Consider the following 273920-nt stretch of genomic DNA (forward strand, 5'->3'; position numbering starts at 1 on the left):
TTGTCTTTAGTGTAAAAATAGGTACAATAGAAACAAGCTTCAGAATATTGTTAGGAGAATGTGACTCAGTAAGTGGATTTGTGTATCTTATTAGTGTGTGTGTGTGTGTGTGGGTGTGGTGGGGGGCAGTGCCTCAACAGTTTAAACATCAAAATCCCACGGCTACTGCCATCACGCAAGTGACGAAATTGGAGGGATGATGTGTCATGATGTGTTGTTGCACTAGCCGGCTCGCCGTGTGTGAGGACCGGCAGTGAAATGTTGTTGCGGAAGCATGTTCTCTCTCATAATGTTCCCTCTCAAAATAACTACAGGGCAGCTATTTCAGGAAGAAAACAAGGATTTGTTAAGGCCTATTCAACTAAAATGTGCCATGGCAGGTGTTAGATAGAACCTAATTGTGATTTTTGAAAGCATCCCTAATATGATTTATTACGCAATTGTAGTAACGTGTTTGTCAGGCCATGAGAGACTGCCTTGCATATTAATACTAATGCTTTACAGCTTACCAGCAAAACCTCACTGGGTGAGTAGCACTTTTCGAAATAAGAGGAAATTGCTGCTATTTCCAGCAAATACAACTGACTTGTTTGTCATTTGTTTTTATCAGAATACAGTCATGTTCTATCTTTGTTCAGCGCCTCCGCGAAGCGCTCGTCTATCCATCCTGCTAACTTACTCGGAGCAAAAGGTGTACCCATCTTAACTGCCTGGGACTAACGAGCATATTTGAGGTGCCGTTGTTTCAGTGGGGGAAGACGGCCCCCTTTTGATCTGAGCAATAATCTTCCTCTCGGAGTCTGGGAGCTATTTACAGAGGAGATTTATCTCACCGATTCTCTATGTACAATAGAGCATCTCCTCTTGCCAGAGAGCTCAGGTAGAGAGGGGCTGTTCCAGACAGCTGCTCACTGAATATGTTCAAGTTCCTCTCAAAAGCAGAGAGGGGGGGGGGTAAGAAAAAAAAATCTATTAATAGTCAGCTGAGTGTCCTCTGTATGCTGGCGGATATGTGTAATGTTCTTTTTCAACGAGTTAAAGTGGGAGGAAAAATTTATGAGCATATCCTCGCTACCTTCTCGTCACCGCTGCGGTAAAAATACCGGCGGGAGAGAACCTCCCCTCATTGTCTATTAGCGGCCGACACAACAGCGTTCCCTACCGCTCCCGCCGCGACCACAAATACAATCAAAAAAAAAGAGCGATGAGTGGAATTTTCCATCGGTTTTGTCTTTAGCTTTTTTTTTTTTTTATCTCTTGGCTCTGAAAGTGAAGCGCAGCGGCCCCTCGGCGGCGTCTGGCGGGCCTTGAGAGACGCCCCGGCAGGACCGGCAGAGGTCAAGGCGTGAGCGCAACGCCACGAGCGGGACTTGAAATTCTAGCGTTGTCCATTCTCCCACAGGCTTTCCTCTCTCACTCCCCTACCGCCTCTGTCTCTCACTATCTCGTTTTCCTCTTTTTTTTAACACCTCTTTTATTTTCTCTCTCCCTCTCTTCCTCCTCAGCCTTTCCTCGGTGCAGGTGTTCGGCGCTGCGGTGCGGCTAAGGTGGTTCTTGTGAGAAAATAATTCATGTTGAAATGTTCCCCGTTCACACACAGGCATGCGAACAGACACACACACACACACACACACACGAACATGTGCATGTATTGTGTGTAGACACTGTACCCACACACACATTTATAGATGCGGTACCTGTGATGTCTTCAGGGGTTCTTGGTCACTAGTTCTTGATTGAAGATTGTTACTTAAATATTCTCACACATGATGATAATAAACATGATGATGGTGAAGAAGATGATGATGATGATGCTCCATTCTAAAAACAGTATGTCTCACTATGCATGTCGATATTCACACTGGCAGAACTGCACTAACTGCACACAATCAACCTTTCATCAATGTCGTTTTTTTTACGTTTTGTTCATTCATGCAAAATAAATGAAAAAAAAACCCAACAAAACAAAACATACTCAAGAAAAGTGAAACTGTGTGAGTGAGATAAAATCTCAGAAGGATTTATGAAAACTCTCGGAAAACAAAAAAAAACAAAAAAACTGCTACCCAGAATTATTGTCTGCCTTAAGATCACCATCTTGGTGAGCCAAAGTAATGATCTATAGTCTATGCTCAAAAATAAATTGACTTTTTTGTGTGAAAGGAACTGTGCAGAAGAAAAAACTGTTTATTTTCAATATAGAATAAATCAAATTCGAAGAAAGAATGACTGTCACCCATTGTTGAAAATCTGATTTTAGTTTTCTTTAGTTTTAGGTTGTTTTTCTCCTTCTCTGCATGTGTAGGAAGGTCTGTCTGTGCTGCAGTGTGTTGGGATGTTTTTGGGTTGTCTTATTTTAACTCTGGCCTATGCATTACCTGATAAAAAAAAAAGTATTTTAACTTCTTTTCCATTAGAAGAGTGGCTTGGATTTGCCTTCTCTTCTGAGTTTGTTGTTGGGTAAAATCTCACCAATGTGCCATGTATCTTCTTCCAGTATGACACACTGTATTACTCAAATTGTTCATCTTTTACATCAGTTTGGCTCATCTTCGCCAAAGGTCCCAATAATTCCAGAAGGGACTGTAATATCACAAGAAAAACAAAGCAAGATGACTTAAGTCCTGAGTCAGGGAGCAGCAATAGCATCAGATACCAAACAAGCCAATAAAATAATATTAATTCTAAATGAGAACAATAAGAAAAGAAAACAATAAGAATATATAAAGTCAAATTGTAAAAGACAAAATGTGGTGTGTGTGTGTGTGTGTGTGTGTGTGTGTGAGAGAGAGAGAGAGTTCTGAGCTTTGCTCCAAGAACACATTTTGCGAGACTAGAAAAGTGTTGCAGCATGATAAATTCCACTTGTATAGTGCTGGTGAGGATCACTGGCTGCATAGACAGCATGCACTGAGCAAATAGCAGCTTGGAGGTCTCCATCAAACTTACTTTACCAGCCTCCTAGACCGTGGCCTTTGTACAGGAAAGTAGTTACAAAGGATTAAGGCAGTCAATATCAATTTCTGTTAGCTATGTTAAAGAAAAACAGGTTACTGTGCCATGAAGATCTTTCTGAGGCTGCCAACAGGCCATTATATCCTATTGCTAATCAGAGGGTCTAGTAATGTACCGCGTAATAATTAGTTCAAGTATGTTACATATTAATTATTGAAGCTCGTTATAATAAAACCTTGCCACACCTTCCTTCATATAATATGATACAGTTGCTGCATTATTAATTGCTGGAGGTGTTAAACATTACATTATATCATGATCCAATCTGTCTCAAGAAATATCTGTGTCCTGTCGACTCTGCAGTTTATTGTTGTGGCTATGTAAAATGTGAGGGCAATGCCCTCAGAGACGAATGCCCATTTAGACATCGTCAGAAGTCAAGTTTATTTGTATAGCCCTTAATCACAGTTACAGCATCAAAGGGCCAATGATCACATTATGAAACAATAAATGAAAACAAAAACGACACCTCCCAACCTTAGACCCTTAATAAGAACTAGGAAAAACTCCCACAAAAACCTCAGTAGGAAAGAAAACGTAAGAAACCTTGGGATGGGCTTCACAGAGAGGGATCCCCCTTCCAGGATGGTCAGGCATGCAATGGATGCTGCAAGGGTGCAAACAAAGATTAAATGTTGATAACAAAGTGGAACATAAACAAAATTCACAGAATAAACGCAATAAAACGCCAACTCGGCTACCAATGTGATTGTCGTCATCATAGGAACACCTAGTGCAGGGACATCAGCGCTGTCTCGGTCACCATGGACAACAAATACCACCAGAGGCGAGAAGGGAGGAAAAGTTGGGGACTGCAGAGGGTGGTGCTGCAGCCACAATCTGAAATGAAAAGAGATAGGAGATGCACCTATAAACACAGCAGACAAACTTATTCGCTTCCTCCCACTCACACAAACAGACATGCACCGCCATGAATGAACAGCTGCACACAGATGGGGAAAACAGGAAAAACAAACCAAGAAACCAGGAACCTGAACCAGTTCTAACTAGTCTAACCTTACTCTATGAAGAGACTGAGTCACTCTCAGTAATTGTGCAAAGCTACGGCTGAATAAATCATAGTAAAAATAATTAGGTTTTAAGCCTAGATGTGAAGCTATCAGTAGAATTTGCTGTGCGGCATGGTGGCTCGTTGGTGAGGTCCTGGACAAGACAGGGGAATTGCTGCCTCTAAATTGCCCACAGTTGTGAGTATATCTGTCTATGTGTTAGTCCTGTGATGGACTGGTGACCTGTCCAGGGTGTTTCTCTGCCTTCTGCCCAATGCATGCTGAGATAGACTCCAGACCCTGTGCCCCCAAGTAGAAATAAGCTCTCTAATCGCAGCAGGGAGACCGTTCCAAAGAAAGGGAGTTCGGTACGAAAAAGCTCTGCCACCTGCAGTTTTTTTCTTGACTGCTAGGATAGATAAGTGACCAGTGTCTTGCAATCACATGTATTGGTATATATGGCGCAATAAAATCTGATAAATAGGATGGTGCAGGCCCATGTAATATTTTATATGTTAGCAGAAGCGCTTTGAAGTCACATCTGGCATGAATGGTCACATTTTTTGTTTGGGTCGAGATTCTGGCAGCAGCATTTTGTATGAGCTGAAGATTTTTCATTAGGTTTAATGGGTGTATAGAGTTTAGCAGAGGTAGCACGTAGATAGAGTAGCAACGGGCCCACAACAGAGCTTTGTGGTACACCAAAGTCCACACACTGAGATCATATTGTTGTGGAAGATGCAATACATTATTTCTAATAAATATGACCTAAACCACGAAAGCACCGATCTCCGAGTACCAATGTAGGTTTGGTTTTTTGAGTCTTGGCTCAAAAAACAAAAAAAAAAATGATAATATTAGGCACTGAAGGTCCTAAAATTAGAAAAAGTTCTTGCAAGGAGAGGGTCAAGCATGCAGGCTGTAGGTTTAGAGGTCAGTACTAACTTGGAAAGAGTACCTAGGGAAGCTAATTTTTAGTGCGAGAATACACAAAAAGCCTGAGAAATACCAAGTGAGCCATCCAAGGTTGGACAGCACCCTGACTGGAAACTATAATGATTATCTCATCTCTAATTAGAGATGAGATGAGATCTTGCAAGTGAAAAAATTCGTAAAGTCAATGGCAGAGGATGGAGAACCGATTGATCTGGTATGTTTTTGAGTGAGTTTCACGACTGTGTCAAATAGAAACTTCAGGTTGTTTTGATTTGATTTTATTGTCACTTATTGTTATCATTGGTAAAACCACAGTGCTGGCTTCTTAAACCTCTGTTTTCTTGTAATTTATGGTGTGTCTGAATGAAGTGTGTTCCGTAGGATGATATTTAGTCCATTAGTAAAATTATCAAGGGTGCCAGTGTGAACAGAGCAATGATATTTGGCAGTTGTCCAGTGAGTGTCGCGACAGTGGTAGGAAAGATCTCATAATTCTGAGATAATGATCTCGATAAATCCTGGCAGAGATGATGATGTGTGCTTGTAGAGTTGCATTTCATGTGCATATTAGTGGATTATGAGTGTCTGAAGGGCATTTTAAGAATGTGCCTGACTGTGTCTTGAGTCACCACATAGCCATCTTGAATACAAAGCAGATGCATAACCTTATATCCATAAAGCATGCTATATTGGCTCAACTGATCCTGGAGAAATAAAAAAAAAAATGCAGCTCCTCAATCGGTACAATGTTCTTCTATGATAATAATTGTTCTAATCATTTTGCTCAAAGTTCCCCTCTACATTTAAATAGAGATTTGCCATTTCTGGACTGCATGGGCTGCACAGATTAAACATTAAACAGGGCACATTTCATTGCCGCTGCACAAGATATATGTCAAAACCCTCCGACAGGGCTGCACTTTAACAGCACACCAACATTTAGGCCCAAGTGGTAATAAGGTTTTGACATATATCTTGTGCAGCAGCAATGAAATGTGCCCTGTGCAGTGTCCAGTATAGTTAGTATTCTGTACGGCTGCTGCACAGTGTCATACATGCAGCATTTATAGTTAGAAAATGCCACATATTATAGTATTTTTCATGGTTGTTATGACAGAAAATATTAATATCACTTACTTACTTATTGGCTGTGACGATAAAATACAAATAAATTGGTTTAAACCTATATTTCTACACGTTTAAACTCTCATGCTTTCATTTTAAAGGCTAAATGCCCAAACCTTATTTGAAGTCTCATTTTATGGTTATTTTGGCATCTAATGTGAAGCAGATCAGAATGGGCTCTCTGCCTGAACAAATATAAAGTCCTAAGCTAAGGTGCCTGCACAAAGTCTACAGACTACTGCCGCTGCCGTCTGTATTACTCACAGACACTAGTATCTGCCAGGGTTTCAAACCAAGACGGAAATAAAACTGGATTGAATTAAATAGCTGTGTCATGTTGGCCTTCCAAGAAATGCACCTCTACAAGCACAAAGCATCATTTGTGCCTGGATTTGTCAAGGTCGTTATCTCATAATTCTGAGATAATTGTGAGACTTTTTCTCCGAATGATGTGCAAATTATGTCCTAATTATGGGATAATTATCTCTGAATTACGAGATCTTTTCTCAGAAATATGAAAAGATCTGTCATTAACTTGAAAAAAACGACAACAAAAAACCAAACCGGGCTAATTCACTTCCGTACTTTGTACTTCATATGTTTTATATAAGTATCATATCTTGTCTTGGAGCCCAGAATTCCTTCTTGAATCCTTCAAAGAATGTATTTTGTTTGACTGCCAGATGTATTTTTGATAATAACATGACATGATAATAACACAAACTGATCTGAAAACGTTTAATGAAAAGGTGAAAGACTGGCTGAAACAAAACCAAACCTGCGATCATTGATCATGCACTTGTGCACGCACTCATGCACATAGACATTTACACACAAATAGAGGAACAGACACACATAGACAAACATACATACATACTCATAAAGACCACGTGCATGCATGCACACGGACACACACGTCTACAAACATTATGCACATACACATACTGTATATTGCCATGAATTAGGGAACATACACACGTGCACACATACACTTACGCAACATATGTAAAATGATTGTAATGTGATGTAAATATTGTAATTTTTGTGTGATCATGTCGCACGTATGAGAATGTCACTACTTATTAATCGCTCAATTACTTTTGGTAATGATGATATGTTATGGCCATTTTTAGGTAGAAAAGCCTAACCACGGACAGGGGTCGCAAATTAGCTTTGGCTAGAAATCCTATATAAAACACATCTGTTTCATGTTATTGTAACCTGTTACAGTGTTTGTTTTGCATTGTCCCTGACTAATAAACTAATAAATAAATAAAAATGTAATTTGTTCACATTCAACCAGGAGGATGGTGGTGAGGTAAAGCATGATTTCCCCCTCCCTTTTCCTCTGACATTTATCCCAGGATGCATTGCATATTTTGTCTTAATAAGGATACCATCCTCCCCTTTATCCTCCCTCAAATCAATCACTACATACAGTCGATACACAGAGGGTGATTTAGAGCCACAGAAAATTACTAACTGACACTTGCTGGAGTAAAATGTTGTTAATCATTCCTTTGTATGCACCCATCTATTTGACATGAACTTCACTAAACTACTTTGGGAAACTAGATCTGTTTAATTGCGTCTTGCATCCCGGGTTCATGCCACGCATCTGCTCAAAGCTATTACATCCAATTTCCACCCCGATGATTATTACGTAGTAGATTCTAATAGAATAATGGGTGAAGAATAGGAGAGTGCGGAGGTAATTAGGAAGCAGCAGGTCATCTTGTTTGCCCAGAGGAGGACACAGAGGGAATTACCTGGTCTGCAGAGAGAGAGGAGGAACGGACGAAGAGAGAGAGAGAAGCTGAAAAAGAGGGAGAGAGAAAAGGAAGGAAAGATTAAGATGGAGGTGGGAGATGGAAGAAAGAAAGGGATGGACAGAGAACTGAGAGAGGAAAAGAGAGAGTGAAAAATTGGAGCAGGATGGAGAGAGAGAGGGAAGGAGAGAGAGGGAAAGAGAAAAATGAGACTTGTTTCATTTTGAAATGATGGAATGTGTTCGGGCCCCAGAGCTCTGTTCAATAAGTCGCCTCCTGTTGAGCTCTGGAGGAGAGAGGGAAGAAGGAGGGAAGAGAAAGAGAGAGGGAGGGGGTAAGTGTGTGTGTGTGTGTGTATTGAGTGTGTGTCCAACCCACAACCTACAAGTCTATAAAGAGCATCAAGCCGCCTACTCTGCTGCCTTAGATGCTGTTCACCCACTGCATTTGCTACGATTGATAATGTTCGAACGAAGGTGTACAATCCGAAATAAGTTCACTTTGTACGCTGATGATGTTTTGTTATTCGTTTCTAACCCAAGAGTTTCTGTATTTGTAAAATCTTTGTTTATTTTTGGATTATAAAATAAATTTTGGAAAGTTGGTTGCGCTGCCAATGCGGGGCAACAACATACCACACTTCTCTCTTCAACTTTCAGACACAGGTTTTAAATATCTTTTCATCCCACATGATATGAACAATTTAATAAAGTATAATGTGATGCCAGCAATGGAAAAGATCAAAAAAAGATTTACAAAGATGCTCTGTACTTCGAATATTACATCCAGTTCAGATGCTGCCACATGATATTCCCATTAGGTATTTTTCAGAATTTCAACCAGCATGTCAGTAAATCCAGATAGAATAACAGGCAACCAAAATTTCAACTATAAAAGCAGCAGCTCCTACTTCTAGAGCAAGACTTTCTGTACCCAATTATTATAATTTTTTTTATCTCTGGGCATCTCACATGAGATACACCTCCAGAATGGATGAGGAAGGACTCCAGATCTATATTCTTGGATCTTGAATTAGCCGGCTGTGAAGCACTGTCACCATCTGATTTGCCATTTATAGAAAAAAAACAGTCTACACCCTATAATTCGGGATAATTTCACAGTAAAAAGCACTTTGAATTCCTTGTACAAAATGCATAAATTCTATGGTAATGCTGAGGCCTTTTCCTGCTTTGCACTTATGATAAATAGTCCTCATTTCCCACTCTCCTGCACACACTCGGATATTAAATTGTGGAATGAATTAGGGGTAGCCAAAATAAAAGATCTGTTTCATGGTGATATCATGAAATCATTCGTTTGGGTGGGTGTGGGTGTGGCATGTGATAAGGGAATACATGTTAATGTATGCAGATCACACTGTTTGCTTGCATATGTATGTGTAAGCAGTGGTAGCTAACACATGTAGAATGAATTTGGAATACTTGTGTGTGGATTGGTAGAATATATATGATATAATTTTCCTTTAATGATAAAATGTATTGGATGATATTGATCGAGACGATCCCAAAATCCTGCAAATCCAGAAACCGACTGCTTAACCCTGCTAAATTCACATTCCCATGATGCCACTCCACTCCTGAATTATGTAACTGGCTCTATGATTTTTTTTACATTGAAGTAATCAGAAGCATATTAATAACTTGCACCCACCGCCTCCCTGTCACTTCAACCCTTCAGGTCACATCCTTAGCTCTGCAGGTCACCGTCCCTAATTCCCAGCGCACCAGTTGCGCTCCCTCGGATCCAATACCTACACCTCTCTTTAAATCCCGTCCCCCTAACTTGTCTCAATTCATCTCCACACGCATCAGCAAATCTTTACAGACAGGAGAGGTGCCCACCGCCTTTAAAACAGCAGCTGTGAGTTTGCTCCTGGGGAAATCTAACCTCAATCAAGGCTCGCTCTCAGACTACACAGAGCCATCCCCGACTCGCCGCTTCCCTGCAAATTTTTGGAAAATGTTTCAACACGCTGCTCCAGTCACATCTGTCACAAAAAATCAACTCAATAAAGCATTTCAGTGGGTATCGTCCCACATGCGGCATAGAAACTGCATCGGTGAAAGCATTCCTTGACTTACTAATGGCTGCCAGCTCCAGGGCCCCCAGCCTCTTTGTCATTTTACTGTGGACCGCAGGATCCTCTTCCATCATCGTGCCCTAAAATGCTTCTCACCCTACTTCTCCAACACAAAACAACATGTTTCACTAGTTCAATCAGGTCAAATGACACTGCAGTCTGCATCTATCTATCTATCTATCTATCTATCTATCTATCTATCTATCTATCTATCTATCTATCTATCTATCTATCTATCATGGTTGGGGTCAATTCATGAATGAACTCATCAATTCCAATTCAAGTGAGGAATTGGAATTGGAAATTGAAAAAACCTACAGGAAACACAATTAGAATTGAACTGGAATTTCAAAAAGTTGAATTTAATTCAATGAAATTCTGTGAAATTCCATGTTTTTTTGTTTTTTCTTCTATATACACGGACCGCACTTGGGACAATTCAGTTGAATAACTTCACTGTTTATTTACAAATGTCAAATAAAGTAATATAGTATATATACAATATAGTAATATAAAATAGCCGGACGCTTCAGCTCTGCTGCTTTCTTCAGTGGCTGTGTTTTTTCTTACCACATATCTGAGATTACACATGTTTTACAGTGTGTTATATAATGTTATATTCATGGGTTATGTTATTATCAGTACTGAATATCATAAAATGTTAAAGGTATTTCAGGTGGTGTTTTATGCATAATGTAATCATAACACAAACATTATGATTGAATGTATTTGATTTAGTTTCATTTGATTCATAATGTTTGATTTATAATGTTCAGCAAGTCAGGACACCCTCTCTTAGAAGTCTTGGATTTACCTATCTAACTGTCACTGGGGGTCTCTGGTATGATGCATGGTCATAAATAAGAAAAATATTTTATTAGGGCACGCAATCAGTTTTACAAAAAATAAAAAAATGGAATAGCCAATTTCTTACACTCATGTCTGTGGTGGAAGAGTTTCATCTATGAGACAGCAGTTTGTCTTGAGGGAGAACACGTATTAGAGAACCTCATGTCTTGTTTTGCACAGACGCACAGTTTATTGACGTCTGTCTCAGCCCAAAGATGATGAGAATCTGACAAGAATGTATCTCTTACGGCCTGTTTCCAGAGACCTTTGTCTTTTTCCACTTGGTTTCCTGAACAGTGGGCCGACATCCTATCCTCAGAAGGCATCATTTTGTAAGTGGAATAGCTCTTTCCAGCTCTTGTTGACTCTCGGGCACAGCACATTGTTCACATAATAGCGGGATGCTTCACATTAGACAACATCTGTCTCCTCCAACTTCACTGATGTGGTAAATTGTAGACGACAATATGTTTACTTCTGAATTTTTAATTTTGACTATTTCAGTCGTTAGTTGTTTTGCGATTTCTCACTAATGTGCATCTAATACCCTTAGGAGATATGAATCATACAGCAGCGATTTAATTTTTCATTTTTCTTCTTTGTAGGGGTAATGGGTAAGTTCAGTTTCTTTTTGTTAACCAGGTTTTATTCACAAGGAGGGCGAAAAGAAAAAAAATCACCTTTTGAGGGAGAAGTTGAGGAGATTGAAGAAGTTCAGCCAGGCACAAACACTCAACACGAAGGTACAATACTTGACAGCGATATGGTGTAAAATACAATAATAACGGCAGTCAGCAAAACACAGAAAAGGCAGCAGAAAGAAAAAAGAGAGGCACAAAACAGGCACTATCTCTTATTTTAGCTCAAAGAGATTTGTGGGAATTGTGGAGGAAGCACAAGTGAAGGCAGCAGAAAAACAATGCACAGTAGAGGGAGATCATCATGAACAAGATAAGCACGATTAGGACAAAAAAAGGAAGGTTGAGTGGATGGGAAACAGCTGCAGGTGTGTGAGAATTTCCCTGATAGAGTTCTTTTAAAGCTGTTTATAGGGATGACTTTGTCCAATTTGAGAGATTTCTGTCACTTATTCCAGTCACTGGGCTCCACAAACTGGAATGCAGGATCGGAACTTTCTTTTTGAAGCTCAAATTCAGCACATTTGCAAAACCTCCCTCTTCCATTTGAAAAAGAAACCCCATCTCAAAGCTGTCACTAACTCAGTCTGGCACAAATAATTGGCCCACACTTTCATTTTCTCTCACATTAGCAACGATAATGCCCTCCTCAGCTGCTTTCCTGATAAATCCATCAACCGTCCTCAAACGTCATAAATCCACAAAACCAGGAAAACGGCTCGCAGCATACCTGTGTTTGCTTAACTAGCTTCGCTGTCAGTTCACTACAATATCGACTTTGAAATTCTGCTCCTTACCTTTAAATACCTCAATAAACTTTTACCCACCTGCATTGGGCAGCAGTTCAAGCCCCCATAACAGCAAGCATCCACACTGCTGAAGTGTCCATGAGCAAGATACTAAATCCCTATCAGCTTCACTGGGTTTCTTCTGTAACTGACCCAGCAATCTTGCTGGAGGGAAGTGAAAAGACAATTTCCCTACAGGGATCCATAAAATATCACGTTATTAGTAACCTAATCTCCATCCATTGATAGAGAAAACGTGTTCCATAAGGGAATTCAAGCTGAGATCTCTGTGTTCCTCTTCCAAAAGGTTATTTATTAGCGTGCAGCATGGAGAGAAGTGCACAACAGCAGCAGATGCAGCAGCAGATGCACTGAATAGTGAAGCAAAGCAAGGGATACAAGTATGATTCAACACAAAGACAAGGAGTGGATAGGGGAGGGTGGAGTGTAACAACTGGGGTACTATCTGTGAGTTTCACATGTAAAGACAGGAACAGAGCACAAAGATCTGGTAAACAAGTTGCATGAAGGATACATACTGAAGAAAGAATGATACACTTAATGCATACATGATTAAAGCTTAATTTCTTCCACATCCATGTCTGATTCTCCACTCCAGTTAATCACCACTATTCTCCAGGACTCCAAACAGTGGCTGGCCTTCTGCTCAGTGGCACCAGTCTACTTTAAATTTCTGTCTTTTTCTTTTGAACTATCATGTCAATCTGATAGATAGTATCTGTTATGTACAGTATGTGATCTATCAGCTATATATATAATCTGACATCTACTTTTTTGTTAGTTTTCCTGTGAAGTGCTTCCAGATTGGCTCCTGCAAATGAAAAGAGCTTTTCATGTGCTGTTTCTTAACTGAGGGAGGAAGGAGCGACTTTGACTTGTGGCTCTGAGCCTCAGCGACACCGCCACTAAAGAACTTCTCCTACGCCTCGCTTCCCTCCAATGGCAGTGGGAAGTTTCCACTCTTGACTCTTTGACACAAAACAAAATGATAACCAAAACAAATATATCAGGCAGCTCCACACAGATATTCATTCATCAAACAGAACAAGTCTAATTGGTCTTTTAAAGGGCAATCACAGTGGGAGCTTGGAGATCAAGTATTGATTGCTGCAATTTGGTAATTAAGCAAAGGCAAAACCCAAACGTTCACATTTCAGAACACCCAGTTAAACTGCATTAAAATGGAATTCAATCACACTCCACAATCAATGTGCACTCTATTTCCATACAACCGAAAACAATCCCAGCTGCATACCTGTTATACCTTCCAATTGATTGTGATTGTGATTCTTTGCAGTGAGCTTAATCTTGGATTCAAAAAGAAGAAGCTCTTTATCCAAGATCCCAAATAACGTCCTAAATGTCCTTTTACAAATCTGCAGTCTCAAGAGTTACACATCTTCCGCTGTAGGCTAAAAACTAATCTTCTCAAGAAGTACTGCACGCTACCTTCTCCCCCCTGAATCATATCCCCTCTCCTCCACTCACTCTAATTGCTCTCTCAAAAAATCCCTTCTACCGTATCCCTCTGCCTGGCTCTCATTCTTTTTCTTTTCCTAGCATTTAGCTCTAACAGGATCGTTTTACAGTGGCAGGAGTATTGTAAAGACCCAAAGGCCCAGACCTTTGCACACCTTGATTTTTGTTGCTTGTACTTTTGGTGATCTAGGGATTGAAGCGTATTCTACTGTTATTCTCACTGTAAACGAAATCACTGTGGATAAGAGCGTCATCTAAATGCCTCAAATGTCAACTGTACATGTAAAGCTGTGAAAGCCATACAATTCCTTGTAATACACAGTAATACAAATATGCTTTATGCCATATAGAGGAGAACAGGGTCACTTTTCACATTTTGTGCTAGTACGGCAAAATAAATGTGTATTCACTTCAAACAATAATTGCTATGTACACTTAAGGTTGTTGGGCATCTTAAAAATTAAATTAAAGCATGTAGCTAAAGCAGTTTTCGAAGTATGACCCATTTAAAAAACTTGGTCTTTTGGCACAACTTGCCCCAAGGTAGGGCTTAGTTGAGCATAATTACAAGGCAAGTTGAGCCCTATGGGGGTAAAATGTGCCACTCTCCCATAGTACAGAAGAAAATGTACTCGTGCTATTCTATGAAAAAAACAAAGGTTACACAACTTAAAACCTTTTTTCGGTCCTTTTCGGTCCTTTCACCACTGGTCGGGCCTCAGGGGCAGACAGTCTGTCCCTCCATTCTGTCTCTTATGAAAATGCTTAATTTTTCTTCTTCTTCTTCTTCTTCTTCTTCTTCTTCTTCTTCTCCTTCTTCTTCTTCTTCTTCTTCTTCTTCTTCTGATCCCTTGCCATTGATCAAATATTAGAAAATACCACTTGAGCACATGTATGTTTAACTTAAGTACATTTAAAAAGAATGTAAATATATTTAGATCGGGGGCTAGTGGCACATTATACACCACAACCACCATTTTGACAAAACTGCTTCAAAAGCAACTCTGTCCCACAGTTAAGCGAAGAGTATGACCTCATATTGTACCTTTTACAGCCTTAAATTAATATATAATAAGCCCTAACAATATCTACTTCAATTTAGATACAAAAATCATGACATCTTTACCGTGATGAAATCACTTGAGCAAAAAATCCTATTTTTTAACTTGGCTCTCTTGCCACTTTCTTTGTGTGCTCTCCTCCATCACAGATCCAGGGAAATGAATTAGTCTTCTGATCACATGATTCATTTTGTGTATGGTTGCCTAGATACAAGGGGGATCTTTCCCACAAGCTCAGCTTTACCCATTTCTCCCCGATTCAGTTGTAAGCTTCAAGGTTAAGCAAAGGAAGAAGTGGGCCAAATTTTCAAAGCGAAAAATTAATTGGCCCTGGTTTCCTGCCTTTGTTTGAACCTCATTTTCTTTTAACCTCATTTACCTACTTTTTGAAATGTGACAGGCACAGAGATAGGTGAGAAACTGTTGTTGCCTAACTACAGCACAGCCAAAGATCTTTTGTGTGCAGGTGCCTTGGAGGAAGAGGGATTAAAGTCATGCATAGAAAAGACACCCGCTCTTGCACAGATTGTGAATTTATTGATGTTTTGGTCTCTGAGACCTTCATCAGCGAAAACCTAACTTGCTTAACTATAGCTATTACAACCTTTTACCCACTTCCCCTCCCTTTAATGATACATAAATATGTTTCCCCTGGATAGCCAACAGTTTTAATTTCATCTGATATAAAAAATCTGGCAAAACTTTGATGCAGTTATTAATGTTTAATATCAGCAGATGCAATATCACGCCATGCATCTTGCTGAAAGGCAAGGAAATTTTTATGATGTAATTAAAGTGAACTATCGATTATTTCATGGCGTTTCTGCTTTACCAGACAGACAGTGCACAGGAGGCGAGTCACAACAAAGATGGGAGAGAGAAAAGTGATGACAAGCAAGGAACGGCATAAGCTGAACTACGACACTGTGAGTACATGGTCTGCAGCCGCTGAACCACCAGGATGTCCATGAACTATCACTTTAAACAGAAATCTCTTGCAGTCTGAGCCTCAGGTAAGTATGGCCAGTGACCTGCGGGGAGCGTAGCAGCCAGTCTGACAGACATGTGCGATTCCAGGCCCTGGGAGCAACATGATGTTACAGGGCTTGTTAAGCTGCTTAACTGGATACTTGATTTGCCTCAGCCTGACACCATGCTCTGCAAAAAGTAATGCTAACTCTAAAAAATAAATCAGTGATCTAAATCTGTTTCCATATGCGAGTCTGGCATGCTCAAGCACACAATATATATCAACTCTGCTTGATTTTTTTGGCGTATAGGAAATGATACACTGGCATCATTTAGAAAGAAATGTAGATGGGCAATTATGCCAGTTGCCTTGACAGAAGACCTGCTACTGTATGTATAGAACAAGAAAAAATAAATGATACACAGTCACTATTTTAAGGAAATTCAGATGGGCAGTTATACCTTCAGCATTGATGGGAATTTGGCATTATGGGTAACATGGGCAATAAGAAGCAAACGCATAATGAAAAAAATACTTACTGGTCACAGCTGATTCGCATCAGTCTCAGAAAGTTGCCTGTGTGTCATTGCCCCAAAGGTGGTGTTTAATCATAGCGACACTTTAGTCAGTGGAGCTAAGTCTGGTACTACTGCAGTGTGATTAGCCTTGGCTGTCATGAATACCAGATTATGTTGTGGACTGTCAGAAAACCTCTCACTCAATAACACCAGCACATTTTTAATACCACCAGCACATTTCTAAGTCTCTCCCCCGCGCTTACAATCAAATACACCATTTTTCTCTCTCTCTCTCTTTTTTTTTTTTTTTTTTTTTTAAAAAGGTGTTTAACCCAATTTTCTCCTGTGGAGTGAATCAGAAGGCTAGCGTTTGCTGATTCTCTCCTCCTCTCTCTCTCTCTCAATCAGCAAGTTTTCCCTTTGATCTTTTATTCATGTGATTAAGTCTGTGTATCGCTAGACTGTTCATTCTATATTTCAATATGTGAAAAGACAGTCTTTGAAGTGGGGTGTACTGCGGTTAAGCCACTTTGGCGAACAATTTTCTGTAGTTTCACCACGTATTGTTTAATTTTCGGGGAAATTGTTTCCGTTATTGTCATCAGTTAAATCATCTGACTTTAACTGTCAACACACACGCACACGCACACACACACGCACACACACACACGCACACACACACGCACGCCTTCCCATGCTGTTTTTTTTTTTAGCGCTGCTGGAAGCTTTTAAAGATCTTATATGAAAATACTGAAATCCTGGCTTCCACAGCACATAAAAGCCTCCCTGCCCATAAATAAGGATTTTGTCACCCAACGTATCAGTCATCTCTCTCACAAACACATCCGTCCGGCATACAATTAGGTTTACCATTCATTACAGCAAGTCGCTTTTGCCTCAGCCGCGCCGGCTTCCCTGCTTCTCAAATCTATTTTTTCCACCTGCTTATTATAATGCTTTACCCTTGCGCCTCTCCTCCATCTCCCTTTCTCTCCCTCTTTTTCAGTGCCAACAACCTCAATTCGTCCTCACACTGCCCTCCTTCTCCCTGCGTGCCCTTCTCTATCTTTCTCTCTCTCTCTCTCTTCAACCCACATTTCTGCTCTCCCCACCTCTGTGTTTGCCTCAATCTGCTGATGCCTTTAACCCTGGTTCGCTCTCATTTTCCTTCTTCTCCCTTCCCTCCCCCTTTCCTCTCTCTCTCTCTCTCTCTCTCTTGCTCTCTCTCGCTCTCGTATGTCTGACTTATACCTCTGAGGATAAAAGACTTAAGGTTGTTTAATGTCAAACGTGTGAACAAAGCACATGACCAGGCTCACTCAGCAGGGATCTGATTGATACCTACTGTATGTGGAATCTTATTAGAGAGAGAGAGAGAGAGGGAGAGAGGTAGAGAAGGGGGAGGGGGGGGGAAGGAAACCCTCAGTGTAGCGAGATGATGAAGGTGGCGAGACTGAGGACAGATGAGAGTGAGAGGAGAGAGAGAGAGAGAGAGAGCGTATGCATCCATGTGTAAGCGATTAGTCATGTGGTGGAAAGACAAAATATTGGGTAATTCATGTTTTATGAAGCTTTTCTTGGAACCCCAAAATGGATCAAATGGTTTCGATGTTTTTGATGTCACAATTTTTTTTCCATATTTAGAGGGGAGTGAAGCACTTGCCGTGACTCATGGCTCACAGTGTGGCCCTGAGCGAAGTGCTGGCATGGCGCTGACAGTGATCTTGCCAGGCATGTCAGTGAAACTGTCAATGCATATTTCTGTCAGCACACCTAACCTGATGCGCGAATGTGATGCGTTTGTGATTGCGTGTTGAACGTAAACATTATTACCTCACATCACCACATATGACTCACTTTCCGCGAAGGAGGGAAAACTGCTGCTGTTTCTCCGTCTTTCACTTTCTCTGTTTCAATCAGCATTCATCGACAGGCCTTCATCCCCAAGCACTGGAACAGACCCCAGATTATCCACACTGGCATGGCTGCTGAATTTATTAGAACATAAAAAATGGCACACACAACATACACACACGCAAACACACCGAGCACAAAGAGCGACACAGCAAGTACGAATAGACATTTGTTTTGACTAAAAATGAAAATCTTTATTATTTGAGCTCAAGTCACTCACGCACACACACACACACAGATTCCACCCACCTTTCACTCCCACACACACACACACACACACACTGATCTCTCCCCTTTACCCCCTTCACCTGCACACTCATGCAGTCCGCCTACCTTGCCCCAGCGCCCCCAGGGTGCTGCAGGCAGCAGACCCGGAGCAATGGAGCAGCAGAACCCAACAGTGGATTAGCAGCAGTGTGCGAGAGGCCAGATCCACACACATCCCTCTGGGGGACTCAAGCCAGTTAATCCGACCCCAATGCTTCCTCTATCAACCCTCTACCAGGTGCACTTTGCCCCAGACACACTTTCACACAACACACACAAGCATGAACATCCAAGCGCGGATGCACACAGTATCCAAGCATGTATGGACATGCAAACAAACACACACACACATTTTACTCTACATCCCCATAGTGCTCGCAGTTATATTCACACTTGTGCCTACCATACACATGCATGCATACACAGACACACAAACATACCCACACACCCATACACATTTTCACAGACACCTCTCTAAATCCCCCACAAGGCCCCCTGTGGGAAGACAGGTAACCTTTGGCTCCCTGTGACATGGAAACCGACCCACACATCACTCCTCATACACGGCCACTGCTAATCAGAACATGCTGCCGAGATTCACAAGTACAATAGGCTGAGGCCCCGGGGGGGGAAACAGAGTCAATGCAGTCGCTGAGGCCGGCTGACTGGTTGTTCAGTCGGCTGATTGTGTGGCTGGCTGCTGAGCTCACTAATGCTGCACCGCTGGCTGCAATGAACAACTTCCCAGTGAGAGGCACGTGCATCCATACATACATTCAGCACATCGCTTAGGTGCTAAGGCATACAAATGCTTACATGAAAAATGAATCAGCACACGCGGAAACATAAATGCCTAACGGTGCTTTCACACCAATATGTATATACATAGATGTTTTCGCGCACACACGCACCTACACACCCCCACACATGCAAAAACAGCCAGAGGATCAGACATGAGGCGGTCTGATTGCTCATCAGCCGGCGAGCGAGGGCTGGCGAGAGGCATCAATACGACCGAAGCGCGCTCTCCTGGGCCCACCTGTCGATTACAGTGGTAAAGACGAGCTGCCTGGTGCCTCAATCCATTCCCAGCAGCCTCCGCCGGGCCCTGTAGACACCTGAAGAATTCTGATGCCAGGAGGGAATAAGGGACCAGTTCCCGTTCACACCGGCAGATACGAGCTAGTTTGCTTCTGCTGCATAAACCACTGAGATAAACAACCCAGCAGAGGAATGGAGTGAAGATACAAATCTATCGTTCATGTGTTCAGCCTGTATGGGTAGAATGAGATTAAATAAGATCAAGTTGTTCACAACAACGTGCAGAATCAGATTTTAAAGAAGCACTGCTATCTGTTTCATGGATATTCAATTGGCAAGCACACGAGAAAATAGAAAAGAAAGATGTAGTTCACAAAATATAAAATCTAAGATATTATGTAGTAGTAGTACTTACAGCTACATACAATACAATTTTCCCATTAGTCCCAAGTATTCCTGTTATATGTATCATCATTTGGCCTCCAGAGTTGGATTATAGTTTTACAACATTTAGCCATGCGATACAATCCCATTGCCCTCTGCTGGCCTATAATTAGACGAGACTGGAGCCGGATCAAGCTGTTTTCTCTCATTTATTCTCCAAAGGGTGAGCTGTGGGGGACGTGCCGCGTCTACCTAACTAACCCCGGACACAGAACAAAAAGATGATAATCTGGAAAGCAGTTTCAAACGTAACAAAAATGTCTAGACTGAAGCTGGAAAAAAGGCAAAAGGATAATTTTACTGACCCACTCGATCTGTAAACAGTATTTGACAAATATAGGCATAATTTTGTTTTGTTGCATATGTTTTTTTTTCCCAGTAGAGAATGATGAAAGCATAAGCCAACATCCCTACAGAAGCGGCCGCGTTGACAACAGACGCTCCGGTTGGAAACTTTCAGCACCACGGACAGCTCTCCGTTACTGAGAAGCGCCGTTTTTTGGCTGTGTCTCAATACAAGGACGCTCCTGGGAGTTAATCTACTCAGGTTTTATTATTAACTTGCCCTGCTGACATCACGCTAATAAATCTCAGCAATACTGAGGCACGGGATATTGATTTCTATAGAGGTCACTGTAACTAGAATTATTAATTGGGCAATATTCAAACCCGAGGCTATGTGCACATAATAGATTTAAGCCACACCTGATATTCGTGATCTGAGAAGTCCCACTCAAGGCTGCTGAGCTCATGCGGTAGAAACGTCAATTTGGCGGGCTATTTCCAATCTGTAGGAGGGAATAAAGGTGAGTCATGAGGCTGGGGTCAGTGGGAAGTAGGACGCACGGCCATATACATGTCGGATCGACGACTCTGGAGGAAGCCTATCGGAATGTGTTATAGACCGAATAATGTTCATTCTGTGCGCAATCACTGCCTCTCACTTCATCCGCCCCCCCCCTCCCCTCCCCTCCCCTCTCTCCGTTTCAGGGTATAGAGGTCGGTGACTCTCCCGTAGCTAGATGGCAGAAGAGCCCCACTGCAGCTGAGCTTTACTTTGCGCCGTCATCGTCCCATCTTTGCATTGCAAATTGCCCCAGCCCCATCACTCCCAATAACGGGTGCGCTCGATCTCCGAAATGAAAATCAGAGTTATGGTGGGGATTGCCTACCGGCGCGAATTTCTTTCATCACCTTTTCGGGACACCCAACATTCCCTCCCCCGCCCCCCCTCAACCCACCCACCCACCCACCCACACACACACACACACACACACACACACACACACACACCTCCGACACACTCACACACGTAGACTACATAAATACCGGCTTCCATTAACATAGTTCATTTCTTCCTCAGGATTTACATTCCTGCCATAAATCCAGTAGGCTGTTGTGCATACCCCCCCCCCCCCCCGACACACACACACACACACACACACACACACACACACACACACCACCCCTCCAGCCCCCACCCCACGGTTCCCACTTCCTGATTTGTTACCCGCACATCATACTTGCATACGATGTTTCTCTCTCTCTCTCTCTCTCTCTCTCTCTCTCCCCCCACCCACCCCGCTCTCTCTCTCTCTTTCCGTCTCTCTTTTTTCTCTCTCTCACCCCGGTTCAATTGCCGATCGATAACGGCAGTCTTCAGATTGCACATTCCTGTCCCCACCCTCCGTCCTCATGCAGTGATATAGGAATATAGAGGAAGGAAAGAAAAAAAAAAGAGAGACAGGAGAGAGAGAGAGATGTTGGACGGCAGATGCAAGAGCACACCGCCAGAGATCCTCATACTTGATGCCCCTCTCAGCAGAGATGGTTGAGCCCTCGTCCAGGTTGCTGTGGTCCTATCCTAAAATTCAGTCTTGCTCACTTCTCTCCTATCAGCTGACATAGCGCGGCGGGCGGCTGTGCCTGTTTCTCCTCTGAGAAGCGACGGGAATATACTTCAACCCCAGAGAGAAAAAAAAGAGAGGAAAAAATACATATATAGGCTATACATGTGTTAGTGGTGAACATGAAGGGGATCTATAGAGACGGATACTACGACGGATCTATTGAACTACCGGACGTTTTCAACAGGAGATGCGTTAAATGTGGCCGAGGGGACTTTGTTCAAGCCAAAACGATGCGGATTAGGACGGGAATTATTTTTTGGAATCTCATGTTTTCACTGATGTTCACTTGTGTGAAAGGTACGAGCCACTGCAGCAATTCCCCTATATTTTCTGATGCTTGGTGCGTGTGTGCGTGCGTGTGTGTGTGTATGTGCGCGAAATCAAAAGCTTTAACGTTACAGACGTGCGCAAAATAGGCTACCGCGGGCTTTGCTGGATGGAGTTTTAGCGGACGCATTTCTTCGGTTTAGCGCTCAATGCAGGCTTTGAGTGGGTCGCTCAATAGATATTCTTGCGGTAGCCTACGCTTCTTCTAATAGCCTACGTGAGCTGCTTTGCTTAGTAGGCTAACTAGTGAATTGTTGGGGCGCAAGTGCATGCACTGCAGATTTCCTATAGGATGAGCCGAGAATCTTATTTATTCAGGCTGGAGCCGTCCGCATTTCACATTTGTCGGTCGAGTTTTCAAGTGTTTATGTAGGATTCGACTCAGGCCAATTTCTCACCAGTAATGCTGCTGGAACCATTTAGGGCGCCGAGGCAATTAGTAGTGTGGAACCAATTTGTCGATTGGTGCCAGTGCATGCAGGTGTAAGGTGGGCTTGTTAGTATTCTAGCGGCTCTTTCCCAGGGTCTGCCCATTTGAATACGCTCTGTAGCTGGTTAGGTAACCTCTGGTTGCATTTTTTTCCCCACTGAATGCATTAGCTGCATTAATTTGAACTAAATGAAAAATTCAGCTCTACCATTTTGGTCTTTCCCTCCGACGGTGGCACGTCATTTTTTTTTTTGTAATATCCTACACTTCACAAGGTTTTTCTTGTTTCTTTTTGAGTAAGCGGAGCAATAAAATGACCAGCCTTTGAAGGGTCTGACCCCTTCTGTTCTGAGCCCCCATTTTTGCCACAGTAAGACTGATTCATGCTGCTCATAAAAGGTTATTACTTGTGTAAAATCAGTCAAACTAATTGTTGCTCATTTACCACACTGCGGTTCACATCACGTCTTCCCCATGTGCTCATTGCATAGGCTAAGTTTAAACGCATCCATGCCATGTCATTGTCCATTGACATTTGAAAATCTACAGAAAAAAACACATCCATTCCTTGCTTCCTTGCCTTGCCAATTGCATTTTGATTATAATTTGTGTGTATGTGTGTGTGTGGTTGTGTGTGTGTGTCCTGTGTTTGACACCTGAATGTCCAATTATTGACAATGCCATTTCCTAGCTTAGCTACAGAGAGATACTCAAAATGCCAATGCCAATTCTCAAATATATTTTGATTTCAGTTTCTTTGTGTGTGTGTGTGTGTGTGTGTGTGTGTGTGTGTGCATGCATGCATGTGTGCATGTGTATACTGTGTACGTCACATTTATCCAATCCAATGTTCACATCACTATATACACTTTAACACAAAATATCCAATCTGTGACATTCCCTTTTCCTACCAAAGTTAGAGCTACAGAAAAATAGGCAATTCAAAATTCAATCTCAATCAAAATGCAGTGTTTTTCTGCTTGTGTGTGTGTGTGTTTGTGTGTGTGTGTGTGTGTGTGTGTGTGCACTTGTGTGCATGACGATGTATCTGTTGAACGTGTGTGTGCGTGTGTGTGTGTGTGTGTGTGTGTGTGTGTGTGTGTGTGCACTTGTGTGTATGACTATGTATCTGTTGAACGGGTGTGTGTGTGTGTGTGTGTGTGTGTGTGTGTGTGTGTGTGCGCACTTGTGTGCATGACTATATATCTGTTGAACGGGTGTGTGTGTGTCTGAGCATGGGCACTTCCCATGCAGATATCAATTTACATGCAGATTGTTCACCCTGTGAGTAATTCTCATGTCTGTCTAATGGGGGTGGATGAAATGTGCAGCATGCAGAGCAGCGGCGCCCACCAAGAATGAGCCAAGTCGAGTCGAGCAGAGTCAGCCACAGTGCTGTTTCATCACCACCCACATTGTGGCAATGTCAAACCTCGAGGCCACCGCCAATCCTCCTAGTTCTGTTCCTTATTAGGGAGCCAGCCAGCCAGGAATTGGGGAGGGAGGGAGCGGAGGAGCGGGGAGAGGAGGACGAGGGGGAGGAGGAGGAGGCCTGGTCCTCTCTGGGAAAGGAGCGGAGGAGAGAGCGAGACAGAGCAAGGCGAGGAGGAAGCGTGGACCAGCTGTTATTCCTCCACACTGACAGTTGACACAGTGCTGGCAGAAGTAAAAAGAGTCCTACTACATGTGGCCTATGACTCACCTCTGCTGCTAAGATAATGATGCTTTTTTTAAAGTATGTTCCGGCAAAAAGCAGAAGTATGTATGAAGCTGCTTTGCTGGAGGGGCTTTTTCATTGACTGGGAATTAGATTTATTTTGAGCGAGGACCCGAGGCCACCCTGCGGTACACAGTTCTGAATCTCAGTTCACAAAGTTTCATCAGTCACCTGTCTGCTACTCGGCACTCTACTGTTTGATGTAAATGAAATTCGTGATGTTTTATGATTGAGAACCAGCACCAAGAAGGCCACTTACAAGGCAGTGAAACTATTTTGTAGCGTTTGAGCAAAAAGAAGAACAGCAGCCCACTACCAAACAACCAAGGACATCCATTGCAACTGTGTCACTTAATCCTTGGGGACCTTATAAAACTGCTTTGCAGGGCTTGACACAATCACAGACTTAGGAAGCTGAATTGCAGGGACTGGATCTTTTGAAATAGCAAGACCTGGGTCAAATATAAATTGAATTCCTTTACATGGACATCGAGCATGTTACTCTAGTTTGCCTGGAGAACAAGACTAGCGGAGTTTGCCCTTTTTTTGACAGTCTCACCGCATCCATCGTCCCAGCCATGATCAGTCAAGTCCACGGTAATGAAAGAGTCACAGAGCTGCGAGCAGCTTGTGTGGTTAATGTCATGTGAGTGAAATGCTGTCAACGGAGTGAGATGACTTGCCACTAAGTAGCGGCGATGTTCTCAAACTTTAAATGGAGAAGACCCAGTTTGGAGTTATGGCTACAGCTTCCTGGATCTGCCCTCAATAGAGTATTCCTCATGGAAACTGATGGTGTGTTATCTCACCCACTTTAACTTTTTATCTTTATGAATGGAGTCCATTTCAGATGGTGCTTTGGCCCAAGTATACAGAACAGAATGTACTTGAACCGCATATTCTGTTTCCCCGCATTCTCTCAACCAATCTGAAACTTCCTTCCTAGAGGAAAAAGCAGGAGAGGACACGATGGTCATAGGAAGTCAGGGAGAATCACAGGAGAGGACGTGCAGCATGGAAAGGCACAGGCGCAGCGTCATGTTTTCCACACAGACTTTAACACTTTGAATGACAGATAGCGAACAGATTGCTGAAAATGATCACTGTCCATCTGCTGTACCCCCCACGTCTGCTTCTTGTGACTAGGCTGCATTCTCCTCGATATTCCCTTTAGCTTCCACATTTCGACGCCCAAAATGGAGGTTTTTTTGTGACTAATTAGGTGGGTTCTGCACAGACAGTAATCAGGTGGTAATCAGGTGGGTTCTGCACAGACAGTAATCTGGCCAGAGCCCTTGATGAAGACTTTCTCTCAATGTGATTATGTAAACAGGCTGGGAAGGCTGCTGGGGCTAATCAGGATTACAATTTGTCTGTGTAATTATACACTATCTACAGGGAATGCGGGGCATTATCCCACTGCCCCTCAGGTTCTTGATCTCCGCAACAGCGGAGGAAGAAGAGCAGAAGCACTAGGTGGACAGTCTCCAGCAGTAATCACTTGGGTCCAACTGGAACTGGAATGAACAATATACTGTTTTCTGGGGTACAGGAACTTGGAACAGGCACCGTGTCACTTCCTGGTTCCCCCAATGCCTCTTTTAGCGCTGGCATCTAATTGTATAGTTCTAGTAGCGTACCGGAGTACTTCTCAGCTAGCCCACTGGCCTCTGGCCCAGGGGTTTTGGCCCGGGCCAGACTCTTAAATGTTGCTGACAGGTCCCTGGGATGGTTAGCTATAGTTTGCTGGATCTGATTAAGTCAGTTCTTCTCAGGTATCAGTTTTAATATAAGCAGTCCTCTTGGGGAGAGGGATTGGCGATATCTTGTCTTCAGGCAGAAATATATCTCAGCTTACTGTTTGTTGAGATAAAATGAAATAGGTTGCGGAGGGGTTGCTTCCAGAGTTGAGGCTACATTCAAGGTGGGCTGCTGACTGTCTAATGCATCTCAGGTGCCATTTTCAGAAGGGATTAAGTCCTGTCAACTGTTTGCAGGCGGATTCCCTCATAAAATCTATGCCTGTATCTCTGGCAGCTGCGGTTCAAATCTGAACTGAGCCATTTACAAATACATTGTAAAAGGTTTATTTATACGGTTACTATGCTCACTAACAGTTGTTTAAAGGGAAATCAAAGGCAAGAAAGCAATTATATTAAGTGAGACGTAGCAAACCGACCAGTATGTATCATGCTGCATACACAATCCCATAGGCATTTCCTCTTTGCCCATTAAATGTGGCACAGCACAGTCAATACAATTAATTGGATATGATTTCATTAAGCTTGTTTATAATTATATCTGCACAGTATGCCATATTTGAGTAATTATTTCCCATGCGCTTAAAGACTAAACTGTATGTTTTGACATAGGCAGACGTCTATGTCACTTTTTTGCACACAGTTGCTTAGTTTACCCACCTTTGTGCATGGCACTTAGACTACTTGTCAACCTCATTGCTGTTGAAACATATAGAAAGCTGGGACCATGCTTCACCTACCTACCTTCAGAAATCCTCCTCCTCAACGATCACTACCTTTATATGTCCATGGCTGTCGACTTGATAGTGTTTTGATATGTGGAAGGAGAGTCGTCAGGGAAACAAAGTGGAGTTATGTAGAGGTAATTGAGGAGATGGGGAGACTGCTCAGTGGAGGTGATCCCACCATCCTATTTCAACAGCAATTAAACTGATAGCTGGGTATGGTAGGATGCATACCTGCTTACACTCTCAACTACACCACTTTGCGATCACTGTGCAGGAAGGGGCAATACTGGGAATTACATATTCCTCCTGGTTGGAGAACATATCTGGCCGGACGGAGCATACAATCTCAGCTGCCAGTAAGAGGCTTCCAAAAAAGGCTCCTTAAGAAATTATTACCTTCTCCGTAAAATACTGCGTTTCAATCGAATTTACAATTGACTTGACTATTCCAAATGTCCAGTTTCTCCTGTGAGGAAAGACGTAGCGAAAATTTGATCACTCGTGCAGCATTACAGTGTATTTTCAGTCGACAAAGCACATTTTCAGGCTTCTGCTGTGCCCTTAATGAAAAAAGAAAATCATTGATTGACTAATCATCTCATTTTAGGGATCCATGCTGTGTACATTGGCCTTTCGTCCTGGCCTGTGGAGCTGCATTTGCCGAGGCTGTTTTGTCATTTATTTATCTGTGTGCACGCTCAATTTAACACTGGGCCTAATTTTGGACATGCCAGCTCTATAAAGACATGTCAGCTCTATGCGAAGAGTAGCTGCTCATGGGAAGGAGATGGCTACTGGGTGACTGAGAAAACAATGTAGTATTGTTTTAGCCCCTCTAGTCGTCTTTAGATATCTCTCAAAAGGTTTCTTTTTATGTAGTCCTCTCCTTTTCCCTTTTTTTTTGTGGGATGTGAAGTGCTGATTTCATTGTTTGTTTGGAAGATTGGAGGCTAGAGAGACAGGCGTCCTATTAGATGTGTTGTTGGCTCTGGGTTTTGTGTTGTACAGCAGCTCTCACAGTGGTGGCCTGGCATCAGGTGCAATATGGCTCAGTAGCACTTTGAGGAGGTATTGGTGTCTAGCCATAAAATACTGTATCTGTTGGGAAGTAACTAAAGCGCCAGCAGCACACAGACGTTGAGAGACAGCTATTATACTTGGCCACAAAGACACGCAACCTCTGTGTTATTTCCTTGTGCAGTGGCATGCGTTTCTGTGTGTGTGTGTGTGCGTGCGTGCGTGTGAGTGTTTGTGCACGTGCCAACTGTGTTTCGGCGTGGCAGTGTATTTGATTTTAGTATTTTTCACCTCAGTGGCTGGCAATTTAAAACCACCAAATGGAATATTTCACAGCCCTTTTCCAAATTGCAGTGACACACTCATGAGGTAATAGTCATTCACTAGAAAGCCTCTTTTCTGTTTCTGTTGTATGGAGCCCATTCCCCTTTCATCAAGCATGCAGACAGGCATAGTGCGGGACTGCGATTATGCACATTCTATCAGTATGAATTGTGAAGGTGCAGCACAGCTATGCAGATAAAACCCCTCTCTTTGGGGACATCAATTTAAGGTTTCTGTCTACGAAGGTTGCTGTCTAAGCCGTAGCAGTCATCATTGTTGTATTCCTGGTAGTGCTGATGAAAAATTATTTCCTCTTCCCTTCACATTTTATGTCTGCCGCTCAGAGCGGAGCTTGTCATAGATCTGAGAGAAAAGTGCTTGGATTTCTAAAAACAAAATTACCTCTAAATAGAACACCTAAGTGCTGTGGCGGCTCTAATTTTATATGGTGCAGACCCTGAAGATTCACCATTTGAAGGCATGACAGCAGACGAGCAACTAGTTTCCCCCCCCTCTCCCCCTTGCTCTTTCTCCAATAAAAGGTTATGTTCCAGTGAAACTTCATCTGTATTTTTAATTTCCTTTTTTTTGTTTTTTCCTGGTGGTTCCAGGTTTTGTTAACCATGAAACTGTATATGAAAAGAATTTCACATAGCTGTACTTATCCTTCCTCTGAAAACGTGAAATCAATAGCCTGCAACACAAGGGAGCGGCTATATATAATGCTACTGGTTCTCCCTCTCGTGTTTTGTTGGGGGGAGAAGACACAGCAGTGAGGCAGAAATTGTACAGCAAATGAAGCCTACCAGTGTGTTTGTTGACCTTTGTTTTGCTTGGTAAGGGCTCTGCCTTTGTGCTCCGTGCTTTGTAACCAGGCCTCACTGATGGATATCTCTCTATTGGCTGACTCACCTTTAAGGTCAGGTGCAAATCAATGCAGGTTTTTTGAACTTTCTCTTTGATTGCTGGGAGTGGTGCTATTTTCTACCCCCTGTGTTTGCAATAGGCCATCATCACGAACGATGATGAAATACCATCCGGGGGGAAAGATGTCCTTGACTAAGCATACGCTACAGTCAATCATGGGGAAAGTATCAAGCAAGGAGAGAAAATATGACATCCCGAAAATAAGTCAAGAAGAGGAGCTTGAAAGTGCATAGCTCAGTAGGCTTGTGGATATTTGGCTTAGTGTGTGTTTGAAGAAAGATATTGTGATGTATGAGGGATGAAGGCAAAACAGTATGCATGCACAGATAGACTGGTGTTCACAGTGTCTGCCCCATTGCCCTCCAAAAATACAGGAGGAAGCACTCTTTTACAGTATTTATTTATTCATTTATTTATATGACATTGCTACGAACATTCAGTATACGTGTATTTGCTACTGAAATCACAGTGTGTAGTGGCAGTTGGGGAGGTCGGTGTACTGTGACCCTAGCATCCGTATATGTGTCACTACCAATTAGGCATATAAATATATACTGTATGTAATAAACTTTATAGACCCCAGAAGCAGGGGCGGACTTACCATTAGGCAAAGGTAGGCGACTACCTTGGGCCCCAGCAGCCAGAGGGCCCCACAAAAAACAAGGATAGAACTAATGTAAACTTATTTTTAATACATTTAAAAGAAATGTACTTAAAAACAACCATCCATCTTTTTGTTATAATGAATTACTTCAATCATGAGTCATGGTCACCCCCCTACTCAGTCAAGCTATAGTGGGCTATTCCACTTCTAGTGAAATTTGGCCAGTTGACTTTAAGCTAATTTTCCTTGCCACTGCATAGTTAGCTGAGAGAGAAGCAAAGCTACCCAAGTTTACATATAGAAAGGATGGATTAATAAGGGAGAGAGTTGGGATTCAGGGGGGCCCCATGCTTGCCTTTGCCTAGGGCTCCCAAATCAAGTCTGCCCCTGCCCAGAAGAGATGGGCAAACTATGTATACCGACACAACAATATTGCCATTACACACCCACTGTGTGTGTGTGTGTGTGTGTGTGTGTGTGTGAGCGTGCCAGAGATGCTCACATGTCACGTAATGCAAGTCGAATGCAAGTTAGAATCTGCACTAGAATCTGAGTCAAGTCTCAACAACATTTACAGCCAGCTGCTTACATTATGTCATATTTAGCTGTTTGTATATCAGGTACTGGTTAAATGATAATGTAACCTAATATAAGTGATAATATAAGTGAAGGTATAGATAGGAACCACCAGACTCATAGGGATTTTAACTTTAGTGATATCCGCCATATTACACAACAGAGAACCCTGCGAGTCTCTGAGATTAGAAATTCATACTCAAGGTTGCTGTAATGATGTAATATTACAAATGTTTCAACCTTGTTAGTGCAAAATCGTTTTTTCTGTTGGCACCAAACACTACCATCCATCCATGACCCTTAGAGGCCGTTGCTATAGTGACAAACTTGCTTATTGGGTGTCAACACTGATTTGGTAGGTGTGTGAATTAAATTATAGAATGTATGCATGTTTTATTCGCAGAAAGTAAACAATATAGCGTCAAGTCATGTTCGCCGACTGAGATGATGGAAAGCGGTAGAATAAAGTGCAATTGTGCACTCCTCACCAATGGTTTAATTTGATTGGACAGGAGACATTCCATGAGTGCTGATATACAGTATAACAGCACTGGCATGTTTTCCTGTATGTGTCTCACCCGGTCTCACAGCGGTGAGACCGGGTGAGACAGCCGTTCTCATATAAACAGTTGATGTGTTGCTTGGCAACACTTGGTAGTGGAATCTGTTGTAAATCAATATCTCACTTGAGGTTGTGATTATCTTTGGCACTCGGCTCAGTCATCTGAGGACAAGTCCAAGTCAAGTCATTAGTCAATTTGTACACGAGTTAAAGGACCATACCGGTGTTTTTGCATGTTTTAGCTGATTTCATCTCGACTACCAACCATACTACCAACCATACATTTTTAGATGTTTGAAGCCATTTGTTTCCATTTATTTCATTACGGTACAAAAATCAACTTGCAGAGATCACAGTGAACAACTTGCACAGGTTTGCAATTTACTTTATTGTTGTGTGGTAATTTACGTTAATGCATGCATTGATTTGAAAAGTCTAAACATCTTCTGGTGCGTTCACGTGCTGGTGGGAAGCTCCGACATCCGGGCCTTCAAAGTCGGCTGCCAAACAGCAGCGCATTCACACGCTGTCTGGTTGGAAAATCAAACCCAGAAGACAAACGTTAAGCATAATGAAAAGGATGATGTGGATTTGGTTTCTTCTTGCTTTAAAAAAGTTAGTTTGTTTTAGTTTGTAGTTAGTCTGTAGTTAGTCTGGCTAACTACCAAGTAGGAAACTCAGAAATGCTTTCCATGCAGAGACACCCACACAACAGAATGTACGTCTCTGCCAGGAAAATAGTCTTGATTGTTTTACGAATTAAATTCAAATATCCATTACTTGTAAACCCGGGCATGAAAATTAGCTGGAGCAGCAGAGAATTTTAAGGCAGATTTATCACCTTGTTGTTTGAATTTGACAAAATAGGGAAATTGAGTAAATATTCAGTGGTATGCTTGGTGTGCCTTGGGTGATCTTTTTTTTTTTTTTTTTGGGGGGGGGGGGGGGGGGGGGGGCACTGAGCACCCACCTGCTGCTGTTACCGTTACATTTTATGAACCCAAGCTGAAATATTAGCTCTCATTTTCTTCCAAGATTAAGGTAAACCTTTAATAATCTATTTAGTCTGCAGCAAATTCGCTTAGGCCTTGAAAATAATAGGATACACTGTATGATGCATAATGTATTTTGTAGTTACAAAATCAATCTTCTTTGCCAACTACAGAGGGTACAGCACTTTGGTTCATTAACTGGTTCATTCTGCCTTAAGTCTCTGCATGCACTGGACAGAGAAAATGGGTATCATGTTCAGTACCCATGTGGATTCACTTGTCCATTTCATTGCAGTGCATTAGAGAGAAACTCCACATAGGGCTAACAGTGACGCCATACAACTCTCTCTCTCTCTCTCTCTCTCTTCTCTCTCTCTCTCTCTCTCTCTCTCTCTCTCTCTCTCTCTCTCTCTCCCCCCCTCTCTCTCACAACTCAGATTGACAGACAGAGACAGACACACGCCCTCTGAGACCTCATCAGGACGGGGGACAGCTGCCATTTCTCCTGCTTTGTTTGCCGGGCGAATCTAATAATCTGTTATGAGCGTGAAAGGTGTGGCGTGGCGTGGTGTCGGAGGGTGGTGTTTGTGTGTGTGTGTGTATATATCCAAAGGCCAGGGGTAAATGTAACTGTTTGAGTAACAGCTGGGACCGTTCTTGGGCTGTCTGTCAGCCAGCCTGCCTGCCTGCTGAGGCCCCCGTTTCTGCCAGATTTATACGTTATGATACTGATTCATATTTCTGAACCCCACTTTTCCCCACTGTGCAATCACAGCGTGCCGTTAATGCGGTTTCTCATCACAATTTATGGTGCGGCGTGGCGCTAGCGCGGGGTCGGCGGTCACCCCGGGGAGCGCGCGTGACAATTGAAGTGATGTTGGGGCGACCGAGTGGCGACGGTGAAATTCAAAGAACACATAGGGCTGCGCGCTAAACGGATTTGATGCATGCCCCCTCTCTCCTGTACAAGAAAGCGCATGTCGCCTTTCTCCTTTGAAGTCTTAGCAACAAGATGAATGTTGACAATATTCTTTTTATAGATACAGCTTTCATAGAGATGGCAGCGCTTAACATATTACAAGCTTGTATGATTCACTGCATTGAAAAAGGAGGATGCTAATTCGAAATGTAATTCATAATGGATAGCTTACAGAAGAGAAAAGGAAAACATAAGGCCATAGACAGAGTGAGGAGGAGGAGGAGGTAGGTGGGAGAGACGGAGAGAATGAGAGTGGCGGGGGGGGGGGGGGGGGGGCTGGGAGATGCGGAGCAAGAAAGAGAGAGATGCAGGGATAAAGGAAGATCCGGGGAGCGATTGGCTGAATAGGCAGAGAATGGAGGAGGCAAGGAAGAGACTGAGGGGGGGAGAGAAAGTGAGGGAGAGAGAGAGAGAGGGAGACGCAAAGCGAGAGAGAAATGCAGAGTGAGTGAGAGAGATGCGGGGATGATGACGGATGCAAGCAATGCAGAGATTTGAGAAAGGGGAAGAGAGAGAGGGACAGAGAGAGCGAGAGAGAGAGATCTTGGCAATGAGCATCTGTTCCATCATCCTCCAGGACATCAGGACAATCAGCCGCACAAACACCGCTAAGGAGTTCACACAAACACCGCTGCTCTGAACAGTTCACGGCATTACTCATCTAATGCTTGACATACACTGAAATATTTCAGGGACTAATAAAGGTTTATGGGCGCTGTCCTTCCCACAGTTATAAAACCTGGGCAATACGAGAAAGCCACAAAGAAAAACTATGATGCTGGATTTTGGCCAAGACCTTCTAAATTTGTGTGGGACAGGCTAATTGGGGCTAAATCTGCTGCTGAGCTCAACAAAAGGTTTACCGACTCCTCCCTGTGTTCTGCTGATATAAGGCAGGATTGGATTTTGGTTTATGTTATCTGACAACGGTGAGCCACAGTACAGCAGAGAGACAATTATCTGGGAAATTCCCTGACAAATCAAGTCTAGTTTAGACTGGTTGCACTGATGGGTATCTAGCAATGAATAAAACTACGAGTTTTGACATCAGTGGTTTCCACATCACTTTTTCATGGCTGTGCATATTTTGCTTGTAATAGTCTAATTCTTAAAGACTTAACGCAATCAAGGACCTGTAATGAAAATGAACTTTTAATTATGACTTTGCAGAGTGCCAGTAGTGCACATTCTGTTGTAGCATTTAATAGTCTTATTTCTTATGCCTAGATTAATGTTGTAGAACTGTACACTTTAAGTAGAGCAGTGGTTCTCAACTCTTGGCTCCTTAAACTGAAGCCATGCCTACTCATGACCCGCTGTCACAGGCTGCAGCAGAGTGCTTCAACCAAAGAATATCTTCTCTTTTCAGGTCGTTTCATTTGATTATCAGAGGAGGCCCAGAGGCTCAAAACTATTCAGTATTTCACAATAAAAAAAAGCAAAAAAAAGCAAATTAGCGAAAAATCAGAAGGAAATAGACATGATAATACCTTTGTATAGTAGAAATATGTTTTTCCTATACCTTTCTTGCTCCCACCATACGGGACACGCTAGCATTCAAATAGTGTAACTTTAAACATTTCTGCCCTCATAATTATCTGATCTTAATGCATTTTCTAAAGTGTAAAATGCCTACAGTAGCAACTGCAGGACTGCTGCAGGGTTCACCTTCAGCAGCAGACACGCCCTTGTCGAAATTCTTGTTCAGAGTTAATTAGTCCCTTTGTCTCTGATTGGTGGATCAATCAAACACAAATGAGCCCACACAGTGTGGATCATGCTACCTTCAAGTGCTCCTCCTACTTTCGATTTGCACAATCATAAATACGCTTTGTAACACTATTTATTGATTTCTGTTGTAAATAACAACAAAATGGACTTTCTGATAAAAACTATAGTTTTTGACGGCTCTTGTTTTATTTTAGAAATCAAAAATGCATGACAACTTAAAGTTAAGTAATGAGTGAAAATAGAAACATGCAACAATGTGAATTATTTTCATAGAGTACCAAACAACAACATATAATAAACATCACTGTGACCATCAGCTGCCATGCTCTCTGCAACATAAACGTCACATCTCGGTCAACTGGTTGCCATAGAAAACACTTTGTTGGGCCATTCATGTGAGCGGAAGTGGTAATTATGATATTCCCGACAGCACTTGAAGGCAACAACAGTGCACTATTTCACAGGTTGGATCAGTTGGATCCTGTAGGGGGTGCATCAGTGCTGCAAATTCAACATGATTGGCCTGCATGCTCAATTGTGGCAGAATTAATTGCACACATAGAGATGGGACGGTCCCTAGTGTGAATTTGTCACCAGTGCATTTAGATCATCTGCTCTTCACCTGACACAAAATCATAAAAACTGTATGCGATGATATATACTGTATATTCACGATACTGTCAGTTCCAGGTCAGTTATCTGTGACAAAGAGATACAGGCTGCTGTACATCACTGACTCACAACCTTTTCAGCCTGTCAGGGCTTTGCTTGGTGATTTAAAAGGGTGTGGAACAATATACAAGTGCGTTATCATGTTTATAATGGCAGAGTTGTTCCTTGTGAAATATTACCAGCTGCCTTGCTTTCTCCAAAAACAATCAAATGAAATAGCTTGCAAAGGGAAAAATCAATTATCACTTAGTCTCAAAGTTGAACATTTTGTGGGTTTGCTCACATCAGTAATTCACAAGTAGGCGTCCACATTATCGAGCCAGTACTTTTTAATATTGTAGTTTGGACGTTGGTGGCTGTATCAGTTGTAGAGCTGCCTTGTTCCATGTGGCTTGCCTTTTGTCTATTCTGCAGTGGGTGTGTATGGCCAACACTATGCACATCCTTTACCTACACAGTGTGAAAAGCTAATTACAATACGAGGGAAGTGTGGGGGATAGAGCATGCATCTTAATTAAGTTTGCTTTTCATTAGACAACGTGCAGGATAACCTCAAATAAAATGGCACTTCTTCACTCCGTTATGCTGTGTATGTGAGCGTGTGCGTGCACATATGCAAGTGAGTGGCGTGTGAGTATGTGGAATGGTTTGAATGTGAGTTAATGCATAAATGTCTGTGCGAGCAAGAAAGATTGTGTGTGTGTGTGTTTGTGTGTGTGTGTGTGCTCGTTAGAATCCCTTCATTAGAGCTGTGGTGCACTTGCTCGTTTAGATTTACACCAAAAAGCTTAGCCAAGTAATCAAAGTATTGTAGTTTGACAATGATGGTAAGTGCCTGACCCAATACGTCAAGGGTATTGATTTTTTAGCAAGCCTGCAGACTGAGGGGCAAAGATGCATCTTGAGAGGGCTGGGAAACAGAGTGCTAAGGGCTTGTGGCACCAATTTGCAAGACCTTGCTTGGTGTTTGTCTCTCAGGCTTTTTGACCCCCTAGCTGGAATCGGGCAGTAATGCTGCAGAGATGAACAACAGAAGCGCTGTGTAACACTCATAGCCATCATTGTAGTCCCTAATGTATTTTTCTTCCGAGATTCTGCTGTAGCTGTTGGAGCCTACTCTTTCTCTAATTTGAAATGGAACTGAATAGGCATGTTAAAACACAAAACCTGGCTCTTAATCAACTGATTAGTAAATAGTCCCCCCCACGATGAAATCTGTAACACACAATATCTCGGATGCAACTGAGCAGATTTTGACGAAATTTTGGGAAATGATGCATCATTGCCCTGTTCCAGTATTTTCTAAATTGCACTGATTGGCCTAAGGGCGGCGCTACAACATTTGTTTACTTGTCTGTACATCATGCACAATTTCTTGGACGCTGCTGATCGGATTTTCACGAAAGGGAATGATGCATTTCATTGCTCCACATTTCTACAATTGCACTGATTGGCCTAAGGGAGGTGCTACAGTGTTTGTTTACCTGTTGGATTTTGCCGAAACTTGGGGGAATGATGCATCTCACCACTGCATTCTCACATTTTCACAATTGCGCTGACCAGCCCAAGGGAGGGAACTACACGTTCGCTCATCCATGTGTCACCTCAATATCTACACACACCACTGATCCAATTTTGACAAAACGTGGGGGAAATGATGCATCTCACCGCTGCATTCTAGCATTTAAAATAACACTGATTGGCCCAAGGGGGTAAATTACAGCTCCAAATACGGGGACTTCATCATTCAGGGGGATGACATGTTTACTGTTGTCTTGTTGCACTTTGCACCTTCTGCCAACTGATAAGAGAACAATGTGGATTTTCCAAACAGTTCCTTTTTGGGTGAAGAAATATTGCGCCTGAAATTTACGGTTTCATGCGGTGTATACAGTAAAAATGTCTGACTTGACTGTGATAGCATCTGTAAGCTTGTTTGAAATTCTTACAGATATTCTGATTGTTTATTTATCGTGTGTCAGATGGGAGTAGATGGGCATTTTGAAACTACTACCACATGCACCAGGCAAGGTTTATCAGACTTAAATAAGTTATCTGTATGTCTAGACATACAGCAACTCTTTATTCCTCCATGTACTGAAGAGCATTTTTACTCCTGATAAATAAAACTCTTTATACACTTCTGTCTCTCCATAAATGGGAGAGCCATTCACTCTCACTTGCAGGTGTCTGGTAATAACTCAGTGTTTTTTCCCTCTCTCCCCAGGTTTCATCCATACTTGCGGAGGCACTTTAAAAGGGAGGAATGGGACGATAGAGAGCCCGGGGTTTCCATACGGATATCCGAACGGAGCGAATTGTACCTGGGTGATTGTAGCCGAGGAGAGGAACAGGATTCATATAGTTTTTCAATCTTTCGCTGTGGAGGAGGAATATGACTTTTTATCTTTGTACGATGGGCACCCACATCCGGCCAACTTCAGGACGAGGTAAGGAAGAAGCCCCTGCAGCAGTGCACCTTGAAGGCTCTGTTTGATGGCTGGCAGGCAGCGGGGGAGATGTGAGGGAGGGAAGCCTTCAATGATCAGCTCTGACTGAAAGTTCATCTTTTATGTACACACGACAATGAATGCTTGTTCCTGTCAGCGAGGTGTCAGGCAGGCAGCGGCAGCATGCGAGGATTGCAGTGCGTCCGCCCTTCTCACAGTTGCTTTTGCACAGAATCCAACAGTCTCCGCAAAACTGGCAAAGATTCAGATTTTGACTGTATATGTTAAAGGCTCATTTTGTGCTTCGATTTCAAAGGAACGAACGCACCAAAACGGAATTTAACATCCATACATTTCTTCTAAATTAAAGTGCAGTATTGACACAGTGGTTTGAGCACAGAAAGAAAGCAACTTTCTGGGGTTTTATTCAAGCAGATGTCGGGCATAAAAACTCATAAAAAGCCAATTTATTTCATGAAACACACTTTAAAGGGTCATGCCGTGTTTGGATTTCTAAAGAAAGAAACTCAAGGATGTTTCTTTTTCATCAGCCCAAATGGATCTAAATAGAATCCCGAATACTGCTTTCTAAATAAGCATGCTGTGTTTTGGCTTCAGCGATCCATGGGTCAGCTTTGTAGTTGCCATCATTTATTCTCTCAAATGCTTCACCAGAGGAGGGGAACATGAAAATCAAACATCAAGATTTGGCTTTGCTTACTTCATCCACTGAACATGCAAACAATTATTCACTGGATATGCTCTCTGCATCTCACAAAGGCCCAATTTTGGTGTGTCATGAGCTGATGCAATGTTTTTTCATGTTTCTCGTTATTTTTAATTCTCCATCTCCAGTTGTGTTTGATTTTTCTCTACATGCCTATGATAAATAGACAAGTAGCCTAATCACTGCAACAATTTTACACTGTGCTAAGAGAACTGTGCGCATATAATTGAACAGTCAACAGAGTGCGAGTACACATTCTGCAGCGAGGAGCTGTTGCCTGAGCACTGCTCAATAATCAGTTTCAAAAAAGAGAGTTGATATTCATGTTGAGATGAGAGTCCAAGATTTTGCAATAGAGGCTCTGATATTGAAACCAAATCCTAGAGCTAATTAGGGTTTACTACAAGATGTTGCACTTATAAGGCAGTGTATATATCAACAGAAATATCAAAGATATGGATGAGTACAACGTTGTCAGTGAGACATTTTCTCCATTCCAAGTTTGGTTGGGACCCCATCTGTTGTCAGTTTAAGAAATCTTGTAGTGTGGTTCCACCGAAAGCTAAAGTACAGTTTGGCTTTTATACAAGGAGGGAAACACTGTGTGCAAATAATCTGGTGAGTTGTTCATCTTTCCATCTCTACTCTTATATTAATGTCAGAGACCAATTGCACAATTTAAAGAAATGTATACAGCTTCTAGCACAAGAATGATGATTCATTAGTCATTTCTAATGCATGTCATTAAAGTGACTATCACCAACATGGGCTCAATCAAAAGGACGCTGACACTAAACCTGTCAGATTAGTGTAACTGTGAAGGCTAAGCCAATCATCACTGACTGGCCGATTGAAATATACACACATATATATATATATATATTAAAAGGGAAGGAAACATAAGAGGTTCTATTCAAAGTGGAAATGGAACTGCTGCATGCTGGGGACATTCTATTTCTTTTTTTTCCTTTTTTTTCATAATGCACACTTTAAAAAATCATTTTGTATTTGTATTTCAAAGGAAAGAGACACAAAGGTTTTACATTTTCCTTGTCAAACCAAATTGCTCCAAATAAACGCGCTCTTTATACTGCAGATAAGTATGCTGTGTATCATAAGTGAGATTATCTCTCGTCAAAGCTGATAGAGGAAGAGTGGGGATACACACATCAGGCTTTTAAACCTGTCAAAAGCTTTCTAAAAAGGCATCTTAGTGTCTGATTATCCACTTGTATTCACAAGCATGCTCCTTCAGAGGTGAAAGTGGGGGCCAGCATCTTTTTGTGAAACACTCCAAATGGCAGGACAAAATGGTTTCTCCTGGCGCATTTGCATGGCTCAACTTAAGTGAATAAAGACCTAGGTCACATGCCAATAGAATGGAGGGTGTACATGGAAGAGAGCAGATGAAGGGGACGGATTCAAGACCTGAATCATTGTTGATACTTTAACAGCTGCATTACTGTAGATACTTACAGTTATGTAATGCTGTTTTCAATGTCAGGCTTATGAAAGCTTTGACACTGTACTTGACTCCCCATCACTTGCTGGTAAGACAAATATGACTCTTACTATGCCTCAAAATAAAAAACAAAAGACAGCTTCAAAGTCTACGAGCAATTCTGGAGCCATTTTTGCCCTTGTTATGAAAATACATCTGTGTTGTACTCTCAAGAAGCCTGCAAGTATCAGCAATTTGGGCTTTTGCTTTTGTTGCTATGCTAGTCCAAGCAGTCTTGGACATGTAACTGAAAATACCCACATCCAGAATATATTACCACCAAGCATTGGCTGACTCTGAAAGCTCCTGCAGCCCACACATTGTAAACTGAAGGGATTTTAAAGGCCAGTAATTTGAGTTTAACGCCGGTAAAATGGCACAGCAGCAACCAATTATAGGCAGGCATCATATGTGACCACAGATGTTGATGTCGCATTAGGTGCTGGGATAAATCTGTTGATAGCTGTCAAATACTCAAAAACATCTTTAATCATTAACTCAATGAATATAGATGTGTTTGTCAATTTCTATTTACAGTTGCTAATTATCAGCTTAAGAATTTTTAATCATGAGTTCATGTCTTGTGACTTAAAATTGTGAGTTGAAAGAACATTTTACCGTGCATTCACTAAACTGATTATATTAAAGTTTATTAAGAAACAGTGCTAGCTTATTAGCATACAGATACAGGATGGAGACTTGGTATCTTAGGTGAATCATAGGCCAATTTCCGAACAGGGCCTGTTTTAGCCTGCTATATTGGGGTGGGCTGGTAGAAATAATAGGTGGGCAACTTGAGTAGTAGGTAGCCCAGAGGTTAGAGAAGCAGACTAGTAGTCCGAAGGTTGCTGGTTCGAATCCCTGGCCAGATGGCACAAAAATCTGGCAAAATGGCAGCTGGTATCCGAAGGGTTAGAGTCAAGATCAGATGCAAGCTCCTGCCATTGTGCCCTCAGGCCTCTGCAGTTTATGGCTGTGTGTTTGGATGGGTTAAATGCAGAAGATTAATTTCCCCATGGGGATTAATAAAGTAGTATTTTATTTGATTCTAATTTATAAAGAACAATTTGAAGCAGGGAAATTGGGAGGTAGTGAAGCAGCATTTCTAAGTTTGCTGCTACCCTATGATTTGAGTCAGTGGAGGGCAGATTGATTTACCCTAAAATAAAAAAAAAAATCCATCATCCAGAGTTTAACATAATCAATTCCATAACATTTCTTTTCATTGGATGAGCTTAGTTCTCAAATAAAATTAAAACCTAATCCAGTGAGACTTCTCACCATAGCCAATATTTACAAAAATAGAAGGTAGTCTTATTCAAACTCAAACTGAAAAGTGACAAAGAAAACAACTTTGAAAGCAGATTGACTTACCCTAAAATAAAAAAATACCTTCATCCATATTTTAACATAATCAACTCCATAACATTTATTTTCAGTGGATGAGCTTAGTCCTCAAATAAAATTAAAACCTAATCAAGTGAGACTTCTCACCATAGCCAATATTTACAAAACTAGAAGGTAGTCTTATTCAAACTGAAAAGTGACAAAGAAAACAACTAAATCAACTAACTCAAGCCTATACTCGAACTTCAATGTAACTATATCAGTAGATTAACACTTGCATTGTTTTTGTTTGTCTTGCATTGTTAGTCATATTGAAATTGTCAACTTGATTACTTACATCACTTATATATGTATATTATTTTATTTCATTCATTTATTTCATTATCTATTTTATTCTATTAACTAATATTGTTATTCACATTATTTTTTGTTAATTTCATTCCTTAACATTGTCTTTCATAATCATAATTGTGCTTTGGCAACACATGTCAAATGTCATACCAATAAAGCCTATTGAATTGAATTGAATTGAATTGAATTGAATTGAATTGAGAGAGAGGGAGAGAGAGAGAGAGAGAGAGAGAGATAGAGCAGCGGTGGTCGAGCGAGCTAGAGAGTGAATGAAGAGAGGGAGTGGTGGTAGCGATAAAGCCGGTGAATCAGAGAAATAAAACGTTATTTTCTGATTGTTTCACAGCGGTTACGTTCTAAAGCACAAATAAACACGCCCACACCCCCGCACACCTTCGCACAACCCTGCGGGAAGTGCCGCAACGCCTGATTTGGTGTGAATACGGCCACACTCTGTGCAGCGGACGGGTCTGCTTCAGAGCTCTGTGTGAGAGGGGGGATGGGCAGTGGGCGACTTTGGAGGCGGGCTGTAGGCTGCCCACCCAAACAGAAGTTAGAAACGGTACTGGTATTTTCTGTGCTAGTTTTCCATTGGCTGAACAAAAAAAAATGTTTTTCTTAACTTTTGATTGGGTGGGCAAGACGCACGTTTGGGTAGGCTGAGCCCACCCCTGCCCATAGCTACCGCCAGCCTAAAATCCTTTTGTGACACATGAACAACTAACACTAAAAGCCTTCTCACTAGTGAAAGAATAAATAACACTGGAAAGCAGTTCATCAATTGATACATTCAACTGATAAACACTTGACTAGACATTTAAACACTTATATTGTGTCAAGTTCTCTCAGTGAGCTTTGCTACATTAGAACAACTAATGATCTTTGACCTGACTATTCAGCCCTATTTCAGTCAACTTACATTTTTAAGGCAGGGAGGAAACTTATTTTTTAAGTTGAAGTGCCTCAATATTTTTTGCAGGGTTCAATATCACTGCAAACAAGAAAAAAACATCAATGTCACAGAACAATAATCACTGAGATGCTTTGCTAAGCTTTGCTGCTGTTACCGCACTTGACTTGGACAGCTTTGCTGCGGCTTATTGCACAAGGATTTTGATGTCTTTTGGGTGTCTGCCTTTGTAAATGGAATAGTTCCATATTCTGCTCCTGGAACCAGTTTTGTCAACTGTAGTATCAGGTTAGCCTGGTATCCAGCCCCTATGAATCGCAGTTTTCAGCACTCTTCGAATTTGCACGGCTTATGAATCGCCATGCAAATTTGAAGAGTGCTGAAAACTGTGATTCATAGGGGCTGGATACCAGGCTAGTATCAGGTGATAGGAACCTTTATGTGTGGGCAGGGAGTTAATTAATAAACGGACGGGACTGTTCAGACTGGAAGATGACTCGTGTCAGTTCATTACCATCTTTATTAGCTCAATAAATTGTAGGTAACAACAGAACATGGTGCCAGAAGTATAAAGCCATGCAACAGCGGTCGGCTTTACCGGACAGCACTATTGAGCCGGTTGAATGCGCAATGGGAAAAAGAAAAGTCTGCGTGTGAAAGTAGCCAAAACTAACGGTCGTAGCTAGCAGTGCTAGGAGCATTAGCATTAGCAGGAGGGTTGGAGACAACAAGAATGGACAGGTTTCAGGTACCCCCACCAGAGAAATTCACCTTCAAGCCGGAGGAATGGCCGAAGTGGATAAAAAGATGTGAAAGATTCGGGATTGCTTCTGGATTAGAGTTGCAACCGGAGGAAAACCAGGTGAATGCACTAATTTACACTATGGGAGAAGAAGCAGAGGATATACTGACTTCACTATGACTGAGTGCACAAGAAATCAGTGACTACAATACAGTGAAAGATAAGTTGGATTCTCACTTCATTGCCCGGAGAAATGTCATTTTTGAAAGGGCCAAATTTCACCAGAGACAGCAGGCTACGGGACAGACTGTGGACAGTTTTATTACCGCACTCCATTGTCTGTCAGAGCACTGTGGATACGGGGCATTACATGATGAAATGGTGAGAGATCGGCTGGTGGTTGGCCTGAGAGATAAAAGACTATCAGAACAGTTGCAGATGGACCCCAAATTAACTCTACAGAAGGCAGTAACCAGAGCCTGCCAGAGTGAACAAATAAAGAAGCAGCAAGAGATGCTGAAAACTAATTTTCATGCGGACATAGCAAGCTCACATCTGGACAGGGTGAATTCACGGCAGCGAGGCTCAATGCACAGGCAAAGTAAGGCACAGGCAACACAGCCACGTAAGAAAATGCCTTGAATGAAAAAGACAGTTGGACAATCACACTCACAGTGTAAGAGGTGTGCATTTGGGACAGAGGGACTGCGATAAGTCAAAACAAAAACACAATCTATACATTTATATCATATAGCTGTTTATTTCCATGCACATGCGCGAGCTCTGTCCACCTGACAGCCCTCTGTTCTGTCAGCGGAAAGAGAGACACAGAAGCATGGAGGTTTCGACACGTCGGTTGATGCTTCCCGGAGGTTCCCGGGGGCACGGTGGCGTATGAGAAATATGAAGATTTACGAAGAAAAAAAAAAAGGGTGCAACCATATCATGTGCTGGTGTTACCAACTGAGAAAGTTGGTGGCAGCAGTGCTACCAGTGGAAAAGTTAGTCTGGAGCCCTGCCTCCACAAAAACAATAAAGAGACAGTCCAGGAAATTTATGTCATCGAGGAGCTGGGGATACCACTACTGGGAAGGCCAGCACTCAGAGCTCTACAGTTAGTGGCCAGACTAGATGAAGTTAGCCTCGACTCCAGAGAGAGGGTAAAACAGCAGTTCCCCAATCTGTTTAATGGTCTTGGGAAAATGAAGGGGGAATACAACATTGTCTTGAAACCCGATGCAGTGCCCTTCTCCCTCTCTACACCCAGGCACATATCCCTACCACTCTTGCCTAAAGTGAAGAAAGAGCTAGTAAGGATGGAGTCACAAGGCGTGATATCAAAGGTGGAAGAACCAACTGAATGGTGTGCAGGGATGATGGTGGCGCCCAAGCGCACTGCGAAGGTGCGAATCTGCTCAGACCTCACTGAACTTAAGAAGTCAGTCTGGAGAGAAAGACACCCACTCCCAGCCGTGGAACAAACATGAGGACAACTTGCCGGTGCCAAGGTGTTCTCCAAACTGGATGCAAATTCAGTTTTTTGGCAAATACCTCTCTCAAAAGAATCTTCCCTGTTGACAACCTTCATAACACCATTCGGGAGGTATTGTTACAACCGATTGTGCTTCGGAATCTCATCAGCACCAGAGCACTTCCAGATAAGGATGTCACAGATCCTCGATGAACTGGAAGGAGTCCTCTGCCAGATGGATGATGTGCTCATTTTTGGAGCCACACAAGCAGAGCACAACAAAAGACTTCATGCGGCTCTGACATGACTTCAGGATGCGGGGGTCACACTTAACGACAAGTGTGAGTTCTCCAAGAGCACAGTAAAGTTTCTGGGGCAGATTGTTGGAGCCTCAGGAGTGAGTGCAGATCCCGAGAAGGTGAGAGCAGTGGCTGCCATGCAGGAGCCAAGAAACATCAGCGAGGTCAGGAACTTCATAGGCATGGTTAATCACCTGGGGAAATTTCTACCACATCTAGCTGAGAAAACAAAACCCCTCAGAGACCTGTTGAAGAAGACACATATATGGACATGGGGACCACAGCAACAGAAAGCATTTGAGGAAATCAAAACGGAGCTGACAACGCCACCAGGACTAGCACTGTATGACCCTAATGAAGAAACGAGTGTGTCCGCCGACGCTTCATCATACGGGGTGGGGGCTGTGCTCCTGCAGATGCAAGAAGACAAACAAGTGAAAGCAGTGGTGTATGCTTCAGGAACTCTCAGCACCACTGAACAGAGATACGTGCAGATCGAGAAGGAGGCGCTTGCCACAACGTGGGCATGTGAACGGTTCGCAGAGTTTCTCATTGGGAACACTTTCCGCATTGAAACGGATCACAAACCCTTGGTTCAACTTCTAGGCTCCAGGAACCTAGATGACCTCCCACCACGTATACAACGACTGTGGATGAGACTCATGAGGTTCTCATACACCATATCACATGTGGCTGGCAAAAATATCGCAACAGCAGATGTTTTGTCAAGGGCGCCAGTTAACAGCACACCTGACCAGCAAAAGGAAGAGGAAATTGACCTGTATGTTCATGCAGTCATGTCAAGCCTGCCAGCTACTGAAGAACGGATGACAGAGATCCAGACACACCAGGACAGCGACACAGTCCTCAGTCAGATCAAGAAATATTGCACAGATGGATGGCCTGATAAGTACACAGTAGCGCAAATATTCCAGCTGTACCTGCCATTCACAGGTGAGTTGACAGTGCAAAATGGGCTGCTATTGAAAGGCAGTAGAATTGTGATACCAGAATGCAGAGAGAGGAAACAGTCAGTGTGGTGGCCGGGCTTAAGTAAGCAGCTACAGAAGGAAATAGAAAACTGTGACGTGTGTGCACGTGAAAGAACAAACTTCAAAGAAACTATGCTACCTACAGAGTTCCCTGAGAGACCCTGCGTCTGACGGCCACAATTTGCGTCTGACATTTTCTGCAAATTCTCACCGGACTGGAGTTTCAGCAATGTTACATCCAGTCCACGGTATCCACAGAGCAACAGGGAGGCGGAATGAGCTGTCAGAACTGTCAAAAGCCTGCTCAAGAAGTCAAGCGACCCATACTTGGCACTCATGGCATACAGAGCCGTTCCGCTAGCCAATGGATACAGCCCCGACAAAACGTACCAAAACGTTTATTTAAACGGAAACGGTGGTGCGTTGAACACCCTGTTGTGTTACACAAGTGTTGCAACTATGACAGCTGAGAAGGCCATTCTTTGCATTCTTTTTGAAGAATTTTCAGAGCCTGATGAAATTGGTTTAAATACGTGTTTAATACTACAAAATATGCTCGATGTTACAGTCACTGCCCTTGCCGTCCAGAATAGCAGAGAACATCCCAATCGAGTGAAGGGGTTTGTGGAAACTGTGGTCCCTAATTATAGTGATCCAACATTTGCCTCCCATTTCAGTATGACAAGGCAAATAGAACAATGACAATAGCAAAAGATACAAATATGTCTTATATGTCAAATATGTCTGTGCGCACTGCCTTTTTAATACGGCGGGGTTTATATACACGTCGCTGCTGATTGGGTAACACCTCTGACACACCCACCAAACGAGAGACAACGTACCTCAAAGCCCGTTGCACCCTGTTTCACACTGTTTCGAGGAAACATGACGTTCAACCCGGAAACCGTAGCAAAACGGTACACGCCGTTTTCAGATTGAACGTGCCCCAGAACATCAACCAGTTTAGGCAGACTGGATTCAGTTCAAGATGTGTTGTTTACCATGTTTTCGGATGTTTGACTGACTGCTGCAGTCCACTGTGAAGAGCCAGAGTGCAGCTCTCTTCTTCTTTTAACTATGGAGATGACGCTAAAACAGCGTCATTGAACGTTATTGAAGTTGTAATGAAGTTATTTTGTTACCTACTCAAAATGTGTTGCTGCTGGAGGTTTTATATAGTCACCGTAACGTTACAATAATGATTGGTCAAGTTCGGAGGTCAGAGGTCAGATTGTTTCTGACATGTTGCGAGAGGACAGGCCAGCACGAGAAAGAAGACAGAAAAGTCGACAGCCACGTTTGCCAGGTGACAGAGAGAATATTTTGTACAAAGTTCGCCAGTTTTGTTTATACCTGTGTGAAACACTTGAAAATTCGTCATAAGTTCATTTATTTTTCAGTTCATTTGGAATTTGAAATGCTTTGCTAATGTGAACATTTTAAGCTAGTTTTCGATGGTGCGGTACCATCGGAGAGAGCCGTTTTTTTCAGTTATGGAAAACGTCGGATGAATTCAGCAAGAGACTGTTGGCGAGTTGATGACCAGTGTTGAGCGACTCTCCCGTAGAGGTAGACTATCTGCCGCTGTTGACTGCTGCTGTTCATGGCTGGGCAAGTCTTGCTACTGGGTCGTGATCATGACCGGTAGGGGATTTTTCACGGTAGGAGGAGGCTGCTTCCTCAACGTCCACTTGGAGGTACTGTCGCCTTTCTCATTGTAGCTCAATGAGCTCTTATTATTTTTGTTTTGATTAATTTTGTGTATTCCTAGTTGTTTCATTACACACTCACTCATCAATATATTAGTTCGCACTATCAATTCTACAAGTTATTGTTAATTAATTGTTTACAAAACAGTATTTTGTATTTAGTAAAGACTAGTTGCTATTTCACTTCAGTTTTTCCAATAATAATTGATAATTTTGATTTTACTTGATACTATCAGCATTTTGAGTTCGACCAGTAAAACATACAATTGTGTGAATGATATCTAGTTTTGACCAGTCATCATTTGTCAAGTATTTAAAAAAATATTTTTCTAGTAATGGCAACAATGTTTATCTTTTTTTGGAATAAGAACTAGAACTTATCAAAATACTACCAGTCAACATTTAATAGCTACTAGTATCAGCAGTACAGTAAAAACCAAATAAGTCACTCGTAGCCTAACTATTACAATAGTGATGACTAGTAAATGGCAAAAAAGTGACTGAAAAATAAACTACTGGCTATGTTTTAGTGACAAAATTGCCTGCCATAGTATGATTGTTTACAGGGATGTCAGCTCAAGCATTTTGGGGGGCTAGATGTAATGTAGTGAGAGCAAATGCAGCAAAGCAGAGGTCAGGGGGTTGGCTGTGCAGAATCAATGTTTCTGCAGATAATCTATGATTGTTGTCTGCAGGTTGTTTATCTGCTGATGGTTTATAGGCAAACTGTGGGGAGATAAAGAGAAATGTCCATTGCTTTTCATGGATTTGTTAAAGCTGTGAATCTTGATTGAATATTAATTTAGTTTTTGAGTGTTCATATGCACCATGATGATTGTAAAAGTGATTGTAAGAGCACCTCGGATTATGTAGTTCAGAATTGATAATACTATAATAGACTGGGGTATAAAAACCTAAACATTCTGTGGTCCACAAAATCAGTCTCCCATTCATTGTACGTGTAAAAGATCTTCTACATCTGCTGCATCTTGATGACAGCGTTAACTTTAACTTTCTTTGGATTTTTAGCTCTAGAGGTCAAAGTATTGGACTGTCGTAGGCCACAGAAATAAGTTATGAATTTTGAGTCATATTTCCCTTTTATTTAGCTTTTAAGAGCCGTTGCTGATCAAGCAGTGTCTAATATAGGGTTAACAATTTGCATATGAAGCAACCAGAGACGATATTTTGCTGAGACGTTTAAATTCTCATGGAACTAATCCGGCCATTCAAAGACAAGGAGGAAAAGCAAGACTAATTCCTGCTACGAGACAAAGGAAAATGGCTCAAATTTTGATGGGTTTTTCCTGATCCAACCCCAGCCTCTAAATAGCAACAATGTTCTTTGTGTTTTAGTCACACTCTTTTTTTTTTTTTCCAAGTGGAGGATTTCATCACAATGCTGGACTAGTGTTGTGTGGCGCCAGAAAATGATAATACCATGACAGAATCCTTGCTGTGCCTCTTGGGCCCGAAACGTATGCTAGTAGAACGCCTGCTCTTACACAATTAATTCCCTCCAAAACAAAAATCACTCAAAAAAAAAAAAAAAAAAACGAACCCCGGAAGCTTTTTGCCTTTTGTTGTCTTACCTTTTGTTTAACTTCTCAAGAAAGACGGAGCACAAACTTTCCCACTCTCTCTCTTCCCGCGACTTGTTCTAAAAGATGCTTATTTCCATATGGCAACACCTGAAGTTGTTTTTCTCCCCTTTCTGTCTGTATGTTTGATGTGTCATTCGCTCAGGTGGCACTTCAGCTGGAATAAGTAAGAAGATGAACATCTGACTCCCCCTTTTTTTCTGCTTTTCTTTTTCTCCGCCATGCTAATTATAAATAGAAACCTTGATAGAGATTAAAGAGGCCTTTAATTTATTAATGCTTTTAATTAATTAAGACAGAAATTCAGAAGGGAACACGACAAAAGCTACAATGAATTTTTAACATGAAAAAGAATCGACATGCCCGTGATGGACCTGATTAGTGTGTCTCCCCATTGATCTATGTATTCTCTTTGCTCTATGAAGTTTTTTTTCCCCTCATTCCTCTCTGTGAGAGTCGGTGCTGCACTTACATTACAGTGAATCCCCCCGTGCCTGAAAATGGCTGGTAGGAGGACTCATTATTGTGCTGAAATTATATGGTGAGGAATGGTAGAGGAGGAGACGTAGGGTAATAAAGCCTCTTATTCTAGTCATAGTATTGCTCTGCACAAATAATGTCCTCATTAAGGTGATCTTTTTTGCTGCTGTTATTATGAAATTACTCTGGCAAGTACATATTGAATGCAATGTTGATGGCCTAATATTTGATTTGTTTTTATTCGGTTATAGAATCACATTTATGTTGCTACACATGTGAACAGTAACAATCCCTATGTAAAAACCCTCAGCCAAGCCCAAAGTCCCTCAGTCAAAATACTAGCATGAACACTGTCACCATGCAGCTGTGGAAGATTTGCAAATGTAAAATATATTGTAAAAGATATGAGTTATGTGTATTTGTAAGTACTTAATATAAGCACAAAATGAGGAATGGAATTGTGAAGATTAATTTTGGACAAACTGGATAGAGTCTGTGCACATTAAGTATTTTAGGACTGCTGATATGAGAGTAGTTGGCCTCGTCAGTCAAGCTGAAGTCTGTATCACCATGAGGTTTGACCCAGAGGTGGGACCAAGGCACCTTTGCTTGAGTCTTAAGTAACTAAGTTCCAAGTCCCAGTGAAGCAAGCTAAGTCAGTTTCAGTTCCAGGCTATATGGAAGCAAGCAAAGCACATTTAACTTTGAGACCTCCTAGAAATTGACATGTGAACTTCACTGTTTTACTTAACAGCAAGGATTTTATTCAAAACAAATCAGAGTTGGGGTCAAAAACGAATACAAATAATTTTGCCCCCCAAAAAAAAGATTATTGTGTGCTATCAATAAAGACAATGTGAATTGAGGCTTTCTCATTATGTGAATGGCACTTTTACTTTTTGAATTGAGTGTACTGAAAGTAAACTGGACCCAACACTAAAATATACAAAATTAAACCTGCATTGTAAACCACACATCCATGCAATTACAAGAATAATTCTTGTTTTTTACATTGTGATATCATTTAACAAACCATATTCAAAAGTTAAAACACTGTTACACAGCAGCGTGGTTAAAACCATTTTAAGTTGTGTAGTCCAGATTGTGGACATTTGGATTTAGAGGGCATGGTACAGCACTGAATATTATATTGATTTTGAACTGATATAGCAATACAAAACAATGCAAAGTTGTGAGCAAAGTATTTTGCATGCCTCCTTTTAAGACAATAAATACTAGGCTATATAATGGGAAACTGGTCATTGGTCTACAAATGAGGAAATCCATTCCAAAATGAGATGTCTACCATTTAAAAAGAAAGACAAAACAAAACAATGTCTAAATGTGTTGGCATGAAGTTAAAGTGTATGGAGTGTACCAGTCTTCCCTTTTATGCCACAGTGCAGTGGAGTGAGCGAGCACACTGTAGGTAACGTTATACACATGGATCATAGCAGTTTTTGACATGACATTAACACAGAAATAACAAAGAGAGCTAATGTTAGTTAGTCTGACATTTATCTAACATTTTACTCAACCTACCACTGTGAGACTGACATGTTACATACTGCTACTCTCTTGCTATGTTCTGTGATAAAATCCTTGAACCCAAACAATATTACTCATGGAACAACTGATGCCATTTTGTGTCAAGTCACTCGGGCTGTATCATCTTGCCTCACACAGAACACCGTGTAGGAAAATGGTACTGGCTAGCATTAGCTCCACTCAGATACTAAAATAAGAAGTTTGTGGCCTTATGATGCAGTCTGTCTGGCTGTTAGCCAGCAGTGCCCCTACAGTGGCTTGTAGCTGTTTGAAATTGTAATGTCTTGTGAGAGAGAGTGAAGTGGAGGATATGATGATAAGAAACGACGCTAATATATGATAATAAACAATGCTGAGCTTGGCTTGCATGTGTTGGAAGTAAATATTGTGACTTGCAAGTCATGTCGAGTCATCATACTGTGAGTCACAAGCAAGTCTTGAGGCATGATGTGAGAGTCTTAAAGGTTAAATGTGTGATATTTCCGCTTTACTGAAGCATGATATGACTAGTAAATATCAGCAGAGGTTCCTGAATGATTCAAACAAAGTGAACAGCCACGGCGCACAAGCTGCTGCGATTTCTGAATTCAGAGGAGCAGTCCGAGGCTGTGTGTTTTTGTTGTTGTTTGAAGGCCTTCATACCACACCAAGGTCTGTTCAAAATCTGTCAATTTGTTTTTGCCTTAATTATCGGCAAAAACACACATTGGAAAATATAATTTGAGACTTTAGGCCTATTTCTAATCGGTAGGGCGTTCTTGTAAATTCGGCATGTCTATAATCCTCCAAACAGCTTGAATTTTAATGGAAGCTGAGGCGCTGGGGATGTAGTGTTACTTTACATGGTATAGTGACCTTCGATATGTTTCAAAAATCAGGAATCATGGTAATGTCAGTATCCTAATCACGGCAAGCATCCATTGAACACAAAAAATGCACTAGCTCGGTAAAACTTATAGATAGAATGTTCATATGTTGATTCTGGAACAGTCAAACCCGCACCGCCATGCTGACGATGGTCTCGCTCTACGGAGGGCAGAGTGTTGTTGATGACAATGCTGAACGATAGAGGCCAGCATTGGACCAGACATTACACATAGACCATTTAAGTCAAGTCTCAAGTCATCTCCATATTTCCCAAGTAAGTCATAAATTGTTAAATTTGTGACTCAAGTCATAATCCCTTGAGTTGACATCTCTGGTTTGACCACTAATCACCTCTCCCCATTTTTTTTTATATCGGCCCAGGTTGTGATGGTATTCAGTAGGCTTGGCCAGTGTAAAAAAAATTAAAACTGGTTTGATATATGGCAGAATATCAGCTTACATGGGTAATACCAATTTTGACCACCAGTAGGCGGACATAAGCTGCTCCTGAGCAATAGCGGTTTGTTTTAAATTAATAGAAGAAGAACAAATGCGTGCAGTGCACAGCCTATGAAAGTTTTTGTGCTCAGAGAAAAGTTACGTTTATAAACAACCATATTATATTTATTACGATTTCATGTTGCACATTACTAGTACAATACAATTTAATACATTTGGCATCGACGCAGATAGCTTGTCATTTACCAGATCATGTGTCATAATGACAAATGTCGGTGTGCAGAAATTAAACCAGTGTAAGCTCTTACACCATATCACACCAGTGAAACTGGCAACCGGCCCAACCCTACTATTCAGAACCATTTACATCATTTCATTAGAGCCTTCAGACAAGCAAACAACAAAATTTAAAGTTTTGAGATAAGTCATGTTTTATATCTTGTTATTAAAGACTGTACATTTGAGTGACGGACATTTAGATACAGTAGTTATAGACAGTAGAGGTTGTATGCTTGTAGGTGATAAACAACATTCACGCTCCAAATACTTTAATTTGGATTTTATACAAAAGAACACAGGCTATTCATAAAATTCAAAAATGGACTCATGGCTGTTCATCTCAAGGGTTCATTATTCATCAGTTCAGCCATTTGTAACATCCGACTTGGATGACCTGAATTGAAGCTAAGTCTAGTCTGCCTTCTCCACTTAACCCAAATATACCAGAGCCACACTGCAGATGGAGTAAATGGTGGAGAAATAGAGGATTAATCACCCTTTTGTCTACACACCTGTGAACTAATTACAGTTTTTTGAGTTGAGATGATTCACATCTATCCCAATTTTGTACTTGTGTTCATCTCTTAGTCTCATCAAGAGGATTACTTGCAGATGCATGATACTGTGAAAACAAAAGATGCGGCCCCATGGAGAAACACACCACATGGAGGAGTCTATTTTCGTATCAGTGCATGGCGGATGGCGTGGCCATTGACTGCGCCTAAGTGGGAGGAGAGGCACAGTAGGGGGTGTGTCAGTAAAGCTCAAGCAGCCCAGTTCAATTTTAGTGTCAAGGATAACAGGGACTTGCGCTTGTGGTAGCGGTACACACAAGTGGTACACACGTACAGATCCAACATTTACTCACCGTTTTTGTTAATGACATGTTGACCAATGTGACTGATATAATTCCCTCAAGCAGGGAAAATAAGATGCAACAGTTGTCATTCACGTGGCAGTGGTTGAATGACTTTCATGGGGATTGTGGAGGTGGCTGCACCCTCTATAGCTGGTTGAAGCCCGCTGTACTGCTGTTAGCAAGGAAGCTCTTTAAGCTGTCCTTGGCTATTCAAAGCTTCTTGGTGCTTTGCATTTTTCATGTTTTGAACAGTCAAATAACCCTCTCTGATCAAGAAATCCACTCTGCACAGTGCACATGGTGCAGAACGTGTGATCCTCCAATACCCTAGATTAGATTATTTCGGGAAAGGTTTTATTGTATTTGTCTATACATTTTTAAATTATAAATATAGCCGCAAGCGGCCATGAAAGGGGTTCAAGCCCTTTCTGAACGGTACTGACGTCGCAAAAAAAAGTGTCAGTGGTTCTGAGGACATTGTCCAAATATATCCCTTGATATATCTGCCAAGTTTCGTGATCATTGAACAAACAGGTGTGGAGTTACGGCCATGTTTCTGTTAGGCCACACCCATTTTTGGCGTTTGCTGAGCTCCCTTCTGGCCGAATTTCACAAAATTCGGTACACATGTTAGAAATGCCATTCCAGACAAGGCTGAGAAGCTTGGGACTGATTTTGCAAGTGGACTTTGATTTACCGGCTATTATATGGTCATTACACCATAGGCCCCGCCCACTTTCACCAATGATGACAAATCTTTTGATTTTGACTAGTACAGCCTCCCTGAACATGTGTACTACATTTCATGCAATTTCTTAATCTGGATTAGGAGATACAGTTTTATGGCATTTGTGGCGCCCCCTACTGTTCAATCTTAAAACAGCTTTGCACACATGGTTATTGATGATATCTGAACAAGTGGGGGATGTAAATGGAACCATGTCCATACCACAACCACTAAAATGTGGGGTCCCACAGGGGAGCATTTTAGGTCCACTCTTCTTTCTGGTATATGTCAACGACATGAAGTCAGCCTGTGATTGCAATCTGTTCCTTTATGCAGATGATTCAGCACTCCTAGTCTCTCATCATGATAAATTAGAAGTAGAAAAATCAGAACGTTCAGAACTTCACAAAGTCAGCATCTGGTTAGCAGAAAATAAGTTGTCTCTCCATCTCAGCAAAACGGAGTCGATACTCTTTGGGTCAAATGCAAAACTAAGAAGGAATCAGTTACTTACTTAGGGTGTATATTAGACAATAGACTATCTGGAGAGAGTATGGCACTAAAAGTTCTCTCAAAGGTCAATCAAAAAATTTAATTTCTTGCTAGAATATCCATTTTAATAGATAGAAATGCTCTTGAAATATTGGCAGGGGCACTTGTGCAATGCCATTTTGATTATGCCTGTACTTCATGGTATACTAGCATCCCTAAGATCCTTAAAAAGAAGCTACAGACCTCTCAAAACAAACTAGTTAGGTTGTTTCTTAAACTCCATGTCCAGACACATCTTCTCCCTGCTCATTTTATTAGCCTCAAGTGGCTCAGAGTGGAGGAGAGAGTATCACATATTAAAATGTGTTTTGTTCACAGGATTGTCAATAATGTGGTACCCAAATATCTATGTAATTGTTTTTCTCGGGTTAGCGATGTACACAGTTATCCCACTAGAGGGAGCTCCACTGACTTTGTGCCGTGCAGTTTCAAAAGCTGTATGGGAAAGGACTCGTTTTTATACTCAGCAGCAGTTATGTGGAATGGGTTACCTGCAAGCCTTAAGTCGATTAGCTCTATTGGAAACTTTAAGTCCTCAAAGAGCTGGCTGAGTAGCACCTAAATATAACTATTAAATCGGTTGAGTTGCAGTAGGTCCTAAATACCCATCTTGTTTGTTTTAGTGGTTCATGCATTGCTAGGGTAAATGTGACTGGGTTAGGAGAACGTGGTTTTTAAGCCTGATTGATTTTGACTTATTTAGGTATAGGTTTTAGCCGTTTGTGCATACCTACGGTTTTACGCTGTATAGTGTAGTATTGACTCATGTTTTAATTGTTGAATTGGTTGGATACCTTGTACTGAATATGTATTGTACTGCTGCCTTCTCTCTACTGCCCCCCGCCACCCTCCCCCTACACGCGGGCATGCGCATACGCGCTCACACACACACACACATTCATTAATTTATGCTTATTGTGCTTACATACTCATTCAATCACTAACAGTTAAACACACACCTACACCCAAAGGACCACAATGGAAATAAGCTATTGGGCTTTTATCCTTTTGACAAATATTGTACAAAGATATGATGCCTCCTGGTGAGGCTGTGCATATATTATTTATGTATATATGTCATATATATTTTATATTGTCAATAAAAAATTTCAATTCAATTTCAACATGTTCACCAATTTTCATGATTGGACAATCTGTCATGAAGTTATAACAATTTAGCTGACAGGCCACACCCTCTCACAACTTAAAAAAATAATATTTTCAAAACTAAAGTAGATATCAAAAATGGTCCATAGATGCTACTGACCGATATTGGTGGTGATCGGTCAAACGGTGTAGGAGGAGATGTTAAAAATGTGTTTTTCAAAACAAAAAATAGCGCCCTCTTCAGGCCGATTGGGTAAATATTTGTTGAGCTAGTAATGGGTCATAGTATCTGTCATTGGGCCAAATTTAATGTCTCTGAGATGTACCAACTCACGGGAATTTGCGCCAACGTGGATGAACAATAATAATAAACCAGCACAAAAACAATAGGGTTTCAGCCCTACGGGCTTGAACCCCTAAAAATTTTAAATTAAACAAAACTAGATAATCCCACAGGTAAAATGTAGATAGGCGCAATGCAACGGGCAGACTGCAGCGGAACGAGAACAAATCTGGTGTAGCAGCTTAAAATGCTGTGCTGCAACTGGGCCAGTTTGGGTACGCAAATGTTACACATGCTGTGTAGTTAGATAGGTCAAGCTACAGAAGGACAGAAACAATAGCCTATCATGACCCTCACCCATACACTGTATAAAATAGGTACATCTGTCACTTTCATTTCAGTGGATTTAAAAAAAATTAAAAGTGTAGTAGTCCTAGTGTGCATCGTGGTGTAGTTGATCATGAAAATCTTACAAACTACGCAAAAAGCGTAGCGGTTGGCATTGCTGCATGACTGACACCAGCCCCTACCACACCTCCTGATAATGTATTCCTCCTAATCCAACCCCGTTTCCAACTGGACTGCAGTTGCCACACACACCATCGCCATTGATTCACCAAAATAGAGCCCAAAAAGTGAAGGATATTAACTTTTCTGACCGTTCACCAGCCTTTCTCCATATTACATTTCCTTTGCAATTTAAGAAATGACATTTTTTTTCATTCTCAACTCATTTATTAGAGAGAGAAGAAGGAAGAATGAATTAATTGATAGGACGATTTGACCTTTATTACTGGAGTTATTAAAACGAAATGTCAGTGTCTGGGGCTGCTGTAATGAGTCAAGACATGTCAGTGCAAAATAAGTCTATTAATCATCGCCTGGTGTTTTTTCTTTGTTTAGAGGAGCCAGCCAGCAGGAAGGCCATTATTCACCTTAGTGGGTAACAGGCATTATTTTGGCCTGTTTCTAACAACTAAAGCTAAAGGCAAGTGGTTCACTTAAATTATTGCCCTACCCATTTAGATCAGTCACAACATTTAAGGTCTCTTTCTCCTCTCCGTCTCTGTATTGTTCTATCCTTTTCTTTCCCAGGAGAGACAAAGAGGTTAAAAGAGGCATAGCAACAAAGAGAGATGGAGAAAGACAGACAAAGAGATGCAAAGAGGCAAAGCGACAAACAGTGAGCCAGCGAGAGAGGAAAAGGAATCGTAACAGTGAATGAGAGAGAGCTCTTGCGACGAAGAAACAGAGAAAGTGCGAGAGAGGTAGTGTGACAGAAAGAGCTAGTGCGACACAGAGAGAAAGACAGATGGAGGTAGAGAGACAGTGAGTCAGACAAATGGAGGTACATCATCCCCGTCTCTCTCCTCTCTCTCCGTGGCACGGCACTACCGTGAAACACTAATCAGATGGGGGGGAATATCTGACAGCTACCTTCAGGGCTGATGTAGTGTGTTCAGGTGGAAGGAAAGGCTGCATCTGTCCAGGCAATCAGCGGCGCACTGTGCCCAGGCCCACATAGTCATTCCGCTGCCACTGATGTTGTGTTGGTCCATAAACCGGAGACGCCATAAACGCTCAGACACCGGCGTCTCCAGGCCAGCAATGACATTTTTGGTTGACCTGGTGGGGTCGAATAAAGACGCAAGACAATTGGCTCCCATCTGACTCGCACTTGTAAAAAAAGCACTGTGTAATTTCTGTATGTGCGGCTGTACAGAGAGTTTTAATTGGCATGATTTTTTTATTTTATTTTGTGGTATAAGCTTTGATCAAATCCACAAAAGTTCCCATCTCGCTCGTGCCTGAAGCAAGGCATAATTGCTGTATGCTCTGCCACACTGAGGGCTTCGTGTGTGCTGTTTTTGTTTTTGAATAAGCTTTGATCAAATCCATCAAAGTACTTGCACTCAAATAATTTGTTTAAGACTTTGGATTGCCTCTTATGCACCAGCTTTCAACAAGTTGTGCCTAGTCACCATTTATGGTCAAAACAAGTTGTCATATTTGTTACTGATTGGCCTAGAAAAGGACTGCATTTCATGATTCCTGTTGGATGACATGTTTTGTGTTGTTTTCCTTGGAATAACCTTTGGCATGCAGCTATATTCCTTCATTATGGAGTTGTCATCAGGATGCTTCTCAAAATGCAATATCTAGCTAATTAATAATAAAAGCAGAGATTGGACTTTGTAGGAAGACTAAAATGGTTAATCATTTGCTTTTACTCAGACATATTTCTAAGCCCACACTTTGGTGCAAAGGGATCCAACATTGAGACTGTGAGTCCTTTCTTGTAATTGTGTAGGATATGCAGATCCTTATAGCTTCTAACAGTGCTCTAGGAATCCAATTTCCCTTTAATGGAACCTTATTTATTGAGTGCTGAATGCATACAAATGTAGTAGTTCTTTATAATTGACTTTTTTCCTTACTTTATCTGAAGTTAAGTTCTTCAAACCTCACAAAAAACTATATATACTATATATAGCATGTCTATGAATGTTTTATATAAAAATTTGCTCCCAATTCAATTCATACCTGTGGCCCAGTGTTGCAAGATATGCCACCAAATGCATTTGCAGTGGGCCAGAATTGACTATGTAAAATGAATGGAAGTATTTGTCAGATTGAAGGCTAGGTCGTGAAAATTGTATTTCCAAGGTGATAGATTTTATGACACACTTAATTGCCTATCCATTTAAGGAACTGGTCATATTTTTTCTAATTGCATATCCTTCTTGACTATGATGCCGAGAAGTGCTGTGCTTTTACCATCTTAAGTTAAAGTGAAAATGAAATGTTCTTCTAAAGTCACATTAGGCTTAATCCTATACTTAGAGTCATCCTCAATGGAAAGTCTCAGATGGAAGTGAGATTTAGTTTGCAAACTTGTCTGCTAACTAAATCACACGCTTCTTGTGTCTGAGGAGACGGCATGCCCCATGGTGTTTATTTGTTAATGACATTTTCCAACCGTTCACCTGATGCTCCCGTTGCCAAAGCAACAGGCAGCAGTGAATGCCAATTGACGTGGATCCCTTTGCCTGCTTTTGTTAGTGAAGTACTTTGGTCACAAGGCGCATGGCTTCCCTGGTTTAAAGCAAACCTTGGTAAAACATGGAATGGTATTCCATGGATTGCTTGGAACTTGGAAGCTGTGGGTCCTGTCCTGCTACCTTCAGATGACTATAGGGATTTAATCAACCTAAAGGGAAACACTCATGATATGATATAAGCAGTTGTGGATGACAGATGATGGTAAGAATCACCCCTTCATCTATCCCAGTACAGACTCTGCCTTACTGGCATTATTGCCTTAATCACATTAAAATCATATTGTTGATGTGCAAATAAACATGTCTACTGGTTGAAGAATATATATATCAAAGTGAAACAGGCAAGGATAGCATACATAAAAGGTGTGTACAGTGCGACTGTGCCTTGCGCCATGCACAATTGACCTGGTCTGAGCAGGTGGCCGGTGCATGCGCAAATCCCACTTGTCCTTGACAGTTGACACCAAAATTGCACTGTGCTGCTGGATTGCCAGTGACGCCGACACACCCCCTACTGCGCCTCCCACTTCAGCGCAGTTCTGTTTACTGCGAGTCACCAATAATCTAAATGGGCGCAGGCGAAGAAAAAATCTGTGTGCCTGACAAAAATACCAAAAAGCCCCACCATGCACAATCACAAAATTAGGGCCCAAGACATCAGGCTGCTCCTTATTTATAAAACAATAATGTTCATATGCTCCTCAAGTGGGGCTTCAGGCAAGGAATAAAATGTATATGATCCATTCAGAATGAGTATCTCTTTGGCCCTTGTCCCTCTTGAGTTTCCATTCGCTTGATTAGATGCCGCTCTGTAAATTTTCTGTCTATATCTGAGAATGGCACTAAAATAGTGTGGCAGTGGTGGAAACCCTCCCCGACCCCATCGTTCTGTTCCACCCTTGTGAAGTCAAAACAGTTGCTCAGGCTTTAGTTTGCTGGTCTAAATTCATTCTGCAGTCTTTCTAGAAGGGAGCAACAAGGATGAGATTTTTTTTTTCTGGCCAGTAAGAATTGGGGGTATGAACTATCAGAATTGTGAATGGGACAAGGAGTACAGAACTCCATTTCTGACTGACTGTGACTACATTGTCACCTCCTCGTTTTTCTCCCCGACAGTGTTTGAAATCATGTGTTCCTTTCATGGTCAGTAGCCCTCACATGACATCTTCATTCCCTTGCTGTTTGTTGCCGTAATGACTGCACTGCAACCTAAAGAAGGCTTTTGTTGTCCGTTGGGACTTTGAATCTGGGTCTACCCTTCAGTTTGTCTGGGCAGAAAATGTCTTCTCTGTATTTGAGGTGTCCAGGAGATTGAAGAATATACCTAGGCTTTAGTTGATCAGGCTTAATTTATCCTGTTGGGTTTTGCATCACCCTTGCTGCCATGAGAGTGCATCCTCTTTCCCTCCTCTCTGCTCTCTGTCTTCAGGGTGACTGCTGCTACACAACCTATAAGGTTTGCTCAGCCTTTAGTTTAATGGGCAAAATTCATCATTTGTTGTTCATCTGTCCCACTTCTACTATAGCCATCATTGGACAGGGCTTTTTGGAGTCATATTGTGCAACTGCATTGCACCCTTCCTGGTGGGTCTCATCGACCTCCTCTCTGCGAGCATCTACTCTGCAGCCACGACTGCTCTGTTCTTTTCTGTTCTGCTCAGCCAATAATTAGTTCCCCCGTGGATCCCCCTCCCCAAACTTGGGGTAAGGAGGGCAGTTCTAAAGACTACACAGCTTGACATCAAACCATGATTCATTGAAAATATATAACTCCCATGTGGAAATGGCCCTGTGACCCCCCCCCCCCCCATTCTTCTATTGGAATGGCACTGAGAGAGAGTTGTGTTGTAAAGGAAAGTAGGGGGCCTTGTTTATTACTGCTTGCCATGGCAGCAAAGAGAATAGGATCAGAGAGAGAAAAGACAGGTGTATGGACAGGGAAAAAAAGATAGGTGAAAGAATAGTGCTGGCAAGATTCACTAGATGCCCCCCTTGTCTACCAGCTCTGCTTGGCTGCTCTGAGACTGGGAAAATAAATCTTGACTCACTGAATGAGCTCAGAGAGCAAAAAAAAGAAGAAGAAAAAATAAATGAAAAAAAAAATACAGAAAAAATAAAAATATTTAGCAAAACACATAGTACCTTCCTCAGCAGCAAAATGTGGCTCATTGGATATGCTACCAAGCATATGCTGTTACTATGATAGCATGTAATCTCAATACACTACTGTGTGCCTGTGTAAAAATCTCCTAACAAGGTCACATTTCTAAGTCCCTATTTCCTCATAAGTTGCATCCAAAATTGCATCAGATAGCAATTGACTTCAAGTTGTATCTTGGCATACTGTGCAGTACCTGCAACAAAGGGTAATTATTTACTGCGAGGAGCAGCGCAGTTCACAGTGCTGTAATTGGAAACTCTATTGAAGCTGTAAATACAGCACCTTCTTCCTTGCTGTCACAGAGGGAATTTATTTATTTTTTCCACCTGAGGCCTACTATAGACATCATTCACCTAGCTTATTGTCAAGCAGAGTTGCAGTCACAGTAAGACAAACAGCAGCTGGACTAGCAATAGAAAATAGCAAGAGAAAACAATAGGGCAATAGAGAACAAGACATTTTGTTCCATGCACAAGTTCTCTTCACCATAACTGTTACATTGCCTGGCTTACGGGGGTGGAAGGTCGATAGAACATCGGCAACCGCCGCTGAGGAATGGTCAGCCACACATCTTGTTTACGACGTCGTGAAAGCAAATGGATTTGTTTGGATCTGCACCTAATTTGAAATGGAGCAATGAAGCAGTCTGTTACAATGCAGCTGCCAGCCCTTAACCACCTTCCAACAATAGAGAAGGTTCTCACTTGGGTGTTGATTGTATAGTACCGAGGATGTTATTGGTGGATAAATTGCATCACAATTCTCAGAGCAATTCTCAGTTTTATTGGAAACAAAGTGCTGCAGTATACAAACCCATAGGTGTGGTGAGGTTTGAGGTTTTTGAACATTTGTATTATTTAAAGTGATATTTCACTTTGGTAGGAAACTTTATTGTATTTTTGCATTTTGAGTGCCCACATCTCTACAGCAGTTGATGAATGTCAGCCACCACACATGGCTACCGTTGGGATATCTTGTCAGCGCCACCACTTTTAGTACTTTAATTCTGAAAGACTAATCTAAAAATAAAAAAAACATGAAGACCCAGATAGTATTGTTTCAATCTGTGCCCCAGAGCAAAGTTTTCAACAAGTAATTGTTCCTGTTTGCAATCATCAAGACTGACAGATGCAGGGAAAAAGCTAAATGGTGGAAGTCACAGCAGAGCCCGATGACACCCAGGGCTCCAATTTTGTGAATCAACGGTGCATGGCGCAAAGTGCAGTCAAAGGCGCACGACGCGGGCGCACAGGGCATTGCAACTAATTTTTGGTAATTTCGTGACCAGTGGCGTGTGGCGCACCTGTGGCGCAGTTGGAAATGGGGTGGGATTTGGAGGAATACATATCAATAGCTGTGGTAAGGGCTGGCACCAGTCATGACCAATCAAATCGCCTCTTTTCCTTCCCTTTAAAAGCAGTGTGCTCTCCGCATCCAGGCATCCACCCGAAGGTCCCCTCCACAATCCCCACTCCACGCATCATGGTGCAGACTGACAGTTCTATGTTGACAGTTCTAGTTAACTTGGCCAACATATCATTCACAAAAAGGGTTGGTAAGCTTTTGAATAGGATCTGCTCATGCGCACATTGCTTGGTAAAACCACAAAAACAGCATAACACAACTGTGCTTTGTGCCATGTGCTTTTGACATGTTCTGAGCAGGCGGCAAGTGTAAATACCTGTAATCCTTGACACCAAAATTGCACTACGCTACTTGATCGTTACGACATGTCCCCTATTGCGTCTCTCCTCCCACTTCGCTGCAGTCAAGTACACGACGAGTCACCAAAATACCACACAGACACAGGCAAGAAAAAACCTTTGTGCACCCAACGAACATGCCACTTCGCCGGCTTAAAGCCCCGCCGTGCACCATGCGCTGTCACGAAAATAAAGCCGCCAGTGTTGGGAGGTTGACTGCTCTTGAACTTGTATGGATATTACAGTATATGTGGAAGCTGAAAAGTGCAAATGTTTTACCACAGTGGTGTCTTCAGAATCTACCAAGGAGCTTTTGAAGGACTCTGAGAGGCAATGTGATCCTGTAGAATTCACTATATCATTTATGTCTCACAGTTAATCAGCTTTACAGTCGTTCTTTATTACAAGGGTGGAGTCGTGTGATTTAGGTGTCTTTGTCTTATTCTCAACAGGTTAACAGGATTTACAATCCCACCACCCGTCACCAGTTCTGGCTCCATTTTTTCACTGAGGCTTACCAGTGACTTTGCAGTAAGCGCTCATGGATTTAAGATCGCCTATGAAGGTGAGTAAAACATTATTTCTTGTTCTTTGTTGTTTGCTCTCATTAAAAATGACCATTTGTATGAAATATGAAATAACTGTTATTCAAGTTGGTGATTAAGACCGAGACAGCTCTAGATGAACTGGATCTTCATTTAGCAGAAAAATCCATTAGCCAGGAAAATGTAGATACCATTTATTCTTCGGAGAGGAAGGTGTGATCACACTTACTCCGCCTGATTTCCTGTAGGACTTCCACAGTTGAGTTATGAAAACATTAGGTACCTCAATTAAGCAAATTAATCTCATATTTTCCAAATCAACATCCCTCCCCCCAAAGTCCTGAACCTTTTCTCTGACTCCAGAGGTGCATCTGAAATCGCACGGCAGATGGCGATGGGAATTAGTTGAACTAATGGATGTGCCGAGTTATCTGTGTTGAAGCAGAGCTGAGTGCAGCGGGGAGCTGTCTAAATATGAACTATCCTTCTGTGACCAGCTCTCGCCCCTCCTCCCTTCCCCTCTGCTCCTTCATCCAAACTCCATCGCTCATCCATCTTTATATCTCTGTCTCTCTCCCTCCTTTCCTCATTCTGATATTTTCCCTGTCTTCTGTCTCAAGCTCGCCCTTCCTCTCCTCTCCTCTCCTCTCCTCTCCTCTCCTCTCCTCTCCTCTCCTCTCCTCTCCCCTCCCCTCCTCTCCTCTCCTCTCCTCTATTACTCCTTTCTAATCTCCTCTCCTGCCTCTCTCGTCTTCCTCATCCCTCTGTCTCCCTCCTCCCCATCTCCTTCAATCTTTGTCTGCTCCCCTCTTCCTCTACCTTCTCATACAAGATCCTTCATTTTATTCCTCCCAGTCCCCCCCCCCACCCCCGTCTCCCCTCCCTCCACCTGCCCCAGACCGGGCCAGTCCAAGACCTCTCCCCTCTCCATCTGCCCATCTGTGCGCTTGCTCTCTCTCTCTCTCTCTCTCTCTCTCTCTCTCTCTCTCTCTCTCTCTCTCTCTCTCTCTCTCCCCCCCCCCCCCCCTCTCCCCCTGTCTCTCCGCTGGGTAGCCTGGTTGAATTAGATCTCGTTCTTCTGGCTCCATCTTTTGCCTGCGGAGTCTTTGCTGGAATTTCACGCTGATTTGGATGTTAATCACATTTTGTTACACATGAGGCTCAGATATCTCCTGTTACTCAATACTGAAGAGTAATGAGGACAATGGAGAATATCTTCCACCGGGGTATTATATCAGCAAAATGTATGAGTGTGGGAGTCTCGGGGATTTTAGCCAAAGCTGTGTTTTGCTAATACTTCGTTAGTAACTTGCACAGTTCAGTTTCTGGTGACTTTGATTCATTCTTCATTCGCCTGAGGTTAGAATACAATACACAGCATAAATAATTAAAGAGCTGACTGAGTAGTAAAGTATTATTTACCTCTGCCTCTGAAATAAGGCTAAGGTAATTGGTGCTGTGACCTTGTTGGCTTTACCTGTTGCAGTGTAGTCCCTCTTCCTAGTCAATATTGTGATCATCATCATCATCATCATGTGAATTTACAACCTCAAAAGATGATTATCATCATAAGCATCCATTATTTTCAGTCCGAGACCCATATGACTGGCATATATGCATCACACATATTCAATGTACTCATCCATAATGTATCCATGTGCAAACCATAGTATCACACTGTCACCACTATGCATCTCTCTTCCTTGTTATGTTGATATGCCTTGCTACAGTGTATCCATGAATATGTATATGCTGCTCATTCTTGTGACTCTAAATGTGTGATGCTTGTAGACTCTCGGAGATGATTGAATCATGACTGCAGTTAAGTGGATTTGAATCTGCATGCATATGAAGGAGACAGTGAAGGACACGGCCAGATGGAGTCTCATTTCTAGTCGGCCTGTCAATCTATTGTCAAGTACGTTGGAATGCAAACCAGCTCTGTCTTTCCGTGGATTTTTACCACTGATTAGTGCTTGCCGTCCTGTCTGCCGTCTCTCGTCTGTCAGTGTGCCGCTGCAACCTTAACCTTTTCACCGCGGCCTGAAAGGGTCAAGCTGCATTTATTAAGGGATATGGCTGTTTGTTTGTTTTTTCCGAGATAGCCAAACAATAGCCACTAGCCTTGTAGCTTTCCAAGGGATAGAGATAGGCTACTGCTGCTTCGTGCTGGTCATGTACCTGGGGATAATACTATCTGTTTGCCCTTTGTTGAAGGTTGTGTATTTGCAACGGAAACATTGCAGTGACTATCTAAAACCTGCCTGGATGCGGCATTTCTACTTGCATCGAATCTTTGTAAGACAGCTGACCCATAAAACATAATTTCCTCTTTTCTCCCTGAATCTTTTCATCATTTGTCCCTTTCTGTCAATGCAGATTGTCCGCCGAGTTGAAAAAATGTAGGTGTGTGTGTGTGTGTGTGTGTGTGTGTGTGTGCGCGTGCCTTCGTGTGTTGCTTACCAGTTGCTGTGCCTTGTGATCTGACGTGGGTTCAGTCGATATTCTTTTCCCCCTCCTGCATGAAAAGCCAGCCAGGCAGCCCGGCAGCCAGTCACCCAGCCAGCTAGGAAGCCAGTCAGGCAGACGAGGCAGTCTACACAGGCGGCTCCTGTGGGGAAAGTGTGCTGCCTGTGCGCTCGCAAACACCGCCACTCCGTCAAACTTCCATCTTCTTCAAAGGGCTACAAAGTCATTAGATATACAGGCGAAATAAATAGCTCAGCCCCAGAGAAATCTCGCACCCAACTACCTCATTTACTAGTTCACATAACTCACTCGCTACCTCTGTGATGAGGGCTAATGCAAGGCTGCCATGCTCCCGCTGTGTGCGAATGTGATTCGAAGGTAAAAACTGCACAGGGGCATGTGTTATGATGGCTGAATCCCACTGCTGTAGCCTTTTCACTATTCATGTGCATCGTTGTTTTAACCCGGCCTTATTTTATACTGTAGATGGATGCTCTTCAATCCTATTAACATTGTCTGTCTTGGTTTTTCTCTGGTATCATGTTCTATTTTTGTGAGGTTTAATGCACACCGCTGTTTTGACCAGGTGTTACTTAATGGAAGGGTTAGAGATATTTCACCAGGTTGAGAGCACTCTCCCGCATAATATTAATATTGTTTGCATTTGTTTTTCTGTGGGATCACACAGTTTGTTTGCTGTGTGTTGTGATGTTTCTTTTTTTTTTTTAAACCAGGCTTTAGTTTGAAGATGGGTTAGAGATGCTTTGCAAGGTTAAGAGCGCTCCTCCAGCATCGTATTAGCGTTGTTTGCATTTGTTTGCACGTCTATCTTAAAATCTGTTTACCAGATATCATGAAGTTTAGCAGCAGCCCCTTGGTGTTTCAGAGCAGCTGTTTTCTCAAGGTTGAGTTATATCAACAATTTATTCAGGGTCCTCCAGACAGGCACACTCGTTAGCTCAGGGCTAACGCTGTATCTAAAACACTTGATTTCTTTTGGGGATTCTTCAAACCCTCATAAAAGGAGAAAGCCCGATTCATTGTTCCGTGCGCAGGCTGTTAGTCAAAGTAGTTGTCTTTTTCCCAATTTCACATTAAGAGATGTAGGGTTAGATGCAGTTTAGGCTTAGATTTTCCTTTTACTTGCAATGTGAGGCCTTATCTGAACCAAGTGCTTCAAATATCTGCAACACATCCTGTGAATTAATTCAAGGGCCTGTCTGTCTGAGTCATTAGGTATGACTTTCCGTACACCAAAGGGCATTGAGTCAGTGCTGGTATAATTACAGCTGGGATGCATCCATTACTTTTTAATTAGTGACCTGGGGTGAGTTTCTCGAAACATTTGCTTGCCAGAGCAGGTCTTTTGTTTGTTCATACAGCTCTGTCATGCACAGCTGCCAGAAAGTAATGATTATCGCAATGAATGGCTGATCATTTTTCTTTATGTCTGTTCAAATATATAATTGCCGAAATGATACACGTTTTCAGTTCTTGGAGAGAATGTGGGTCAGACCACAAAGCGAAAAAAACAACTACAAAAGACAAAGAACTATGTAAAATGTGTATACACACTAAAATAAAATCCCTCAGATGCCTTGGACAGTTTTATCGATATTTGGTGGATTTCAACAAATCTCCTAAAGGTAGGCCCATGAGCCCTATGTGTATAGCAAGCTCACACCAAAACATGTGAATAACAATGTACCCAGTAATGCAGTGGAGGGTATATGAAGCTATATGGATTGTGCTCACCTCTTTTCCTGGGCATATATAGTATACCCACCAATCACCTAATTACCATGGACAAGTTTTTAGTCTATCCTGGAAGTGTAAGTAATTGATATTAGCTACTATTAGTGTCCTCTAGAAATCTTGTATCGTTTTACTGGAATTGCCATCGTCTCCCAAAGGTAGACATTTTTATGATGCTGGGACCAAGCCATTGATAATTGTGCATTGTAAAATCAACCAATTTTGCCCAATTCCTGAAATTTTGGAGATACCAGGTTGCTGCAGGACACTGACCTTGTTTTCTTTTATACCGACATTGGCACAATTCCCAGACTACTCGTGATCTAAAGAATGCTCGGCAGCCCGGACCCAGCTCAATCCCTTCAGCTCATCAAGCAGTTTTTCTTTTGCTTGTTGTTTTTGCCATTCTGCATTCATATCACACAGCTGATGCAGAGGATTGGTTGATATGAAATGGTTGAAGCGCACTTTCCCTTTGCTATACTCCAATGATCATCGCCATCCTGTTCATGGTAAAGTGTTTTAATCTGAGGCTAATGGGTTGTGTTGTGGTGAAAGGGTTTCTGAAAATGTATTTTTTATTTTTTTTTGTTCATGGAGAGTTCTTAATGACCTCCGATTGCATGCGACGCCCATCCGTGACCAGATGATTTTCTGTCTGGTGCGGATTTGCTTGATGCAGATGTTTTCAACTCAGCAGTGCGCTGAATATTAAACCGGCGTTCTCCTCGGCGAACTCTAAAGGCTTGTTGTGGCGAATTTGTAGATATTTGGATAGCCTTTGATGTGGCGAGTCACAGTTTGTTGAACTCCACCAATTTGATTTTTCAAACAAATTAATTTGAATTTCACAGGCTCTCTGCAATTCCCATGGTGCGATGTTTGTTGTGCGTTGCCAGGGACTGTGCTGTGCCACAGCGCCATGGAGAGCACATGGCTGCACTGGAAAACAATAGTCAAGCAGGGTCAAAACGCTTTTATATTGTGCGTCCTAAAAAAAATACTATGCAGCAGAGCAACGGCAGCATTAGATATATTTTTCTATGTATGCTTGCATGCAGATAACATTCATTCCATAGTTGTTTCCGGTGTGAGGAGGGGGGTATTTACTCTTAAAACCCCTCGCTCCTGTATTTTTAAACCTGGTTTTCACTTGGAGTTGAGGGTAATCATGCCTCTCTTTAAATCCTAACCACAGGTGTGTTGGATGATACTTTCTGTATTTCACACATGCTCTGAATCCCCCTTTTCTCCTGTTTTCCACCCGTCGCAGTCTGTTGGTATTTAATCTTGCTCATAAACATCAACAGCCGCCAGTTGATGGCTGGGGATTAATATTGCATTCATCAGAGATAATGCATATGGGGGATCTGTATATGAGCATCTGCGCTGTAAAGTGGATTAGTAATTGGATTAGTAAATGATTCCTGGAAATGAATATTTGAAAATGCGACTTCACAGCTGTGTCTGTCAATGAAATCAACTTTCTGATCAGGGTCTCAAATTCACATGCACGTTCTTCTCTCTCTCTCGCTCTCTCTCTCTCTCTCTCTCCCTCTCTCATACACACAGAAAAACAAACAAACAAAATGCTCATATACAGTTTATCTAATGGAGGGGAAAAATGTTTTTTTTATCTGTTTCCTGGCTTGCCAGTTAGAATAATTAGCTGAAAACCAGATGGCACATATCGAAAATAATAATTACACTTGACTGCGTGATCAGTCACAAGCTGTAGGACAGAAGGAAGTTTTATATTCCTATCAACAGAACAACACAGGACCTGATCAGACTAATTGGGTCATATTGATCGTCAACCGCCAACATAATTCTGCAACGTTCATTATCATAAAGCCAAGCCTTTAGTTTCTAATATACACGACTATGTTGTTTTTTAAATTATAAGGTTATGTAGATATACAACAGGTGTTTTTCCATTGGAGATCTGCAAACCTGCATGTATTGAGCTGCCTCTGATTTAAGTGGAGCTATCTGTGCTGGTTTTATAACAGTGGTTATTATTCAGGCGTGGATGTGTTATTGAAGTATTGACCTGATTCACACCATTTTTAACACTTGGGGTAGGAAACTACCTGGAAGAGTAAGTAGGCCTACAGCCCAGCTCTGTCCTAATGCTGTGTACCAAGATGCACATCATACAAATATTTAGCATTTCACAGATTCTCCACTGAAAACATATTAGAAACACATGGATCTCAAGAATCCAGAGGGATGTTCACATTTTAATATAAATGTAATATATTTGGCCCATTATTGCTAGCTACCAGGGTCTAGCTTAGCTTACTATCTAAATTACTTTCCTGCTAAATTCAAGCAGTCATTGTGGTTGTTGTTCCTGGGGTTGCTAGCCTATTTGATAACTGTTAGGTCTAGGGCTATATGAACTAATGCTAGTTTTATGCCAATCTCCCACCCTGAGTGTTCAAAATGGCGGCTGTGTGAATAAGGTCAATAGAACATCATTAAAACAGCAAAAATTAAAAACAGCAAAAACATGGATTTCTTTTTTTTTAAGTAACTGTCATTATTACATGAAAGAATTATAGCATTGCACTATATTTGCTGCACAAGGAAGTGTTTTTGCTAGCTAAAGCTTCTTGGTCCTAGGGGGTACGATGGAAAACCTTACCAATATTATTATTTAGACCATTTTGACAGAGATTGACAGAATTGTGGTGTTCTAATCGAAGAGAGAAAAGTATTGGTGGATTTTCTCCAGTTGGCTGAAGGGCAATGTGTAGAAAAACATCTTGAAAGAAATACAGGGCTGAACAAACCTCTTGGCCTGTTCATCACAACTTACAGTACATCTTTATCAACAAGTTCTTTCAATAGTTTGGGAAACTGTTTATCTATCAAGAGCAATAAAATGGTGCCAAGGACGTCAAGTGTGACGAGTTCAAATTTCTTTGGCATCAACTTCTTGGTGAAGATATATATAACTTCAATATGCCATCTTGTATAAATGTGGCTGGTTAAAGGCATTTCTAAACATAATATTAATGCAGTTTTGTGTATGTAATATTATATTTCATTCTTCTTGTCCTGTTATCTATCGTATATATGTTTCTAATATCTATGCTTATTGAAAATGATGAACAGTAGTAAGTAGATACACAACAGGTAATGAGGCAATAGAGAACTGCCAGCATGCAGCAGGAAAACTGTTCATCAGTTGGTCGGTTTTCTTCTATTGGCTCTGAGTTCAGGTGCTAAGAATACCAAGCGGTTGATATCATTCATATTTCTGCAAATGTGACCTTATTGTGACCATCCTAGCATTTTTTCAGGGTTGAAGAACAATGTGTAACTATATTAATAATGTAATTTGTTTGGGGAAAACAACAACACAATGCAATATGCATAAAATAGACCATTAGGAATGGAGGTCATTTGAGAGAATTAAATGGTTGTACCACTATGTTTAAAATCTGGTTAAAAAGGAAGAAACATGCATTCACAATAACCTCCCTGGAGTTTAAATACATGTGAATATCAGTGAGAAAATTTGCCTAAAAGTAATCCCAATGAATATATATTTTTGAATGATACCTTTTTTGAATCCCATCTGGAACACTGGCTCAGCTCAGAAGCTTGAATTCTTGATCGCCAAGTTTCTAATGCACACTCTACAAAAACAATCTACCATTATTCTACTATTCTGTCCTCCCTTCCTACATTTAGAGTTGAATAATGAGTGATTGTTACAGTATGTGTGATGGCTAGTTAGCAACTGTTCCGTACATAGTACTGGATATAAGATAGTTTATTCAATAGAGTTCCCAGTGTTCCCCCTTTGTTTTCTACCATGGTGGCCCACCATGGCAAGATCATTACCTGCCAGGCTAAAACTATTTTCAAGATAACTTTATTTTTACTCTAAATGGGCTGAAAACTTGTTCTTGTACATATCTTTTACAATAGCACACTATCATTATTCTAACCGATACTGCCTTCTCTTCCCATGTCCCAGAGTTGCGGAGCAGCTCGTGTGGAAATCCAGGTATTCCACCCAAAGGCATACTGAACGGAACGCAGTTCAGCGTCGGCGACAAGATTCGCTACCGCTGCGTCACCGGCTACATCCTGGACGGACACTCGCTCCTCACCTGTGTCAACAACGCAGCTGGTGTCTCGGTGTGGGACTTCCCTGTCCCCATCTGCAGAGGTGAGGATGTTTTTTCCCACTGATGCTGAACTCTTGATCGTTTCTAACTGTGCGATGGCTGCTCCTGTCTACCAGCCAAACTGTTTACTCTCTGCTCACAACCCCATCTGTTGAGGTCAAGTTGTTTTTCTAATCGCGGAGAATTCCTGTTATGTTATCTACCTGCATGTGGCGAGCAGGTGAGCAGCCATTAGTGAGCAGCTCATTTTATGCCCAGCCTGTCTGCAGAAGTGAGAAGGAGATTGAGCACTTTTACAGTGACTGCCATTTAAAATGTTCCAGGTACGATGCAAATGCTGGCACCTCAGACAGCAGCATGATGACTAATGATGCGTCACGGCTGAACACCTCTGATAGAAACCGTTAGGAAAAGCTGTCCAGCCTGAACTTTTCTACATTATGAGTGACCATTTACCTCATTTTGCTTTGCACTTGGCAGCCCGGACTACTGGAATATTTCAGATAATATACAGCGGAAAATAGCAGAACAGATATGAGCATGACAGACAGTGCAGATTGAGCCAAGATCACGCGTAGGTGGTAAGATATTTGAAACAGTTTCTGAAAGTCTGAAATGCTGGAGGTGTAATAGATTTACTTTTCAGAAACTTGAAGAGCCTCAAAATGATTCGCTCCTCATTTTTCCCCTCAAAATTTTCCCTAACGTATTCAAAAATAATCTGTTGCCCAGGACTTGAACCCTTGTAGATGCTGTACATGGGTGATTTTCCTCGGCAAGAGCTTTTGCTCAACCACCATGGACCCAGAGAAGGAAGAACAAGCTGTAATGATGGTTTCCTTCTGACAGCTGGATGATGAATAGCTGACGGGCTCTCTTTATGTCATGCTGTTTATCCCGTGCTCTGTGTGGATGGGATCTGTCGTGACACTGACATGAATAATCAATAACTCTTACATATGTGGCAAGACATATTGTGCCGGTGAGATTTTGATCTGCTTGCATTTGCGTCAAAGTATGTAGGTACGCAGAGCATAATGTCCCTGATGTGTGTGGAGGATGTAGTGTTTTGACTTCAAGGAACCTGAATGTACTGTGTAATTTATCAAAATTGCTCCAGTATGTGCACTGAGGACCGAGTGTGTTGATTTGGCATGATGGGTTTATGTAGGATGCAAAATGAGATGTTTTATTGAGAGACAGCCTCCTCTTCATATACCACAGGGACAAATAAGCTTACATTAGCTAGAAGCACTTATGGAGAGGCATGCAAAGCTGTTCCCATATACAGACAGTTTTCCTCTGATCAAATGGAATTGTCTATTTTTGTGTCTTCATCTGTATGTTGAAATAGCATGTCTAGCCTCTCTCAAGCACTGACCATATTGAGAGATAATGGATCATAGAAAAATTGATAATATGGATACACTAGGAAATCTTTGATGGAACACGACTGTGACTTATTTGTTTAAGGGCAATGATATTAAATCTGTTTCAATCCTGTCGCTGAATGCAGTGTTTCTCAGTATATCCACAGAAAATCAGGGTTGCTGAACAGTGCTCAGTTATGTCCACTGTAACCACAGTACATTTGATCATAGAAGTTATCCCTTTTAAGACATGCCAAAGCTTGCGAAGAGAAGACAGAGGGGACAAAGAGCGGAGTCAAAGATCTCTCCCTGCCATCTTAATGCAGAGCAATCCAAAAGCCAGCAGAGCGAATTCGCTCATGCCAGCTCCTGCTACAGTGCACGGCACAGCAAAAGAATTGGTTCAGCATATGTTTGATGAATGGGCAGCTTGGAACAGGCGAAAAAGCTTCCAGATTGAGGGTTCCTTTTCGATCTGAGGACGGCGTTAGCCTCTATTGCCACAGGCCAGAAACATCACTCCTTTTCAGGCCCGGGCACCGCTTGAGCCTCTCTCTCCCCTATGAATCCGGCCCGGCTCCTCTATGTGGGCAGATGGTCCTTTGATCTTATTCCCTCAGAGAACCTGCCCATTCTCTTGATAGCCGATTGTTTCCAACAGAAACCTCTCTCCAGTCCTGCGTCCACCTCCCACCGTCTCCCAAAACCTCCATACCGCTCTCTCTCTCTCTCTCTCGTGTCTCTCTCTCAGTTCTCTTCCCCATGCCGCTTTTGTTTGTTTGAGAGGGAGAGGGATGGAAAGAGAAAGTGCAGGGAGAGTTAGAGACAAAGAGAGACTGAAAGGTTGACGGAGAAAAAAACAGAAAGAGAGCGGGAGAGAGGGAAAAGTGCAGGGAGAGTTAGAGACAAAGAGAGACTGAAAGGTTGACAGAGAAAAAAACAGAGACAGCGGCAAACAGGGAGGGAGATGGAGAATTAATGGCTATTCTAATCATGAGTTGTTACTGTCTGTCCCAGGAGCCTATTTCGATTCTTTCCATCTAGATCGTCTCTGGACATTCATTAAACCAGGCAGTGAGACAGCGAGCAGGGGCAGCGTGGTAACATGAGAATATGGTCTATTGATACACTGTCATTCTTACTGCCAGCCACTGTCCAACAGCATAAGGAAATTAGGCGGCAGAAAAAAACGTGCTCCCTTGCACCAGCATTTCTATGTCTGCTACAGTGACTGGACCAAACTAAACGTAATTCTCTCTACTTTGCCTTTTCAACTCTCTGCTTCACAATCCAGAATCAAACTATGGAAATTCGACTAGCCCACTTGCCCGTGTCTGGGATTTTTCAGACCTAGGTAGAATGGGAGTTAATGGAATTGGTATGAAAATAGCCCAATACCCCCGCCAAGCCACTGCCTCAAATCCTTAAATTACATCCATGAGCATGATAGCAAGCAACCATTTGATAGCATTTGGAGCATTTGGATTAAGGATTCTGTCTCCAACATGATCACCTCCATATTTGATGTTCAGTGAATTCAAGTTGAACAAGATGATGACGTGAGGATTATCATATTGAGAATGCTATTTATAAGCCTAATATTTCCCAATCCTTCACTCTTATGGAGCATTGTGATTGGTGCTATGGTGCCATATTCCTCACTGAATAATATAGTACACTGCTTCTCTCATAATCCATTTAAAACCTGGAGTCAGGGAGAGATGGCCACTATAATAAACTGACTTCCAGAAAAATGGATGTTTGAAGGATGCAATATGTCTGTACTGGCAGCTATTGACAGATCTTCATTATTCCTCAACCCCATCAATGTTTAAACATGACTTAAAGCTGAGCAAATGAGGGACTTACTGTAGACATAGTTGCTGGCTTCGCATTAGCATGGGGATTATTACAAAGGAAAAACCTGAGGTAGCAGAGAAAATTATACATGAGTTCCTTCCGCTCTATCCTTGAGGGTGAATATTTCTAAGTAGAAAGACAAGTGTTGTATATCTGATCAAAGTCAAGGGGAGAGAGGCTTAATCCCTCCTCAAGTAGCATTAGATTGCTGATGCTGGGGATGTAAATGAGCTCAGCTAAAGCAGTCCTAATCCTCACCACCATCTTTTTTTTTTTTTTTTTTTTACTATGCCATCGTTTTTAGAAGGGACAGATCCCTCCTCGTCTTTAAATCCATAGCATGCTCTAATGATTCGTTAAGAAACACATTGCCGCACGTTCAATGCCTCTTTTATGTCACTAAACCTCATTGGCGAACTATACCTCAAGTGCTGCAATGCATCCCAATGAAATGCGAGCAGTTTATTGTAGGGATACGTGAGGTAAGGTATTATTTGCAGCCATTTAAAAACACTCAAGCCGTGATGCATTACCTTGCACCTCCGACAGCAGTATGCCGTTTGATGATTTATCATGCATGGATGGCTCTCAGAGAAACAGCTAAGAAACCTGTCTTACCACTTATGCAGCATAATGAACTGTGCCCAAACAGCTACCTCATTTTCTTGTGCATTTTAATTGGCTGCAACTGTAGACACATTAATGAGTTAGAAGTGAGGTTATTATCATCAAACATGGTTGTAGAAATCTCTTGTCTCACACCCTCAAGGAAGCCTTGTGCTGAAATATTGGTGATTAATCAATGTCACACAAATCAGAGAGCAACACACATCTTTTTTCATTACAAAAAAGTCTCCTTAAGGCCTAAGGGGGTGTTGCAAATCGGGACTGAGCTCTTTTATAGCACAAGGCTTAGACTTGATTAAATGACAAATCAGTGCTGACCTAATGAATACATGATGAATACACATTAACAGAATAGATATTATATAGCAATCTGAACTTTATTTACTTTTATTGACAGATTTTTATTGCAACGTGTTGATTCGTGATTGATCCATTATCTGAAGTGTCATCATTCGATGCCCCCGGGGCCTAGCAGATACCATGCAGATTCTTGGATAATTAAACCACAGAAATTCCTTTCACATTTAACAATATCAAAATGTGGAGTTTCTTATAATATGAATATGCAATTCAATTATACCAAACGGCACAACCAGAACACCAGAACAAGAATTTGAAGAAGTGCTTGGAATTTAGATGTTGGGCTGTACTGCAACATTTTCCTTTTCATTAAATGTAATTTTTTCTCACGATCATTGCAGCTTGAGCTTGTATAGCAGCCTACAGTAAGCCTGTCTGGCTTTAAAGAAGTTTATACCATTCATCGCCAGCTGTCGAAAACTCAGATAGTTCACAGATTATATCTGTTTACTGTCAGTCTTTGCAACCAGACCTGGGTCAATTATGAAGTGACATATTTTCAACGGCTTTGCATGTTTGCATTAGTCTCTCTAGAAAGCCAGATTACCCAGTGTTGACACAGGGATCAATAAAGTTTCATCTCATCTCTAAAATGAGATACTCCTTTATTCCTATCTTAATCTCATACGTCATAAATATGTTTCACAGCTACTTCTTTAGTGGCATTTTACTGGGAATCAATGTCAAAATGTTCTGAGCAAGCATATTAAAATGCCTACTAAATATTAAGCAATGAGGTCTAAGACGCGATCCTATTGTTTTGATCCTACTGTTATTGTTAGATCAGTCCCATCTAGTTCAAATGGTTATTTTAATCAGATGTGTTTCGAGCAGGTCCTGGTGACAACATGAGGTTTATGCTATTGCGAATTAAGCCTGTGTTTCATGTTTTGAATAGAGTGCCATCAAGTGACATTCTCAGACTTCTTTCTCTCTTGTGTTGTCATTAGAGTTGGAGTCCTCAGACAGTTAGTTGTCAAGGCTGCCGTCTCCAAATCCTCTCTGTTTTATTTCTTTCTTTCTTTTTCTTTTAGTCTGACAGTAATTAGTCAGGTCTGTCTCTGGTTGTTTTTTTTAGTGTAAATTAGTAATATGCCACTACTGTATGTGCTGTAACTCTGAGTGCCGTGTGTGTGTGTGTGTGTGTGTGTGTGTGTGTGTGTGGGTGTGTGGGGGTGGGTGAGCATATGCGCACAGTGTTTGTGTATGCATTTTAGTGAGCATGTACAGTATTTGGCATGTGTGTGTTTGTGTGTGTCTGAGGTAGTGTAATAAGCCACTATCTAGCCATGCAGAGGAGGTCCCATTGTTTGATGAAAAGAAAGGAGGAGCTGGTGAATGGATTCCTGGTTTAGGAGTTGTCGATTGTTCCTCTGTCACTCCTCTTTTTTCCTCTTCCTCTTTCTTTTTCTCCTCTCTGTTTCTATCTCCTTCTCTGATTTCCCTTCTCCATTTTAAGAATTCAGCTGACACACTTTCCCTGAGCAGCTTACTATGTGGTGCAAGAATAGAATAAGCTATTCCTAAATCAGCAGCGTTACTAGGAACCAACAGTAAGGAGTGGAAAGGTCAGAGCGTCCTGACAGTCAACGTAGCAAAATGTTCCCCTGACCTTAGAATGATCATATGATAGAGAAGTGCTAGGAAAGGAAAAATAGCTGAGCAGAGAAGAAGAAAGAATTTATTTTTACTTCAATACAAAAGCACACTAAAATGAAGAAATTATATTTCAGCTTGCAACCAAATATGGAGACTGACTCTGTTGTTCTGACTGAAATGGGATGGTCATTCCACCATTGGCGAGCCAGGGGGGGTCGAGCCCGGGTGGAGCGATGAGCAGTTCGCTGGTCTGTCACGTAGGTCTGGAACCATGGCCTGGAGGTATTGGGGTGCAGCTCCCTTAATGGCCTTGTATGACAGTATCAGGGTTTTCAATTGGACAGGAGCAGCCGCAGGTAGCCAGCGAAGCGAGTAGTGTTGTCATGATAACAGAAATTTCAATACTACTTTGACACCACTGCAAAAGATTGAATTCAATATTGAATTTTATAATGTTCAATACTGGCACCAAATGTGCTCTGCAAGCTGAAATTACATTTCAGCGTCACCTCCAGAGGGAGCATACGTGCGGATTGGAATAGTTAAAAGAAGAAGAAAGATTGGAATAGACAGAGGGGCAGTCTGGCTCCTGACAGTGGACTGCAGCAGTCAGAGTCAAACAGCTGAAAACATGGCAACAGCATCAAACAGTCCAGCGCATCTTGAACTGAATCCCAGTCCACCTAAAGGGGTTTATTTCTTGTTTATTGTGGTTTTGAAGTAGTATCGAATTTCTAGATATTAAACTTAGTATTGGTATCAAGTCAGAATTCTGGCATCGTGACAACACTTGGGAGTGAAGGAGAGAGGGGTGATATAGGAGATTTCGGGGAGGTTGAAGATGAGGCAGACTGCAGTGTTGTGTAGCATGTGAGCTGTGAAGGGCCAGAGAGTGCATCTCAGGAGCCCAGCCAGGAGGGAGGTGCAGCACTCCAGACAGGAGACAACTAGAGCTCCAACATGGACCTGGGCAGAGTCCCCGGTGAGGGCGCATCTGCTTTCGGCAGATGTTGTTCTGACCTGCAGGAATCCCCTTTCTCTCTTTCTTTCCCTCTCTCTTTCTCTTCCTCTTCCTCTGTCTTTCTGCTCGTCTCTTTGCTCTCTACGTGATCTTTCTCCTAGTCTTTTTCTCTCCAACTCTTGCCCCCCCGTCTTTCTCTCCCCAGCCTCCACCGCTTCTTTTGTCTCTGTAACTTTCTTCTCTTCTTTCCTCTCTACATCTTATGCTCCCCTCCCCCTCCTTTCTCCATCTCTCTCCCCTGATTGGCCACAAGGGCACCTTACAGTATCCTGTTATCTGTCATCAAGGTTGAAAAAGCGATATGGCTCCTTCAGTCAGACTGTGCCGCGCTTCTTTAATTATAGCCTATAGCCCATTACTGTAAAGATCTCCGCTGTGCGTTCGTCAGGATGTCATCTGAAATGCGTAGAGAGGAATGCTAAATGTGAGCCTTCATCCTCTCTAGTGGTGGTGGATGTACCACTTGCCACGCAGAATAATTAAGATAAGCTCTATGTTGGTATTTACGTATATGCTGGAGGAGGAGATGATGATGTAAACCGGAAGCATGATAGTATGCGTCCATACGCTTGTGTTCTTACAAGGCTACTGACATGCAACAAATGAAAGCCTGCCCTTGGTGTAGACTACAAATGAAAGTCTGCCCTTGGTATGAATCATATGTGTGCAGACATCATTGATGTCTCACAAAGTATCAATTTTCCAGCACCACCCTCCCTGAGAAGACTCTGATCAATTGCCATCCTGCTGTTAATGTGTATGTGCTCGGCTCAAAGGACATGGATCAAGCTAACTAGCAAGCCCATGCTCTCCCTTCTTCTGCCCCGTTTTCTTCATCTTCTTTTGAATTTCATACATCCACTTCCTCGTCCCTTGACCAATCGTGTAATGCAGCATAGGGGAATGTTCCAAGGCTTTTCCGTGGCTGTGCCTGGCAGCTCTGACAGCCCTGAGTGGAAAGCCGAGCCATCAAAGGTTTCAGCTGGCACAGCCGAGTGTCACATATTAGTCTTAAATGATGTGAAAACTGTGAAAGCCCTGCCATCATTAGAATTCTCTGGGAAAAAAAAAAACAAAAAAACAAAACTAAGCGACGGGGATAGAGGGGAGGTTGATGAGTAATAGTGGAAAGATCTGAGAGGGCTTGGGAGAGAGACAGCGATGGAGAGATGAGAGAGAGAGAGAAGGGATGGAGAGAGAACGAACGAGGACGGGAAGGGAGATGGAGCGAAAGAGAGCGAGCCACTGTTACGGTAGAGTGCATTAACATTCAGCTGACGTGCCACGCTCCCCACATTGGAAAAAAATATACAATTTCACAGCATTATAAGCCCTGTTTATCACCATTTGTTTGTTTCCTGAAACATGAGGGAGCTCAGAGGACACAATGATGAATTACTGGCTCTTGGATGGAGGGAGGAGAGGAGACAGGGGTGGGAGAGAGAGAGACAGACAGAGAGAGAGAGAGAGACTTCGGACTTGTTTTCTGCATTTCCTACCACATGGAAACTGCACCGACGGAAACGGAGGAGGAATTAATATACAATTAATTACAGATCACGATCTGCTCATTTGTCATTTTGTCACATTGTTTCATGCTTCCCATCGTTGTGAGGAAAACACAAGCAACCTTTTTAATAAATCTTAACGTTTCAGATTGTTCGCAATTCCATAATTACGCTGGAATTTACTGCGTATTGGCTCATAGGGACCCCGACAACCTGTAGGTGGATGAAAAACCAATGAAATGACATGTTTAAACAGTGAATGAAATTTCCACACGCGCTGTTTGAACACACAGAAAACACGCAGAAGTAATTTCAGTCGGTGCAGCTCTAGCGCCAACACTCTCGCTGTAGCGCTTCCACATTGGTCTTCCTCTGCTTTACCTTTATCTGGTGGGACAGGTACAGATGTTATATGCCTGGAGCCACATTCCCTCCCGTGTTGAGCTTTGAGTAACAGCTCAGAAACAACCCCCGAGCCCCGAGTGTCTGTTCTCACTCCACCCTCTCCCTCCTCTTCCCCACCCCTCTCCCCCCCCCCTCTCTCTCTCTCTCTCTCTTTGGTTGATTGACAGCGGAGGACACGTGCGGTGGCACCCTGAGGGGCTCCAGCGGGCTCATCTCCAGCCCCGACTTCCCCGGCGGTGACTCCCCGGGTGGCGGCGGAGGCGGCGGCCCCGGAGGCTCGGGCGGCACTGGCGAGTGCAAGTGGACCGTCCTGGCCGATCCGGGGGACACCATCTCCCTGGTGTTCACCGACTTTCAGATGGAGGAGAAGTCGGATTACCTGGAAGTGGAGGGATCTGAGCCGCCTACCATCTGGTGAGTCGAGTTGTGAGGAGGAAGCGAGGAGGGGCTGCGTGCGTGTACATTGTTAACATGAGTTGTTTCTGTACGAGGGGATGTTTGCGCGGGTGTATGTATGTGTTTTGGAGGGTGTATCGAAGGGTGTTGACAAGGCGGTACCAGAAGGGTGTTCGTGTTTTGTGTGGGGGCGGGGGTATGTCGTGAGGGTGGGGGTGGGGGTTTGACAGGGTGCATCCACAATCATTTTTGGAGCTGGAGAAAGGCTGTGTGCTGCACTGATTCCCCATGAATTACTTCTTGGTGCAATAGTAAACCTATGAAACAACATTCAGATTGTGTGAAGCTAAAAATCTCCTTTGAAAACCAAACCGGTGGCGTTTTTGGTGGTGTTCAGTGATAGGAGAAACACTTGTGTGTGGTGTTGTGCGGTTTGTGTGTGTGCTTTGGGACAATATGTAATCAATGTAGGGCTCCCAAACTTTTTTATGCCAAGGACCCCCAAAATGTTGCATTGCCCTGCTGGGGCCCCCAACCAACGAAACATAGCCATCATCATCCACCCACATACTGTGCAAGGCATGGCACAATCTGATTTAAATAATACTGGTATTAATTAACCAACATTGTCAGTATTCATTTGCTTACTTTCCTGTTTGTCCAGTTCATTTTTTTCCCACGGCGCGTCCGAGGTTATCACGAGGCAAATTCAGGTCAGTCAGTCAGTCAGTCAGTCAGTCAGTCAGTCAGTCAGTCAGTCAGTCAGGGATGCTTAGTGAGAGGTAATTGAACCGTGCTGCAGTGCTTCAGTGCATAGAATTGAACACACGCCGGAATTCTCAGCACCTGGCAGAGTAATTGTTCACTTATTGATGAACAACCCTATTAAATCCCTGCAGATATATTATTGTCATTTTTTACTATGGGGCAGTAAACATCTCACCTAGTGCATCTTTAAAGATCTGCAGATGCAGTTGATGAGTGCTATAGAAGTGGACTTTATATCTATTAGAGGGTTTTGTCAGTTTTAATTGACAAGGGAACGTCCAAATTCGATCGAATACTGCTGATGTATTGTCATACATGTTTACATAGATGACATACTGACTGGCATGCAAATGTGCCTTTTAATGATTTTTCATGGGCAATTTTCCTCAACACATTTGAAATATTCCTCTTGCTTTTGATTGCATTCAATCAATTCACAAAGGGAGCCCAAGACTTCCTATTGAATAATTCAAATTGCGGCGCACATGAATGACAAATCTTCAATATAGTTTTGTTTTAAGAAAAAGCCTTCAGACCCTTTGGTTTATGGCTTCCTATCTAGCTTGATGTAGAAGTCACTCCCCCCTGAAACAAGGAAATATGAAATGGGTTTGACCCCCAACCTTGAGGCTGAAGTTATCCATCTCCCCTGTGCCTTGTGTGAATGGGATCATCCGCCAGGTTTATGTGATCCTGCCGGGCATTAATTATAATTGGCTGAAAGAAGCCATAATCAATCACTGAGCTATGAGCTTTGTTGTCCCTGAGAGTTGTCAGCTGGGAGTCTGACAGATAGATAGAGAGAGAGAGAGAGACTGTGTCGGAGAGACAGAGAGTCAAAAGGGGAGATACTGTGAGTGTGGTGATGACTGCTAAGTATTGTATGTTGACACAGCTAGGGAGAAGATGACAGCAAGTTGGAATGGGATGACATTGATGTGTTTTGACAGACCATCAGGTAACCCCCTCTCCGCTTAGTTATGAAAACTCCAAAATTAACTCTTTCGCTAACTGAAATGTCTCTCAGTTTTAATGCCTCAGAGCCCGATGGCAGATGTCTGTGCTGGTATGTGGACACAGTGAAAGTTTTAGTGCCGCATCGTCTTTCTCCCGCAAAAAACCTCTCCAAAAAGTCTGTTTTTCACAATTTGAAAACAACTGTTTGATTTTTCAGTGGATAAATATTTGCCTACTCTTTCGGTTTTGCTTGGTCGCAGTGTCATGCAACATTTTCACGCACTGGGAACAGTGTAAGCTCGGAAATGCAGTAAAAAATCACAAATGGTATACAGTAATTGGAGAAATGTTTCTGCAAGACACTGATGTAAGCAAGATACCAAAACAAAATAACAGAATATAATATTAACATTGCATGGAGGAAAAATAGACATATTTTTCTGTGTGTACAGAGATAAATTCTATATATATAATAGGTATATTGTTAAAGCATGAGTCAATCAACAGAAATGTATATGAAATTACTGTATATGCCTCCATTTACTGCATAACTGAAGATGTTTTGATAGTCAAAGGAAATTAAAAAGTCAACTCAAACTGTGTTTATTTATAGAGGTTGAAAGAGTTTCAACAAGCAGCACCTTTATTTGTGGGGATTTTCTTTGTGTGTGTGGTGAGGTCATCATGGATCAGTTGAGAGCTTCAAAACACCAAGATGATGTTACTGTATGTCACCGAATGTCAGATGCTGTCAGGTGGAGTTCTCGTTTTAAGCCCTACAAGCCAGGTGGGACCCAGCGAGTTTGGGCGCAATGGGGCCAGAATTTTAGAGAGATGACTTTGACTGGGCCAGGTAAACAACTAGACAAGCGAGCAAACAAAAACCGTAGTGAGCAACTCTCCCTCCCGCCCATAAAATTCATTGCTCTCTCCGTCCCTCTTTATGAGTGTCTCTGCGTGTGTACAAGGCCGTGGTACAGCTAAACTTTCAACCGCCCTAACATATTGCACCAACTGCAGGCAGAGACAAGCAAGACGTCAATTTACCCTTGAGTTTTAGAGCCGTTTAACAATGATTGACAGCCAGGGAACCTTAAAGTCAGCCAGACTTAACATCTACTCTTAGCATGAAGCCCTTCTCCGGCAAATAGACTTGAAGCTTAACCAAACGGATGAGAATTTCAGATCTGAATTGCACATGCCTGTTTTGCATTTCAGGTGTAATATTTTCAGCCATCAGCCACTCATTATCCTTTCTTAACCTATGACAGTAGAGAATGTTGTTCGATAAACACAAATAAAAAAAATCCCAATGAACAGCAAACTGAGAAACGGAAATTCCTAACAAAATAATTGATTTCAGCAATGGAACTATAAAGATAACAGCCACAGCAAAATAATTCATAAGGTAGTAAAGCAAAACTAATTCTGAACATAATTCATAATGAGTCCAACACTAAAAACAGGCATCGCCCAGATGTAATTCCTGAACCCATATGGATATTTCATTAATCCTGGCAGATTTAATTGTTGTTGATTATGACTGTAGTGATGCTTAGTCCATCTTCAGTTATGTGTCTCCTCTCGTCCATTTGCTTTGCTGGTTGCCATTGCGTTATGGAGAAAAATGGACAATATTTTGGCACAGTCAGGCTTTTACCATTCCAGGCTAAAAATACATGGGAGATTGAAGAAGGGTTTGGTCCGCGCTTCACCCTGTTTGGTTAAGGCACGTTCGAATTTTCCAGCCCACAAAAAGTCAAATGTTAAAACTGCATAGGTTTCTGGAAACTTTCCTCAGACTCGTAGTTATGCATTATTTAATGATATTGACAGGTTGTTGCTCATCCTCCTACCTACTTGTTTGCAATATACTTCACCCAATATATTTGTGTGAGCTGCAGTATTTATAACTCCTGTCCTCAGCATCTCACATATATAAAGGCCCAGGCATACTGGCCCTTTTATTGTATAGAGCGTAAAATTAGCCTCTACTTCCATGAGTTTGCTGTACGCTGCTATTATGAAATGCTAAAACTTGAAACATTAAAAACAGACCACTGGATATGTCTTTCTCAATTCAGCCTTTTGGATAGTACTAGCAACATTTACTCCTACTGTGCTCCCGTTTCCACCTGTTTGATGTGGCTGTCTGATTGTTGACCATTTTGAACTGGTGTGGATTGTAGTCTGTCCTCAGCCAAGCACCTGAAAGCGGATGTAGGAATAATTCTAGCTGTTCTGATACTTAAAAGTCAACATATTCTGGGAATATAGAGCAATAAACATGTTTTGCTGACATCTTTTAGAACCTTTTATCCTTTTATCAATTGAAGATTTCTGTTGAATCTCTGCAAATGAGTTTATTGATTCCATTTTCGTCACGCTGGGGAAGGATGATGGGAGGCTACACATCAATCACCGTGAAAATAGACAAAAAAATAGACCTCTGCTTCCTCTGACGAAGGCAACATTGTGGAGTCTGGCTAGACCAAAGAAAACCGTTCTTTGTTATTCTTCTGACCTTTAATATGATTGTACAACCCTGTTCACAAAGGGCAAAAACAACAAGCTGTAGATTACACGTCATTCATTATTTCAAATATGGACACAGAACATAAACCCCAAAAGGCTTTGTGGATACACTTTTTGCTTTTATTCCATGAAATTTGATCAAAATGTCTCTTTCTGCTGCTTTTATGACTACCTGGCTCTATTTCCTTTTTTTCATACTTTTCTGGTCCCTGACTTTTTTTCTCCCTTTCTATCATCCGGTGTCTTTCAAGTGATTTTACTTGTAAGCTACTGTAACATGGCTGATTCTGCATGGTGTAAACTCACTCCAGAAAGTGTAATGCTCCTACTTTACCAAGCAAACTGGCAATATTTTGCATGGCTCACTGAATATGAACAAAGCTATTTCAACTGAGTGGTTACATGGCTGTCAGAGGAAGAGTCCAATATTCAAGGCCGGTTGAAAACAAGACAAGAGGTGCCCAGCAGCCAAATTACTAACTTTGGTTAAATTACCATGTGTATTGAATTCAGTTCCTTCTTTCTGGGATTTATTGATCTTGCTTGGCAAAATATAACCCATCAGAATTTCCCAGAAGCCCACAATCTGGCTATCTTCCACTGCGCTCAGGCTGAAAGGAATGCAATGCAACGTGCAACTGAAAGAAGGTGAATTGATAATTGACCCCGGTTTTCCACCAGGGCAATTAATATAAGGAGCTATTGGGTATGCAGTGACCGGCTCACTGTGCAGCGGCTAATCTCCTGGCAGACAGGCAGCATACTGTACAAGAACATCTCCTGAACAGTCTGTTACCAGGGAGTGAGTTTGGGATAAAGGGCAAGGGCTTCTTCTTCTTTATCACTTATAGTATTCTTAAAATCACTCCCTCTTGTCGTAGATTTTATGGAAAATGTGCGGGGGAAAAAAGGCCAAATCACCTGGCCACCATCCTCTTTGTCAAATTTGGACGGATCATTCATTATCTGGGTTATAGCTATAACCCAAATAGAGAGGAGCTGGACACCAGAGAATTAATCCTGGCTCTCTGGCCTCAAGGCCACGTTTTGCTGCAGTACCCGCACATTGGGACTCGTTACAGTGGTATTTTGATGAGATTGCCATGTCCCCTTCCAACCCCTTATCCTATCAAATTATAAGATACATCTTGCTCTGAGAACTTTCTGAAAACACTCTAATGCACATTGCGGACCTGTGTCAAAATCTACCGTTAGTCCTTGAGAAGTCCAAATCGATAATATGGGGGATGCAAAAACTTGGATGAAACCAAGCATATAAAACACTGCGCTCGTGCCAAGAAGTAATCTCCGGGAAACCATATTGCATATCTATGAGGGAACAAATAGACAGTCTGAGTGAGTCTGGAGAGATAGAATGGCAATGCATTATGTGAGGAATCCATTTTTCCAATTGGACTTTCTCATCTTTTGTCACTCAATATGCACTGGAGGAGATACAATAAGAAAACAGTAGCCTGCGTTGCTTCACCAAAAGGCACTCACTTATTGTTATCTTTTTTTAAGGAGACTGGGCGGTCCACTTTCCGCAAGTAATTTATTCATTTTTGAGAGGGTTACATTGAAGAGAGCCAGGGAAGTAGATAGAGGTCTTGTGGACATGCCAGGACAACTTGAGAAACAAAATGTTTAGACATATCACCTCCAATGACACCTTAACACCTTAGCGCTCAATTAGACACAACATTACATAACCTCAGCAAAGAAAACAGGAGGAAATGTTGGCACGTCACCAATTAACACCTTCAGGCATAATAGCTGCTGGAATTCTTTTTGGAAGTATTTACAGTAGTACATTGCGTTTTTCCATTTTGTACTTAGATTGTGTTGTAATGCTTGTAAGTACAATACTGTATGTATTAGGGAGATTTTCTTGTGCCGTATTATTGTGTATTTAGCATGGTTTTACATAGGTTAATACAGAGGGTAATGCACTAGATTCAGGCCTTTGTAAAGTGTCATTGAGCCTTTTATTTATTGTTGATGACAGATCATGTTTCAGCTGCTCGACTAAAGTTTGCCTTCGCGACAACAGTATATTCACCTCCGCTCCTCTTAAATTTGTAACATCACTCCTGTGCCGCCTGGAGCATCCTTGCAACTTTTGAAGGGGTAGAGCTTTATTGTCGCTATCCATTTTCTCTGAGACTTATAGCGGAGACCTTGCGATAATTTGTAGCCTCTGCTACAGGAAACATGCAGGCATTTGCTTGTAAATCGCTCCGTCAACTGAAGGCTGCTCCTTTTCATTCTGTCCATAAATTTGCGCCATTAACATTTTATCAACGACGCAATGTGACGAAAAGGTCAACTTTTGTGTGGAATCAATTACCTTTCGACTCCCCTCTAGGAGCAGCCATCATCTCCCATTCTGATGGATGATTTGGGTTTTTAATATCGGCGTTCAGAAATCACATATGTTGATGAAGTCGAAATAAAACACGCAGCAGCCTGTACAGGTACCTTTCTTGTTTTTATTCTCTGAGGTAATAAAGTGTTCATCAGGATGAAATCTAAATAGCAGGGACCAGTGGTGTTATCTAAATGACAAGAAATCAAATGTCAAGTAGAGTTATTCATTTTTTCTCTCACCTGCAATGGCCATTAAGGAAAATCCAAATACACAAACAAAAAAAAATGTTCCCTCTCTCTTGGTGAAGGCGCAGTGATTCTCTCCATCACTCTCTCTCACATACTCTCTCTTTCCTTTCTCCCTTTCCTTTTCTCTCTCTGCATGCCCTTTCGGTGACTCTGCAGTAAATGCCAAAGAAATTACATAGAACAACGATCCTTAAAAACCCAAGTTATTCCATTGTGCTCACCTTAACACACACCATAACCCCCCCCCCCCACACACACACACACACACACACACAAACACCTTAACACATCACGCTTTTTTCAACACTCAGCCAATTTGGGCACACTGGGCTCAACTGCATCATTCCTTCTCTCAGCCGGTCCCCAGCCTCTGTTTAATAGCTAGAGTGGCATTGTGCGCTATTGACTGTGGTATGACAGGGCGCGGTGCACGGATAGCGAGGCAGTAGATAAAAGCCAGAGCTGGTTAGCCAGACAAATGAGGCGGCCTCTGGCAGCTTTGAATCGCCACGATTACAGAGCGTCTCTGATGCTATGGCCACGCACTGGATAATACTTCTGATCTAATACACTGACACAGACGCTAAGACAGACATAGTCAATACTCACAGAGACACAGACTCACTCAGGCATACTGTCAGACAAATATTCACTCACTCACACTCACTCACTCACTCACTCACTCACTCACTCACTCTTTTGATATCTGTATCTCTTATCTCCCTCCCTCTGTTCTGTCTCATACACACATATACAAACGCACACACATGCACACACAAACAAACAAGGACATGCAGAGTCAGACTAAGGAGGGGGTTGTTCTGGGTTTCAGGGACAAGCTTGTCTTCATTTTTAGGCCACTCTTTTCTCGCCAGGCAGGGCAAATACAGTAGTAAAGGGAGAACACACGCTGTTCGGGCTCCAACACCACAGCCACCCTCTTGCACTTGGATATGATTCTGCTCTAATCCTTCTCATCTCTCAATGATGTTCTCCAGATTAGTTTTCTTCACTTTTTCTTTTCATTTTATTCAATCATCTCCTTTTTCACCCCATATTTCTGAAGCAATGTAGATTCTTTTGTCCTATTTTATGGTGCCACTGTGATGTCAGCAGCCGGGGAGGTAGTTGCAGTAATGTTAAAATGGATGCTATGTGTTATTTTTCTCCTGTGCTTCTTCACACTTAGGCTGTCTGGAATGAATATTCCAGCACCCATCATCAGCAACAAAAACTGGTTACGGCTGCACTTTGTGACGGAGAGCAACCACCGCCACAAAGGCTTCAGGGCTCAGTATCAAGGTAAGACATGATTACTTAATTTGCAAATCGTAATAGAGGGCACTCTGCTTGAACGAAAAGGGGCCATTGTAGGAAAAATACGCTGTAATTACGAAACATGTTTTTGATCTTTGTCAACTGAATATCAAACAGTTTTCATTAATACCCCCACTGTTGAAGGCAAAGGCTGTATGAAGGTTTTTTCAGCTTCAAACCATTGACTTCAAAGGCCTTTTGTTAATCAAATATTTGAGAGATAAATACTGTATATAGTTCCCCTCTTATAAACACACACAGCTCGGGCAGCTCAATAATCCATTACCCTGACATTGTCCTCTGGCATGACTTTCAAGTCAGTGTATGTAGGCTATATACTATGCCACAGATGCTAACAGCCCGGCCCCAAACCAGGCATGGAAGCCTGCGACTTCACCGTAAAAGCCTTTATAAAAAGTTTTCTATCAGTAACCTGCATGCGTGGCAACTCATTGTAAATGAAGACAGAAAATCAATTGCATGAAAAATCACATTTCTCATCTATTGCAGGAGTGTTGTGCAATACTCAAACAATGTCCCTATGCGTTTGTTATTCATGATGTAAAGGGCCGGTTTCTTTTTAATGCAGCGACAAGCAAGGAGGGGCTTTATTTTGCAGCGTGCTTTTGAGCATATTAAACACCTTGCCGGTCACTAAATAGACACAGTTCCAACTTGTGTATATAACAGCTTGAATTAATCAGTTGGCTTCAAATGCAGTCTAGAAGAAAGGGATCATCCCAATGTTTTCAAATTCAAATGCCTTATTTTGCTTGACACATCATTCATTGCTTTTGGCTATTCTGTTGACACCTCAAAGTTATGACAGCCGCTTGCATCACCTGGCTTTTGTGTGCAATCTGGCCCCTGCTGTGTTCAATTAGCCACTCTAAGATATTTAGCGGTGTAGTCCTTGGGCTGCTCTTTGATTCTGCGTGGTATTTCCCCCTTACAAGCCATAACCGTTAAATCTGCTCTGACCAATCAATTTCCATCCACTGTTTAATATGTCTGAGTTATACAAACAAACAAATGAGAAAATCTCATTTTGGTTTTATAGAATTGTCAATGCGGCCCCTAAGAATGCATCAGGGGCAATAGCCCTATTTCCTGTGAAAAAAAGATGCACACCACTAGCAATTACATTTTGATGTTCTTCATAGGACCAAGTATTTTCCAGAGAAAGAAACACTTGTACTGTATCTTCTCACATCTAATACTGTAACTTCTTTTATCTAATGAACTCTTTTTATTGCTCTCGACCAGTGAAAAGCTCTGGAGAGCTTAAATCCAGAGGGGTAAAATTATTACCAGGAAAGGACAACACTAACAAACTGTCTTTGAGTAAGTCTTTTATTTTTCTTATGCAAATGTTTTCATTGTTTGGGTTTTTCGTTTGTGCAGGGCTTGTGTTCTGGGTCTTTGTTTCTTTCTTGTCTCTTTTTTTGCTGCATCATTTGGTGAAGGCATTAAGCTACAGTACTAGATTTTGCAGAAGTGCAGTCTTTTTTTCTTTCTGATAACCCATTTCCCCCGTTGTCTCTGGACTCTGTCCTGACAGAAATGTGCTCAGCTAGATCAGACCTAGTTATAGACTGTACATTGCAGCAAAATCCCAAATTCGATCTGTTGCAGCCGGCCAAAACTCTCTCTCTGTCTCGTTCTGTCCTACCTAAGCAATACATCAGATTGACTCGAGTTCATGCACTGTGTGATCCACACACACAGCAGTAGTCAAGGCTGAGTGACCACTCACTTGGCAGATGATTTGTGTACACTTCAGACTGAAGTGAATACATTCTAATAGCTTGCTGAGCTCTGTCATTAACATAAGCTATTCAGAAACCTAATTCCTTTTAACTCTACAATGTGCTAAACACTTTAGTGATAACAGGTTGTAATCTTTATTACCTTATGTGTCATATTCTCGCCATTGCATGGAGACATGAATAATGCAGGGGGCTATAATCTCTTCTACGAGACAATATATCATTTAAAAAGACTATGAGTAGATGGTGCATATGCCTTGTGCATTCATGGCACATAATTGAACCCATAACAATATTATAACCCGCTACAATTAACTTCAAAGCTAATGAACTTCGTAAGTGAAAGCAGAACGAACGCCTCTAGAGCTTCTCGCGTTAAAACCGAAGGGTCTTTGTGTGTGTGATGTCTTATTGCGAAGTTACGATTTTACATATTTCATGAATTTCATTTCCAATGCATGCTTTATTTGATTCCCGGAATATATTGCAAGAGGGAGATAGGCTTGTTTAATGTCTGCACTCACACACGCACACACACACACACACACACGCACGCACACACTGTGAACTTTTATCCTACTTCCAAGCCACTTCTCTACTTTCCCACTGTAGCAAAGGCTATATATTTCATCCTATCCACAAAGCTTTATCTAGGGTACTTAAACTATTAGTATGTATGGAGAGTCCCACTGAGTGATCATTGTAGTGCCTGTGATGTAGTTGAAGGTTATTTAATCCTCTTAGTCCCTGTTGGGCCCAGATAGATTCCCTCTATTTTGTCTAGCTCGGGTAAGAGAGTTGCGTTTACCCTTGCATTCACTTTGATAACACTCAACAACAGTGTGTATTCGCAACCGCAGCGCCAAATACCTGGCAGTGGAAATCCTCTGGCATTGAGAGATGGGGTCAGTTTGTCTAACTACATGATTCCTGGAACCAAATTTTGTTACCAGGCGTTAGCTGTTGAAGATTCAAACAGGACGTATTTTATCTGCTAGTTAATTCAACTCATTCACTACATTGGCTGTGTCTGGAGGCATGGAGCTTTGGCAGTGCAGGTGATTGTGTCTCTCTCACAGCATTCTCGGTCGTTGTCTTTTCTCACTCAGTGAATGAAGGCGGCATCAAACAGGTGTCTAATTACTGCCCAGACCCAGGGGAGCCGGAGAATGGCAAACGGAGCGGCTCTGACTTCAGGTGAGTCAAGTGCGCCCAGAACCGAAGTGAAGGAGCTCAGATTTTGAAGCGCTGATCCGTAGGGGAGAGTTGGAGAGGAGAGGACCCGTTTTCCATCCAGTTCTCACGACACGCAGCAGATTCAAAACTTTATTGTCACATTCCAAACCCGGCATGTTCCCGGTCCATTCACAAGAATAAAAGGAAAGTTTTTGAAAGTAGCATATTTATGAGAGTAGTGGAGAATCTGCTTGCGAATATTCCGTAATTTAGTCCATCTACTTTGTCGTGCACCAGACCCATTCAACAAAATATAATAGTCATATCACATACCATATCAGCTCTTTCAGGAAAGGAAAAGACAAATGTTCTGTTTTAGTCAATCTTCTTTGACATGTAGCAAGTTTTGAATACTTTCTTGTCTCATGCAATTTACAGAATGCTACGAAAGTGACCTTGTGCAGCTGATATTTTTAAAACTGGCACACAACACATGCACTACATACTTTATGAAGACAGACGCTACAAATACAGTTAATACTGTATGCAGGGGCTCTTAAACCTTTTCAGCTCAACACCGAAAATGAATTAAATTCAGTGTCACCTTGCAACCCAAGCGCAATAACGTATACAACGCTTTCATTTTTATCATGTGGGACTGCGGCAGAAACAGGACCAATTTGATGCATGAATCCAGAAACAGCTAAGAGGAAAGTCCATAGAAATATCAAACCGGCTTCAAACTAGTCCTCAGTGTGGCAAGTAATAGCATTTGTATCCTAGCTGATTGCTATTCAGAGAAAGTAGAGCCTGAGGGTTGGTCTTCCAACTTTTGCTTGAGAACTGGCTCAAGCTCTGGGAAGAAGCCAGTTGGGCGCTGAGATTTAGTTAGCTACCACAATTACCTCCATTCTCAATCTGCTAGATTAGAGATTAGATTAGAGTTCATGTTCTCTTTTTCATGTTAAGATACTATACCCTCCTTGGTCAAGATCACTCTCATGCTCCACTACTAGTTCTGTTTTGCAATACAGTGCAGTTTGGCATTCAGGTATAAACACATTTCTCAGCTGATGTGAAAAAGGTGCTTATTGCATTAAAGTCACACTGAAATGAGAAATGTCTTATTCACCTTTGTAGCTCATTCAAACTATCATACCATACACCTATTTGACATTTATGCAAAAAAAACCAACCATATACTGTATATACTGTATATTTTCTTGTATTTGTATATCAAATTCACATCAGTTGTACTTTACTTAATCTTTAATGGTGACCAGGAGGCGCCAACCAATAAAACCATCACAGATTTTTGAGCAATCCCGCCCCTCCACCCTTCCCATCCAATAAAACCTTTTTCTCCCTAATTGATAGCCCATTGGTTTACACTTTTGGATGATCCCTTTTATGTCCCGCCCCAACATCCTGTTGCAACAGGAAATAGGAAGCAAGATGCTTTCAAAATGCGGTGTCATTGTGACTTTAAACAGCATTATTGTTTCTTCTTTATAACTAGGACAACTATATTGTTTTGATAATAAATGCATTTCATTCATTCATTCATTCATTCATTCATGTAATAAATTTGATGTATTGAAATGTAATTCAATGTAAATAAGTGATGAATGGGATGGTATGAATAATGGATGTGAAGTGCCTCAGGGGTCGTTTTTTTGGAATTGATTGCTTTTCACATTTTAATGATGTTTGTTATCTTTTCAGCATCGGAGCAACTGCTCAATTCACCTGTGATGAAGACCATGTGCTGCAGGGTTCCAAAACGATTACCTGCCAGCGCGTAGCCGAGGTCTTTGCTGCTTGGAGCGACCACAGACCTGTCTGCAAGGGTGAGCGGGGCTTCTGAAGAGCTAATAAAACTGTTTGATTAAGGCAGTGCCTCTGGATATAGGCTCTATGCAGATAAAGGAAGGTTCAGTTCTGTTAATTATGTATGAAAGCCTCTGCTGCAGCACTCTAGTTTTCATTCAAAAATGCTCCGCCTGTTTTGTTACGTTTCATAATACCCAGAGCACCTTTTAGAATTTGATTAATGGAAATGCAGCTAATAGACCTTCTCTCTATTCGTGCACACAATACATTACCTTTCCTTTCTGTCATAATACAGTGCAGGAGTTATTACTTTGCCTTCTGAACAGCACTTTTTCATCAGTGTATATTGTGAATTTAACACTCCCTATGTCTTTCCACTATAGCATTTTCTCCTTTTCTTTACTGACTATCTTTTACCTGTGGTAGTGAAAATCTGTGGATGATTTATATATACACTTTAATGTATGTCTCGAAAACTTATCAGATATATATTTTCAGTGTGTCTTTTAACTGCTGCAGTTAAGTTGATAAAATGTACATTAGTGTGTATATTAGAAACATTGATTTATATCTGCTATTTATGGATGTTTATCTCTTCCTCTGTTGCAGTGAAAACGTGCGGGTCGAATCTCCAGGGCCCATCAGGGACTTTCACGTCCCCTAACTTCCCTATCCAGTACGAGAGTAACTCCCAGTGCGTCTGGATCATCACTGCCAGCGATCCCAACAAGGTAACAGAGCCGGGGTTCTTCAGCTCTTTCAGCCTGGGACACATATTTGGGTACTTAGTAGTCTCACTCTGGGACCCAGTCTAATGAAAACACATTGCTACTGTTGTCATGTGGGAACCCACCAGAAACAGGCCTGTGTCCCATTTTGGATCCCGACACACAGAGCCTCATTTATCTCATCTTCAGACATCTCAATTGGCCAGTAAGCCCAGGGGGCACAATCAACAAAATACGTAGCCATGTGAATACACGGATACAGCCATCATAGGGTTCCCCATTTTTTTTGCTGTATCTGACAGTGCACAACTAATCTGTTGTCAGGAACTGCTTAGCAAATTCAGGTTTTGCTCTTTTTAGCTACCAGAATGTGAAGCGAATGATCTTGCAGCTGGCTGATTGAGAGACTTGATTTATGTGTTGTACCTATCCAGTTCTGCTTTACAGCATGTATAAAGCAGTGGCTGCTACGGTAATAATTCCAGATAGATGCAGACTAGAAGCATGTTGTGGGGCCATGGCTAGTTGTTGATATTTCACCTGTTAATGCACATAAATAAGATGATTCATCTGATGTGAGAATTTGTCATCATTGCCTGCAACCTCAACAAGGTAATAAATTGTTTAGCCCTTACCAGCGCTAATAACATTTACATCAGAGTACTCTCTCTGCGCAGTTCTTATGTTATTTATAAGGATTGGGTTTTTATTGTCTTGATGAATTTATTGAGGTATATAGGAAATCCCTGGATGAGGTTAAATGTACCATTTGTGTTATTATGAACAGCTGTAACAGTCCCTCATTAGTTAGCATGAACATGAATTGACTGTTTGTCTGGTCCCTCAACGAGTGAACCCTCACCTTTTTACATTAGATTATTCTGCCTCTATGCAATATAGACAATTTATCCTGACTCTCCCTTGCTGGATATCCATTTATGCATGCATCTATTTGCCAAGTACTCCCCAAGATGGGAAAAGGTTGAATACAATATGTATGTGTTTTGACATCAGTTCACCATTAATATCCCTTATTAATGCCTATGCGTGCACTTGATTGTATTTCAGTTATCACTTCACTGCCTGACTACTACTGTTGGCAGTTGTGAACAGTCCTCTCCATTCATCTGGGACAACAAAAATGGAGAGAAATAATGATTGAATGTGATCAGCTATTCCCCAAAGTGAAGGGGTCAAAGCTGTTTTGCTAATAGCCATTACTACTCTCCTGCATCACATCTGGCTGTCTATTGCCATTTCATCCAGTGAATCATATTCACTGTGGTATCAACTAATTGCAATCCTGCTAATAAACAACTAACAAACGCTCATTAAGAAATCACTAGGACTAGCAAGTGCCATAGTCGAGCACTGCATGGCCTCTTCTACGCAAACAAGCCATCGACTTGGCACCGAATTTTTGTCCGTTAGTGTTATTATGACAATTATTCTTATGCGTGCATTGTAATGAGGTTGTTATGCATGGGTATTCTGCAGACATTATCCTCCACATGGCTAGAGGAAGGGATGCTGAAGCTGAGCAGGGAGCGGCCATCATGCGCCGCTCATCAGCAAATGCGACACTCATGTCATTACAACATCCTCTGTTCATCACAAGTCCATGAAGGCAAAGCATAGGCTGAGATAATGTGGCTTCACTGTGCATTTTCTCTGCAGTATACCCTCAATTTTACATAATTGAAATTAGTGTAAGCTGTTGCCAGTGTAATCACTGAACATGTCATCTTTTGTGATGTTATGTACATTCGTGAAAGGGGAAAAAGAATAGGCCGGTGACAGCTGACAGAGATATATAAAGGGGATATTCAGTATGGACAGGCAATTAATTATTTTGGGCTCTAAAATTGCATCTCACCGCGACTGCTTCTCAATGTTTGATTTGTGCTCTAAGGTGATGTGCAGCCATGCCACCGCCAATTTGTACATTCCTCTCCGAAGAATGTTTGTTGTGCGCTTTGGTTGCGGGGGTGTATGGGACGGATGTACAGTATCCGTTGCAGCCTTTCTCTGTGAGCAATCGAAAGAGATGGTGGTATGAGTGGATATTTGTGTTTTATGTTGGGCTCCCATTTTCTCTCCGTGCCACTCATGATTTGAGATTTAGGCATAGTTTCTGCATAATTCATGAAAGAAAAGTGTTAGAATGTATGTAAATGTGAGTTATGAGATGGGGGGGGGGGGGTAAATGTGCTGCATGGGCTTTTACAGCATTGTCTGATCTAACACGTTGTTTTCTCTGCTGCCTGTTTGAAATATGTATAAGGTATTACATAGGCTATCTACATAGGCTTGCCTCCCTCACAGTTAAGCTGCCGCCAAAACACTCTCTAAGGGCAGCTTATGGAAATGAGCAGCTGTTTGTATGTTATGAATTTCATATAAATTAAATGCTGGGTGATTCAATAATAAAACTTGAGAATCATTTGGAATTACTGCTCATCTGATTGAGTGGGTTTAGCTTATATAATTGAATGAAATGTTTTTGGTGGTGCTGGGGCAGTTAGTTGACTGGCTGTCAGACAACATACATTTTTTTTATATTGAATTTATTTAAGTGGGCTAACAGTCTATAGGGCGTTGCTTAGAAACAAATTATTTACCGTGTCAACAAATATATGCAAACCATCTGCACTGTACATTAACGGACTCAGATATAATTGCTTTGGCAGGAACGTTCCCAGGCTTTGTTAAGCCTTATTAGCACTGCAGAGCTCAAAATGATTATAGGATCGACTGTAAAAGTGGCCTATATTTCACAACAGGTGATCCAGATCAACTTTGAGGAATTTGACTTGGAGATCGGGTACGATTCACTAACCATCGGAGATGGAGGGGAAGTAGGCGACTCTAGAACAATAATACAAGTGTAAGTACTGCGTATGCTGTTTTGTGCAATACTTGATTGGATACACATTGTGCCACAGTAATGCAGAAGCAGTAGATCAGAGTGTTGCAGAGCTAGTTAGACTGATTTCTACAGCTTGTCTAGATGTACTCTGAGGTGTGACAGAACAGAATGCAAAGTACCTTGAATGAATTAAATGACTACATAATTTAAATGAATGCATGCTTTGTAGAAACAGTGTACTAGTGCACATTTATGCAACACTGTATAAAGTACGTAGCATTTTGTGTTTTTTACATTGGGTTTTACATGCTAGATGTCACCTGCCTATTTGACAGTTAAATTCACAGTTAATGTTTCTTATTCATATTTTATGTGACTTTAGACTTCTCAAGATAACACTAGGTGATGAGGGGATGTTTGCAGGGTGGGCTTTGACACTGCTGTGACTTTGCTGTGGCCCTATCTGCAGGCTGACAGGGAGCTTTGTCCCTGACCTGATTGTCAGCATGTCCCATCAGATGTGGCTCCATCTCCAGTCTGATGAGAGTGTGGGCTCGATCGGCTTCAAGATCAACTATAAAGGTACACAGGACTTTAGTGGTGATACCATCTTTCACTGTCTGTATCCGTGCCTCTGTCTGTGACTGTCGAGCAGTGAGTCTGTTTTTTTTCTGCCCGTCTCTGTGTCTGTCTCTCTTTCCTGTGTGTGTCTCTCTCTCTCTCTCTCTCTCTCTCTCTCTCTCTCTCTCTCTCTCTCTCTCTCTGCCCTGAACCAGGGCCCCCACACTCTTCACCTGCACTTTTATAGATAATGCTTAAAAAAATAAATACATAAGACGACCTCAAAGTACTTGGCTGGACTTAATCCTCTACTTTTCCCCATTTTCCCCCCTCTCCCTTCTCCCTCCCCTCCTCCCTCCCTCCACTCACCCGCAGAAATCGACAAAGAGAGTTGCGGTGACCCCGGCACGCCACTGTACGGCTACCAGGAGGGCAGTGGCTTTTTAAACGGGGATGTTCTGCGCTTCGAATGCCAGTTTGGATTCGAGCTGATCGGGGAGAGGATGATAACGTGCCAGAACAACAATCAGTGGTCCGCTAATATCCCCATCTGCATATGTGAGTTGAACGCGGTGCTTTCTCTTCCCGTGCCAGCAAACGAAGCGATTACTTATGCGCCTGGAAAGTTCACAATGACACTAAGTTATCGGAGGATTAATTACACCGTTTTCAAATGGCCATGCGGCATATTGTATGTGTGTAAACAGGCGTACACATAATCTAAAATGGGAAATTGATGGCATATGGTCGCCTTGTTATGTTTGGGTTTATTTGAAAGAGGAGAAATCAAGGTATGCACAGTACAAATACTCTAGAGAGGGAAACCGTGTTATCCTTCCTTCTTTTTTTCACAGCAGCCTAAATCCATCCTGTGAGTTTCACCTGCAAAATATACCTAGCCCATATCCATAACAAAAAATCTTGAGTCTTCCGTTTCTCCAACTTAACTGTGTCCATGGGGACGCTGTGCAGTATTCCTATGTGCCCGTATTGCTATATTTCTGTAGTTTTTGTACACTAACTCTTCTACTCCCTCTGCCTTACAGTCTCATGTTTCTCCAACTACTCAGCACCCATGGGAAACGGTGCTGTCTCCTGATTGCTGAGCTAGTTATACAGTACTGACATTGTTCTATACTGATCTTTGTGTCTGATCTTGTTATGGCAGAATCTAGTGTAGATTGTCAGAGCTGAGAGGTGCTGTAAAGCAAATTGCCTCACTGGGGATATTATATATTTTTAATCAAATCTAATCTATTTCTCCCCTCTCTCCCTCACACAGTCCCGTGTTTCTCCAACTTCACGGCGCCCATGGGGACGGTGTTGTCTCCCGACTACCCAGAAGGCTACGGGAACAATCTCAACTGCGTGTGGCTGATCATCTCCGAGCCCGGTTCCAGAATCCACCTGGCCTTCAATGACTTTGACCTCGAGCCGCCCTATGACTTCCTCACCATCAAAGACGGGGACCAATCGGGAGCCACGATGCTGGGCCGCTTCTCAGGAGCGGAGGTTCCCTCCCACCTGACGTCCAACAGCAACGTTCTGCAGCTGGAGTTTCAGGCTGATCATTCGATGTCTGGCCGAGGGTTCAACATCACCTACAGCAGTGAGTGATTGTTTCATCCGTTTATTTGATGAAAAGGAAGGACATATGCAACATACGCCTCACATTCAAGAGCAACATCATTCACAATTCAATTAAAACTGTCTAGAATATCACAGTAAAGCTACACCTTATTTAAGGTATATTGTATTGACTAATATCACTACTGACTGCACCAGCACTTTTCACCCTTTTTTACTGATAAACAATTAACTATTTTGTCAAAGCTACAAAATCTGTAATACCAAAACCAAAATAGTCAGATTTACCTTTATCTTGAAGATGTTATTTTACGAAATGAAAGCACACAAGTTCAGCAATAACAAACAAAACAAATTTATGCTGTGGCGACAATACCAATAATTTGTCTGAATGCATATGTATGTTAACCTTCGTCAAAAAGCATCGTCTAGTGCTTTCCATGGCCAGGGCTTATCCTTTTGAAATGATTCCTTAAGAGACATTATAGCAGGCAGAGTGCGCTCCAGGTGAAGCTCAAGTGCCTGAAAACAACAAAAAGCAGTATTTCAAACAATGCACACAGTAACTCTTTGAATACAATGCCACGGCAATTCCCTTTTGTCCCTGCAAAGGCACAACAAGCCGGAAAGACAGAAGATACTGTCACCCTTAGGTGTACAGAGGCCTGCATGAGATTTTTTGTTCTCCTTTTCCCTCCCATAGACATCCATTTCCCTTATCTCCCTCCCCCTCCAAGACCCCATTTCTCATTCACAAAGGGGAGAGTTCTTCACTAGATCTCGTTCTCTCTTTCTTCTCATTACAAGCGTTCGGGCGTAATGAGTGCCCTGACCCCGGCATCCCTTTGAATGCCAGGCGCTTCGGGGACAGTTTCCAACTGGGAAGCTCCATCTCTGTGGTGTGCGAGGAGGGCTTCATCAAGACGCAGGGGGCCGACACCATCACGTGCCATCTGGAGGAGGGCAAGGTGATGTGGAGCGGACTCATACCCAAGTGTGAAGGTACTGCACCGGCATAGCTAATAGCTGCGTGTGAATGGTGGATAGATAAGTCAGCTAATCTACTCATTAACTAGTTGGGAAGAGAGGGATAGAGGGAGAAAGAAAGCCTAGCTCTACCTAGCTCTGAAGGTGGTGTCACATATAATGTGCACCAGCAATGTTCAAATAAAACAAACAATAGGCTTTATTGGTATGAAAGTTTAGAACAATATTGCCAAAGCATTAAGATACAGAGTGTGTGTGCGTGTGTTTTTCCTCATACCAGACTGAGATGCGTATTTTACCTGAAAAGTTCAGCTTTTTAAAGAATATATGTCTCTCAAAAATGCAACACTGCATGATGTCGTTTTTCATTAACGTCAGGTTTGTGTCCATCCAAGCAGGGCCACATTTATCTTGCTGTGTCATTACCAGGTATTTCTTTAACCTCAACCCTTTTTGGACTCATCCAGACAGCTCTTTTCTTTCATTATGGTTTTTCATTTTGTTGTTGGTGCAAAAAGATTACTGAGTGGTGATGTCTGGAAAGCAACCGCATCTTTCCATCTTTCCACCTCTCCTCTCCTCTCCTCTCCTCTCTCCCCACTCTTCGACCTATTTATATCTTCATCCTCTTCATCCTCTCCCTCTCTCCTCCCACCCCTCTGCCCCTGCAGCTCCTTGCGGGGGCCACTACTCGGGGCCGTCTGGTGTCATCCTCTCCCCGGGGTGGCCGGGCTACTACAAAGACTCCCTGAGTTGCGAGTGGGTCATCGAGGCCGAGCCGGGACGCTCCGTCAAGATCAGCTTTGACAGGTCCGCATGACACCGCTGCAACAACTCAGCCGTGGAAATAAAGCTGCACAAACGCCCCCCCCCCCCCCCTCAAAAAAAAAAAAAAAAAAGATACAGACAAAAACGGAGACAGCAGACACACAGATGCGCAAAAACTGTATGTTAGCGCTCATGTACTTGTGTGTGCACGGGCAGGCACAGACATGCTCACACACACAAAATGAACATATGCACTTATACTTGCACACACACACACACACACACACACACACAAAACAGTCACCCTTAACCTTGGAAACCTTTGAGTCAGAAATAGAAAGTCAGAGGAGGTGGAATACAGACCTGGACCTAGTTTCCAAAAATTTTGAAAGCCTCAAGTAATTCTTTATTTCCCTTACTGACTCCTGCTCACTTTCCTGGAGAACTGTGAGAAAAAAAGTATTTTATTTCTTAGCCTAAAAAAAGATAAACCATTTTTGTTCATTTTTATAATCATTGCTTTCTCGCCGCTGTGACACACTGCTTTGCTTATGAATGTTTTGTGAAATGAGCCCAGATCTTTCCCCCCCTCCGGCTAGTTTATTTGTTTCGGCTCTTCGCATTGATGACATAGAGACATGTGGCTTTTCTCCCTCATTAACAATGTCTGATTCTTTTTTTTTTTGTTTCCCCACGTTACTGATAGAGATATTGGAACTTGGTGCTGATGTCACTCGTTTGATGATGTAGAGACCCGAGGGCGAGAGCAGAGCTATGCCATGTCAAATTTCTAAGAAACACATTGATCTTCTCTTTTCACAATAATTGGTGCAATTGCTGTGTGAGCTATTTCTCCTCATTTACTGTAATCAATTAGAACGGTTGCACTGTGGACAGAATAGGCAGAATGGCTTCGAACTGTCCAATCTGTCAAATTAGAGGTATTGAATTTGAATACAAATAATTGTGTAACTCTTTTTCTCCCTCTCTTTCACTCTCTCTCTCTTTCTCTCTCTCTCTCTCTCTCTCTCTCTCTCTCTCTCTCTCTCTCTCTCTCTCTCTCTCTCTCTCTCTCTCTCTCTCTCTCACCCTCTCTCTTTACTTTTAAACTATGCCAGGTTTCAGACTGAGCTTAGCTATGACTTCCTGGAAGTGCACGACGGCCCCAACCTGCTCTCCCCTCTGATTGGCTCGTTCAATGGCACCCAGGTTCCTCAGTTCCTGTTCAGCAGCAGTAACTTCCTGTATCTGCTCTTCACCACCGATAACAGCCGGTCCAACAGTGGCTTCAAGATCTTTTACGAAGGTAAGAGTACCAGTATGCTCCTATTTGCCTGTATGCACTACAAAACATATCGCTAGGGCCTATTAAACAGATAAGTTATGAATGCAAATTATATTTGCAATGATATTTAAAAGGTTTTAAAGTATTTCTCAGGGGAGCTGGGAAATTTTAATTGAATTTAAACTGGAAATGTCAAAGAAAGGCAAGAAAAAGGGCAAATGTCCAAGTGGGTGCCGGCTAATGACACCAGAGATCACAAGTGGCATCCTCTTCTTGTAACATTTAGATAGAGTAGTGTTTGCTAAACTATGTGTCAGGACCAAAACTGTGTTGAGGGCCTGCTTTGAGTGGGTGACATGACAAGAGCACCAGTGTTATTATAACAACTTGGCTGATGTTTTAATGAGCCTGGGTTCCCAGGGTGAGGCTACATTTATTCAATTTGGGTTCTGGGCTAAGAAACTGAAGAATTAGACTGCAGACATTTCAGCAAAGCTTTCTTCAGGCTGAGACCAAGGTCACCACTGCTAGTCTGAAGCTTGTGTTGGTAGAAATGTTCATTCATAATCTTACCTCCTAAATTAGTTGTATTACAGAGTGTTTTAACTTCAGTACAAACAGACTTAGAGTTACTTTAATGTATCGCCATGCTTCTGGCGTTAAAGTAGGTTACCAAATACAAGTTGATCCACAATTGTTGCAGTTTCAGCAGTAGCTTTAAAACCCTGCTGTTAGCAAGGCCTGTTGTGTGAGAGGTTAGAGGATGGCTTCCAAGGGAAAGAAAAGCCCAACCTTAGGACATAATCGCCCTTAGATCTTAATTAATGTAAGCTATTGAATATACCTTGTGCCAAGGATAGACTTAATCTAGGTTTAGTGAAACAGCTGAATGGAGAAAAATCCAAAACAAAGAACTGATTCAGGACTTTCCAAAGCGAGAACTATAAACAAACACAGAAGCAGAAAGAAGAAGAGCCCCATGGAATGTGGGATTTTTGTCAACAAAGAGCCAGGGCAAGTTGTCAGGAGCCATGATCCCAGAAGACGATCTGCCCAATGCCCTCGCCGGCTCCTCTGCTGAGGTATGGACTTGCCCCAAATCCCGCTCATTATTCCCGCTCCCCAGGCCCGCTCGCTCTGCTACCTGAATCCGTTCTTGCACTTTGCTGCACTTTGTCGGGGACAGTGGCAGCCTGAAGGTTAGAGAAGCTCGTTGGAGGAAGGCTGGCTTCGAGCAGTCAGACTGGCTGGGAAAATTGGCCAGGAGAAGAGAACTATCAGCTCTTAGCAGTACAGAAGCGAACACCCCGAATAACTACTGTCTGGGCGAGAGCTCCCTGTTCTCAGGGGATCTTGCGTTGTAAGCTTTTCTTTTCTTTCCACATTATTATGCATGGAGCGGTAGTCTTTGAAATGGCAAATAGAAAAGTATTCTGGATATAGAGTGATCCATTTCCACCATTGTTTGCACCAGCACCACTACCCCTGTCACTCAGACATGATTCATAAGACAGACTTCATTATTAGATCTGTATTATTGACTGAAAGTAGACCACAAGTGCCTTTGTCTTATTATGTTTCACTCTCAAGTGCATTTCTCTTTTGCTGATGAGGCTATCGAAAAGCAATAACAGTAAAATCATATTAGCTTCTTCCATTGCAATTTAGGACATATTTTATTGCTGAAACGCTTTGGGGAAACCCAGCCCAGTTCATTTGTAAAATTGGTCTTACAAAATAGTGCTATTGTGAATTATGTTTTGAATAAACCGTGGCAGAGAAACATTCCATCATTTCCTTTGTATGTAAAAGATGACAGGCATATCCAATTGCAACGAATACATCAACCTGTAATCCAATCATATGCCTACATATTCTATTTAAGTGGTTTTCTATAATGTCACTGATGGCCCTGTATTTTACATAATATTTTTTTGGTTGAAGGGATGGATGAAGGGGATGAAAGATCCTTGTTGACTGGGGCTTCTCGGTATTTTTTATTTAATTCCAAATTCTGGTGCTCTAAATACCACGAACAGCAGCAATGAATGCTCTATTTCTCTAACATTGTTAAACAAAATTCAACTGACTTTTCTTAAAAAAAAAAAAAAGGGTTAAAGGCAGTCTATGTACGAATTTCAATTTAATCTAACCAACAATCTTCTCAGTAGGTTAACAGATACTGTGGAGGGATGAACTTCTTATCTATTCATTTCCTATTTGTTTTGTTGTTTTGTGCCCTTTATTCAGCTCAGTGTATTTTTTATGGGCCGTAAAAAAGCTTCTCCCTTATGTTTGTAGCTATGCTGCACTGGTGTATTGGCAGGATGCTACTAACGTTATTAGCTTTTCATCTGTTACGTTAACCATGGCTAAGTTTAGCCGACATTTGCTAATTTGAGAAATTATGAATTGAAAACTTAGATTTGGTGTAGTTTATGTTTTATTCTGTATTTTCATCATCTGGTCTTCTGGTAAAAGCCTTGCCAGAGCACTTCAGTAATTGGTCAGTATAGTCTGCTATGAAATGTATTAACCTTGATGATAATAGTGTATAGTTCACAAGACCTAGAGTGTAACCCACTGATCCCCGGCCAGTACCGTTTCACTAGCTGTTGCACTTTGCACCATGTTTCCAGTAGGTGTAACATTATGATAGAAGTCATGCCACATCTGACTTGTGTTGCTAGAAGTCATCAGAATCAATGCTGAACTGTTTGAGAAATTGTTTGTGCATGTTTCACTCGGTATGGGGGTGTGTATGAAGCACTGTTTGGAATGGGGGTTGGGGGCAGGTTTTGTATTTAGTGATGACATTTATCTTTGCGCCAGGAGAAGGTGCTATTTTACATAAATCTTACATCATATACTGTACCTTTAATTCCACTCATGCTGGGCTCACAGCCGCTGATACCAGACAGACACCCCACAATGGACAGGAATACTATTTGCTGACATTTCCAAAGCCTTTGACTGGGTCAATCACGAAAATCTACTGCTGCCACAGAAATTGGACTGGACCCAGGTTTACTTTTTTGACAGCTACACCGCAGGAAGGAAACAAAGGGTGATGGCTAGTTGCTCATACAGCTTGCTTAATAAGCATTCTGAATTTGCATTTCTTTCTAAATCTATAATAGTATGAAATATGTTTATGGCTAAAGAGCAGTCCAGGGAGCTGGAGCTGGGTAGGGGTGTTCCCTCACCCCAAAGCTCTGCTTTTAATGATAACCTAGAGACTGGGTATATGGATGGTATAGAACTACCATGTTCAGGGCCTCTAACACTGAAGAACACACATCAGCGGACCAAGAGACAGGAGACTGGACTGAGGAAAGAACATGCTTTTGAATTTGAATATATCTTATTAAAGTTACCCATTGTGTCAAGTACAAAATAGTTTTCCCATCAACTCAATTGATTGGCTGACTAGATAGATGCAATGTCTGGTAACTCCCTAATCCTAATGTTCACTAATTTGTACTGCCATGCATGTGAAGTAGCTTGAGTCAGGGCTTGAAATAGCTGTATTTCTTCATTATCCTTGTCTGGAATAGACCTGATAACTGCTTACACAACTCAGTCCATGCCTCAAATCAGCATACTTTTAGTGCATCAAAAAAGAACAAGCAACCCTACTTGGAAGATGTCCAAAAAGCAGTCCTGGAAATCATAGGGAAAAATGGGGCCACCTCTCTGCAGCTTGCATCGCTGCAGATTAAGAGGGAGCCAGTACCACTACAACTGATTCCAGGAGCAACTCTCCTCCTCCCACCACCTAGAGCATCTAGTGTTTGACCTTCTCCCAGTGGGTGACTTGCTTAAATTTAACAAAGGAGAATAGCAGGGAGATGAAACATTGTTTTCTTTAATACCGGAAGAACCGGCGGCTCTATCAAGGTTGATGAGACAGAAACTGTCAAACATCACAGCAGCCAGACTCTGAATCATAAACTGCTTCTATAAACAGTGCGACAGTGAAGTTTTCTTGAACGTCTCAAATAACAGCTGCGCTATTGTGTGAAATGCCTCATTGTTTCTGTGCTGTATGTTTTGTCCATTTTAAAATGCCATGTATTTTTATTTTTTTTCGTTTTCTGTGTGATCGGTGAGTGTGAATTATTAAAGTCAAAGTCAAAGTAAATCTCTTACTTTGGAAAACTGCAACTTTCTTTCTCTATTATGTATGCCACCAGAAACCTACCTTTGTTATGATGATGGTAATGACATCAAAGGTTCTGTCAGCAGGGTTTTTTTGGTTTGAATGTGGCCTAGAAATTTTACTGTGATTGCAAAAATAGAATTGCCATTTCACGTTTCATGAATGCTGTATGACTTAAATACTTAAATACATGAATACTGTATGACTTATGACCTGTGTAGAAGACTTTCTGTATTACCACACTGTATAAATAGTTGAACATATTAAAGGATAGTTCTGTTTATTTTCAACCTGGGCCTTATTTTTTGATCTGATAAATTATTTTCCTAGTTTTTGCCATCATGACGATGGATTTTGTTCAAAATTGCAACACTTACTTCACTGTAGAGCTTGATGTACTTATGTACCTCCAGTTCACCGGAAACGCTGCTTTCCAACACACACCAAAAGGACCAAAGCAAACTCTGTAAAACAGTAGAACCAAAATGTGAAAAACGCGTCCTTTTAACACAATCACACTCGCACTGCAATGGGACCTGCCTACATCCGATTTCTGATTATCCATTGCCTGAAACTAGTGTATATTGTGGTATAAGATATAAGCAAGTAGATTAGATTAGCAGTAGACTCTGATGCTGCGTTCATGTCATATCCGATTATCTGTAAATCCGAACTGCAGACTGGGAAAAGCTGTTCACATCAACCTCTTAGTGGTAATTACAAGTAGGATAAATGGGATTTTTTTGCAGGCTCCGATGTCTCCCACATGCCATCGCAAATTGTGGAAGTGTATCAACACAAGCAGTAAACATAGTGGTGAATCCACTGATGTCAGCACTCTAAATAAAATAAATAATAAAAATAAAAAGTGGGAAATATCTGCTGTCATTTGTTTATGGTTGATTTTAGATGATTTTCAGAAATACAAATGATCTTGGATGAGGGTGTTCCAGCGTGTAAAACATGTAAAGAATGCTTTCAAACTGAAGCCGCAAAATCATGTTCTTCCGCTTCTTCCGATAACACAGCAGAAAACCGGCAGCCAGCAAAGTAAACATGGAGGTGTCTGAGCAGCATAAAAAAACTGAAATGTCAGGATAATTGTTAAATCGCAGCTATTGAAAGACATGTTCAACTGCAGTGTGAGTGTTATTGTGCTGAAAGGATGGGTCTTATCTTATCGCTTTTTGGATTCAGCTGTTGAATCTTGCTTTGGCCCTTTCGTTGTGTATTGTATGCATTCTCATGATAGCAAAAACTAGGAAAGTACAGCCCAGGTTGAAAAAAAAATTGAATTATCCTTCAACATCTCTCAGTAGGACATGATCTCATTTCTATTGGTAGAGTATTTCAACTATTTCAACATTCCTCTAAACCACTACAGTTCAAATGTCAAGGACTAGACTCCTGAAAAATGAGTCTGGACCCATTTCGTCCCCATAGATCTATATGCATGTCATTTTCCAATTCCAAAGCAAATAAATATAACATACAAAAAAGGATATTCAAGACATAATCCTTTGATTTTCCTCTCTGTAGTTGTCACGTTGGACACATACTCCTGTATGGATCCTGGCATCCCAGTGAATGGAGTCCGGTTGGGCCATGACCTGTCCATCGGCTCCACTGTGTCCTTCCAGTGTGACCCAGGGTACCGGCTGAGCCACGAGGAGCCACTGGTGTGTGAGAAGAACCACTTCTGGAGCCACCCGCTGCCTACCTGTGATGGTATGTGTATATCTACAATCTGCACATCCTTTGTATGTTTGATCGTACATTGGATGATATGTTCTTGTTCATTTTGGATGTTGAATGATGTAATAAATGCAAAAAAAATGGCATATTAAACATTTATTTTAATTGGTCAGCATGGGTTCCAGTAGAAATAATAGAAACATGGTCAGCAGTCTCATGCATGCAATCCATGATATTAGTCAATTCTTGTTATATTCTTTGGATGATTTTGGATGACAATGCTTTTAAAAAATAATAATAATAATTCATTTTTTCAGAAAACTCACTAATTGTTTTATCTATTCTATCTATTTATCTATTCCAAACTAGAATCAATTGGATTGACCCCAAAGTGCAAATCCCACCCTTGTTCTTGGGGCATTCTAATATAAATATTCAAAGTACTGAAATTATATAAATTTCATAATTGATTGGTTGATTGGATGTGCTGATTAGATTTTATACAGCGCTGTATTTTTGCTCGATTTATTTAGAAGAAATACGGCAAAAGAGAGCTTTTGTACCTATACACTAGTAGAGATATGACAGTGGTAAATGACAGTATTTTAGCCACAAATGCTTTTGGGAAGCTGCCACTAGTAACTGGCAAGAGGTTTCTAAAGATATATGGATTTGGCAAAAGGTAACAGGAGTCTTGCAGCAGCTGCTTCCATTGCCATATTTATTCGGAAGTCTCAAAACCCTGAAAAACAACATGGCCTGGTTGGCAGGAGGTAACAACACTCTTAAAGCATAAGCTACCATGGGCAGACAAAGCCCACAGCAGGTCTGACTGTGAACAGACACTCGTCAGAATGCTTTTCATTCAGCAAATACGCCCAGTCCGTGTCTGAACAGCTGACTCGGGGTGTCCTGAATCATGTAATACAGAGGAGAGATTATGCTGAACTTCAAAGCAGTTAGGTGCATGTCCCTGATATGAGCGATATCCCCGTAATCTCCCTCCATCCTTGGCCGCGTGTGTATAGTCTTGCTTTTTTGCGGTGTTCAGGTGTACGGCGAGGACAATTGCGGCGATTACTTCAGCGGTGTAAAAACCGTAAATGATCTCCCCCTCAGTTGCAGGATTATAACTAAGAAAAGGCATGCAAGGGCTGGCGGAAAGCACCAGAAGTTATTGTGTGTATGATGTAGTGTTGTGCAATGCAGCTCCATCCCAGTGGTTGCTCTGAAAATTCATCTTAAATCTTGGAGCATTTTGTGCCTAGGTGTGTGCCAGACAGGCGCCAAACGCCTTGGCCCTCTGCCCGTGCAGCCTCTAAAGTAGATCCTTCGCCAAGTGTACTCATCCACTTTTAATGACTTTATGTAATTTTGGCTCATTAATAAAATATTTGATATAATTTTGTTGGTGGGTAAGGATTCGGGCCTTGATGTGTTGTGCTAGCTGGAGGGCCCAAGGGTGGAAGGAGAGAGGAAAGGAGGGGGGGGGGGGGGGGGGCAGAGGGTGTACAGCTGTGGAGCCTCAGGCATCGCAGTGATCCTCCAAAACATCGCCTGACATTCATTACTTTGAAAATATGTACATGTACAAGAGTTCTACTTCTAATATTTGTCAACGAGAGCTGTTTTGAGGAAGGCATCCAAGCGTTTGGATGTAATGCCACCCTCAGGGCTTTCAGGGCCAAGAACACACACACACACACACCCACACACGCTAAAAAAAAACCACAAAGCATGTCAAATTTTATGAATGCTATATTTACAAAGCGGTGCCCTTTATGTGAAATGACCTTTTTGGGGCGAAGCACAATGACAGCATGAGAAACTGGTAGCAGGTTTGAACAATATCCAATTAGATCAGTTAGCCTTCAGACGGATCCGGCGTTAACCTCCTGGCCCCCAACAGCCAATGAGGGGAGTGCTTTATCTCATTAACTTCCTGTGATGCGATAAGGAGCTTCCTGGCAGTAAATTATGTCAATAGTCAACATGCGGAGAGTCATATCAATGAGGTGACAATTTGTATTTCTCCCTCAGACGCCATTTCCTTGTCACCCAATCAGTGACTCCCTTCACATGGTGAGCTGTAACAGGATTATCTACCCAACCTGACTGAAGAGTAGTGAGGCAATGGGACGACTGTTTATATGTGCGAGAAACTCCCAATCACTTTGAAGTCTCAGTCGAAATGGAACCCGATATTCTAATCCGCTTAACGTGCTTGGGTCAGGTCTTTTGTAATAAAAGTAAATTTAATGGTTTATTAGGTTTTCTGTAAACACGGACACTGTCCTCCAGTTTGAGATACCATAGGCGGGAGGAATGGATGGATGGATGAATGAATTAATGAATTATTTATTGGCCTGTTAGGTAGGGAGCTGGCCTGTTGGGCAGAGAACAAAAAAAACCCAAAAACATTGTGTTGGCAGAATTACAGGTACTTTATATGAATAGCAAGACAGGATGTGATATGACTGAGATACATTATTCATTAAAATCACTCCTCTGTCTTCAGGTGAAGGATTTATTGGCTCGTTTCAATTTTCCAATTTTTTCTTTTTTTCAGTAGCAATTATCATTCATTATCTCCCCCTTTCTGCTCAGCATCGTGCGGTGGGGATATTAGAGGGCCTGGAGGGATCATCCTATCTCCCGGCTTCCCAGAGCTGTACCCCAGCTCCCTGAACTGCACCTGGACCGTAGAAGTCAGCCATGGAAAAGGTAAGGAGAGTTTGCATTAAACCAGGGTATTTGAAACTGTGGGCTGGGGAGCCAAAATGGATTGTGGGGCCTATTGCATAACAAGGAGTCCATGCAGAACAAGAGAAGTAATAAGTTTCTGACAAACCGGGGTCCCAGGAGGAAAGAACACATTTCTTACTTTGGTCCCAGGCTGGTGAAGTTTAAGAACCCATACAATTATGAACCTGTGTAAGAAATTTGCTTTTTTGTTTAGTTTTGTGTTTTTTTTCTGCTTGGCCCATTCATATTTTTTTTATTTTTATTTTACTTGCACACACATAAAACTGCATAAAATCCAGATAATGAAAAAAATAAAAGATGTGACAGGAGAGGTAAAGAAGCCACAGGCTTACACAACGGACCTCCCCTCAACTTAAGGAGAAAAACAAACAATAACAAAAAACGAAAAAGAAAAAAAAGAAAAAAACTAAGCTAACATATGTACATATATACTGTATTATTACCCACATCAGTCAAGTCAAGTTTATGTGTATAGCCCCTAATCAAGTCTCAAGGAGTTTTACAATGCCCACATTATCACGCAATAAATGAAAAGACACCCTCCAACAGTTTCCCAGAAAGCTGCTACTTACAGAGGGACTATCCTCCTTAAAGTGTGCCAAGCATAAATATTATTTTACTTTAGGAAAGATAAATTAACAGCACTGGCTTTTTCTTTATCTTTGGCAAGCGGCCATAATATAAGCAGGGATAATACACTCTGAGGGGGGCAGTTATTGGAAAATTCACTGCGTATCATCCCTTACTTACAGCGTGTTCCAAGATCTGAGAGCTCAGTCTCAGTTGAAGCTCTTTTTTATCTGCAGTGCATCCACTTCATGGTTCGGTTAGTTGAGCGAATAGTTTACGTTGCTCTATGTATCATTTGGATGGCATTTACTTTTATCCTATTAGGACAAAATTGCATTTTATAAGTTTTTTTCACCCATGGTTCATTGAATGAACAGTTCTGAAATTGTATTTGCTCACCTGGTAAGCAACCTCTGATATTGCAGTTTTATTTGTGTAGTATTCTTTTATTTCATTAGTTTTATTTTATTAGCGCTGAATATGATCAGCAACGAGGTCCCCTTGACATTCTTATTCATTATCATTTGAAAAGCAAATTGATCTTATCTTAGTGCCCTAGCCTGCACTATGTTATATAATGTATCTGCTATATTTTCCCCTACCATATTTTTTCTAGTTGATAGTAAAATACCTCACAGAAGATTATCTAACAACTCTGTTTCCTCCTGGGTTCCTAAGGTGAAGTTTAAGACAATTTTACACCTTTGGTTGTTGAAGATGTATTTTATCCAACAGGCCTATCAGCGATCCTATCACTCTAAGCACTTTGACACCACAAGTACTAGTCCCGGTCTGTCTTAATTTCTGCCTTAAAGGTGTCCAATTTGTGCTCCACTCCTCCCACCAATTCTATCAGTACCAATTTCAGATGTTGATGTTTCTTCCTCCAAACACTTCTAAGGTGAGGCTGAAGGACAGTTCTTGGTCAGAAAAAAGTGGTATTGCACCTTGTATTTTCACATCAATTCCAACTGTAGAAAGTTAACTTATTCTCTGAAGGACAAGATGTTTTGGATGGTGCTCTAAGGCTATGATCATGAAACACAGCCAGCACATAAATGACTGTGTAAATTGTCAAAGCAAAAAAAAAGAAAAAAAAAGAAAAGTAAGCTTTCATATTCTACCCACGACTCTGTTCTGTGCTCCTGTCTCCGCACTCAGAGAATGTTCCATATAGAAAGTGATTAATGTCAGTAGAGCTGGTATTTGAATTGCAGAATTTTTAATTTATCAAGCTCATATTGAACTGTTGAATTAAAAAAAAAGAAAGTTGAATGAATGAGTTTAATTTGAATTGAATTTGTAAAGCTCTATTTGAAATTTAACATGGAACCTTACCGTTAGCAGGATATGAACCCGGGTCTCCACAGTGGTGGGCTAGTGTTTTTCTGCTAACTTTAAGCAATAATTTCTAATTCAGTTGTCCCAGTTCAAATACTGTAGGTTTTCCCAGTTCAAATTCAGTTTTCTTAATTCAGATTTCCCTTCCTGAGACAAACATCTGGGAACAAGGGGCTTATATTCCCTGAGTGTTGACTGGAAGGAAGCTACAGTGGGCTAACACTCTTCACTTAGCAGGGCCACTAGCCATGTGGCACTCTGCCTTGTTCATCTCTTCAGCTTGTGATTGAGTCTTACTATCCCCACCTGGTCAAAGAGCTGCAAATCTTGCCATTTGTTTTATATTATTGAACATCATATCAACTTGAGAAATCAAGCTAACATTAACTGTTGTCTAGAAACATAATAATGTGGCCTAGTTCGCAGTGGCTAGGCAGTGGTAGTTGGCTAACTAGCTAAATGGCAGCTAAATGTTTTAAAAAAAAAAGTGCTAATTGACATTTCTTCCAAATGAATTCTGTACTGTATCTCTCACTGTTGTGATTATGCATGCAACATCCAAATACGACTTGTTTAGAACAAGCTACACAACTTCATTGGCCTGAACCAAAATACAAATTCACAATACAAGAGTACAACAATACAAATACAAGATACAAAGAAATTTCCCCACACAAAAAGCAAATTAACCATGGCATATTATACATGCTTTTCAGCACTGCACATAGCAGGTCATTCACTTGGGTTATAGTGCATGTTCTATAAGTTTTTTATGCATGATTCTCACTATGTGGATTTCTTCATATTTCCTCATTCACTGCACTTGAAGCAGATGACACTCCCCATCAAGGGGTCTCTTCCTTGCTTGGAGAAATCTCTAAGTCTAAACCTCTTGCCATGTTTGTAAAAGTGAATTATGAATCTTTATATAATGGCCACTGATATATGTGCTGTTTCTTACCCTGTGGCTACTGACTGGAAGACAAATTCCCCATTGGGGATAATAGTCACTCTACTTTTACCAATCTCCTACGCTTATTGAAATATCTGGATGTCCCCTCAAGGGGAAGGTTCTTGATTAATTGATCATTTGCCTGTAATCTCTATAATAGAATTATGCAGTTTTCTCAGAGCACATTTTGTTATTTATTTTCTGTGGACATTTGGGATTTTCCTTATCAAGAGAGCCAAAAGTGTCACAGGACATTATAGATTTATAACAACGCAGATTCAACAGATGGCATGAAAATGGCTGCGCTTATCATACTGAAACACGGCCAACTGGCCATCATGGTAGAAATGTACCATAGTTTGCTAACAGAAAGTTAAGATTGATGTCAAAGACAAGAGACAATCATTTCTGCCTACCATTATGACATGATGGCCCGCTCTCTTCCATCTAAACTGCCTCCTGTCACCTCACTGGGGGTGTGTTGTTTTCAGGGTTACAAGTTTCACCGAGTGGGCGGATTTGGAGGTGGGAGAAGTCTCACTGACCCTGCTTGCACTGATTGATGGAAGGGCCGGGCCACACCTCCTCATTTACATACAGCTTGAAAATTGAAAATGAAAATGGCAATTGGAAAAAGCCTATTAGGATGTGTATACTGTTATATGATGTTGCATTTATTTTCATGAATCCTCCCCCTCACATTTTATTTCCACTCTTTGAGCTAATCAGATTTTTGTCTGCCTCCTTTCCTGCCCTTGCAATATTTCCTGTACAGATATTGGTCTACTTGTAATTACCTTTAGTGTAATCACCTGTGGGGCTTTTTATTCCCCTTGGATTGTACATAATATTGTCCTTTTCTATTGTTCATTATCTGATGAAGGTTGCCTAGACCGAACCGTTATGGTTTTTAACTGATAAATAGTGATCTATTTTTGGATATATCCTTGTATGCATTTTTGCATTTAGGTAGCATCTCTTCTCTTGTTGCTGGAGCACGGATCTCCCTTACACTGAATTGGACGAATTAAATCCTAAAACTTAAATTCAATACTAATCACATTCAATTTCAAATTGTGCCTTATAAAATACATTTTTGAATTCATTTATTCAGTGATTCCATGTTTTGAATTCAGCGGTTCGATATGAGCATAACATTCGAATTTATGCAATTCAAATACAATCTCTGTTGGCACTAATCTCTTTCCAAAGTTCGAGCCCTGATGTTTCTTATTTCTTTAGCACCTTCTAACCCTGGGGCGTCTTATTCTCCCCTCCAAGGTGTCCAGTTCACTTTCCACTCCTTCCACCTGGAGGACCACCACGACTACCTTCTGATCACGGAGAACGGCAGCTTCGCCCAGCCGCTGGCCCGGCTCACGGGCTCCGAGCGGCCCGCGCCCGTTAACGCCGGCCTCTACGGGAACTTCAAGGCCCAGCTGCGCTTCATCTCCGACTTCTCCATATCACTGCAAGGATTCAACATCTCCTTCTCGGGTAGGGAGACGGCAGAGGGTCGCGTGGGAGGCAGGGAGGGAGGCAGGGAGGGAGGCAGGGAGGGAGAGAGGATTAGTGGGGGAGCCGGGGCGGAGGGGGCGGCAAGGGGAGGAGCAAGGATCACTGAAAGTGTGGAAAGCAAAGGTGAAAGACGGCATTACAGACGGCGAGAGAGAGAGAGAGAGAGAGAGTGCCGGCACGTGCGATGATGAGATCAAAAGTGCTAAGCTTCTCTAAAGCGTGCATAAAGTAACATGCTAGGAGTGATTTGTCGGTCAGAACGGGAGCAGGCTTAAGGCAGACCGTGCCTCGGGCTGCACCGATCAGAGGAGGATAATTAAGAGACAGCGAGGTCACTAAGGTAGAGGGTGTCTGCCTGTGATGGGAATGATCATCAAAAGCGTGCCATGTGGGTGAATATCCCCAGGACGCCGAGCGGGAGGGATGTAGAAGTGTGTGGGGAGGAAGAGCGGTGGTGGTGGTGGTGGTGGTGGTGGTGGTGGTGGAGCTACAGGAAGAAAGGGGCCCTCCAATACAGGCACAGAGGAATGGAGAAACAGAGAGAGAGGTGGGGATGGGAGGCAGAGGGAGGGGAGGTACAGGGAGAGAGAAGGGAGATGAGACAGATGGTGATGGTGAGTGAGCAGGGGGGGTGATGGAGAGGGCGGAGAGAGAGAGAGAGAGAGGGAGAGAGAATACGAGAGAAACATAGTGAAGTAGAAAGAGTGAGAGAGGGGGGCTGCTTCATGAGCAGTCTGGCTAAATGTTTGCCTGCTGTTCGCTGAAGTGAAGCATAACTTGTGCAGCCATGAATATTCATGAAATTATCCGATAAAGTTTGTGTGTGTGTGTGTGTGTCCTTGCGTGCTCTGTAATTAGCATCTATAGATTGCCTGATTAGAATTCAGTTTTTAACCTTTTTATGACCTTTTGATGAAAAATTGTCAATTTTGTCAAGCGACACCCTGCGTTAAGGGTGCTGGTGTAAGTTTTCTCTGTGCTAAAATCAATATAAAGTTGTGCACACTGCCAGATACAGACCAGGGCATGAATAATGTCAGTAATAAGACCTTTTTCCTCTTTTTGTCTTTGAGTTGCATCTATATCACAAATGACAAAGCTACCAACAGCCTATGTATAACAATATGGCAGCAGGGTGGCCTACTTTTTAGAGAGCCTGTCCTTCATCCATCATTCTAAGTTCAAGCTCAGTGTTGGCAAGTATCCGCCCTGCTGAAGTGTCCTTGAGCAAGACAATTAATCCGTACCAGCTCCGATGTTCTGTAGCTCACCCTGACCTCTGACCTCCCTTGGAAGGAGCAAGAGAAAAGTTAACTATCACAAAATAATATGATAATGGTGCATTAATAATATTTTGTCCTTGGTCAGAACAAATTTGTCTTAGGTGTGACTGGATCCAATTTTGTTCAGAAGATGATATTTTCGCTATCGCTTTTGGCTCGTTTATTTTCAGAGTATGATCTTGAACCTTGCGAGGACCCCGGGACTCCCCGGTTCGGATGGCACACGGGCGCCAAATTCGGAATAGGCGACTCGCTGGCGTTCTACTGCAACACCGGCTATCGCCTGCAGGGGGCCAGAGAGATCGTGTGCTTGGGAGGTGGCCGCCGCATGTGGAGCGCCCCTCTGCCAAGGTGTGTGGGTACGTGGTCAGCCGCTTTCATTTCGCTTTCTTTCCTCTTTGTCTATATATTGCAGGATTTACGCTGTCAGCTAACATCAGGTTTTCCACCTATGCGATGCAGATCTGAACTTATTAGTGTCTACACATTAAGGAACTCCATGGAATTGGATTTTCTTAAGTAGACAGCAATTAAAAGATCAGACCTGTGTTAAATACTGATTTGAGCTGCTGGAGTAAATCTAGCCCAGGAGATCTCTTTTCCACTAAAGGGTGCACCAGGCCTGGACAGGGAGAGTTCATTACTTCTGCAAACTCATTTTTCCCCCTAGAGAAACTTAATTTGATTACTTGCACATCTTAAGAGCTGACTCCAGAGATAATTTTGCAGCAGAGGCTTCGTGTCATATAAACTAATAGTCCCATCAGACCCCATGATGGAGTGCTTTATGCATGGGGTTTACTAACCCCTGGCCCTGGCACGCCAATTTGGCCCTGTGGTGGAAAAGGACTGCTATGACGGCATGAATATTAGAAGACAATAGGGCTTGGAAACAAATAGCAAAAATATTTATGCAGTGCTTCTAACTTGTAGCAACTCACTTGCATAGTTAATGACTTTTAGAATATGCATGCTCATGTTTTGAGGGAAAACAAATAAATTGCAGTTGTGTCATGTTTTGTTTGGTATACATAAAACATGCAAGGAACCGCACAATACTTATTATCTCGATGTCCCTCCTGTCCTAAGTCCATAATTTGCTTTTGGCTTGTTGATTCAGAACAGTTCATTTTGGAAAGTAATCCTCTACCGTTTTGTCCTGGCATGGTGCAAGAAAGCCAGTGGGGTAAATCTACAAAATGAAGCCTGTAATGATTTTATACTGAGCGGTTAATGCTGCGCTCAACATTTCACAATATGTCAGTGCCAGTTGATAACGATTATTATGATACTAAAACAATAAATGCAAGGGACACTTGAATGAATTAGTAATTATGATTATCCAAATAAGGCATTAGAATTACCTTTATCTCTTCAGTAACATGCTAATGCACCAGTAAAGTCTATTCATTTCAGTTTTTCCAAGCCTAATTGATGCAGCTCTTGGTATGATTGCTGTTGTGTTATGTAGCTGATTCTGTCTCATCTTTGTGTCTCTCTTCTTGCAGCGGAGTGTGGATCAACAGTCTCCAACAACGAGGGAGCCCTTTTGTCGCCAAACTATCCAATGAACTACGACAACAGCCATGAATGCGTGTACAGTATTCAGGTCCAAACAGGCAAAGGCATCAACATCACCGCCAGCACCTTCCACCTCGCGCAAGGTGACATCCTCAAGGTAAATGCACTCTCCCCTTTTTATTGACAGAAAATAGATTACCACCAAATAAAGAGAGACCTTGTGCTGAGAACGGCGTGGAATTAGATTTGTGCTACTTTTTTAAAAAAGAATTAAAGATGAAAGAAACGGGGCATCCTCTGGTGCTTTTCATTACATAAAACATGGGAAAACAGAAAAGAGAAAAAAAAAAGAGCTTTGTGTGCCATTTTACACGTAAAGCACCAGGCAGAATACAGAATTGTTGTTCCATGGATGTCAGAGCAAAGGTCAAACAGCAGCAGCAGCATCCCTTTGGGAAGTTGGGGATTTATTGCTTTGCTCAAGGGCATTTCAACAGTTGTGGTGAGTACCACAAATGACTCCCTAGTCCCGGGTTCGCAGCTGGAATCCAATCTTCTTTGAATGCAGATGTCTTGTTAGGTCTAATCCTCCAATTAACAGAGCATACTACTGCCGGTGTTTCTAGTAATGGAGTTGTATCAGCAGTAATCTCAGAAACTAAGGGCAAATCCCTTTACTTGGTTGCACTTGGTCATTTTGTGAACATCTCAAATGTGGAGAAGGCATGCTTGGAAAGCTAAATATACTTGAGTAGAAAATAAAAAAAAATAGAAATGGAGAGTGGCCTTGTAGTATTTCAAAGGAAGAGCCTGGAGCCTTGTATTTCATTTCTCATCATTGTACTTCATTTCATGTAATTCAGGAAAGATTATATGTACCTTAGGAGACTCATACTTAAGATTTGGAGCTTCAACAACGGATAACTTCCATTAGAAGCGAGGAGCCGAAAATGTCTGTGTGATTCAAAAAGATAGTACAACAAATTAAAGATTAAAAACTACTGAATCAAGAACATTCAGTAGTTGGTTAATAATTACTGTTTAATCCAAGACATAATGACGTCGACCTCAAACAGACACTGTTAAAACTATTTTAGTTTTAGTTTCCTAGAATGAAACTGTAAATTACATGAGCAAACTAAAATAATTTAAAGCAGTCATCCATATTTGAACCATGTAAAATAATGGATACTTCTCTGATGTTATTTCTATCATTAGAGCCTCTGTACACCTGGATATTCTTGGTGATTTTTATGTTATCTATAACAAAGGACACAAACTTTTTGTCATTTCTTCATGGCTTGTGTCCCATTCCGATCTCACACAATGAGGACCCACGCAATGCTGCTTCCCGTTTGTCCTTCAACAGATTTTGTTGTTTAATAGATTGGATGAAATGAATAGATGCGAATAAAGTAAAAAGCACAGTTATTCTTCCAGACCTCTAAAGCACTCTTTTGTCAGTTTGAGTTCACGAACCCCGCCATCTGTCAGCTCTACGGATGCACAGTGCCAAATCAATGGGAAGAATTATGCTCAATCCAATCTCAATTTGCTCATTTTGCGTCAGTCTTGCAATAGAGGTGCCATATAAAACAAAGGATATACAGTACTCATAGCTGCTCTTTAGTCATGGCTTATTAAAGCTATAAATATACCGCTTCCCTTTCTTCAGTATTGATATGTAATACTTTATAGTGCTATTCTTTACCATTTTATAGTAGAGTAGGTAGTTCATCCTCTATCAGCATGTTAGAGGTGATGAAATAGAATAGAGAGAGATATCGCAATTAAATGGGATTGTAAGCCATGCAGCCGTAGTACAACTTTCCACTTAAAGACTATATATTAACCATGCGACTCCCCGCCCGTTTTTTTAATGAAACTCCCCATCGTGCTCCTCTCCATCTCTGACCAGGTGTATGACGGCCGGGACAGCGCAGCCCCGGTCCTCGGCACGTACACGGGCACGGCGATGCAGGGCCTGTCCCTCACCAGCACCTCCAACCATCTGTGGCTCGAGTTCTTCTCTGACCAGGAGGCGACCGCAGCGGGGTTCCAGCTCATATACTACAGTAAGTTACATTTCATTTGCCCCGGGGGGAGAGGAGGGGAGGAGGGGAGGGAGGGGGGGGGGGGCTAAAGCTTTTCCAAATGAGTGGATTAAGCCTCACTTCAGGATCAAGAGGCAGAATTTAAAAGAAATTTTAATTGACCCTCACCCTGCTTCGCTGTGTCTTTCCCTGTCAGGGTATCCATTAAACACAGCATGGCGCTTCTGCTCCATTCCTGTAGGAAAATTAGCTTCTCTCTTTCCTATTTCTCTCTCTGTCCCTTTCTCTCTCTCTCTCTCTCTCCCTCTCTATCTGTAAATCCCTCTTCCCTCTTTTCCTTCCCTCTCCGCTGCTGCAATTAGCATCTGCGCCTGCCTAACCGTACCTTGTTAAAACAGGTGAATTATTGTTTGGATTGTTTGAAGTCGAGGGAGGGTTTGTGTGTACGTTTGCATGCGTTTGTGTGTGCACTGTATATAGTGTGTGACTGTACATATGTGTGAGTGCGCGCGCATGTGTATGTATTGAAAGTTTGGGTCATTGCAGTAAGTGGGCCAGTAATAGATGGGTTTTGTTTCTCCCCCTAATTGGCTTGCTGACTGTGTATTGTTGGTAACTGTTTCTAATCCATTACTGAGACGAGAGAAATGTTTTGGTGACACTGCATTTTGCAGTCCAATTTAAAGTGTTTTTGTGTTTCACCTGCGATTGAGCTCTCTGAGAATTTTTTTGTCTTCCAGTGGGTTTTCTAAGGTAGAATTCAACAAAGATGGTAAGAATGGCAAAGGTGGCAAAAGTTATTAGCTAACTTACAGTTACTAATAGTGGGTACTGGGTACTAATAAATCTACACTGGTAACAGGGATGCAGCGATACCACTATTTCAATGCCGATACCGATTACGAGTACGAAAATGTAAGTATCGGCCAATACCGAGTTCTGATCCAATCCATTACCTTTACTGAACAGTGCAGGCTTACTTCCTTAGTTTGGGGTCAATGGACAAAATTATTGAGATAAAATCCTTGTTTTTCCCACCATTTGAGAAATACAGGTTTCCATGTGCCACAAATTAAAAAATAAAAATAAAATCAAGACAGTTCGCTTTTATTTCTTACATGTTACTCATGGCTTTGGGTATTGGATTTTTGTCTTGGGTAAAATCTCTGATATCAGTGCATCCCAACTGGTAATTTTAGCTAATTTTAGGACTATACCTATCTTCCAGGTAACTAGACTGATATTAGTTCAAATGAAATGATGGTTTTGTTAATGTGCTGCAGTTCGGTGTTGCAGATCCACTGTGAGAGGTTTTGATACTAATAGACACAAGTAATAGTAAAGTGTACAGTAATCAGGAAAGTGTGTACTCATTTACAACAACTAAATAAATTGCCGTCGGCATCTGAATGCAACCACAATTAGTTCAGAGGAAATTATGGCTTAATTACAAGCTGCCTTTTGAATTATAGAATTGCCCATAATTAAGTATCACATAATTAGATTTCAGCTCCAATTTTTCCAAGGATGTGTACAAGGTAAATAGCAGAATGTAAACTAGCAGGCTTTATCTAAAGGCATGGTCTTTATGTGGTCCTTTCAGCCAGAATGAATAGGCCTTTTGAGCTGGAGAGGTTTGACTGATGTGTGAACAGCGAGGAGGGCAAGGCGGAGGCGTGGCGCAGTGTGGTATAGGCGGCTTAAATCTTGTCGGAACATGAAATCTGACCATGTTTTCATGACTCTTCTACCAAAAGTGCTGAGGTAATTTTCTAAATGTGAGCAGTAACTGTTGGAGATTTATACTGGGCATGACTCTTGTAATACTACCGTAACATCTGGCATGGGCAGGGGCCTCGCTGTGAGAAGAGAGCATAAATCAGCGCCGCCAGGTTTATGTGCGGCCGCCGCTGCCGCATAGCAGAACACACTTACATTTACTACCTGAGCGAGAGGAGAGGAGACAAAGGCCACGGTCAAGATCAAACATGCCGAGTTCAAGAGTTATTGGAACATTCTCTTGTTTGTGGCTTGTTTATTTTATTTTATTTTATTCCTTTTTTTTATCACCCCAAACTGTTATGAGCGGCTGCGCTATTTCTCAATCCTGGTAAATGTCCACACTCAATTGAACACTTAATTGTGGAAGGTCTAATTGTGCTCTCTGTCCAGAAAGAATCTTTTACTGCCAAGTAATATAATGGGACTTTAAGTCCAATCCTCATCTGTGCTCAACCGGACATTAATTCCCAAAGCTCAATCAATATGTCTTTACAATGCGGATAAATGGGAATATGGCATCGGTTTACAATATGGCTGCTCTCCAGTGGACTTTGTTTTAAACGCTGACAAGCAGTTCTCTGTTTGTGTGTGTGTGTGGTCTTTGGGACTCAAAATGGTATAAGTCATTCTTAAACCCCTGTTCCCCTCCACTCTCTCCTCCTTCCCCTGCTCCTCCTCCTCCAGGTTTTGAGCTCTCCCACTGCGATGATCCAGGCGTGCCGCAGTTCGGTTTCAAAGTCAGCGACCAGGGTCACTTTGCTGGTAGTGCCATCACGTACGGCTGCGACCAAGGTTACACCCTGCACGGCAGTGGCATACTCAAGTGCATGACTGGGGAGAGAAGGGCATGGGACAACCACCTCCCGTCATGCATAGGTAATCCTGTCTCCCTTTGTCAACCTGCTGTCTCTCTCTCTCGCTCTGTCTAGCTCTCTGCCCCGCTCTCTCTCAGACACCCCCCCTCTGTCTCTGTCTCTCTCTCTCCCTCTCTCTCTCTCCCTCCCTCCCTCCCTCCCTCCCTCCCTCCCTCCCTCTGTGGTAGCTTATATTATTATTCAGTCCAGGCACACTGTCAACATTGCTATGCTCGGTGTTAATCCTACGGATTTAGTCCTACATGATTTCCACTTAATTGAACTGTGTTGAAAGAAAATACACGGCTTGTCATTTTGTAAGAGAATACAAATGCCTCTGATGTTTTATTGTGAATCATTGATCTCCATGTGTGTTCCTGATGCAAAGCTAGCTTTATAGATTCAATAAGAGCACTATGGTGAAGCAATTTGGAAGACTATTGAGTTTTCACTGTGTTGTTCTTTTGCCCTGGCTCTGTTTCATTTCTGTGTAATTTAGATGTTTTTATTCGCAGGCCATTGATCAGTGTTTTTCTGGATGGAAAGGTGCATAATTATCAGATTATTCACAGAGGTTAGCAGATTGAGTTATGGACATGATGTACAGTTTAGGTTGTGCTTTCATATTCAGCACATGTTGTGACAGAGAGACGGAGAAATGATAAAGCTATTACCTGCACATTGCTAGAGTCTAGAAGGTGTTGTGAAGCAGTGTCTGTCGCTCGATGTCTAGCGGTGATGGATTAGGGTAAAAAATGATTTACAAATTCCGGACGTGTGCAGAATTGCACTTTAAATGCCAGCATGTCCTGTTGCCTTTTTCAATGAAACGTGTGTTTCTTCCTTTTCAGAAAAAGGGCGTCAGTTTGGCACTGCGGCATGTTCGGTATGATCGCAAACGTAGATCACAAAAAAAGGCACTTAATCATTCTATTGATTAACTGTTCAACAGAGCTGGATCATTGATTGGTCAATATTAATAGTCAGCCCTGTATCTGTGAGTTGAATGTGAAATGGGATCTCCAGCCATTTCTCCAGGGCCACATCTCCAGGCTCCTGTCGAGGAGTCTTACATTTGCCTGGTGTTAGGATACTGATTATAGTCTACCGCTGTGGCCATCTAATGTAATTTTCCCATTAATTAAGTGCCGTTTGTTCTGTAATATAGATAGCTAGATGATAACCAGGGGAGAGACAACATAGATTGGATGATAAGATATTCCTTCAGTCATTAACATTTGTAGCAGTGTCCTTCCTGCAGTGCAAGGCCCAGCCTATATATTCTGTGGACACAGTCTTTTTAAAGTTAATTAATGGCATCATTAGGAGGCATACTTGGAGACAAAACAAGTTTTGCATCCCTAAGTATCTCCGGCCAGGCAGGAAGTCCTTGTTTCAGTCCCATTACCTGTTAGTGGAAAACAAAGAGAAAAAGTGCTCATTTCCAGCAAGACTTTAACTGCTGGTCATTAGTACTCATTGTAGACTCTGGGCTGCAGCGGCTCTGCCCGGACTCTGTCAGCATGTTTTCTGTTCTTGGTGTCGATGTATGTGCATATGCTTGTGTGTGTGTGTGTCTGCATTTTCTGTCCATTCTTTTTTGCATATTCATTTTGATTGGAGTTTTGGTTTTTACTGATGTTGTTGACAAGTCAGTGTTTTGTGTATTTGTGTGTGTGTGTGTGTGTGTGTGTGTGTGTGTGTGTGTGTGTGTGTGTGTGTGTGTGTGTGTGTGCGCGCAGCGGAGTGTGGTGGCAGTTTCAAGGGTGAGTCCACAGGGCGTATCCTCTCTCCTGGGTATCTATCCTCTCTCCTGGGTATCCCTTCCCTTACGACAACAACCTGAGGTGCACCTGGACCATTGAGGTCAACTCTGGCAACATCGTCAGGTAGCTCACAAGTTGCTGATATATTAAAATTAAATATTTAAATTTATGCATGTATACAGTATGGATGAAAAACTATGTTATCTTTTTTTGTTGTTTTTGTTTTATATAACTCCAAACCATTTAACATAACATTTTAGCAAATGACTATAATATAGAATGTTATATATAGATTTTAACAATTATAAAAATATGTAAATTCACATGCAGTAGGGCCCTAAAATTGTCAGTTTTAAAGAGAAACTTAGTATATTTTAAGAATGAGCTTGAATTGCCAAATGCATGTTAGGGCATTTGGTGGATTTTGTCTGAAAATACTAAAGGGGCTTTGATTGACATTTTATCCAGGGACTGCAGCTTCTACACAAGGGGAAATCACCCTGAACTGAACCAGTGGGGACTGATTTAAATAAGTCTGAAATTAACTGAAGTCATCTTCACTTGACCAGACTTGTACAGTAGATAAACACATCATAAAAATCCTCCCTCTGATGTTGTACAGTTCAGTTTAGATTTTGAACATGAAAATGTCTCTTCCAAAGCTAGATGTCATCAAGAGAAAAAGCCTGCAGCTGCTCCATTAACAATGAATGGGAGAGGGACTTTGTAGACACTGTGACAGCACCCAGGGGAATTTTCTTGGGATATGGAAACATTTTTTTTTGGTTCAGAGCTCCTAGTATTACTGTGAAATAAAACCCATTTTGGGCTTAGAGGTTGAAGTAAACATTGTGTGATTTCATAAAGTCAGCCTTGCATTCTTTGTCAAAAGAGCTGCTCCGGGCCATCTGTTGATGAGATTGCAGATAAGTCTTCACTCTCCTGTTTGTAACTTTGGCAGAAATTGATGGATGTTACCAAATCTAAACTGAACTGCCCAAAAGCATAAGGACAATGTTCCTAGATGGGTTTTCCCTTTGAACTCAATTTAATCTGGTTTCAGATTATGTCACAGCTCCCATCTTTAGCCATGCAGCAGCCATTTTGCTTGCCTCCTGGTGAGCAATTGGTTTAGTTTAATGTGGAGGTGTAAAAATTGCGCAAGTGAACACATCCCAGTGAAATGAATTCAACTGAACTGGGGTGAATCCAACTGCCAAATGACCTGAGCTCAACTCCATCCCGCTGAGTTGAAGTAACGAACTGACTTGACTTGACTTGAACTGACTTGACTTGAACTGAACTGAACCGGACCAAGCAAACCGAACTAAGCCGAAGTGACAGCCTCCCTCATTTACCTCTCCCAGTCTCCAGTTCCTGGCGTTCGACACGGAGGCGTCCCACGACATCCTGAAGGTGTGGGACGGGCCTCCCGAGAACGAGATGGCTCTGAAGGAGGTGAGCGGCTCGCTGCTGCCCGAGGGGATCCACTCCACCCTCAACCTTGTCACCATTCAGTTCGAGACCGACTTCTACATCACCAAGTCTGGCTTCGCCATCGACTTCTCCAGTGAGTTTTCCTTTTTCCTTCCAAGGACATCAAGTAGATCTATGGTCTGTTTGCTCTTACTGTAACTTGAAAAATTATTGGAAAAATATGTATGTGTCATGAGTGTGTGTAAGAAGTCATTGTATAGTCACTGTTTCTGTCTATGCAAAGAGAATGTGTGATAGTAAAAGTGTTTTTTTTTATCTCATGTTAATCTCTCATTATTTCCTTATATGGCACAGAGTATTTCAGCCTAAGGATAAGTATCAGGTAATACGCGTGGGTGTTGTCACTATAATGTATGCGGGGTAGTCTCCCTAAGAAAACAGTGTGTCTACCAGCATTATATTTTAGCTCGATCCAGTGTGGATTTCTCATTATTATCTGCAAGTCATGAAGTTATCAAACTGAGTATAGCAGCTTTTAATTCCAATATCTATTCATCTCATGTTGATCTCTCAGTATTTGCTGTAATCTTTAGCCATGGCTGGATGAGCAATCAAAATCCCAGGTATTTCACATTCCACTGCTGCGGGTCGTCAGCGCACTGAGTGCCGCTGTAGCACCGATGCAGTCTCCATGTTCTGCTGACGAGAAGCTTCAAAACCCAAGCACCTGAGCACAGCAGTTCCATTACACCTCATCGACTCAGCCACTCGTGATATTGTTAGTTTGTAAATGTTTTTATTTTCATTTTATTTTATTTGGTATACAGCCACAGTGATCCATTGCACAAATAAGTTATATGGGATTCACTGCACCTGATCATAGCTGGTGTTGATTCCAGAGATGCATACTTAAATAGCCTGTTGGCTTATGGCTAGTAGTTTTCAGAACCAAAACAAATCTCACTCTCCAAGAGGTAAGTGAAGAAGAATGACAACAAATCCCCTGAATCCTTATAGTGAAAATTCACCCCTGTTAAAATACGTTATGCATATAGGTAGTTTGCAGTGCTATGACAAAAATTTTGGTTAAACAATAATTCTGTGGGTCTACAAAGTCAGACTATTCATTGCCTATGTAGCAGTTCTGTTAAGTGTCAGTGTGAGGTTTTTTTCTCACAAATATTCAATATCATTGATTGATTATCCATATGTGATTATCCCTATTATATATTGTCCTCATTAATTTGGTAATCACATAATTCCATGTATGATACTGTATATTTCATTTTTCAAACATATATGTGATATCATATTCATTCCCTTTTAATTCCACATCACTGCCTCTATTTTTGCTAGATGTATTTTGATTTTGAAAACAGAAAAGCAAAATAGCAACAACAACAAAAAATAGCAATATACATAACTGAGTCAGGTCTCTTAATAAAGTCTATCGAGAGAGGAACAGTTGAAGAATCCATCAGATTCTACCATTAAGTCTTGTTGCCCTGGGCTGCTTGGCAGCTGTGGTTTAGGAAAACACGTTGGGAAAACACCGCAGGATTTTAACTGCTGAGATCAGGCAGTAATCTGTTCTTTTCTATAACTGTGTTTGAGCTACAGCTTGAGCTTGACAGCTGTCTACCACATGATATGAAATTCTGCATGTGTGTGTAGGTGTGTGTGTGTGCTCGCTTGCACTTATTGATTTGTATGTGTATATGAACTTGTGTCCATTGGTGTGTGTGTGTGTGTGTGTGTGTGTGTGTGTGTGTGTGTGTGTGTGAACCCTTCAGGTTCGCTTGCGACAGCCTGCAGAGATCCAGGCATTCCCATGAATGGCAGTCGCAATGGGGAAGGGCGGGAGCCCGGTGACTCGGTGACCTTCTCTTGTGATCCAGGATACGAATTGCAGGGGGAGAGCAGAATCACCTGCATCCAAGTGGAAAATAGATACTACTGGCAGCCTAGCCCGCCAAGCTGCATCGGTGAGAGAGAGAGAGAGAGAGAGAGAGCGAGATATGGAGAGAAGGAGGGAGATATTGGGGATGAGAGTGACTGAGAGAGAGAGAGATGGTGAGCGGAAGAGAGAGGCAGGGAGAGAGTTTTTCTATTAACTGGCTGCAGCAGACACCATAATTCTCATCGATGTCTTAAAGATATGTGTAGGGTAAACAGAAGACGTTGGAGTCGTTGCCAACTCTTACGTGACCAAATCCACTTCTGTGGACAGTCAAGGACTGAGCACTCCAAGGTCACACAACACATTGTCTTATTGCAGCTTAACAACTAATTACTTAACAATATAATTAGAAATAATTACCCTAAGTAGTTCCCAAGAAACCTACTTTAGATGTTCTTGAGTTGTGGCCAACTCCTTTGCTCTAACTGAATTCTTTTCTGGCCAGGAAAGGGCAAAGTGTAGGTCTTGCAATGTAATTACAGGCTCACACAACTCAGCATAATGAAATGACAACATAACTATTAATATATAACTATATATAACTATTTGATGTATAACTTTCCCTATACTACAGTGTTATCACACCGAATAAAAAACATACCCATTAGTGTGTCTTTTTGAAGTGCTTCTTGATGAGGGTAGATGTTGAAACATGTCAACTTTTATTTAGTTTATTTAATGAGCATGCAAATATTGAATAAAGCCTGATGAGGGGAGGGGCCACATTTTTTTTTCATGCTATTCAAAAAACAAAACAACTAAAGCTCCTGTGGGAACATAATGGGATCATCATGATTCAAGTAGTATAAAAACAGTAGAAAACTAGTGTATATCAAGTAGTTACATAGAGAAATGTTCTCCTTGTGTTATAATAAGTTATATTACAAGAATAAATTAAAGGGGCTGTAACTAACATTTTTTCTGCCCCATAGCACAAAATGACCATAATATATCTGCAGGGGGTTGATAGGGTTGTTGATCAATACCAGTGACTCAACAATTACTTCGCCAGGTGCTGAGATTTCTGGCTTTCGAAACACTCTTTCTGGCCCATACTCTGTTTTGGAACAAAAACTCCCCACCCATTGGCATTTCAAGACGCTCTCAATCTCCTCCTCCACACCCACTCACATTTCCGTGCTCATGGATGGAGGATGCTGCCATGGGTGAGCGACCAGCGTCTCAAGACATTTCGGCTACAAAGGCTAATAAGCCTCATTTTCAACACAAAAAAGCAAAAGACAAAGCAGTGTTATTACAGTAGGCTGTTTTCTGTGATATATTACCTCTTCACTCGCTGTTTCTTTCGTATCTCTGCTCTAATTAGCTGGCTTACTCATCTCTATTGTGGAAATGTGTCACTCAAGGGATGTGTGTGTGTGGGGGGGCTGTAGCAGAGACTGTATAGGAGAGCTCTATAGCTCCATAGGCCCTTCATGGAAGTTGATGACTATATATGATGATATGAAATAACTGTTATCTGATTTGTGTTAAGGAAAAAATAGCAATTGTAGGCAAAGTTTAGGGAAGTAATGTCATAGTAATGTTAATGCCTTAGACTTAACTAGTTACCAATTTTGCTAGCTAGCTAGCTAGGCTAATGCTAGGTAAATCAGCAGCTGTGTAAACAAATCTGTGACGCTTTGTGTTGCTAAGCAACAAAAGCACCAGATGATGTTGTGTATGATATCAATCATTCAGACATTTCTTACTAAAATTGAGTAAGATTGACTCCTACTTGGATAACAAGCCTTATATATTGAAAGCTATACCTAGTTAAAATTAAATGCCAGATATAAAATAAATAAAATAAACAGCAGAACAACTCAAAAACATATTAAAAGATCTTCAAGTGCTCAGTCCTTGCCTGGCCAGGACAGAATTGAGTTCGGCCGCAGGAGCTGGCAACAGCCCAAGCACATTTAAAGAATATTTCTTGGTAATTACTGTGTACAATTATTTCTAATTCTATGTCCATCTCTTTCATATTTCCTATCTTTATCTCTCAAGCTCCATGTGGCGGGAATGTGACAGGATCTTCAGGATTCATCCTGTCTCCCAACTACCCACACCCCTACCCACACAGCAAGGACTGCGACTGGCTTATTGCTGTCCACTCAGACTATGTCATTTCCTTGGCTTTCATCAGGTAATGGGAGCTGCTACGATGTGATGGGCTAATGGGGATTTCCCGGTCTTTATATGTTCAGTTTACTTTGTTTGTTTGCTTGTATGAAACAAAACTGCAATAACCTTGGCTCTCCACACTGCCAGCTTCTCATGAATTATGAAAAAGTGTGAAAAAAGTGTGTGTTTTCTTTTTCCATTTTCAACGTTTTACAGTAGAAAACCTGTGAATACAAGCTTTTTGCAGGATATGGACAATAGGTCAGATGAAGATACCGTAGACGTTAAAAAAACAGTGTTGTCCCTTTAGCATTTGGTCCAGTGGTTTACAAGATGAAGGTTTCCCTAAACCGTTCTTATGTTTGTAACCTACCTGAAACAGAATGGACAGAATGAGCACAGCAGCTCAGCTTGTGCTGTGGAATTGCTTGCTTTCTGTGGTGGAACCAGCTATAACATCAGAGTATTGAGCAAAGTTGGCCATGTGTGTTAAGCACAGGACCTGAGTTTGTGTCCAGGTGTGTTGGGTGATAGGGAAAAGGCAGCAATACTCCTACCTAGAAGATAGGCACTCCTACCACATTCGCTGAAATATAGTGAAGATTTCAGAATATATTGCAGTCAGAACTGCGATATAAGAACCCACATCATTCCCTATGCTGAATGATACACATAAGCTTTACATTATTAATGGCAATCTGAATTTTCAGCAGCAAGACTGGCAGAAGGAAGTCATGGATGGGCCCGAGTGCCTTTTGCATGGGCAGCCCCTCCCTTTGACTGAATGACTGCTGATGAATATTAATTACATAGTCATTTCATGAAGGGGTGGAGAGGGAGCCAAGGTGCCGTCGCTCTGTCTGCACCCCCCACCCGCTCTCCCTCTTCTGGAGGTGAAGGAGAGAGATGCAGCGTGTTTCTTTTCAGACCTTGTCCTTCAAAACAAACATCTAATAGAGTTAGCACAATGCTACTTTCTCCCTTGGGAATGCAAAATGAAAGGATGGAGTTATGATTCTAAATTGGAGTTGCCTTGATCCAACTCAAATGCAATTATCTCCAAGCTATTTACATTTTTGTCATAAACCAAGCTCATTATTTTGAAAACAAATGCTCCTCTCTCTCTCACTGCGGCATGTGATTTGATATACAGCGCAACAATATGAAACGATCTTTTCACACTGCATTGCCATTGCCGTCTGGGAAGATTTTGTGCCACCGCAGTGTCACAACAATTTAATCTCTTCTCACCTCTTGGGGGAGATATCTTTTTTTTATCTCTTTGTCTGGAGATGCAAAGCAAATCGCTTGGCATGACTCACTTCTAGCACCGCGGTGCACACTCTCAATTTAAAACCCTAATGCATTCTAAATCTCTCACACAATCTGTACAATCTGGTGGTTAAGACTTGGCAAAAATAATCACTGTTTTATTTCTCATTTGTCTGTTTGTTTGCACTTGTCACAGCTTCAGCATTGAGCCCAACTATGATTTCTTGTATATCTACGACGGGCCAGACAGCAACACACATCTGATTGGCAGTTTCCAAGACAGCAAACTTCCTGAGAAGATTGAGAGCACTTCCAACTTTATGTACTTGGCGTTCCGTAGCGACGGCTCTGTGAGCTACACCGGCTTTCATTTGGAATACAAAGGTACTCTGAAGGCCTGTGCAAGTGGGATTCCGTATGCATTTTCATAGAATATCATTATGTATATTGGCGAAAAAAGAGTTTACTTTTCTGATGTTACAGCAGTGGGATTTAGTTGTATATATATATAAATGAATTAGCGAATATGCTTTTTGAAGTATGCTACACAGCTACTTCCTCTGATGTGGATGCCAGCTGGGAGAATACCCTCAGATTCACCCTCATCCATTTTCACCATTTTCACCAACACTGATATATATTACTTTTTAATAACACAGCTTTGTTAGATCAAAGCGACCCTTGTATCCTATACAAGTTTTTAGATATTTCCACCTAATTAGAAACAAGAGTCTTTTTGGACAATTCTAAATGCTTTGTCCTTTCGGCAGCAAAACTGCGGGAGGCGTGTTTTGATCCGGGGAATGTGATGAATGGCACTCGAATGGGCGCTGACTACAAGTTAGGATCTATGGTGACGTTCCACTGTGAGGCTGGCTACCTGCTGCAGGGCTACTCCACTCTGACATGCATCATGGGCAACAGCAAGAGACCGGAGTGGGACAGAGCCAAACCCAGCTGTCAAGGTGAGATGTAACGCTTGTGCGGTTTAGGCAATAGTTCAGCAGTAGTGAAGCAAGCATGGAGGAGACTCTTTGACACATCTAACATCTGTTAACTAAATGGTATGTCAAAAACATTTTGAGGCACTGGCCTCGTGGGGCCATTGGGCTGCCATCTCCATATGATCTTTATTAACCCATATTCAAATCATGTAGAGCGAAAACAGCTTTGCGTAAGCATGGTCTGAAATGGTACTAATTAGTCGTAGTACTCATTCCATCCATGTTGTCAAGAACTCTTTATACTATAGTATATAAATCAAAGATGTTGCACAACTGGTCACATAACCTTGATTAAATATGAATAATGTCCCATTAAAAGCAACAAAGAGAAAGTATAATTGCCTTGGGTCTGGCAAGTAGTCATTGATTACTGCAAGTGCCACTACTTAACTCCTTACCTATAGAGAGCGAGGTGGAGAAGGTGGGACAATATAACTGAGGTCTGGAGGTTTTCACAGTGGGATATCAACCAATGCAGTGTAAAGCTGCAGCTGCATTTCAATTAACTCTATTTAAGGCATGGTGTTATTTATGGTGTTAGTATTATTTTCCCCTGTGACATTTTTTTATGATTAGAGAATGAATCATGTTGGAGATGTTAAATATTTAAAAAAAGTTCAACTCCTACTTACAAATAATGTTTTTGAACTTTAATTGACAAATGATGTAGGAGGTGTTAGGGCTGTAATACTGTACTCCTGAAAACAAGCAGGGTTTTCAGGAGTGAAGTTGCAAGTTTTATATGATGGTGGGGAGGGGATTATTGTTTGGCATTTTAATGTTTGCTTACTTGTAAACCTTGTACTTGTATGTATGAAGTAACCACCAACCCCCCCCCCCCAAAAAAAAAACCAAACAAACAAACAAAAAAAAAACCCACACGCCATATGGTTAAATAGGTGTATGTTATGATATGGAGAATTAACTAGCAGGGTGATATCTGTTGCTTTTTCTCCTTTACTACAAGGTGTTGCTGTCTAAATATTACAGAGTTCACTGTGTATTTGTTTGTCTACTAATATCAGGAAACCTAGAAATAAATAGATTTATAAAAGTATTCATTTAATACATGGCCAGGTTAACAAGAATACAGTTTTTTAATATGGTGGTAAATGGTTTAGTAACCAAACAGGATGATGTCGGCAGTTTATAGATTTACAAATGTACGGTCCAGTGCAAAGAGCATAAACCCAAGATGTGCAAGTGTGTATTGTTTGTTGCCATTCACAGCAAGCTCCCCCAGCGCAGGCATTTCACAGAGCTGTTCGGTATCTTTGTGATCACGGTGTCAAGGAGAAAAGCGACTGAAGCTGTGAAGAGTCTCAAGATAACAACCTAGTACTCCTCCCTCCAGTAGTTTTACATCATTTTTTATACTCCTCAAAGTATTTAATCAGGCCAGGTTGAATGAGAACTCGGCTCTCATTTTCAGCACCAGGGAAGTTGAGCGGGGAAGAGGGGCGCCCACTGTTACACCAAGGAGCTATTCATTACTCGTACAGTTGGCACCTGTGTAACTTCCCTGCAACAGCTCTCAGTCTATGTGCTTTGCTAAAGGGCACATCAGCAACTCTCCAGTTTGTATTTTCACTCCCAGATTAAATTTGAACTGGTGACCTGATCGTCTCAAGGCTAAATCAAATAGCGGCTACAGCTGCCCCGACAAAAGACCAGCACTCTTCAGGTTATTTAACATTTAGTTTAATGTAGTTAGGTTAGCAGTCTACCCTAAACAAGCAAAACATGGAATTATTGGTTAAAGGAAAAAAATGTCAGGATCGCAAAAAAGGTCTACTGACTAATTTCTGTTGTTCTCTCTGTTGTTAAAGGCTCCATGGAATGCTTTTGTTCACATGAGCAACCATCTTGTAATACCTGGACATGCTGAACATGGCGTATTATGTTTATCTGTTCCATATACAGTACTCAGATATCAATAGAAAAGATATAACATACATTTCATTATTAAGGTACCATTGTAACCCTTTGGTTATGGTTTGGTTTGTCATGTTGGACTGTGTTTTACAGTTCCACTGAATCCAGTGTCTGTCTACCTATAAATAATGATAATTTAATCGTCTCACACATTCATCCTTCAGTACGTTAGATGTGTTTTCAATACGTTGGATGTCTATTGTGCGGTGAGCCCCATTAGCCCCCATGCCTGTCGAACTGAAGTGGATTGCAGGGCTGGGTCAATACCCTTCCAATCCAATCAGTTCAAAATGTAAATAGACCACTGCAACCCATTTATTTGCAGCCGCCTTTCTATTTTTTAATGATAGAGCAGTCATTCTTGTTTATTACTTAGACTGGATATAACAAAATTTCTTGCTGCAAAATCTACATGAATTGTCCTGAACCGCGTGCATTGTCTCAGAATGACATCACAATTCTGTATGTATCAAGTCAAGTAGCCAAATGTATAGGTATAAACAATAAACTCACCTTTCTTTCTGGGCAGATTATACCCACCCAACAGCCTATTATAGTACACAATATGGAGGGTTTTGCAGTGTGCCCACTTCCCCATAGCACTGGACTCACCTAGCAGCCTGAAGCCATTAAAGCATATAGCTTTAATTGCAGAATCTCTTCCTCCCCTTAGTGCTGCACTCACCTGCTGCAGCAGACTGACAGTACAGTGTGCCCCCCTCCTCACAGCAGTACGCTCAACTTCCTTAACTATCGCTGCACTCTCGCTCCTGTTCTGTTTGACGGATCATTTTGGATTGGATTCCCCTCTTGCCGTCATCAGGTATGTTTGATTACATGCCTCATGCACCTCCAACAACCAAACCTGGATTAATTGCTGATCCATCTTTCTGCATTAGCGCCTCCACTGGCTTCTGCTCCCCTCTCCCACGTTGCTCAGCGGAACGGCGGTGACATGTGCATTGTGTCGGCCACATGGGGTTCGGAGCAGCTGGTGACAGCTTCCCTCCGACAAATGAGAGTGTGTTTGTTTACAGTCGAGGCTCCCCCACCTGCTGGCTCAGTCCGTGAGGTCTGAGGCAACTGCATTAGGGGGCCTCTTGGCAAATTAGCTACATCATTAACGGCTTAAGATAGGATGCCGAGATGCGACGCAGGTGCAGGACAGACCGCAGTTGATATTTATGAACCCAGTGGCCAATTGAATCATTGTCAACACTGTGATGATGGCGCAAGGAAAAGTTTAGGAGATAAAAGCATGCAAGGGTATGGTGGAAAGTTTAATGGGTTTTGTGTGGAGCTGCTGTGCCCACCTCCTGGTTAGTGGCCACCATGTATAACTGTTGCTTTGGCAACACAAGCTTTCACAGCAAACAGAAAGAAAAAAACAAGTAATAGTCCCTGCTGCCAGTGGAGAGCTTGGGAGTAGAGCGCAGCATTGTTATGCATATGTTGCCATTAATGCATAGTCTTCCCTATTATTATTGAAAATACAACATTTTCTTACAGTGAATGTTTCAAAGAATTCTTTTATTATGGAGGGGCCATCTGCTGATTGGACGCCTGTTGTAGTCGAAATTGTTGAATCTCCCAAAACATGCTGCTGGTTGTTATTATGTGCTTATTTCATAATAACTTATTTCAATTGCAGGCCTGTGGAACTTCTGTGTTTGTGTTTTGTTGACTGATGGTGGTTTTACTTTGTGTCAAGGCAAAAAGTACTTTTCCTCCCTGGCTGCTTGTTCCCTGTAGAATTTTAACCCTGTGAACACAACTCACTCTTCTTTTCTTTGTCTTTGTATGTCTCACTTTTCTTTTGAAAATGTCCCAAATGTGTCCCTCAAACGTCAAACATTTTTGTCAGGCTGGCCAAAATTATATTTGTCAGCAGTTAGAAGTTCAAAGGTGACTTTTTTCCTTATTTCCTGGTATGAACTGCTTACCTGTGCACTTGTGCCAGTTAGAATGGATTTGCTGATTGTATTTTATTGCCTCATTTCCCCAGGTATTGTAGCCTGGTTGTTTCAAAGTTGTAAACTGTGTTTCTCTGTTTTCTCCCCTTCCTATCCACACAGCTCCATGCGGAGGTCACTCCACAGGATCAGAGGGGACCGTGCTGTCCCCAAACTACCCACATAATTACACCAGAGGCCAGAGCTGTATCTATGACATCTTTGTCCCTGGGGACTTTGGTAAGCATTTTAATTATTATTTCCACCGCGTTGCAGAGAAAGATTATGTATGGTCTATTCAGTTGCTGTGTATAGTCTATTTGTTGTGTGGCAATCCAGAAAGATATTACTTCAAACATGAAGTGAGATGGGGAGTGCGAGAGAGATTATTGTTTGTGTTTTCTGAGTTTTGGGTTAATGAGGAGGATGGAAAAACAGTTATGTCTCTGAAGAAATGGAGGCTTAGTCACAAAGCTGGTCATGGCTGACAGTGTAATACCAAACAAAACATTCAAACTTGCATAATTCATTTCCCTCTAGCGCTTAATTTCCATTGCATGCATTTCAGAGTTTTGTAAGTTTGGATTGGTATGTTTCAAGGTTACAACCATAGAAGCTCAGGTTAAACGCTTGTCTACTGCCGTGTTAGTATGCACTCCCTGTATACTTACTTCATATCTGGCAATTGAACTGGCAGAAAATCAAGCCAGTGGCTACACAATAAATACACAAACAAGGTCAGTGAAGGCCGCTGTTATTGCTCACTGTTTGTCCAATGAAATCACGTTTGAACTATAGACACAGTATGCATGCGCTCCATACCAGCGTGCTGTTGGGAGACCAGTGCCTTCCCTCTGGCAGCTCCCCAGCCTTATACATGAGTTGGAACACGACCGAAGGAACAGCAGGGTTAGGGCTCCAGCAAGAGGCGTGAAAGCGGAATAGGATCAGGGGCAAACAAAAATTGATTGTGTTGACATGAAAAATGCTCTATACCGTAGGTAATGGAGAGGAAGGTCAAGCAGTGGAGTGCCATGGGGAATAGATGGAGCAAGCAAATGCACGGTTGCTCAGTTTATCCAAGCGCCTCTATATATACATAATTCAGCAGTAGATCTTCAGAGGACCACGATGCACTTCTGCTCAATATTCCATGTTAGTCATAAAGAGCCGCCGAAATCGTAGGTGGAGGTTTTTATTCCAGTAAAGCCCTGTGCTTACGAAACACAGATTAATCCCCTGTGTGATGATCCAGCCCGACAGTTTAGATCCTCTGTTGCCATCTCCCACTGCTCAGGGAGTCCAGGAACCCACAGGTTTTTTTTCTTTTTTTATAAATATTGCATACAAATGCAGCCTCTGCTTAAATTGCCTGCAGAAGCTTAATGGAGTGTGGAAGTCGCCGAGCAACATTCCCACCTGGCCCTGTGAATTTATTCCAGGGAGGCTCATGGAGTGCAGTCACAGAGGCTATTGAAAAGTCCCGTTGATGATGAACAAGATATTTGCTGCGGCATGGCTTGAGGGAAATATATTCTAAGTGGTGCTCTAACAAAGCAGCTGGGATCCACAGCTAGGATAAAGCAAATTGAAAATGTTTAAAACTGTAATTCCAGTCAAAAGAATAGTACAGTATGTCTTGGAACTAGAACTCCAGCTGTGAACTGAAAAGCCTGAAATGTTGCAACGAGAAAATTCAAAATTATCTAAACCAAGCACCTCTTGTTTGTAGGAAACTGGAAATATTTGAATCTTTGATATGGCAGCTAAAACCAAAAGCCTATACTGAATGCCCACGCGCCAACAGCTCATCTCTCTAGCTGTGAAAAATGAGGCTCTCATCCGTCTCTGGGGTTGGGCTGGGCTTCCTCAAAGCTCAGTGTGAAGAGCATCATTTTTTTCACTAATGCCAGTGGATGAAACCGATCTTATCTTTGTGCCAAGATGCTGTCAGGAAAGCAGCCATTGATCTGTTATACCACAGTACAGCGCAACCACAATGCCACTGTCATATTATTTGTTGTTTGTTTGATTGTTTTACCTTCATTTATTATATTACTTAATCAGGTAAGTCGCAATATGATTTTTTTTTAAAATGACGAAGTGCTGTGTCTAGAGTCCAGTGCTTTTAATTTCCAGATAAGACGGTGTGTGGGGGACATTCTTTTCGATTCTGCCCCAACTTGGCAGCTGAGTCTAACCTATGGGCGACGCGATAGCCGAAATCACATTTCCGTGTCCGGTATACAGGTAATTGAAATTTGTAAGCCTAGGGTAGAGTATCAAACGTGTGTCTAAGTCTGTCCCTCGAATGACCTATAGTGTGCCATAAGCCTTTGAGATGTTGTGTCAAGCTGGTTGAACTGGCAGGAAAAGGTCAGCGGGAAATATCATCTCATGACTCCGGCCCGGCAACCTGAGGGATTTACACCTGGGGGTTGACAGCATTACATAGATGGATGTCTTTTACTGTCAATGTACAGCTGCGGGGGATTAGACAGACCTTGGCAAAGATATATTCAAAATGGCTTTGGATATTACAAGTATGTTGCAAGCACTTGCTGCTCAGAAAATTGAGCAGCTTCAAAACTGGAAGCAGTGCATTTGAAATGAATTAAACCAAGCGCCAGTATGTCAAGACTGTCATATTTTTGAATCACAATAATTTTGTATGTATAGATATAATATTTATGACCTATTCAGGCACTATTTTTCCCCAGGACTTCTACTGTAGGTCTTCCAAAGTAAAAGCACAGGTTTACACCAGCGGGCATAGTTCAGATTCCCTGTCAGGGCTGTGAACACTTGCAAAGTATTGGGAATGTCCACACCTTCACTTAGCTATGTTGGCTGCTAACACATGAATTTTTTTCACGCATAGACGTCACAGTAGAGTTTGTATAGATTGACTCTATTCCATCCCAGCTGTTTGCCGCTGCTGTCTGGCTAGCTGAACGAATCCTTCGGTTAGGCACTTCGCTCACTGTACGAGTCTGTGTTTTCCCTTGGACCTCATTTTGCCACGCCACATTTCACACCTGATATACAAACATAATGCATGCACATAATAAACATCCATCCATACCATCATAATGCACCGCATTGCAATCCAGTAGAGTTGTGCTCGAAGCATCACCTCTATCATACAAATAGATTTGGCCTTTTCGCATAGTACTAGTTGTTGGTCCATATATTTATATTTTAGGTACTTGGTTGTTGCTCTTATCCAGTGAGATTTATAAGTGCATACATGTTAAGATGGGCATTCATATACTTCAACACAAGTGTTGATCATAAAAAAGGATGATAAAAAAAAGAGCTGGCAGCAGACACCAGTGCTGGAAACACACTGCTAGCATAGTGGATAAAATGGGTCCACATTCATTAGTGACCTATCATTTCTTGGTACTACAACGCTCATATGTATGCTCTCTGCATTGCTAATTTTATTTTGCACCATTCAGATGTCATTAAGGTACAATGCACATCTCTCTTGCCCTTTAATGTTTAATTATTCTGTCAGAAATAATGGTTGTAGTCATATTTCAAACAATAACCCTGCTTTTTCTTGAAGAGGTGAATTATTCGTGGCAGCCAACCTTTGCCTTGGGCACTGCTTGTAAACATACAGGCATACACTGGCCCACAGGAATTCTCACTCTTGTTTACACCAAGTTCAGTTGCTAGTATGTAACTTTTTTGGGGGGGGTTTTATACTTCCAACAGGGTTTGCTGTTTAGAGAAAAGCAGGTAGGCTGACAGCTAGGATATTTTGACAAATCAAATCCCAGCATGTACACACACACACACACACACACACACACACACACACACACATACACACCAGTGATGCAAAAATGCCAAACCATGCTTCAAGGTAAATTGATTTTGTATTTAGACTAAGATTAGCCTGGAGGGTACGTTTCTTCAGCTTGGCCCCCTTTGTGAATGTTTGATGGCTTCAGGGGTGAGCCAAATTCTCCCAATTAGTGGAGCCTTACATGATATTTCTTGTGCAGGTTTTTTTTTTTTTCTTTTGCCAGGCAAACTGTTTTTTTTTTTTTTCTAGTTAGATTTGGACCATGCATGAAATATTCCCAGTGAGATGTAGCAACATTTACTCCAAAGAATATTAACTTTGTAGATAACTTGAGAAAATGCCACCATAAAGATATAAAGATCTCATTAAAATCCAGATAAGTCCATTTAAACCCCTAAAGTTGGAAATTGAACCACATCGCTAAAGCCTTCCTTGCAAAACCCTGCAACAATATATTTGCACTATATATAGCTCCAGTCCTGATGTTAACAGGGTTATATAGTACATTTCAGTTTGCTATATAACCATATATTTCATTTTCACAGTTGCAACCTTATTTTTAATGGGGCTGACACCTGTAAGTCTGTGCTTACTATGTACTGCAGTTTACTTTGCCCAAAGCTGCACTTCATCATAAGGTAGTCTCTTACCTGAAGGATCTTCATAATGAGTCATTGGTGAATATGATTTCATAGCCACAACATTCAGTCATTTCTATATCTGCCCAGGGCTTTTTATAGCTCCAGAATATGTGTCTGCATTATACTAACAACAACATATGCATAATGGTTGCCACAGAATGTGTCAGGGGGCGAGACAGGAGCACTGACAGATTGCAGTAATAAATCTGAGCTGTAACAAGTCGGACAGAGAATGAGTGAGAGAGAGTAAAAGAGAGAGAGGCTGTAGAGACTGAGAGAGGGAGAGAGAGAGTCAGGCTAAATATGAGAGAGAGGTAGATGGAGCTTGGCTCCGTTTGAAAGTCTCGGATAAAATGAGTGAGATTGAGAGAGGGTGATAACGAGCGAGAGAACGAGAACGAGAGAGACAGAGTGCCGCCGAATGTGATCATAAAAACTTTGACCCCCGGGGGCTGATTGTTGACTCATCACTGATGTTCAGTGGAGAGTAAGATTATGCCTGGGGCCACCCTGGTACATGACTTGCTGCATCCCACACACAGGAACAGTGTGCAGTGCATATACACTGCAGTCAATGGGCCTCATTTAACAAGCAATTTTTTCGACAGATCTGTTTATAAATCCTTTTCACACGTAGAAATCAGGATTTATCAAAGTTTCTAGGGCTGCAACGTCCCAAATAATCTGGACTCAGAGGGAAGGGAGAAGTGGGGGGAGAGATCTTTCCTACCGGTCAACCCACAGTCCGACAAGGTCTGCTCCCTCGAGCCAAGTTGGCCGGCGAACAGTCTCAGCGCTAGCCATGATGTCACTGTCCCCATCTGGATCAGCGCCAGAGACCGACACATGCCCAATGATATGGCACCGCTGCGCTCATTGGTTTGGGAGAGTGCAGCAGGCAGTTGCTCCCTGGCCTCCTCCTGTCACCTTGACGTTCCTTTTGTTGGCGGCGATGCACTTGTGTAGTGCGCAGTTTTAAATCAAACCACTTTCTTTTAACTTCTTGCACGCTTCCCTGCGAGGTAATGGCGTTCACCTGCTCTCTGATCTCCTTCCATATGTCAGCTTTATGTGGAGCTGTAATCCCACCGCTCCTGCTGCAGAGTAGTATTTGTTTGTTTTTTTTTCAGCGGCACTGAATATTACCACTGTATCCGCGTTGCTGAAGTTCTTCTTTCTCACTTTATTCGATGCCATTTTGGTCTGGAATGAGCTTTTGATGTTGGGCTGCAGCGGTCTGTCCGAGGATGTGTAATTAGAAAGACTGCCTCTGTCAGATTTGAGTGTGTCGTTTTTATTTACACTTGGGGGGAGTACATAGAGGATTCAACAATATGCGGTTTAATTTTTGAGTTGATGCAATTCTGGGTACCCATTGTGTCGGTACAATGGCTTTTAATAGTTGTCACATACGCCCTTGAAGAGTACACTGTCGCAAGAGTCAGGAAGTAAAGATGATGAAAGAGACCCGAGCAAAAATTTAAACAAGCAGGAAAAAAAAGCAATGCAGCTAAAAGTTTAAAGTGGGAGAAAAACAAGCCAATCACATATCCCGTCTCCTCTCCTCCCTGCTTCCAGCTTCCTCCTCCTCCTCCTCTCTCTTTAAGTGCCCAATCCTTCCCTCTTTCAATCCATAGAGGAGAGTTCTTCCCAAGACGGAGGCCTAATGGACTGTATGCAGCCTGTGCCAAGGTGCAGCCACACTCCCTGCCAAAGGGGCTGATGCAATTTCACTGTGATAATGGGTCATTAAAAATATATGTGTCTGTGCTGTCATACAATCCCTCTGGTTTCTGTAAATGAGGCTTGTGTATGCTGTCACAGCCCCATGTCTCAGAAGGCCTGCGCTGCCACAAAGCAAAGACGACAGGTAGCTCTTCCATAATTCATCGCCAGAAGGGCAAACATATGCTGGCATTTTCCTTACCTTTAGCTATTGCCTATGTTCTCAGTGTCTTTAACACCTTTTCAGATGGGCCTAGTGCATATTTTGCCTTAAGGCACATGTAGCGAATGCAGTGGCTCTGGGCTAAAATGGGCTTTAAGTTACATTAGCAGTGCGCTGAGCGATGTTTTCTTTTCACAGCATGTCTGCTCTTCACAGCATGGCCCAGTAATAGTTTACCTGACTGGCTGTGTATCAGTTGGAGCTTCTATCAGTGTTCCTACCCATTTAATTTCTGCCATCATGGCACTGTAGCTTGATTCAGACCATAAATGCTTTGAGTCAAGTGAAGCTTATGCCAATGGGAAACTGTAGTGATAGGAGAGCAAAGTGGTTATTAACACATAAGCAAAGCAAGCAAAAGCTTTTGCCTGTGTGCCTTTATGTGCAAAAAAACCCAAACAAATGGAAACAAGGATATTGGTGTAAAAATATCAGTTGACAATTTGTGAAAGCACATGACCATCAAATGATCACATATCACAGGCAATATGGCCCTAGTCTAAAAAATCACCAATGCTTTAGCTATTGAATTTCAAGGTTTAAGTAGCATCAAACAAGTGTGAAATTTGTTTTTTTTGAGCAGATTTGGAAATGGGTTCTTCTTGATAATCTGTAAGGATTATCATGCTAATATGTGAAATTTCTTGCCGATTAATCCTACTATATATGTCAAAAGAGAAGATGGCATCAGTATCTCTATTATCTCTATTATATGCTCTCTCTGCTGTTAATACATCTTCAGTCAGGAGAGGAAGACAGAGAGGCAAACGACAGAGAGAGAGGGAGATGGAGACCCTATAAAAGAAGTCAAGGATCACTGATTAGCTTCCACATGATGCCTGAGCAGGGGAGCCTGTTATCTGCCCCTTATACTCTATTATAGATAAATACTCAATTCTGATTGGCTGAAGGGCGTCTTTTTTTGATACCCAGACACCTCCAGCAAAACTGGCTTATCACCATTCCAACTTGATGTGCAAGCAAAGTTTGGAGTGTCCGGTTTCAACCATGCATTGATAAAATGGAATGAAATTTCAATCATTTGAATTTCACTTATATGATTCACTTATATGAACATATATATACATATAAGCCCCCAGGGCTTCAGGTCTTCTGTCTCGGGGCTCCTGGCAGATTTGGTTACTCCTACCACAGGCTTTTCAGACATGCACAGTTTAACAAGGACCCCTGAAAATCCTACAGGCTCTTAGCAACAATATACTGTAGATGCCCGCCCTTCTGGCAAGCATAAAAAAACAAATAACTAAGAGGGAATCACCTTTGCTGGGGGAAAAAGAAACTTTGCGCTGAACAAAGCCCAAATGAAAGTTTTCTTTGAGGAAATGCAGGTGAACAGTATTTTTTTTTCTAACTCTGGCAAGTGGCCTCCATATAAGCAGGATAATATACTCCAAGGGGATCTCCACTTTGCACTGTGGAATTTGTTGCCTGTGTAGCATTCATGAATTTCTTTTAGGGTAATCATATCAACCACACACGTACACACACACACACACACACACACACACACACACACACAAGATCCAATAGGCCACGTTCATTCATTCTGTAGCAGTAAGATCAAATAGGAGATGGAGGAGAGATGGAGACCGAAAAAGCTGTTCTGAGATTATGACATTTGTGTTCCCTGTTGTATTGTAATAATCCTATCTGCAGCATATGCCCTTGTTTTTGACAGGAAGAGGACACCGTCCCAAAAGCCAAGATGATGATAAAGAAGCCAGACGAAAAGTGAGAGGTGCAGCCAAAGTTTATAGTGGAGGGAGAATAGCAGTGAGCCAATCAGATATGTTGTCGGCTCTCCAGCCTCCACCCTCCTCCACTTCTTTTCTCTTCTGTACTCTCCTCCAAACAAGTCAATTCATAGGGGAAAGCTCTTTCCAAAGACACAGGGTTACATATACTTATATAGGATTGTTTTGTTTTCACTGGCACTGCCACTGCAACTGATCTTGCATCACTTTTAAATCACTTTTAACATTTATCATGGATAAACATACACTGCCTGGCCATCAAATATGATTGGTAGATGTTCATCACATGTGACAAAACATCTTACATGAAAGATTTTTTTTTTTGTAGCATTCAAGAATACACAAACAACACTGATGGCAGGGTTAGAATTTGGAGTGAACAGCATGAATCCATGGATGCATCCTGCCTGCTGTAAACAGTACAGGCTGTTGGTGGTGGTGTAATGGTGTAGGGAATGTTTTCTTGGCACACATTAGTCCCCTTAGTACCAACTGAGCATCACTTAGACACCACAGCGCACCTTAACATTGTCGCTGACCAGGTGCATCCATTCACCGCCGCAGACAAACCCTTTTAAAAATGGATACTTCCAGCAGGATAATGCTCCATGTCACAAAGCGCGCATTGTCTCAAGATGGTTCCACCAAAGTGACAGTGACTTTAATTTACTCCAGCGGCCTGGGCTTTCTCCAGTTCTCAACCCAATAGAGTGCCTTCGGCATGAGGTAGAAAGGGATTTTTCGCAGCATGAATGTGCCGCCGAAAAAATCTGCTGGAACTGTGTGTATTGAATCAGCACCCACCAAGATCCCTGTGGAACGTTTCCAGCACCTTGTTGAATCCATTTCCCAAAGAATTTAGGCTTTTCTGAAGGCAAAAGGGAGTCCTATGCGGTCTTCGCGAGGTGTATCTAATAAAGCGAATTCGGAGAGTACACTGTAGGTGACTGTGCTTTTCCTACGATCCCTTCGGCTCCTGTTAATGAGTCTACTGTGTGCTGTCGTGACCCCAGATTCTGATTTGATTTCCTTAATCGTGTGATTAATTAAAGCGGTCCCCTCAATCCATTAAAGATGACTGTCTGAAACCTCCAAAGACTGTAGAAGCCACCACAGCCTCTTGTTGCATTTTACAAAAATCGCTATATTTTGAGAAGAAAAGGAAATTAGATTACCATCACATGTGATTAGGATCAACCAGTAATTTGGCGCTTTTGCGTTATCAATTCCCAGTGGGCATGTTGGTTCGAGATAATACACTAATATCATGATCAAACACCCATAGAGAAATGGAAATTAGATCGGAGAGACTTAATCGCTATGGGAGAATTCAAGGTGAAGCATAGGGGTATAAAGTATGTGTAGATGCAGGCTTGAAAAGTGACACCCTCCATTGTACCAAAGTATGTTGCATTATACTACTACTACTACTACACCCAGAGGACAAAAGATTCATCATAGTCTTGCATAAATTAGGTAACAAGTTTATGATGATTTATTGACTTAATAGCTGGACGTGATTACAGCAGAGGAGCAGGTTGGAGTCATGCTTGGCTGGCTTTGGATTAGAGAGAGAAATGAGCAAGACTGTACTCGTGAGTGTGTGTATACACTTGCTTCCGTGTGTGTGCGTGTGTGTGTGTGTGTCTGTGTGTGTGTGTGTGTGTGCACCAAGCTATGAAGTGCAGCCTATTCTGCATAACACTGTGCTGGTATGCTAATACCATAGCAGTGAGCTCTCCCTAAGGGAACGAGCATCTCTTATTCAGACACTGGTTCAGCCATAGGCAGCCGTACTACTCAACAGAGGAAGAACAGCGGTGTGCGTGCGTGTTTGTCTGTGCCGCTCTGTGTGCGTGCGTGTGCATTTGTATTTTGGGTTTTTTTGCTTTGTCAAAGTTTCCTGGCTGTCATTTGTCTTTGGCTGCTGTTTGTGTTCGATCTATTTCATGTCACACAGAACGAGTAGTGAGTCACCTTTATTATAAAAACATAGAAATTGTTCCACCCACCCTCGCACCCCCTCTTTCCTGCTCTCTCCATTTCTTAGTCTTTCCCTCTTTCGTGTTGCTTTCTCTCTCTTTCTCCTCTCTCTCTCTCTCTCTCTCTCTCTCTCTCTCTCTCTCTCTCTCTCGCTCTCGCTCTCTCTTTGAAAGTTCTGTGGCTGGTATAACAGCTTACAGTACTGTACTGTGAGGCTATATGCCAGAGAAGCTCCGTACTGCTACAAAATGGAGATGACAGGAAGCTCTTCCATAATTCATCGCCAGAAGGACAAACATATGCTGCCATTTTTCTTACCTTTAGCTATTGCCTGTGTTACCAGTGTCTTTAACACCTCTTCAGATGCACTTTGTGCATGTTTTGCCTTAAGGCACATGTGGCTAATGCAGTGGTTCTGAGCGAAAACAGGCTTTCACGTACTTTCAGTTAGCAGCATCCCGAGTGAAGTCTGCTATTCACGGCATGGCCCAATAATAGTACCTGAGTGTCTGTGTACAGCTATCTGTTTTTCACTGGTTTCATTTCTGTCACCATGGTAGCACCACACCAAATTACTAAACTAAAATATTTTGCTCATGTTCACTGCAGCTCCTTCGAGGTTCATTAGAAGGATAACCAGGTGTCAGTTTGTTCAAATCTAACCAGTAGACATAAACATACAACTAGGCTGAACAAACTGCTTGACTCAAACTGGCGTACTTTTATTTTCTAAATGAACTTAGACATGGTACTGGTTCTTTCTATTTAGAAACTCGATAAAGAACTCTAAAGAATCAAATAGAGATTAATGTTTGATGAAGAAGCGCATACTGTAGGAACTAAGACCGTGCTGTTTATCAGTGGTATTTCTCACAGATTAAACCTACTTGTTAAAAGGGAAGATGGCGGTAGTATTTCATACTAATATGCTTTCCCTGCTGTTCATACATCTTAATCAGGAGGGAGGGAAGAGGGGAGAGAGAGCTAGAGTCATGGAGAGAGAGTGATAGAATGATAGAGAGCAGTGCAAAAGGAGGGTTTAGCTTCCATGTGATGCCTGTGCACCAGAGGGTGAGATTGAGACCGTTATCTGCCCCATAGATAATGCACACACATATACGTGCACGGACATGCACGTGGTAACACATGCGCGCACGCACACACACCGCATCACAGACCTAGTGATCCAATCGGCCATGTCCATTCATTCGGTCGGAGAAAGATCAGATTACTTTCAAGGGCGTATACACATTGATATAATCAGGAATGGTTAATTGGAAATATTCATGCAGGACATTATTTACATAATTCTCTGATGTTCATTGTCATAGGTTCTTAGTCTCTTATTTTCCCTGACTGCTCTTGACTGAGGATGAAGATTTAATTATTATTCTTGTGATAAACAATACTGTTCTCATTTGACATGTCATTTAGTAAAGGTCTTTTAATTAAATTAAAGGTCATACTCCAGTAGGACATTGTCCAGATGCCCTCTTGATGAAGCTCACAGTGCATGACTTTATTTCAGCTGGTTTAGATTTAGGGTCAGAGTGTTCCTAGTAAGCTGTAGTGTGCTAAAAGTTGGGATTCATTATTATTTATTCATTCATGATTTGGTATTCATTATTCATTACTATCATTCAGTAGTAGCATCTGAACGGATGGTTGTTTGTGGCAACACTTTCAAACTTTTGACCATAATGACATGCCAAAATATATCATACTTATGGCCTTACATTTAATTTAAATTAATTTCATAAAAAAAGTTGCGACCAGTTAAAATGAAAAGTAGGGTCAGGTAGAATTGTGGGTTTAGGATGTATATTTACATAATGGGCTTATAGCTGGTTATAGGTATGATACATCCATATACATTAGCATCGGCATAGCTCAATCAGCATAATATTATCTGAGGTGCAGAGAAATAAATTTTGTCTTAACTATTAAATGGTATCATCTGAAAAGTGAAACTGTGCTTGCAGTCTATTCTGTTGTGCTCTCATATATATTCTCTATCCCCTGTCTTACATAGCAATCATATACCGTACTGTGCAAAGGTCGCACTTGTACCATGTCCGCCTCCTTAGCAGTACATCAGTGGTTCTCCACATTTTTAATGCTGTGGTACACCTAAGTGAGACATAAAATTCAAAGGCACATTCGCTGTAATTATTGAGTGCTAAGAAAATGTCACATAAAGGATTACGGAGTGTGAGTGGAAGCCAAGTATGCCGAGTATGAAGAGCAAATAGTAACATACACTGTGAAAAGCTGCTCTCCAAGAAGCCTACTGCACCAAAAGTATGAATTTCTGTGGCAGGTGGTGATGATTTGCTTCATGTTTGTATTGTTTCTACGCATCGGAGTGAAATGAATTGGTATTTTGAGGACTTGTGAGATCTGAGGAAAAACCCCAGGCGCACCTGAGCTCTTCTCAGCACAGTGGATCATCGACCACAATTTGCCACAATTTATGAGGATTGAGTACTGATCCAAGGTATTTGATAAGGCTGCAGGATCACGTGCTGTTATTTCTCCATCGCATGAGGGCCAAACTAGCTACAGATCAGCAATCCTTTCGATATTTCGACAGCACCGACTCTTATCACTCAATTAATAATTACAGACCTTTGAAACCAGATTTAGTGCATCGTTTCTGCTAAAATGCTCCTGCTCAAGGCTTGAGCTTTATGACTTATTGGTTAGTTAAAATTGTCTGGTGTGTCCTTTTGGAGAGAGAGACATGCAAATGAGGTTTGAAACATGACCTGTGAAGCAGAAAGGGAGCGCTCCACTTAGAACAAAATTAACCTCTAGTGTTGCTGGCTCCAAGGTGTCAGTGACGTCAAAGTAACAGCCTGACTCTTAAAAAGATTCAACAATTTTGATTCAGACCAGCCTACCTGATAATTGCCCCCCCTGGGACACTAAGAACCACAGTGAGCTGGGCTGAACTAAGCGGACATATATTTTTGGATTGCCACAAGATCACATTTTGATGCACAATGTTTTCCCTCTTTCTTTGTCTCCTGCTCTTCCTATCCCTCCAGTGCTGTTTGGTCAGTTTGTGGTATTCCAGACCCTGACCAGTGATGTGGTTGAGATCTATGATGGACCCTCTACAGATTCTGCCCTCCTTTCATCCATCTATGGATCCCACTCAGGTAAAACTTATGAAACCTCTTTTCTTTATTTAGCTGTGGCAGCTCATAGATATGAGTCATTGTGTAAAGCACAGCAGTACAGGCAAGACAGCATATCTATCTTTCAATTCAGCCTAAATAAGATAACTTTCATTTTTTTTTCCCCCAGAGGAACTTGAAATCAAATCTAAACACAGCTTTATGCTGTCAAGGATAAAGGATTTTTTTTCTTCACATCTAATTAATCATGATATAATGAAACACAATGATGATACATAATAAGTTATGATTATAAATGAATAAACTCCTCTGAGATCCCAATTAAAACAACAAAAGCAAAACAGCTGTTGTAAATTGTTGTTGTCACACCCTACTCGCAATATTACAGATTTTGACAGTTTCTAATGTAAAATGTAAGAATTAATTTTCTCTGCTTTTCCCTATTTTTGCAATGAGGATGTAGATCAGATTAGACTGTAGAAATGAATTGCAATGAAACGTAGCATATTAGACACTGTTTAAACAAACATAGCTACATGACTGTCTCACAGAACTGAATCAAAATTTGCCTTTTTCTGTTAATATTTAATGCAGTGACATTTGAAGACAAAATCATATAAAATATCCCTGATAATGTCCCTTTTGCTTTTACCACATAGGCGAGACACTCCCTTTGAGTTCAGGAAACAAGATCACACTCAAGTTTACCACTAATGGAACAGAAACCGCAAAAGGATTTCATTTTGTTTACCAAGGTAAGACTCTTTTCCTGATGCTTTCCAGATGTTTGTTATGGAAGCTTTCATTTTACTTGTGTTAAAGTGTTGTATTGGCATTGGCAGTGCATTGGCTTGCTTTAAAAAAAAGAAAAAGATTTAGCCATGCATTCATCACATACAGTCTGTTCAGCAGACTGCCATTGACTGTGGCTGGGCCTGGCTGAACAGAGTAAAGGGACAGAGCTTCTCCTGGCACAGCCGACTGGAGTGACTGATGATGTGAGAGGAGATTCAGAGGGGCTTGACCATTTCTCTCTGCCTTCTTTGTCTTCCCATCTCTCGTTCTCCCCGTCCACCCTCCTCCCCCCCTCCGTTTCTGTCTGTTTCTGCCTCTCACGCTCGCTCGCTCCCTCCCGTCCTCCCCAGCTGTCCCCAGGACGAGCGCCTCGCAGTGCAGCTCGGTCCCCGAGCCTCGGTTTGGGAAGCGGATAGGGAACGACTTTGGCATCGGCACGGTGGTCGTGTTTGAATGCAATCCAGGCTACACGCTGCACGGCTCCAACGCCATCAGGTGCGAGGCCGTGCCCAGCGCCCTGGCCCAGTGGAACGGCACTGTGCCCACATGTGTCGGTGAGTGACCTTATCCAGGTCCCACTCCGCATGCACACACACACACACACACACACAGATCCACAAAGAAGGAGCAGGTGCATAAAGATGGTGGGTGCCTGGTTTTTTTCTGGTCATTACTTTTCTTCATGCCCATTCCAGATTGTCAAGCATCCAAAGTCTCCCTCCGATCAAAGACAAACGCAAAGATGTGCATTGGACCAGGCATCTATTCAAGGAACCAGCATCTTTCTGTACATGGTCCTTTGGCAAGCGTACACAGAAGCATGTACGCACAAATATACCTGCATGGATGCACACACTGCACGCACACGTTCATACGCATGCACAGATTTATGTGGCTCGTCTCCACACACAGTTTCCCACATATTTATATACACACACACACACACAGAAGGACAAAGATGTACTCAGTCTCACACAGACACCCACATACCTACCTGGGGATGATAAAGAGCTACATAGATGAGGTTGGGAGAGATCTATTGAAGGCAGGCCGCGTGCCAGCCAGCAAATAGTCCTAGCCGGTGAACGCCGGAGATTTCGAGCCAGGGTTCATCTGAGTTTACTGCCAAATGGTGGGGGAATAGCAGTGGCACGCGCAGTTCCATTTTAAACACAGTGATCTTTATCTGGAGATTGAATCTGGCTGAAGCATCTCCCCCGGCGGCAGTGTACTCGTCCAGAATAATGGATATAGTTTCATGACAGCTTCAACAAAAACACTATGCTCAATTACTCAAGCCCTCTTTATGGGATATGACGGCAGCGAACCCCGCTCTCCTGCGCGGTACCTGTTTTTAGAAGGTTACTTTCCCCGGCTCCTTGTCCGGCTGCGATTGGCCCGGCTCGTCACGCAACACTTGTTGTGCTTTTGATCCACAAATGCAAAGCTGTTGAATTACAGAGTTGCGCTATTGTAGCACAGCGTTCTATCATGATTTAATTAGCCTCGCCTGAATGGTTGCATAATGTTCCGATGGTCCCCATTGAGTTTTATAGGAGGATAGTGGAATTGAATAAATAGTGGTGTGTTTGTGTGTGTGCGTGTGTGTGTGTGTGTGTGTGTATTTCCAGATGGATTTTGACTTGGAAAAAAATTGTAAAGTCAGCATTCAAAAATTAACATAACCAAGTTGATTTCTCAGTTCTTCCGTTCTGGGAATCAATTACTGCTTGCTCAGCACAGTTGCTGCAGAAATCATTTACCATCACTTTACACATGTGCCTCAGATTGTGCAAATTAACAAGGGGCTCAATGTAAGTAAACTGTTGATTTTGTTTATTTTATATATTGAAAGACATTTTCCATGCAAATTATACAAATCTTGCACTTTTACCAACTGCAAATGCCTTCATGTTTATGTATATAGTTAGATAGATGAGGCCCACCTTTTGAATACATGTATTCATTTCAGTAGGTTTGTTCCCTGTACAGCCGAGAGCACAACAGCTGAAAAAAAAAACTGATCATAGAAAATCATTACCGCCCAAAATTACATGGACTCACAGATTGCCATGATTCATACTTGGCGTTGCCACAACATGGAGTTGCCAACGAGTAAACAGTGTCGCACCAAGCTAGTTTTGAAACACTGGAATCTTATTTCGGAATAGCCTCCCAAGACCAATTAAACTGTCTCAGTCTAGGGTTTGCAAAGGCCAGAGCGCCTCTCTGGACATGAGCTGCTCTTGAGGCCATGATACTTAGGAAACATGTTTTGGTAATGGAAATGGAAATTGTGGCTAATATGACTTACAGTGTTTTGTCATTATAATGTTCATTTTTGCCCAATAGATTATCCACATTGAATTTCACCCATTGGCTATCCCCCAGCCCTGCTCAAACCAATGCCTGTCATCTCTTCTGTTGCCTCCAAAACTTATAACTTTGAAACTTAGAATAGATGCTGCAACATTTCCACCATATTCAGTCCCAATTAGACTGTCCCACACAATTTTAGAAGAGTTCAAATCCTATGGCGTAGTTGTTTTTAACAGACTTTCTCAGAGCAAACTGACCTTGGAAAATTGGTAGAGATGCCAGCTTTGGTGCTTAATTGGTCCAAGAAAACTTGATGTATGCCTTTAGGTGGAGAGTTGAACTCTACCATTAATAATGGAGAGAAATGGGAGATAATGGAGGCAATATAAGCTACGATTTTATAGTTTAGATACTGGCACAGTTCAGTGGTGACAGTAATTCTCATTACAAGCAACAGAATTGGCAAAAAGCAATTTTGACCACACTGCATTATTTTGTTGTTGTCTGAAAAACTTTCAAATTGAATATAAACAAAATATAAATACAGATATAAATTCAATAGAAACATAAATTTAAACTTGGAGAAAAATAAGATACTTAGGAAAAAAATAGGAAAATATAATTAAAATATAACATTTCCCACATGGTGCATTAGATATGAAAGCACCCATATTGCGTATGTGTCAATCACCAGACACGTTTTTGACACCTTAATTAAAACATCTCTAATGAAAACTTGCAGCGAGTTTCTTGCATATCAGACGGTGCAGATAGCTTTTTGCAATGCATGCATTCCCCACGCTTGTCTACCTGCTGTAAATATGACATATGAGCCTGTCAGAGATAGGTGGGGAGTATTCATCCTTTTATGACTGTCATGGTTTTTAATCACGCTCAACCGATTACATTAACTTATAGCTCATGCGACTCGAAGGAGCTGTTAAGCTCGCGAAACAATATCCTTTGAAATGTTTTTGATGGTCGTAAAGTCGGCAGGGAAATCCTCAACCTAAGTTCCACTCTCTGTGTGTGTGTGTGTAATCAGTGTGACCGGTCATTGTGCGGTCTTTATTTTTGCAATGTTAATATCACCCCCAAATTATGCTATGCTTAAATCTGTTGCACTTATTTTCCAGGCCTTTGTTTCAGCATGAAAATGTAGAATTCAGCAGGGTCTGATGATGAAAAAATAATTATTTTCTGCTGTGCATTTTTCTGTTTACTTATTTTTATAACTTATAAAAAAATTATAAAAAAAAAAGAATAATTATTACACCATGGAAATGGCCCATCAAAACATTATATACTGTTTGACTGTGCCAAAGGTCATTGTCTTGAGAATGCACTGAGATGGATACTATGTGTGAAAGAGACTTTGGAGAGCCAGCAGAAAGTGTTCAAATATACGTCAAGGTTACTGATAATAGCAGCCTGATCACTCAGTGGGGCTTGAGCTGCAGTCATATTTCACCTCTTGTTATTCATTGTGTAGCCACTTCACACCTTCAGGTCACCTTTAACTAGCATCCCCGTGATATGATATTCTGACAATGGTCCTCCAGATTTCAGAGGCACTGACATTCTTCAGTTTCCATTTGTGGAGCAGAATTCATGACGACAATGCGAGCTGTTCTCGTTCGGTCGTGATCTAGGAGTTAATCGATTTCAATATTGAACACTCTACATGCGACATGCGTTAGCTGAAGATGACTTCACCGTGGCGGTGATTATATGAAAGCGTGATTACTCCGCTGTGTGATTGCTGTGAGGTATATAGGGCTCATTTTCTCCAATGTTTCGCCTGGAAGGAGAGGAATGAAGAAGTCATTTTGGCATGATTTTCAGAGCATGTGTGGGAGGGTGGATATCACCTGTAAAATATTGATGAGTTTGAAATTGCGGCAAACTGATGACTTGAAAAATCTGTTTTTTTTTTCACTTCTCCCTCAGCTATTTTTTTCCTTCTTGCTAAGTAGCATATTTTTCTCTCTGTCTTTCTTTCTGTCTCTTATCTCCCCCTTGTCTTTTTTGTCTTTCAAATCAAATCCTCCAGTGGCTGATGGATATCGAAAACAGTGATTATCATTGACCTGTACAGACTAAACCCTTGTCCTTGAATAATAGCATCTGGTCCCTCATTGTGAGGACACATTCCCTCTGTGTTGAACATCTCAAGGACTTTCTCCCTTTTGGGTGACAGCTTTGCTTGTGGTCCCGTAGGAGAAGTGTTTAATACAATAGCTGGGTAAACTTGAACATCAGAGGTCTGATTAACAAAGTCCTCGATGGATGTAGAAGAAGATAAGAAGTGCATTGTTCCCCCAACTGGCAGTTACATCCTTAGAAAATCTAGGGAGCTCTTGTGTCTGTATCAGGAGTGAGGGAAGAAAGGAATAAAAGAGTAAGTGGGTTTGAGTCAGTGGGCTTGGTTGTAGATTTTTCCATCACTTCATCTTTGCAGGATATCTGTCATGAAATGAATGTCGAAATACACAGGGTGGCTTAACAGATGTCCGACAAATACACACCAGCTGGTGACAGCATAACAATGGATCTCAACAGAGCACAGCAACAATGGAAAAGGACACATATTTCTACATTACACCTCCTCTCTCCTCAAAGTGTGTGATTTTGATGGCTGTCTATAACAGTCCAGTAAGTCACCGCTTGTTTCAATAAGTAGCCAGCAAAGCTTACATTTCAATTGGAAGGGAATGCATTTTGTTCTAGGTTTTGTCATGTTTAGCAATCTAATGGATTCCTGTCTGCATGCCTGGGTTACCACAGTCCATTATGGACAAAACTGGAGCCAAACACCATGCAAAGCGTTGTTGGCTGGATGAAAGGCTAATTGGCACCCATATTGTATGAAAAGCAATAAGGAAATTGTGGCTCTGTCATTAAGCTTTTTTCTTTTTTTTTTCTTCTACCTCACTGGAGCTATAATGTACATTACTTTCCATTACATGACCCAATCCATATTGTGCTGAGTGCCATTTTGAGAGAATCTGACACTGCAACGTATGCAGCAAGCAAAGGTTTCAGGTCTGTATTTAACTGGGATTGTCAGAGTAAGAAAAGTTATCTAAAAATGAGTTTGCCTCTTAAGTACATCATGGTGCCTGACATTGTCAGCACAACCTGGCCAGTGATTCCAGTTCAACACGGCATTAGGAGAGGCTTGACAAATATATTCCTCGTGGCACTGTTGGAAACAAGGTGTGCTAAGACAGGACTCGCACTCAGAATTGAAATATGTGATTTGTATGGCCTGCGAGAGATGAAATTGCACTTCAGGGTACAACTGTTTCCCTCTGCATGGAACAAGAGAAGAGTGTGTCCTGCCCCCTAATCTGTGGTGTCACCTCCATGTTAAACCCCACTGAGAATTAAAATGACAAAGACAGACAAAATTACTCATGGCACAAGATGATTTTCTGGGAACAACAAGCATTTTCTGCTTCAGAACTGACAGCATGGCCGTAAAATAAAGCACATCTGTAGCTTTGTAGCTAGATCTCAAACAGTATATGAATACACAGAATCAGGCTGTCATCCATTGCCAGTGCAGGTTTTACATCCTGAGGACTCTAATCTTATTGATAAGAGTCTTAGGTCTTATTGTCAGCCCATAGAATTACGGTATATCAAATAATTCAACAAACATTCATGCAGAATCCAGGCATTCGCAGCTATGCCATATATAGGGTACACACACCTATTTCCTATTTGATTTAATTAATTTGTGACACAAGTACTGTCCTCCATTCTGTGCACCTAATGCCTCGGGGAGGATTTTTTCTAGCCACACATTCGTATAGACTCTCTCCTGGGCTGAAATGATGTTGAATGTAGCATTTACATGGTTCCCAGCTTCTCAGTCTAGCTTGATTTAATCAGTGCCTGTCTGAAAATCCATCTGCATGACTTAAAAACCCCACTGGTAGATTTAGATGTTAGTATTCACTTGTGCAACGAGGCATCAACATGATAGAACTGTGCTGCATGATTCAGGCATGCATGATTGATGAATCTATTCCTGTCTTTTACAGTATACAGTCGGCATATTTGCAAGCCCCGTGCTCCCTCCCTTGCCCCCCCCCCCCCCCCCCCCCCCCCCCCACACACACACACAAATACACACACACGCGCACGCATTCCATTTGGACGATAAGTAAAGCTTAAAATATATATATATATGCTGCCTATACATTCTATTAACCTCGAGGATTCCTATAGGTGAAATGTTTATCGCATACCTCTGGAAAATTACTTCCTCTTCATTTTGAAGGAGTGCACATTTAAACGTGCGATGGTGCTGTTGCGGGCTCATATCTCCTCCTCCTTCCCCCGCTGTGCCCCCCTGCCCACTCCTGGATCTGCAGGTGTGTGTGCGTAGACTTCACATCACTTCAGTCTGAACTCTGTCGTGACTGACTCTCCTTCTCTCTCTCTCTCTCTCTCCCTCTCTCTCTCTCTCTCAATCTCTGGCTCTCGCTCTAGTTCCCTGCGGCGGGGTGTTAACTGAACGCAAGGGGACCATCCTCTCTCCTGGATACCCAGAGCCGTACGCCAACTATCTGAACTGTGCCTGGAAAATCTCTGTTCCCGAGGGAGCCGGCATCCAAGTGAGAGGACACAGTTGGAGACCTTAGGAGTAAAATGTTTGATGGGAGTTTAAAGGAGTTCTGGGGTGGATTCATTTTTAATCAACCCCCTTGTAATTATTAATAAGTCAGCCATTTTGCTCCATGTAAATATCCTTGGTTTTTGTGATTTTTTTTTTTTGATGTTTGGAAGATAATCCACTTTTCATGCTTTTTTTCTTCGTCTCTCCATCGTTTGTATTAAATTATCTTTCCCTTTCAGATTCAAGTTGTGACCTTTGCCACGGAACACAACTGGGACTCGCTGGATTTTTTCGACGGGGTTGATGGCAACGCTCCAAGGCTCGGCAGCTACTCAGGTAAAACCGATGCAACTGAATTTTACTTGTCAGCTCCCGCCTGAATTTCAATCAAACGTCACAGAGCCTCCCGTGTCTGAGCAGCAGACAGATGTGGTGATGGAGCTGATGACATTTGGCACGTCCTTTGAGAGTGCTGTCTTAAAACCTGTTAAGCTCCCAGTCAAAGAAGGAGAAAGATCGACCCCTTCCCCACACATTGTACTTTTCTCTGCAGTGGTTATCTTCGTATTCTATGCCCTATTTTGGCCTGGGATTTTAGAAATTTAGTGTTGCCTTAGGCCTCAGTGTAATGAAACTGGCGCTCTTGCCACGTGGTAACCCACTAGAAACAGGCCTTCACTTCATTTTGGATTCTGAATTCTAGTTTAAGAAGCACTGGTGTAGCATAATGAGTTTTGCCTCCATATCAGCTATCACTTTTGTGAGACTAGGTGTCAAATTTCTCAAATGGCGGATATCTCATTTTGGAACAAAACTCTTTACATATCGTAATAGCTCCACAGTGTGGCTCTCTCACTGCACAGGGCAGCACTGTGGTGTGGAAAGGCTGGGGGAGTTTAAATAGCCAGCAATCAATTTTATCCTGGGGGAACCTTTGATTATATGTAAGAGTCTCCATGCAAATTGCTCAAGACATAGGGCTGGAATACAGAAAATTATATAGACCTCATTGGTGCCACGCATACTGAATATTCTGTGAATTCCCCCACGGTGCATGCTCTTCTGAGAGTATAGAGGAAGTGTGTGGAACATGATTTACACTTTTATAAGGTATAATAGAGGCAGCATCTATAGTGTGATCTATTTAGCTGTATGCTTGTTGTAGTTATATAGTTATAGGTAGAACCTTTTGTCACCTTGTGCTGTGAGCGTCGATTTGAAAGGATGACCTCCATATCACTGCTATAGTGAGATACCTAGCACTGTCAAATAGAGCTGACATACAATACAGTGATAAGTTACTTATCAACAGAGCAAGGTTATGGAGCTGACATGGCTGCTGCTCAGAGCCGCAATGTTCAGACTCTGTCAAAGTATGGCTCTGGTATAGGACTGCAACAGAAAGCATAATGAATCTGCAGCAGAACTACTACTGGTATATGTGTGACTGCAGGACTATATAGCAGAAGGAACAACATTCTATATATTGGACAGCCTTCTGTATATTTTATGTGTGATTACAGGTACGACCATCCCCCAACTGCTGAACAGCACCTCCAACAACCTGTATCTGACCTTCCAGTCCGACATCAGCGTCTCAGCCGCGGGCTTCCACTTGGAGTACACAGGTATGAGGAGAGAGAGAGAGACGGCTTGTCTGTCTGCCTGCCTGCCTGCCTGTCAGTTTGTCTGTGTACACGTCTCTGTGCGTCTACCTGCCACCGGCTTCCAGCTGCCGTACCGTACACGGGCATGAGAAACGAGAGCGGCAGCTTGTCTGGCTGGCACAGGTGGAGGGACTGAGAGAGTGAAAGAGAGAGACGGAGAATGAGTGAGTGAGTGGAAGTCGGTTTCTCTTCCTGCATGCCTGTAACCCTATTTCTCTGACTGCATCTCTAATTTTCTATTTTCCTATCTGCTTGTCCGCCTTCACTACCTGTCAGCCCGGCTGTCTGGCTCAGTATCTTGTTCTATCTGTGATTATTCCCCCCATGGCTTGGAGCTGCTCTGCAGAGTCCTTGCTTCAAGCTGCCGGACTTCCATCCTCCTTCATTTAGCTGCTCAATTGACTTGTCTCTCAGTAGGTGTTCCCTCAGTGTCCGCTTGTTCCCACTGTTCTTTACATGTCTATATGGCATTTTGACTCCTTGTTTCTTCTAATGTCAGGATAATTTTAGTCTGTCTCTGTCTCTTTCTCTCCGGGTTGCACTCATCCATAGACTTGTCCACGCTCAGTGCTCTCTCTCTGTCTCTCTCTCTCTCACATTTTTTCTGTTCGGCATGCTTGTCTGTCAGTGACCATTCACCCTACACATTCAATCTATTTTCTGACTGTAGAAATATGTGACCGTGGGAGGCCCATTGTCACTCGAGGGCAGTGAGTACAGCGAGGGCAGTGAGAAGGCACAAATGCAGGGAAAATAAGCGTGGAGAAGAGTTGAACTCCATAATATGCAGATAAAATTGCGGGGTTGTGGGAGCGCCAAGGCAGCAAATGGCGTAATAAGAGCTCTGCCAACATGCAGCAAGTGCGGGATGCCATGCCTAATGTGGCCAGTCGAAGAATAGCATGTTTCTAAGTGAAATCAATGAATTCCGAGTCAAACGAACAGAGCAGTCAGTCTGCAAAAATGAGCTCCGATAGCAAAAGCGGCATAAAAAAAACATTGCTGTCATTCGAATCTAAATGCCTTCTCTCTCTGTTGTGTCAGTCTGTGCGCGTCGCCCCGCTGCTGAGAACGACTCCACAGTCGTGTCTCTCGCAGTCGGCTCTTCCTTTCCACACCACCCTCCCCTCGCTTGGAACCGCTTCATAGTCTTGTCTCTCAGTGGGCTCTTTCCTTTCTGAACCAACCCCCAACCCCCCATCACCACCGCCACCGCCACCACCTACTGCTGAGAATCGCTTCACTGCCATGTCTCACAGTAGGCTCTTTCCTCACTGTCTGTCTCACACTTTGCCATCGCCGCCCTGTCACCTTCCACCGATGCCGCCTGTAAACCAGGCCCGAGTCAGACTCCTTTCTGCCCGCCCTGTCGCCATCGTATTTGCGAGCATGCCTCTCATATGTTGCTGCTCTCTGCCGTTTGGTAAACATTTGTGTCTGTGTGATCAGGCCGCATTGCTCTGAGCAACTATTCGTTACGCATTTCTATCTTTGTGACCAATCTCCCCTCAGTGCTCAGGTTCCTCTTTATTTTGCCAATTTACAGCAATTTTCCTCTATTCTGCACCCCATCTGGATGCGTCTTTGTATCTCATGCTGTCTCATTTCTGCTCGCATTTGCATGGCCAGCCAACTGATCTCTATACACTCTAGATTTTAGCTACAAATGCCGTCAAATGAAATGCACAGGGCAGTGGGAAGAAAAGGGCAAGGAGGATTGGCACCGACCCTGCCCAACCAGGCAGCCATCTGTTCTAAAATCTTTCCTTTGGGTGACTTTACCGGTCCATTAAGACCAATACCACCCGTCACCACAGCTTCTTACTGAGAGCCGTCACCCTGCTTAACTCGCTCCTTGCAAACCTCCACAATGTCTGGACTCCAGCTCACCAGACTGTCCAATTGTTTGCAAATCTTGCTCCTGCCGCTATTACCGTGCTATGTTTTGTTATTATCCAGGCGGCATTCACTAAGTCTTACACTATAACAGTGTCCTAGTGCAAATGTATTATATTTGCTGCTTATCCTGATTTTGATATTCTCAGGTAATGGTGCAGATCAGCTTGGTTGGCAAATTGGTTAGACATATTTTTGTGCTGTTTATTTAGGTAGCAAAGTTATGATGATCATAATAATGATGAAGGATGAGAATGGTGATGATGAATGATAATGAGGGGGATGACAAATGGTAATCATGATGGGATGATCATAATAGTGATATTGGTGCTGGTGATGATGATGTTTCAAAATACCATTAGCTACTAAATGGCCGAGACAGTAGCTTTTGTATTTCATACAGCTGTTGTATTTCATACATTCTCCCCGCTCCACTCCACTCCGCTGTGCATGTCACCACCCACCTACTTCTTCCTTATCTTAAACTCTCAGTTGGCTGTGCTGTTGACAGTGTATAGCCACAGTACTATGCTTTGTAAACTCTAACTTTCAGTTTGCGGTTGTACTTGTGTGCACCCTCGCAGCAGTTTAGACTTTTTTTTGTCTCTTAGTAAACTATTGTGTGTTGCGTGACCGACATATTTTGCCTCTACTTCTGCCATGTAGCTTTCATTATCTCGCTCTATTTTTTGCAACCAACCTCCCACAACATTATTTGACTGTTTTCTTCTTTCCAGCTCCTACTTAATTCTTTTGTGTCACACAACAGTCTCACTCCTCTCTGCATTCCAACTTTCATTTGGCTGTTGTGTGTGTCTACCCATTAGAAGGTTTTTTTTGTTTTGTTTTTTTAAATGGTGCAGATTCTTTATTCAGCAGTATCTAATTAATAAAAAGAAGTACCAGTTGTATTATTGTGAATGTTTAAATTAAACTGTAAATCTTCATATTTTAGCTGAGATTTTAATCTCCCATAATCCTCTTTGTTAGGCAAAGAGTTTCAATTAAATCACATAAAGAGATAACACACTTCTGACTTCTTCATCTATTAGTTTGCATGGACTGCTGCCATACAGTAATGTATGGCAATATATACTGCACATTGTTGTATAAGCAGTGCTTCTATTCTATTTATGCTGTAAACTGTGTTTGCTAATGGTTCAGTTGCTAATGCTCACTATCAGGCCAGGTAGACTAACATACTGTATTCTCCGTAGAAGAAATTAAGGCAGCTGATCAACTAGGGAGCCAAGGAGCTAAGATCACATTCAAATAAATTGATAATTAGGTTTAAATGTCATCATGCGCTGTTGAACTGTACAGAATGTGGATTTTTTAAATTTTTTTTTAATGTGGAAAATCATCTTCAGTCTCTCAAGGGAACTAAAATTTTAGGCTGGAAAATCAAATCTGGTATGGTAGTTCCCCTGTTCGCCTCATTGACATAGCCTCAAACCCACAGATATGATGTGGAGGTTTTTTCTGTAACACAGATACAAAGTTGCCCAAACATCCTGTACTTATGCACCAAATAGCCTAGATACTTTTCATTAGTACTTGAAGCACCATTGAAGTGAATGAGTGCACAGCTTTGTGGAACAGTTTGCTAGTTTTACAGAACGCTGCCTCGGGAAAGCTGCTTGTTCCCTGCAGTTAGGCCACATGATAACTTCATGAAACTGTTGATTTTATGGCTGTGTTACTCTTTGATGACAAACCTAACTCATATGGCAGCCATATACTGTAGAAAATGCCAGCAAGCACTGTTCTGCAAGCATTTAGTCAGTTGTCAAAAAAAGCCCAGCCCCTTGAAATTGATACAGAATTTGAAACTCTTAGAAATATAAAGAAATGTCGATTGAATTTCTCATGACAATGGCTTTATTCAAACTCAACTATGAGAAAAAGTCACAGCTGCAGCACCCACCCACTTCCCTCTTTAGCTCTTAGTTGGTTTAACTTTGACTGCCCTCCCGTTACTTTCTGCTCTACACCTCTTAGGTGACTGTGCCTTCCCACTCCATTCTACTGTCTAACCTTTACTGTTGTACAGTATTGTGTGACCACCCTCCCACTGTTCAATAGATTTCCAGTTGGCTGTGATGTTGATTTGTTTTGGGACCATTCCTATTGTCATGTTTTTATCCAACCACCCACCCACTTCTGTGGACCTGTTACCTCTTTGAGTGGGCTGGTGTGTGTGTGTGTGTGTGTGTGCGTGTATGTGTTCTTTTTTTGTGCATGCATATTATGTATGTTTGTGCATGTCCACCTTCCCATTAACTCTTCCCCTGCAGCCTGCTTACTAATTATACACTGCAGTAGGGGAGAAAACTGAGACTTTGCTCTTCATATTTATGATAGAAGCCCCCTTTCATTCATCTATTTTGTATTACATCTGCAGCAGGCACAGCATCCCATTTTATCTCAATTTTACACAACCAAATAGGCATAGGAGTTTCAAACAATTTATTGACAGACCATTACTTGTACCCGGCAGATTAAAATGGTGCAAAATTAAATTTTTTCAAACGCTACCTCGCACTGATTAACAGTGCAGCAGGAGTGCATCAAGCATGAAGTAAAGTGTGGGACTAATACAATAGCTGCATCTGTGAATTTGTATCCATTTTGTTGGTCATTGACCTCTGGGATATATGAAATTGAAACTTGACTCTATATTTCAAAGTCTCTCTAAGAGTGAGTGCGGCTTTCACTTAACTCAAGTACCATGTATTAATCTAGCCCAAAGTTGCAACCGTTATTGGCTTTAAGCCATTAAAACACATTCTCAGGACTCAGTACCTGGGCAGTGGTGCTGTAATCACTTTTTCCAATAGGGCTCAATGCTTCTGTCAAGCAATACTTCAGGGATTGCTTTGTAATTTCACAGTGATTGCTTCAGATCATAGTCGGAAGGATTTTGCGATTACAACCACCAGTAGAATAGCCTTGTGGCTTGTCCCAGTTTCCCAACATTATGATGAGAAGAAAAACCCTCCTAACTCAATTATTATGCAATTACAAGCACATTAAAATGAAGCACTGTGTAATTACATGTTAAAACTTTTGGGTTTAATTGAATTATGATCCCTTCTCCATACAGGTATTAGGTGATTAAATGTTCCTGTTGAATATGAATGAATGTTCTATAATTCACGCTATATCGACTGCATGGGGCATTTATTGTTCAGCATATCAAACGCATTGAGCAGTTACAGGTCTTTGCTGTGGCCATTTTGTGCGGAAGAATGATCGCTGTCTACACTTGTGTGTTGTGACTCTGTCCTAAGCAATAGGTTTGGATTCGTGCCCAGAGCCGGTGCCCCCCAGTAACGGTCAGAAAGTGGGTGACCGCTACACCGTGGGTGATATGGTGTCCTTCCAGTGCGATCAAGGCTTCACATTACAGGTAGGGAGAAGCATGCAGTGCCGGTAAAGCAGAAATCCAGCCCTCTCGCAGTTATAATAAGTGAATCATATCTACCTGCCTGGAGTGACAATTTCAAGGGAATACCCCAAAGGATGAATCTGTCAAGGCTGGGCTAGTAAGGACTTTTTCTAGAATGTGTGTATGTGGGAGAGAGCAAGAGAGAACGCGTGCGTGTGTGTGTGTGTGTGTGTGTGTGTGTGTGTGTGTGTTAGGGGGGGGGTGACCATGTGTTTATGCTTGCATCTTTATCTATAGGTGTGTATGTGGATCTGTGTATGTGTGCTTGCGTGCTTGTCTGCGTGTGTGTGTGTATTTGTGTGTGTCTGTTACAAAGCAGCTTTAGCTTCTGCCAATCCTCCCCGGAGTAGATAGCCGTGACGTTTTGAGCTGTAGAACCTTCCAAGGCCATGGGCGATGGATGGTGTTAACAGTCGCCTCGCTAATCCCACATTGACTTTTTCACCGGCTAGGGCATTCGCTTCTTTTCACATGCTCGGCGGACCAACCGGCAACTTCTTGTACACATCTCCAGGCTGAAACTCTGAACAGCAGAAATACACCAGGGGCCATTCTAGAAACAAAAGCAGTAGCACTGGTGGAGTCCTCTAAGTGATTTTGCCTGTGTCCAGTGTGTGTGTGTGTGTGTGTATTTTATGTGGAGGCTTTGCTGGATGGGTGTGTGGGTAGGTTGGGGGATGCGCATTGGATATGCATTCATGCTTTTTACATGCCTCTTGGCTGCAGGAAACCTTTATAGACTGTACAAAAACTTGGATGGACAGAAACAAACACAGTAATATTAACAGCTTACAGAAGATTAACCTTTTATAATGTTTTCAGTTTCTTTTTTCATGTAAAAAAAAAAAAATACTATGCAAGTCAGATTGTTTCTTTCTCTCAAGCTGTAGCCTCTCTCTGTAGTCAGACTCTAGGTGGTGCTCTAACTGCCCATCTAACAGTAAGAGGTCCCCATGCTACTCTTGATACCATCAAATATTTACACATAAGACCTTGAGAGGAAGATTTGGAAAAATCCAAAATATGTTCACTAACCCCAGAAATCCATGGGACAGGACTTAAACCTGCTGCGAGCACCTGCTGTTTTTGCTTGATCTCTTGGTGTATTTTTCTCCTTTTCTCTTTTTTTTTTCTTTTGCTTTGTGACATTACAGTAGTTTGGTGTTGGTGAATAGATTGTTGTTGTTTTTCCCCGAACAGGGTAATGCATATATTACCTGCATGCCTGGTCCTGTCAGAAGGTGGAATTACCCCGTACCTCTGTGTTTAGGTAATGTATTCTTTTGTACAGTCTGGCAGGTTTCAATGAGGTCATATAGTAGATAACAAAACCAAATTTGTGGCATCAAATGCAGACACTCTCTCTCTTTCAATGTCTCCTCCTCTTCTCTCTCTCTTTGTCTCTCTCTCTCGCATTCACCTTTTCTTATTGTCTTTTTCTCTCATTTTTTCTTCCTCTCTCTTTCTCCCGTCTCATTCATTTCCTCACGCTTACACACACAGCCCCGCACATGCATCGATGCCCTCACAGAGGACTTGTTATTCTATTTGGGAGAGCAACAATTTCATTGTAAGATTGAGGAGGAGGTGGGGATTATGAATTCTTTTTTTTGCTTTCCCCTTGAGTTGAAAATCAATAAGGCTTTGCTCCATCTCTGTGTTGTTTGATTTCTGATACCCCTGATGAGAGCCTCTAGTCTCCCCTGACAGTTCCTCAGATGTTGATTGCCACAGTGATAGATTCAAGAGATTACTAAGGAAGTGCTCCACTTTCTCTTTTGACACCTCACTGTTCTGTTGCCCCCAATTACACACACACACACACACACACACACACACGGAAGCATGCACACACACCGCAGTGCGCACATATGCTTGCGGTGCACACATACACACGGAAGCGCACACACGCGGACAGAAATGAGCACACGGACAGAAATAAATCCCAGCTTTACTGATGACAGGCCTGCTCTTGGACGTGTGTGTTCCCTGTTCTCGCTCGTTAGCCCGGCTCCTCCACACACACACACACACACACACACACACACCCCCCAACACCCGCGGAACTGCGTGCATTTTGCTGCTGATAAACTCACATCAAAGTGGTCGCGTGCCCCTGCACCAACAGCATAACATCTTCATCCTCTCCTCTCCTCTCCTCTCCTCTCCTCTCCTCTCCTCTCCTCTTCTCTTCTCTTCTCTTCTCTTCTCTTCTCTTCTCTTCTCTTTTCCCCTCTCCTCTCCTCTCCTCTCCTCTCCCATACAGACAGGTCAACAGTTTCCCCCACCGGCAGCACTATTAAATCCCAGGATGGCTCTTGCCTTATTCTGGTGCTGGCTGGTGGTCCCTTAAGACACGGAGGCAATACCCCTTGTGTTTCCAACCACTTAGCACATAAATGGGCCTGTCGGGTGGGGGTGGGGGGGTGGGAAGAGAGGAATGATTTAGCCACGAGTTTACATTCATGCCTCTGGTGGCTGTAATTGCATTACACATGGGTGTTTACATAAGAGCAGGGTATGTGCCATGGGAGAAGGGGGATGAGTGTAACCTTCACAGCGAGCTGAAGTGTTGCGCGGCGCAGTCAAGGAAGGGAGGAGAGAAGAGATGTTGCAGGGGGAGGGTGAAGTAATCAACACCTCTGCACAAAACCGCGTGACGCCGTATTGAATATCGACTCCTCCATTTATTTTAATTTAAAGCGCCGCAAAACAGGGAATGTTCCCGAGTCGAGCTTTTTTTTTTCCACGAACGCCCCACGCGCACGAGCAGGGACGTGCACACACACACGCACACCAGCCGAGTTGTAAACACACACACACACACACAACCTCGAGGCTGTTCCTTCTCTCTCTTGCACACATACATCATGCGTGTACACAAGCCCATACACACGCACGCACGCGCGCACACAAAGACACACCACACCACCATTCACCCCCTCCACCACATTCAACCTCTCAATCACCTCCCCAGTCATTTTTTCCTTTTTTCCCCCCCCCCATCCACCCGTTCTGTGGAGAAGTGACATGTTCTTTCTCCTTGGTTGGTCTCCCTTAGCTCAGTGCGGCAGCTCCATGACAGACTTCAGCGGCGTCATCCTCAGCCCAGGCTTCCCAGGGAATTACCAGAGCAGCCTGGACTGCAGCTGGAGAGTCCAACTCCCCATCGGCTTCGGTCTGTCATCTCCCCTCTTTTCCTCCTCTCTTCTCCTCTCCTTTTTCTCTCTCCTACTCTGTTCTAATCTCTTCTGTGCTGCTCTGTTCTGCATTGTTCTCTCCTCTCCTCTCCTCTCCTCTCCTCTCAGTTCCACCAGTTGTGTTAAAAATCGAACTGCTGCTTTCATGCATGTCGGCACTGAATATCCATACCAGGAACTTTCCTAGTATGGACTTGAAAGGAACCTATGCATTCGAGGAGTGCGATGTTATTTATATATTCTTGTGTTTGTCTCCTCCCCCGCTTTCAACTTTTCAGGGATCCACCTGCAGTTTCTGAACTTCTCCACGGAGCCGGTTCACGACTACCTGGAGGTGCGCAGCGGGAGCCTGGAAACGGGGACAGTGATTGATCGGTTCAGCGGTGCCGTGGTGCCCAACTCCCTCTTTAGCACCACCCACGAGACCACTCTCTTTTTCCACAGCGACTACTCTCAGAACAAACCAGGCTTCCACATCGTCTACCAGGGTGAGGGGCCAAGATTGGTCCTTGCGGTAGAGTTAAAATGGAGTGTTATCAGTGTGGCGGCCAAGGATGGGGAAGAGAGGTTGCTAATAGGACACTTAAAAGAACATCAGTCAGGTTAGATACGGACAGGGGACAGAGATTGGTGCTGCAGGGCCAGACGTATTCACCAAGGTCTTAAGGTTACAAGAGGTTATGGAGCGCAAATTCTACAAGGGAGAGAGGCAGTGGCGGCCTCTTTTGAGACATCGAGAGGCTGTTTTTAAGATGAGGGCTGTAAGGTCGCAGACTCTTTGAGCCACTTACCAAAAGCCTTGAAGATAACCCATTGTCAGTTCCAGTGTTTTGTGTTTTGCCGCGACCTTGGGTTTTTTTTCAGTTTGTCAAGAAAAAAAAAAAAAAATTCAATAGTACATAGCCTTGAATAGCCTTGCAATGGTCATGTCAGAGAGTTATTTTATGTTATTTTATGTGTTAGAGCCCATTTGGTGTCGCAGTAACGGACTTCTAATCTGACTCCACTTTTACAGTATATCGCTGCTGTCGGGTGAAACCCTTGCATCTCCGAAATGTGAGCTTGTCAGGAACTAAGAAAAATGGCCTTGTTTTCAGCTTGGCGATCACGCATATTTCAGTATATCCCATGGGTTTCTGAATGGCTTTCATCGGAATTTCATCAGAATTTTCTCTACCAGTAGAGGAGCATGTAATCCTTCAATTTAAGTTAAAACGTGAAAATCGAGGTTTCCACCCGACGACAACAGTGATTCGAGATTAGGGCAGCTTACAGGCTCAGGCTCTGGTTTTCTGAGGTCACCATAGACACTAGTTTTGTATGTATGATAACCTTACAAATATCTGATTTACGATTCAACGAGTCTACATTTTGTGTGTGTTCCCAGCGTACGAGCTGCAGCGGTGTCCGGACCCGCGGCCGTTTCGGAACGGCATAGTGATCGGTCAGGACTACAGCGTGGGGATGACCATCTCGTTCGAGTGCCTGCCGGGCTACACGCTGCTGGGAGAGGCCTCTCTCACCTGTCTGCATGGGATCAGCAGAAACTGGAATCACCCCATACCTCGCTGCGAAGGTGACTGGCCAGTGTCTCTTACGAACACAGCAGGTGTCCCCCAGCCAGTGTCTGTCCTGCGCACACAAGATTCCCCCCCAAACTATGTTAAAAAAAAATAAAAATGCTGAACCATCTGTTACATTTGCACCACCAATACTTGAATGCTTAACCTACAAGTAATTATTAACAAATAGAATAAATATTATTTGGTATCATCAAATGTGCTTTCTCTTGCGTTTTCCCTAAACTCTATAGCGGACAATGGGAAAGTGTTTTAATACAGCAGCATGGGAGAGCCATGCAGACTACTGGCTGGTTTCTGACACAGTGATTTAGCCTCCTAGACTAAAGCTAAAATGGGGATTGCATCTCCATCTTTTTTATCCACTAAAAAAACCCCAAGGTCTTTGAAACTATTTTTTTGTGTATATGGTTATGAATTATAAATCCTTTGTCTTGTTGTAGTCTAGCCCCCTCCTAAAGCATCAGACTCATATTTTATCGGCAACTTAGTATCACTTTACTGAACTATAAAACTATACAACCCATTATAATGATATATGGAGCATTCTCAAGTCTTTATTACAATGCTGATTATGCCTCTCTGCAGTAAATTTCAAGGAGATTCACCTCAGATGCTGCCCAGTCATTATGAATTAAGGCTTTTCATTCATCACGGCTATAGTCGAGTGAAGCAGTTCCCCAAGGCTGTTTTAATCCTTAGAGAATATTTGGGAAACCCATAACATGCTTTCAAAGTCCAGGAGCCAGCTTTATATTTGTCTGAGAAAGTGGTAAATATTTTTGTTTTGCTCCATAGATACCCCATTCTCCCTGGCTTATTTGAACCTGAGGGCAGCGCTTTGGCTTCGACTCCCCAGTTCAAAGTCAAATTTTAACACATTCCCTCTGAAGGGTTATGACAGGGGAGTTTTAGTGTCAGAAGCACTCAGTGTCATCAACTTCACGGCACCCAGTAACCATCCCCTTGAGTTGTCTCTTACAGGTGCATACACCCCGTATTATCTCAGTGATAACCCAATAACATGCCGTTATGGTTTGTTTTATCAACAGTTAGCGGCGGTACAGCCATAAAAGCAAGTTTTACGACTCGGGGTAAATCAAAGACGGGCTTGGCGTTTTTATCCAGCCGCTCTGACTTCTTTTCCCTCCTTCCAGCTCTCTGCGGTGGGAATATAACATCCATGAACGGCACGATTTACTCTCCTGGACACCCGGCCGAGTATCCCCACTTCCAGGATTGCATGTGGATGGTCCGGGTGCCTCCGGGGTACGGCATCTACATCAATTTCTCTGTTATCAACACGGAGCCAATCTACGACTACATCACTGTGTGGTAAGTTCTTTTCGCTCTCTCCACCAACCCGTAACTCATCACTCATTGGCCTATGGCACACATCAAACAAACACTTTTCTATGTATAGAGGTGTAGGTTTAAAGGGAAAATCCACTCTAAGAACAAGTGGCATTAGTATGATATTGGACAGCTCAGTGTTTGTGGACAGCGTTTTCCCGGAGAAACCTCATCTTTGATGTTATCAAGTAGCGCTCTCCAGAGCCACTTCATTGACAATAGATGGGAGGCTGTCTGTGAATTATTATTATTGTTAGTTTGAGCTTTACAACCCAATGGGGCTGATTTTACACTAGTACTAACAGTTATGGACCACAAAATGTACCTATATCCCCGGAAAATCTGGGTGCTGTCAAAGTTTCCTCAAGGTTTGTATCATATATAGTGCATTGCTAATGTAGCAGCTCCTGATAGATTTGTTTGACTCAAGTCTTGTTCCTCTGGTTTCTCACTTTGGGAAAGATCTGAGATTATCGGAATAACATTCTGTTTTAGGCTGTGTTTTTGCCTTAAAGAGTAACTTTGGTATTTTTCAACCTGGATTTTCCCAACTGCGGGTGTCTAAGTAACTAATGGGGACAACAAGTGTCTGACAATATTATGGAAAGGACGCTATACAGAAATGAAACGCACTTCCTTACCTTATGCTTGATCCGGTCTGTGTGTAACCAAGTCTCGCTCAAGTGTCACGAGAGCTTAGTTGTTGCAGGAAGTGAGTGAGAGTTGGAGAGAGGAGTGCCGGGGGGAGTTTGTTGTGTTGGAGTACAGAAATCGTAGCTCAGTGTTATCTAAAATATTTTCTAAGTCATGGCTGAATATTTAGCTGATTTCGACAACATGGAAGAGGCCTTTGAATTCGATGGCCGCCCGTATTTATTTGAGCCAGAGTATAGGGATGAAGAGCTAAAGGCAGAACGGCTCTGGCTAAAGGTAAGGAAGTACGTTTCCTTTCTGTCCTTTCCATAATGTTGTCAGACACTTATAATAACAATCTGAGCCTGTCAGTGGCAAAACAAGCACTTTTAGTGGACGTACATTAACGCTTCACATTTGCCCCGTCGGATTACATTGCAGCCCGTTTCGCGGCTGCCAGCTGAAGCGGTCTCGCTCAATACTGGACCAATTTCAAAAATTGTTGTCCCCATTAGTTACTTAGACACCCACAGTTGGGAAAATTACTATTATTATTATTGAAAAATACCGAAGTTACCCTTTAAGTATTGGCAAGCTCAAAAGCTGTACATGATGAATTCAACAACTGACAAAATGTCAAGGCCCTGGGCCAGGTGGGCAGGTTTTGCTCACAGTGTTTGATGTGACATCCATATTAGATGAGCCAACAGCCATCTTAATACTTTGACTTTTGTCTGGACATCTGTGAATTCTTGTTTTTTGTCTTTGCGTAAGTTGCCTGTGCTAACACGCCATGAATGGAGTGGTGCATGATGAAATAAAGTCAAAGAAAGTGAAGAAAAGCCCAGGTCACTGTGTATACCTCCAACTGTCTCGCTGACAAGTTCCTATATCTACTGTGGGAACTTCCCTCTTCCCCTGCTCTCGCACTAAACCTGCGGTAGATGTTTTAAACACTTCTTCCTTCACAGCTCCAGCGCTCCAGTGAGTGTTATGTAAAAAGACAGAAATGTGTATCAGCGTGAAAACAGAACAGTTTTGAGTGAGTTTTTGGATGTTTGTGTGGATGAAGAAAGAGTTAGAAACTTTAGCTCTTGACAGATAATTGTACAGCAGTAGGCTATACTTTCACCGGAGCTGTCTGCCTGCCTCCCGACACTCCAGCAGCTGTCTCTCTCTCTCTCTCTCTCTCTCTCTCTCTCTCTCCTCCTCTGTCTTTCTCTCTACCTCTCTCTATAGTATGGTAAGCCTCAGGCAGTCATGGACCTGTCCTCATGGGCGATACAGGAGGGAAATGCCTTCCAGCGTCTGGTGCTGCCATACAGTAGGGGAGGAGGGAGCTACTGGCACTACTGTTTTCAAATGAAATAGCGCATAAACAGTCTGTCCCCTGATAGCAACATTTCATTTCCCTGCCTGACTGCCGTCTCCCATTTCGCTGATCACTCTAAAATGAAACCGTAATAAGACTTTTCTTAATATATAGGATATTAAAAGTACAAAAAGGTACAAAGATGCAGTAGTTCAGATGAATAGGCCTGTAGCCACCTGATAGTGCCACTAATGAAATGCCTCTACTGTAAAAAGCGGCAATTAAATATAATGGAAAAGTACCGTGTTCAGGCATGAATCTTTTCTTCCATGTGACATGTGTTGGGTGTAGCGTGTGGGAAGACGAGACCTGGTATAATGCGACTCATTTCACATACAGATCATGCCAATGTTCTTATAAGGGTTTAAAGGTGATCTTGTGTGTTCATTAGTGACGGTGCTCCTGTGTCCTGCGGCCTGTGGCTAATGTGTGCCTCACCAATGGCTTTACCAAGTATGATTAGTTCTATTGCGCACCTCAGCGGAGAAAGTTCTTCTCATAGAAAATCATTGTTAGGATTTGTTCTTGTTTTGTTGCCTAGCTGTTGCTGTACATTGTGCTGCTCTAACCTCTTGTGTTTGCATCTTTTGTGTAATATACACTCACCGAGCACTTTATTAGGAACACCTGTACACCTGCTTATTCATGCAAATATCCAATCAGCCAATCATGTGGCAGCAGTGCAATGCATAAAATCATGCAGATACAGCTCAGCAGCTTCAGTTAATGTTCACATCAAACATCAGAATGGGGAAAAAATGTGATCTCAGTGACTTTGACCGTGGCATGGTTGTTGGTGCCAGACGGGCTGCTTTGAGTATTTCTGAAACTGTTGATCTCCTGGGATTTTCACGCACAACATTCTGTAGAGTTTACACAGAATGGTGCGAAAAACAAAAAACATCCAGTGACCGGCAGTTATGCGGACGGAAACATCTTGTTGATGAGAGAGGTCAGAGGAGAATGGCCGGACTGGTTGGACCTGACAGAAAGGCAGCAGTAACTCATATAACTTCTTTCCAACTGTGGTGAGCAGAAAAGCATCTCAGAATGCACAACACGTCCAACCTGGAGGCGGATGTCACTTTGGTAGCCGGTTGACATTGAGCTGAAAGCTGATACCTACCCAGTATTAGTAAGGTGTTCCTAATAAAGTGCTCGGTGACTGTATGAATGTCTGAAGGAGCCGATAGACTTAAAGTAACTTGAAACATATGACCGTTGTCACACAAATATTTTGTGTTAGGTTATGATTGTGCGTAAATTGTGTGAGATAATAATAATAATAATAATAATAATAATAATAATAATAATAATAATAATAATAATAACGTTTATTTGTATAGCACCTTTCATACACAACATGCAGCTCAGCTCTGAGGCAAACAGGTAAGAAAAACCAAACATATAAAATGCATATAAAAGAACAAGCAAAATGCATTGCATTAAAATAATCTAATCATGTAAAAATAGAAAGATAAGAATGTGCAAATAAAGTGAACTGCATTAAAAGAACACAATCAAATTAAACAGTTAAAATGAAGGCTATTTAAAAGCTAAGCTGAAAAGATACGTTTTTAGCAATCACTTGAAAATGCTTATAGAGCCCGCCTCTCTAATATTCTGTGGCAGAATGTTCCACAATTTAGGAGCATAGTTAAAAAAGGCTGCATCTCCAATGTTCTTTTGAGTGGGGTATTATACTTCTAACAAACCAGCAGTAGAAGACCTGAGGGCTGTGGTATGGTTTTCAGAATGTAGGCATGTGGTTGAAGTAAGGTATATTGTAGCTACAGTAATGGAGGTGTGGGAACACACAGGTATACCATACACCCATGGATATATCCACCTCTTTCACTGAAATATCAGCCTTCTCCCCATCACGGGCAGGGAAGCTTCAGGGTCCTTACAATGCAATTAAATTTTGATTCACAGTGCTTTGATGCATCACGATTTTCAGTTCAGTGCATTGTGATTTTTAGTTTTCCACCACTTGACAGCATAGTAAACATAAAACCTCATAAAAGAAACATACGTGTGCAGAATCGTAACAGTTTCAACAAAGAAATAGGCCTAACAGAAATTTAGAGTTGTGTTTTGCGTTAAAAAAAAAACATGCTTCCAAAAGTTTTGAATTTTGCCCATTGATGCAGAATTGCAAAAGTTAGAATCACGATTCGTACATGAATCGATCCCCCCCTCCCTCCCACCACTCCCCATCAATATGTAATATGGCTGGAGGGGTTAAAATATGCCCACCCCTTCAGTAGTCAACTAGCACGTTCCTGCTCCAACACTGTTGATTAATGTGAAACTTTCTCTCAGATCATCAGAATGACTCCTGGGTCTATGAAGAGGCTTGGGGATAACCAGACCTGCTCTTTGATCCTCACAACTTATCACTGGTGTTTCTGCAAAGAGCATTTGTTGAAATGCTTTCCCTTCTCCTCCTTACCCGCTTTTTTACATCTCACCCACACTCCCCAACTCTTTCAATCTCTCTCTATTTATCTTTTACTCTTTTTCTTTCCTCCCACACACACACACACACACACACACACACACACACACACACATGCACACACGCGCACACACACACACACACACACACACCCCTCTCTCCCTCTCTCTCTCATCCACTCTGCAGGGACGGACCCGACCAGGCCTCGCCTCAGATCGGCCAGTTCAGCGGCAGCTCCGCCCAGGAGGGCGTGTCCACCACCGCCAATCAGATCCTCATCAAGTTCCACAGCGACTTCAGCACCAGCGGCTTCTTTGTGCTGCGTTACCACGGTAACCTCCCCTTGGCTACCAACTAAGCAAAGACCTTGTCTAAAGTGCCACGCTGCTCTAATAGCCCTTATTAATTTCATCTTCAAATCTCCAGACTGCAAGGACCTGGGTGTACTAATGAAGATAACAAGAACAGAGAGAGCTCGTCCTTGTGTCGAACGCCTTTAATTTCAACTCCTCTTTTTTTTGTTCTGGCTTATTTTACCAGTCATTATTTGACCTTTCTCGCTTATTTTGCCACATGGTGTCGCCTCCGATGCTGTGTAATGATAAATGATGAATGCCTTTTCATGCCCATCTTCCGGCTGCACTATTAAAACGCCCATTCAAAAGGAAGTTGATTAATAATAAAATGTCCCTGATCACAGCTGAATTAGTGATGGGTTTTTGATGATCATCAACGGTGATAGGTGGCAATTTACAGCCTAATCAAGTTTCAGTGTTTCTCCTCTCCCCAACAGCGTACCAGCTGAGAACTTGTCAGCCACCGCCTCCCGTTGCCAACGCCACTATCCTAACCGATGATGACGAGTTTGAAATAGGTTTGTCTTCTTTTATTTTGTTTGTTTATGTGCCACGGCCAGCGCCTAATAAAATAAAATCTGCAGCAGATGTTGCCCTGGACGGAGGAATAAATATGAATAGACATGGTATCAACTTGGTTTAGTCACATTGATTCATTAATTCATTAATTCATTTCTTCATTCACCCGTGAGTTTAATCATTTGTTTGTTTATCCATTCACACCATTGCTTGTCAGTTTGTTTATGTGTCTGTTAATTGTTTCCCTGTTTACCTTCATTCGCTAATGTATTCATTCATCCATACATTTGTTCAGTCACAAGTGTGACACAGGTTCGTCTGTATTACGTATTCATTTGACCATATGAATATTTGTTTGATTCCTCAGCTGTGTTCGTTGCTTGCCTTCATCTGTTCATTCACTTGTTCTCTGCACCAACACATTTATTTATTGATTTGTCTGTTGGTTCAGCTTTGTAATCCTTCCTTTCCTCACTCCTTTTTGCAATATGTACTTTCTTTCTTTCTTGCTTGCTTGCTTTTTCTCCCTTTCCTTCCTACCTTCCTTCTTTCCTTTCTTCCCACCTCTGTATTTTCTCCATGTATTCATATACTAATATATTGGTTTGAGAGCTGGACTAATTAGCTCTCTGTTGAAGCTGTTTGTATTGTCAGTGCTCAGAAGTGATTAGCAAAATGAAGTGGAAATCATATGGCCAGTGGCTCCCTTACTGTCTGTCTTTCCACATGTGTGTAATTGTGATTTGATGTGTGTGTATGCGCGCCTATGTGTCAGTCACTGTGTGTGCATGCAAGCGTGTAAGTCTCTGGCCGTGTGTGTGTTACTGTGTCTTTGTATCGGAGCGTCTTCGGTACTCCAGCTACTAAGGGATGTCAATCTTCATTAGAAAATGTGCTGCTGATTACTGTTTCAAGTGGTGATACTGATGAGGCTTTTACTAACATAAGGCTCTGTGTGTGTGTGTGTGTGTGTGTGTGTGTGTGTGTGTGTGTGTGTGTGTGTGTGTGTGTGTGTGTGTGTGCACTTGCTGGTGTAAATGACCTCGCAGGGGACATTATTCGGTACTCGTGCCTGCCAGGGTTCACCTTGGTGGGCAGCGAGATTCTGACCTGTCGTCTTGGGGAGAGGCTACAGATGGATGGACCCCCGCCAGTCTGTCAAGGTTGGTTTCATTCAGTGTGCGAGAGTGTATGAACGTGTGTGCGGGTCCGCGTACATGCACTTGTGTGTGCGTATGCGTTCTTTGTGTGTCTGTACATTATGTGCGAGTGTGCGTGTTCTTTTGAGTGTTGAAATGTGTGTTTGTGGAAATGTTCTTGTGTGTACGTGGTCTTTTGTATGTGTGTGTATGTGCGTGCACGCCTCGGTGTGTGTGCGCCTGTGTGTGTGTGTGTCTGACGCCAATCTGCCAAGGTTGGTTGCAGTCAGCAGCACCCACTCTTGATGCATCATTTAACAGACTGCCAGCAGGGCCCCAGCTAGCTCCTAGCGGCACTCAGCATCCCTATTCTAATTTATCAAGCCTCTCAGAGTAGGAGTAGCCTAGTACTGATCCAAGATCACAGACCTGGGACTCCCCTCCAACCAGCACTTCGCTGTGGTCAATCAGTGTGAAACTGATTACAGATCGCCAGCTCCTCCAGAATGGGAGGCTTCCTCATCAGTGGGGGATGTGTTGAAATGTAACAAGGTAGATGCTGGGCCAGTCATAGTTGTTCTTCCCAGCGTTTTCCCTAGAAAGGGATGGAGGGGGTTATATCACACCCCTTCATCCCTGCTCAAATGGCCCCATGAGTGTGAGAGATATAAAATGTCTTCCTACCCGTGGCGTTTCAAAAGATGCTTATTCAAACAAGAAGGAAAGGAAAAGAGATGTCTATGTTGTCTGCATCAGAGATTTTGTTTAGACCAAAAACAAATGCCATCAGCCTGTCTGGCGTGCCAATACATCTCTGTTGCAGACAACAGAGCCCTCTGAAACCTTCTATTCCCTGTGGATAGGCATCTTTTGAAGTGCTCTGAAGTCCTTTGTCTACAAGTCTTGAGTTGATGAGCATCTCTGTCCCTTTATTTCTCGAAAACCGTGAGTAATCGCGTTGGACTTGTGATCAAGGCATGACAGATACTCCACAAGCTCCGAGCCCGCATTCATAAAGCATCTTAGAATAGGACTGCTGATCTGGAACCTATTTGCTTATCCTTTGCTGTTATTATTTCATGTCTGACTTGATGTCTTGGTTCTCCCCCTGCAGCGATTCTGTGGCTGCCACTTTTTGCTCTTACTAGTGAGCATTTGGCTGATTTCAACTGGGTATATGGAAAATGCAAAGTACAGCAACACACAGTAATAGCAAAGCTCAATTCAAATGACCTGACCAGTGATCCACAATCTATAAGCTACTCATATTGTTAGAGGCTTTATGCATAAAGGCCCCTATGTAGTACTGATACAGCTGATAGCTCTCTCATTGTAAGTAAAATGTACATTGAACACAACAGGGTCTACCTTTCTTACCTGCATTGGGTCATCTGGTCCTTCTGAGCATTTTTAATTCCCTTGTGTTTTTATTTTATTGAACTGTATTTTTTAATAGTGTATGTAGTGCTTCAACATTTTATTAGCTTTTTAGAGAGCACACAGTGAAGAGAGAAAAGCTTCACTGCATACTGCAGAGCACAGGTCTGGCATACAGATGTACTCGAGTTTAGTTTAGTCCAACAGTGTAGAATATCCCATTAAGCCTGACAAGAATGGAATTATAGTGAAATGCTTTCCAATACTTTATTTCATTGTTTGTTTCAACCTACTTGCATTACCAGATGGGCGAGAATGGGAATAGTTTGGAATAATTGAATCAGGTTCTTTTGTGCCAAGCGAGGGCAATCAGTCCACAGAAGAGTACTGGAAGAGATTTCAAACTCTCTTATTGATGTAGGTCTAGTCAGCTCACCTTCTCATACATTAGAGACTAGATAGACTTCTGCCAAGACCAGCTAGCTGCAATCAGCTCACTTCTAAACTAGCTAAAACTCACGTACTTGAAATAATTTCAGATGCTTTTTCTTTGAGCGATTGCATTAACCTGCCAGTTCCAGATGGGCGAAGTATGCTGGGACTATTTTGGGAGGACAGAACAGGCCTCCTTCATTATTCAATTGGTTTCATTGTGCCAGGCAATCAATCACGGCGGAGCATTTGAAATGTTTTCAAACTCTATTTTGATCTTTGTTCGCTCAGACACAGCACTTGCTCTCATGCATCATTCATACAGTGTGCACTGCCAAGACCGTTCCGGTCATCTTAGCCAGGTCATGCTAAGTGGGTGACCAGGCAAAACAAAGTTCATATCCCAGCTTGGTGAAAACAAACATAATGAGTTTAATGAGTGGCAACTTGCTGTGGAATTGAGTAAGTGCTCAGGCACAAATAAAACCCACAGTGAAATGGGTACTGCAAGTGGTTTTGCAGATTTAAAGTGAGCAACAAAATGGATTAGATGGTGGGATATTATATATCTAGATGGAACTGTACTTTCAAATCCTGCCTTGAGCATCAAATGGGCATAGTTAGGACTATTTCAGGACTTTAGAATTAGTAACTCCTGTTTGACATTTTCACGGATCACCTCATTATTGTAGTCAAGAATTCATTACATTTCCTTGTGTTGGATATGTTATGTCCTTGTGCCACCTCTAGCATAAAACTAATTGCTCTCCTTGGGACATGTAAAGTTGAACTTGATTTAACTTGACCCGCTATTCACATCCAAGAGACTGCTACAGTAAGCTCGTAGAGGAACCTTTTCCTGTGGGCCGATTGCCGACGGGGCAGGAAGGAAGAATTCTCCTGTGCTCTCCAATTCCGCTTTTGTTTGCCGTCAACCCCTCTGTCTTGTGCCGTTAATTGTTTCGTCTTATGCTTACGAGATAACGCTGACATGTCCTTGCGTGGCTGTGTGTTTTCACCCGAAAGTACCCCCTAATTTTTAAGATGTTTCCCCAGGCTTTCTCTTTGGGAAAGCCTGTGAGCAAGGTTATGCCTTGGCTTTGATCAAGAATACTGTCGAGCCGCAATTGAGCTGACGGCTTTGTTTGCATGGTAGACTTTGAGTCTGGCCCACGAAATGTTGTCACATCGCTCTCTCTCATCACATTTTTTTCTGTCAGGAAATCTAATGAAAACAGAATGTAATTGCTCTTCTGTCAGCTTCACTGCACTTATAGCAGCTTTACAATATGATGTTCCTGTAGCCAACTCTATAGCAATTGTTGTCATGTCATTATTTCGACATGTGTACAGTGTGTTGAGTGTGTGATTAAACAATTGCTGGTTCGTACATGGCATCACCAAGACACTTTTTGCAGCATTTGAAAGATTTAACAAATGCCAAGGCCAGTTCTTTTTAAACAAATCATATTAAGAACATTTATTGATTGCATTCCATACTAACCTTGGTGCAGATAATGCTCTGGACATGTTAACACACAGTGCACAATATCATATTATAGTAAAGTGCATTAATAGTATTTAATTACATCTGTAGAGCAAAAGACAGGCTGAATCGCATTTTTGTTTGCCTAAGGAACAGAAATTCCACATTAAAGTATGGCCGAACCACCATTTGAGAACATTATATGCGTCAGTCTGTCTTCTTTCTTCATGGTAACTCCCTGTCCTTATCGTGGAACACTTAAATCCTTGTATCTTAAAAAGTTGCAGCATTGAGGTGTCTGAAAACATTTAAAGCCCCCCCATGATTCATTATTTAATCCCTGCACCTAAATTTTGAGGCAAAGCAGTTTAAGCCATAACTGCTTACTGGCCAGACTTGTATTTGTTGCCTGGCAACGTCAGCTTATTAAACATTTTATCAGAAAGCATTGGAGACTATTGGAGGCTCAGTGATTTCAATAACGATACTCTTACTAGATCGATGGCTCTCAGTGCAGTGCGTCATCTTGTCATATCTAGTCAATTCTATACCTCTAAGCAGCATATAATGCTGCAGGGAACAATGGGCACGTGTGCAATATATACAATACACAGACACAAATCCATGTAGCTTTAGTCCACTCAACATCGACTCACGTGCAGCGCAGACATAACTTTCATTATTTTCTATATGCACAATACACAGCACATAATGAAAGAATGAAGTGAGAGAGCACAGTGAATGGAAATAGCAAACAGCAATTCAGTACACTGAGCATTACAGACAGAACATGGACACTAAAATAGAGCAGTTCAAAACAACAAGATTGAACTTCTTTGGTAACTTCAATATCTTGAGTGTTGGGATATTATAAATCATAAACAATGTGGCAGAGTTTTACAGGAGTAGCGCTTCTACAATGAAAGTGGAGAAGAAAGAGTCAATAGAACAGGCCATCGAAATGCCTACATGAGAAGGTTGGAGTCAATATCCCTCTCAGTTTAATCAGTTCAGCAAGTGGATTTTTATCTCTGTAGAAATGTATGATTGTGTTTCGAAAAACCAAAGCAGCTGATCACAAAAATAGCCCATACAGGAAAATATTGACATTTACGTTTCTCACAAACTGTCTGTCAACCAGTCAGGAAATGTTGCTGTTCAGTATTGAATTGCTGTCTGAATTTATTTCCTGAATGGATCAAACTGAGAGTTGGTTGGCCCCCCGCAACTACTGGTACAGCACTTTCATTTATATTGATGCTGCCATGTGAAGACCTCATAATGCTTTTGGTATTTTATTAACTTTTTTTTTTCCTTTTGTTACTTTTTTCCAAGCGTTTACATTGTCATTTAGATACTGAGACATTTTCATGACCCTGGGGCCCACAAAGACCTTTCAGTGCATTTTGTCATTTCAAAAAATGTGCTGTTGAGAATTAGAAAAGTTGACTTTTTTGGAGATACACTTGTGTGGCGCGATGCCTTTGAGGCAGGAACTATCCTAGTTCAACCAGTCAAAACTTTTTCAGTAGCTTGCCAGCAGGCTTATTCATAGTGCTTTGTGTTACATTTCTTTCCTACTGCTTTTTTTTCCCTGATATATATCCGATTGTTTCCGGTGACCTTTTTATCTGGAACATTTGTTCGCATTAACCTTTTATATGTGTCATGTTTCTTCACTAGTGGCCCTGAAGAGAAACTTCTGTTACCAGCAAAAAAAAAAAAAACCCCACCACAGGACAGTCATTATTTCAGATATGTCACCCTGCAGGAAATGAAGCGAATGCTCTGAGCCGACACACACACACACACACACACACACACACACACACACACACACACACACACACACACACACACACACACACACACACACACACCATTTCTCCATACAAAGTCAGCTGTCCCACCTGCTGAGATGTATTATTTGATAGATTGATATCAGGGGGGCTTGGTGACAACAGCAGACTTGCCCGCTCAGCCCTGAGGTGCAATATCAGTCTGGCTGAAATGTAATTGTTTCAGGACTAGTTATTATTTCAATGTAATTTCCACAGCCACAGCGGAGCCATTCCTGTCTTCTCTCCTCTCCTCTCACCTTTCCTCTCACTCTCTACTGTACCTCTCTCCCCCTTCCTGTCTCCACTCCCTCATCTGCCTCCACTGCGCTTTCATCTCCCTCTTTCCCGTCTCTCTCCCCTCTTCCCCTTTCTCATCACAAATATCCCTCTCTTCTTCTAACCCTCGTCCTGTTTTTTTCTCTCATTCGCCTCATCCCAGTCCAATGCCCGGCCCATGAGGTGCGCTTTGACTCGACGGGGGTGATCCTGAGTCCGGGCTACCCCGAAAACTACCCCAACCTCCAGATGTGCTCGTGGCTGATCAATGTGGAGAAGGGCTACAACATCACTCTGCACTTTGAACTCTTCCAGACGGAGAAGGAGTTCGATATATTGGAGATATTTGACGGTGAGTTCAATGGGGAATCTAGTAAGCCAGAAAAATATTTTGGTTTCATTGAAATGCCTATTTATGTGCGCAAGTGTCAAGTTTTTTGAAGTAGAGTTAGAATCTACTTTATGGTAAAACATGCTTGGCATACATTTTTTGATGTTTTGCACCAACACGTCGGCATGGTGTGAATGTTCTGAACGTGTTATTTTAGAGCTGAAATTTAGATGTGGAGACCCAGCAGGAAGGCAAATGGTATTTTATTGGTGAATGTCATACTCAGATGTTGTTGGAAATGTGCGATATGTTGCGGCGGGTGTGTTCTCATCAGCATATCTGTAATTAATTCTGCGTATTCCTGATAATGACAAGATGCATATCTGTCTGTCGGCATGCATGCTTGTTTTTGATGTGGCTCCATCCCGGTGCAACTGTGTGTGTGTGTGTGTGTGTGTGTGTGTGCGTGCGTGTGCAGGCCCCAACATCTACAGCCAGAGCCTGGCGTCGCTGAGTGGCGACATTGACACGCCCTTCAGCCTGACCACCACGGGCCACCAGCTCCTGCTGCGCTGGTCCTCTGACCACGGCACCAACCGCCGCGGCTTCCACATCAGATACGTGGGTGAGTATCAAAGTATGTATCCTGCTCATAATCATACTCTCTCTTTATTAGTGCTATTGGAATATTCTCTCGTGTGTTTTTCTAAACTGCAGAGAGTGGGGGGAAAAAAGCCACGGGTTCCAAATGATTAATTTTAGGCACTAAGCTGATGCTCTTGCACAGAGAATCTTAAATGAAGCAAGTGATCCCACTGCACTGGGTATTGTGTAGTCAAATTTGATTTACTTTGGGATACAATGTGAACCCGTGATTTTTTTTTCTCGATGTGGTTTTACAGTATGCTGTGACTGATTATGAATTATTGAGGTCGCTTCTGTTTTACTGTCAATTATTTCACGGCGACGGGCTGGTTTTCACACACGAAAAGCACGGGGCAGGAAGGATATCACTGGGAGACTCGCACGCCGCTTTGCACTCCTTAATTTCAGAAGGTTTTAAATTCTTAATTGGCTCTTTAATAAAGCAAGTGGTGCTAAGCAAGAGCGGCATAGGGGATCTTCTTCCATTTGAAATACATCAATAATAATGAAAAAAAAAGGAACAAAAGGCATCCATTTTTTAGGTGTTGTCTCTCCGTTATGTTTAATACACGAGAGCGGTACTGCGAAAGCTATTTGGTGAGATGAATTTTTTAAGGAAAAGCGCTCCGTGACTTGATTGACTTGAACAGGAGTTGACCTCAACTCCGGTGTGTGTCTTTTCGTCTTAAACCCCTTCTCTCTCCCAGTCACGCTGATTTGAAGGAGTGTTTGACAGCGTTTGGCCCTCGCTCGCATTTGCCGTCCCATCGGCTATGCAGGGCTCGTCTTCTGAAAATCAAATCTACCTTTTTTGTGTTCGACGGACTATAAGATGAGGGAAGGGAAGGCTGTGGAACAAATAACTGGAGGATGCACCCGTATTGCATGTGTTAAAGCAAATTGAATATGCGTCTGCCCATAGGCCAGAGAGGAATAGTAATAATGTGATTTTGAGGAGTGCCTCGGCTGTGTGGCACACAGCCCGAGTGCTAAATAGATGTGACACTCCTCGGGCCTTTTTCCTCATTATCTTTCTGCATTTAAAATAGAGCTTTCCTGTGAATAACATTTTTCACCGGAATCCTTTGTTAATGCCTCTCATCCACTTCTTTTTTCTCTGCTTTTTTTTTTGTTGCTTCTTTTCTTTTAATGTCTACTTTTCTGTTCTCTATCTTTTCCTTCTCTCCTTCACCTCTCTTCTCTCCTTTGCCTTGACATTCTCCTTCTTTCCTCGCTATTCTTTTTTTTTTCGCTCCATCTATCATAGCGATGTACTGCAGTACCCCAGACTCTCCGCAGCACGGCTTTGTAGTGAGCCAGACCGGGGGTCATCTCAACAGCATGGTGCGCTGGGCCTGCGACAGGGGCTACAAGCTGATCGGAAAGGGCACAGCTGTCTGCAAGAAGACCTCCTACGGCTACTACACCTGGGACTCGCCAGTTCCCGCATGTCAAGGTGAGCTCATCAGCACTGGCAGCCTTTTATTTCCAATTCCTGTCCGCCCGCTTCCCTCTTCTTCTGGTCACTGCCTCTGCACCGCGGCGCTCAGCGGGCGGACAGGCAGACAGGCGCCGGAGGGGCCCCGGCGTCTCAGCCCAGGCCCCGCTCTCGTGTTGTTATCGGCTGAACCGAATCCCGCCTGATTGAGAGCCGCTGCCCTGTCAGGTGGAAAGGAAACAGAAATCAATTCCCCCTTCTTCTGTCAATTTCCACTTCTTCAAATTACGTTGGCTAACTCCCCATTAGCATGCGGTGTCTGCGCCGCTGTTTCACTCAACTAATTGGGTTTCACTCAGCTAATTGGGTTCGTTGATTCACATGTGCGCATGTGTGCATTTACATGCGCATGCTCACGCTCACGCGCGTACCACACAGGCAAGCAGATGAAGACCCATTGCTCCATTGCATTTTATTATGGAGCAGGTGTGAGTCAAAACATGTACACGTTTCAAAATGATTTAAAGATACTTCACATCTGTGATTTATGTAGTTGGTTTGTTAATTGCACAAAAAGCGCATAGGTAGAACATGGCTGTAAATGAATTGATGCATTTATTCAGATGCCCGCTCTCTAGAATAACTCAAATAACATACCAGGCCCACTGATCTTCTAACATACAATGGTCTGAAAGATTAACTGTTTGTAGATCATTACTATGAAATTATTTTTTTATGGAATGCTAATGAGTTATCAGCTGTTGTACATATTTAGAATTTGAAACTTGTATCTTTATTAGGCTCATTGGGCCTCGTTCACAAAACTTTTCTTAATTTTTTCTCTTTGTTCTTAAGAAACATGCCTACAAAAAAACAATGTGGGATTCATGAAACATGTGCAGACTCTCGATTTTTGCATATCCCATTTGTATCTGATATTGAATGGCACTTGTTCATAAATTGGATGTGCATACATGTCGATGCAGGTCTGCTGACTTAAGGGTCGTGTGCAAATGGAAAGCACTACTGGAGTGGCGTATAATGGCACAGACACCCAAGAAGAAAAACTCAAACTGAAATAGAACAAAATAGAAGTGTTGTTGTAGGGAGTGAGAGAAAAAAATGTATAATTTTTTAAAAGTGTAAGAAGTGGAGTGACAGCAACTGAGAAAAAACAACAAACAAAACTGAAATTACTGACTTTTTTTTTTTTTTTTTTAGTTACATGGATACTTTAGAACCATATGTTTTGTTTTGTTTATTTACTTGATTACTGTTTTGATCTTTGTTGTCTTGTGTGATGTGGTGTCTTTATTCTATGTGCTTTGAAGATGTATTATGTCTTTACTGTATGTTTTTTTTCTTGTATTTTGCCAATTGTAAATAAAATTCACTCTTAAAAATAATTTCAGAAATTACTGATGCTAATGCTGCAACATTGGCATCAGTAACATCACACCTTGGATGAAATTAAAAAGAAGGCTCTGACTCTTGACAGTCCAAGCACATCCACCTGCCTTCCAGCATACCTATGGTGCGCTCTGTGACGGAGCGAGTGCACGCATGATAATTATTTGACTGAGGGGTCTGAGGGTCGGTCAGGAGCGTCGTCAGCCTTGTGATCAAGGCATAACCTCTGTCACCTACAGACAAACTGGTTAGCCTTGATTAATTTAACCTCCATTCAGTCAGTGGAAAAGATCACTTAGCGATGCGCCGTGCGTCTCCAGCAGCATACTGGTCAAGACGCACGACCGCACTGCTGAGCTGAGCACCAATGAGTCATGGCTTCCACCTGTAAATATGGATTTAAAGGAGGGTATTTAAATAGGGAAATGCTTTGGGAGATGGTGCTCTGATGCGCACATGTGGCTAGTCTATTGCTCTTATGATATTTGGCAGGCCAGAAATAGCGTGGAAATCTCTTTTCTTGTAGCCTGCTGTACTGCAGAATATGGGAATTTGACATATTATGGTCCTTAAAGGAATAGTTCACCCAAAAATGTAAATTCTGTCATCATCTACTCACCCTCATGCCAGTTGAAACACAGGTGAAGTTTGTCCATATAACACACAGGGAGGTTGCCAGCACAACTCCATAGCAGCCTTCTCCAAAACAACTGAAGTCAGTGGGGACCAGTTCTTCAGAGTTCCAAAAAGACCTACAGTATATTTACACCATCATTTAGTGCAAATCTTAACTACAGCTAATTGATTTGCAACAAATAATGGTGTATAGGTCTTTCTATTCACAGTGTGATTGTTTGGCTGTTTTTGTTTTGGAACTCTAAAGAACAGGTCCCCATTGACTTCAGTTGTTTTGGCTGCTACCAAGTTGTGCTGGCAACCTCCCTGTGTGTTACATGGACTAACAAATTTCACCTGTGTTTCATTTGGCATGAGGGTGAGTAGATGATGACAGAATTTTCATTTTTGGGTGAACTATTCCTTCAAGGCTGCTCCAATAACAGCAAATGCACCATTGTTGCATTTGGCTGCGCGCTCGTGGGTCTTTATATCAGAATGAATCACTGATCAATCAGCTAAACCCTAACTCTAACCAACGGAATAGAATTCCCTATGAATGTGTTCATATAGGCCTAGCTTTGTTAATGTGGTGGTCAGTCAGGAGGTCTGTAATTGCTTAACGTGACTTTGCATAAAGAATAAAAATCTCCTCAGGGTATCTGCCCTCACACAGTCCAACCACACGTAGATTTTGAATATCAAAGAATGAATTCATTTAAGAAAAAAAAAGATGAATGCCGATTTATTGCATATACGCACGTTTCATGAATGACGCCCATTGTGTGGTGCTGCAGAGCAGAGAGGACAACACACACTCTCAGAGCATTCTAGAGGATTTCAAAGATACTGTCTATGACTCTATGGATTGAATCACAATATTTAGTAATCTCCTACACTCTAAATTTTCATTCCTTCAAACTCTTTTCATCTGAGGAATATAATATATAATAGAAAGTGCTTGTTGTGATTTGGCGATACTTACAAATGAATGGAATTTGATTCTCCGGTGATGCAGGAGTGTGTGTGTGTCGGGGGGGCGGGTTTGTTTTCCGCTGTAATGGCTTCAGGCCATGCGGGCAGATCCCTACCTATGATGTTTCACACTGTGCCGCTATCATTGCCGCTGCGTTTTATGTTGTGTGTGTTTGCATAACTGTTCCCATTTAGTGCGGGCCTGCAGATGTTGATTTCACCCCCCCCCCCCCCCTTTATTCTCTCTCTCCTGCTTGGCTCTGATGATAAACGCCTCGCAACCAACCATCTTGAGTTTCCCGTCTGGTTTAGGAGGCTCTGTGGACGCAGTAACCCTGATTCAATCAACGTGTGTGTGTGTGTGTGTGTGTGTGTGTGTGTGTGTGTGTGTGCGCGGGGTGGGTTTTCTGAGTTTCTGTGAAGAAATACACTCAAACTGGAAATTTTTGCATGTGTGGGTCCTACCTGCTTGTGTGCTTGTGTGGTATGTTTATATAGCATTTTCTTCCACAAATATGTGTCTTGTACATAATCATGCACGTGTGCTTGTGCACTCGTCCTCTCGCCGCCTGCAGCTGTGTCGTGCGGCGTGCCCAGCGCTCCGGTGAACGGAGGTGTGCTCGCTGCTGATTACTCCGTCGGCACACGCGTGACCTACTTCTGCAACAGCGGCTACCGGCTCTCCTCCAAGGAGCTGACGACCACAGTCTGCCAGCCGGACGGCACCTGGAGCAACCACAACAAGATACCCCGTTGCACCGGTGAGTGCAGGAGGAGACAGGAGGAGGCTAGGGGAGGAGGGAGAGTGATTTGACAGAGGTGGGACAACCACATCAACACACTGTGCGGTTGAGCCGAGGGGAGGGAGGAGAGGAGGATAGGGGAGAGCGACGTCGGGACAGAGGCGTCACTCATGGGGGTTAGGGTTGGAGAGAGAATGAGGTTCCCTCTGGTCATGTAATTCCTGGAGTATCATGGAATTCTGAGGTGTATTCCAAACAAAGTCAAGGAGTTTGATAAAGTCTCTGAGGAAGTCATGGAATATCAGGGAATTTCACAAATGGGTCACACTACAAGAATATGGCAGACTTTAGTTTACAAGTTGCTTCAGGGTACTAGGCAGCGTACTATAGAGGGAATACATTACAGGAATAGAGCAGAATGTATTTTACAATGTGTTTCAGGGTAGTAGGGTACTATGTAGGAAACTAGGAATGCTTTATTATAGATGAATGTATTTTCCAGCTTGTTTTTCCTCACAGCAGTTCCAATTATTCATAGTATTCCCATGATGTCACATGCTTTTCCTACCAATATTGTGCTTTACTATATACGCAGCTCATTGGCCATTTGATTATAATCATCTGTTAATTTGTTACAATCACCTGTTATTTTCCTACCAAGATGGCCATGTGGGGATGTAACAGAATACTATAGTGGAAACCTGACTTCACCTCTTCAGAAAAAAAAAAAGCAACATTAATAAATCAGGAAGGGATAACATTTTCAGGTCATGGCAGCACTCTGATTTAGTTGTGGAAAGTCATGGAAAAGCTGGTAAAGATTAGAGCAACCATGACAAAATGCTGCAGAAGAGAGAAGGCACGAGGGTGGGGGGTGATGGAGGATGGTGTCATGAAAAGACGGATAGATGAGAGAGAAAAAGATGGTAGAGGGGAAATCTAAAGCTGGCGCCGGGGTGAGTGTGCTACATGCCAGTGCAGCTCTTTCAGTCGCTGTCTGACAGAAGTTTGAAAGTCAGCGTAACAAGTGATTGACAACATTGTTTCCTCCTGAGGCCAGTGTTTACTCTCTGCTGTATATGCGCCTCGCAACACATAGGGGAAACAGAGCTTCCTTTGAAACTCATTTGGTTTTAACGCCAATTCATAAATAGCTTTTTTTGTTGTGGAAGAATATAACAGCTGAGGAAAGTTGCTATTTACATCATAACACATGGATTAGTTTATGCGACTTATTTTGTTTGTCTTCAAATTTTCATTCCGACTATTTGTAGTACCTATTGTTGAGTTGGTGAACATATCAGGTTTTGTCTCAGTAGTGGTAGTGTGAAAGGGATAAAAAAAGATATAAATATAACTGACTCCAGTGGAATACGCCAAAACTATCAACTCCCTTCTCTTGTGTTTGTTTTTGTTGGCAGTCATGATGTGCCCCAGCCTCAGCTCCTTCTCTTTGGACCACGGCAAATGGAAGATAGTCAACGGCTCGCACTACGAGTACGGGACCAAAATAATCTTCACCTGTAACCCTGGCTACTACCGCGTTGGCCCCGCCCACATCCAGTGCCTGGCCAGCGGGGCGTGGAGCTGGAGGAACGAGAGGCCTCGGTGCAGAAGTGAGTGCCTTTTTGTTGCTTATCTGGGAGTTCACTGTGTGGAATAGGACAGGACAGGATAAACTGTATTCATGTTGTGTTTCTTTGATAGCAATGTAACCAGCCAAGGCCAGCAGCTTCTGCTTTTTGTACAGCATGTAATAAATTTTGGCACTACATCACATAAATAAACATGCTGCAGCAAGAAAGAACATCGACACACAAAACAAAAACAACACCTCAACAGTACATGAATGCCTAAATGCAATATATTACAAAGTACTCATTCCAAAAGGGACAATTTAACTGAACCGAAAGGAAAATGTGATTAAAGAAATGTCCCTAAATCAATTTTTTATCCAGCACAGGAGAAGCAGTCTACTGTGTGTGGAAACCTCAGGTGTCTTGGACACCCTGTGCTGCTGTATCATAAAAAATACAACATCAGTACAAACAAAAATACCATACATAGTCCACACACGTACACACTATATACGTGTATAAGTTCCTAATAAGGAGGGCTTAAATCATGCACGCTGTCCTTGTCACAGCGTCTATAAAGTCTGGAGTCAACTTTTGGAATAGAATAGAATAGCATTCAACATTATTATCCAGCCATGTCTGAAAATCTATCCTCAGGCTCACCTCAGGTGCACTAAAAACATAGATTACAATGTTTTAATAGACTGCAAGAATATATTCAGTACCTCCAGCCCACTTAATCAGCAGCTCGCAACAATACTTTTTATACTTTTCACCCCCCCGTCTCAGCCTAAGTTAGATATTGTTTATTGTAGGATGGGACATAAAAAGGTTTCTATTGTATGCTGCCATGGGAACTACTCTTTTAGAAGCATAAGAGCTGAATAGCCTCAGTAATGGTGAAAGGAGACGCCAGCCAGCATGATGAAAGATGTCGGGACAAAGGCAAACACCATCATTATCCTCACCGTGAAATAGTAAAGGTCACTCTTTTATCGCATTAAGGTCGGTGAGATGGGTGTAAATGACTGTGCACTCCCATTGACTCTGAAGATATAAGCCAACTTATGTCTTTTCTTGCTTTCTTTCTCACTCTCTATTATGCTCTCTCGTTCACACTCTCTCCTTCTTGTGCTCTCTTCCCCTGCCCCCTCCATCTTTGTCCTCTTTGCTTCTACCTCCTCTTCATCTCACTGCAGTCATTTCCTGTGGAGATCTGCCCACTCCCCCTAATGGAAAGAAAATTGGGACCCAAACTACCTTCGGAGCGTCGGCCATTTTCAGCTCTAACGTCGGCTATGTTTTAACCGGCTCTGCTGTTAGAGAGTGTCTGCTGTCCGGCCTCTGGAGCGGCACGGAGACTCTGTGTCTGGGTAAGCAGGGTCTAAATGCTGTCTTTAACACCATAAAGGACACGCCGTGACCCGGGTCAAACGCTGCTGCGGAGCTGTTCAGAAACAATGTCAGCTTTTTTGGGTTGAGCCTTCACACCCAGACTAGAACCAGATGGGGAAGCAGAGGGTGACGATAATTGGTTCCCCTGACCGAGCATGTATGGCCAATGCCTTTAAAACATTTGGAGAGATGTGAAATACATTTTCTGTTGTCGAGTCCTGGCAACGCTCGATGAAATCATTTTATATTTTCCTAAGGGCTGGCACACGTCAGACTACTGGAGCCGGAGATCATAAGGGGGAAAAAAATGCAGTGCGAATGTGCGAGCTCTTCTGGCAACTGCATTGGGGCGACTGGAGCAGGATGCTGTACAGTACGGCCACCAAGTCAGCATGATTCGGTGTTTCCAAAATGTTAAAATGCGAGAGAGCGACTATCGAGCCACGACTGGCCTGAAACCATCAGACGTCTGCCAAGCTCTACCAGCACGATTTCAGCTCTTGTGATGGATATATAAACAAGCAAATGTGGTACAGCTTAGCTTACTGGCGGCTCAGCACGGCGCCGCGCTGTGAAAGAGAAATGTGACAGAATTGCTTCAGCCGGATTCAAACCCACGCAGCAGCGGAACGTGACGGTTTCTCCGGCAGATGCATTAGTCCATTTGTCAACCCTATGGCACCGGCGCTGCATGCTCGGCTCGAGATTGGTTCAGTTCGTTAAATGAAAGGCGCCGCTCTCGTCTAGCGATATGACTGTCAGGGTTAACATAGCCAGGGACCCCTCAGTATAGTAGCCTACTTCAGCACTATCTTCACAGGATCTGGCTGCTCTCAACTGGAGTGTGATAATAAAATGCTCGGCTGAGTTTGCGGGCGCAGGAGTGAATTAGGGAAATCAGACTCGCAGTCAGTGGCAATTTCCTAGGCTTTAAGTGGCAGTGGAAATCTCAGCAAGATTCCTCCACTCTGAAGGAGATTTATTGTAGCTGAAAGTAATACGATTACGTGCATGAGTGTATCGGACGGATTTTGAGGAATTTCACATGCATCTCTCTGTCTACTGTAGATGAGAGAAGTTATCACCGCAAGTTGAGCTGAAGCCAATGTGAATTTAGAAATAATAATTCGGAGATAATGAGCTGAAAAATATGTTCCAAATCCAATATGTTTCATGAATACACTAGCAGACCTAATTTTGTTTGCAAGCAGTCCAATTCCAAGACTTTTTAAATCATGATTCTCCTCATTTCATTTTACAATGCGCTTGTCAAAATGCAAACTTATTCAAACGCAATCACACAATAAAAATTCATTGGAGATGATATAAATCCTTTTTACAGCAGTAGCCATCAGAGTGTGCCATTATGCTCCTATCCTGCAACTATCCTCCATTAGTACGGCGGCCGCCACTGCAGGCTATTATTTCTCAAATGCTCTAAAGTAGAACTGAAAAGGTATTGCAACTGAAAACTCTCAAGTGATTGACTGCTAGATAAAGCGCTGTGCTTTGTAATGTCTGAAAAAAAGAGCGAAATTGATCTCCTCCAAACTATTTATCTCAGGGGTATTGCAGGGCAACAGTGCATTTAGTGCAACTGAAACTATTTTACTGGGCACTAAATAGCGCTATACTATAATTACTAATACACAACAAAAGATATGTGTTGAAATAGCGCAGGTTGTGTTGTTGCTGGACCTGCAGACGCAAATGAAAGGTTTCTATTGATGTTGTGCCTGTAACTGAGCGTGCTGCTGCTGTTTCGGCCAGGCCTCCTTTGCAAAAGAGATTCATGATCTCCATGGGACTAACCTAGATAAATAAAAGTTAGACAAAATGAGATAATAAACCATGTTGAAAATGGGCTTTTTTTTTCCGTCCTGCAGCCGGTCACTGTGGCGTTCCCGAGCAGATGGTGAACGGGCAGGTGATTGGAGAAAACTTTGGCTACAGAGACACAGTGGTTTACCAGTGCAACCCCGGCTTCAGGCTCATTGGTTCCTCAGTACGAATCTGCCAGCAGGACCACAACTGGTCTGGACAGCTCCCAGCTTGTATCGGTAAGTACTTTAACACCACTTCTCCACACCGGCTGATTGACTGCGAGAGACGCTCGGGGTGTGTACGCATTGTGTGTGTGTGTATGTGTGTTTGAGAGACAGAAAGAGAGAGTGAGTGGTGGGGGGAGGTGGGATGAGAGTGATTGTGTGTTTGTTGTCGCGGGACGGGTTGATAGGTTGAGAGCGAGAAAGATGGAGAGAGCGCGTGCCTGTGTGTGTTTTTGTGCGAGAGAGAATAAGAGCTACTTACATGCTTGACTCCTCTTGTTTACATCTGAATTTCACACTGTAGACGCTGCTGTTCAGAACAGCGATTCTCAAGTTTTTTGCCGTGCTGTCACTAAAGACAAAGGAATACTATACGCAAAACATTTATTTTCCATGCCAGGCTTTTGTTCATTTGACTAATTACTCAAGGAAGCCCAGGAGATGTAAATATGTATTTCACAGGAAAAAACGGGTTAGTCCCAAGCATGATGATTTGATTGCATTACAAAAATAGATATGTTTAGCATTCTTGAACCCGTCTCATGACTGTGCAGAGGTATCTGGCAGTTCCCCAAGCCGCCTTGACCCTCAGGCTGAGAAGCGCTGTAGTCAGTCGATACATATCCTCACTGTTGTGATCTTCAATCTCCTATTCACCTATTGATGTATTGAAATGTGCTGTTGACCCTTTCCTTATGGAGATCATGTCTTGCTTCCTATTTACCCTGTTGTCCTCTAAGGTTAATTATATGTTAATGATATACCTATGATATGCGTCACTTTATGTCGCCTATTGATCCACTGAATTGAATTCTGTCTCCCTCTCTCTCTCTCTCTGGCTTTCTCACATACTCTATCTCGCTCTTTCACTCTCTCTCTCTCTCTCCCTCTCTCTCCCTCCCTCTATATCCCTTCTGTGCTCCCCTTCAACTTCCCCCCCTCCTCCTCTCTCTCTCCTCTCACTCGCTCCCCCCCCGGGGCGATGCGCGTCGCCCCTCAGCCGTCACATGCGGCCACCCCGGCAGCCCGATCTATGGCCGGACCACGGGCGATGGCTTCAACTACAATGACGTGGTGCGCTTCTCCTGCAACAAAGGCTACACCCTGGAGGGCCCCTCCACAGCCCAGTGCCAGGCCAGCCGCCAGTGGAGCCACCAGCCGCCGACATGCAGAGGTAAGGGAGCGGAGTCGCTGCAGATTGGGCAGAGGATCGGCAGCCGGGACGACCTTAAGTATCAGCAACCTGCAGACGTATCATGACGGTTCAAGCATAAAACCGCCTGTCACCGCCAGCATGCAGTGGTAAGGGTCAGACCATAGAAGTAGCATGAGCAGAAAAGACACAGCCACAAGAATCAATAGCTAGAACGACCAGCAGATGTATCATGATTGAGACTCAATAACCATTCGCAAGGATCCAGCCACTGAAAACAGTTAGAGAGGGAACTTCTTGGTGTATCATGAGAACTAAAACTGTTTTAATATTTGAATACGAAAGCCTCTTCTATGTAATTCTAATTCTGTGGCTCAGGGTAACCGCCAGTGGAGCAGCTAGCTGCCAGGCAGAGGTACGGTCCAGCCACGGTGTTGGAACGAATTGAAATGGCTTTTCCCGGCGCTTTGTGATGGTTCAAGAATCAGCAGCTAGAATGACCGCAAGAATTCAGCAGCCAGCAGATGTATCATGACCACTCAGGAAGCAGCAGCCAGTGACCGCCAGTGTACAGAGGCATAGACACAGAAGCAGAATGGATAGAGGAGGACGCTCACGGATCTCTTGATTTTGAATGGGAATGCCCTCTATCTGTTCTGATTCTGCGGGTAGGGCGACGGGCAGCGACATCTGAAGCCCGGGCTTTAGGGAATAGAGTGGAAGCAGGACAACAGCGACAACAAGGCTTCAGCAGAATGAGAAGTGTAAGGAGGCGATGGCCGACGGGGAATTGTTTTTACATGTTTACTGTGCTTTTTCACCAAGAGGCTTGCTGCGGGGAGAGATCTCTTTGGAGGGAGGAAAGCTTGGAGTACAGTTAGTAGAAGACATTTCTTTGGGAGTGTCAGATGGTAGTTGTGTTTTAATTGTGTCCAGCGTTTGTGTGCCCAGGTTAGGCTCATTAGTGGTGTGTTTATTTCTGTGTGCGCCCATGCCAGAGAAACTTTTATTACTTGTTTCCACAAAATTATATTTTTTCTCAACGGTTTACCAGACATTGACAAAATTCTGAGAGTAAAGTGAATTTAAAGTAAATCATAGTAATGCTTGTGGTTAATGTTTCTTTTTCACATTTGTCTTCTAGCTAAAGACTCTTTAGAAAGCTAAAGATCTTTTGTAGTGTGACGAGATGGTAGTCTGGCTTTGAATCTAGTTTTACGCCACATTAGGCCTCAGCTACACATGAGCTCAGCTTACTCAAAAACAAGAGAATGTTAAATAATTGAACCTGTGTGGCATCCAATGTGGCTTTAATTGGGCTGCCACCTCTGGACCGAGTGAGCCAAAGCTAGATTTTGCCAGACTTTGCCTGTTTAAAAATATCTCTCCTTGGCATGAGCTCTGCTGGCAGTCAGATCATGTGAAGAGACACATTTTTCATTACTGGGAATAGCACAATAGAGACAGACATGGTCAAAGATCAAAGGAGCAAAACCATATTAAACCTTGCTGTCATGAATCCCTTTGTCAAAATATTTCTGCTCATTCTCCCTGAAATTTCTCACATTACGCCAGCTTTTTCTCACATTTGCATTATTGATTTAATTTGATGTTGCTCTGAACTTAATTTCACCCTCATCTACTTTCCTCTGTCTAAACCACCTTGTCAGCTGTGTGGCATCACAGACTTCAACAGCCTCTAAAATGGATGCTTGTGAATATGTGACAGTAAATGTGTCATGGCTTCTTTTGTTTCTAGAAGGCTGCATTAAGTGTCATTACTATTGAGAATGCTTAATATAGCTTGGGCTCAGTTGTCTCCCTGTTGGTAGAATAAACAGATACAGCCACTGATCAGGTCATATCGCCAATTCTATTATTAACTCACAAGTGAACATGCTGACAGATAGCATTTATGCAAATGAGGCTCCAACCAGGGAAAAAAGACTGTACTGATTCCAGGAAAGAAAAGTCAGATCCCCAGTGATGATATTGGGTGGAGTTAATTAGGCAGATGATTGCCATATGACTATTACTTATTGTCTTGTTTTTTCCTTGTTGAGCTCATCATTTATAGCCTCTGAAAAGCCATGTTGAGAATTATTGTGGTCAGAATAGAGGCAGAATAAAACTTGCACACACACTGTAAACTTACTGCGGGGCATGCATGACTAGATATAATGCAGGCAAATAAGCCAACCATTATGTCTAAAGCTTTTACAGTGCAATAACAATATATATGGTATTATTGTACAATATTGCCACTTCATTATATACCATATTTCATTTTGTGCTGTGTAGCAGCATATTCTACACACATCTTTGTGCCATAGCAAGCTAATGGACAAAGATGACCTTAATAGTATGATGATTGTAGGAACCCTTGCCAAGAAATGAATATTCACCTTGGCCATAGTAAACATTCACAGTCCTGTACATCAATAACTCTTCAGCATAATTTATCTCTGAAACAAATTGGTGTGTATGAAAAGTTGCCAGTTTTGCTAACTATTATTATATCACCATATAATTATGATAAAGAGCACACAAACAATATACTGAACTCACTTTACAATTCCCAAATGGGCACTGAATCCTCCACATAATGATCCATGAATAAACAATACTAGACTGCACTCAGTTTTAATTAGTTAGTGCCACACTGACATTTTGGGCAAGAGGCCCTTTTTCAGCATGTAGTTCAGCAAGTAATAGTGTCAATATGCAATTCAGGCAATAATTTGCCTGAGTTGTACATTTAAAATGGGTGTCTTGCCTGAAAAGTCCTTGCAGCAAAAGAAAATTAAATGAGAATGCTGTCCTTTATTCTTCCATTATGATTAAACTAATTAAATAATGCATGATGGCATAACTCTGTTTTTTCCTTTCTCGCCCAGTGGTGAACTGCACAGACCCAGGTATCCCTGCCAACTCCATCCGAGAGAGCAAGATCGAGCACGGCAACTTTACCTTTGGCAGCGTGGTGTTTTATGACTGTAACCCGGGATATTACCTGTTTGGCTCATCGGTGCTCACCTGCCAACCAGCCGGCCACTGGGACAAACCCCTGCCAGAATGCATCGGTACGACAGCTAGTTTTATTACAACATTGACCATCAATTGGTGAATCAACCATCTATCTATCTATCTATCTGTCTCTCTGTGTGCTTATCTATTTATGTCTGTCTGTCTGTCCACCTGTCTGTCCGTCTGTCTACTGGTCAGTGCATCAGTCAATCCACTTTAATTTAACTAGTGCATTTTGGACCAAGAAGCAAGGCCAAGGAATTAGAAAAGTTTCACTCTCGATCGCCTGTGTCCACAACCTTGGTCGTGTCCCCATTTGCTTATATGAGTTTTAATGGCGCAAGTTGCTAAATGCTGTGACTAGTAGCATCTGTGTAATGCTCGATGTCCCAGTGGCTTATGGTTATGTTGCAGTGGGCCTAATTGAGGAATGGGCAAACTGTCACGGGACCACATGGGGACCAGTTGTTCAGGCTGCAGCTAACGATCCCTCAAAACAGACCGGGTGCAAATTATAACAGCAGCCATCGATGATCTGCGAGGGTTATCTGAGGTTATGAGATTGCACTCCCGGCTCATCGTGCATCGTGTTCTGTGTGCGAGGGCAGCCAAGAGTAATGACTTATTCCAAGTGAAATTATCTTAAGTAAACGTCTACATTTTTTGCACACAGGCTCAGAAAGCACTTCATTTCATGGTACAGAGATGATGCACTGTATTTAGTTTGTCAAACGGAATGGTAATTAAAGAGATACACAGGAGTGTCTTTCTCAAATGTTTATACACAGCTGCAGGCTTCAGTGGCTCTTTGTGCAGGAATTAGCTTTGCGAAAATTACAGAAATTTGCTTTGCATTATGACGCTAAGCTGATTAAACGACAGCTCACACAAACATACATAAAGGTCAGAAGCGTAATACAGGAGCCAAGAAGGTCATGTACTGAAATTTGTTTTGAGCCTTGAAAACACATGAGCACAGTGAGCATTTTATCAAGTGCATATACCATATCATGTTACATCTAATCTGCTTTTTATTAGCAGTGTTTGTGACACTGGGGCAGTTCTGAACAAGCAGACAGTAAAGAGTTTTGTGTTGAAACTATAAATATTAAGGCACTTTATTGTCTTTAACTGCCCATCCCTTCAACATCAGTTTTTCTCAAGCACTTAACAGATGCAGTGAAATAATATTCACAGCACTGCGAGGTAGATTGTGGCACAAATCAAACGCTGCTGGACATGGGGTTTATTGATTAAGCAATAAGCCACAAGAGGTCATACTGTACAGAGATTTTAGCGCAGATAAGAGACATTGTCACAGGACACAAAGCATATTTTCTGAAGATTATGTTTTGGCATTTTTTATTTTTTGCCTTTTATTTGACCGTCCACAGTAGAGAGAGACAGGGAAGACTGGGAGAGAGAGAGGGGCATGATATGGGGTAAAGGTCCCAGGCCGGAGGATGTCATGGGTACATGTGCCTTAGCCAACTGAGCCAGCGTATTTTCTTTCAATACAACATTGTATGAAAACGAAGGCCGCAAAGGTTCAATAAATCCTTTACATTGAATCGATAATAATTAAAAGTTATTCTTCCGCCAAGCCAGTTCTTCAGCAGTAGCTGAATAATGCGGTGGCTCAGCTTCACATAAGAGTCAGTATGAGTGATTTTCGATTAGCACATAAATATTTATGCAGTTGCAGGTGAGCATCCATAGGGTGCTTTAACAATGGCTTCAAATGTGGCTCCAAATAGAACTATCTGTTTTATAAAACGTGGTGCAGCATGCAACATCCATCCATCCGTCCGTTCACCCTATGCATTCATAATTTCATTCTCTCTCCCACTCCCTGTCATCCAGAGGTGGACTGCGGCCACCCGGGTTCCCCTCCCCACGGACTCATGGTCGGGGAGAAGTTTACCTTTGGCTCCACGGTGCGCTACTCCTGCTCCGGAGACCACCAGCTCATAGGAGACTCATCTCTCACCTGTCAGCTGAACGGACACTGGAGTGCCCCGCTGCCCCACTGCTCGGGTAATCACAAACACACACACACACACACACACACACATACACACACACGTTTTTAGCTAGTACACATGCATGTATGCAGAAACAAACACACTACATGAACGCAAACGCACATTTGAGCCCCCTATTCAAGTAGGGAATGCCAAAATCCTGTCTGGTCTATCACAATTTGATCACTCCACCCCATCGATGGCATTGAACGAACATGAAGTTTTAGTGTCACGCTGCTCTGGTCAGCATGGCAGCAGACGGTTGCAGCCAATTCAGCTCTTACAGCTCTTTTGTGAATAATCCCTCTCTGTAGGATGGCAGAACTGCAACAATGTAAAAGCCGGACAATGGCTGCACACCTGTGAAAGCTACAGCTGCTTTTTTCCTCACCGGTCACGATGCCTTTAAGTACCGCATATAACAAGCCAATCCGTTCTGATCATCATTGTCCACAAATTCCCCAGCTACTCAAAGCAGTTTCAGCATTTTAGTTTTTAGAGCGGGCACTCTTGTGGCTCGTTTGGTGTATTAGCGTTTGGCTGGTAAGCGCTAAGTGCTAGAACAGCACACTGACGTTGGACCAGTGCCAGATAACCCACATCATAACCTTTATCCTGGTTCCAAAGTACCCATCGTTTTTAATTCAATTCAGTGATAGGGAGGTACGGCTGATGAATATCACATCTAAGCCGCAGCATGTGTAGGAGCAAATGCTGTCGCCTGCTTGAAATGTCAATCAATCGAGTGGGAGATACTACCTCAAACATAACCTAAATGAAGATTTATACTCTCTGCAAACAAAAGTTTTCACTTAACTTTTTGTGTCCTGTGCCTCAGTGCATTTAGTTGCAGACTCTCCACTTGACATTTCACTGAAAACCAGAAAAAAAAAAATGCGTCTTATATTTCTGCAGAGCTCCAAACTTTTCTCCCTTAATCCCTTCGGTGCTCATCCCTCCCATCACACTTAAGTATTCCTGACCATTTTAGTGGAATCTCTTTACTGCATGTTCGCTCGCTTTGTTCAACTCGCTCACCTAGAAGTAATGTTTGTAAGCAGAGTTACATGACAGTGTTTTTTTTCTTTAAATGGGAGTGGGCAGTCCACTCACCTTTTAGTGTTTTTTTATTTACGGAGACAGTTGGAAAGTACAGAGGGACACAAAGTCGAGGAGACAGGGATTCAATCACATACATGTGGTTGCAGAAGCAAGCGACTATCTCTGGGCACCAGTCGTGTTTTGGTATTTTTTCCCTGAGTTCTGCAGAACTGACACAGCGACGCAGAGGTGTGGTGGGGAGTTCTTCCCCACCTGCATTGTATGAGCCTGCATAATGATCTGCTGTGTATAACTACTGTTTATAGGGTTAGTATGTTTTTAAATTGTTATCACCTAGTCTTTCAAAGCAATTTGGCATTAATTACTGAGATGATTTGATTAGCACCCCACTGTTAGGACAGATGAGCTTCGTGGAGAGTGTTGATTTGCATTTTTGTATTTTATTTCCTTTTTATCTGCCTTATCATATTGCAACACGCACTGTGAGCTTCGTATCACCGACATGAGCTCTATCGCCTCTGTTTGTCCGGCCAAGCCCAGCTAATATCCTCTGCTTTGACCTGGGCATAAATATTCCTTTAAAATTGATTCAGGGAATTTAATTTAACTTGTCCCACGCCTTATCGGCGTCAACACATTATTTGTGATAAGATAAGTCAAGCGCAATTTATGCCAAAGTATTTAAAAAGTCAAAGTTCAATTGCTGTTTAGAGTGCAAACTCCTGTGGTGGAAATTATCGAGCAGAATAGGAGTTCTGGGTCAATGATCAGTTTGATTAAATCATAATGAACGACTTGGTGTGAGACTCATCAAGTAGGAAAGGAAGGAAAGGAAGGAAAAGATGTTGAGGTGGGGAGTAACAGATAACATGAATTTGGATTACATGTTATTACAAAAATGATTACAAAAGATTATAAATAGATTAATTACAAAAGATTATAAATAGATTACAAAAATGCAAGCTTAATCAGTAGTGACTTTTAAAAGAGTAATCACAACAGGTGCTATTGGAAAAAATATGGGATTGGATTACGAAAAACACTAAATGGGGATTAGGGGCAGTAGTGAGTAGGGAGACTTAAAGCCCAGGTGACAGCAAGCATCTACCCACCTGAAGTGTCTCTGAGCAAGACATTGAATCCCTAGCAGGTACAGGGAAGCTGTTCTGCAGCTGAGCCTGACCGCAAGCAAAAAGAGAATCTCCCCTGTGAGTATTAAAAAAAGGGGCATTTTGATTGTGCGATTATGGACACAAATATTAACTTAAAACAATGGTGGATGTTTGTTATGTTTGATGATAATACTACTATTTAAATTATACTACTATTTGTAAATTGGAATTTGTTGTCCACACATTGTGTAATCCAGGGGATTATGTTACTGCTTCTAATTAGATCGTAACTTGATCTCAGCTGTCTTGCAGGAACTAAAGGCATGATGCAGCAAATGCATGATGTTGAGAGGTTTAAATGACTGGAAGTGTACTTGCCTGATATCAGACAGAATTGTCAACTCGTTACACTCCATTTCCATCTTCAGTCTGACATTGCCTCCACTCTAACCGATTTCCGTGGGGGAGGGGGATTCGATTTTCCCTAACCAATCACTAGAGACCAACGTATCCGCCTTAATCTAACGTCATTTTAGGTCGACACTGATGCGTAGCCATGACAACACCAGAGACGGTTCAGAAAGTATAGAGCATCTTTGACAACACGAAGCGAAGTAAAAACAAAGTACGGCGACTTTTAATTGATTTAGAACAGCCTCGATAGCAGCGTCTGTCTTGTCTATAGCGGTCGCCATTGTTGTTATTACTCCTCCTTGGTTCCGGCGCACAGCTTGACAACAGCTTGACAACGGTGTCAGCCCCGCCCGTGGCGCTGATTGGCTAATCGTCAGTCCCCCCTGGCACTCATTGGACCGAGAGAAACCGCTGTTTCATGTCACGATGCCAGACCAGAAGCAGTCAACTCGGTGGAATGGGCGGATTCAAAGGTCTGGACCCAGGCAAGAGGTGTACATTTTAGCACCTACTCTTCACAAGCACATTGGCAGCAACTACTAAAGTGATGCAATTAGTACTGCAGCGTTAACGAGATAAATAAGCTATATTGAATGTGTTAAATTGTGCTTTAATGTGTTTCTCTCATTTTGAAATTCCCTATATTGTGTTCCGCCCCTCCATCTGAGCAGTGAATCCCCCTCACTGATGCTCCCTTGAAGGAGACGGTTCAGAAGGTTGTTTCACAGAACGCTTGCAGCCCAAGTTGGCAGCCAAGTTCTCATTGGTTTCTTTACACAAATAGCCATGAGACAGCTTTCACTGCAAAAACTGTTTATTTGGAGAACCACAAATTATTTAAATGACCTGTTGCAATGCTCAGTGCTCAGAGAGTGCAGATCAGCAAGATCAACAAAGTCCTTAAGGCTGTGAATTCTTTAGAAAGCCAGACCATCATCAGCATCCATCCATCCATACCCCCTTCATCTCTTCTGTCCTCCCTTGTTAATTAGTAAGAGAAGGGGGTTAAAACCACTTGCCAAGCCATCTCCCTTTGTGTCTCCTCTGTGGCATGGCTGAGTTGAAGGCCTTATTATTTCCGCCACAAAGGGAGTCTGAAGAACGGACATTAATTCAGATTCAAACCAAATCCACCACCATCCCAATTAGTGAGATTATAACTGTCACAGTGCATTGCGAGCCGGGCGGCCTCACCTTAGCAAAGGAGACTAATGAAGTACCGACAGCCGCTGTGAGTCACACACACACACACACACACACACGCACGCACACGAGTATACACACATGCACTCGCAAAGACGACTGCATGCAAATGCGTGCAGGCGGAGGCAGACACATATTCAAAGGTAGGCAAGGACACACACATGTACACGCACACACACACACACACACACACACTGCTTACTGCTGCCACACACACACACAGCTGTGAGCCCTTGACCTGACAAATCCAGTGCATGCGCATGTGGTCAGAGGGATGCGGGGAGAAGATATGAGCTCGGTGTTGGTGCAGTAAGGCTCTTTGTCAACAAGTCCGATATTACTGCAGGTGTTTGCTGCTGTGTGGACAGAGTGCAGCGGGAAACACACAGGGAGCGATACACAGTGTGTATGCACAGCTCAAGGAACAGGATCTCAAAACCAATAAAGTCCAGATCCCTCACAGAGAGACGTACAAACCGAATTGAACAGACAAGCAAAGTGGCAGATGGGACAACGCGCACATACACACACACACACGCGCGCGCGCGCACGCTGTATTCCTATCTGTCTCCCATCTTCCCTCTCTCTCTCTCTCTGTCTAAAGAGAGAGACCTTTTTCATTTCAGAGATATTTTTTCTTTCCTCTCCTCCACTGGTTTCATTTCTCTGAGAGAACTGTAGCGGCAGCAGCGGCAGCAGCAGCAGTGGAAGTGGTGGATGTAAGGTGTTTTTTTTCCCCTCTGCTCTGGGGATGTCCCTGATGAATATGCACCCCCCCCCCCCCCCCCCAACCACCCATCCCCACCAGCAACCCCCCAGACTCCATCCTGACTCGCACACCTCTCTGCTTAGCTCACTCTTCATCGCAACATGAAATGTTCAGTAGTCATGGTACGGCCCAGACTTGTCAACCGTCATCTGCCTCTCATTTCCCGTGCCTTAGAAAAATAACATGTCCCAATTTTTTTTTCCCCCCCATTCGCCGAAGACAATCCTGATGGGGAGATGAGACGTGAATTGCTAACAAGTCACACAGCATGTCTTTTTATTCCGGTGAAATCGTAGCTGCACAAGACAGGTGGTGCCACGCACTGCCAGTACTATCTGTGTTCCTCTGTAGAAAAAAGGCAGGAGGGATAATTCAGGATAATGAAAAAAGGATTTCGCTCCAGAGGTCAAACCATATTCATCATTTCTCATAACCACAGCTGGTTGCCTTTTAATGCTGCCCCTGCTGCTTTTATGGACAGAATGCTCTTGGTGTCAAAGCAGTGAAAAGTATCGGTCCCCACGGTTGTTGGCCTGGTGACAACTGCTCATTGGTGCATTGTGTGTTTTATAGCTGCTTCCCGGAGGACTTAAAAAGACAGAGGGTTTGAGCCTAAGTCTTCTCCGTATTGTCCCCCTGCGTGACAGACAGGAATTCAGCGCCACGCCACGGTGAAAGGACTCATCTGTGAACACCCGCACAGACAGTTAAAAACAGAGGGCGGCGTCTCCATTTGCCTTGTCTTCATCGCTCGCTGTCTGCTTATCTCCCGTTGCAGGCGACGCGGCGGGCACCTGTGGGGATCCCGGCACGCCTGCCCACGCCAGCAGAGAGGCGGGCAACTTCAAAGTGCGCAGCAAAGTGCGCTTCACCTGCGCGGCGGGCCACACGCTGTACGGCTCGGCGGAGAGGATCTGCTTCCCCAACGGAACCTGGTCGGGCAGGCAGCCTTTCTGCAAACGTAAGGGGGAACATCTCGAAAAATGTCTTGTGTCATATAGTGGGGGAGGAACGCAGGAGTGGTAGAGAGAGGTAACGCCCACGTATTCTCTCTCTCACACACACACACACACACACACACACACACACAAACGCTCGCACCCACGCACGCAAACGATTTGCGAAAGCTCACAAAACACAGTACTGCACCAGATGGATAAGTATCTCTCTGCTGCAGTCTGGTCTTTTCTGCCAGCACATGGTGCTGTGACTAGCTTCCAGATCGCGAACCAAAAAATTCATTAATTCTAGACACCTAAAGCCAAGTTCTTTTTTGGATTGTGATAAATGAATCATTGTGGATTTTGGAGATATTAGTTCACAGAATGCCAGCCGTACGTGGTGCATAAATTACCCCCAGGGGTCAACCGGATATTGAGGCAAATGTTTGACTGCTTCCCTCCCCTCCGTCCCGTCCGCCAGCTCGGCACGACGCCAGTGTCATTTTTAATATGATAGGCCAGTGCTCCAGACACTATGAAGTGCTCTCGCTCTCTCTCTCTCTCTCTCTCTCTCTCTCTCTCTCGTTCATTCGATCTCTCTCCCTCCTCCCTCTTTTTGTATCTGCCTTTTTCTCTCCTTCGTTCCCTCTCGCCGTCCATCCTTCATTTTGTCTGTTGTCTGTCTCTTCCTCTCACTTTTCCCCTTCTCTCTATCTGTCTTTATCTCTCTGTCTGGCTGTCCCTCCCCCCCCCCTCTCTCTTTCTCTCTGTCTCTCTTTCTGTCTCTCCTTGCTCACCCCCTGCCCCTTCTATCTTCCTCTCCCTATCTCTCTATCTCTCTCTCCATCTCCCCACTGAACCACTGATTTAAAGATTGTTTTAGCTCTCCCTGCACCCCAGGAGGGAGGGGGTGAGGAACTCACTGGAGCCTGAATGAGTTTCCGTGCTGTCTGTCTATGATCTAAAGGCCTGTCTACTGTTAAAGCCCATCCATCCGTTATCCACAACCTTTTACAGTCTCGGGAAAACAGTCAGTGTGGATATTCAGCTTAATATCCAGCCCACAACGCCATCAAGGCCTGTTTTGTGCGTCTGTCATCATGTCCGTCATGAATTATTAAAATGAGGAAGTCAAATGGGATCCAATGCTTTATCTGCGGTGTGTGTGTGTGTGTGTGTGCATATGCGTGTGTGTGCATGTACTCAGTATGCGCATGTATGTGTGAGTGTATATCTGTGCCTATGAGTGCATGTGTTTGCACCTCTATGAGTGTGCGTGTGTGTGTGAGTGTCCCCACACGTGTGCGCACATGTGAGTACAGGCTAGGAGAAATCACCCCCGCGCCTGCAACACTTCCGTCTGGTGCCGAAATCACTATTTCAAATTTTCCAGGCAATTAGGTGATTGAGAGGGCAAATCAATTTTGTAATGAAACATGATGTGGAGCAGAAGAAAAACAACATGAAACAAACCCTATAGTTTCCCCCCCCCAGGAACAGAGAGAAATGATCCCCTCGGTTGGTATATTCCAGAAATGCTGCAAAATGGTTACGGCGGTGTTAAAAAGCTTTTCATCCTTCAGTCCACAATTGAAAATCATTTTTTTTCCGTCACCAGGGTTTGTAATTATGAAGTAATGCATTGTAGGGAACGCAACCTACGGTCTGATCAATTTGTGCCTTAATCAGTAAAAGGAGTATTATGAAGCTGACATCATCATGTATCCTGGCCAGATACTCTAAATCAGTAAATACTTTGTTTTTTTCTTTAGTAAAAGGGAACTAAAAGTTCTATTATTGTGCGAATTGAACTTTAAGTAAAACTCCTCAGACCTTAGCTGTGAATTTTCCACACAACTCCCACAATCCTCTCCTCGTTTTCAGACAGAACTGTGCGGTCCCGCGAAGGCACGATGGGATTGTGCAGGAACTGCACTTGTTTACTGATGACTCATCAATAGTGTGGTGGGGATGGATGTATTGTATTGTTTACCACTGTGCCAGCCCTGCTCAGTAGCATCACAGCTTAATAAAGCTGTGATGATATATAGATCAGTGTGTTTGGCTCACAGCTCCTAAAGAGAAAAACAATGCCTTCTTCCACCCCACTTGGTGTGAGGCGCACACACATAATAGTGAACTCTGACACCACCCAATGATTTTTATCTACCTTTTTCCAACTGTTTCACCCGAGTACTTATTGGAGTAAGTCTAGAAGCTGCAAATATTTGTTATTTCACAAGAGAAAAAAACATGTATTCCATAAATAAGTAATATGATTTTACATATAATATAGGAGGAATATATTTTCTTCACAACCCTTCAATCATCTTGGGCACGTCGTCTCGCAGCCCTCTGGAGGCTCCCAACCCTCAGATTGTGAGTCACTGATATGGAAAATAGAAAATCCATTACTATTTTACACCTCTGACCTTCACGTTCTCTCTTTTCTCCCCTCCGTTGCAGCGGTGCAGTGTGGGAACCCGGGTACGCCTGCTCACGGCCGCATCTCCCGCGTCGACGGGACGACCTTCTCCCACTCCATCGTGTATTCTTGCATGGAGGGCTATTTCCTCTCCGGCTCGCCCACGCGCCAGTGTCTAGCCAACGGAACGTGGTCCGGCATCGCTCCAAACTGCACACGTGAGTATTGTTTTCACAGAAGGCCCACAGGGATATAGGAGTGCTGTTTCCCGGTCGGTTGTAGCACACTTATAAAGGCCCGTCTGCCGCACGGTGTCCGCGCCGTGAAATGAAAATAAAAATAACGCGCTGTCCGCTCGCTGTCAAAACATTGTGAAGTGGGCAGTGTCTGGCCGACGGGAACGTGGTCAGGCAGAGCCCCAAATTGTACCAGCGCTGTAAACACAGAAACAAAACAGGAGATCGGACGTTTCCCGGTTGATCGAATTTAGCTCGGTCACACTTACACCTACGCTGGCACTCGTCGAATTTGTTATTGTTGTTTTGCAGAAGTAGAACAGAAAAATGGAGAGCAGAAACAGAGACTAAGAAGAATGGGCGCTCCCGGGTACGTCACGGCTACGCCCACGACGGATTTATTGTCTCGCCGAGAGAGTGAGCAGCGCGGGGCCGGCCGCACACGACCGGGCGCGGCTCCAGACTGTGCCGGCGAGTCCTGTTAGTACTGTAGATTCTATCGGCCGTTGTTCTTGCATTCTGCGCGATGCTCCATCAGCAAAGTAAACACGCACTTCTTCATGCCGATAAACCCCTCTGAAATGAATTGAGCCGGACGGAACTGAAGATGAGTTGGCTCCCTATCTCTGCCAAGAGGAGACGCTCTGAGTGATCAACAGCGGTGCTAAAATAGGGGATAAGATTTCAAATAGCACATAAATCTCTCTGAGCCTCCTCTCCCCGCGAGACGTCAAAACTGTCAGGCGGCGTTTTATTGTCCGGATTCCAGCAAATGAGCCTTGCAGTAATTAAGAAGTATGCCAATCTATATTCAATTTACACCGGGACAACTATCAAACAAAATTACATATTGTACTTCTGTCTGAGAATCACCATATTCTCTCTTACTCATTATTTTTTATGCCAGCTATTGAATTACAAAAAAAAAAAAAAAAAAAAGATAAATGGTACGGGCATAATTTTCAATTTTGGAATGAAATGAGTCTCTGGAGAGATATACATGGAGAAGGAGGGAGATAGAGAGAGAGAGATTGGAAATGGGATTGAATAATGGTGATCAGACATGCAGAAAGTTAGAATACACGGCCTTCCTGCCTCTTCTCCTCACTTTCCAGCCTGCTCATCACCAGCCTTATCATCGTTACCCTCCTTCTCGCAGCCTCTGATGTATGCTATCGCTTCACATTAAATTTTAGTGGCCGGTTCAGGGACACCAACACTTGAGATGCCAAGATTGGCTCATTATGCCTCCATTAGGGAGGCAATCATTTTCACGGTTCATGGGTTATCGATCATGTAGGTTACCGGATCAAAGTCACACAACATTCTCAAGGGGAAAGAGGAAAGTTTTTTTTTTAACTCCCTATGGTTGATACATGAATTTTACGGAGCACATTAGGGAATCAACTCAAGTGAATTATGAGAAAAACTCAATCAGTGAACTGTGGAATACACCCATAAAGTAAACTATGAAATAAACAGTAAACAGGGAGACTATTTGCCTTCTAACGAGCCTCGATCCTATTGATTTGTTTCTACTCTTCTCTAAGATTCGCTACTCTTTTTTTTTCTCGTCTTCTCTAGCAATCCTCCATTCCCTCCCTGTCTCCCCGACCAATCTTGTGCATAGGTCTGCAAAAGAAACCCGCTTGCATGCAGACAGAGTTTTTTCGCTGTGTGTATCTAGAGCAGCTTCAGCACCAACACAGTGGTGTGGGATCCTCCAAGGGGAAGGGGAACGGGGGCTGGTGGGGGGTTGGAGGATAAGATCAAATACAGCATTTGGAGCGGAGTGCCAATGAAAAAGCTGCGCAGTTTAGTTGAGTTGTTGAAGTCAACAGCCCGCAGCTTTTCTGCATTGTGCTGACTGACTGGAATGGTAAGAGCTTTGCTTTTTTCCCATACAGGCGCATGTAGACACATACGCATTCAAACACATAAACACACTCTTTCTCTCTCTCCACCACCCTCTCTTTCTTCTAGTTAGACTACTTGTTCAGATCCTCTTGAGATGTTTTTAATTGATACCAATTGAAATTTTCATCAGCTGTCTTTTATTCATGCCAGCTGCCTCCAGCTGCAGTTTGGGGACACACACCATGCTTAATTCAAGCTAATGTGTTTGAGTGTAATGTGGTGGCCTACAAGTCAGAATGAACCTAAGACTTCCAAAGCTGCAACACACACACACACACACACACACATACTGTATGCAGTATACATAGACACACAGTGCGACAGAGACAGCAGGCTTTGTCAGCTTCTATTTCCCATCATCGTCGTATTTCAAGAGCCCCTGACTGAGGCAGCCAAAGAACATAAGTCAGTGCAGACAAACCTCCCTGGACAGATCTGGGTCTTATGATGAAATACCTCTTTAGGTGAATAGCAAAATAAAGTGCAATCTTACTAGATGATATCTCTGTGCTCTGCATCTTGAGCAACCAGCCCCTCCACTGTTAATATGGTAGTCTGCCATGTGGGCATTAAAAGACCTGGCCCTCAAAACGTTACATCATAGGCTTCTTACTTACGGACCGGACTGCTTGTTTAGAAAACTCCTGCTGATATATTATGGTCATTTTGTGCAACAAGCCATTAAAATATTACTGATTGTTCCTTTAAAAATATGTTTTTGTAAGTTAAACCTAGACCAAAACAGGCAACATCGATCAGAGAGAGTAGAGGCAGAATTAGGCTTTTATCTAAATCTGTTCGATGCAGATATACACACACACACTCACGCACATATGCACACACACACATATTGTGCAGAAAGCCTTCAACACACGGCGCCGTTCAGAACTGGTTTAAGACAAGTTGTAAATTGACTACACTTTGTACTTAGAAAAATATGTGGGAGTGCTCATTGCCTAGGTCTAAATGCTTTTTACTATTGTTGATTTATGTATGGAAAAACAGACTATGTACCTGCAATGCCACGGCCGAATACGCATTATCACGTCTATCTGCACATACTCGCTGACATATTCTATGCCTATATCATTAATGAATGTCACTGCAACATCTTGGTTTCATTATCCCATAACCACTTAATATGGACTCTGCGGTGTACACACACACACACACACACACACACACAAACAAGTGCACTACACAGACACAGGCACAGCTCTTCTCCTTCTAAATGTCATCATGTTTAAATGTGTTTCTGTTTACCTTTTCATGATAGAAACTATGTGTTGTTTTGATATTAATGCAGCTATTTTGCCAAAGCCTCCATTCCATTTAAAAATTTAAGGCAATAGATACATGCCCAGGAAGAATATTCAAAATCTCAGTGATCAAAAAAAGGACAAACAGTAATGCCAAATTACATTTATTTGGGTACCTTGCACACTTGAAGTCCCAGTATTTAAAAAAAAACAGAGAATACAAGGCTGTGAAGGGCTGTAATGATTTTTTGTCAAAATCTAAGTGATTCAGGATAGTGTTTGGATACAGGAGTGTTTGATGTTGCTTACAGTTCTTGCATGGACAATTTTTCAATTTTTGTTGATATTTTTGCTATTGACAGATGCCATTGTCCCACATACAGAGAAAATATTTTCATGGCCATGGTATGAAACCAAACCATTCCACATGCCTTTTCAAATGACTAAAAATGGGAAAAATAAGATAAAATAAAATATGAAGCTGTCATTGGGACTCGCCATAAAGTTGGAGAGTTTTAATTTTTGACACCATATTTAAATTTCTCTTATCTCTCACCAACCATTTGAAAAATGTCCAACATGACTTTGCAGCAAATCTCTGCTTTATAGATGAAAGTGTGATTTGTTCCTCCTTGATTCTCCTGCTATAAAGGGGAACCACATTTCGGTTAGAATGGTGACTGGTGGAAATAATGATACATTACTTTTTGCCAAGAGCTCTTTTCATAGCAGTATAGATAGTTGAACAGGGCGTTGAGGTCACTGTAGGATGGCTTTTTAAAGGGATATCATTAATACATTAAAGTCTGCTCAAATGTCTGTCAAGTTACTCTCCTGATCAAATGCAGCTTAGTTTCAGTTAATCAATGAACATTTTGCCCTAGTCAGCTAATTTCAGGGTAGTTTGGAACACAGACACATCTAGGATCAGATTCTTTATTGAAGCAACCTTGATGTGCTGCCATCACCCCAAAACCTCAACCGGTGTCAACACTCCACTTCAGCTCTGTGTTCAGAATCAGCAACACTCAGACATACCCTGTCAGGAAACAAAGTTAGTTTTGCCCAAGGACGATACACACTTGGCAGCATGTCCAAGTGTTGAAGTCCCTGGCCGCGGCAATCGGAAATAAACAAACAGAAATTAATTCAAGGGAGGAGGCGTTGGGAGGGAGAGCCATCTGCATCTGATTGGCTTCTTGCGTTAAAAATGAGCAAGTCCGGAAAGATTTCTTGTTGAGTAGGCACAAGTTAGGGCAGTAAGGCAAAGCTAGGGATTTGGAAAAGCAAGCAGACAGAGGCTGGCGTCTTACGGTCCCGCCAGAGACAGTCAGTACCAGTTCAAGACCTGACCTGATATTGTGGACCAACACTCAGCCGTCTGTTTACTTGCTGTAGAGCTCATTGCGCCATGGGAAGAAGCACTAGACGAGGCATATGAAAAACAGAACTCTAGACGCACAGAGCTAGCAGCTGAGGCTAAACGGCGAGGCTGGAAAGCCAAGGTACGCCCTGTGGAAAATGGCTGATGTGGATTTGTTTAACAAAAGGGTAATCTGTGCACAACCGTGTGTATGAGCCAGGTGCGTCGGAGGAGGAGGACAAAGGAGAAATCTGTAGACTCCCGCACACTGTCTTCACTTACAAGAATTTAATTCTTGGAGGTGTCATGGGCTGAATTGGATGAAACGTCTACTGTAGGATGCGAGGTTCTCACTTGATAACCCATAAGACATACCTGCTCTCACCCACCTCTCCTAACAGCCAAGCTAGATTTCTACATATTTCTTGTTAATACATATTTTTTATGGATTTTCTGCCATAAAAGACCACCCCATTTAGGATGATTTCTGACACAAGTTCCTCATCTTTGCCCCACCCCCGACAGTGATCACCTGCGGCGACCCCGGCATTCCAGCGAATGGCCTTCGGTTCGGCGATGACATCACGGTGGGCCAGAACGTGACGTTCGCGTGCCAGCCGGGATACTTGATGATCGGAGGCGACAGCGCTGTCACGAGGACCTGTACCAACAACGGCACCTGGAGTGGCACCATGCCGGCATGCCAAGGTAAGAACCACACACACGCTCACACACACACACCTGTACACACACGTGTTGCAGTAGACAGTCGACCTTGATAACCATCAGACCGTGCTGTAACAACCTTGGCACGCTAGCGCTCTTGTCACGTACAATACAAAATACATGCTTACACCCTGAGATCTAATGAGATTAGCAAGCAAGGTGACACAGAGAACTTCCTATGTGGTCTGATAGTGTCATGGTGTTCGCTACAGTGTGCTGATAACAGAAATGTCTACAATACATAAGGCTGGATGTCTGTAAGACAGAAGCACGCACGCGCATCTGCTGATACACGTGCGTATGTATACACTTACACACACACACACACACACACACACACACACACACACAAGTACACCATTAATCTAGGATCTGTTCTCTTAAATTATGTCTAGCGGGTATCTGATGGATCCCTAAATGACAAAAGCGGAATTACATTTTAATGAGTCCCTTGATTTAAGACAATATTTCTCAGCTGGGTCCCGAGCAAAAAAAAAAAAGTAATAATAATAAAATAAAGTTTAAGAGCCCTTGATCTAGGACACAAGGATTTCACCCGCACCTGCATCTAGAGGTGCACCTGTGGTGGCACAGAGCCGAGGCTAAAAGTTCCTCTGACATGGGATGATGGATGGCTAACAGCTCCTCTTCATCACAGCGAGGATCCCGCTAATTGTACTCCAACGGTTAATCATGGCCCTCCTCTCTCTAAAAGTCTTTGCGCACTCTATGGGCCTGATTAACATCAAAGTTAGAAAGTCTACAAAGAGGACGTAGCTGTTGTTCGTCCATCAATGCGACGGCGCACAATGATTTATGACGCTCGAGCGGAGGCATGGATTAGCATATCTGGCGTTGGCACCCAAAAGTGAGCATTGCAGGGAAGATTAACTTGTGCAGCGAACAGTTCAAAAGTACGGCAGCACAGGGAAGAGCCCACAAGGCAAATGGCGGCACATTGTTGCTAAGGAACTGTTCCCACGCTGCTGCCTCAGTAACAGAGGGGAGAGCTGGGTTTCTGTTTGTCTGTTGAGAAATAGGAACGGGGAGGGGATGAGAGAGACAGAGAGGGAGAGAGAGAGAATGAGAGACTGACAGACACAGAGACAAACACAACAACGGATAACAGAAAGATAGTCAGAAAGAGAGACTGGCAGAGAGAGAGAGAGAGAGTAAGTTATAGAAAGTCAGAGACACGGAGAGAAAGGGTTAGAGCGAGAACGAGACAGCGCTAGAAAGATAAACCAAGAGAGAGCAACAACAGAGCGCCTATCGATCATTCTCCTCTCATGTAGCGGCTGATTCTATTTCCAGACGTGCCGAGTGCGGACCCAGAGCCTGCCTGTGCCGCCGTTCCCCAGCTTAACTTCTCACAGGGAGTGAACTAACTAACCTTGCCCAGAAGTTCCCAACAACATCCAAGCTGACACTGATTTGTAATATTTCATGGGCACGTTTCATTATTAAGGCGCTCTGTTCAGTGGTTATGCTGAAGCTGTTGGATGAACGGATGCTCGCACGGCTGTTACCCAAGGCAGTTTAAGTGGAGGGATAGAGAAAGGGGGAGGGATGGAGAGGCAGTGTGTGTGTGTGTGTGTGTGTGTGTGTGTGTGGCTGCGTGGCTGCGTGAGGCTCCTAACCTCCGAGCTCTAATCCTTGACAGCTACCTCAACAGCTCATAGCGCTCGGCTCCGATGCCGCGGCCGGCGGTGGGGGTGGCGGCGAAGAGTGAAACCCGAGGGCTTAGCCTTTCTCACCGCGCACACACACACACACACACACACACAATCTCACGCGGGTATTCAATTACACATCTCTGTCTCTGTCACGCATACATACACCCAGATGCTTACACACCTTCACCTTGGCTTCCCACCGCTGCCGCCGCTGCCTGAGTGCTGTCAGCTCCCACTGACCTGTATGCATTAGTCAGTGAGCCGGAGGGTCGCTCTCTCTCTCGCCTCCTCTCCCTCACTCCGCTGCTCTCGCTTTCCCACCAGCACTTATCTCTCTCGCGGGGTGAATGAATAAAAGAAAGGCAAGAGAGAGAGAGAGAGAAGTTTGATTATTAAGTGGACGCTCTATATTAATCTCCCCGTCCCTCAATATGGATTGGGGTATTCAGAGGTAACCCAGATGTTTTATAGTTTATTTATTTTTTAGTTTCTCCTTGTCTCCTCTCTCTCTCTCTCTCTCTCTCTCTCTCTCTCTCTCTCTCTCTCTCTCTCTCTCTCTCTCTCTCTCTCTCTCTCTCTCTGATACTATCTAGGACGAGCAATGAAACAGCTCGCCGGCAATCACAGCTTTTTTTTATCATCTCTCTCGCTGACAGCCTACGCACTGAGAGGTCTGAGAAAAGGAGTGAGAAAATATCCGGGGTTTTTTTTCTCGCATCCGAGACCAAAAACGGTGCCTTCTCCAATAACATCGCTTGCCTTTTTCTTTTGCATGATTGGGTTTAAGTTGAAGGTGCGGCGGTTCAGGCAGGGTGAGCGGTTTGATATTGTCATGATGCGGGGCATCTGTCATCCTGTCACAGGTTTGGATGATGTGCCGCAGGGATATGAGCTGATAGATATGCCAGGGAGGGAGAGGGAGAAGGGGGAGATGGAGGGAAGGAGAGAGGGAGAATTTGAGGCTGAAAGAGACGGAGAGGTTTTGCGTGCGCTGACTGTGTTCATAATTTTGCGCTTAATGTGAGTGCGGCGCCGCCAGCCGTGGCGATTGTGTGTGGCGTGCATTCATGCACACTCCGGCTATGACACATCCTAAGCCTCACCCGGCGAGGATTCCGTTTGAATCCCAGGTTTGGCGTGTTCAGCTAAGAGGCACTAATGCTGCTTAGGACTGCTTAGGAAAATGGGGACACTCTCTGCTTCCCGTTCAGTTCTGCCTGCCACACGTCTTTTTCTTTTTTTTTTTTGTAATTTCAGATGCAGCGCATATATGATTATTACTCCTCTAATCAGCGTAACATGCCTGCTGCGCACGTGCACTCTCCCTCTCTCACACGCTTTCTCTCCATCTCTCTCTCTCTCTCTCTCACGCAAACATAGCGAGACACACATACGCAGTCAAACCAACTTTCTACTTTATAGCATCCAGCTGGGCATTTTAGTGAGGTAATTCAGACTGAAGTGGCTTTTTTTTTTGCGACTCCAGAGCAACAACATGAAAATCCCCAGTTGAAGAGACTCTTTACTAATTCATTATTGTCAAGGAGAAACAAAATGACATTAGACCAAACAAAACATTCCAAAACAGCTTGCAACATCAACACGGTTTTTGCCTTTGACGCTTATTCAAAATTCATCATGGCCCAAATATCCACCTAAATATAGTACTGCTCTAAAGCGAACATATACCGCTGTGCTACGTCCATATGGAAATCTGTTTGGATCCACTGCCAACCAAGAACAAAAGGCAGTTCCACCTTGGAGAGAATATTGCTTGAATACCCCGCAGTGGCACGCTCCACATTCACTGTAATACAGCGTGTTGAAAAATCACAGCCACACTGAACTTTACAACACTAAAAACTTCCCCATCGTGCCTCTATCCTTTATTAACACTGTCATGTAATCAGCCCACTCATTTTCAAATGTAGAACTGAATCGGAGTAATGTACCAACCAAAAAGTTGCGTTTCAAACAGCTGGTGGCAAGACTATGCTTTCAGCCTTTCTGCTTGTGAAAAATATAAACAGAACTGAAACCCAGTTAATTTACTCTGTAGCAAGGGAGCTACTGTGCAAGAGCAACCTCGAACTTATGGTCATATGTCTATGATGGCTACATCTGCATATGTGTGTGTTGTATTTGGTAAGTGAAAGTGAGTGGCGTGTTGTACTACACTACCTAAAGGCTGCACCTTAACTAGAGAGCCACTGTGTTAACATGACAGTTTAAGTAACTGCGGACTTGTAAACTAAACTTCTGATCTTGCCAGACAGCTGTGAGGCCTGGACCATGGCTTCGGTTTGCAGGTCTTTGTTCAAGTGGTTAGACAGGTTGTCTCTGTGTGTGTGTGTGTGTGTGTTATTTCCGGCATGCGTGAGTGTGAGAGAGACAGACTTGGGGGAAATGATGGGTGCTGACGAGGATACTAATGCTATAAAACAACTGCTATAATTTATTCACACCCTTAAAACCCATATCCCATCTGCCTCCCCACGGGTTCATCTCCAAGTGTGTCAGAACAAACTCCGAGCTTTATTATGCATTCATTTATTACGTTTGTTGAGCAGAAAGTTTACGGCTTACACAGACACAAGATGCCCCCTCTCCCCCCTCCCATTTCCGTCAGAAATGATTCAGTCTACTCAGGGAGTCTTTTCCAAACAAAAATGCCAGGAAAATTCCACGCAATCTTCAAAACCCAGAACATTTCTCTGGACTAGAGACCCATTTTCCAGTCAATCACACTGCACGTTATGTAAAATGGCAAATTTGTGCCACTTTGCTGTACTGCATGCCTCTCAATAACTGTGAAATAGCACTATAATTTGAAGCATGTTGTGTAATGATTTATGATTTGACAGAACAATTCCCATTTTACCTCTACAATAGCAAACTAATTTATATATATATAAGGACAATGGTTTGAAAATAAATAGCTAAGTACTTAAGTAAGTAAATGTTGTCTGACAAATATTAGCCTTCTTGATAAGGAACAACAGTCAAACCAATTTCAAGTGCACTCTGTCATGTTTTAGGAAACAAGCAGTGCTTTGGAACATTGACATGTTTATTCATCCTGGGTAACTACTGGCATAAACACTAACCACAAAGATAAAACAACAACAAAGAGTGAAAATTCCACTAGATGAAAAGTGAATTTACTACAACGGTAAACACATTTCAACACCACAAGAGATCCCGGATATCTCCTTATCTCTGTAGCGTGTGGAGTCGAAAATATTGAATTTAGAATTTAGTAAAGGTATGGAAATATGAAACTTTGATCAAGATATCAAATTACACTCATAGGTGCACCACCTTCATAGATGAAGGAAAAACAGACCTTTACTTGGCTATACTAATCAGTCATCAATCTGAAGATCATGAGATCTTTTCAGTTCAGGGATTACTTTTCTCTGCAGAGAAGGAAATACAGACCAACCAACTTTATAGTGAATGAATATATTTATTAACTACCTACTAGACAGACAAACAAACAGACAAACAAACAAACAAACCTTGTAATACATGAAACAGGTGAAATGTGTGACAAATGCACAGATGATAAACCAGAATAAAACACTAAACTATAGGTTGAATAATGAAATGAGAATGAAATAAAGTATAATGAGAATGAAATGAAAATAAAATGAGAAGGAAAGGAATATTGGAATGAAAATGAAATGAGAATTAGGGATAATTATTGGCAACAGTAAATAGTGTTATGTCAATTTAGATCAATAAACCGGAGAAAGGAGGCGGGTCGCTCTAAGGGATCAATCAGACTATACTAACTTTCCTGTTTGGATTAAGTGATAATTTTAGTAAAGCTTTTGCATCAACTCTCAGCAGAAAGACATGGAAAATGTTTCAGCCTACTTGCCGGGTCCATCAGGAAGTTTCGACCGTGTAGAAGCTGGTTTCCCGAAGATCAGCGAGTCTGGTAAGCTCGGCAATAGTCGGGTCGCCTGGCAACAGCAAACGATGGAGTTGGAGCAGGTCTTTTGAAAAAGACACTCACACACTTTCAGGTGGATGTCCTTGCAACTGGCTTTCCAGTGGGGGAGTGGGGGCCAAGAATGGGTAAATATAATCAGACCTTAGGTAGCAGTGTGGTCCCAGGGGAATAACTGGGTCCAACTATTGGGAGGATAATTAAAACACTTAAGCATATATGATTAGTATATAATTCACACTATTCTAAAAACTCATTGGAGACATTAGGAAATACAAAGTAGAGAAGAGGACTAAACCAAGAATGAAAAGAATTTATGCATTAATGACTTTTATGGCTCTATCCAGAAAGGTGGGGGTTTCCTACAGAACTAAAAAGAGAAGGGAGAAAGCAATTCTTGATCCTTTTGGTAACATGATACAAAATTTAGGAAAGAAAGAAAAGAAAGAAATCTTCTTATTTTAATTTGTGTGAGTCTGTGTGTATGAGGGAGATCCTGGTCTGCAGTCTGATGTGGCTTGTAGATGAAACTGTCTGATTGGTGGAGGAGATCCCCCCCCTTAGTCTTGGTCAGCGTCAATGTGACACTTTTGTAGCTTTAAAGGTGAAGGATCATTTTTGTTCCTGGGAAAGAATGTTACTCAAGGGTCCATTTTGTGCTGTGGAGACCTGGTTCTGCTACATCTCTGTAAATCCACTTTAATCATAGCAATTATCTCCAAGCTAAAACATTCTCTCTAATTACCTGGTGTTGCCATCTATTGGCTGTCCGTGTTTAATTGTGGGGAGAAAGAAGAAAGCAACGGTCAGAGATCCAAACACGCTAACAAATTATTGTTTGTGTCTATGTGTGTGTGACTGTATTTCATTGGCTGTGTATGTCTGATTGCCTGACCCTTTGTCTCTCCTGTCTGTGCTGTATATAAGTTTGGATTTGCCTTTGTTTCATGCCTGTTTTCACTCTGACTTGTCTTGGCCGCTATTTGTATGATGGGCTGGGCTGAACTTGCTCTTCCGGTAGAGTTTCCTTCCTGAGTGTGAGTGAAGATCAAAATGCCTGCTGTGAGTATAAGGTTATTGGATGTTGATAGCAAACCTAATCTCCTATGGACTATGCTTCTCCTGTCTTCACCCAGCACCTAGATGAAGCCCAAGCTGTGCAGAGGTCACTTCACTTGTTTGTTATTGGACATTGACTCGACTTTTTCCAACCTATCTAAAAACATAAACAATTTAAGGGATTTGACCTGTAGAACCTGTGTATGCAATACTCCTTAAACCTCTATGCACGGTATTAGGTTATACTGTAGTACAGAGCAGAATTGCAGATAGATCTACTTTTCTGTTCATCCTCAAGAAAATCCATAACACTAGAAAGGCCAAGCTGCTATCAGTTGACTGCTGTTTTGAATTACATTTTAAAAATTATGCAAAGAAAAATAATTATACCCCCTTCAGTAAGGGGGTAAAGAGTGGCTATAATTATCTTTACCTTTCCATCTTTGATGAATTGTTTGTCTTCATTGGCCTTTCTAGTAGTAGCTAATCCTTATTTTTACATTTGGAAAGACGTAATGTCTCCTCTTTTGGTCTTGGTCTTGACTTGGACTTGGTCTGGATTTGGACCTGGTCTTGACTCAAACTCAGCTGGACCTGGTCTTATAATTGACTTGGACTCCACTAAGGTTTAGGTCTTGACTGTTTGTGTCTTTCCTATCCCCACAGTGGTGACGTGTCCTACGCCCCCGCCCATCCCCAACGGCCTCCTGGAGGGTTCGGTGCTGGAATGGGGCACCAGTGTGAGCTACAGCTGCCTGCCAGGCTACGAGCTCTCCTTCCCCGCTGTGCTCACCTGCACGGGGAATGGGACATGGAGCGGAGACCTGCCTCAGTGTCTGCGTGAGTCACCAATTACTCTCATCGTGATGATGATGATGATGATGATGATGATAGGGGTCTTTAGAGGAAGTCTCCTGGTGTTGACAGTCTAAACCCTTTCTCCAGCACCAAAAGTCTGGTTTGTCAAAAGCCATGGAGTGTCACCAAGATCACTATTGTCACAATCTAAAACATAGTTATTGGCACAGTTGGGTCCGTTTTGCTGATGTCCTTGTTTTAACATGGTTGAACATGTAAAATAGTTAAGACTCATAATTAAAAGCTGATAGACAATTGTTTTGCCTTGTATTTATCTGTCGATCTTAAATCCAAATTCCATTATTGATAAAAGACTTACTTATGCAGATGACTGTAAAATTACCAGAGTTCCCATTGGTCATAGAATTTCTGGAAACCATGGAAACCTATTGACAGGTTTTTTTCCACACAGTTTAAGACTGGGAATTTGGTAAATTCTTTGGGAAAGTCATGGAATAACGGGTAATTTTACAAATAGGCCACTTGACAGGAATATACCAGAATGTTTTTACAGCTTGTTCCACATATTTCTTGCCTTAGATGGTGGTTTTCAGCTGTTTTTCTACATTGTATCACCGCTTCTCCACAGCAAGCCCAACTGCGGTGGAAACCAAGACTGTTTACCCCTTTAGAACTTTTCTGAGCTGAAAAACAACATTAAGAAACCGGGAAGGAATACAAATTTTGCGTCGATGAAGTGTTCCAACTTAATTAACGTCATGGAATTTTACATCAGGGCTACAGGGGGAAAGCTGAATTACAAAACAAATGGAATAAGACAATCTTTGTGCAAAGAGAAACCAGAATATGGATATAATGGCATGGTTGCAAAGTCAGGTTCAAGGTTGTAGTTGCGAGTTTGGTTCATTTGTTATCATATCCCGTACATGATACTGAAAACCTGAAGGAATGGCATGGCATTATATCCTATCCCGTTGAAATGAAAAATGCATTGACCCCGAGCCCTGGAGCTAATGCTGCAATGATGATGATGAAGACGACGATCTGAGCGGAGCCCCGAGGGAGGAACCTCATGCTCTTTACTACATTAAGACCTTATCAGAGTCATCTTTCCAAGCATAATGATAACCCAGGGGATGCTTGGTCACTCAAGAGCATCTCGGCGTCATCACGATCATTCTTGCATTATACCAGTCGGACAGAAATGAAATATCAAGGAGGGTAAAGTGCTTACACGTGTTTGTTTCTCTATGACTAAATGGGATAAAAACAAACGTCCCCACTGAAAAACAAAGGGCTGAATGTTGAAGAACTGCACTTTACATCACCAAAGTTGATTATTGCAGGACCCCTATGCAGGGATTGTGTGATGTAAGCCATCAGATGTGTGTTTCATTGACTCCATGCATCCATTGTGCGTACTGGAAGCGTTGATTGTTGACTTGTTGATGGTAAGAGTTTATGGAATAAGCAACTATCTGGCTGAGGGAAGTAGGGGTGTTGGCGGTGTTTCAGTACCACATGTTAGATCATGACAAAAACTGTCTGAGACCCCTGGGCCCTCCCAAAAACAGCTATATTCAATTCTGTGTTCTTTTGTAATTGCTGCTAATTGCTGTTTTTGCTGCTTGTGGCCCTATTCAGTCAGTCGAACAGAGTCCTATTTGGGTACTTAGCATCTGAGATCCAGCTGACAGACAGCTACTGTTTGTGTGGATGCAGCTAGAAACACCGTCCCTTATGCGGCCATTTACTCTCCAAAATAGCCTCATTGCAGTCGTTCCTTATAATTTATGTAAATCGCTGCGCATGCTACAGTCTAATTTATATCCGGCTTAATGTAAAATGTTATATTTGTCAGTGTTATGACCAGACATGACACACTTTAGCACTGCTGAGTGACCCAGTGCCTGATTTTGTGTTATGTTCTGTTTTGGTCTTGAGTTGTGGTGATGGATATTTTTAGTTTCTTAATGTCTACTTGCTGTCTGCTGTAATTATAATGAGCAATGTCATCCCCCACCACACTACAATCACCTTTCCACATCAGCACCCCCAGAAACAACATCCTGCAGCTATATGAGCATATATCGTTAGTGTTCCATGATGTAACATTACTTTTTAATGTGTCTAGGCAGAGAATTATTGTGAGCGTGCAGTAATTATACTTAATAGCGTCATCACTTAGCTACAATACAGGTGCCAAAACGAGTGATATAAACGGCAAAATTGACACAGATTAACGACCGTGTAAACATCGTTCAGTGTGATCAATAATCACCTTCAGTGAACAACCTGGCTCTCCTTAACATGTTGTTATAGCAGGCCTCCTGCTACAGTGCTCTAAATGGACTCAGTCAGTGATAAATCACTGAGGTTTTCTAAGGCAAAAGGGAGTCTGGAAATTAAAACAATAGGGAGGAAAGTGCTGATCATATTTGGTGTAGAAAAAGTTATTATCTATGCATTAAAATGTTAGCGAAGCATTATCTGCAGCAGACTGGGGTCTGAGTCCCTATAGCATGTGACAACATTATGAAGCGCTAAATCCTTAGTTCGCGTCACTGCACACAATGTAACCACAGTACTCGCTGTTACAATCTCAGCATTATTTACTAAATACATGCATTCGTCATGGAGCAGTTTCAAATGCATACAGGACAATGTAGTTCTTGTGTCAGTGCTTGTAAAGCAATTATGAAGCTATATCCTTAGCATTACTCAACACACTGTATTGTACTGTAGGTTCAGGATCTTTTAAATTACAAACTCACCAGGACTGCTAATTAGATTACCTTTGGCTGCACCATTCATCTGCTGCAAAACCAACCTGATATGTGTTTTGTGTTCAGTTTAGTGCAGGATAATTATGAAGCCATAGTCTTTCTGTTTATTACACATACATTGCTTTGAGTCTAGAATATATGATTGCCATACATACTCAGCAATTCTGTCTGAAAAGCAGCTCAGAAATACTGCAAGAGACGGCATGCATCTGCAAAAGCAAACCAGACTGCGCACTTCTTATTATGAGTGCTTTGCATACACAGCAATTATAGCTGTGTCCTAACCATTTACAAGACGCACAATAGAGTAGATTTGAAATATTCATTGATAGTGTTCAAACAGTACTGCTTATGATTCGTCTTCGCTCTGTACTACTCTACAAAAAAAAAAGAAAACAAACAGGGAAGTGTTTCTTAGATCTGAAATATTGATAGAGATTAATCCTTACAATTACAGAGCAGTGAAAGTGCTTAAACATCTATATTCATCTTACCTGTGACAACACACGGAAAACGGAGAGCACGCAGCAGAACTTGGTGTCTGCGAAGGCTAGTTCATGTGTCTGCAGGGATGAGACTGTGATCCCAACTTTGAATCTGGCCCCTGCATACTGATGACTTCAAAGCATAGATAATTCATCAAGGAAAGAGAGAGGCTGTAAGAGAGTGAGGAAAAAGTTTGGGTAGTCTCCCTCTCTCTCCCCCTGTTTCCCTCTCTTCCTCTCTCTCTGTCTCTCCCCCTCTCTTCCTCTCACTCCCTCTCTCCCTCTCTCACACACACACACAGGCACATTAAATATGCTGAGCTTGGTTTGGCCCGGGGCCATTTCTCTTATATTTCCATAAAACAGTACATTATTTCCCTGCGGCTTGAAGCTTGTGACTGATGTGCATGTCACCTGTTTGGCCTGTAATGTCACCCCTCCAAAAAATGTTGTCTGAATACCAAGAGTTACAGTGCCGTTTGAAAAGTGACAAGAATCGTTTTCGGATCCAGCCAGAACATTTGCATCTTTATTTGTTGGCACATCAAACACGGTCAAACTATCGGTGGGGTTGGTTGAATTCACAATGCATCTTTTTACAGAGGCGACCTACAGTATAGGCAAACATATTTTCCAGGGGAAGATATGTCTTTGAATACATGGATTTGTTGCCAAGATAACAGTATTTGCAGTAATGGCTTTATTCAGCCATTCCTGCATGGGCTGGATTCTAATCTCCCCTTTTACTAGATATCTATTATGTCAGGAAACGGTTGTGGGAAGCCCCTGTGTGTTCCTGGCTTCTAGGAAGAGAGCTAGCAAGAACTTATCTCTGTCTCCAGACCTCCACGCAGCAGCACACGTCAGGTCTCGCGAAGCAGCCTGCCTTATTATTGGCTTGATCCCCGCAGTGCTCCGGCTGCGTGACTGAATGCTACGACTCTCGTCCTTGCTTCTGCTCTCACCCACACAGAGCATTCCTAAGCCTGCTACAGCTAACGAGCAACCCTCACTGATGAGTGTATGCTAGAAGTGGATGGATGGATGAATAGATAAATGGGTGGTTAGATGGGAGGGCAGGATGGCTGATTCCAGTCCCCCCCAAACCCACTCACTCTAAGCTGCTCTGATCCATTTGATTCGATGCCTATAGGCCATAAAGTGAAGGAGTAGCGGTGATAATCCAGTGGGCTTCATCTGCGTATGCTGTAGTTGGATTCCCATTAAAAAAGGCGACATCATGCAAGGGGCTTTGAGAGCAACTGCAGCAGCAGATGGCTCCGGTTGCGTTAACCTCAAGGCCCTGTCAGGGAAATTAATATTTCACTTGACAATTATTTTCATCTAAAATGACCTCCCTCACCCGTTCGTTGCTGCCAAGACGCTTATTCAGAGGGACTACTGTAACCACTTGCCGCCGAGGTTGATTGTTGGAAATAAAAAACCCTGATTAGATTGAATAATTCAACCTGAAATTAGGTCATCAATGTATTATCTGCCCACACGCAATAAAAAAAAAATGGCTTAAGGAATGCGTGCAAGAAGGGTTATGTCAATGCAATTTGAATAAGCCAGTGCTTTTCAAGTTGATGTACAGCTTGGAAAACAGCAATCACAACAGCAGCAACGCAGCACAGTTGTAACCATCTTAGCCTGATTTTGTGTTTCTCCTCTATGAGTACAGCAGCAGCCACTACAGCCTATTATTTCTTTAATGCTGAATAGTCATGTTGCAACAGAACACTCCGATGACTGGTTGCTATATTGTTCCTTATGCCTTATGATGGGTAAAAAGAGATGAAAGTTTGGATTGTACAAATGGCGCAGAGCAATAGGGCAACGCCATTGCAATGAAGTGAAGGAGCAACAGCACAGCGGTAGAACACTGTTGCATGCAGCGCTTGCAGGAAAATGTGTGACCTCTATGTTGGCTGTGTTGGCCCTTCATTTCTCACGTCAGCAATATTGCATATTTCTGCCTTTCCAGCCAAGTTTTGTGGAGATCCTGGTACGCCTGCCAAAGGACGGAGGGAAGGGCGTAGTTTCATCTTCAAGTCGGAGGTGACGTTTAGCTGCACTACCCCCTATGTCCTGGTGGGCTCAACCACACGCGTCTGCCAGGACGACAGCACCTGGACTGGATCTCAGCCTCGATGTATAGGTACTGCATGAGTTTGTCTGAGTCAAGTAGTCCATCAAATCATCTGTGGATCGCCGCACTGGTCCTGATTCAACTAGTCTAATCCATATAATAGTTGAATGTTTCAAATTATCAGTGTGGTGCAGAAACCTTGAATCTCCAAAAAAGTCAACTTTATTTTTTGTAATTTACAGTGTATTATCAATGTTTATCCGATCTTTGATTTTTGTGATATTTCGGCATGTATGAGATAAGCATTTTCTATGTGTGGGAGAGAAAAGTAGCAAAAATAGCAAAATAGGAGATACAAGGTGTCTGCCAGGCACCGTCAAAAGTGAAAGAAAAGACAGAGGAGCAGTTGATTTAACTAATCTTCCATATGATGTTTCTCTTTTGATTCTGTTGTGGCTGACATGAAAAAACAAAACACAGTTGAGGCTGAACAAGAATAAATTTGTTGCCATCTGGTTCTGACGTAAAACTGGATGACAAGAACGAAATACATTATTATACATTATTTATGTTGTTGCATCAGGGCTTGGGGATTCACTCTACAGTATACAGTATAAGGCCACTGTGATGCCTCAGGTTTCCAGCTTACTTGATGTGGCTCAGCTTGAGTTCTGTTCCACTGATGATTGAACAGTATTTAAAATGCTTCAAGTTTCCAAGAAAGCTAGACCCAAGTAGGAATTATTGAAAATTAGAGATGGCAAGGCAATTCTGCACATGTCACAATGCTACTTTAGTAATTGTCCTCTGGTACATGGTACACCAGGGGGAAATTGCTCAGTCATTATCAATGATTGCCCCTCTGTCATATTCTCATTTTTATTTCCTTCCAATCCCTCTGCTCAACATGATTTCCTGTCCCAGAGCCCACCAGAACCACCTGTGAAAATCCAGGGACACCTGAGCACGGCTTCATGAATTACACCACAGGCTTCAAGGTAAAATGAACTCTTATTATATGATTCATATGTTTTAAATTGGTTCATGTGGTCACATGTCTCTCAGATCAGTTGGTTCCTCAGCATGTTTTTCAGACTGGACTGGACAGATTAGACTCCTAGTATAGGCTACTCTCAGCTCTACTCTATTCTATAGTACTCCTCTAATTTGTTTACAGTTTAAGCTATAATATATAGATCCTGCTTGAACTAGATAAAAAGTTCTAGCCAAGAATTTTTGTTTTGTTTTGTTTTGTTTTTTCATTTTTTGCAACCACCCTGACCACCTATGGTCCATAGTTTGAAAAGCACTACACGAATTGAATCCACTTACTTTGATTCAATTCACTTCACTACAACACACTCCAAAATATCAGTAGTTCTGCTCTCTATTCAACTCTGTTGCACTGTTCTTTTATACTCCATTCTACCCTGCTCTACTCTACAGTGCTATCATATGATGTTATGTTATGCTATGCTCTGCTATACTATACTATGCCAGGATTACATACTGTAGTTTTAGCTGGTTTAGCATTTTCAAGCACAGTATCCCCCATCCCATTACACACAAACACTCACGTGAACACACACACACACACACACACACACACACACACACACACACACACACACACACAGAGCCCTTTATGGTATGTAGCAACTCGTTTGTGTATACAGTAATAACTCTGCATAATAAAAATAATAATAAAAAAAGTAATGAAAGCTCATAATCCCTATAATGTAGTAAAAATGCTGGGCACATAACACAATAACCTTTTGGTAGATAACTTAATTAGGTATTACATTTTATGTTGGTTACTACATTATAAGGTGAGTTGCAATTTTTTTGTCGAATGATGTCAACATGTAATGAACTTCTGCCTCCCACACTATGATAGCAGCACTTTAACACAGCCCATAAATGACCCATCTTTTGTTGGGCTTTTGATTTTTTCCATCTCAGGTGTGCAAACATCCACAGCAGTAAATATAAATTGATGTAAAAGGCCATTTTCTGTTTCTTTGTGAAATTTAGATCTTTGTCCAATACAATCCAACAGAGCATAGGGGAAACAGCCGAACCCAAAAAGGGATGAAAACACGCTCTTTCAAAGCAATAACACTCACACTGCAGTCTTCAAATAGCTGTGATTGAACAATTATCGCATTAAATTTCAGCTATAATAGTCCATTTGATCCTTTTTTTGTGATTCTCACACGTTTCCTTGTTTACTCTGACGGCTGCCAGTCTTCTGCCGCTTTTGTGTCATATCAGAAGAAGCGGAAGAAAGCGTTCATGTGTTTAACTCATTGCTTATCCAAAATCATTTTTAAATTGCTTGCTTTTCGTACGTACGCTTGATTGTATTAGCAATTCGTGGCACCAAGTGGGGCAAAAAAGCCCACATATATAAATCCCACATACGTATATAACTTGTAATTATCACTGGGAGGTTGACATGAGCATTTTTTCCCCACTTTCAGTTCATAAATCTGAGCCATCAAAGCCATCAGAGTATTTGAACTTCCTACTGCTAACTAGCCCATGCTAGTTAAAATAACATACCTAATACAGCAATATACAAGTTTCAAAGGCAAATCATAAAATTGGATGTAGGCAGGTCTCATTGCAGTGTGGGTGTTATTGTGTTGAAAAAGGAAAAAGTTTTGGGTGCTTTTGGGTCGAACTGTTTGAATTTCCCTTTCGCCCATTGGAGAGCAGCACATCCTGCAAACTGATAGGTATGGATGGAGGTAGGATGAGAAAATCATTTTGAGCCCACTTAGGTTTGGTTCTCTGGTGTATAGTTTATAGAATATTTTGCATCTCATGGAATGAATAGGTAAAAACCCCACTCAGTGAAAGAATCGGGAAAGCCGAATGAGAGCAAAATGAGATAGAGAATTATCTCCTTTTCAGGCAGTCCAGTGGCTAAATAATTAATCTAAAAGCCAGCTGTCTCTTTTCAGCCACATCTTAGTGGTTTTTAAAGCTTGTCGTCAGCCTAAATCATTACAAAGATAGACCAGTATTTACTCTGCGGTATTTTCCATGTATTTAATTATCTTCTATCACTGTTTTATTTGGCACATGCAAGACTCTGAAAGCCTCTGAAATATGGGAGATACTATACCATACTATAGAACTATACTATACTATACTGCAATAATATACCATACCATACTATAGAACTATACTACCGGTATACCATACCATACCATACCATACCATACCATACCATAGAACTATACTATACTATACTGCAATACTATACCATACCATACTATAGAACTATACTACCGGTATACCATACCATACCATACCATACCATACCATACCATACCATGGAACTATACTATACTATACTGCAATACTATACCATACCATACTATAGAACTATACTATACTATACTATACTATACTGCAATACTATACCATACCATACTATAGAACTATACTACCGGTATACCATACCATACCATACCATACCATACCATACCATGGAACTATACTATACTATACTGCAATACTATACCATACCATACTATAGAACTATACTATACTATACTATACTGCAATAATATACCATACCATACTATAGAACTATACTACCGGTATACTATACCATACCATACCATACCATACCATACCATACCATAGAACTATACTATACTATGCTATGCTATACTATACTATACTGCAATACTATACCATACCATACTATAGAACTATACTATACTGTACTGTACTGTACTATACTGCTGTACTGTACCATACCATACCATATCATACCATACTATAGAACTATACTGTACTGTACTGTACTGTACTATACTGCAATACTGTACCATACCATACCATATCATACCATACCATAGAACTATACTAATTGAACCATACTATACTGTACCATAGAACTATACTATACTAATTGAACCATACTATACTGTACTATTATACTGCAGTACTATACCATACCATAGAACGATACTATACTATACTATACTATACTATACTAGCAGACCACACTATACTGTACCATACTATAGAACTATACTATACTATACTATACTATAGTAAAGAACTATATTATGGTATACTATATTATACTATACTAAACTATACTATACCCCACTATACTATGCCATGTAATTCTATGCCTATGCTATGCTATGCTATGCAATGATATGCTATGCTATGCTATACCCTATTCAGCTCCAAAACTTCCAAGCTCCACAACAAACTTTGAAGCAGAATGGCTACCGTATCTGACTGAGAGGCAGAGCTAGATGAGTGTGAACCAGAGGCACCATTTCAAAGCCAGCGGCTCTACAGTGTGCCCTGTACTTAGTCCCTTTTCAAATGGACAGTTCCCAAAGCGTGCTCCATGTGGAATCATTGTGTATTCCTTTGGATGATGTTATGTGGATGCAAGGACGGAGCAGTGAACAGCGTATATTTCATCCCAGCAGGACGCACAGGAGACAACCAGCTGGCTTTCTCTCTCCATCCTTCTTCTTCTTCTTCTTCTTCATCTTCTTCTTTCTCTCTCTCTCTCTCTCTCTCTCTCTCTCCTCTCTCTCTCTCTCTCTCTCTCTCTCTCTGTCTGAAGCATTCTTACATACATCTGTCATCTGACATTTACAGGATGTGTGTTTAAAAACATGGATATGTCAGTAATATATCTACTGCATTATGTATACTGTGTGTGTAAAACGTGTAATGTTGGAATTCATCATAGTCATATAAATTGTTATTATAACCATTGGTGCATACTCCATAGCTCCCTTGAGTTGCTTTCAGTGGGTAGATTTCATTTTCTCTCCTCCCTGTTGCATTTAAAGTGTCACTTACCCGTTAAGTGCAAACACTTTCTTCAAAACATTCAGTAGAATATCTGATATGAAAGTCCCCAATTTGTCCCAAATGAAAGCAAAAGCATATTATTTGGACCACTGATTGTAATGGTGTAGGCGTAATGCATTGGTAAACAATTTCAACACTGATTGACTGACACTAGTGGATGACAAAATCCTATGTACTTAAACAGTGGAATTTGGATGGTGGCTGAAAATGATCATATAAGAGAACTGTTCAATGAACTGTACAATGAACTCTACTTACTCACTTCCCGATACCTGCGTATCACTTTGGAACATAGGCCATCGCCTCTAGCAATGGCCTCCATCCGCCTCCACACACTACAAATAATCATTAAAAAAACCTTTAGTATGCAGTATTTCTTCCAAGCTCTTCAGACTTGATGCCGGAGGCCTATTGACATTCGCATCAGTGTATTGACCCCCTCTGCTGTGTGTGTGGTATCTTTTTGTGAACAGGTGGGCAGCAGAGTGGACTTCCAGTGTCAACAGGGACACCTACTGCAAGGCTCCACCACCAGGCTCTGTTTGCCAGAACTCACCTGGACCGGCAGCCAGCCCACCTGTATCCGTGAGTGGTTGTTCCTCGCTCTCCATCACTGCCTCTTTCTCCTTCTCTCTCTATCTTTATATCTCTCTCCCTGCCTCTCTCTGTCTTTCTCTACCCCTCCTGGCGTCTCATCACTTGTTTATCCACTTTCTTGGCTACTCAGACACTCTCCTTTCTCTCCCTCCATTCCCCCCCTCTCTCTCTCTCTCTCCCTCTCTCTCCCTCTCTCTCTCTCCTCTCTCTCTCTCTCTCTCTCTTCTCTCTCTCTCTCTCTCTCTCTCTCTCTCTCTCTCTCTCTCTCTCTCTCTCTCTCTGTCTCTGCTTCACTCCCCTATTACTTCTCTCACTCGCTCATCTCTTCCATAACCTTTGGCCTCCCAGTAGATTGCAGCTCACGCCTCAATCAACCTGCCATTTCCAGTCATTGTCAGAGCGAGGTGTTGACCATGATTACTGTCATTCTGTCTGAACTGTCTGAACTGTCGACCAACACCAAACCAGGGCCGCACAGTTCAGGCTACTTGGTTTGCCTCGCTGCCCGGTTTTCTAGATTGCAGTGTATTCCAATATCTCCAGGGACTCTCTTTCACCTCTGTTTTATTGTGGAAATAATTCCATTCACTTGCGGTGTACTGAAAACAAGAAATAATCAAGACTCTCTTGACTTTATATTCAAAATCTTGTCATTTGAATTAGATATTTCGATGTGTCCAGCCATTTGACAGAGTGCCAAATCTGTGATTTTTTTTTTTTCTTCTTCATTCTTACCTTGCACTCCACAAACACTCCAGCTGTATGATGGTAAGGGAATTTAAATGATATTTTGTAATCTTGATTTCATAACCAGCCCAAGATGTAATACCCAGCGGAATTTCCCAGAGAGATTTGTGCTGAGGAAGCAGAAACATCGTAATACCTAGCCTTCACAGCCTGCCTGATCTTTCTACTGCACTGCAGTGCGTGCGTGTGTGTGTGTGTGTGTGTGTGGGTGGGTGGGTGGGTGTATAGATGGATAGTGGTGTCTCTGTGAATCTTTTCATATGGGCATACTGTCTTTGTGTTGTGCTTGTGTATGTGTGTGCATGAGAGACTGTGCGTGTGTGTGAGTGGGTAAATGAGTATGGTTATGTATATATATTTAAGTAGGAGTGCTTTTGTATAGTTCTGAGAGCCTGTGTCAGACCTGGGTCAAAATAGGGTCATAAATCCTCTAAAATACCTTTCTGTATGATTAAATGGTCTTCTGCTACAGCAAAGCCACTTAAATGGATTCAAAAGTGTGAAGCCCACCAATCTTTCACTCCTGGCTAAAGCCGAAAGAACTTGGAGGGGGATTATAGATACAATGGATCTAATGGACACAATGGATATAAGTCAGAGTTAAAGATCGTTAGATACTAATCAGGTTACCATTCTATCGGGTTAACATTTTAGCTTAATTGCAGAGCGGCTGCCGTCTAAAAATTGGAAAGGGTACAGATTCATACGTCTACCTACTGGATTCTTGGTGGATTGCTTTTATAAAAATAGCCTCTATTTTTTTAGATAAGCATGCCAAGGTAGGACAAGGCACCGATTCATACCCTACTTAGCAGATACTCCGCACGTAGGTGTTTTAAATTTCTGTTTGCTTGTGTTCTTTTGAATGTCAAAACCAGCATGCGCCACTGACTAAGTGACCGCTAAATATGAAGAATTAGTCAGGCAGGACAGCTAGGAATGCGAGCGATACCACCTGTCTGCCTAAAGGAAACAGAGAATACTCGCAGGCTAAGAAACGCACTGTCTGTAACGGTTTGTCAGTTAACTTTGCCCACTTGACCGTGGTCTGGTATTGCTGTCTGCATCCAGCTAACCTTCTTGGCTCGCACAGAAATCCATCACCTGAGCTGTCTCTGCGCGTCTGCCTCTATCTGTCTCTATCTGTCTGTCTGCGTCCTTAACTGATGCACTCTATCTCTATCGGAGACATCAACGTTGAACTCAGAATGAGCATTGCGTGCCGTTGTGTAAGAGAAAACGTACAAGTCTCTTTTGAGGCCTCGTGTAATCTCAGGAGTAAAGCTTGGCACGCTGCTTGAAGTGTAAATAAACATGGCACTGTAAACAGAATTTGATGAGGGATATGACATGCCTTTGATACAACAATTCATAGCGTTGTAAGTGTCTTCAGTATTCATGGTCTACAACTTTACAACCACCCTGGACATGTGCTGACAGTTTGTCGTTTTAAAAGGGTTGCTTACACTTGTGCTCAGACAGCGAGAAGAGAGGCTGTTTTTTTTTTTTTTGGGTTTGTTTTCTCTTTTTTTCCTCTTCTCCAGACTCAATGTATACATTAACTAATAATGCATCTCTTGTGTCTTGCAATGTAAAACAGATAGCACATGAGCAATCCTCATGAATAAGTTCAACTCATTTAAAAAGCTCTAGGCAGCGCACGCAGTCGACAAGCGTCGTTCATTTGCTTTGTTCATCAGTCACTCTGCATGTATACATAGCCACTGTGTTGCTGAGTGTGCAGCTTTGTTTAGGTTATTTTGCAGCATTTCTCTTTTTCTACATAATGTATAGAGGATAATTAAATGCAATTATTGTGCAGCTGCTATATTTCAACCTGCGACATTTGTTTGTGTCACCAGAACTCATGAATTCAGTAAGGCTGGGTATTGGCAAGGACCTCACGATACGATACGTATCACGATACATTGCGATACGATACATATTGTGATACATTGCAATACTCTACATAATTTACTGAAAATTTAAAAATGAAAGCTGAAGCTGAAAATACAACTTTCTGTGTACCACCTGGGTAGTCTAATATATACATCACATTATATTGATAACTCAGCGGACAAATTGAGTCAAAACTATTTAATTCAAAGGGATTTGAGGGAAATTTAAGGACATTTAAAAACATGAATTTTTTTTTATGTATCAATATGAGGGGCTGGAAAATCGATACAGTATCAGGGAAAAAAATATTGCAGTACTCAGCTGTATCGATTTTTTTGCACAGCCCTAGAATTCAGCGTACCTGCTTCAGTTTCTAAGTCTTATTTTAGAGAGCAGTTACGCATTCATGTCTAAAAACATGCATACACACACTTTCGCATTCATGCACACTCACGTACAGTACACAACCCCAAACACCAACCAGGAGGAATATCTGCAGGAGGGAATAAAGATTTACAGTCAGCCAGCCTCACACACACACACACACACACACACACACACACACACACATGTACACACACACACACACATACACACACACACACACACACCGCTGACAATCAGCCACCCCCCAGGATGTTGTCCCTCTTTCTCTCCCACAGTCTCCTTCTCTTTGATGAAGCCCAGAAAGTTTCTTTCATCCTGGCTGTTTCCTTCCACGCCCTATCGCCACTAATGTCATTAAGACGCCATGAAGGGCCGATTTGGTGCCGTGACTCACTAGCAGCTGTCTCCCATTTGACAGCTGGCAACTTATTCATTCAGTCACAAGCTGCAAAATTATTTTGTTTATTCTCATGTTGCCGCCGATGCCTCAGAGCCTGAATGTTCAACCTCTCAGTGTTCTGGGGTGCGGGGGCCTTTCGAGGCCCTCTTTAAGCTGATTGATTTGCATATTTTTTGTTTTGCAGAGAGTTTGTTGATGTGAAAAATTAGGCTAAGCACACTCATTCCACTCATGAGAAAATGAAAATACTTAATATTGTCAATAAGAGGCTGGTGTTTTGGCAACGCAGCCGTAACAGCTTTTGTCCCTGGTTTCTAATTCAGCTGAAGTTTATATAAGCTGTGCTCTTCAGAGCTATCGATTTAGAAAAGAAGTTGAGCCATTGAAATCAGGTGTCACTACTGTAGCTCCTTGTGTTTCCACTTAGAATAAGCTAATGTAGACAGGTAACACATACATATCTAGATAGCATTGTTATGTAATATTTGATTGAAGGAAGTCGAAACTGAATCACCGTCTTAAAGAAGTTCTACATCCTACACTTACATTTCAAAGTCTTTGTCCCTTTCCCATGACCCCACACTCTCCAGGTTAAACTAGCCCCGAGACTTCTACAAATCCACTTAGTTGATGTTTTGACTTTATTTTGAGCCCCCTTAGTTTTGCAGGTAGATTCATTCCAAAACGTGCTCAAGATTCATTACGGAAAGAAACGAGGCATATTTAAAGTGTCAGCGTGCTCCCTAAATAGCTCCCTGGACTCATTTAGATTGTAACAAGTGCAAGTGTGCCCTTCCTCATCGCCTGCTTCCCTCTGACCCTCCTTCCACCCCCCACCCCCTCTCTCTCTCTCTCTCTCTGTCTCTCTCCCCAGTGACTGCCTAATTATCTCCCCGTCAATGCATGTCTGCCTCCATTAGTACGTGTTTGTGCCCTAATGTTGCCTGCCCTCTGCCTCCCCTCCAGCCCACTCCTGCAAGCAGCCGCGGAGCCCGGCCAACGCCGACGTGGTGGGTCTGGACCTGCCCTCCTACGGCTACACCCTGGTGTACACCTGTCAGCACGGCTATTTCCTCTCCGGGGGTTCAGAGCACCGCGTCTGCCGCTCCGACGGCAGCTGGACCGGCAAGGTGCCCGTCTGCAGAAGTAGGTGGTCGGCCGAGGTCTGCGGGGGGGCGGGAGAGCGGGGGAAGAGGATGAGCTAAAAGGGTTCACGGGGAGTGTTTGTGTGTGTACGGGTGGAGGGAAGGGGCGGGGAGGAGAGGGTATACTTAATCTAGGCATATGGAGGGATATGTGTATATCAGGGTGGAAAGAGGGGCTTGGGGTGTGTGTGTGTTATTTTGCCAGTTGTGAAAGTTTACATCTGTTTCTTGTTCACATTAGATACTGTAAAGACAGTTCATAATAAGATGATGTCACATATCTTTAAATAGAGCTGTGAAATACACAAGAAAACAACAAACTGAATATATAGAAATCTCTTCTAGGCGACAATACTCACATTACCTACTGACTGCTCAACACTAGGGATGTCAAATTAAGCACTAAATGAATATGATCAAATATCATGTGGTTGCTATGATATTTTCCATACCCTCTGTATTACTATACTGTCATCTATTTGTGGTATGTCTGCATGCTTTGAGAGTTTTTGCAACTGTGCTGATCTGAAGATGCGTGTGGTTAGAATTGAGCCACCAGAGGGTTATGAAACAGCAAGCCGAGGAAAAGTTATATGCAGGCAACATGTAACAGTTGAGCAGTGTTTATTTTTTTGCAACATCCTCAGGGTGTTAAGCCTTGCTTTTTATCGATGCATTTTTGTGACATGCATATTAATGTTCTCCTGCAGTCGGTTCCAAATCACATGAGAAAACTGTCAAGCCAATACCAGGGACGCCGAGCCCTAAAATAAATGGTAAGTATCGACTAGCATAAACAGCGACACTGGTAGCCATCACAGCAGTCATCAGTCCTGCCCCTATCCTGCTGTAGCACTAGTGTCTGCTGTGGGAAATTCCTGCCTGGAACAAAATAATCAGTATGTACTGTATTAGCGCACAACTCCTGTCTCACAGACAGCTGGATACCATCCCTTACACTCTGCTCAGTGGTGCAGTTACAGCTCTATAGTAGTGCAGCACATTTACAGTGAGACATTGTCTTCTACAGTGGCTAAATATGCATGTATCTCTATCCAAATTGTACAAATTATGTGTCTTCCTGTCTTTATAGCCTCTTGGTCCTAGTACTGTACCTCAAAATTGGCATATCTTACAGTACATGGCAGAAAACTAGTAGTACTGTGCTTTCAGTAACCCTTGCTTTTGCAGTCACAGAAGTACTGTGTTTTCCTGGTAAATACATGGTATGAATAGTAAATTACTAAATAATTACAACTGGAACTAAGGTAGTAAATACCTTGAATATAATCACATAATTCCAAGGAAATTAGGCTACTGAAGGAACAATCTTGTAGGTACTGAAGGTTTATATTTGCAGTATCCCAAATTTAACTGTGTACTTTCAGTACCTACAAGATAATTCCTGGAATCAATGGGTAATAGAGAAGGTGTTTCTATGGAATTTCCCTAGGAATTGCGTTATTACACTTGGGTTGTTAGCATCCTAAACCTGTAACGACTGTAGTTACTTGAACTGATGAGTAATACCAATCATTTTAAGTAATTCAGCTGCTTCTAAGTATTTACCCACATAGTTATAGCTGTCAATACTTGGTAACTTACCATCTATTTACCCTGGTGTATACCTAGTACTTAGGGTGACTGTAATAGGAGGGTTGCCAAGTTCTTTTAAAACACCAAACTAGAGTAGAGCTGATTAAATGAATTACATTGGTAATATATACCATTCACGTCAACGAGACAGCTGTGATGCATAAAAAGATTTATCAAAATCTGTAGCTATTAAAAAAGTTATTTAACCACATCGTTCAAGTTCTGCAGAGTTCACAGAGCGTATCCAGAGTTTGCTATCAGAACGTGCTTAATTATCAATTGCTCACATTTTCACAGCATATAAACATCATATTACTCCAATAGAATTAAAAGATTGTTATCAGCTGTTTGATATGTTGACACAACCGCCTCGCTAATTACCAGCTATTGCAGCGTGGGCGCAACAATTCGGCTTGCATTAAGTATGTGATTTTTGAGTTGATGTTTCTCAAAAAAGTAAAATGTTAGAGACAGCTTGATTGAAGTGATAACTTCTGCACTTTGATACCTATGCATTTATTTGTTCGATGAGTTTTGACTCTCAGAAATTACTAATTATGTTCTGTATTCAGTATACCTGTAATTACTTCACCTGCTGCATTAATGCGCTATTTTCCCATCTTGTTTTATGACATTTGTTAGTTGTTAGTGCACATTTTTGTATTTTAATATAAGTGATTAATGCACTTTCAAATAGTTTGTGTTGACATCTGGCTAACAAATAGGAGAAACAGTAATTATATATGCTGATTTCTTTTTGTCAAATGACAAAAATCTATTTTTCCTCTGTTTTATGGCATTTAATGGATTTTCTCTTGCTGTTTTCCTTTCACATAGTTCCTGATGACGTCTTTGCCCCTGATTTTGTCTGGAAGGGTTCTTACGATTACAAGGGCCAGAAGCAGCCCATGACTTTGACAATCACAAGCTTTAATGCCACGACGGGAAAAGTCAATGTAACTTTAACCGACAGTAGCATGGAGTTTCTGCTCTCTGGTGAGTCATCTATAAATCATCTGTCTTCCACTTCCTCCCCCCTCGCCTCCTCTCTCCTCCTCTCACTACCTCGGCGTGTCACTTTCATTTATTTTGTGGGTGCCTCACGTCAATCAGTCAATCACTAAATGATCTCATGCATGAGAGTGGAAATTAACTATTGGCTCTAAAGACGGATGTATTAGTCTGCGCTGACTGACTGGCTGACTGCTCACTGAAGAGTCTCTCATCTCTTTCCCTCCTCGCTCTGCTTTTTTTCCTCATCTGCTTTCTCGCCGCGTCCATCTTCTCTTCTCTTCTCTTTTCTTCTCTTCTCTTCTCTTCTCTTCTCTTCTCTTCTCTTCTCTTCTCTTCTCTTCTCTTCTCTTCTCTTCTCTTCTTTTCTCTCCTCTCCCCTTTTTCTCTGTTATATCTTCCTCTCTTCATTTCTCTGTGCTGCTATTTGGCCACCTTTTCTTTTCTCTTTCTGTCCTACCTCTTGTCTCATCTCTCTATTTCCATCTTTTCTCCTATCATCTGTTGTCCTCCTCCTCCCTGTAGGAGTGTACAAGCGCCAGGAGGCACGCTTAATGCTCCTGCTGTACCAGATGAGAGCGCTGGCCCACAGCTCCTTCAGCAGGATTACCGACGAGACCTGGGCAATGGACGGATTTGTGAGTATGCACAGGAATTTGGAGGTAGCGGCCAGTGATCTTTTGAAAATACCCAGGGCCTGTGACTGTCTTTGTCACGCACGTTTTATATTTTTTATACTCAGTCTGACCGACAAGTAGATTATTTGGCTGTAGCTACTTGGATGCCAATAACTAAGCCTGCCTGGGACTGAATCAAGTCAACATTTTCCTCATCATTACAGTTTTTTGTCATTCTTCTTACCGTGCCAAGAAAGACAAAAATCATAATAAATGAGGAGACAGTGTGACAATAAATAAAATAGTACTTTCTTGGTTATTTTCTACTTTGTTTACATACGTTTACAGTGGCTGTACATCAGTTGCACTAGGTTCTCTGTCTATGAACCGTCTCAGCATCCCGCTTTGACAATTTGCTGAATAGGCACAGACACATACCTGACATCTCAGGGACCTGCAATGACTATAGACAATTTTTGTTGGTGTGGAATTGAAGTTTCTCCACTAAAATAAACTTCAAGGTCCACTTAATAACAAAGTGTGACAGGCAACCACGCTCCCACCGAGCTGTTGATAGTGTACCGTACAGCCGCTGGAGGTGGTTCAAAGAACAAAGATGTTATTTTTGAATGTAGCATAAGAGAATGTGTTGACTGTCTTATTAAATATATATACTTTATGATGTGGTAGAGGAGATGTGACACTCCTCACGTCCTCAGGAAAATCAAAGTTTATTCATTTAGCTGAAACACAATGTTCTGTTTCTCTAGCTAAATCTGTTGTTTTTTTTCTCTCTGCTAGGTTTCAGCTGAGCCGGAGGGCGGCAGCTATGTGTTCCAAGGCTTTATACAGGGTAAAGACTATGGACAGTTTGGACTACAGAGACTTGGTATGTGTCTTTCCCCAAAAAACAGTACAAAGTCCCATTGGCATTTGTCACTGTGCCTCTGCTTCCATTATAAGATTTGCACAAGAACAGAAAGCCTGATTTTTAATTCTCTCTTTATGGTAAATCTATTTGTTTTTATGACTGTCTGAACATCATCCGATTCCATGTGATTTCTCCCTGTTTAGACAGCCATGAAAAGATCTGTGCCACATACAGATTTTCTCTTCAGACCCTCAGTGTCACTTTGAGATACATTGCCCTCCTCCAATTCATCACAAAGAGAATAGACATGGGACATTTTACGAGAACACAACTGTAATAACTCAATTTATTTAAAATAATGTTTGTTAAACTACAGGTTGGGACCCAAAAGGGGTCTTGGGTTTCCTCCTGGTGAGTCGTAGTATGTTTGAACAAGTCTAGGGTCCTAGGTAAACACTGAATTTATGCAATTTGTAAAGGTTTAAGAACCCCTGCTTTTAAAAAAACAATAAAGCTACTGTATATTTGCTCCAAATTGACAGCCTACAATATACAGTCAGTTGCCCCTGACACCAGTTGTCAACCACGTCGCCACAACCATACGGCCCAAAGCAGATTGTCCCTTCCATATTATCGTCCTTCATTTCCTCCTGCTCAGCATTGTTATTGTTATCATCTCATGATTGTCTTCAGCGAGATTATCGCAGCCATGGTGATCGTTATCACCGTGATCATTTATCGTTTTTGTCATACATGGTCGCTGTCTTCACCCACTTGCCACTGCGTCTGCCGCTCGTCATCATCATGATCCTCTTCCTCCTCCTCATCATCATCAGTCATCATTACCATCAACACCACCAGATGATACGTACGCTTCTATTATATGTTGTTTCTCCACCGTGTTTATTGCATTCTGTGCTGTGTTCTGGATCTGAATATCCTGAATATGTTAAGGATGAATGTACTGAAGCTGAAGGGTGGAAGTAATTAATAATAATAATAATTTAATAATAATAATTGTTTTGTGTACTTGTACTTCTTAGAGTATTAAAGTCAGTAATATTACTTAAGTACGTTTTTACTAAAGTATTGTACTTCACTACATTTTAAATCACATCTATTACAGAATATACATTTTGTGGCTCTCCATCAGCATCTAATAATGTTTTCTTTTCTAAAAAGTAACTCAGTAACTTTTACTCTGATTGCATCTTAAATGAGCTACTTTTTACTTAAGTAGATTTTTACACCGTAATTGTACTTCTACTTTAGTAAAATATCAGCGAAGTAACACTACTTGTACTTGAGTAGGGAATTCTAGTCTTTCCCCCACTGCTGAAGCTGTCTAAATATAATGGCTCCACTCTTCCCAGGTATGAGCGTGAGAGAGAATGTGACACTCACTGACCCAGAAACCAACGGCTCCACCAACAGCAGCTCTGTTGCCGTCGCTATCCTCGTGCCTTTCTTTGCCCTCATCTTCGCAGGCCTCGGCTTCTATCTCTACAAGCAGCGGTACGTGGGATTCATTTGTATCCCGGTGTCTCCCATGTTGGCTTGGGACCCAAGTATAGTCGCTAGTCTATATCTGATGGCTCCCCGCGTGAAAAAGGAGGTAATATGTTTTCACGAGCCTGGGTCCCAGGTTGAGACTAGGAGTTTGTTATTTAGGTCCGGCGTCGGAAAAAGTTTTCAAAACCCAGATTCATGTAGATGTTTGTTTGTACAGTCGCAGCCAAATCAAATGCACATGAAGATAGTACACTGTGGCCCAGTTCAGCAGCCCGCTTACTGTAGATAGGTTCCTTACAGGATAGGTTTCTGTGTGAGGCTTCAAAGCATGATGCAATCTCAGTCAACATATTACTGGCCAAAATGCACGGAATTGCATCATACGTTGAGCATTTTAAATGAGAGCAACTTGGATATAATATTTACTGTATGTACATTATGCATGTATGTATGTATGAATGCACATGGATGGATGGATGGATATTGGCTTTGAGTCTTAAATTGAATGAATTATCACAAAGAACAGTACATGCACGTAGAACCCCCCGACACGCACTCATGTTAATTACCAGTGAACTGGCACAGGGCTATTCTGGCTGCTTTTTTTTTTTTAAACAATAATTACAATTCACCCTCATTTACCTACTGCAGCTGTCCACACCAAAATAATGGAAACAAGGATTGGAAAGAGGGGGGGGGGAGGATACTGTCTCTCAACTAATATGCAACCTCCTTCTTTTCCAGGAAAACAGATAAAGCGCAGTACACAGGATGTTCTGTCCACGAGAACAACAATGGCCAAGCCACTTTCGAGAATCCCATGTACAACACAAACACAAAAGCTGCTGAGGGGAAAGTCGTCCGCTTTGACCCCAATCTCAACACCGTCTGCACCATGGTTTGATGTCAGCTCCAGTATGAGAGAAAGGGAGAGAGAGAGAGAAACAAAGAGCGAAAGAGAGAATAAAGAGAATTGTCCTTGTTTGCTTAACATGAATATATATATAGAGACATATATTTATATTTTCCCTGTTTCTGATGACATGCAACACACACCGAAAGAACCGCTCAGAAACATAAAGCACACTTTTCAGCAACGGTTACGGCAGTTGCATTTAATCATGCACAGAAGGCAAGAGATAAAAGAGAGAGAGGAAGGGGAGGTCCCACACCTTTCCACATCTTCCCGTAGTTTGGTGAAGAGAAGTGTTCTTTCTTTACACTCTGTGAGTGTTGGCTTTATGAGTAAAAGAGCCTCTGGCATATAGATAAATAGAGTATTTTATGCTCTGTAGTATAAATAGAGGGGTTTATTTCACAATGCCAAACCAAAAGTTTAAACTTTTTCTTTCCAGTAGTACAGCCCTGGTCCAGACCCATTTGTTTTGGTCTTAGTCTCACATTCATATTATCTTGATCTTGAAGTATTTTCTCTTATGGAGGTGCTGAGCCTCTCAACTGTGAGTTGAGAATCTGTAGGTCTATTTTCTGAGCAGTTCAAAGTTCTTTGGTCAATTATACCTTAATTGGATGTTACCTCCCACTGACAAAATATATAGCCAGGGATTGAATTATCAAAGTATAGTACAGTTTTTTTGAGTGCCATGGGGAACGCTATAGGGCTTTTATTGTTACAGTGCAGGTTCTCCAACTACAGTACAGTACAGTTTCTTTATGAGAGTTACAGCCAACGTTAGGGGTTTATTATCAAGGTGTGTGCAATGATTTTCTTTGCAGTTCTATTGGGAACTGAAATATTCTCGTCTTGAGTTTGGGAGTTTTGCCGACTAGTCTGTGAGTCTAGTAAAGGCATACATTTCAGTATGTTTCCGTTATTGGATTAGTTCAGAAGAATTTGAGTTGAGACTGATTCATTTTTAGGTAAAAAAAAAAAAAAAAAGTTGTGTTTTTTTCCCTCAGCTGTGAAACTGTAACGACCATCCGCTTCCGGAATTGAGCGAATTTTGGAGTGAATTAACCCCAGCCCTGAGCCTGTATATGTCAAGCATCTCAAAGTAGGAATTCCTACCTTAATCCTTTCAGACCACATTGAATGACAAGGTTGAGAAAACCTACGGGCCCCAGCGCCTGCTGTCGGCCGGGTTTCCCAGAAGTCTCTTAATGCTTGGATGTCGGTAAGTCGGTGGGCAAAGACGGTAAAAGTCAAGGGGGCAGTTCGAGGCGGGATGAAAGGTTGTGGTGTCATTTTTGTTTAATGCAAATTCTGCCTTATTTAAAGATATATACCGAGAGAGAACAAGTGCTAACCTTCCTATCATCCCCCATGTTCAATTTTAGTAAACTGACCAGCGGTCGTCGTTCTAAAACTCTTTTGGGAAACCGTGCCTTAGTCAGTAAATTCTCGATCAACATTCCTACTCTGAGACACTTGATATATACGGGGTCTTGGCCTATTTTATGGACACCAACTGATACAAATGGTTGTTTTAATGTCTTATTGAACCTTCAGCTTCTACCAACACACCTGTACATTATACATACAAAATTTGCACACTTAAAAATGAGCCGCCATCAATATCTTACTATCATCTGGGTCCAAGTATGTCTTAAAATGAGTAATGAATTCAACACTGTCATCACATTTATATATCATTGCAGTGCCTTGAATACTGTATGGGCATATGTTTTTAAGGAAGACATAACGTTTATTGCATTAGTAATACTGTACATCAGTGTAATTTATCTACACAGTTTGCGATGAGTTGGCTGAGTGATATCAGCCCTCATGATTTATCTAAGAAGAGACGTGTTTGAAAAGCAGCTCATAGTTTCATACTTGTGCATGTCGGCAAAAAGTGATCCAGTATAGCAATTGCTGCTATCGTACTTTGTACCACTATGTTTATTCCTGTCATTGCTGTTACATTTTGTACATTTATACAGTTTTGATACTTGATGGCATTCTCTTTGGCAAGATGTCTTGTGTTATCAATATGTAATATATTTTGCGAGTTCACATTTCTTATGGATGAGAAAAAAATGCATCGGGTAAAAAAAACAATATCTGGCAAGTCAGTCTTACATCAGACTTTGGAGTAGATTAGAATGCTTTTACTTGTACCACACAATGGTCATCTCATTCAAAAACCTGTGTATATGTATATGTACATATTACAAAACTTTTGTAAAGAGATATATTTTTATGCAAATAAAGCATTTGTAAGTTATTGAATATGTTGTGTAAATTTTCACATGTAAATGTCATGTAAGATCAAACAAATGTTTTGTATTTTTTTCTTTATGGGCAATGTATAAATCCTTAATTTATATATAAAATATAAACTCTAATGAACTTTCATGTTGCTATTCTCTTTTATTAATAGAGATGTCAGGGCCTCCTTTAGCCAAAAGTTGCTTAGCACTAATACTGTCTTTGTCCTAGTGACACTGTCAAGTAATACATTGTGACCAATGATGTTTTTGATAAACAAGAAGATTGCTAGTGTGCTCCGTGTTCAGAGTTTAGTACACAGCGGTGTGTTTTTGTGATGATGTTAAAAGTAACATCCAACAAATGGGTGTATTCCTTTTTAAAACACTATTTGATGGCAGTGAAATGGTAGAACATTGTCGCTTTTCACCATGCACACCTCCATAGACGCTGAAAAGCAGCCAATCTGCAACCTTCGCTGCCCTGAGCCGCCTCTGTTGCCACTGTAATTTGAATCTTTTCTCTCTCTTTCTCAGTATCAATAATTGCAAATAGGTAAAATTGCTCCTATTCTTGAAAAGTACGAGCTGTGGCACAGAATGAAATAATAATATCTGAATCCACTTTCCTTTTACACGTAGATGTATTACGAGCATAATTTTTCCTACAGGTCTTCAGAATGGCCAATTTTCAGTGTTCAACTATTCATGATCTCCTTTAGAGGTACAGCAAGTGCAGTAAAAAATGAAAATGCTCTGCCAATGTGAACTGTCATAAGATTATTTTTGACACCGATGATCTTCACATCGAGGTGTTTTGGGAGCCTGTTTTCGCACGAAGCATGTACATTCATCAAGCAAAACTAGTGGGTATCTATATGTGCATATGCAATAGAATACTTGGGAAACTGCATAATTTAGGAAATCAGGAGCATCTAACATACGCGAGGGTAGATCGGAATTGAAATGATCTTCATTTAGGCTTTGAAAGTCTTTGAAACTCGAATACAGTAGATCTATAACAGACATAAAGCAGAGATCAAACAAATGAGAATTGCACAGAGAAACTTCAAACAAAATCTTGGTACCATGTAGAGTTACTGTGACATTGAATATTGATGGAGGATTAGAAATTACAGAAAGGGGAAAAATGCATGAGTCTTCAAACCTCCCTGTGTGATAGACTGCTGAAATAGATGGGTGTTTGCTGCAGAATTGGCAACATAAGGAGGTGACAGATTGTAATGGACATTATGTAACGGAATGAAAGGAAGCAAATGGCAGCAATCAAAAGGGAAGAAATGATCAGCTAGGGAGTGTGACAGTATGAGTATGACAGAATGCTCAATAGAGAAAGCATGAGCGCGCCCCATAGAAATCAAATAACAGGCAGTGGAATGGCTGTAACCAGTTCAATTTAAGACTCAGGTTAAGCGTATACTTTAAAGCCTAATCCTAGGATTTGTGTATGAATTAGAAATATTTGCCAGAAGGATTTTCCATTGAAGTTTCTTCGAGGTCTTATCATGCAGATTTTACCCAAAGGGTGATGATGTAATGTGTGCTGGTGTGAGGCTGAGTGTTTGGATTTAAAAAGAAAAGTGAGATTCTACTAGGTGTCGAAAGGGTTTCCACGAGGAACTTGTATTTATTTGAGTGCTTCACACAACTGTGTCAAACTGGCTGGTGGCTGCTCCTCTCCTCCACACCGTTTGAACCATGTCATCCCACAAATGCTCAATGTAATTGAGATGTGGTGGCTGAGCAGGTCAGTGCCGTAAGTTGATTTCACTGTCCTGCTCAATGGAACCGTTCCTGGGCAGCTGTAGCCTCGCGGCGTGGCCCTGAGCCTGCTGGACAAATCCATTTGCAGGTGCATACACTGGTACAATGAAGAGATGCACCTGACTGGCAGTGATGTTCAGATATCCTGTGGCACTCAAACATCCCTCCGCTTACATCAAGGGGCTGAATGTGGGCTGAATGTGTGCCATGAAAACCTTCACATCATCACCACCCTGCAATGTCGACACATTGCATGACAGATGGATGTGGTTTAGTACATACACTAGTCCTCTCATCGACTTAAAATAACAAGAACTGAATATCCAATAGCCAATGTTTTCACTCCTTGTCCCACCCAACCCACAGTTTGTTGTTTTTAGCTGAGAAGAGTAAAAGTCGGTAAAGTCGTTGGTTTTCTTACCTCAGTCGTGTCAAAGCATAATGAGTTGTGTGTGCCTTTATGGATCTTTTGGCAGTAATGTTGTGGTGGACTGTCAGCTGATCGACTGTAGCCCCTCTCTCACTCAGGCTGCCTTGGTCACTAATGAACTATTTTCAACCGCTCTTCTGTCATTTGGCCGGATGTCCTTAGGGTAGTGGACCATTCTTCATGCAGATGGGAAACTGTTGGGGAATATCAGTTATTGACACACTCAAATGCAGTTCGAGCTTTGATCTTGTGCATTCATTGTCTCAAGGCTGAAAAATTATTTTAGAATGTTTCATCTTCATCTGCACTTTTTGATTGACGTAGATTTAAAATGAGGAATCTCACTTTTACCTTTTTGATCTGGTCGCTTTATTTCTGGAAATAGCGGGTGCTTCTAATGTTTTGTGCGCTGAGTAGCAGCAATTTTCACTGTTCACAGAGAGATTCGTGTGAGGGTTATGTTTTGGAAAATAGCCTAGAAATTAGCATTCTATGCAACAGTTTGCAAGAGTGCTGGACCTTGAAGAGTCACATAGTTTAACATACTCCTTTTAATCTTAAAATGGATGAATAAAATATATTCCTCCATAGCCATTTCAAATAAATGGGTTTTTTTTTTAACCCCCAGTTAAAAAGCCGTTGGGAAATAGCCTATCTAGGAAGTCCCTGGTTGATAAGAATTGAAGGATGTTAAACTAAGGTCAATGAGCACTATCAACACTATCTATCATCAGGGCAGCTGAGGGGGCTGTGGGGGGGCAGCATTACTGTCCCTGATCCTAAGCACAGGGGGTCCAATGAGATTCTTACAAAATGATTAATTATCAGGCAGTTATCATCATCAATCATAAGTATGGCCCATACTTTAACATGACATGGTGACCTGGGAAAACTAAGAACAGCCCTATTACTCTATGTCGGCCCCAAATGGGACACAACCCCATGTTTTATCTGTTGCCCAGCACCTGTGACTGACCAATCAGGCTGCAGGAAGGTAAGACTGTTCACTGCTCGGTGCATTGCTCTGTATTGCTAGGTTTCTCTCTAAGCAAGTAGTATGGCTTGGTTTCCCAAAACTATCTTGGCTCATAGGCGTACAACAGAACTTCCCAACGTCTTTGAACCATTTCTAGCCTGGTCAATCAGCTCACCGACGTGAGCTGTCAACTTGTCAGCTTGTTTCCCTTTCTCATTCTGCGTGCTACTGCTCCCTGTCACCTCTGTCAGTGTTTGGGAATGCTGCATAAAGGTTCATTACTGTGTGCAGATCCTTTGAATTTGATCTAGATTAAAACCCACAGTTCCCTAAAAATAGTCAACCTGTAATGTGCATGTCGCATGCCCCCCCCCCCCCCCCCCCCCCCCCCCCCCCCACACACACACACACACACACACACACACACACACACACCTCAGCCCCTTACACACACACACGCACCATCTGTACAAATGCCAATTTAAGGAGTTGCATACATCAACCACTGCCACTCAACATAAGCACTCGCCCACTTGCTATGCGCAAGTCAGAATCAGAAACAGAATCACTTTAATTGTCAAGTACAATAACTGTACAGGATTTTGTACAGGGTTTTTCAAAGACATATTGACAACTTAGAGGATTTCCAATTAAATATTGACACACAAGGTACAGGGACAGCATATGTAGTGGAAAGGGAACTATATATATATATATCAGTCTACATTATAAACTTACATTTACTTATACATTATGTACTTATAAGTGCGTCTGTCCATGTTTATAGGGCCATCTGGGTAGGCAAATTTTATGATCTCCTAGCATAATTTAGGGGTATATAATATCACTACACGAATGAGGATGCCAGCCCCTATGCTAAATGTACTTTATGATCAGATGGTAACACATGCTTACAGTGTAGCTTATATAACATTATAGGCTATTCTTTGAAACACAATGGAAGCACACTGGAAAAAATACAACCTCTTCTTCTTACAGGTATGGCAAATGCTCATAGCACCTTATCCGCACTGTCCTGGAGCTGCAGAACAGTGTTTGCCAGGGTGGAGAATTACAAACGCCAGCCTTGAGCCAGACCTCGATATATAGTAAACTACCCCATTATGCGCTCTAAAGCTCTGACGACTCAGATGTAATTGCTAAGGGGGTGTCCAACGTAATAGCCTCCTGTCCTCCGCAATTATTGGCGAAAATGTCTAAATCAAGTGGCGCTCTCCTTATGGAAATAGATTCAGTCTGACGTGTAGTGAGAGACAACTCATTCTACATTCTTTTTTATGCCGTTTGAATAAGACTCTTTCGACCAGCCCATCACATCTGTCACATATGGCATTCTCCCCTGCGGAAAATCACTGCTCCCGCAAGCCAAATCCTGAAGGCATCAATGGAAACTCTTAATGCATGCTCCTCTCATGGAGGATGAGCTTTGCGGAGGGCATGACTGTGGTTTTAAACCACACAATGCATTATTGTAATTTCATCAGCTCTTACAGCCTCAATCACAGCAGTCATAAAACTCCTACGCTCCCCCAAAAATCCCCTTAGGAGAATCCAGGCAAAAAGAAACTGCAGTACAGAACAGAGGAGTCTGCTTTTGATCACTCCATCTCGTGAGTGAGTAATTGGGCGCCGTAATTGAAACAGCACATGTAATATTTTATTCAGGGGCCCCAAACAACTGAACAGCATTTCTAGTCTCTATTTCTTTCTTTGTTTTTTTCTCTCTCTCTCTCTCTCTCTCACTCGCTCTTTCTTCCACTCTCTCGGTCTCGCTTTCTCTCTTGGTCTTATATTTGCTCAACACAATAACAAACACAAAACGAAAACAGGTCTCGTTGGCTTTATACACAATGAACATTAAAAGCCAATTTAAATGGTACACCAAGAAGCACTTGGAAAATATAAATTTTTCGTTTTGCGTACAATATTTCAGGGAGCTTATGCTTGTTATTATGTGAGATTTAAAGCAATGGGTACAATGGCGCTTTATACCAAATGGGCAAATTATATATACAAAAACATAATTTGTACTCGGGGAAGGTATTCTACAGTGGGCGTCTTTGGATTTACAAAACAAAAAGCAATATAACATCACCAAGGCAAGTTCAATTAAACAATCCTTTGCATTTTCATTTTGAAAGTTTTTATCAAATGGAACCGCCCGTGGTGAACCTAATATACTAAAGCACTGATCGATTATCTTTTGTTTTGAGGTCTGTCCTATAAAAGACTACGACAAATGGCTTGCCGTCTGAATATCAGATAATATGCAATTTAGATTCCACCTGCGTAAAGTACCTGGCACAGGAAGAGACACTTAAAAAAAAAAAAGATGGTGCCTCTAAGCACTGATCACAATACTTATATTGCAATGTTTTGAGAGAGAGAGATGCAGGAAAAACTGCAGTTATGAGCCATGAATTCATATCTGACATTTATTCTTGTCAAGGAAATGTTTGGAGATAATATACAAGCCCACAGCTTAGAACTGTGTGATAAATCATGGGAACCTGACATTTTGAATTTCTTATCATGCGTGCTCTGAAGGAAGAGGAGCTGACGCGAGCATAAAAACCGAAGGGAAGGAGAAAGTGTGTCGCACATGATGCTGGGGAATGCTGCCCATTTTGAGAATTCACATATGTTATTTCTTAACCCCAGGAGGGTTCAGTCAGTGTCTGTGAACTTGCTCCTCTCTCTCCTAAAGCTAGAAATGAGAGAGAGAAACTCTGGATTTGTATAGTCACTGGGATGTAAAACCAGGAGCTGCTCCATTGACAATGAATGGGGCGCTGACCTTATGGAGCCGTAAGACACTAAGTTGAGTTGTCATACCAAAATTAAGTTTATATTCTAGCATTGCTAACAGGTATGAAGCAGAATTTAAACCTCTTCTGGGTGCAAGAACTCACACACAAACCCTATGGGTCAACGAAGTCACCGCCCCATTCATTGTTTATGGAGCAATGCCAGATTTTACATCCCAGAGACATCACAAATTTATGTGTTCGTTCCTCAGTTCCTAGCTTTAGGGAACAGCAGTGCGTGTTCACAAGTTTTGACTGAACTGTCCTGGGGCACAGGACTACCATATGTGAATTTTTAAAATGGGAGGGATTCCCCTTTAAGCACTTCACTCAGCACGTTTGTCCACTGAGGAATATTCAAATGGTCTTCTATTGATGTTAATGTGTGTCAGTGGTAGGCCTGCAGTCCCTTCTGAAATTGGAACGTCACACAGAGACTATTTAATAGTCCCAATTTAATGTCAGTTGGAAGTCGTTTTGAAGTCAAACAACGTCAGAATTCACACAAGAGCTGTCTGCTACACAATGCTTCACTATCACTGGAGGTAGCATATGTACAGAAAATGCATAATTCATGCCAACTCCTATTCAGAGAATGGGCAGAAATATGTACAGATCAGAAAGCTGCCATATAGAATCATCCCGAGCGTAGAGAACGTGGACAGTGCAAGCGCCCTGCTTCAGCACCGTCCCAGCTGGCTGAGACTGGGGCCATTTGGGCAGGAAGCATCGTACAGTGTGATGGGGATCAGTACAAAACAGCGTCTAAAGGCCCCAAAGTTGCCCCGCTGCCGCATCAGCTCACCGTAGAGAGGGTGGGAGGTGTTGTCTAAGATGGAGTTCAGTTTAGTCCTCATCCTTCCCTCTGTTACTGCCTCAAGGGTGTCCTTTTCCAGCAGTTTGTTTATCCTGCCTGTCTCCCCTAGCTTGATGCTGCCTCCCCAGCCAACCGCTGCAGAGAACAGTATGCTGGCCATAGCTGATTGACAGAACATGTAGAAAAGTCCGGGAGATGCATAGAAAGACCCCGAGGCTCCTCCAGAACAGCAGTTCTCAAACTTTTTGGTTTGTGAAGTCTTAAAATGAAGTGATGGCTACTCTCGAACCCCCCACCCCCCACAGACTGCATAGTGCAGAATGCAGAGTGGTGAACAGTTCAACCAAAGATTGATTTTCCCTTTTCAGGTTGTTTCATTTGATTGTCAGAGGAGGCCTAGAGGCTGAGAATTACTCAGTATTTCACAAGACAGAAGCAAAAATGAGGGAAAAATTTGACAAATTACACATGATAATAAATCTGCAAAATCTGTAGAAATATGTTTTTTTTTACATAAGCCATCTCCCAACCCACCAAAATTATCGTGTGACCCTGTGGGGGGTCCCAACCTCCAATTTGAAAACCACTGCTCTAGAACAGTTCTGCAACTGGTGTTGCAAATTCCCTCAGGGAGTACTGAGTAAAGTCATAATATTACTTTTGGAATGAGAAGGAGTTACAAGTAGTGTATTAGTTTTCTGAGTGACACGCCCTGGATTCCGGGATCTTTCTGTGCACATAACACACACTATAAAATTTTAACACCAGTCATAAATAAATAAATGAGTAAATATAAATAATCCGAGTTGCGAGGTTTTCACGCAACCGTAGCTCTACGCTAATCATGTTCTCCCAGTCAAAGAAATGATGTAACGTCCACATTTCAGATTAATAACTAAGCGAGTCGTGTCATAAAGCCGAGATAAGAACAGGCTGACATTTGACCGGTGGATGGTGGCAGCAGTGGTTCCTCTTGTCACAGCCGTAACGGGACTGAAATGCCACTGTCAGTTATTGTTCCTTGGTTGTCATGGCTTATGTGAAATCCATTTTCTCTGTTTGAATACATTCTGTCAGGGAAGAAAAGACCCAAACTCAAATATTCTCTCCCCATTTTTTGTGACAGGGAGCATCTGACAGAAAATGGCATGCGTGGCCTCCTCGCAGATGTGTTTCTCAGACTTCAGTCAGACATTGCGCTCTTCACTGCTAGTATGGCTTCATTTACTTTTACACTGTTGTCTTTGACCTTATCGTATCTGGGCGTCTGTCACCTTCATCATCTGCCGGATTGGATTGGAGACCATCACGGTCTCATTCATTACAATCTCATTCATCCATTAAACTTAGCCGCGCATTCCATTAGAAAGTAAATTCATTTTTGATGGATTTGTCTGTTTATACAGTCAGAGGTGGATTGTTTCTGCATTCCGAATATCAGATTCCAGTTTATAGTGTGAACGTAGCCTATTTGCTCAATGGATTCCTCTTCATACAGACATAAATAGATCGTATCTATCTATATTCCATGTGGTGAAAGAGAGCAGTGTGATGGATCTTTCTATTTGTACATACAGTACATGGGAATGTCATATCTGCTTTCCATATAGTGATAAACATCAGTAGAACAGTCATGGTGTGTCCCACCAGCTTCAGCAGGAACACTTCCGCAGGAAAGACCAGGAAATTTGCAAATCCATACGTCATATGGATCTGATCTTTTCATTGTCCAAACAGAAAGAAATATCCATGTTGAAACAACAGTGAAAATATTGGATCTGTGTCACATAGCAGGTAAAACCATAATATCAAAGCCAGCTAGGTGTTCATCCCATCATCCTCACCTGTATTTTTTGGCCTTGGCCCAAACAGTGTAAACCTGGTAACGCACTCTGCATGTAAAACCCCAGCATGGTAAGGTATGTCTGCACCAGGACTACAAAAGGAAGGAGGTGGAGGCTTTCCGCAATGACGCTCGCTCTGGACCCCAAGGGATTTCATGGTGCTCCAGCCTATATATGAGCTGGCAGGGTGCACCCAGCCTGTCAGACACTGCCGCGGCTTTGGAGGAACTTTCCCTTGCTCCTTTAGTGCCATCGCAACGCTCCCTCCACTCTGCGTCAGCCCCAGTGTCCCCAACTCAGCATCCTGACGTCCTTACAAAACTGAGCGGTCAAAAGTGTGTTCAGATCCATTTGGGATGTCCAGATCAGAGAGGAAGAGATGGGAAGAGCCCATCATCTCAAGTTAACAGGCTGAGGCGATTTTAACTTACAATCCCTACTTTTGACAATATAACTGTTTCATCATTTGGAAGAACAATTCAAAGCACTCACAGATCTAACCAAGTCACAGATCAAGTTGAAATAATTTGAGGGTATTTACTGACTAGATTCATGTCTGAGATGCCTTAGAAACCGTCGCACAGCTTTGTCTCTTGGCCAGTTGACTTTAGTTTGCTGTTAAACGATTTTATTTGGAAAATGAGCGTTGTAACAGCAAATATATTAGACTTTCAGAGTATTGTTGAAACAAGTGAGACCAAGCAGAGTGCTGGTTACAAACTTGGCACGAAGGAGTGTATGGGTAAATAATGCAATATTGCTTTTCATTAGCACACTATATATACACTCGTTTTTATTGAATTTGTTGTTATGGTTAAAGCAAAATAAAGGCAGCTTTATTTCAAGCAAAGTTCAAGTAAAAATTTGTGTTAAATTACAGAGATGATTTTTACCTAGAGGTAAAAAGAAGGAAAATAGATTGGCAAAAGCCACCAGTATCTGCACACTGTAGAAGACAGTTTAGCTTCTATGTACATGGGTTCTCATGGGTTCTGATTGCAATGTCCTAGTTATGTTCCACACTGAATTTACATGAACCGGATACAAGCATGATATTTATCCTCTGCATACAAGCCAACCATGGCTGCTCATCATGAATAATTAGAGAATCAGATTTCTTCCTCAGGCTGAAGTTGTCTCATTGTAATTGCTTATAAAGGAAAGATTTTAGTCATTTATGGGCCTCCATACTTTAAACCTGCTTTATGAAAAACCTATTCCTAGAAGCTTACAAACAACAGTTTCTCACAGATCCAAGTTGAATTAATTTCACAGAATAGGCTTCTTAATATTCCTTTAATATGATTATTTTTAAAGACAAACATTGCAACACAACCGCTGATGAATATTGAAATGTCTTTTGTTCTGGTCCATGTCAGTAAATATAGCTGGAAAAATCACTAGGTAAGAGCTCCGTAAAGTGCTTGATGATACTCAATCAATGAAGCTTCTGATTGAATATAGTTAGACAGAAGCTTCTCGGAGATTATTTATAATTCAATAATGGAGCGCTCACTGTAGACAGGGGCTAATGTAAATTCTGACTCTAATAAGGATAAATTCCTCTGCAGTCTCATGTTCTCTGCAACAGAAATAATATATTAAATCGGCTATAGATAATAGTTGTTCCTTCACTTAATTATATCCATTGAGTGAGTTTGACTGCAGCTGTGCCTTTTGTGTTGCATTCATTTGCTAAACAAGATAATGCAAGTCATCATGAAAACCAGTGGAACTCATTTGGCACTCAACCTCATGCCACAGTAAATCCGAATGTTAGTGTCAAGATTGTTAATTTAAATAAAATTATATTTTTACTCGACACATTGTAAAATACCCAACACAGCTGGATTAATTGATATTATGAGATGAAACACAGTGCAGCCTGTCTCATTATTTAACCCATGCCAGACAATCCCACTGTGTAGTACCAGCCTTTGCAGAAGTCTCCCATCAATATATCCAGCGTAAATTCTACATTAGTGCTTTCTGACATGTTGTAAATTAGACCTGAAAAGGCATCTTGTAACACACAACTCCAAGACCGTTCCCGGTGCTTTCTGAGACCAAAGAGACCGCCGCTTCAATTTTACGAATAAATGTTTTGGTGGTCAGAGCAGTCGGGGGCAGCAGTAAGTCACCACTCCCCGTAAAAAGTGGGACTCATATGATGGCTGCATCTATCCTTCTTCGGTGACACCGCAACACTCCCTCCTCTGTGCCTCAATCCCAAAAGCCCCAAACAGCATCACACCACTCTGACAAAACAGCGCTGTCAGAGTCTGTCTGCATCTGTCTGTGGTCAGTCTGTGTGAAGCAGGATGAAAAATGTGGAGAGTGAACAGACTATGTAGGCAGTGAGACAGGGAAATGTCTGTCTGTCTGTCTGTCTGTCTATCTATCTATCCTCAGAACGCTGCCTCTGTATCATGATCTTGACACAGATCTCTTCTTTGCAAACATTCGGCTCCATGTGGCTCGGGCTTCATGTGTTGATCCTGTTTGGACAGCACCGAAACAATCAGATCTGTGTTAAATACGGCTTCACACTGGGCTCCACACTGATTGGTGTGTCAACACAGGCTGGATTTCAACTGCCTGCTCAAATGTGACTTTGTTTGTGTTGCCACCTATTCAAATCTGATTCAGATCTCATGAATAGGTGAGAAAAAGCTCATCGGATTTGAGCAGGCAGTTCAAATCTAGCCCGTGTTGACTGACACACCAATCAGCGGAGAACAGAGTGCGAATCTGTATTTGTAGTGAAAGAGCTGTCTGTCCCCTCGATCCCAGACTCTGGCTTCATTTACTCTTACGGTTCAAAATCTGATGTTCATGCTCCTATGTGGCAAGTTGTTGTTTTTTTTGTGTGTTTTTTAAATTGCTCTTTATTGCTGTCTAAACAGAAAAAAAAAACAGATTTTGTGTGGGGTTTTTTTTCCCAGGCTTTGACGGCAATGGAAAGATCACACGTCACATAGGTGAAAAAATGAATACAATAGGGTTTGATCCAGTAGTTAAAACGAAGAGCCAGTCTGTCACGGGGGCTCTCTGGAGAATACTGTGGTGGTGGGTGGTGATGGTGGAGGGGGTTCACAGCCAAATCACAGCAATTAGTAGGAGAAGCACAGGAGACTAGTGCCCCCCAGTGTTTGTTTGCTATATGAATACTTGTGCTGCTGTCAGATGATTGGGTCAGAACTAAGACCTAGTTGAAATTCTCTTTGCAGTGGTCCCCACTGATGCAGAGAATTTATTTATTTTGGCATCAATGCCCCCCATGATACCTCAACTTTAATTACTGATCAAATTATTCAGAAATCATTTACATTTGCTGTATATTCTGTATTTATACTGCGCTCCAGTGACAAAGTAGCAGTTCCATAAGCTTTATCTTCTGAATGGAAATCCATGGAGGGCTACTGGTTGTTTTTACATAAGGCAAGAGGTCTGCGGGTCTCTTTGCATGTTCATCCACGACTTGAAAAGATGTTGGAATGCCATCTAGAGGACTCAATAGATGTCTAGTGTGTAGTTGCTATATATCTGGGCATAATCAGCTTCAACATACTGTATGTTTAATACAATCAAGTGTAATCAAGGCTAAGAGCTGGAAATGACAAATTACTTTAGCTGTGTTTTTCTATTAATATTCATTCATCCTCAGCTGGGTTCTCATTCATGGATGAAGCCTTTCGCTATATTCCTTTCAATGGCAATTCTCCACAGAGGAATGTGCTCCCAGTAAGACTGTATTAGCCTACATTATTTCATGTATTTTCAGCATACAGTATGTCTTTTGCTTTTCTTCCCTACTGTGACGCATTATTCATAATCCCTTGTTGTAGGTTGGATGGATGGGATATCAGTCACCCGTCCCCGGCTGATTTACATGGGCAGGTTCCTATCAATGTGTAACCAAGGTGAACCAGGGAGGTCACATGACCCACCGGATTTCAAAGGGTATCATTGTACTGTACTTGCCTTCAGTTCCACTCCCAGCTACCGGATGAAACATTACATTCTTATCACATACAACAGACTAATGATGTATCATCACAGGAAATTAAAAAATGTGAAAGAAATCTTTGTTGCGGTGCATGAAAGCTCTCGTCTTAACATATTCCAAAGGCCTGTGGATCGGTATTGGCAATAGAAAAGATAAAGACAGCATTTGCTCTGACAGAGTGCCAGCCTGGTTCGTTTAATGACATTTTAAGAACTTCATCTGAATATCCCATTGAGCCTAATGAGGGATACATCCTTTCTCCCTGGAGCAAAAGTCCTGTCTCTGTGGGAACCGACTGATAGCAGGTAGACTTTGCCCTGGAGGGGAACCAACACTACAGGAAGAGCAGCCGAGCAGATTCCTGGGCGTCACACCAGAGGTAGGGGACATTATAATGGATTAGTGCTGTTATTAATTGATTTATGCGAAACAGACCTAAGTCAAATAACAATTGATCACATTTTGATGACTTGAAACACAGGAGGAGTACTTTTGATGTGCTCGATGGTGCTCTGGTGATGTTCCAACCGCTCAGGCTATCTAACCGCTTGGAAACCAAGTCCAGCCATGTCATGTAGTCAAATATTTGAAACTGTGCTCAACTGTACTAGATTTTCGCCCTGGTCTGTCCATCACAGGTTTCGGTTTGTGGTGTTTGGTGGGGAGAAGCTGGAGAAAGGGCAAAGTTTTAATTTAGGTGGCAGAAGAGTTGGCACTGCCATGAGTTCATAGGTTGTTATTGGTTCAACCGTATTGTCTATACGGAAGTGAAATACCTTCAGTCACACTTTTCATGACAATGTTGATACTGCTGTGAAACTTATGAGGGCTTGGTAACAGATGATTTCTTACTTTTAGTGTTTACTTTAAGTTTACTTTTGTTGCTGTTGATATTATTACTGGAGTTGTGTGTCAGAGTTGCTCATTGTGTGAATAACTAATGATATTAATTGCGTTGCAGTGAGAATGATTAATGCCAAACCAGGAGTGGTAAAGGGGATTTGTTACTCTAATCTCTTTTCCTTGGTTTATTGAGTATCTGTCCTCTTTGATGACAACTGAATTTCCTTTGCGATCAATCAAGCACAACCTATCTGACCATGACACACAGCTGTGGTGAATGGAAGCTTAAGGCCACAGCTATGGATATTATGAATAACTGTGTGCCATGACCTTAACTGACCATTTTTTTTCTGGGTCGTTGAAAATTTCAGGTAACGTTGGGGTAGAATGGAGCAAACTAATGGCAGAGATAACAGTGGCTATGGAGGTAATCCCCCGCCTTATAACCTCCAGGACTATGGTCAGAGTCCTTACCCAGGGACGAGCTATCAGGTTAGTAGTACTACTACCAGTATAACATCTTAGTAAGCCTGACGAGGAAGAAAAACATTTAACTATCCACCCACACTCCAAAGTGTAATGACTGGGGCAGCGAGCCAGGCTTTTTTGCTGTTCACAATTTAATCACATGGTATAGATTTAATATCAAAAGATTAGTGTGGTATGAACCAAAAGCACAGGCTATCAGGGTAAAATCATGTAGAACCTCCACATGCATTACTTCTACATTTGATTACAACTGTATAAATAAGTTGTAATTCCTCTGATTCCCTTCCATTCATTCAAATCAAAAAAGTAAACAGAAACTGCAGTTCCCTTATGTGGTTCAAGGTTTTTCAGTTTTGGGATGTTGGCGAAACTCCAGCGTCTAGAAGTAATTGGATTGAAGGTTGTTTGAACCCGGCTTTGGTGTCTCTGGTGTCTCGGTTGGGATTCACCAGGTTGGAAAGGGGAACATTGCGGTCGTCTCTCCTCCTGGGCCCTATGATAACATGGTCCACCCCGAGGGCCAGGCAGCTGGAGGCGACCAGCAGTTTGGCGAAGCGCCGCCCGACTACTCTCAAGGCTTTCAGGATGACAACCGCTTCGGCGACGCCGCCATAAGGAGAGGTGAAGGAGGGAGGAAGAGACAGAGGGGGGAAATAAGACAGTCTGTGTGTTTTCTGTTTGTGCGGGCAGAGCCGAACCAGAATGAGCAATATTTACTCTCTCATTTGCTTTGCAATGTTTTCTTGAAATTGATTTGGAATTGGAAATGGTTCCCCCGCTGTCCGCTGTATCCTGCTCAGCTCTTCACCTCCCACACAACGCAAATCATTTAAAACGAGAGGATGAAATGTGGGATCAATGAATACAGAAACATTTTGAAATATTGGGTGGCATAAACAGCCCTACCTGCTTGTCCGCCTCCTCTGCTGTGTCTCTCCATATATCAGCCTGACTGATTTTTTTTGTCTATTTGCCAGCCTCCTTGTCTGCTTGCCTGCCTGCCTTCCTTTCTGCCTCTCTGCCTCCTGTCTGTCTTTCTATCTATTATCTATCTATCTGGCCTGCCTGCTTTGTTTATCTGTTTTTTTTTTCTGTCTGAGCAGGTTTCATAAGGAAGGTCTACTTGACCTTGATGATTCAGCTCCTGCTGACCGTTGGGATCATCTGCGCTTTTCTCTACTGGTGAGTCACCGTTACACAAGGGAATTCCTTCCAAAAAGAGATGAAGTCCTGTCAGGTCTTCATCCAGCTGAATTTATTGTAGCCTGTCATCATGTAAGAGCAAAAAACATCACATCTTATAGAGCTGTCCTATTGAAAATACCCCCACCACCCACAGGTGAGCCCCCCACGACTTAAGAGCATTTTTGCCACATTATATATTTGCTTGCAGCAGTATGAAAGCTTTATATGTTTTGTATAATGGATATGCGAGAACACTGCTTCAGTAATTCCTTTTCATAAATTGTATTCAGCTCCCTTGTGCACAATGTACTGTCCTCTGTTAATATTTAATAAATTCATTCTGCTGGTTTCTATCAAACAAATTGCACTGCTATAAAGTAATCTCCCTCTCCCCTCTTCTCTTATTGAATTAAAGGGACACTCTCAAGGAATGGACATGGTCCAACTACTGGTTCTCCTACAGCATGATGTAAGCGATCACGTCAAAACGGAAAACATTCGGTTTGATAGTCTAGACGCCGCGCATGTTCCTGTTGTTTTTTCCCCCCAGTCTGACCACCTACAAATCTTCCATTGATGAGTTATCCAAATGAAAATGTCGCCCCGTGAAATCAACAGAAGTAAATGTAAAACTGCCACCCTACTCTGATTTCCAATCCCAGAAACAGCTAGCTACAGTGTGCATAAATAATGCACTGGGCGAATTCACATTTTGAACGCAGTGCTTTTCTCTGTTTATACCCTGTTTATTTGCTATTTACGATGCACTCTATATTCTCTGTGAAATAGGGTGGTGGTGATAGTGCTCATCGTGGCCCTGTCCTGCTGTGACAACCTCCGTCGTCAAGTCCCCCTCAATTTCATTGCCCTGGGCTTGTTTGTGAGTAGAGCCAGCGCCAGCCAGGCATCAAATTAAACCCCCTCCACACCTGCTCTATTTCACCGCATTCACTGTTTTTTTTTCTTCATGTATTTACTTTCTGTTTGTTTCGTATTCTCTCAGACTGTTGCAGAGGGCCTGATGCTTGGATCTGTGGCAGTGTGAGTGCTTGTGTACTTGGATGATTCCCCACCTGATGCTGACTGATTTACACAGGAGCAAAAAAAGAAAACCTTAATAGCCCTATGTGATCCAGATCTGACCGTTTGTCGATCATCCAGAAATGAAGCTGTTAAACCTGATATTATTATCACTGGTTAACAAATTATGGAATCAGATTTTCCATGTTTTGGCAGAATATAAATCGGTCACAAATTGTTTGAAAAAACACTTTTTATGCAGCAGTGTAAACAGATTTTTGTGCCCCTGTAAACATAAGCCACGTTTTCCATCAGAGAGACACTTTCCTTTCTCAGCTGCTTGTCACTCTGATAGAGATGGCATCACTGGGGTTTGGGAGCTTGAAGCCTCACTATCAATAATTCATTCAAATTATCATATTTATAGGATATTGCCATAACTGAAGCTTTTAGTGTTATAAAATGAACACAGGATATATAATGCAATGCACATCTAAGTATGGTCTGTGTGATTGAGCTATTCGAGACACATAATACAGACTATAAATGGAAAAATATCACATTTCTCATAAGAAAATGATGTTTTTCTTTCTGGCTGCAATAGCACAGTACAGTTGGTGTTCCCGCTCTGCTTGCTGACTTATTAGACATGATGCCATAGGCTTCCATTCCCTTTGCATATCTGTTTGATTTTTTTCTGTCTGCAGGTACTTTGATGCTGAAGCTGTTCTCTGGGCTGTGGGGGCAACGGCGTTGGTGTCCTTCGCTCTCAGTCTGTTTGCTATGCAGTCAAAAGTAAGATCTGTCTGTCACACACTCTGAGCTCACTTTGCAGTGCAGCCAAAAGTAAAATTTCATAAACGGCGAGGGGTCGGCAATGCAGTCAGTGTTACATTTTCATATACCCAGTTGTGTTTCGTATGCAGTCAAAGGCAGATTTTTATAAAGTGAGCTGTTTGTTGTGCAGTCAGCAGTAAATGTTTAAAATGCGGACCTGTTTTTGCTATGCATACAAAACTAAGTACTTAAATGCTGAGATCTGTTGGCTACCCAGTCAGATACTCTTCTCTGCTCTTTTTGCAATGAGAAGTAAGTTTTCTCATGGCTCTCTATCTGTCCTATCTTACCCATTCAGACTCTGAAAGGCGCAGGGGAAAAGTTCTGGGCCCGAGTATTAGAATGTCCTACTCAAGTAGAAGAACTGTTAATTTGCTGATATTTTACTTAAGTAGGAGTAAAAATCTACTTACGTAAATGTATTCTAAAAGGGCGAGAGGATGAGAGTTCAAACTTGATTCTTTTAATTGGGAAATTTGGAAATTACAAAGTAAAGTGCACAAAGTAAAGCCAGATTACGCTTCTCTTCTTTGCTGACTGACCGTTCACTTTGAATGGCTCCACAAGAGGCCAAATTACAACCGGACAGTTTCTGATGCTTAGGGAGAGTCACAAAATCTGTCCTCTGTAATGGATGGATTTAAAATGTAGCTAAGTACAATACTTCAGTAAAAATTTACTCAAGTAAAAGTCAAATTAATTAGTATAAGTACATAAAAAAGCTACTCAATTACAGTAGCATGAGTAAATGTAACTGGTTACTTGCTACCATGTAACTGCAGGGTCTTGGGTTCAAAATTGGCTTCTGGAACCTTTTGCCTGTTACATCTCCTCTCTCCCATTTTTCTGTCTCTTTTCACTGCAAACTGTTTAAAGCAGCAAAGCTATAAAATTATCTTTAAAAGCCACTTCCCCAGAAATGCCAGGGGGGTCCGGGGGCACGATGCTCCCCTGGGGAGACATTTTTGAAAATCTGCTTTTAAAAACTAATTTCTGGTGAGTTTTGTACAGTGGCATGTACACACCCTTTCAAGGCAGAAAATGCAGTATACGCCCATTTTTGACCTCTCATTGAGATTATTATGTAATCCAATCTAAAAATTACTAATAATTGAACAACTTTGAAATATCAAATGGGACCCAACCAAAATAGCTTCTTTGTTTAGCAAGATGGTTTCCATTTCCATTTTCCAGAAATTAAGAAAGAAATATGCTTTCATGCAAGATTAGAAAGCACTCAACCAGTATTAGTATTCTAAATTATGTTACTTGTTTATGTAAAAAAGCTAGTGTTGATATTCAGTAACTCAAATTTACACAGTTCATTCCAAGTTGCACTGTTTTATCAATAAGAGTCAGAATCATAAGAGTTTTAGCCTTTAAGAATTTGCACTAGGCTGCTGAAAGTGAGGAGGCGTTTTGAGAATCACTTTATTGATTGTTTGGCATGCTAGACATTTGCCAGCCTACATATAGTGGAAATACTGTAAAAGCCCATTAGACTGGTTGTATGGCTCCTCAGATCAGTGTTCGCCATGCCCCCATCTAGAAACTTAGAAACTCTATCTCTGTGTTTCAATCTGAAAAGGGCACCTAGGGCAAAAAGGCAAGGGAACCCCCCCCCCCCTGCCCTTACAGCTATATTGAATAAGTAATTATCCAGGCTCATACGCCTTGAATTAGCAGTGTTTCAGTCTTTTAGATGTGTGTTGAAGTGCAATATGCCCGTGATGTAGCCGTCCACAGCGCCACACAGCACAGCTGCAGTGCAGAGGACCTTGAGCGCCCTCGCTTTTATGGCCATGATGAGCGCAAATGAGAGATACTCTGTCTGCATTTTCTGTTTGAGAGGCTCGTCACATTCAATCCCTCTCTTCTCTCCCTGCCCCATGCGCGCCAGTGGGACTTCACCGCGGCAAATGGGTGCATGTGGGCGATTGGCTGGACCCTCATATCCTTCGCGTTGCTCTGTGGGATCATGCGCTCCCAGGTAAATCAAGGACACATTTATTTTTTTATTTTTTTATTTTTTACCATCAGTGAGAATGTTCTGACATTAATTGCAGTGGTGTGGAAGTGTATAGACGCTGACCTGAACCCTGAGCAGACTGCAAAGACGACACCATGCACTTTAAAAGCTCTCCAGAGTTGCACTGACCTCCGACTAATGTACTTAAATGTACCCTGTTGTTGTGGTTGTTGTTGTTGTTTCTTGTCGTGGCTGTGAGTGTTTTCCCCTTAGGCAAGAGAATCCACAGAAATACGCACTTCATTGATTTCAAAATGCTATCTTTACACCTGGTGAACTTGAACTTGAACAGAATATAAACAGTGCTTTCTCTAAGCATATAGTGCACAGCCGCCTATCAGCCTTTGCCATTACATTTATTTCATAAGTATAATAGGTGGTGGGATCACAGTATGCCACTACACTACCACATTAGGAGATTATTGTGGCTGCAGCAGTCATATATCATGTTGTACTCCACTAGTCATCGTTATGATATTAGGAAAAAGTCACTTCTCTATGGAACTTCTGTATTGCCCTCAGCTGATTTTGTATCTCTGCTTCTTTCCACAGTATCTTTACATTGTGTACGCCTGCCTGGGAACCTTGGTGTTCTCCATTGTAAGTACACTCTAAATTGTGCAAGGGGAACGCTTTCCTCCGACACAGGTCGAAATGAAAACAGACCTTTTTCCAACGACAGAAATCATCACAAAGCGAGGCTTAATGTCAAGTGGGTCCGTGCAGTATGAGATTTGATCCGGGGGCCGAGCCGCCCGCCTCCCGCGACTGTCACAGCGGTTAGTGTAAAAAAAGAGAGAAACTCCAGTGTCCCCGCGCCCTTTAATTTCAATTATGCACCGCTTAGCAGCAGTGGCCTACATTTTCACAGCCCACCTCTCTGCGTGCCGTTGGCATTAACGGCAAATGTTGTGACCCGTCCCGTCAGCCGGCGGAACGAACCGCCGCCGCACCGAATGGGCTGTCGGCGGCGAGTCGCGGCTTGCTTTCAGCTGCCGAATTTGGACGTCACAATTTATTTATTGGGCCTGTTTATCTGTGCGGTCCTCTTTAAAAGACCAGAAAAAGGACTGGGCATGTTTTTGAAGCTGATTCTCATAACTGACTCTTTACGCACACACACACACACACATTGCCTTCAGAATACCCTTCAGACATCAGTGTTGTTAGAATGATGCATATAATATAAAGAAGCATCTTTATTAATAGTAGTTTTTTTTTTAACTGTATTGTATTCCTGTGTGCCTACTTTTATGTTTCTATACCTGAACTGAACTGCATCTTTCTGTTCTGTTCTCTCCACCCGTCTCTCTTTCTCCGTCTCTCTCCAGTACTTGGTGTTCGATACCCAGCTCATCCTGGGCGGGAAACACAAGAAGTACGCCGTCTCTCCCGAGGAGTACGTGTTCGCCGCCCTCAACCTGTACCTGGACATCGTCTCGCTGTTCCTCCTCCTGCTGCAGCTCATCGGCCTCTGCCGCTGACACCGAGCCTCCGTCACGATGACACGCAGCTTCCCCAGAGGCTACAGCCGTTTCTACACTGGGGCGGAGCGGCGTCGCCATTGCATCAAGTTTTTTTTAGTATGTATCTAGATTCATATTTGAATGGAGAGAGTCACACCCCTCCTTCTCAGGGACCCCTACTCTTTGTCTGGTTTGTCTGCCATCCCCTATGACACCAACTTATGAAAAGATAGTGGCACGCCCTCATTATGTTATTCAGGGCATCTGACACATGACCAAGATCTGTCAAAAAAAAATCTCTTTTTCATCACATTTTTGATCAAATTTCCTGTATCTAATTGCTGCATATGTATGCAGAAGCAGATGGAATGGATCTGAGAGGGAGAGACTCACCCCCCTCCATTAGATTAGATGTCTGCTGTCACCTATGTGACTAGGCAGCGACGTATCATGATGTCTGCATTATTCATCTGACATTCATCTGTCCAGCACATATACAGGTCTTTGCCCTTAAGTAAGCCTAACTGTCATTTATCAAGGTTCTATTTGGCAATGCAGTACTTTGTGTGTAGTGTATGCTTTTTATCATTACATATAGGCAGCTTGACCACCTGAGTTTCTATTATACAATGACATGGATTACTACCCAGAAATCACATGAGACACTTCACATTCGCTCAGCCATCACATTTGATTGTTTCTGTCAATGAGGCCTTTGATCTTTCATTTAGCTTTTATTATTTCCGCTCTTCTAGAGCAGAGAACTGAAACTTTAATGAGCAACTTTAATTGGGAAATAGTGTGTGAATAGCCCAATTCACTCGAATAGTACCCAACTACTAATTTAGTCTTACAATCAAATTGAAAATGAAATCAAAGTAGATTGTGTTTTTATGACTGAGGCAGCAGGCAACATCCAGTGAGTGCATCAGCCAATTCAGCCTTGCTCTGTTTGGACACAGATCTGATCCGCGTCACAGCTAGAGGGGCTTGTGACCAGCCTCGCTCAACTATAGATGATATGATCACAACCTCCAGTTTTGTCATTTGTCTTGTGGTTTAAATGAAGTCTCACAATGCTTTTGGGAAACCAGATACCAGGAAGCACATTACTCCAATGACGTAAAGAACTTTTGAGCCTAAGCACTTCCATAAAACTCAGGTGGGTGTTTTGTGACTGTTTTCCAGTTAACTTTGAATGAAAATTGGATATACCAGAGATATTTATCACTTTTCTGTGGTAAAATGGCTCAGTAACTCAATGCTACTTTGTGGAACACCTCTACTGTATTCTGTTCTCTGTATTTCTATGCATAATATTCCCTACTGAAATATGTAATTTGTACATAATGTGTATGTAACTAAATAACCATATGATAATAATAAAAAACTTGAAGAGCAAGTAAAACTCAACACATAGTTTATTGGCATCACACATCAAACATTTTTTCTTTCATATAAAGAGGGAATGTATCAAGTATAGACTATGAAAGTGCAAATAGCATTTCAAGGATTAGTTGCTTTACAATAGAAAATCTCAATGCGTTACAAAATATGTTTGCCATTTTAAAATAAATCACCTTGACATTGGAAGTGAAATACAAAGGAAAATACAAATTCCATTTAGATTTGTACCCATTTCATGCACAGCATACTGTTACAGAAAAAGGACAAAATATGTTAACTCCTCTGCTTAACCCATGTACATTATTCATGTCCAACAAAGTTAGCTCCACTAACCATATGGCACTCACAGTTTCACAACTTCAAGACACATTTCAAAGCAATCAATACATTTAGATTTCATGTGGCTCTATGAGTCGGCTAGAATATAAAGGTAACTTACTTCAGAACAGTCAGACATTAGTCTGGAAAATATTCAATAATTGAGACTTAATTATAAAATACCAACCTTACTTATACTCCACATATTTTGTAGACAATCAATACATTTGAACTCAAATTGGTTATTCATTGTCCATTGTCTTTAATGGACCTTATTTTTGATTTCAAATAAATACCTACTTTATATTGCGAGTGTCTTCCATTTTAGTGTCTTCAGCTAAGATACATGGAACACATACAATAAGTCATCTCATCCCAGTCAATACAATGTTTTTAGTTTCTAAACCACAGACAAACCAATTGTATTGTATCAAAAGGAGCAAAGTCAAGAAGCCCTACTGCACAAAAATGAGAGATAAATAAAACTTTGTTTTTGTTTTTTTTATATTTGGAAATGAGATTTCCAAGTATGAAATCAGGGTTATCCATTAACACATTACTACAACCAAAAAACAAATAAGCAAAAAAAAAAACCCAAAACAAAACCCTTCAAACAATGTCATAATAGGACCATAAAAGGGAGGCTACAAATATTTAGATGAAAAAAAAAATAATAATTAAAAAGGTTTTGTTTGCACACGATTGTTAACTTTGTGTGAGAGAAATAATTTTAAGGTAACAGGTGTTTATTTTGTATACACCGTTAGTAAATACTGTGTAATAAGCCAAAAAAAAAAAAAAAGTGTCAAAAAATGAAATAACGGTGATTGACATAAAGGCACTGTAATGAATTGCGTAGAGAACCGTTTCAAAACACATGGACTCCCCATGATTTTGAGATGCAATACACATTCATTTTTTTCCCATGTGTTATACTACAGCCCCGGAGATTTGCAGAGCTTTACGAAGGCTTAGCCTAAATTACAGTTTGAAAGAACCCAGTGACAAATTACAGTGACTTGGGCTTGATTAATTAATTCACAGGATTGAATGTGATCGCCTGATTATCTCGTCTACTGGCCTTTCCTGCATTATACAAACAACAACTCACTGTCTATTTAGTCTGTCTTACCGCTTGGAGATGCTCCACATTCAGCTACAGTACTAAAACATTAATTCAAGACAGGCTACAATGGAATTCAGAGTATGCTATTACAATGGTGTGAATTGAATGATATTCTGCAGCCCCATTGGGACGGCAGCATGTGTCAGCATTTGTTGTTTTTCAAGACATTTCTCCATGAAAGTGTCTCAGGATTGAGGCCTTGAGATGAATAACCATTGTCAAGTCCATTTTGAAATGTTTTTCACTAGCTAGCCTATTTTCATTTGAAAAATGTATTCTACATTACTTCGAGTGTGAATGTTTCACACAACCCCTATGGTCTTTGCACCATAACTACAGATTTACACAACACACTACAGCTTTTAGATTAGTGCCATTTGAAAATATCACTCAGCTGAAATCTCAAATAACATATGGCTCTCTTACTGAGACCTTCACATTGAATTTTAGCTGGGTCGATGAGATTGTAGCAAGCAGGCACAATTTGCTTTGAAGAATCCACTTGGTGATAGCAAACTGTGCTTTTGCTAGTCAGTGTTTGGCACCTATAAAGTAGGCAGATATGGACAGGAGCGAGAAGTTTTTCTCAGACGAACTCTACAAACCGTACATTGGAACAAAATATCACTCTGCTCACTATGTACAGTTGAAAAACCTTCCTCCAATCCAAACACATACAGTAGGCTTTTACTCCAGTGGAAAAAAAAGTATATGCCTGCATATGTTCTAGGCTAAATCCTCTAAATTTTTTATCTCCTCTATAACAGATTTCAGAAAAAAGCAACTTGTTCATATTTATATCTGCACACAATCCATTTTAGGAAATATATTCTTTCAAATTCTAATCAAATCTAATCTCTCTTTCAGTTAGTGCTTTCTTTCCAGGAATGAAATCCCATAGCCATCAGTTGCGCAGGGGGGGGGGATCTGATTGCAACAATATAGGCTAACTGTCTGCGCTAAAGCTGAGCGTCTTCTTACTTCTTCCCATCCTTTCCAACCAGCTACCAACCTGTGACACATTCTTCATTCCTGTATACATTCCATCCGAGTCCTACTCGAGGAATAGGTAGACACTATCCATATTCCTCACTTCTACTTTGCAATCCAGAGTTGTTTTTGGCCTTCCAAAACAAAAAAAAAAAAAGTTCTTTCCTGTCTCAACCAATCAGATCACACCAAGTGCACTTGCTCCTCCCACTCGGAGGAGCTGCTGCTGGGCAGCTGGTCGGACACCGAGTCGCACCGTGGAGTGTCGACGTGGCAGACCTTGGCGCCTCCCCGCTCGACGTGGTCGCCGCTCGTGTCAAGGGCGGCCATGTAGGGCAGCGTCATGGCGTCCAGCCCTACCAGATCTAACTGGGTCGGCCTCTCGGTGACGGCGGACTCCTTCTCCTCGAGGTCGCCGGGTCTCTGAGGGCAGAAACCCACATCCGCCAGCCCTTCCTGAGGCTTTGTGTTTTCGGGGAGGACGAAGACCCCCGTTTTCTCATCGTCCTGCGGGCACCCTCCTCCGGCCGGGTGGAGCGCGTCTAGGTCCGTGTCCGTGTCGGTGGATGTGGAGGGCACCAGCGTGATGCCTTGAGGGTTCATGTCGTGGAACCAAGCCATGATGTTGCCCAGCAGGTTAGCGTTGGCCGCCGCCGCGGAGGACGAGGACGGGTCGTGGCTGCCGCACGTGGTCGAGTCTATCGTGTCGCTGGAGGAGGAGAAAAGGCCCGTCGACGAGTTGCTGCCGCCCGGGGCCACCGGTATCGGCACGGAGCCGCCGTAGCTCCGGTGGTGACTTTCGCAGTGCTGAGAGACGACGGTGGTGGAGACGCCGGCGGAGTACTGGCTGGTGATGTTGATGTTGCCGAGCCTCGCCAGGTTATCTCCCAGCTCCAGCAGTTCTGAGCTGCTCAGCGAAGCTCTGGGAAGGACCTCCACACTCGGAGCGCTCTGCTCAAGCCTAGAGGGCAGGGAGGTGCCGATGGCGCCGAGCGACGCTTCGTTGGCGAGGAACTCGTGGCTGGTCCCCCCTGCCATCGCAGAGTCCTGGAGTGACAGCTGGATGGCCAGGAGAATGTTAGGGTCGTCGTCATCCAAAGAACCAAGAGCCTGGAACAGAACAGAAAAAACTGTTTAGCATTTATCTAACCAGGTTGACCTCTTGAGAAAACAATCAAAACATCTGGAAGACAGCCAAGGTAAGACCCTTTTACTTGATTATCATAATTTGTGCTACAAATTGCACCAATTTGACAACTATAGCGTCATTACTTTTTCAACCATTTTTTGTAAGGCAGGATGCCCAGGGAAATGGCACTGAAAGAAAGTACCCATGCCCACACACCTAATACCCATATTCAGAGGAATCCTATTAAGTAAGAAAGGAAATGCAGCCGTTGCATTATATAGGCACAGCCATGACAAACTACTTAACAGAAGTTGCTCATAAAAGCTGATTATCTCTGTAGTTTGCTGTAACCTCATTTCCACTGTTGGGAACAATGAATTAAACTTTGTATCTTTTTTTTTTGTTTGGCACGGTGCCCAAATATGCACCTGTGGCCCACTATTCAAAGGACACTGTTTTATAGATCTGTAAAAAAAATAAAAAAAAAATAAAAAAAAGCAGTGGTTATGAAAATATTTTTCCCACCACAGCCTTGCCGAGCCACTTAGTGTTGCAAGGACTTTTAGAACTGAACTATAATTGATTTCTGAGGTGATTTTGTTTGACGTTATCTGAAAAGTTTTCCAATGATGTAAAGAAACGCATGCTGGAAGCCTTGGGTAGGAGACATGTGGTTAACAAGAAGCCACTCACCATCAGAGGACCTTGTCTGTGTCCATCCTGTCCATCTTTGTCAAAGAAAAAGAGGAAAAAAAAGAGCCCACAGTCAAAACTCCATTGTCGTAGTAAATGGAAACTTTACAGCAGCACTTGGGTAGCAATTCAGCCAATTGCCACGTTTAGGAAAATCATCATCCTTTTAGTGAACGCTGCAAAATGATCAAGTAATAGTGACCTGACACAGGGCATTTTCAATGTGCCATTCAGCATTTGCCCAGAAAATACACTAACTCAATATCACCATCTGAAATTGTTTCAGTTATTTTTCAGCCATCGACTAATCCTTCTTGGCACAAAAAAACCTATTAGCTTGCCTGAAAACTGCAAACTCGATCCGTCTTCCAATCCACAGCCAAAAGCAAACAAGTAAAGTAATGAACAGGACTTCAATAAATCAATAACTAACTTGACACTGGTCTGTTGCTCATATATGAACAGTTTTTTCCCCTAAAGTTTGGCTCAATAACCAAAGTTGGGTTAATGGAAGGTCAGAAATTGGTTCCCAAATTATTCTGGACAAATTAGTGTCTTCAAAAACAGAGGAATGTTGAGTTGATTACAGTATACAAATATTGTATATAAAGATTCTCCTAGTTAAAGTATAGTTGACATAGCTTTCCCATTCCCTACAACACAGGTTGGTTAAATAAAATGTTGTAGAGAAGTGGGTTAGTAGCCTAAAATCTGGGTAAATTTCCCTTGATATGCATACACAACAGCCTATAAAATATTGTCATCATTCTCCCAACTGTCATCAAAATCTGACCAGCAGTGTCTGAGATAGTGTTCATTTCTAAATTTAGTTATAATTTAAGTTTAGTCAGATTTTAGTCATGTCACATTGATTCGATTCAGCCAAGTAATCACTGATGAAAATGGCATATGATATTATAGTTACACTATACATCTGCTGCAGGAGCTCTTAGATCAGCACTGTAGATTAGAAAAATGAGTGTAGATAACAATTTGCAGTATTTAGACATTTCCCAATTTATCTGTTGTTCTGGGAGCTGCACACATTCGCAGCTGTCTAATATTTTTGGAACGTTCTCAAAACCGACAAACAGGCGCTGCAGTCTGTATGCTAATGCTTTTCTGTAATTGGATAATATAAACAATTTTCTGTCTAAGTTTCCTTTTTGTAAAACAAAGGTGAGAAAGCACTGGCAGGATTTGATCCTGGGCCAGCGTTTAATACATTTTCATCAAAGGAAAATATTTATAATATTGTCACGGTGCAGCATTTCTTATCATCACAGTCAATTAAAAAGCATTCTCCAATAAATATTTGCATCATTAAGTTCATGACAAATTGAACCCTGGTGAGATGTCGTGGCAAATGAACGGACAAATGAACGTTGGAATACAAAGTCCTCCTCGCCACCGAGAAATGAAGTGAGGCACCACTGATGGACAGTGCCGCCTGTACGCCCGAAATACCTAAAGTGCTCTCGCTGGGGTCATCAGGGTCGGGAGTGTTGCTACGGAGACTAGACATGTCGCCTCGCCTCCTCTGCCTGTGTCTCCGTCTGTACTGGAACTCTGCATACTCCTTTAACAAAACATCACCAAATTAAAAACACATCACCAAAAATACCAATACTATCAGGTTCATAACTCTTTATATTGTTTTCATTCTAACAGATGCTCTTATCATGCAATCAGCCGATCATGATGTCCCTTACTCTTACTCACATTGCTTTCTGTTGAGAATCAAGTCAAGTTGCCAGTTGATGCCAACCTAGGGCTACAGTTAGACATATTTTTCCTGGTTCAGATCTGAGTTGTATATATATGATACAAATTTGATAGATGAATTTGTAAACGGATAGCTCTGCTTCGGGTTGTGAAGCAGGTTGCTTCAAATGTGGTGTGAGTCATCAGTTGCAGCAGAACATCAGCGCCTAGAGACGGC

The 273920-nt window shown here is 42.2% G+C and overlaps 3 protein-coding genes across 3 annotated transcripts; 2 read left to right on the forward strand and 1 right to left on the reverse strand.

Moving 5' to 3' along the window:
• The first annotated feature begins 21975 nt into the window (after positions 1–21975).
• LOC139647843 (CUB and sushi domain-containing protein 3-like) lies at positions 21976–243490 on the forward strand. The gene is given in 72 exon segments (XM_071523829.1): positions 21976–22153; positions 37430–37652; positions 63842–63954; positions 72153–72347; positions 81224–81292; positions 81332–81470; positions 89521–89633; positions 90915–90992; positions 92527–92614; positions 94319–94443; positions 95036–95157; positions 97938–98041; positions 98493–98605; positions 98960–99142; positions 99867–100193; positions 100979–101173; positions 101830–101968; positions 103045–103232; positions 108913–109101; positions 111676–111792; positions 115979–116194; positions 117669–117857; positions 119007–119176; positions 120938–121094; positions 123540–123731; positions 125452–125492; positions 125495–125598; positions 126843–127045; positions 128706–128897; positions 130883–131021; positions 132468–132655; positions 133042–133236; positions 137286–137402; positions 150380–150493; positions 151132–151227; positions 151618–151821; positions 158090–158214; positions 158456–158552; positions 159740–159844; positions 165073–165191; positions 166431–166500; positions 168292–168408; positions 168709–168918; positions 169818–170006; positions 171168–171345; positions 176016–176161; positions 176623–176703; positions 177754–177867; positions 183419–183607; positions 184065–184211; positions 185499–185687; positions 189245–189430; positions 190834–191028; positions 192189–192362; positions 194271–194444; positions 195433–195606; positions 198483–198668; positions 200476–200649; positions 205975–206157; positions 208604–208780; positions 213863–214045; positions 221423–221596; positions 226834–227007; positions 227863–227936; positions 232278–232389; positions 236801–236980; positions 237690–237755; positions 239413–239571; positions 240112–240224; positions 241005–241092; positions 242448–242589; positions 243331–243490. Coding segments are annotated over 72 exon segments (10839 nt in total).
• Positions 243491–259676: 16186 nt separating this feature from the next.
• On the forward strand, positions 259677–266333 carry LOC139648028 (protein lifeguard 1). Its single transcript, XM_071524072.1, has 10 exons — positions 259677–259781; positions 260231–260399; positions 260882–260960; positions 261379–261432; positions 261753–261843; positions 261967–262004; positions 262691–262778; positions 264721–264810; positions 265402–265449; positions 266181–266333. The coding sequence occupies exons 1-10, from the start codon at positions 259677–259679 to the stop codon at positions 266331–266333; spliced, it is 915 nt and encodes a 304-aa protein (XP_071380173.1).
• Positions 266334–267747: 1414 nt separating this feature from the next.
• On the reverse strand, positions 267748–273553 carry LOC139647947 (ankyrin repeat and IBR domain-containing protein 1-like). The gene is made up of 3 exons (XM_071523964.1): positions 273446–273553; positions 271979–272013; positions 267748–271266 (listed from the first exon to the last, which is right to left on the reverse strand). The coding sequence occupies exons 1-3, from the start codon at positions 273501–273503 to the stop codon at positions 270340–270342; spliced, it is 1020 nt and encodes a 339-aa protein (XP_071380065.1). The 5' UTR covers positions 273504–273553; the 3' UTR covers positions 267748–270339.
• Between the last annotated feature and the right edge of the window lie 367 nt (positions 273554–273920).

This window comes from Centroberyx affinis, unplaced genomic scaffold (assembly GCF_046629955.1).
Source record: "Centroberyx affinis isolate AG114_WGS23_722 - 3 ecotype Tasmania unplaced genomic scaffold, CSIRO-AGI_Caff_v1 ptg000102l_1, whole genome shotgun sequence".
In the NCBI taxonomy this organism is placed as follows: domain Eukaryota; kingdom Metazoa; phylum Chordata; class Actinopteri; order Beryciformes; family Berycidae; genus Centroberyx; species Centroberyx affinis.

Coding starts and splice junctions, on each gene's coding strand:
- LOC139648028 (XM_071524072.1), top strand. CDS start 259,677: ATGGAGCAAACTAATGGCAGAGATAACAGTGGCTATGGAGGTAATCCC. Junction 262,005..262,690: donor ATGCTTGGATCTGTGGCAGT/GTGAGTGCTTGT, acceptor TTCTGTCTGCAG/GTACTTTGATGCTGAAGCTG. Junction 262,779..264,720: donor TGTTTGCTATGCAGTCAAAA/GTAAGATCTGTC, acceptor CATGCGCGCCAG/TGGGACTTCACCGCGGCAAA.
- LOC139647947 (XM_071523964.1), bottom strand. CDS start 273,503: ATGTCTAGTCTCCGTAGCAACACTCCCGACCCTGATGACCCCAGCGAG. Junction 272,014..273,445: donor CCCCAGCGAGAGCACTTTAG/GTATTTCGGGCG, acceptor TCTTTGACAAAG/ATGGACAGGATGGACACAGA. Junction 271,267..271,978: donor ACAGACAAGGTCCTCTGATG/GTGAGTGGCTTC, acceptor GTTCTGTTCCAG/GCTCTTGGTTCTTTGGATGA.